Source organism: Carcharodon carcharias, chromosome 7 (assembly GCF_017639515.1).
Source record: "Carcharodon carcharias isolate sCarCar2 chromosome 7, sCarCar2.pri, whole genome shotgun sequence".
Lineage (NCBI taxonomy): Eukaryota > Metazoa > Chordata > Chondrichthyes > Lamniformes > Lamnidae > Carcharodon > Carcharodon carcharias.
In genome coordinates, this window is record NC_054473.1 from 187,429,963 (window position 1) to 187,673,755 (window position 243,793).

The 243,793-nt window shown below is 45.1% G+C and overlaps 3 protein-coding genes across 9 annotated transcripts; all 3 read right to left on the reverse strand.

Annotated features, from left to right (window-relative positions):
* Window positions 1-36,470: 36,470 nt before the first annotated feature.
* uba2 (ubiquitin-like modifier activating enzyme 2) lies at window positions 36,471-85,560 on the reverse strand. Its single transcript, XM_041192528.1, has 17 exons — window positions 85,355-85,560; window positions 79,546-79,629; window positions 76,909-76,979; window positions 75,195-75,259; window positions 72,780-72,880; window positions 71,875-71,996; window positions 69,497-69,564; window positions 66,839-66,960; window positions 62,580-62,679; window positions 58,601-58,764; window positions 54,335-54,428; window positions 45,423-45,535; window positions 43,908-44,063; window positions 42,233-42,329; window positions 41,681-41,786; window positions 41,054-41,190; window positions 36,471-37,706 (listed from the first exon to the last, which is right to left on the reverse strand). Exons 1-17 carry the CDS (start codon window positions 85,490-85,492, stop codon window positions 37,519-37,521), a joined length of 1,926 nt encoding a protein of 641 aa, XP_041048462.1. The 5' UTR covers window positions 85,493-85,560; the 3' UTR covers window positions 36,471-37,518.
* A 3,611-nt stretch (window positions 85,561-89,171) lies between these two features.
* Window positions 89,172-140,879, reverse strand: LOC121280459 (protein SSXT-like). 6 transcript variants are annotated; one of them, XM_041192477.1, is made up of 9 exons: window positions 140,679-140,875; window positions 135,735-135,811; window positions 111,713-111,797; window positions 104,212-104,329; window positions 102,985-103,227; window positions 99,968-100,069; window positions 98,232-98,348; window positions 95,335-95,462; window positions 89,172-90,633 (listed from the first exon to the last, which is right to left on the reverse strand). In XM_041192477.1, exons 1-9 carry the CDS (start codon window positions 140,745-140,747, stop codon window positions 90,607-90,609), a joined length of 966 nt encoding a protein of 321 aa, XP_041048411.1. In that variant the 5' UTR covers window positions 140,748-140,875; the 3' UTR covers window positions 89,172-90,606. The 6 variants fall into 6 exon arrangements, with proteins under 6 accessions (XP_041048411.1, XP_041048410.1, XP_041048413.1 ...); XM_041192476.1 differs by having other exon boundaries at window positions 98,232-98,351; window positions 140,679-140,872; XM_041192479.1 differs by having other exon boundaries at window positions 103,015-103,227; window positions 140,679-140,870.
* Window positions 140,880-147,521: 6,642 nt separating this feature from the next.
* Window positions 147,522-243,390, reverse strand: LOC121279725 (protein LSM14 homolog A-like). 2 transcript variants are annotated; one of them, XM_041190975.1, is made up of 10 exons: window positions 242,927-243,385; window positions 196,459-196,622; window positions 186,238-186,370; window positions 176,911-177,033; window positions 173,646-173,813; window positions 172,599-172,679; window positions 169,768-169,938; window positions 158,914-159,091; window positions 157,696-157,942; window positions 147,522-153,596 (listed from the first exon to the last, which is right to left on the reverse strand). In XM_041190975.1, the coding sequence occupies exons 1-10, from the start codon at window positions 243,045-243,047 to the stop codon at window positions 153,573-153,575; spliced, it is 1,410 nt and encodes a 469-aa protein (XP_041046909.1). In that variant the 5' UTR covers window positions 243,048-243,385; the 3' UTR covers window positions 147,522-153,572. The 2 variants fall into 2 exon arrangements, with proteins under 2 accessions (XP_041046909.1, XP_041046910.1); XM_041190976.1 differs by lacking the exon at window positions 169,768-169,938 and having other exon boundaries at window positions 242,927-243,390.
* Between the last annotated feature and the right edge of the window lie 403 nt (window positions 243,391-243,793).

Sequence of the window (243,793 nt, forward strand, 5' to 3'; positions counted from 1 at the left end):
GGCAATATTTATCCCTCAAACAACTTCACAAAAACAGAGTATCTGGTCATCGCATCGCTGCTTGTGGGAGCTTGCTGTGCACAAAATTGGCTGCTCATTACAACAGTGACAACATTTCAAAAGTACTTCATTGGTTGTAAAGCGCTTTGGAACATGCTGATGTTGTGCAAGATTCCACAGAAATACAAGTCTTCCTTTCTCAAACCTAGTGCACAAAACCACAGTCTACCAGAACATTAGTAAATTTTCAGCTGACTGTCAACGGGGCCCACCTTACTGAAGCAGTTAAACTGTACACAGCAAGATCCCACAATCAGCACAGGATAGTAGAATACTACAGCACAGAAGGAGGATATTTATCTGTTCTAGTGATATGGTTTGAGGAATAAATATTGAAATATTGACCAGGACACCAAGGAGAACTCCCCTGCTCTTCTTCAAAATGGTGACATGGGTTCTCATACATCCATTTGAGAGGGCAGAGGGGGCCTCAGTCTCATATTTCAGCCAAATGACAGCACCTCCGGTAGCGTAGCAATCTCTCAGTACCACAGCGGAATGTCAGCATGGATTATGTGCTCAAATCCTGGAGTGGGACTCGAACCCACAACCTTCTAACTCAAGAGGCAAAAAGTATCGCCCACTGAGCCACTACTAACACACAGAAGAAAGAACGAAGGAATCGGAGCAGGAGAAAGTTATCTGGCCCCTCGAACCTGCTCCACCATTCCATACGATCATGGCTGATCCTCAACTTCAACTTCGCTTTCCCATCGAGGAAATAAATGTTACCATTTATCCTGACTTTACTTTTCATGTTTACAAAAGCAAAATACTGCAGGAGCTGGAAATCTGAATTAAAAAGAGAAAATGCTGGAAATACAGGACAGGCAGCACCTGTGGTGAGACAAACAGAGTTAACATTTCAGGTCAATGATTCTTCCTCAGAACCCTGTTTCTCTCTGACAGATGCTGCCTGACCTGTTGAGTATGTCCAACATTTTCTCTTTTTAGATTTACAGAATATGCGGCGCTTTTGATTTTGACCTGAAAGGTCCTTGTCTTGGAGCAGCCTGGATCTGCTCGGCTCTGGGATCAAACTACGGAGGCAAAAGAGAATTGATTCAGTTCCAATCTCCTATCACCAAACGTCCAACCCTGCAGTGAACCTAACCAACCTTCTCACTCATTGGCCATTCAAATTAACTGCAACTGCAATTGTCACAAATGTAGCTTGTGGGAGTTTGTGGGGAGTATTGCCAATCCTGGGCAACCACAAGAACACAAGAAATAGGAGCAGGAGTAGACCATTCAGCCCATCGAGCCTGCTCCACCATTCAATACCATCATCACTGATCTTGGGCTTCAACACCACTTTCCATTCTCCACATCCTTAATTCCCTGAGAGACCAAAGATCTGTCTATCCCAGCCTTATATATATTCAATAATGGCTTTGTCACAACCCTCTGGGTTAGAGAATTCCAAAGATTCACAACCCTTTAAGTGAAGAAATTTCTCCTCATCTCAGTCCTAAACCACGTCTGCAGTAAGTGTCTGCAGGAACTTCAGCTCAGAGCTGTTGAGTTTGAGTCTGAAGTGCAGACATTGTGGAGCATCAGGGAAGGGAAGAGTTACCTGGACACTTTGATTCAGGAGGCAGTCACATCTCTTAGGTGAGGGAGTGCTACAAGTCTGGTTAGTGGTCAGGGACAGGTAGGAGTGACTGCATAAAAGCAAAATACTGCGGATGCTGGAAATCTGAAACAAAAACAAAAATAGATGGAAAAACTCAGCAGGTCTGACAGCAACTGCGGAGAGGAACACAGTAATTGTAATGTTAGGCAGACAAGGGAACCCCAGGTACATTGCTGCAGGAGTATCGGCCTTTGCCCTTAACCAACAGGTACAAGGTTCTTGCTGCCCTTATGGATGTGGGCAGAGTCTGCAATGTGGACAGCACCATGGCACAGGAAGCCATTCTAGTTGGAGGAGTAAAAAGGAAGGGGAACTTGCAGGTGGTAGTGTTCCCATCTGCCATTGTCCTTCTTGGTGGTGGTGGTGGACAGTAGTGGGAATTCCAAAGGTTGTGTTGACTGCCTAGCACCAGGGTTAACGACAGCTCCTTGTGGCTGGAAATGAAAACCTTGGAGTGGGAGTGGGAGGATCCAGTTGTCGTGGTCCAAGTAGGAAAGAAACAACACCATGGGTAGAACACAGCACAAGGTTGTGCTGAGAGATTTTGAGCACCTTGGGCCCAAATTAATGAATTAATAAAGGTAATAATTTCTGGATTGGTACCTGAACCACATGCAAATTGATTTTTTTTTATTCGTTCACGTGATGTGGGCTTCGCTGGCTGGACCAGCATTTATTGCCCATCCCTAGTTGCCCTTGAGAAGGTGGTGGTGAGCTGCCTTCTTGAACCGCTGCAGTCCATGTGGTGTAGGTACATCTACAGTGCTGTTAGGGAGGGAGTTCCAGGATTTTGACCCAGTGATAGTGAAGGAACGGTGATATATTTCCAAGTCAGGATGGTGAGTGACTTGGAGGGGAACTTCCAGCTGGTGGTGTTCCCATCTGCCATTGTTCTTCTAGGTGGTAGAGGTCACAAGTTTGGAAGGTGCTGTCTAATAAGCCTTGGTGAGTTACTGCAGTGCATCTTGTAGATGGTACACAATGCTGCCACCGTGCGTTGGTGGTGGAGGGAGTGAGTGTTTAAGTTGGTGGATGGGGTGCCAATCAAGTGGGAAATTTATCCTGGATGGTGTCAAGCTTCTTGAGTGTTGTGGGAGCTGCACTCATCCAGACAAGTGGAGAGTATTCCATCACACTCCTGACTTGTGCCTTGTAGATGATGGACAAGCTTTGGGGAGTCATGAGTTGAGTTACTCGCCACAGGATTCCCAGCCTCTGACCTGCTCTTGTAGCCACAGTATTTATATGGCTAGTCCAGTCAGTTTCTGGTTGATGGTAACTGCCAGGATGTTGATAGTGGGGGATTCAGTGATGGTAATGCCATTGAATGTCAAGGGACGATGGTTATACTTCCTCTTGTTGGACATGGTCATTACCTGGCACTTGTGTGGCACAAATGTTACTTGCTGCTTATCAGCCCAAGCCTGGATATTGTCCAGGTCTTGCTGCATTTGGAGATGGACTGCTTCAGTATCTGAGGAGTCACGAATGGTGCTGAACATTGTGCAATCATCAGTGAACATCCCCACTTCTGACCTTATGATGGAAGGAAGGTCATTGATGAAGCAGCTGAAGATGGTTGGGCCGAGGACACTACCCTGAGGAACCCCTGCAGTGATGTCCTGGGTGAGGTGATTGACCTCCAAAATCCACAACCATCATCCTTTGTGTTAGGTATGACTCCAACCAGTACAGAGTTTCCCCCTGATTGACATAGGGTCAAACAGATCGGAGCATTGAATGTGAGGCTCAAAGGATAGTGTGGGAGTCAGGGATTTCGAGTCATGGGTCACTGGCACTGTTTCTGGGGAAAGAGGGAGGTACTTCATTGGGATTTGAACCAGGCTGAGACCAGTGAGTTGGCAACTGGAATAACTTGGGCTGTAGATGGGCCTTTAAACAAAAAAGTGGGGGAGGATTCAAGTGAAATAAATCTAAAGAGTAAAATCAAGATCACAGAGCAGTGTAGTATTTTGGGTAAAGATAAGTAGAGTGTGACAGGAAGGGAAAGAAAGTTTAATGGAAATAGTAAATCAATGAGTAAGGTCAAATCAAGAAAATAAGTAAAAACTTAAAAATCAAGGTGTTTTATCTGAATACAGGAAGCATTCATAACAAGTCAGTCAAATTAATGACACAAATTTGGATAAATAGGTTTGATCAAATAGACATTACAAAGAAATGGCTGTATGGTGACCAATGTTGGAAGCCAAATATTGCAAGGTTTCGAAAGGACAGACAAAATGGAGAAAGAAAAGGGGTAAGGCTGATTATAAAGGATGACAAAAGGACAGTGAGGACATGAGGAAGGATCCTGTCTTGGGAGAGCAGGAAAATCAGTATGGGTGGAGATACAAAATAACAAGGGTCAGCAAACACTGGTGGCTATAGTTTATGGGCCCCTAAGAGTACCTACGCTGTTGGACAGAGTATTAAACAAGAAGTAAGAAGCTTGTAACAGACAACGCAATAATCACAGGAGACTTTAATCTTCATACAGACTGGACAAATCAAATTGGCAAAGCTAGTTAAGACGACAAATTCATAGAATGCATTCAAGACAGTTTCCAAGAACAATTTGTCATGGAACCAAACAGGGAAGAGACTTTTTAAAATCTTGCTTTGTGTAATGAGGGTCAATTAGCAATCTCATAGAAAAGGATTCTTTGGGAAAGAGTGATCATAATGTAATTAAATTTCTAATTGTGTTTGAGAATGATGGACATCAATTCGAAATTAGATTATTTAACGTAAATAAAGCCAGTTAGATTTGATATAAGGGGCAGGTTGGTGAAGGTAGATTGGGAAATTATGACAATAGATTAGCTATGATGAACAATTAAAGAAATGTTTCATAATTCCCAATAATTCTACATTCCATTGACAAATAAAAATTCCAATGGAAAAGAGATCCACCCATGGCTAATGAAAAAGTTTGTGGATGATATTGGATTAAAGTAAAGGCTTTGAATCTTACCAAGAATGATGGTAAGCCTGTGGAATGGGAGAGGTTTAGATATCAACCAACGATGACCAAAAAATTCACCAGATTAATTCTTGGGGTGAGAGGATTATCCTTTGAGAAAAGATTAAGTAGAATAGACTTATACTCTCTGGAGTTCAGAAGAATGAGAGATGATCTTCTTGAAAACTATAAGATTCTGAGAGGGCTTAACAGGGTAAATGTTAAAAGACTGTTTCCCCTGGCTGGCAAGTCTAGAACTAGCAGTTATAGTCTCAGAATAGGGAATGTCCAATTTGGACTGAGATGAGGAGAAATTTTGTCTCTCAGAGGCTAGTGAGTCTTTGGAACTCTCTACCCCAGAGAGGTATGGATGTTCAGCTATTGAGTACATTTAAGACTGAGGTCACTTATTGGTGAATGGTGGGAAACAGTGAGAGCAGAGCAGGGCTCAAAACAGCACGGAGCGAGAGCGAGACTTTGTTTGGTGAGCAGTGGGAGCAGCAAGAGCAGAGTGGGTTATATAAGACCAGTGCCAGTGCTCTGACTGTGGATATCAGAGCCCAAGTTCAGAAAGAAAAATCACGGTGTGACATCATAGGGAAGCATTAGGCGAATGGCTGTTGAGTATTTCCTATTTATCTTATCGAAGCTAGGGAATAAACTGGTGAGTATGATCTTTATTTTTTCAAATTGAGGTTATTTACTACAAGTAAGGTGTATTAAGTATTAGTTGGGTTTATCAGTATTAGCAAGGTTTGTTAATAGTGTTAAGATTTATTAATATAGGTAAAGTTTATTAGCAATAGTAAGGTTTATTAGCAGTAGCAATGTTATTAACTAACACATAGAGGAATGGCAGGATTGCTCCAAACTCTAGACTGCACAATCTATGCTTTATGGGAACTCCAGGACGGTTCCCATGTCTTGGATAGCCATTTGTGCAGGAAGTGTCGTCAGTTACAGCAGCTTGAGCTCCAGGTTTTGGAACTTGAACAGCAACTGGCATCACTGCAGTGCATCTGTGAGGTTTAGAGCTTCATGGATAGCATTTTATAGATGTGGTCACTCCACAGCTTCAGAGTATGCAGGGAGAGAGGAAATGGGTGACCACCAGGCAATTAAGAAGAAACAGGCAGATAGTGCAGGAGTCCCCTAAGTGCATCTTACTCTAATACCAGTGTTTAGTTCTACACTCCTGGGGAGTGCAGCCAGAGCCAACTCCATGGCACCATGGCTCAGCTGTATAGGGGGTACAAGGAACACTGGAAGAGAAATAGTGTAGGTGATTCAATAGGGGAATAGACAGGTGTTTCTGTGGCTGGAGGTGTGAATCTAGGATGGCATGTTGCCCCAACCCCCAACACCCCCAACTGCCAGTGCCAAGATCAAGGATGTCACTGAGCGGCTGCAGCGGAATGCGCTGCCTGGAAGGGTGGTGGAGGCGGGTTGCCTCACATCCTTTAAAAAGTACCTGGATGAGCACTCGGCACGTCATAACATTCAAGGCTATGGGCCACGTGCTGGTAAATGGGATTAGGTAGGTAGGTCAGGTGTTTCTCACGTGTCGGTGCAGACTCGATGGGCTGAAGGGCCTCTTCTGCACTGTGATTCTTATGTTCTTACATTCTCATGGCAACTCACAAACTCAGTGTCGAGTAGTTGTGAGATGGATAGTGGATACTGTGGCTGAGTGGGCAACACTTCTCTTTGAAGCAGAAAGCTGTGGTTTCCTGAGATGTGAGCATGTAATCAATGGAGTGCTGCACTTTCAGAGATTCAGAGATTCTGCCTTTCATTAAACCAAGGTCCTGCTCAGGTCTCATGGCATTATTTTGAAGAAAAGCAGGAGAGTTCCTTCCAAAGTCCAACCTAATATTTAACCTTCAACCAAAATCACAAAAAGCAGATCATTATCTCATTTCTGTTTGTGGGATCTCGCTGTGATTGGCTGTTGCATTTCCTAAATTAGAACAGTGACTTGGTGCTGTTGGGCTGCTTGTCTGACATCCAGTCTTGGATGAACCATAATTTCCTTCAGTTAAAAATGGGAAAGACTGAAATCATTACCACAAGGAATATACTTCCGTCTCCCTCCCCAGTTGCTGTCTCAGGGTGAACCGTTTGCAACCTCAGTACTCTTCAGTCCTGAGCCCATCTTCTGATTCTATATTACCTCCATCACAAAAATGTTCTACTTCCACTTCTACAACTGTGCCCACCCCCAACCTATCTGCTGCTGAACCCCTTATCCAATGTTTTTCTCCCCCCCGGCTCAAATATGCACCTGAGAAGTTACTGGGGAGGGGGTGAAGGGACATTTATAGTAATAATCTGGCTAAGTTTGGATATGTAAGATATTCTTAGTTGTCCTTTTGTATAAATGTTGGGTGAAGATTTTAATTAATCTCAGACAATTTTTTTTTACTTATAAACAGCTTTTGGGTTTGTAATGTAGCTTGAAATAACGAATTCACTTTCAGGATGGTCTAGGGGATGATTTGTCAGCGAATCATTTATAGCTGACTGTGCTGTAAGTACAAGTAGTGTGATCGTATCTGTTGACTCAATTTTGTCGTCACATTTCACAATTTCAAAATTTGTGGTTCATGCGAAAATTGGAAGCGTTGTGATCTGTGAGGAGGATAGTGTAGACTTCGAAAGGACATAGACAGGATGATGGAATGGCCAGGCAGGTGGCGGATGAAGTTCAATGCGGAGAAACATGAAATGATTCAATTTGGCAGGAAGAACATGCAGTGAGAATATAAAGTAAAGGGCACAACTCTAAAGGGATGCAGAGGTGCAGGAGCTGAGGGACCTGGGTGTCTATGTGCATAAGTCATTGAAGGTGGCAGGACAGGTTGAGAGAGCGGTTAATAAAGCTTACGGTATCTTGGGCATAGAGTACAAGAGCATGGAGGCGATGTTGAACTTGTATAAGACACTCGTGTTACAGACCTCAGAAATGGGAAAGCGAAGGTCGGCCCCACAGAGTTGGGAACTACAGTTCCCGATGGGTCTGTGCATGCGCCAGCCCTGGAATGGCTGCACATGTGCAGCTGGTCTGGTTTCCCATCTTCAAGCCAGTAAATGGCCCTGCGCACATGCTCAGTAGCACTTTTTACCTTTTTTTATTTAAAGGGAGCCCTGCACCTGCGCAGAAGAAGAAACTAAAACAAAAGTGAGACAAGGAAAAACAGATCAGAGGACTCAGAAGAAAAACGCCATTACACAGAGAGGTACAGAAGAAGTTGGGCGAGAGTTGGAGCTGCAGAGAGCAGATTTCCCAGAAGAAAAGCTGAAGGTCCCAGAAACGAGGGAGAGGGACAAAAGAAAGTGTCAGGAAGACAGTTAAGTCAAGGAACAAGAGCAGGAATTGGAAACAGGTCCTGTTCAGTGAAGTTTAAGTAAGAAGCAGAGGAAAAGACTCCAAATTAAAGAGAGAAAGCTGAAGGGTGCGGAATTAAGGCAAAGAGGGCTTGCAAGAAGCCAGAAGATCCAGGGAGACAGCCAAAGGTTGGTGACTCCTTTCTACAAGCCTGTGAAGCAGTGGTGTTCTGTTGGTACATCTGAGTCTCTCAGAGAGCCTGTGGAAAGTGAAACTTGAATGCACATGGTGATCCAGGGGAGAGGAACATCAGAAGGAGAGATCAAACCCAGGAGATGGATCCTTGTTGAAGACGTCTGAGAGAAAGTGTCGTTTGGGAGAAGATTCCAAGGCAAATTCTTCAAGAGTGGAGATTTCACACCCTCGTGTGAAAGACAGAGTTTCCGTGATATCGATTGGCTCATGGTGTGATGGGTATCTGGGGGAAGTTGATGAGAGATCCATAGAAATTGCTTTGGCCGCATCTGTCATTTGGTTTCAGAGAGTGGTGCGTCTGACCACAGTTCACCTGTTAGTATGTGGACTGTGTACTTATTGTGAACATTAGAGTATAAGATAGATTTTTGTAACTTGTGTTATGTTTACAAATTTGTGTAAAGGTATAGTTGTGGGTGAAGGAGTAGTGTAATATTGTTCTTTTTTTATTTAATTAATGTTTTATTCTTTTGTTAAAAGTTCATCAGCTGACTCTTGTGAATGTGTTCAGTAACCGCCCTCCACGTTTCTAAACAAAAAACAAAAGTTAGGATTTATGAAGCTAAGTTCCACCCAGGGATTTGACTTGTCCAAGAGTAACATCAGCGGGGATTATAACACTAGTTTGGCCTCAGCTGGAGTATTGCATCTAGTTCTGGGTGTTGTGCCATAGGAAGGATGAGAAGGCATTGGAGAGAGCACAGAAAAGGTTCACAAGAATGGTTCCAGGGATGAGGAAATTATTATGAAATCCAACTCACCTTAAAGTCGGGAGCAGAGCTCGGGAACTCCAAGTCCCGACAGATCTTGGAGTTTCGTTGCAGGTGTGGACCGGGAGCGGGCTACGCGTGTGCAATTCAGCATTTTAAGTGCTTTGGGCTGAGGATGGGCTAAGTGCACCCGCGCAGAAAAGGGAAAATGGCGTGCAAACCCAAGTCATGTGACCAGGAGCAGAGCGCCATTTCAGACAAGAGTCTTAGGCAGGGGACAGGAAGAGGTCCCATAGGGAGAGGAGTGTGTGATGAGGGATTTCTTTAAAAGAATATTTTTGTGAATATGGTGGTATTTTGTGTTAGAATCATATCTCTCAAGACTGAATTTTTCTTTTACAAAGTGGAAGCACATGGCATTATCTGAATATTCGGATGCGAACCTGGAATTTTTTTTTTTAAAAGGCCATAAGTTCATCTTGGAACTGTCAGCAAGCAGGCCCCTTCCAAGAAATCACCCGACCTTTATGACTAAGATCTGGCTGTTTGTTTTGAACAGCAATCACTTTAATTAATGGAGAAAAAAACTGAGAACGCAAAGGTTGATAATTTTCTGGAAATCACATGGGAGAGAGAAAAAATTTTAAGTTGCGAACCTGCTGGTTTTGAAGGCGTCTTGTTGGGGAACAAGCTGAGGAAGGAAGACTACCCTAACTGGCACTATCTCTACGTTGCCTGCGATTGTGTGGGGCTATCAACCTGTAGCCAGAGAACCCTCATCTGACCTTAACCAGTCTGCATTTGAACTAGCAAAGCTGAGACCAGTTGGTGAGAGCTTCCAGACATCCACTGGGGCCAGTGGCCCACCTTCACACGAGGGAACTCCAGGTGGCCAGAGTCAAGACTTTATCCTTTATTTTATAACACCCATCCTCTAAAGCCCATCCCTGTGGAGAGACTTTATCAGTTTGTCCTTGCTTTGTCTGTATGTGTGTCTGTGCACGCACTGCGAAAGTTCTTTAGGAAGAGATAGATAGTTACACTTCCCAATTACAACTGAGTGTCAACCAGTACTTGCAACTTGTTCAAAAAGCCGTTTTGTTTTATAATAAACAATCGTTCTGAGTTTATTAAAAGAGGCCTGGTTGGAGACTCTCTTATTCTGGGCACCAGTAGTAGAAATAGACGATTGGCAACTTTGGTGAGAAAATTAAACTTTTAAATTAATGGTACGTCCTGAGGAGTAGTGGGGCTGGATCATACACGCATTCCTCCCATCCCAGTCCTAACATCTGTAATGAGGGCTGTGTGTATGCGTGTGTATGTGTATGTGTGTGTGTGCATGTGCATGTGTGTGTGTGTGTGTGTGTGTGTGCGTGTGTGTGCGTGTGTGTGTGCATGTGTGTCCACTGAGGGATGTTAATGAGACAGCTTGTCTGTGAGAACTGAGAGATAAAAGGGTAAAGGTGTTGGGTTCATGCGTTTGTAATGAAGGGTTATGGTGAAGTTAGATTTACAAATAAATAGGTTAGATTTAAAATTTGCACTATGAGATAAATGGAGACTTGGTTTTTCAGCTGCTGAATTTTGAAGGGAAGTTTAGAAGTGACAAGGAACTTTTATAACATACAAAGATTTCATAGGTAAACAGGGAAAGGTATATTAAATTTTATTGACCCAAAAGTAGAGGCAACAGGAGAACATAACAGGTTTTTATATTTGGAGAAGTTGAGTTCAAAGAGGTGTTGAGGACAATGGAATTGGAGATGAAAAGGAGAAGATATTTAAGGAAATGTTTAGTTGAGTGGGTGACTGTGTGGGAGAAATATCCTGAGACCAAATCCGTGTGCTGAGGAGGGGCAAAAGATGTGAATTTGAAGTAGCCATCCAGTTTCAAGACAGGAAAGTCTTTGTCTTCAGAAGGCAGTCAATTTCTGAACCTTCCTTTTGGGTTTCCACCTCTGAGTAGAAGTGTTTGAAGAGTCGTGTGGTATAACTTTATTAAAGTGACAATTCTTTGCCTTGGCTATTATTACTGGATTTTTATAGTTAAAATCTATAAGGGAGTTGTTGCCAAGAAGGTCATTTACTTGACTGTTTTGGCCAAGTGGGTTTTCTGGGAGTTTTCTGTTTTAACTATGTAACTTTAATCTCATGTGTTTAAGTTATTTTTAATAAATCTTTTAATGTTTAAAATTCTAAAGGAATTACTGGAGTTCTATGCTTTTAGGATCAGTAGCATTTTCCCCCTTGTTTTCAAAATGCAAAAGAAAGCTTTATGATCAGTAAGACAGGTTTCCCTCTGGGATCTGGCTTGCTCAGCAAAGAACATCAGCTGTGGTTGCAATAAAAGGAAGAACATAGGAACTGGAGCAGGCCATTCAGCCCCTCGAGCTTGCTCTGCCTTTCAATTAGATTATGGCTGATCTTCCTTCTCCAAGCCATTTCCCCACTCAATCCCCATACTCTTTGATAACTTTAATAACCAGAAATTTATCGATCTCTATCTTTTATATACTCAGTGATTGAGCCTCCACAATCTGCTGGGGTAAAGAATTCAAAAGATTCACCACTCTCTGACTCAAGAAATTCCTCCTCATTTCAGTCTTCAATGGCCTGCCTCTTATTCTGAGTCTGTGCCATCGGTTCGAGACCCCAACCCCCCAACCCCAGCCAGTTGAGCCCTTTGGACATCAACACTTCCAATCTCTCCCCATTTAAGAAATACTCTGCTTTTCTGTTTTTCCTACCAAAGTGAATAACTTCACATTTCACATGATAGATGACCTCATTGAAGTGTACAAAATTCTTACAGGGCACAACAGGGTAGATACAGGGGACAGAGTCTCAGAATAAGGGACAGCCCATTTAGGACTGAGATGAGGAGGAATTTCATCACTCAGAGGGTGGTGAATCTTTGGAATTCTCTACCCCAGAGGGCTGTGGAGGTGCAGTCATTGAGTTTGTTTAAAGCAGAGTTCGATAAATTTCTAGCTACCAATGACATCAAGGGGTACAGGGATAATGTGGGAAGTTGGTGTTGAGGTAGAAGATCATCTATAGTCTAGTTAAACAGCCGAGCAGGCTCAAGGGACCAAATAGCCTACTCCTGCTTCTATGTTCCTTTGTTACTAGAAGGAACAATTTGAGGGAAAGTACAAGACACCATAAAGCCCTGCCAGCACTGTGGCACATTGTATTTTCTACAGATTCAGGAATTCTCTCTTTTAAGTAGAAGAGCTGTACATACCTCAACCCTATCAGGAAAGTGGAAGAAGTCAATCAGCAAGAATCCAAGGGTGACTTCAGAAATGAATCCCTGAAACTATCCCAACTGCAATGAAGATCTGGATTGTAACTTCAGCACTGACTTATTGATACTCTTCACAGGGATTGATGGCCCAGGTGTTTTGCAGGAGAACACCCAGGAGGGGGGAGGTCCACTCGCTCACAATGAATACACAGCGAAAAATTTACACCAGAAAAAACACAAGAATGACAGTGATCACTCATCACTCTACTATTGCTTCGAAAGTGGAAGATGAAAATCTGGTAATGGAATACTCTGTCCAAATACCACATTCATCCAACAGTGGTGACCTTCTAGAAAGTACCTATCCATCCACTAAAAGTGGTGGTCAAGGATGCCAGCAGTCAAAGAAGTCAAAAACTAGACATGGAGCCAAGCCACACAATGTTCACCTTTTTACATGGGAAGAAAGTGAACCTATTGAGAAACCAGGTCTGCTGGATTTTGAGGGAAACTGAGGCATTGATCAGGTGGGCTCCTCACAGCTTCCCAAAGAATTACTTGCAGGGCTAGAAGTCCAGGATTGTTTAAGAATGAGAGACATTATTCATTGCTCCAGAAGTGAGGAAGGACAGAAATAAACAAAGGACAGGGGGCAAACTCATGAAGCAAGGTTAGGGAGCATGCAAAACGCAAAGAGTGAAATAAGCATACAAATCAAATAAAGAGAGAGGGAAACATGATTGAGAGAAGTAAAACAGCAAAGAGAGGAAGATATGAATCAAATCCCGATCCAGAAATCGGAACAAGGGAAAGGAGTAATAATCCAGAGAGATAACAATCGACAGAGATCTTATTCAGTACATACTTCAGAAGGTGCTATATGTAGAAACTGAAGGAATCTTATTTCTATTCATCAGTCATACATTGGAAGGACCAGACATTGAGTCAGAAATTAATAAAGAACCAGATACTTCAACTCTCAATGAAAACCACTCAAGTCAACAGAAAGGAGTTCAGGGAGAGAAGACTGATCTTCCAAGTCTGACAGGAGACATTGTGAAGCCTCCTGACAGACTGAATCTGTTGTCAGAATCTTTGATTGGGGGGGGGGGGGGGGGGGGGGGGGGGTGGTGGGTGTGTGTGTGTGTGTGGGAGATGGGGTAGTGTGTAAATATGAATGTAAAAAATATGGATGAAGACTTGGGGAAAGATGGAGTATTAGCGTGTGTAAGGGGTAATGTGTGGGACTGTGTAAATAGCACCTCCCATAATGATAAGGTAAGAGAATACCTGACTAGAAGAGGAGAGGGAGAATGTTCATGGCAGTGTAACACCTAGTCATAGACAGCTGAAACCAGTTGTTGTTTGAACATACCAACATCTCAGTGATCATTCTGAAGCTAGACTAACCAACAGACAACAGAAGGTTGGTGCGGTGGATGTTGTCTATATAGATTTTAAGAAAGTGTTTGACAAGGTACCACATAAATGGCTACAAATAGATATAGAGAGGTTAAGTGACTGGGCAAAAATCTGGCATCTGGAGTATAATGTGGGGAAACGTGAAATTGTCAATTTTTGCAGGTAGAATAAAAGAGAAGCATATTATCTAAATGGTGAGAGATTGCAGAAGTCTGAGGTGCAGAGGGATCTGGGTGTCCTAATGCATGAATCACAAAAGGATAGTATGCAGGTACAGCAAGTAATTAGGAAAGCTAATAGAATGTTATCATTTATTGCGAGGGGAATTGAATACAAAAGTAGGGAGGTTATGCTTCAGTTGTACAGGGCACTAGTGAGACCACATCTGGAGTACAGCGTGCAGAACTGGCCTCCTTATTTAAGGAAGGATGTAAATGCGGTGGAAGCAGTTCAGAGGTTTACCAAACTAATACCTGGAATGGGTGGGTTGTCTTATGAAGAAAGGCTGGACAGACTAGGTGTGTATCTGCTGGTCATTAGTCCATTGCTGTCAACTGGCATCATCTTCACTGTATGCCAGCCCTCCAAGTTTGGTATTATTGGCTAATTTTAAAATTTTGCTCTGTATTCCAAGATCCAAGTCATTTATATATAGCAAAAAAATCAGTGGTCCTAGCACTAACCTTGGTTAGGCCACAACTCGAGTATTTCACCCAGTTCTAGTCACCACGCTTTAGGAAGGATGTGAGGGTCCTTGAGAGGGTGCAGAGGAGATTTACCAGAATGGTTCCAGCAATGAGGGATTTTAACAACAAAGTTAGGCTGCAGAAGCTGGGGTTGTTCTCCTTGGAGCAAAGGAGAGTGAGGGGAGATTTGATGGAGGTGGACAAGATGATGACAGGTTTGGATAAGGTGGACAAAGAAAAGCTTCCCATTGGCTGATGGTGCAAGGACTGAGGGGACACAGATTTAAGGTTCTGGGCAAGAGATGCAGGGGGATGTAAGGAAGAACTTTTTTACACAGCAAATGGTAATGACCTGGAACTCACTGCCCAAGATTGGTGGAAGCGGAGACAATCAATGATTTCAAAAGGAAACTAGATGGGCACTTGAAGGAAATAAATCTGTAGGGCTGTGAGGATAGAGTTGGGGGAGTGGGACTGACTGGATTGCAGGGAGCTGGCATGAACTTGAAGAACTGAAGGATCTCCTTGTGTACCGTAAATGACTCTGACTCCCTATGACTCTATTTCTTACATTCTTATGTTCTTATTAATTTACAGGCCATTTGGCACAACTGCTGTATGTCAGTTTTTATATTCCAGCCAACTTCATCTAACCCCAAGAGCATAACCTCTATTCTTTGCTGTCTCATTTGCTTGTCTGGATTCCCCTTAGATGCATCTGTTTATAACACAGTATATAATTAGAGTGGAGTCAGTCAGATCTGAAGGATCACAAGCCAATTCCTGGTTTGAGATGAATAAGGAGATGTGCTGATGCCTTCGGCCTGAATACCTTGAGCTAGAGAGGAGAAAACATCAGCTAGTATTGCAATCCCTAATTACCACACAGTGGCTCCATAATGAAACAGTTATTGGATGGCTAAAGGACTTGACAAATCACAGAATCAGACAGCACAGAAAGAGGCTTCTCAAGCCTGTGTCAGCTCTTTATAGCTGCAATCCAATTAGTTTCAATCCCCCTGCTCTTTCCTATCAAATCTTATGGCATAAGAGACCATTCAGCCAAATGACCTGTCAATACAACTCATTAAGACTCACCTGTGAAGAGAGGCATCTTGCCCCTGTAGAAAAGTACCTCAGCACAAATTGGCACTGAAAATATTTCCATGTTTAGAATTTCTGGGGAGAGGTTCTAAGATACAATCCTGTCAGGGAGAGAGCTTCAAAGGTATGGATTTTCTGCACTGATAGCTCAGCTACATCTCTCTGGTACAATACAGGATGGACTTTGGCAGTGAGCGTGTCAGCATGATCTAATCCCTGTGGGGTTTTGATCTGTATTGAGCCCAGGGAAAACAGTTGGGTTTCTATGCAACTGACTAGTTTCATTACTACAGTCCAGGACTAAGTTTGATCCAGATGGGTAATGGGTCCCAAGCCAGGCTGGCCGTAAGGTGCTGTGTTTTGGGGGCTCTTGTCCTTCAGACAACAGCTCAGGTGGTTGTGAAAGGTGTAACATCGCTGGGTGGGAGTTTCTCCAACATCGTGGGACAACATTTCTCTTTCAGCCAAAGGCACCAAAAACACACCAACTGATCATGCTTTCCATTTGCTGTTTGTGGGATCTTGCTCTGTGCAAATTGACCACTGTTTTCTTGCCAACACTCACCACACTTCAGAGTTATTCACCATGTGTGAAACATTTCCAGATGCTTTTAAGAGGTGTGATAAGGTGTTATTTAAATACAAGGATCCCTTCCTACAAAATCCTTTCTCCTGGATTATAATCAGACTTTTCCTGATTTTTTTTCCCCCTGTATTGCTCTCTCTCCTTTCCCTATGGATTAGCGTGTTGTGTCTGTAAGGAGTTCACTCTCCCAGTAAATAAAGATATCCTTGCAGCCATCTGAATCTTGTAACTGAAAAGCGTTAATGATCAAACTGATTATGCATTCATCAGGATTTTGTTGCACAGTTACAAATCACAACACTGACCCTGGTCATGGCAAGTTTAATCCTTTGAGTCATTACTCTGTCTCTCAATCCTTTCCCCTGCTCATAGCACTGACTCTGGCAGGAATGGGGTTCTGCAGCTGTCAGGGGATCTCTAGGATCTGACCAGTACATCATCAAGGACCAGCCAACTTCCAATACATGGCCAGAGTCAGGCAACCTCTGTGACTTTGCCCATATGCCAAGTGACCTTCCTGGACATTTTCCAGTGTCAGCTAAGCTCTGGTACTTCACCAAATAATCATCGCCCAACTATGGACCATGATGGTGTCAGGCAGGCTGTTCAACATTAGCCACTCGTCCAGGCTGAACTGTCATCCATGGATTTTCCAGAAGGAGTCACTGCGTGGTGATTTGGGAGTCAATTCCTGGAAAACTGTGCAACAGGAACATGTAAACTGAGCAGACAAAAAGGATGAAGAGGCACCGGAGAAGATACAAATATAGATTTACAAGGATAATACCAGAACTGGGAGGTTATAACTTTCAGGAAAGATTTGACAGTTTGGGTCTCTTTTCTCTCGAAAATAAAAGATTGAGGGGTGACTCGATAGAGGTCTTTAAAATTATAAAGGCATTTGAAAGAGTAGACACAGAGAAGATGTTTCCACTTGTGGTGGGAGGGCAAAAAGAGGGACCATAAGTATAAGATATGGAGTAATAAATCAAATAGCAATTTCAGGAGAAACTTCTTTACCCAGAGACTAGTGAGAATGTGGAACTCTCTACCACAAGGAGTGGCCGAGGTGAATAGTATAGAGATAAAAACAAAAAAACTGCGGATGCTGGAAATCCAAAACAAAAACAGAATTACCTGGAAAAACTCAGCAGGTCTGGCAGCATCGGCGGAGAAGAAAAGAGTTGACGTTTCGAGTCCTCATGACCCTTCGACAGAACTTGCGTTCGAGTCCAAGAAAGAGTTGAAATATAAGCTGGTTTAAGGTGTGTGTGTGGGGAGCGGAGAGATAGAGAGACAAAGAGGTGGAGGGGGGGGGGTGTGGTTGTAGGGACAAACAAGCAGTGATAGAAGCAGATCATCAAAAGACGTCAACGACAATAGTACAATAGAACACATAGGTGTTAAAATTAAAGTTGGTGATATTATCTAAACGAATGTGCTAATTAAGAATGGATGGTAGGGCACTCAAGGTATAGCTCTAGTGGGGTTTTTTTTTTATATAATGGAAATAGGTGGGAAAAGGAAAATCTTTATAATTTATTGGAAAAAAAAAAGGGAAGGGGGAAACAGAAAGGGGGTGGGGATGGGGGAGGGGACTCACGACCTAAAGTTGTTGAATTCAATATTCAGTCCGGAAGGCTGTAAAGTCCCTAGTCGGAAGATGAGGTGTTGTTCCTCCAGTTTGCGTTGGGCTTCACTGGAACAATGCAGCAAGCCAAGGACAGACATGTGGGCAAGAGAGTAGGGTGGAGTGTTGAAATGGCAAGCGACTCAACACTCCACCCTGCTCTCTTGCCCACATGTCTGTCCTTGGCTTGCTGCATTGTTCCAGTGAAGCCCAACGCAAACTGGAGGAACAACACCTCATCTTCCGACTAGGGACTTTACAGCCTTCCGGACTGAATATTGAATTCAACAACTTTAGGTCGTAAGCTCCCTCCCCCATCCCCACCCCCTTTCTGTTTCCCCCTTCCTTTTTTTTTTCCAATAAATTATAAAGATTTTCCTTTTCCCACCTATTTCCATTATATAAAAAAACCCCCACTAGAGCTATACCTTGAGTGCCCTACCATCCATTCTTAATTAGCACATTCGTTTAGATAATAGCACCAACTTTAATTTTAACACCTATGTGTTCTATTGTACTATTGTCGTTGACATCTTTTGATGATCTGCTTCTATCACTGCTTGTTTGTCCCTACAACCACACCCCCCCTCCACTTCTCTCTCTCTCTCTCTCTCCGCCCCCCACACACACACCTTAAACCAGCTTATATTTCAACTCTTTCTTGGACTCGAACGCAAGTTCTGTCGAAGGGTCATGAGGACTCGAAACGTCAACTCTTTTCTTCTCCGCTGATGCCAGAGAGTGGTGAATCTATGGAATTTTTCCAGGTAATTCTGTTTTTGTTGTGAATAGTATAGATACTTTTAAGGGAACACAGGAGGGAGAAAGGAGTAGAAGGATATAATGAAGGGTTAGATAAATAGGGATGTGAGGAGGCTCGTGTGGAGCATAAACACCAGCACAGACCAGTTGGGCTGAATGGTCTGCTTCTGTGCTGTAAATTCTATGTAATTATGAGAATCCACCTGATTTTTTTTTTTATTTATTCACTGGATGTAGTTGGGAAGGCAATGATGGAAGGGATGTTGTTGATGAAGCAGCTGAAGATGGTTGGACCTAGGACACTACCCTGAGGAACTCCTGCAGTGATGTCCTGGAGCTGAGATGACTGACCTCCAACAACCACAACCATCTTCCTTTGTGCTAGATATGACTCCATCCAGCGGAGAGTTTTCCCCCTGATTCTCATTGACTTCAATCTTACCAGGGCTCCTTGATACAATTTGATAGCATTGAACGGTTTGCTCTGTCTGCAGCATTGCTGCTTATACTGTTGAACACGTAGAGTATGTAATTCTGTGTTGAAGATTTGCCAGGTTGGTATCTCATTTTGAAGCATCCCTGGTATTTTCTACCTCAAATAATTGCAAAGTCACAGGTGCTGGACAAAGTAACAAGTGGATGATGTGCCTTGCTGCACAAGATCAACTAGATATTCTGTTTATATCATTAATTAAGAATGAACAATGTATGAATTAGGCAAAAAGGGATTAAGACCATAAGACAATAAGACATAGGAGCAGAAATTAGGCCATTCGGCCCATCGAGTCTGCTCCGCCATTCAATCATGACTGATAAGTTTCTCAACCCCATTCTCCCGCCTTCTCCCCATAACCTTTGATCCCCTTACCAGTCAAGAACCTATCTATCTCGGTCTTAAATACACTCAATGACCTGGCCTCCACAGCCTTCTGTGGCAATGAATTCCATAGATTCACCACTCTCTGGCTAAAGAAGTTTCTCCTCATCTCTGTTCTAAAAGGTCTTCCCTTTACTCTGACGCTGTGCCCTCGGGTCCTAGTCTCTCCTACTAATGGAAACATCTTCCCCACGTCCACTCTATCCAGGCCTTTCAGTATTCTGTAAGTTTCAATCAGATCCCCCCTCATCCTACTAAACTCCATTGAGTATAGACCCAGAGTCCTCAAACATTCCTCTTTTGTTAAGCCTTTCATTCCTGGGATCATTCTCGTATACCTCCTCTGGACTCTCTCCAGGGCCAGCACATCCTTCCTGAGATACGGGGCCCAAAATTGCTCTCAATATTCTAAATGTGGTCTGACCAGAGCTTTATAAAGCCTCAGCAGCACATCCCTGTTTTATATTCTAATCCTCTCGAAAAAAATGCCAACATTGCATTTGCCTTCCTAACTACCGACTCAACCTGCAAGTTAACCTTAAGAGAATCCTGGACTAGGACTCCCAAGTCCCTTTGCACTCCAGATTTCTGAATTCTCTCCCCATTTAGAAAATAGTCTATGCCTCTATTCTTCCTACCAAAGTGCATGACCTCACACTTCCCCAGGTTGTATTCCATCTGCCACTTCTTTGCCCATTTTCCTAACCTGTCCAAATCCTTCTGCAGCCTCCCCACCTCCTCAATACTACCTGTCCCTCCACCTATCTTTGTATCATTTGCAAACTTAGCCAGGATGCCCTCAGTTCCTTCATCTAGATCATTAATGTATAAAATGAAAAGTTGTGGTCCCAACACTGACTCCTGCGGAACTCCACTAGTCACCGGCTGCCAACCTGAGAAGGACCCCCTTATCCCCACTCTCTGCCTCCTGCCATACAGCCAATCTTCTATCCATGCTAGTACCTTGTCTCTAACACCATGGGCTCTTATCTTACTGAGCAGCCTCCTGTGCGGCACCTTGTCAAAGGCCTTCTGGAAGTCCAAGTAGATAATATCCATTGGCTCTCCTTTGTCTAACCTACTCGTTACCCCCTCAAAGAATTCTAACAGATTTGTCAGGCATGACCTCCCCTTGATGAAACCATGCTGACTTTGCCCTATTTTACCATGCACTTCCAAGTATTCTGAAATCTCATCCTGAATAATGGACTCTAAAATCTTATCAACGACTGAGGTCAGGTTAATCGGCCTGTAATTTTCTGTCTTTTGCCTCACTCCCTTCTTAAACAGGGGGGTTACATTAGCGATTTTCCAGTCCTCTGGGATCCTCCCTGACTCCAGTGATTCCTGAAAGATCACCACTAACGCCTCCACTATCTCTTCAGCTATCTCCTTCAGAACTCTGGGATGTAATCCATCTGGTCCAGGTGATTTATCCACCTTCAGACCTTTCAGTTTTCCTAGCACCTTCTCCTTGGTAATGGCCCCCATACTCACCTCTGCCCCCCGACTCTCCTGAACTTTGGGGCTGTCACTCGTGTCTTCCATCGTGAAGACTGATGCAAAGTACCTATTCCGTTCCTCCGCCATTTCTTTGTTCCCCACTGCTACTTCTCCAGCGTCATTTTCCAGCGGCCCAATGTCCACTTTTTCCTCTCTCTTACCCTTTATATAACTAAAAAAACTCTTGCAATCTTCTTTTATATGATGAGGCTAATGGTGTATTTATTCTTTTGATGAGTTGGTTTCTGTGCTGATGTTGTGTAAATGGGATTAGATTGTTTTGTACTGTGAACATTGGGCTGAATTCGGTGTACCCCACCGGAGCGGGAATGATGGGGTGGTGGGGGGGGGGGGGGGGGGGGGGGAGAATTGGGTGGGAGTACCTGCATCATATTCCCAATGTCAGGAAAACTGTCCCGAATTAAGTTGAGTGTGGGAAGGGCCTGATGCAGGAATCCTGCCCAACAGTCATGGGAAGGCAATTAGGTTAATCAATGAGTCACTTAAAGCTAATCATCCCCCAGCCCACCGGAAGTTAAAGGTTGCTCAAGGATTTAATGGGTGTCACATGGTTTTCCTGTATCTCCTGAAGGTTGTCCAGCCTCCAGCATTGATGGGCATAATGTGCTGGATCGAGGGACCTGGCATCAGGGAGGTTGTGGGGGGGCAGGTTTGCTAAGAGCCACTCCTTGCCCTGCCCCCTCTCCCCACTGACCGCACCCTGACCCCTCCCCCTCTCCCCACTGACCGCACCCTGACCCCTCCCCCTCTCCCTACTGACCGCACTCTGACCCCTCCCCCCCACTGACCGCACCCTGCCCCCTCCCCCCACTGACCGCACCCTGACCCCTCCCTCTCTCCCTACTGACCGCACCCTGACCCCTCCCCCTCTCCCTACTGACCACACCCTGCCCCCTCTCCCCACTGACCACACCCACCCCCTCTCCCCACTGACCGCACCCTGACCCCTCTCCCCACTGACCACACCCTGCCCCCTCTCCCCACTGACCACACCCTGCCCCCTCTCCCCACTGACCACACCCACCCCCTCTCCCCACTGACTGCACCCTGACCCCTCCCCCTCTCCCCACTGACCACACTCTGACCCCTCCCCCTCTCCCCACTGACCACACCCACCCCCTCTCCCCACTGACCACACCCTGCCCCCTCTCCCCACTGACCACACCCTGACCCCTCCCCCCACTGACCACACCCTGACCCCTCTCCCCACTGACCACACCCACCCCCTCTCCCCACTGACCGCACCCTGACCCCTCCCCCTCTCCCCACTGACCACACCCTGACCCCTCTCCCCACTGACCACACCCACCCCCTCTCCCCACTGACCACACCCTGACCCCTCCCCCCACTGACCACACCCTGACCCCTCTCCCCACTGACCACACCCACCCCCTCTCCCCACTGACCACACCCTGCCCCCTCTCCCCACTGACCACACCCTGACCCCTCTCCCCACTGACCACACCCACCCCCTCTCCCCACTGACCTCACCCTGCCCCCTCCCCCCCACTGACCTCACCCCACCCCCTCTCCCTACTGACCACACCCTGCCCCCTCCCCCCACTGACCACACACGCCCCCTCTCCCCACTGACCACACCCTGACCCCTCTCCCCACTGACCACACCCTGCCCCCTCTCCCCACTGACCACACCCACCCCCTCTCCCCACTGACCACACCCTGCCCCCTCCCCCCACTGACCCCACCCCCTCTCCCCACTGACCACACCCTGACCCCTCTCCCCACTGACCACACCCTGCCCCCTCCCCCCCACTGACCTCACCCCACCCCCTCTCCCTACTGACCACACCCTGACCCCTCCCCCTCTCCCCACTGACCACACCCTGCCCCCTCTCCCCACTGACCACACCCTGCCCCCTCCCCCCCACTGACCTCACCCCACCCCCTCTCCCTACTGACCACACCCTGACCCCTCCCCCTCCCCCCACTGACCCCACCCCCTCTCCCCACTGACCACACCCTGCCCCCTCTCCACACTGACCACACCCTGCCCCCTCCCCCCCACTGACCTCACCCCACCCCCTCTCCCTACTGACCACACCCTGACCCCTCCCCCTCTCCCCACTGACCGCACCCTGACCCCACCCCCTCCCCCCACTGACCTCACACTGCCCCCTCTCCCCACTGACCACACCCTGACCCCTCTCCCCACTGACCACACCCTGACCCCTCTCCCCACTGACCACACCCACCCCCTCTCCCCACTGACCGCACCCTGACCCCCTCCCCCCACTGACCACACCCTGCCCCCTCTCCCCACTGACCACACCCACCCCCTCTCCCCACTGACCGCACCCTGACCCCCTCCCCCCACTGACCGCACCCTGACCCCTCTCCCCACTGACCTCACCCTGACCCCTCTCCCCACTGACCGCACCCTGACCCCCTCCCCCCACTGACCGCACCCTGCCCCCTCTCCCCACTGACCACACCCTGCCCCCTCCCCCCACTGACCTCACCCTGACCCCTCTCCCCACTGACCACACCCTGCCCCCTCTCCCCACTGACCACACCCTGACCCCTCTCCCCACTGACCACACCCACCCCCTCTCCCCACTGACTGCACCCTGCCCCCTCCCCCCACTGACCTCACCCTGACCCCTCTCCCCACTGACCACACCCTGCCCCCTCTCCCCACTGACCACACCCTGACCCCTCTCCCCACTGACCGCACCCTGACCCCTCCCCCTCTCCCCACTGACCACACCCTGACCCCTCCCCCTCTCCCCACTGACCACACCCTGACCCCTCCCCCTCTCCCCACTGACCGCACCCTGCCCCCTCCCCCTCTCCCCACTGACCTCACCCTGACCCCTCTCCCCACTGACCACACCCTGACCCCACCTCCTCTCCCCACTGACCACACCCTGACCCCTCTCCCCACTGACCGCACCCTGACCCCTCTCCCCACTGACCGCACCCTGACCCCTCTCCCCACTGACCACACCCTGCCCCCTCTCCCCACTGACCGCACCCTGACCCCTCTCCCCACTGACCGCACCCTGCCCCCTCTCCCCACTGACCGCACCCTGACCCCACCTCCTCTCCCCACTGACCTCACCCTGACCCCTCTCCCCACTGACCGCACCCTGACCCCTCTCCCCACTGACCACACCCTGACCCCACCTCCTCTCCCCACTGACCTCACCCTGACCCCTCTCCCCACTGACCGCACCCTGACCCCTCTCCCCACTGACCGCACCCTGACCCCTCTCCCCACTGACCACACCCTGCCCCCTCTCCCCACTGACCACACCCTGACCCCTCTCCCCACTGACCGCACCCTGACCCCTCTCCCCACTGACCACACCCTGCCCCCTCTCACCACTGACCGCACCCTGACCCCTCCCCCTCTCCCCACTGACCACACCCTGCCCCCTCTCCCCACTGACCACACCCTGACCCCTCCCCCTCTCCCTACTGACCGCACCCTGACCCCTCTCCCCACTGACCGCACCCTGACCCCTCCCCCTCTCCCCACTGACCACACCCTGACCCCTCCCCCCCACTGACCACACCCTGACCCCTCCCCCCACTGACCACACCCTGACCCCTCCCCCTCTCCCCACTGACCACACCCTGCCCCCTCCCCCTCTCCCCACTGACCACACCCTGCCCCCCCACTGACCACACCCTGCCCCCTCCCCCCCACTGACCACACCCTGCCCCCTCCCCACACTGACCTCACCCTGACCCCTCTCCCCACTGACCACACCCTGACCCCTCTCCCCACTGACCACACCCTGCCCCCTCTCCCCACTGACCACACCCTGACCCCTCCCCCTCTCCCTACTGACCGCACCCTGACCCCTCTCCCCACTGACCGCACCCTGACCCCTCCCCCTCTCCCCACTGACCACACCCTGCCCCCTCCCTCCACTGACCACACCCTGACCCCTCCCCCCCACTGACCACACCCTGCCCCCTCTCCCCACTAACCACACCCTGACCCCTCCCCCTCCCCCCTACTGACCACACCCTGACCCCTCCCCCTCTCCCCACTGACCGCACCCTGACCCCTCCCCCTCTCCCCACTGACCACACCCTGACCCCTCCCCCTCTCCCCACTGACCACACCCTGCCCCCCCACTGACCACACCCTGACCCCTCCCCCCCACTGACCACACCCTGACCCCTCCCCCCACTGACCACACCCTGACCCCTCCCCCCACTGACCACACCCTGACCCCTCCCCCTCTCCCCACTGACCACACCCTGCCCCCTCCCCCTCTCCCCACTGACCACACCCTGCCCCCCCACTGACCACACCCTGCCCCCTCCCCCCCACTGACCACACCCTGCCCCCTCCCCCCCACTGACCACACCCTGCCACCTCTCCCCACTGACCACACCCACCCCCTCTCCCCACTGACCACACCCACCCCCTCCCCCCACTGACCTCACCCTGACCCCTCTCCCCACTGACCACACCCACCCCCTCTCCCCACTGACCACACCCTGACCCCTCCCCCCACTGACCGCACCCTGACCCCTCCCCCCACTGACCACACCCACCCCCTCCCCCCACTGACCACACCCTGACCCCCTCTCCCCACTGACCACACCCTGCCCCCTCTCCCCACTGACCACACCCTGACCCCTCCCCCCACTGACCGCACCCTGACCCCTCCCCCCACTGACCACACCCACCCCCTCTCCCCACTGACCACACCCTGACCCCTCTCCCCACTGACCACACCCTGACCCCTCTCCCCACTGACCACACCCTGCCCCCTCTCCCCACTGACCACACCCTGCCCCCTCTCCCCACTGACCACACCCTGCCCCCTCTCCCCACTGACCACACCCTGCCCCCTCTCCCCACTGACCACACCCTGCCCCCTCTCCCCACTGACCACACCCTGCCCCCTCCCCCCACTGACCACACCCACCCCCTCCTCCACTGACCTCACCCTGACCCCTCTCCCCACTGACCACACCCTGCCCCCTCCCCCCACTGACCACACACGCCCCCTCCCCCCACTGACCACACCCTGACCCCTCTCCCCACTGACCACACCCACCCCCTCTCCCCACTGACCACACCCTGACCCCTCTCCCCACTGACCACACCCTGCCCCCTCCCCCCCACTGACCACACCCTGCCCCCTCTCCCCACTGACCACACCCTGCCACCTCTCCCCACTGACCACACCCACCCCCTCTCCCCACTGACCACACCCACCCCCTCCCCCACTGACCTCACCCTGACCCCTCTCCCCACTGACCACACCCTGACCCCTCCCCCCACTGACCGCACCCTGACCCCTCCCCCCACTGACCACACCCTGACCCCCTCTCCCCACTGACCACACCCTGACCCCCTCTCCCCACTGACCACACCCTGCCCCCTCTCCCCACTGACCACACCCTGACCCCTCCCCCCACTGACCGCACCCTGACCCCTCCCCCCACTGACCACACCCACCCCCTCTCCCCACTGACCACACCCTGACCCCTCTCCCCACTGACCACACCCTGACCCCTCTCCCCACTGACCACACCCTGCCCCCTCTCCCCACTGACCACACCCTGCCCCCTCTCCCCACTGACCACACCCTGCCCCCTCTCCCCACTGACCACACCCTGCCCCCTCTCCCCACTGACCACACCCTGCCCCCTCTCCCCACTGACCACACCCTGCCCCCTCCCCCCACTGACCACACCCACCCCCTCCCCCACTGACCTCACCCTGACCCCTCTCCCCACTGACCACACCCTGCCCCCTCCCCCCACTGACCACACCCACCCCCTCTCCCCACTGACCACACCCTGACCCCTCTCCCCACTGACCACACCCACCCCCTCCCCCCACTGACCACACACGCCCCCTCCCCCCACTGACCACACCCTGACCCCTCTCCCCACTGACCACACCCTGCCCCCTCTCCCCACTGACCTCACCCTGACCCCTCTCCCCACTGACCACACCCTGCCCCCTCCCTCCACTGACCACACCCTGGCCTCACTCACCTATCTGGTGTCGATCCTGTGGCTGGGCATCACCGGCAGCAGCTCCTGGTGGCACTGCCCTCTGATTGGCCGGCAGCTCTCACGCGCAGGTTTCAATGCTTGGGAGGCCCAGTGCTGACCAGTGAAATGCCTGACAGGCACTTACTCATGCTGGGCCTCCCCTCGATTCTCCAGCCAATGGGTGGAGCTGGGTCACTGGAACAGAATTCATTCTTTTCAAGGTCCATATAATGATGGTTAAGCGAGTATCTAAACCATTCAGATTTTTTTTATTCATAGGATGTTGGCATTGCTGGCTGGACCAGCGTTTATTGCCCATCCCTAATTGCCCTTGTTCAGAGGGCATCTAAGAGCAGTCACATATCGGCCAGGCCAGGTAAAAACAGCAGATTTCCTTCCCTAAAGGACATTGGTGACCCAGATGGGATTTTACACCAATCGACAATGGTTTCATGGTCATTATTAAGAGTTTTAATTCCAGATTCTTACTGAATTCAAATTCCACCATCTACTGTGGCAGGATTTGAACCCAGGGCATTACCCTGGGTCTCTGGAAAACTAGTCCAGTGACAATACCACTACACCATTACCTCTCCAGTTGGGTTAGTCCCAGAGTTACATCGTAACAGGAACAGGAGGAGGCCATTCAGCCCCTCCAGCCTGTTTCACCACTCAGTTAGATCACGGCTGACCTGCATCTTAACTGCATTTAACCGGCTTGGCTCCATGACCTTGTTACCCTCAACTCACCAAAAAGATCTTTCAATCTCAGTTTTGAAGTTTTCAGTTGACCTCCAGCTGCAACAGCTTTCTGGGGGTCAGTTCCAAGTTTCCACTCCCTTTCGTGTGAAGTACTTCCTGACATAACCCTGGCCCTAGCTTTCAGATTATGCCCCCTTGTTCTGAACCAGCCCTAACCAGAGGAAAAAGTTTCTCTTGTCTACTCCAGCCCTTTGGAGATAAAGGCCAACATTCCATTTAAAGAATTGGCCCTTCCTGTGCTTCAATTGGCCTCAGTACCATTAGGTTTGTGAGGTGAAAACACCAACCTCAGTTCCAGCCCCTGAAACCTGTCCTGGGGAACCCCTTTCCCTACAGTCAGCTCTGGGTGATGACAGCATTGGACTCTGCTGTGAAGGCCTCCAAGTCGAATAGCTCATCATTGCATGAATATCAAGAATGACTATTTGGACGTGGTACCTGCGAACAACCAATTCTTGGGCACCCACAACTCAGGAAAGGATCCAATATCTCCAGAAGACAGCAGAAGAAATAGCCAATCAGACCCACTGTCACCGTCCAGTCACTTTACATTAACACAAACTCCAACTGTGAGGGTGAGCCAGGTGTTATCAGGCAGCTAAACGGCAGTTGGAGCAGATCTCCAAAGCCTGAAGATGAATTGAAATGACTTATCCAACAAGGTCCAGCCTGGCCTGAGGTAACATCCCTCAGTGTGATAATCAGGCAGGGAAACATGGTCGCACTGCATCTGGGACAGAGAGTGGCAGCTGCAATATGAATCAGAATAATCATTATGGATCATTATCTGAAAAGGAAAATAGGCAGGGGAATGGCACTAGGTAAATTCCTCCTGTAGAGGGCCAGCATTGACATGACGGGCTGAATGGCCTCCATCTATACTGTAACCTGTCTATGATCCAAAATAATATGAATCATATATTCCACTAGTTGCCCCATTTCTTACATCAACATACTGGGTGAAACTTTCATCTTCAGCTGGAAGTTGTAAAGCTGGTGTAACGGGATTCGCAGCCTGTCATCCACCCTGATCAAGCTCCTTCCGACAGATGACAACAGGAAAGAAATTCAGATGGAATTTATAATAAGCTAGCAGTGTGATTAATGTCAGCTTTACACTTCTGCTGAAATGGACAGTTCTGCTCATTCACGTAGACTGATGTACTAGTTCCTAATAGTTACTGCAGTTAATAGTTAATACCTAACAGTTAATGAAGTGACAATGCAATACCTAAATGGATAACTGTGTTTATTCTTATTCAGCATAAATCAATGGACATCATTCTGTCATTGTACAGGTAGCTGGTCAGGCACATCTGGAATATCGCAGCCAGTTCTGGCTCTCTCTTACAAAGCTGCGTGAAACAAAGTGGGTTTAGAAAAGGTTTCGAGGAGAGAATGATTCCTCGCTTAAAGAACCTCCACTACTCTGACTGGCTTAAATGGCTGGGCCCATTTACCTTACGAGCAACCTGAGTGGGGACTAATAGAGGTCTATAAGGTAATGAGGCTGGGTAACACCCCTATTGATAGGTTATTCCAGTTTAACAGATTGGGGGAAAACCAGTCACATGAGTTTAGGAATAGACTAGCTGTTGGGCTGGTTTCCATTTCCCAGAGAGTGCAGAGAGCCTCTAGTGTGTGCTGTTGGCTGGTGTGTTGAGTTCTCTGTCTTTGAGGGAGAGCTGGACAGATTCCAGACGGGGACAGCGATCCCAGGAAGGTAAGTGTCTTTCTAGATAACACTCGATCCGTGTGATCTCCTGAGGGCTTGGAGAAGAATTTTACCCAGATTCTCCTCCCCTTAACGACCCTGGGTTTTTGCCTTTCCCACAACTCTGTCGTTGGGAGTGGGAAAGGGAATTGTGCAGTGGGTAAGTTGGTTGGGGGAAGGATAGAGTCTATGTAGGATGATTCAGCCATCATGACCTGAAGGACCAGCTTGTCCTTTCTTTACCTGTTATATTTGTTGTAAGTACTCAACATCTCCTTTTCCCTCCAAGGGCATCTAGATGAGCAAACACCACCATCCAGACATCCATTAAGGCCCTGGACCTTACAACCTTGAATGACATGAAACATTAGTTGAAATACACGGTAAAGGGTGTACAGCATTGATTCACTGACTGCCAGGGATTGGAAACTATTGTTATTTAGGTGACACTTGAGATATTGATTAGGTTTCAGCCATGGCTCAGGTCCCACTCCAGCGTATGTAATCCAAACTGACGTTCCCAGTACAGTACAGTACTGAGGGAGTGCTGCACTGTCAGAGGTGCTGTCTACCAGATGAATCAATAAACCTGCCTGCTCTCTCAGCTGGTCATAAAAGATCTCATGGCCACTATCTGAAAGGAGAGCAGGGGAGTTCTCCCCGCTGTCCTGGCCAACATTTATCCCTCAGTCAAAATCACTATTTAGTCATGATCGCATTGCTGTCTGTGGGAGCTTGCTGTGCGAAAGTTCGCTGCTGTGTTTCCTCCATTACACCAGTGACTACACTTCAAAAGCGCTTCATTGGCTGTAGAGCGCTTTGGGACTTCCTGCGGTTGTCAACGGTGCTATTCAAATGCAAGTTCTTTCTTATCATAATGGTGCCATTTCTACTGGAGTAGTGAAGGAGATTTAATCAAAGTTTTTAACATTCTGTTGGGCTGTATCAGGAAGAACCATTTCCTCTGGTGGGGTGGGTTAGGGGAAATATTTTAATTAAAAGTGTTGTTGAAACATGAAATGCTTTGCCACAGGGTGTAGTTGAGGCAGAGATTGGTGCATATTTAACTGGATCAATATTTAAAACGGAGGAAGGTGTGGGGCTATAGAGAAAAGCAGGTCGGTGGGACTAGCTTTGGATTGCTCTTGTATAGATTCTGTACATACACAATGGGCTGAACAGCCTCCTTGCTGTTCCTGGTGCAGGTCTTATGATGAGTGTAGAGAAGCATGGTGGGCTGATAAAGAGCACACAGTCAAATGGATGTGCAGTGTAACACACACCTCTTCTGATTTGTGTCAGGTCATACAACAACAACTTGCTTTCAGGTAGCACCTTTTACTGTAGTAAGACATCCCCAAGATTCTTGTCAGAAGTGATTTATCAGATAAAAAATTAACGCAAAGCCGTGTAAGGAGATATTAGGACAGATGACAAAAGTTCAGTTTTAAGGAGATTCTAAAGGAAAAGAGAGAGAGGCGCAGAGAGATTTAGGGAGGGAATTCCAGAGTTTAGGATCCAAACTGAGGAAGGCACAGCCATCAATGATAGCGTAAAGGAAATCAGGGATGCTCAGGAGGAATGCAGAAATTTCAGAGGGTGGTAGAGCTGGAGGAGGTTCAGAGGGAGGGAGATGTGAGGATATGAAGGGATTTGAACATAAGGGATTTTAAATTTACTGATCCTTCCTCATCAGAAAACGTTATTGTTGAGTAAACTCCCATATTCACACTCAGTGAAGTGGGAATATGCCAAACAATTGTGGGAGCTGCAGTTTCATTGGACAATATATGTAACAAACTATCAAGGATAGAATCAGAAACTCCATGACTGGGGTTAGATCATGGACCTGAGAAACCTTTCATGGCAATGACAGTTGTGTGATATCAAGGACTGGCCACTGGACCGGACAGTGAGACACACACATCAGTATAAGACAGGAGTGAATCATTCCTTTACATATGGTGCATACTATCATGTACAATACCAGAGTGAATCACCAACTGCCTGGTGCTGTATATGTACTGGATGCAATAGTGTAACCCACATAACAAATGACATGGTCTTAGACATGAGCCATTTATCAGCCTGTAAATCGCTGAAAAGAGAGACACGTCACTGAAGCTTTTCAGCTTGCACTCATCAGGACAAACACAGCAATGTCAAATTTCAAGTCCCCTTTCAGTGATTTATCAACTCCTACCCAATGTGTTAACCACAGAGCTAATGCCAAATTTTAACTTTTAAAGGGACTACATAACAATAAACCTGTCATTGAGTAAAGGCATGAATGGAATGTTCACCTATAACATTTACCAACAGGTTTCATTAATTCATCCGCTGTATAATAGATTACCTAATGCTTATTCACTCTTCCACATCCTTTCAACATGGGTTATCCATGGAAAACAGTGGATTAATCCTTCTGCTCAAAGTGGGGGAAACCACAGGACAGGGTCCCTTTAACATCATGGAAAGGAGGGTGACTCTGGACCACTTCCCTCCCATGACCGCTTCCAAGGTCATGACCCTCGCTGGTTAAAGTTTCCTGGCTACTGATTGCTGACCTGAACATCAACCAACAGTTAACCTAAGACAATGAGTGGTGGCTGGCTATTCAACCGTGAGCATCGTAAGTCCTATTAAATCTTCGTCCAGTGCCCACACAAATTCTATTCAGCAAGAGTTGGCATTTCTTCTGTTTTTTTTGCGCTCCTTGCTTTGCCCTAACATTCCAGAGGCACGAAGGCCAACTCTCGGGTCTACAAGCATTATCCACAGATCAGACCCGCTAACTCAGGACACACCAGGATCATGATGCTAGAGGAGATTACAGAGATAGGGATGGGTAAGGCCATGGAGATTTTTGAAAACAAGGATAGAATTTTATAACCAAGATGTTGCTTAACTGGGAGCCAATGTGGGTCAGCGAGAACCGGGGTGATAGAGGAATGGCATGAGGTGTAAGTTAAGACACTGACAACAGAAATTTGGATGACCTCAAGTGTCATGAAAGTGTAATAATTTTCATAATATTATTGTAATTTATTGTAAAGTTAGGTTAATAGTGGGGTTTCGACTAGTTTCTCTTTGTGGTTGTGTGTGGGGGGGTTTAATTGAATTAGAGACAGCTAATACAACATCAAGTTTACTGAGGGCAAAATGTGTGAGACCAGCCAGGCGTGCATTGGAATAGCTGCATCTGGAGGTAACGCAAGGCTTGGCTGAGGGTTAAAGCAGCAGATTAGCTGAGGCAGGGGTGGAGTCGAGTGATATTACAGAGATGGAAATAGGCAGTCTTAGTGATGGTGTGGATATGTGATTGAAAGCTCATCTTAGGGTCAAACATAGCAGCAAGATTCTCAGACTCGAGAGAGGGAGATGGATGGAGTCAGTGGCTAGGGAGCACAGTTTGTGACAGGAACCAAAGACAAGTGGCTTCAGTCTTCCTAATATTTAGTTGGGGGAAGTTGGATATTTGGGTCTAGGGTGCATATGGGGAAATGCAATTACCAAATAGGCCAACAAGGAACAATATCAATCTTACCAGGGCAGTGTAAAGGCCAGCCTCTACTGGACTTGATGCAAAAATATGATTCACAAATAGTATAAACAAAATTATACAAACTTTTAAATGTGAAAAATTTGGCAATAGAGACAATGTATATTTAAAGAATGTCTATAACTCATCAAAGGAAAGTATTTACTTCCTGATTGGTCGATTATCTCTGAGCCATTGTCTCAGCTTGAACCACAGAATGACATCCCGTGTGACCATGACAAAGGTAAACATTCTCGTCTTGTCCTTTTTGACAGTTGACCACACCATCCTCCTCCAACACCTCTCCATTGTCCAGCCAGAAGGGACTGCTCTCACCTGGTTCCATTCTTACCTATCTAATTGTAGCCAGAGTATCACCTGCACTGGTTTATCTTCCCACTCTTACCATTACCTTTGGTGTCCCTCAAGGATCTATACTTGGTCCCTTCCTATTTCTCAGCTACTGCTGCTCCTCATCAGAAAACATTAAGTCAATCTTCACACTTAACAGTGACAAGATCCAGCTCTGCCTCACCACACCTCTCTCCTCACTTTTTAAATGATCAGATTGTTTACCTGACATCATGCACTGGATGAACTGAAATTTCCTTTAATTAAATATTTAGTAGGAAGATTGAAGCCATAGTCTTCTCTCCCCACTCCAACTCTATTCCCTAGTCACCACCTCCATCCTTTTCCCTTGCAACTGTCTGAGGCTGAACCAGACTGTTCGCAACCTTGGTGTCATATTTGATCCCAAGATGAGGTTCCAACCACAGATCAGCACCATCACTAGATCACCTATTTTCACCTCGGTAACATTACTTAACTCCACCCCTGCCTCAACTTATCCACCACTGAAACCCTCATCTATGCCTTTGCTACTTCCAGACTAGACTATTCCAATACATTTCTGGCTGGTATCCCACCTTCTACCCTCTGTAAATTTGGCTGCTGTGTCCTATCTCACACCAAGTCCAACCATACCCGTGCTCATTGACCTACATTATTCCCAAACAATGGCTCAATTTTAAAATTCTCATCCTTGTTTTCAAACCCCTCTCCGGCCTCACCTTTCCGTATGTCTGTAATCTCCTCCAGCCCCACCACCCTCTGAGATAGCTTCATGTCTCCAATTCTGAACATATGAATCAAGAGATGTAGGCCACTGGCCCTGCTCCGCCAATCAATAAGTTCATGGCTGATCTGATTGTAACCTCAACTCCACATTACTGCCCACCCCTAATAACCTTTCACCCCCTTGCTTATCAAGAATCAATCTACCTCTGCCTTAAGTATATTGAAAGACTGTTTCCACTGCGTCTTGAGGAAGAGAATGCCAAAGACTCATGAACCTCTGAAAAAATAAATTCTCACCTGTCTTAAATTGGAGGCCCCCTATTTTTAAACAGTGACCCTGGGTTCTAGATTCTCCCACAAGAGGAAACATCCTTTCCACATCCACCCTGTCAAGACCCATCAGGATCTTATACGTTTCAATCAAGTTTCCTCTTATTCTTCTAAACTCCAGTGGATACAATCCTAATCTGTCCAACCTTTCCTCAGAAGACAACCTGCTCATTCCTTGTATTAGTCTAGTAAACCTTCTCTGATCTGCTTCTAACGCATTTCCATCCTTTCTTAAATAAGGAGACAGTACTCCAGATGTGGTCTCACTAGTGTCCTGTACAGCTGAAGCATAACCTCCCTATTTTTGTAATCAATTCCCCTCATAATAAATGATAACATTCTATTAGCTTCCTAATTACCTGCTGTACCTGCATACTAACCTTCTGTGATTCATGCAGTAGGACATCCCTAATGCCATTGAGAAGATGGAGGTGAGCTGCCTTCTTAAACTAGGACATCCAGATCCCTCTGCACCTCAGAGCTCTGCAATCTCTCACCATTTAGATAAGAAGTTTCTTTTTCATTCTTCCTGCAAAAATGGAGAATTTAAAATGTGCCCACTGAGTTTTGAAATTTTTAATTGAACCCCAGCTATTTTTGGCTAGGGTGGGGGGTGCGGTTTGGGATAGCTGCAGATTTCCACTAGCCGTTGTGAAATAAGTGATTTCTGAGCAGCCTGACTCTAATTTTAACGTTCTGCTTCCTTGTTCTGGACTCGCCCACCAGAGGAAACAATCGGTGAATTCTCATGAGCCTGGTTCAGATGGTCAGTGAATAACTGAATTTTTAAATATTTATTCATGGGATGTGGGCAGTGCAAGGCCAACATTAATTGCCCATCCCTAACTTCCCTCAGAAAGATGATGAGTCACATTCTTGAACTGCTACAAGCTTAGCAGTTTGGTACAACCGAGTGTCTTGCTCAGCCATTTCAGAGGGCCATTAAGTGCCAACCACATTACTGTGGGCGTAGACTGGGTAAGGACAGCAGATTTCCTTCCTTCCCTAAAGAACATTAATGAACCAGATGGGTTTTTATGACAATCCGGTAGTTTTGTGGTCACCATTAATGATACAAGCTTTTTGTTCAAGATTTATTTAATTAACTGAATTCAAATTCTCCAGCTGCTGTGGTGGGATTTGAACTTTTTTTTTGCTTTAATGGGATGCGGGCATCACTGACAAGGTCAGCATTTGTTGCCCATCCCTAACGCCCTTGAGAAGATGGGGGTGAGCTGCCTTCTTAAACATTGCAGTTCACCTTTAAATCAATAGCCCAGGTCTCCAGATTACTAGTGCAGCAACATAACCACTGTACATTGTACTGACGAAGCCCTTAAATAAAATCCAGAGCAATGCTGAGTTAGCTAACCTCACTCAATCCACAACAATTTTTATATTCATTCTCAAGATGCAGGTGTTACTGGCAATGGCTGCCTATTACTAGTTGACCCTTGAGGTAGTGGTTCTGGGCTCTCCTGTAACGCAAGGAGTCCCATCATTTTGACCCAGTGATTATGAGGGAACAGCCAATGAATATCCAGGTTAGGATGATGTTCAACTTAAGAGGGGAAACTTGTAGGGGTGGAATTCCAATGCACCTGCTGCATTTGTGTTTTTGACGGCAGAGGTCACAGGTTTGGGATGTGCAACTGAAGGAGCTGAGGAAGGTTGGTGGAGTGGGTCTGGTAGATTATACACAATGCAGCCACTGAACTTGTTGGTTCTGGATGGAATGAATGTTTAGACTAATGGGGTGAAGTATTCCCAATTTTGACAGCAGAACCACCCAGGATTCCGGCATCCAATTATTTTGCCTGGAATATTAAGTGAAAGGCTAATATGTAAAGATTCATCACTATTCAAAACCAAACTCCTTAGCACAAGTGAAGAATAGTAGGGGTAGTGTCAACTGGAACCTGGGCTAGGGGCTTCAGCTAGCCGTCTACATCCTGTTCACCATCAAGCTGGCAGTATCCATGTGAGCTCAGGATTAGATTGGGCCTGTGAATTTGCCCTGCAAATGGGTTGCAAAAATTCACAAGCAGAGCACCAGTGGAATCCCTCCTCCTGTCAGGCAAGGAGAAGGAAACTCATAACAAAAATCTTTAAAGTTGCTCTCCTTCCAATATTTACACAATAAACATGAGGCTAAATGTGGCAATAGAAACGTAAGCACGATTGTGAATGATTGCTACAGGGATGCTACAGAGTAGTTCCGAAAGGGTCACTTGCTGGCTGAAGACACAAGAACTGTACACAGTGAATGTTTTAATCATGAAAACTGCCATTTGTAACAAAGCTTTTCAGTACATTTTACAGTCGATTCAGATACAAAAAAAACCTACTGACACGGCAATGTCAATTTGCTACAAAAATACTTTTAGCTACACCCTTAGCAATATCTCTCTCTCTCTCTCTCTCAACACTGAACAGGCCGATCGGATCAGTAACCGGTTACAGAACAGCCCAACTGCAAATTACATATTTCTTCTACCCTCCCTAAACTACAGAGCAGATGACTCCTCTTCTGATAATGCTATGTTCCTATGCCACCCTGTCTCCATCCGCTATACAATCTCACTCCCACACTGCCAGGGAATCACGTTCTGGAGGTTGCCTGAAGGACCCGAGCATCGGGGTCCACCCCAGACCTGACCACTGGGGCCATCTCGGGATCTGGACATTTGGGCCGACTCCCAATATGATCATTGGAATCCATGTAAAGTATGAACAAAAAAAAGTTAAGATATCTGCGTTATACAAAAGTCACGTATAAATAACTACAAACTGTAACGAGACACAAGGAAAGGCCCCTGGATCTGATTAAAGAGGCTCTGATATCAGGAAGTACAAATAGGCTTGAGGAAAATGAAGTGTTTACAGCAATTTACAAAACATGTTGCTGTTGTTATACAAAAGAACATTTTTAATACTTCATCAACAGCGAATTCCACAAGTAGCATCAGAGCCAGAGAGGAGGGGGGAAGGGGAAACAACGCTGGAGAACAAAGTTATATTGAACAGCGAGCCAAAAGCTTTGGTTGTCAATTTATATCCAGCAAGGTGGCTGACATTGCTATCCAAACTTGCTAGGATGGTGTGACTCTCAGTGCTCGTGGTGTCTCCCCCAACCTGCCTCTTTTACTTTGATCAGAGTTTAAGGCTGTGACTTGTTGCTGGGTTCTTTGCTGGCATCGTTTCCCCTACCCACCCCATCCCACCCAATCTTAACTGTCTGTCTGACAACACAGAGTGGCGCCAGAACAAAAGAGCAGCCAGAATTTCCAACATGTCACTCAATCCAACGAGATGATATCATCCTCCTCCTCTTCCTGCTCGGTGCAAATCCGCTTAACACTGACACCTTCTGTCTCATCCTCCAGCTTCCTCTTCAGGCTCCGGCTATCCATGTTAGCCTCCACTCCGCTAGATGAGGGCATCTCTTCATCTGAGTCAACGATCAGTACATCGTCCTGCTCGGAGGCTGAAGAACAGGACACAGTTATAAAAGTAGGAGAATGGGGTGCCTTGTACAGGGAGAGTCGTCATAGAACCACAGAAATGATAAGCAAAGGAGGCCATTTCATCCATTGTGCCCATTCTGGCTCTTTGAAAGATCTATTCAATCAGTCCCACTCCCCCTGCTCTTTCTCCATGGTCCTGTAAAGCTCCCCCTTCAAGTATTTATTCAATTGCCTTTAGAAAGTTACTATTGAATCTGCTTCCACCAGCTTTTCACCAGCGCATTCCAGATCACACAAACTGACTGCGTAAGAAAATGTATCTTAAGTCCAAACATCCTAACAGAACAGGGAGGTTTAGCAGAAGCAGGTGCTGGAACCTACTGTCCAGCCTGGAATTATTGTGGACTTTCAAAGCGCAACAGCCCAACATGCCATAGTCATCATGGCATGTAAACAACATGGAGACAAGCTCAACAGTGTACAGCGTCTACAGAGTCCTTAACTTGGGAATTTGGAGAGAGAGAGAGAAATTGGCACAGTTTTGGTTTTTTGCAGGATGGGGAGAGAGAGTGCAAGACAGTAAGAGCTGAGGTTTGGAGGTGTGACTTGGATAAACAGGTAGGCAATTGTTTTGTGAGTTTTACAGTTTTTTCCTTCTAAAATAGAGTAGTTTAAACACTTTTAAAATGATATTAAGTAGGTTAACTCGATAAGCCATAACTACAAATATTGAATGATGTTTCAAAACTTGAAACCCTAATTAGTTAAATAAAATACAATAGAGATGGCAGGGCATGTGATGTGTTGTAGCTATAGCAGGTGGGAGATGGTAGACAGCACTGTGATCCACAGCAACCACACATGCAGTAAAAGCCTGCAGCTCCAGGAACTTGAACTCCACCTCAAATGACTCTGAGTCAAAGCTTTGGACACTGTGATGCATCAGGGAGGGACAAAGTTACCTGGACACTTTGTTCCAGGAGGCAGTCACACTGCTTGGGTTAAGTACTTTGGATTTTCCCCCATGGTCAGGGGCTGGAGGACATGACGAGGGAGGCAGGTTTAGGGATCCAGAAGGTAGCACTGGAGGAACCATAGTCCTTACACCTGTCCAAGTTCGACCTTCTTTCAGCCCATACGGACGAGAGTGGGGACTGCAGGGAGGATGAACAACCTGATCACAGCGCTGTGGTACAGGGGCCATTCAAGTTGGAGTAAAATGGAATAGAGGACAGTCGTAGGGGACAGTATAGTTAGGGAGGGTGGATAGATACAGTTCTCGGCAACCGAGAGCGTGAGTCCCAAAGGCAAGGATCCAGTGGTCCACATGGATACCAACAAGCAAAGCACAGCTAAGGAGGAGGTTCTGCCAAGGGAGTATGAGCAGCTGGGGGCTGAATTAAAAAAGTAGAACCACAAAGGTAATAATGTCTGCATTATTACATGAACCACAAGCAAATTGGTATTGGACAAATAAGATCATTGCGATCAGTGGCCTTCATTGTGAGAGGCCTTGAGTACAGGAGCAGGGATGTCTTGCTGCAGCTGTACAGGGCCTTGGTGAGACCACACCTGGAGTATTGTGTGCAGTTTTGGTCTCCTTACTTAAAGGATATACTTGCCATAGAGGGAGTGCAGAGAAGGTTCACCAGACTGATTCCTAGGATGGCAGGATTGTCAAATGAGGAGAGCAGACTCAATGGGTCAAATAGCTTACTTCTGCTCCTACGTCTTATGGAGAGGTTGGGCCGACTAGGCCTGTATTCATTGAAGAATGAGACGGGATCTCACTGAAACATATAAGATTCCAAAGGGGTTTGACAGGGTAGATGATGAGAGGATGCTTCCCCTCATGGGAGAACCTATAACTAGGGAGCACAGTTTCAGACTAAGGAATCCCCCATGTAAGATAGAGATGAGGAGGAATGATCTATCGGGTTGTTACTGTTTGGAATTCTCTATCCCCAGGCAACAGTGGAGGCTGGGTCGTTGAATATATTCAAGGCTGAGACTGGCAGATATTTCACCTACAAGGGTTATGGGGACAGGCCGGGAAGTGCAGTTGAGGTCACAATTAGATCTTATTGAATGACAGAGCAGGAGTGAGTGGCTGAATGGTGTCTTCTGTTCCTTTTTTTTTATGTTCTTATGCAATTTATGGGAGCTGGTTGCCATATTTCATAGAATCACTGAATGGTTATAGCCAGGAGACCATTCGCACCATCATGTTGCGCTGGGTCTCTGAAGGAACAATTCACCTATGCTACCTTCTCCCTGTAGCCCTGCACATTCTTCCTTTTCAGATAACAAGCCAATTTCCTCCTGAACGCATCGATTGAACCTGCCTCCACCACACTCTCAAGCAATGCATTCCAGATCCTAACCACTCACTGCGTGAAAAAGTTTCTCGTGTCGTCATTGCTTCTTTTGCCAATAATCTTAAATCTGCGCCCTCTGGTCTTGATCCTTCCACCAACAGGAACAGTTTCTCCTTCTGTCCAGACCCCTCATGATTTTGATTACCCACATTTCCCATGTTACAACAGTGACTACACTTCAAACAATTTCACTGGTCATAAAGCACTTTGGGATGCTCTAAATTTGTGAAAAATATGAGTCTTTATTACGCTCTACTGAGATTATGATGACAGCCTGAGTGTCCCAGTGACACGGCACATCCTAATGTAATTAATTAGCAACTGGTCAACATTCAGGCTTGGGCTGAAAAGTGGTAACTTTTGTATGACAGATGTGCCAGGCAATGATAATCTCCGACAAGAGAATCTAACCATCTCCCCATGATATTCAACAGCAATCCCATCGCCGAATCCCCATCAGCATCCTACAATTGATCAGAACTCAAACTAATCAGCTATATAAATACTGTAGCTACAAGAATAGGTCAAAGATTGGGAATTCTGTGGCAAGTAACTCATCTCCTGACTCCCCAGAGCCTGTTGACCATCTACAAGGCACAAGTCAAGAATGTGATAGAATGCTATCCATTTGCCACACACCATTCTGGCTTGGAACTACATCAGCATTCCTTCACTGTCTCTGGATCAAAATCATGGAATTCCCTTCCTAACAGAACCGTGGATGATCTACACCACAGGGACTGCAGCAGTTCAAGGAGGCAGCTCATCACCACTTTCTCAAGGGCAATTCGAGATGGTCAATAAATGCTGGCCCAGCCAGTGACACTCACATTCCAAGAATGAATAGAAAACAAAGCCAATTGCAGGCAACGGGGCCCCATTCATGCCGGTGCAAGAAAAAGACTGGCATTTATATAGCGCCTTTCATTAGCTGATATGGGAAAGGGCTGGGGGGAAATTGGAGGAGGGTAGGCACAGGAAGCCATTACCTTTAGATGTGGACGGTTGTGCTCCATCGTCGCTGCCGTTGGTTATGGCCTTGCCATCTTCCTCACTCGGCTTTTGAGGAGCTTTCTCGGGGGCGTCTCCGACCACCTCAAACTCTATGTCCTTCTCCAGGTCTTCACTGCAATTGAGCATGGCAACACATAAACCACTCAGCGGCCCACAGGATCCATCACAGAGAAATATAAATGCCTGACACTCCACTGCCCCCCTTGTAAACGCACTACCCTGGGTGTAAGTGAGGGATACCCACCTGGAAGGGGCCAAGATCAATGCTTGGTCTGTGCTAAGTCTCTCCATGCCCTAGCCTTGATTGGAAAGGCTGCTGTGCAGACAGTGGAGAGGACAGGCAACAGCTCACGGGTGGCTGCAGTCAAATCTGTCACTCTCAATCTCGGCTCAGCTGAACAAGGTAGCAGAGCACGCCCAGCAGCCATACAACCTTACTCCAGGGAAAGAGCAAATACTTCTGGAGAGGGGAGGGAGTGGGGAAAGCTTGAGGCGAGGCCCCCTGTTACAGCACGAGGGTGATAGAGATCACACACGCTGTAGAGCATCACAACATTTATATCAGCAAAGGCGATGTGACAGGGCAAGGGCTGGTTTCTCACCTGTGCAGGAGGGTTACAGTCAGAGTGTAGTCTTGTAAGAAATCATCGACTTGAAGCCGACTTCCATTGCAGATCCCAAACTCGGACAGGTTCTTGCTGTTGTTTGCTGGGAGAGGCAATAAAAGACAGATTAACACACAACCCCCAGTCCCTGGGCTGCAGATGGGATATCCCACCAACAATCTTCTGATCTCGCACTTGAAGCGCAGCAGCAAACCACCGACCCATCAAGTCACGGGTGGTTCAGTTGGTGGCGCTCTCCATGTGCGTCACGAGGTGATGGGTTGAAGTCCCACTCCAGTGGCCTGAGTACGTGATCCAGGCTCACGCTGCCTGTGCAGTGCCAAGTCAGTGCTGCACTGTTGGGGGACTTTCGGGTGAAAGGTGAATGTAAAGGATCCCAATGCGCTGTTCTGAAGTCTAGGGGTGTTCTCCCCAGTGTTCTGGCTCAGAGGGGTGGGGGGGGAGCAGCTCACTGGGCCTACTCAGCCAGGTACACAAAAAGTTCAGGACGGGGGCTGAAAAATAAAACACAACAAAGTGACTCTGTACCTTCTGTTTCTCCCTCTTCCGAGGAGATTAGGATTGTTCCCTTGCCATCTTCTATCTGCACATCCGGAGCCACCATTCCAAATTTATCCTTCAAAATCTGGAGCAAAAACAGAAGACCGACCCTGAGTGTAGGAATTACCACAGAACTTGCAGCTCTACACCAATTAAGTCAGACAACGTGGATGGATTTGAGCGAGACGAACTAGCACAGAATGAACCAGTTATATGCCAGCAGACAAGGCCATTTCATTCAAAGGAGCAATGACTGTGAGGCTCCCTTTTTAAAATAAGGCCCTCCACAATGGGCTCAGGGACTTCATCCCTAAGGTGAGTGAAGGAGGAGAATGGGAGGAGGCCATTCAGCCCCTTGGGCCAATCCTGTCATTCACTTAAATCAAGGCAGATCTGTATACAACTCAGTCCACCCAGCTACATTCCAGAAATCTTAATATACTTAGTGAGCAAAAATCTATTGATCTAAGATTATTAATTGAGCTAGCATCCACTGAGAGAGAATGTCCCACACTTCTACAACCCTTACTGACTGCCTCTGATTTTACAATTACGTCCCCATGTCCCAGGCACCCCAGCAACTTTCTATCTACTTCTGTTCAAGTACATAAAAGCCTCAGTCAAATCATTCCTTAATTTTCTGTATTCCAGGGAGTAAAACCTAGCTGGCACAACCTCGCCTCATAATCTAACCAGGTGGGAGGGTGAGAAGAGGGGGAAGAGAACACACGGGAAGGGAACACGGAGAGAGGGGGAGGGGGAAGGGAACACGGAGAGAGGGGGTTGGGGGAAGGGAACACAGAGAGAGGGGGTTGGGGGAAGGGAACACAGAGGGAGGGGCAGGGGGAAGGGAACACGGAGGGAGGGGCAGGGGGAAGGGAACACGGAGGGAGGGGCAGGGGGAAGGGAACACGGAGGGAGGGGGAGAGAACACGGGTGGGGGTGGGGTGGGAGGAGGAGAGGGGAGAGAACACGGGTGGGGTGGGGTGGGAGGAGGAGAGGGGAGAGAACACGGGTGGGGTGGGGGGGTGGAGGAGAGGGGAGAGAACACGGGTGGGGTGGGGGGGTGGAGGAGAGGGGAGAGAACACGGGTGGGGTGGGGGGGTGGAGGAGAGGGGAGAGAACACGGGTGGGGTGGGGGGGTGGAGGAGAGGGGAGAGAACACGGGTGGGGTGGGGGGGTGGAGGAGAGGGGAGAGAACACGGGTGGGGTGGGGGGGTGGAGGAGAGGGGAGAGAACACGGGTGGGGTGGGGGGGTGGAGGAGAGGGGAGAGAACACGGGTGGGGTGGGGGGGTGGAGGAGAGGGGAGAGAACACGGGTGGGGTGGGGGGGTGGAGGAGGAGGGGAGAGAACACGGGTGGGGTGGGGGGGTGGAGGAGAGGGGAGAGAACACGGGTGGGGTGGGGGGGTGGAGGAGAGGGGAGAGAACACGGGTGGGGTGGGGGGGGGGGGAGGAGGAGGGGAGAGAACACGGGTCGGTGGGGGGAGAGGAGGGAGGAGAGGGGAGGGGAGAACACAGGAATGGAGTACAACAAGTGGAGTGGGATGGTAATGGTAATGGTGGGTAGAGGGGTGGAAATGTCACAATACTCTGTTTACAAGCTGAATAGGCCATGGGAGTGCTAGGTGTCCTTCGAACTTTAATAAAACATATTGCTTTACCCGGTCCTGCAACACTTGGATGGAGACTTTCTGAGTGTTGAGTTTGACTGTGACTTCAGGCTTGATGGAGCACACATAGCAGCTGGGATTTGGGGGGTCCAGGGTACATGGAACCAACAACTTTTTCCGAGGATTGGGCTGCTTATTCAAAAATATCTAAACACACAAAAAGTCAATGGTTAAAACATGCACATATGGAATGAGCCTTCTTTCTGTATTACACTAAACTGGAAAATTCATAAGCCATTTTCCGCAGATTCAAATTAATTTCTCTGTAAATATTTATTTCCTTGCCCAACATTGCTCAGTGCTACAAGGCTGATGAATCAGGGCTCCCTCCTGCTCTGTGGGGTTCACCTATACACTGATTGATATGATTTCTACAAGGATATTGGAGGAACCCACATTACATAGTATTTACAGCACAGAAACACATCATTCGAATCATTAGGTTCACGTCAGTGTTTACGCTCCACGTAAGTCTCCTCTCACTCAAATTCATTTCATCCCATCAACTCATCCATCTATTCCTTTCTTCCTCATGTGTTTATCTAAATTCTCCTTAAACGCATCTATACTATTCACCTCAACCACTCCCTGTGGCAGCAGCAGTCTTATGACTCTCTGGCTAAAGAATTTCTTACTGGATTTTTTTGCGAATATCTCCCCTTCTCAACCCAGATTTTACTGTAAGGGGACATGGGGCTATCTGATGGGGTTGATGTGCCCCACACCAAAAAGATCGGTGCAATTTGTTCCTGTTTATAACCAACTGCAGTAGAACATCAAGTCATACTACACCTGGTCTCTCAAACACCTCAGAACACTTTACCTACACTTATGAAGAAGTGCAGTAATAATGGCTGACTCTTAACTGTCCTCACTAGGTGCCCAGCAAGACATTCAACTGCATCAAACTCTGCACAACGAGGGGTGGATAATAAATGCTGGCCTTACCAGCAAAAACCATATCCTGGGAATTAATTTTAACAAAGGCTAGCATAGCAACCACAAAAGCCATGAGATTCTACCATGAGGCACATGACTGTTTAACTGTGGTTTGGAAATGTGTGCTGATTGAGGTAGGGAGAACTCTTCAAATAGTGTCATGGCATATTGAAGGCTCTACTGAACTACTAGACAGGTAGCTGGAGGCTTGGTTTAACGTCATCAATGCAATACTCCCTCCGGCACTGCACTGGAGTGCCAATCTAGGTCCTGTAATGGGGCTTGAATCCACAGTCTTCTGATTCAGAAACATTCCCCACCATTGAGCCAATAAATTTAACAGCAGTGGACAGGCTCAAGCAGACAATTGTGAGCAACGTGCTCAGTTGTCTATGTAGCGACATCAGCCTCCCTCGTGTGCCATTTACAAAGGCCATTTACCTCAGGCAGAGGGTAAGGTTCACCATCCTGGGACCCCACATTCACAGGGCACTGCCCTGGCTGACTTAAGCTATTAGGCAGGCTTTCTCCCCCTCCTGCACTTCAGGATTTGTTCCAAAGACTTACTGTCCTGCACTGTTCCAGATTCCCAGACAGAATCTTCAGCCCTTCCAACACAATCAAGCCGGCAATCACTGCGTTTGTGGTGGCAATCGCTGGAATGATGTTTCCTGCCATGGCTGCAGACAAGATATACAAATTAATGGGAATGCTGACTTCAAGCTTGATATACATCCCAACAGCCCTTGAAGACAAAAAGTTCAGTCAATGCATCAATTCAACACACTGGATTGCTTAAAGCTGAGGGTCCCGTTATGCATTGTCTCTCTACACCAAGTGGGGTCCTTTAAGGAACAGTGACTATAACATGATGGAATTCTTCATTAGGATGGAAAGTGAAGCAGTCCAATCTGAAACAAGGCCCCTAAATCTTAACTAAGGAAACTACAAAGGTAGTGAGTTGGCTAAGATAGATTGGGGAACTTCATTAAAAGGCACGACGGTGGATAGGCAATGGCTAATATTTAAGGAACAAATGTATGCATTGCAACAGTTATGCATTCCTTTCTGGCACAAAAACACAACTGGAAAAGCGGCCCAACCATAGCTAACAAAAGAAATTAAGGACACTATTAGATCCAAAGATGAGTCATGTAAAGTTGCTAGAAAAAGTAACAAGCCTGAGGATTGGGAGCAGTTTAGAATTTAGCAAAGGAATACCAAGAGATTGATTAAGAGGGGAAAAATACAGTATGAGAGTAAACTAGCAAGGAACGTAAAAGCGGACTGCAAAAGCTTCTATAAGTACGTAAAAAGGAAAAGATTGGTGAAGACAAATGTAAGTCCCTTACAGTCGGAAATGGAGAATTTATAATAGGGAACAAGGAAATGGCAGAGCAATTAATCAACTACTTTAGTTTTGGCTTCACAGAGGAAGACACAAATAACTTCCCAGAAATACTAGGGACCAAGGGTCTAGTGAGAAGGAGGAATTGAAGGAAATTAGTATTACTAAAACAATAGTACTGAAGAAATTAATGGGACTGAAAGCCAATAAATCCCCAGGGCCCTATCTACATCCCAGGGTGCAAAAGGAGGTGGCCATGTCAATAGTGGATGTGTTGCTTGTCATCTTCGAAAATTCTGTAGATTCTGGAACAGTCCCAGCAGATTGGAGGGTGGCAAATGTAACCCCATTATTTTAAAAAGGAAGGAGGGAGAAAACATTGAATCGCATACTGGTTAGTCTAATAGCAGTGGTAGGGAAAATGCTAGAGTTTATTGTGAAGGATGTGATAACAGGATACTTAGAAAATATCAGAAATTAGATAAGGTTAACATGGATTTATGAAAGGGAAATCATGTTTGACAAACCTACTGGAGTTCTTTGAGGACGTAACCAGCAGAATAAATAAGGGAGAACCAGTGGATGTGGTGTGTTTGGATTTTCAGAAAGCTTGTGATAAAGTTCCACATAAGAGGTTAGTGTGTAAAATGAAAGCACGTGGCCAGTGAGTCTCACGTCAGTGGTAGGGAAACTATTAGAGAAAATTCTGAAGGAGAGAATCTCTCTCCACTTGGAGAGGCAAGGTTTGATCAGGGATAGTCAGCATGGCTTTGTCAGAGGGAGGTCATGCCAAACAAATGTGATTGAATTTTTTGAGGAGGTGACCAGGTGTGTAGATGAGGGTAGTGTAGTTGATGTAGTTTATATGGATTTCAGCAAAGCCTTTGACAAGGTCCCACATGGGAGACTTATAAAGAAGGCAAATGCACATAGGATACAGGGTAATTTGATAAGGTGGATTCAAAATTGGCTTACTTGTAGGAGACAGAGGGTGATGACAGAAGGATGCTTTAGTGACTGGAAGCCAGTGTCCAGTGGCATACCACAGGGATCTGTACTGGGTCCCCTATTATTTGTCATTTATATAAACGACATAGATGACTATGTCGGGGGTAGGATTAGTAAGTTTGCGGATGACACAAAGATTGGTCGGGTGGTTAACAGTGAGGTTGAGTGTCTTGGACTACAGGAAGATATAGACGGGATGGTCAAATGGCCAGATAAGTGGCAGATGGAATTTAACCCTGAGAAGTGTGAGGTGATACACTTTGGAAGGAGTAATTTGACAAGGAAGTATTCAATGAACGGCATGACACTAGGAAGTTCTGAGGAACAAAGGGACCTTGGCGTGTGTGTCCATAGATCTCTGAAGGCGGTGTGGCATGTTAGTGGAAAAGGCATATGGGACACTTGCCTTTGGTGAGGCCATAGCTGGAGTAGTGTGTGCAGTTCTGGTCGCCACATTATAGGAAGGATGTGATTGCACTGGAGAGGGTGCAGAGGAGATTCACCAGGATGTTGCCTGGGATGAAACATTTGAGTTATGGAGAGAGGTTGGATAGACTTGGGTTGTTTTCGTTGGAGCAGAGAAGACTGAGGGGTGACCCTGATCGAGGCGTACAAGATTATGAGGGGCATGGGCAGGGTGGATAGGGAGCAGCTGTTCCCCTTAGTTGAAGGGTCAGTCACAAGGGGGCACAAGTTCAAGGTGTGGGGCAGGAGGTTTAGGGGGGATGTGAGGAAAAGCTTTTTTACCCAGAGGGTGGTGAGGGTCTGGAATGCGCTGCCTGGGAGGGTGGTGGAGGTGGGTTGCCTCACATTCTTTAAAAAGTCCCTGGATGAGCCCTTGGTACGTTATAACATTCAAGGCTATGGGCCAAGTGCTGGTAAATGGGATTAGGTAGGTAGGTCAGGTGTTTCTCACGTGTTGGTGCAGACTCGATGGGCTGAAGGGCCTCTTCTGCACTCAGAGATTCTGTGATTCTATGGGACTGAGGATGATATACTGGCATTGGTTAGCAGACAAGAAACAGAGAGTAGGAATAAACGGGTCTGTTTGGAATGGCAGGCGGTGACCAGTGGGGTGCCACAGGGATCATTGCTTGGGCTTCAGCTATTCACAATATATATCAATGATCTGAATGAGGGAACCAAATGTAATATTTCCCAGTTTGCTGACGACACGAAACTTGTTGGGAATTTGAGCGGTGAGGAGGGTGTTAAGAGACTTCAAAACGATTTAGACAGGTTGAGTGAGTGGGCAAATACATGGCAGATGCAGTGTAACATAGATAAGCGTGAAGTTATCCACCTGGGTAGGAAAGGCAGAGTATTATTTAAATGATAATAGATGGGGAAGTTTTTTTTTATTCATTCATGGGATGTGGGCTTCGCGAGTTGCCCTTGAGAAGATGGCGTTGAGCTGCCTTCTTGAATTGCTGCAGTCCATGTGGTGTAGGTAAACCCACAGTGCTGTTAGGAAGGGAATTCCAGGATTTTGACCCAGTGACAGTAAAGGAAAGGCGATGTATTTCCAAGTGAGTGACTTGGAGGGGAACTTCCAGGTGGTGGTGTTCCCATCAATCTGCTGCCCTTGTCCTTCCAGGTGGTAGTGGTCATGGGTTTGGAAGGTGCTGTCTAAGGAGCCTTGGTGAGTTCCTGCAGTGCATCTTGTAGATGGTACACACACTGCTGCTACTGTGTGTCGGTGATGGAGGGAGTGAATGTTTGTAGATATGGTGCCAATCAAGCAGGTCTGCTTTGTCCTGGATGGTGTCCAGCTTCTTGAATGTTGTGGGAGCTGCACTCATCCAGGCAAGTGGGTAGTATTCCATCACATTCCTGACTTGTGCGTTGTAGATAGTGGACAGGCTTTGGGGAGCCAGGTAAGTTACTCTTCACAGGATTCCTAGCCTCTGATCTGCTCTTGCAGCCACAGTGTTTATATGGCTAGTCCAGTTCAGTTTCTGGTCAATGGTAACCCCCAGGGTGTTGATATTGGGGGATTCAGTGATGGTAATGCCATTGAACATCAAGGGGCAATAGTTGGATTGTCTCTTGTTGGAGATGGTCATTGCCTGACACTTGTGTGGTGCAAACGTTACTCGCTACTTGTCAGCCCAGGCCTGGATATTGTCCAGGTCTTGCTGCATTTGGATGTGGACTGCTTCAGTATCTGGGGAGTTGCGGATGGTGCTGAACATTGTGCAATATCAGCGAATATCCCCACTTCTGACCTTATGGTGGAAGGAAGGTCATTGATGAAGCAGCTGAAGATGGTTGGGCCGAGGACACTACCCTGAGGAACTCCTGCAGTGATGTCCTGTAGCTCAGATGACTGACCCCCAACAACCACAACCATCTTCCTTTGGGCTAGGGTATGACTCCAACCAGCAGATAGTTTCCCCCCACCGATTCCCATTGACTCCAGTTTTGTTAGGGCTCCTTGATGCCACACTTGGTCAAATGCTGCCTTGATGTCAAGAGCAGTCACTCTCACCACACCCCGGAGTTCAGCTCTTTTGTTCATGTTTGAACCAAGGCTGTAATGAGGTCAGGAGCCGAGTGGCCCTGGCAGAACCCAAGCTGGGTGTCAGTGAGCAGATTATTGCTAAGCAAGTGCTGCTTGACAGCACTGGACCCCTTCCATTATTTTACTGATGATGGAGAGTAGACTGATGGGGGGGTAATTGGCCGGGTTGGATTTGTCCTGCTTTTTGTGTACAGGACATATCTGGGCAATTTTCCACATAGCCGGGTAGATGCCACTGTTGTAGCTGTACAACAGCTTGGCTGGGGGCACCACAAGTTCTGGAGCACAAGTCTTCAGTACTATTGCTGGAATATTGTCAGGGCCCATAGCCTTTGCAGCATCCAGTGCCTTCAGCCGTTGGTTGATATCACGTGGAGTGAATCGAATTGGCTGGAGACTGGCATCTGTGATGCTGGGGACTCCGGAGGAGGCCGAGATGGATCATCCACTCGGCACTCCTGGTTGAAGATTGTTGCAAATGCTTCAGCCTTTTCTTTTGCACTGATGTGCTGGGCTCCTCCATCATTGAGGATGGGGATATTTGTGGAGCCTCCTCCTCCAATGAGTTGTTTAATTGACCATCACCATTCACGACTGGATGTGGCAGGACAGATCTGATCCGTTGGTTGTGGGATCGCTTAGCTCTGTCTATCACTTGCTGCTTATGCTGTTTGGCATGCAACACAATGGAGGATATCCTCAAATGTGAAGGTGGGACTTCGTCTCCACAAGGACTGTGCGGTGGTCACTCCTACCGATACTGTCATGGACAGATGCATCTGCTGCAGGCAGGTTGGTGAGGATGTGGTCAAGTGTGTTCTTCCCTCTTGTTGGTTCCCTCACCACCTGCCGCAGACCCAGTGTAGTAGCTATGTCATTTAGGACTCGGCCAGCTCGGTCAGTAGTGGTGCTACTGAGACACTCTTGGTGATGGACATTGAAGTCCCCCACCCAGAGTACATTCTGTGCCCTCGCCACCCTCAGTGCTTCCTCCAAGTGATGTTCAACATGGAGGAGCACTGATTCATCAGCTAAGGGAGAGCAGTATGTGGTAATCAGCAAGAGGTTTCCTTGCCCATGTTTGACTTGATGCCATGAGGCTTCATGGGATCCGGAGTCAATACTGAGGACTACCAGGGCAAATCCCTTCCGACTGTATACCACTGTGTCGCCACCTCTGCTGGGTCCGTCCTGTTGGTGGGACAGGACATACCCAGGGATGGTGATGGTGGAGTCTGGAACATTATCGGTGAGGTATGATTCCACGAGGATGTCTATGTCAGGTTGTTGCTTGACTAGTCTGTGAGACAGCTCTCCCAATTTTGGCACTAGCCCCCAGATGTTAACAAGGAGGACTTTGCAGGGTGGACAGGGCGCGATTGCTGTTATCGTTTCTGGTGTCGATACCAGGTGGTCTGTCCGATTTCATTCCTTGATACTTGATGTACAAAGGGACCTGAGTGTCCTTGTACACCAATCACTAAAGCCAAGCATGCAGGTACAGCAAGCAGTTAAGGCGGCAAATTTATGTTGGCCTTCATTGTGAAAGGACTTGAGTACAGGAGCAAGGATGTCTTACTGCAGCTGTACAGAGCCTTGGTGAGACCACACCTGGAGTAGTGTGTGCAGTTTTTGTCTCCTTAGCTAAGAAAGGATATACTTGCCATGGAGGGTGTGCAGCGAAGGTTCACCGGACTGATTCCTGGGATGGCAGAATTGTAATATGAGGAGAGATTGGGCCAACTATGCCTGTATTTACTGTAGTTTAGAAGAATGAGAGGAGATTTCATTGAAACATATAAAATTCTGACAGGGATGGACAGACTGGATGCAGGGATGATCTTTCCTCTGTCGGGGTGGGTGGGGGGGGGGTGGGGGGGGTGTGTGTGTGTGTGTGTGTGTGTCCAGAACATGAGGTCAAAGTCTCAGGATATGGGGTAGACCATTTAGGACTGAGCTGAGGAGAAACATCTTCACTCAGAGGGTGGTGAACCTGTGGAATTCTCTACCACAGAAGGCTGGGGAAGCCAAGTCATTGAATATATTTAAGAAGAAAATAGATTTCTGGACTCTAAAGGCTTCAAGAGTACGGGGAGAGCGCAGGAGCGTGGGGTTGAGATAGAGGATCAGCCATGATGATGTTGAATGGAGGAGCAGGCTTGAAGGGCCGAACGGCCTACTCCTGCTCCTATTTTCTATGTTTCTTGATCAAAGCTTCCACCAATGCCATGCTGCAGCTGCCAACTGCAATGGGAGCCACAGCAGCCAGTCAGTGGGTCAAAGATTACAAAATCTACCATGATAAGGATAAAAACGCCACTAGTCCGTGTTCCCACACTGCCAACCTCTGGGTAATATTTCAGCGAAGAGTGATTTGCTTATCACACCTAACACTGCCACCTGCTGACACTCAGTGGTATTATGAGGTATTTGTACTTTCTCCCCCTCTTTGTCCCAAACTCTTTCGAGTACAAACCTGTTTCCATCTGTTGTCAGATGAAGTTACGTTGTTTCATAGTTTGCCATTGCGAGATTTGAACTCTTGATCTTGGGGTTACAAGCCCACTACCATAACCACTTGGCTATTTAGGCCAAGCCAATCACTGTTGTAACTCTTTCGAGTAAAAACACGTTTCCATCTGTTCTTATTCAGATGAAATTACATTGTTTCATAATTTGCCATGGTGAGATTTGAACTCTTGATCTTGGGGTTACAAGCCCAGTACCATAACCACTTGTGGCTATCATACCAGAACTCTCTTTGTCCCAAGGTGCACTCCTTGCTGGACCACAACAATTAACCAAGCAGCTATTTTTCATGTGTGAATGCAAGATGACAAAGTTACATTTCTATCGCGAGATCCCAAAATGGTTTACAGTCAATGAAATGCTTTTGAAGCTTGTTCACTGATGGAGGAAGGTGCAACAGACAATATTGGATCACAATAAGCAATGTGATTAAAAACCAATTAATCCGCTTCAGAGGTTGGTCGCAAGATAAATATCGAACAACTGAAGAAGACTTGCTCTCCTTTGAATATGGCCATGGGATATTTTATGTTTGCTGAGGGGGCCACATCCAAAAGACGACACTGCCGGCAGTACAGTTCCTCCGTACTTCACTAAGACAGTCAGCCTGAAGTTTGTGCTGAAGTCTCTGGAGTGAGACTTGAACCTACATCTTCCGATTCAAACAAGCGTTACCCAGTTTGAATGTGACTGAAGCAGTGAGACATGTTTTGAGCATGGCCGAGTCCAAACCTGTCCTCACTCAAAGCCCATTGCCGTGCAGGAGTGACCGAACAGGGAGGAGGGGGAGGCATGACCAACTAACTCAGGCTACTAAACTCTTTCAATTGGGGACTAATTTGCTAGTCCTTCCAATGAGACAGAACAAGCACAACATCATTGTGCTGTAAGATTCCAAGGTCCAATGCTGCTTACTGCTAACTCAGCTGAGCATCAATTAATTGAGCCTGACAAACACTTATCTCGAAACTAACATTATCATTAAAATAGATGAATTGGACATTTGTCATGAATAAAAATAATTCACAGTGTTTGCTTCTAAATCCTGACAACATTTCCAACGTAACTAACTGGCTGTAAAGCACTTTGGGATGTCTGAAGGACATGAAAAGCATGATATAAATGATTTCCAAAGATAGGTCCTTGACCTGAAACGTTAATTCTGCTTCTCTCTCCACAGAGAATGTCAGGCCTGCTGAGTATTTCCAACGTTATCTGTTCTTATTTCAGATTTCCAGCATCCGTGATATTTTGCTTTTGTATTTATATAAACGTGAGTTAATTCTTCAGGACTATCTGCTGGAAGGGCTATCCATATTAACGCCACTTTAATAAAAAAAGTAAAACCCTGTGGATGCTGTAAATCTGAAAGAAAAACAGGAAATGCTGGAAAAACTCAGTAGGTCTGACAGCATCTGTGGAGAGAAACAGTTGACGTTTCGAGTCCATACGACCCTTCTTCAGAAACGCTGGTCTTCTATCCAACTTCATCTGCTCCACTCCCTCCTTAAACAGTATAAATTTCATCACATTTCTACTTCTCTGTAGCTCTGAAGGGTCATACCGACTTGAACGTCAACTCTGTTTCTCTGTCTCCACAGATGCTGTCAGACCTGAGTTTTTCCAGCACTTTCTGTTTTTCCTTCCAATGCCACTTTACTTGCGCTCTACTCGCTCCTTAAATCCCATGCCCCACACAAACTTTCAGGTGGTATGGGAATGGGTAGGGAGCTGCAGAATGACTAAACATGGGTCAGACCCAAATGATTAAAGATTAAAACAAATTTCCCAGTGTCACAGGTGTGATATTGATGCACCCGAGACCACGAAGGTCTGCACTGAATGTGTCGCTCACAGCCAGGGCTCCTATGATGGGATAGCTTGAGAACAGGGTAATAGCTGCAACAATAGACTTCAACAATTCAGCAAGGGACAGAAATGTCAGCCAGGGGTCCTGGTAAGCTGGCCAGCGACTTCTGGAGGTCAAAAGCATATCAGCAATACTGGGTAGGATTCAATGGACCTTGCCTGGGGTATCTCTTCAATAAAACTTAAACATGCAAACCTTACATTTCACATCGAACTTGCTCTTCATGTTCATGCTGAAGATGTGCATCCGCAAGTTGGCAGCTGCTGTCACAAAATTCATGGCAGGGACGTCATCCTGCGAGCACAATCAACAAGGGAAACAAGTTAAATTGCACATCATCTGAAGTAATCTGCACATGCACACGTGAAATAAAACGTACATACAACACCGTCCCTCGTCCATGCCTTCTTTTACCTTTGCACTCCACTATTCCAATGGTCCCCGAGCCGGTCGCACACCTTGCACTATCCATAAACCTGAGCTCATCCAAAACTCTACTGCCCGTATTCTAAATCACACCAAGTCCTGCTCACTCTTCACCCCTGTGCTTGCTGTGGTGGGTAAGGTTTTAGAAGCAATAATCAGGTAAAATTAAATCAACACGCACTTGGAGAGGTTTGAGTTAATTAAGGAGAGCAAGCACGGATTTGTAAAAGGCAGACTGTGCTTGACTAATCTACTTGAACTTTTTGTTGAAGTAACAGTGAAGGATGATGAAAGGAATGCAATGGATATTGTCTATATAAATGAATGCTTTAAGAAAGCATTTAACAAAGTACCACATAACAATCTGTGGCTCATGGAAGTCAGTGTAAACTTAGATTTTTAAAAATTGCTCAAGGTCAGAAAACAGTGAGTTGTGATAATGGCTCTGGATGGTAGAGAGTGGTGTTTCCCAAAGGTCAGTGCTGGGACCACTGGTTTTTTTGATGTGTATTAATGATTTGGATATTGGAATACAGAATAAATTTCAAAAATTTGCCAATGTTAACAAACTTGGAGGAGTGACTAACAGTGAGGGTGATATTAATTGGCTGCAGCAGGACATAGTGAGATGAGAAGAACCAGGGGTAGATGGAATTCAATTCCGAGAAGTGTGAGTTGACGTATTTTGGCAGAAGAGTGAGATAGAAGCAATACAGTCTTAATGCTGCCACAATTCCAAGAGAGTGTAGGGACAGAGGGACCTGGGGGTGCATATCGATCTTTGAAGGTGATGGTATATACTGAGAGAGTGGTTAGCAAAGCATTTGGGATCTTGGGCTTCATCAATAGAGGCATTGAACACAAAAACAGGGAAGTTATGCTGAACCTTTATAAAGCTCTGGTTAGGCCACAACTAGATTATTTCATCCAGTTCTGGTCACCACACTTTAGAAAGGAAGTGAGGGCCCTTGAGAGGGTGCAGAGGAGATTTACCAGAATGGTTCCAAGGATGGGTGGGATTTTAGTTACAAGGTTAGGTTGGAGAAGCTGGGATTATTCTCCTTGGAGCAAAGGGGACTGACAGATTTGATCGAGGTTTACAAGATTATGGCGGACTTAGATAAGGTAGACAAAGGAAAACTGGCCCCAACAGCTTATGATACAAAGACTAGGAGGACACATATTTAAGATTTTGGGCAAGAGATGCAGGGGGATGTGAGGAGGAACTTCTTTTTACGCAGCGAGTGGTAATGACTCACTGCCCACAAGGGAGACAATCACTGATTTCAAAAGGAAGTTGATGGGCACTTGAAGGAAGTGAACTTGCATGGATATGGGGATAGAGCAGGGTTGGGACTGGCTGGATTGCTGTACAGAGAGCCAGCATGGACTTAATGGGCCAATTGGCCTCCTCCTATGCTGTAAATGACTCCATGACGTTTACTCCAAGGCCGGCACTGCCTCATGTATTCAAATCCCTCCATGACCTCATCCCTCCCTATTCCTATAATCTCCTCCAGCTCCACAATCCTCATGTCTCAGCTCCTCCAATTCTGGCCCGAGTATCCCCGAATCTCTCAGCTGAACCACTGGTGGCCATGCCTTCAGCTGCTCAGGCTCTTAGCTTAATAGGTTCAGAAATTCTTCCCCTAAACCTCTGTATCTCTCTCCTCCTCTAAGATGCTCTGTAAAACAAAATTATTTTACTAAGCTCTTGGCTCCCTCTTCTACTAACTGATTATGTACCTTGGTATCAAATTTTGTTTAATTACGCTCCTGAAGTGTCAAGATATTTTTCTAGGTGAAACCTGTTAGGTAAATACAAATTGCTGTCACAGATATTTTAGGGTTCTATCACTCTCAACCATGCAACAGCCTCCCTGGCTCCTGGTTTCTTACTCTTTTGCGAAGCACTTTCTCGGAGCTACCTGCAAATTGCTCTTTCCCCCTCTCAGACACACAGCATCCCTAGATTCTCCATCAACAGCACTGCTTTCAGACCATGAAGACTTTTCAAGTGGTGCACAGCCAGCTCCAATGTAACAATTTGAAAACCTGCAATTTATTCTGCAGCCACGCCAACAGCATCCCCCCCCCACCCCCACCCCCCACCGTGGCCACACCCCCACCCCGCGGTCACATCCCCCCCAGCCCTTGGTCCACTGGAGCAATTCCAAACAGCATGTGCCATATGGTGAGCTCAAAATGCTCCTTAACTTCAGAAAACACTTCAAGCAGGCCTGAGGTGTCTGTGTGCCAATTGGGCAGAGGCAGAGACCAGCAGATACTGACTGTGTCCAGAGTGCGGTAAAAGCTGGGACGGTGAGGTGCAGCTTCAAAGCTTTGATATTTTTCTGCTCCCATCTGCCTGCTGTACAACCCCCTTACCCCAGGCTGGCAACTCTGGTGGAGGTGCAGCTGAGTCAGCGAGTAGGGCGTGGGAAAGGTGGTTGGGAAAAGGGGCTGCTGAGCGAGGGAGTGGGTGAAGGTGTGTTAGAAAGAGGGGCTGGTGTGGGGAGTGGGTTGAAACGGTGTGTGTGTAGTGGGTGGGGTTGGGAACATGTGTGTCTGTGTTTGTGAGAGGGGTGATTAGAATGTGTGTGGGGTAGAGGGGCTTCACTGAGGCTTCTGTCACCAGAGATTATGGAGAGCTTGGTTGAAACCCCTCTGAGCACAAAATAACATTTTCACAAAGTACTTTAAAAAGACAACTTTTCATATTTATAGAATGCAGTTTATGTTGATCTACAACACAGCAAACTTTAATAAACATATACTGAATGTTAATTTGCTGTTTTATTGCTGCTTTGTTTTTGCTGGCATCTGATTTTCAAGTGTTAAAATAGGGTCACATTGGAAAATAATTTCGCAAGTTCTGCCTTACAGCCTCCCCAGTGGTTGTGTTCTTCTCACTCCAGTCCCTTGTGCACCATTACTGGCACAGCCTTCAGCCTCTGTCCTTGGCTCTGCCTCTCACTCCACTGAAGTTCCTCTTAAAATTCACCACCTGGACTGAACTTGCAGTCACCCATCCCAATCATGTCCTTCCTTACTCGGCCTCTGGTTCTTTAGTCTCAGTGGTGAGGCACCTTAGGATTTTTCAGATGTTATATAAGTGTTGGTAGAAAAGAGATACATTTGCATGGTAGCTATGTTATTGGATTAGTAACCCAGTGACCTGGACTAATGACTGAAGTTGTGTCTTCAAAATCGACCATGACAGCCAACTCTCCCTGCAAGTTGCTCGGTGACAAATTGTTGTCCTCCTTTCCTTCAAAAATGATGTTTCTTACAATTCCTGAGGTTGGCATTCTCAACATGGCAGGCTGGGAATGAAGGCCACACTATCGTCCTCACCCCTTCCAGCAGTTTCCAGCCCCACTCTCTGTGGTTGATTCTTAATGATATTCACTCTCGAAGGCAGCCCCACTACCATGACCTAGTGCCACCCACATGCAGGGAATAAATTATAAACAGTGTAATGTGTTGTCAATGAATAAAGCTGCAAAGGACCCCCCCCCCCACAACACCACCACCACCCAACCACCCACCCACCCACCCACCTTCTCAGGGTGGTTTCAAAATACCTCTGAGGGCTTCTGAATGATCAATGACCTGAAGGCACAGGGATCCACAAGGCTGATTGCATTAGCTTATGTACCCCATCCAATTGTACAGCAGCAAGTTCACCAGAGGCATTGTGGGATATTCAAATGCCCCTCAACTTGCATCATAAAGCACCCTTACAGCTAAAGAAAGCTTGTACCCCATGAACAGCAGAGTTCTCCCTGGTGTCCTTGTTAACATTTATCCCTCTATCAACATCACCAAACAGATATTTAGTTATCACATTGCTGCTTGTGTGCGTTTACTGTACACAAATATGCTGCTACATTTCTTGCATTATAACAGTAAATGGTGAAATCAGCATTCTGATTCAATGCTCCTTCTGGTTAATGCCGATTCCTGAATGTAGTTGAAATAATATTGACCTTCTTAAAAATTAAAAAATTAGCAATGCTAGAGGTGCTCAGCCTGACCTTGTCCCAGACCAGCTCTCCTCCATCCCCCTTCTCAGCAAGACGGGATTTGAGGTGATCAACACTTCGTGCAAATAAGTACGCGTAACTCTTCACGTCCAGAACCTGCTGGTCCTTTAGGCCGGTCTGAGAGGTCCCCGTTTGCTGCAGTGACGAACAGGTCTCTAAACAACAAGAACAACACATTCACAATGGCTGCAGGGTAGAGTAAAAGCATTGCCCATTTAGTCTTTAGGTTACAGTGCAGGATAATGGATAAAATTATAGAATAAATAGCTTAATAATACAACACTCAGTAGTAATGTGTAATTTGCAAAGGTATTTGGGATGATGGTGCCAACGTTTGGCTCAGACTAGGCTATTAGGATTCTGCAGGGAAATATTCAGCAGGCAGGTTTCAGGTTTATATGATTTAAGAAGCACCAAAGGATCTGTGTAAGAGTTTGGAGTCAGTACATTGAGGTTTCATCTGTCATCATTCTGTTAAGGTGTGATGCTTCAAACCAGGCAAAGCTGTTACCTTGGCATAAACAAAATCCACATTTCAATGAGAATGGAGGCAATGTGCTATATGAACATACAAATTAGGAGCAGGCGTAGGCCATTCAACCCCATTAGCCCACGCCAGATCAATGGCTGATCTGACTGTGGCCTCAACTCCATCTGCCTATCCCCAATACCCTTTGACTCCCTTGTTAGTCAAGAATCTATCTACCTCTGCCTTAAAAAATATACCTCTACCGCTTTCTGGGGAAGAGAATTCCAGACTCTCAACCCTCAGAAAACAAATTCTCCTCAAGTCTGTCTTAAATGGGAGATGTCTTATTTTTAAACCAAGGCCTCAAGTTCTAGTCTCTCCCACAAGGGGAAACATACTTTCAACCTTGTCAAGTCCCCTCAGAGTCCTTATATGTTTCAATAAGATCACCTCTGATTCTTCTAAACTCCAATGGATACAGGCCCAACCTGTTCAACCTTTCCTCATAAGAAAACCCCTCCATCCCAGGAATCAGTCGACTGAACCTTCTCTGATCTGTTTCTAATACAATGATGTCTTTTCTTAAATAAGGAGACCAAAATTTTACACAATACTCCAGATTTAATCTCACCAATGCCATGTACGTACTTTTATATTCCACTCCCCTTGCAATAAACAACAGTCCATTTGCCTTCCTAACTACTTGCTGCACTTGCATACTAACTTTTTGTGATTCATGCACCAGGACATCCTGATCCCTCTGCACCTCAGAGTTCTTCAATCTCTATTTAAATAATATGCTGCTTTTCTGTTCTTCCTGCCAAAGTAGGCAAATTCACATTTTCCAACATTATACTCCATCTGCCAAATTATCGCCCAATCACTTAACCTAACTATATTCCTTTACAAACTCCTTATCTCCTCTTCACAAGTTACTTTCCTACCTTTGTGCCATACGCACATTTTACAACCATGCATTCAGTCCTGTTGTCCAAGTCATTGATATAGATTGTAAATAGCTGTGGCCCACAGCACTGATCTCTGTGGCATTCTACTCGTTACATCTTGTCAATCGAAAATGACCCATTTATGCCTAATCCTGGTTTCCTGTTAAGCTAATTAATCCTCTATCCATGCTCATATGTTACTCCCTACATCATGAGCTTTTATTTTGTATAGTAATCTTTGGTGTGGCACCTTGTCAAGTTAATTCTGGAACTCTAAGCACAGCACATCTACAGGTTCCCCTCTATCCACGTTGCTTGTTACTCCCTCAAAGAACTCTAATAAATTAGTAAACACGATTTCCCTTTCACAAAACCCCGTTGACACTGCCTGATTGCATTGAGATTTTCTAAATGCCCCACTATAACCTGCTTATAATAAATTCCAGCATTTGCCCCGTGACAGATGTTAAGCTAGCTGCCTGTAGTTTCTTACTTCCTGTCTCCCTCCTTTCTTGAATAGAGAAGTTACAAATACTATTTTCCATTCTGATGTGGCCTTTGCAGAATCTAGGGAATTTTGGAATATTACAACCAATGCATCTATCTCAGTACCCACTTCTTTTAAGACCCTAGGATGAAGTCCATCAGGACCTGCGAACTTGTCAGCTTTTAGTTCTAGTAACTTTCTCAGTGCCCTTTCCCTAGTGATTGGAATCGTTTTAGAGGACACAAAGATCAAATGACTGAGCATTTGACTTGTCCATCTAGGTGTATAAATGGGCTTCCTTTCAGTAATCCTTTGGTATACTACACAAGAACCCATCTGAATTGTCTAATTAGCAGATCCAATGGCTATCCTCCTAGTAAGCACTTTCTATCGATATTAATAAAACCAACAAGTTGATTTTTTCTGTAGCATCTGAAGCTAACCAATTTAGATTCAATTTGGTTGATCTAACCTATCCAATCAACTATTTTTGCAATTGTATACATGTTAATAATGACTGAAACTTTCCAATAAACATTAAACTTTGCCAAATGCCTTTAACCAAGATGTTGAAAAGCATTTAATATTAAAATTAGGATCGTGGGACTTGTTTATTTGTTTTTGCTTTCATGTTCCTCTCCACCTGTTGGATCCGTGACCGCTTGCTGGGGATGTTGAACTCCCACCAGTGCCGCATACAAGTGGCCAATCTTTATGTTGAAACCTAAACAATCAGTATCAATAGACTAACCTGTGTGTGAAAGCTGCTCTCCCATTCTCTGGTCCACAGGCACCAGGGGTTATTTCTAGAACTACAGCTTCTGCCCCAAGATTAGTTATCCCAGCATTTAGGGATAAAACCCAGGACTGCCCAAAATAAACGAGTTGGTCCCACCCAGCCTTTGTCACACGTCTCAATCAAAAACTGATCCCCTTTTAACTTCAGACCATTGTAAGCAGGGATGTGAGAGTTTACCTAATGAGTATCCAAGTCAAACAGGTCAGGTTGTTGATGTTGATTTATTCAGAATAGCAGTAAGTTCACTACAATTTTCCACAGTATTTTAGGATTTGAGAAAGAAGGGGGTTGTTTGGAAACAAGAAGCAGCAATCCCACCCCAGAAACATATCCAATAACAAGCGTTAAGCTAGTGAGAAGTGTAGAGGAAGAGGGGCCTTTACGTGCATATATCCAGATCCCTGAAGGTAGCAGTACAGGCAAATAAGGTGGTTCAGAGGCATATGAGATCCTTTCCTAGGCCTGGAGTTTAGAGCAGGGAGGCTATGCTAGATCTTATAAAACTCTGGTTAGGCCACAGCTAGAGTACTGTGTACAGTTCTTGTCACCGAATTACAGGAAAGATGTGATCACACTAGAGGGGGTAGGGAGATTTATGAGATGGAAAATTTTAGCAATAAAGAGAGATTGGATAGGTTGAGGTTATTTTCTTCGGAATAGAGGAGGCAGAGGGGAGATTTAATTGAGGTGTATAAAATTATGAGGGGCCGAGAAAGCATGCACAGGAAGGTCCCTTTTCCCTTAGCAGACACACCAATAACCAGGATGCATAGATTTAAAGTAACTGGTAGAAGGATCAGAGGGGGAGGTTGAAGAGAAAATTTTTCACTGTGTGGCAGGGATCTGGAACTCAGTGACTGAGAGGGTGTTAGAGGCACAAACCCACATTTCATTTAAAAAATAGTTGGAATGCACCTGAAGTGCCGTAACCTACAGAGCTATGGAACAAGAGCTGGAGGTGGGGTTAGGCAGGATAGCTCTTGTATGGCTAGCAGACACGATAGGCCGAAAGGCCTCTTTCTATGATGTCTCTTTTCTATGTAATCCTGCTCAGTGTACACATGTGTAGAAATCCTCTCAGCTGTACAGTTCCCCATGGTGGATTAGCACTTACTACCAGGCCTTACAAATGAGGGAAAGATATAAAAAGGGCATTTAGCACCCATGGAACCATAATCCAACACAGAGTCAGTGCATTAGAGGTGGGAAGAGGTGACAAGAGGAAAAGCACAATTAAAAGGCAAACCCTGATCCAATAGTGCACTTACCAAATGTTTCAACTTCAGCCCAGTCTAACGGGACTGGTGCTTTCCTTTTGCGCCACAGTTGGTCCATTGTGAGCAAGTACTTTATATCGTCCCTGAAAAGCTAAGAAAACAGGTGTAAAAATCTTACAATTCGAAAATATTATCCGATTGAAGCAACCACTGACGTCAAATTTCCCTTAAACAGTGACATTTCATTTCATTGATGACTTAATGCCAATGTAGTGCTGAAACACACAGACCATAATGGTTTAGCATCAATCCCAGGTCACTTCCGAGTTCACTGACCTCAGCATTTAGCAGCCGTGGGGCACTGCAACTGGTCTCTGTGCCTACTGACTACTCATGTCAGCCGTGGTTCAGTGGGCAGCACACTCACTACATTTGCGTTCAAGTCCCACTCGAGACTTGAGCATATAGTCCGGGCTGGGTAGTCCATGCTGAAGCAGTCCATGTCCAAATGCAGCAAGACCTGGACAACATCCTGGCTTGTGCTGACAAGTGACAAGTAATATGCCACTTGAGAGTAGAATCTAACCACTGCAACGTTGACTTCCAATGGCATCACCATCACTGAATCTCCCACTATCAACATCCTGGGAGTTACCATTGACCAGAAACTGAACTGGATTAGCCATATAAATACTGTGGCTACAAGAGCAAGTCAGAGGCTGGGAATCCTGCGGCGAGTAACTCACCTCCTGACTCCCCAAAGCCTGTCCACCATCTACAAGGCACAAGTCAGGAGTGTGATGGAATATTCCCCACTTGCCTGGATGAGTGCAGCTCCCAAAAGACTCAAGAAGCTTGACACCATCCAGGACAAAGCAGCCCGCTTGATTGGCACCTCTCCACAAACATTCATTCCCTCCACCGGTGATGCACAGTGGCAGCAGTGTGTACATCTACAAGATGGACTGCAGGAACTCACCAAGGCTCCTTAGACAGCACCTTCCAAACCCACCACCACTACCATTGAGAAGGACAAGGGCAGCAGACACATGGGGAACACCAACACCTGGAGGTTCCCTTCCCAGCCACTCACCATCCTGACTTGGAAATATATCACCGTTCCTTCACTTGCTGGGTCAAAATCCTGGAACTCCCTCCCTAACTGCATAGTGGACATACCTACACCACAGGGACTGCAGCGGTTCAAGAAGGCAGCTCACCACCAACTTCTCAAGAGCAATTAGGGATGGGCAACAAATGCTGGCCTAGCCAGCGAGACCCATATCCCATGAATGAATAAAAATAAATGGCCAACACTCCTGGTGTTAGTGCTGACAGAGTGTTGCAATGGCAGAGGTGCGGCCTTTTGAATAAGACATTAAATGGATGCCCTGTTTGCCTTCCCAGGTGAATATGAGTAACACAATGATGTTATTCGAAGATGATCGGGGGAGTTCTCTCCAGTATCACTCAGTATCATATATCACTCAATGAAAACCTAAAACAAGGTTACCTTCTATTTGTGGGACTTTGCTGTGCGCAAATTGGCTGTCGAGTTTCTTACATTACAATAGTGACTGCACATTATGAAGTGCTTTGGGATGTCCTGATGTTGTGAAAAGTGCCGTAGAAATACAAGTCTTTTTCTCTCACATCCGAATGGCTGAGAGAGTCTAGGCAGGCAATTTGACTTTGTGATACCCATAGACATGCAGACATTGGGAGCAGGCTGATTCTTCCATTCCTCATCTCAGGGGTCCTGTGACCTGATCACACAGATCAGCTAACATAGCACAAATCAAGTATTGAATATGTGTCCTGCTGCTCAGTGAGGCTCAGTATAACACAGGTCAATGCATTCACTCACTGATACACAGTGGCAGGATGAAGCAATTACCAACAACCTTTGGCACACAATGAGATTGGGATAACATGGCCACAACAGCTACAGAAATTTCACCAGCAGAAACATGAACATTTGTCACTGTTTAGATTTAACAATCCTGCTTCCCCACAATGGATCTCCCAATCCGTGGAGTGACCCAAAGACTGTCCAGTCATCAAGACCTTGGCCATTTTATTTTTAAAAACATAAAACTAAGCATGCTTGGGAGGGACAGGTGACTTTGGACCTATATTTTCCACATCTTTCCACCACTGGGGGTTTTCCTCACCTCATGTGGGTCTGTTGCAAACAAATTCAGTGGTTCTCAAACATTTTTAGTTGAAGGACTCCTTTTCAAATGAATTAGTAACCATGGAACCACACCACCATCTAAATTATAACACCAGATAATGTTTATAATAATAAAGAGTTGCACAAAGGAAGTGCTTCAATGATGCTTTCAAGAAAACAAGTGTTTGCATCTGTGCTGCTCTCAACACTCCTCCACGAACACTTCAATACTTGTTACATCGGGCAGGGTGATGTAGTGCAGTGGATGTTGTCTACATGGGTTTTAGAAAGGAATTTGACAAGGTTCCAGGTGGCAAGCTGGTCAAATAAGTGAGATCTCATGGGATACAAGGGAAGGTGGTGAGTTGGATCCAAAATTGGCTCAGCGGCAGGAAACAAAGGGTAATGGTCGATGGACGTTTGGTGAATGGAAAGCAGTTTCCAGCTGTGTTCCACAGGGCTCAGTGTTGGGACCCTTTCTTTTGTAGTATATATTAAAGATTTGGACATAAATGTAGAAGGCATGATTGGGAAATTTGCAGGTGAGACAAAAATTGGCCGTGTAGTTGATAGTGAAGAGGATAGCTGTTGTCTCCAGAATGATATCAATGGTTTGATTGTGTGGGTGGAAGAGTGGCAAATAAAATTCAATCCAGAAAAGCGAGAGATAATGCATTTGGGGAGGCCAAACAAAGCAAGGGAACACACAATAATATTGAGAGCGGTTGAGGAAGTGAGAGACCTTGGAGTGCATGTCCACAGGTCCTTGAAGGTGGCGGGAGATGTGGATAAGGTGGGAAAGAAAGCATATGGAATGCTTTCCTTTATTGGATGAGGAAGTGAATACAAAAGCAGGGATGTAATGCTGGAACTGTATAAAACGCTGGTTAGGCCACAGCTGGAACTTTGGGTACGGTTCCGGACACCACATTACAGGAAGGACATAATAGCTCTGGAGACAGTATAGAGGAGATTTACAAGAATGTTGCCAGGGCTTGAAAATTGCAGCTATGAGGAGAGATTGGATAGGCTAGGGCTGTTTTCCTTAGAACAGAGGAGGCTGAGGGGTGACCTAATTGAGGTGCACAAAATTATGAGGGGCCTAGATAGGGTAGACAGGAAAGACTTGTTTCCCCTAGCTGAGGGGTCAATTACCAGGGGGCATAGATTTAAGGTGATTGATAGAAGAATTAGAGGTAACATGAGGAAGATCCTTTTCACCCAGAGGGTAGTGGACATCTGTCACTGCCTAAATTGGTGGTTGAGGCTGAAACACTCAACTCATTTAAAAGGTACCTGGATCCACACCTGAAATGCTGTAACCTGCAAAGCTATGAGTCGGGTGTTGGAAAGTGGGATTAAAATTGAGCGGCTAATTTCTTTTTTTCCTCTTTCTTGGCGAGCGCAGACACGATGGGCTGAATGGCCTCTTTCCGCGCTATAACTTTTCTATGATTCAATGAAGTGGCCAGCCCACTCTTGTTGAACATCTGGTGCCCACAGTCCACTCCTCGCCCCCACTTTCATGTTATCCTGCAGACCCCATGGAAAGTCTCTACAAACCCCCACTGGACTATTGATAGAGATTGATCGCTCTATTATTGTTGTATCATGCAACTACCAGGGTGGTAAAAGGAAAACTAGATGGACCTCAGTCTTTTTCCATCCAGTAAAACCTTATTCTTCTGATAATCATAAATGTACGTGTAGTTACAGACTCGCGGACCAATAGAAACAGTTTCCCCAAATTTACAGAATCAAAGTTCCTTCTCATTCTGAGCACCTCCATCAGACCACTAGCCTCTTGGTCCAGCTGAATCCACATTACATGCTGAACAGAAGAGTGGTACAGGGTGCTGAGCAGGAACGGGGTCTCTGGGGGCTCCAATGAGTAAATTGACTGGACAGTGGTAGGCAAACTTGGCCTTGTAACAGCTAGCAATTCCCACGTTCAGAAAACTGTGTTTGAGGCTATAACGAGTTCTGAGGCACAAAGTCCACTCTCGCAGACTAAAAGGTTACCACTGGCATTCAAACACATTGCATCCTCTACGTCTGCTCCTGACTGTTCACCGGCTAACAATGGGCTGCAAAAGTCTCGCTGCATGTAGGGCTGCAAAAGTATTGCAAATACCTTGTTGAATATTTTAACTGGGTCATACCCAGTGGACCTGGCCCAGTCCTTCGTGGATACACGTTTGATGCCACCGTCTTCATTGGAAGCTCCTGCCCTTGCTGCTGCATCCGATAGCTCCCCTACCAACAAGCAATTTGGAAATACATTTAGACACCATCAGAAATAGGAGTAGACTACACAGCCCCTCAAACCCGTTCCACCATCCTTTTTTTTAATTCATTCATGGGATGCAGATATCACTGGCAAAACCAGCATTTATTGCCCATCCCAACTGTCCTCGACAAAGTGGTAGTTAGCCTCGCGCTTGAATATAACTGAGTGGCTTACTCAGCCGTTTCAGAGGGCAATTATGAGTTGACTACATTGCTGTGCATCTGAGTCAATGTCAAACTGGGCAGATATCCTTCCCTAAAGGGCATCATTGAACCTGGTGGGCTTTTACAACAATTTGGTAGTTTCATGGTTACCAGTGCTAATATTAGCTTTATTTTCCAGATTTACTTTAATTAATGGAATTTAAATGCCCCAGCTGCTGTGGTGGGATTTTAACTTATGTCTCTGGATCACTATGTTACTGTGCCCCTATATAACATCTCCTCCTATAAGCTCATGTCTAAGCTTCTACCCCAGCTCCATTTTCCCACCCTGTCCCTATATCCCTTCATTCCATTCGTCACTAAAAATCTATCGATCTCAGTCTTGAATATATTCCATGTCTAAGTATCCACAACGTCCTGGGTAGAGAGTTCCAAAGATTCAGCACCCTTTGAGTCCCAAGTGGCCGACCCCTTAAAATCCGAGACTTCTGGAATGTAGACTCCCCAGCATCGACCCTATCAAACCATTGATCCGAATTCTACATGATTCAATGAGACACCCCCACTCTAAAATTCAGAGGATACAGGCTCAGTGTAATTAATCTACACAGAAAAACCCCACCCCCAATGCTGACGAATAACAATGCTGCCTCAGGTCCCTAATGCAATACAGACTATCTGCAGCTGGATAGAGAAAGGAATAGTCACTGAATCAAAACAGCACAGAGAAGGCTTTTTGGCCCTCATATCCTATTCAATCTGCTTCCAATGCTCTTTCAGGCAGCGCATTCTAGATCATAACAACTCACTTCTAATAAACCTCCCTTCAACCTTCTCTGCTCTAAGGAGCCAATTCCAGATTCTCCACTCTCCAGTCTATCCACATAACTGAAGTCTTTCATCCCTGCTGCCGTGTTTCTGAATATTAATCTTTTTAACACTTTTTATTTTGGTACCTCTTTGCATAGTAAAACTGTTGGTATAGTTGCATGCGAGGAGGTGCAGTCGACAAGAGATCCAGTATACTACATAAGGCTTTACCATGACAGTTCCTCTGAATTACACATCTCATTCAGACAACAAATAAAAAGGGCAAGGATTAATACCCACACAGAATCATGATGCTCTGGAGTTCACCCAGCAAGTCACACAGATTTACAGATCACAGGTTCCCAACCCTGACTCTGAAGGGTTATTTGATCCCAGTGGTTGAGGTGAAATAATCACATTGAGCATCACTGGATGAGGGATTGAGGGAGGGGTGGAGACTGGGTAGTGGGAAAATCATTCAGGGCTCCAGTCATCAATCTCCATCCGGTGACCCCACTGATAACTGCGCGCATGCACGAGAGAATGTTCATGGCTGCAGGGGTGTGTGAGTGCGCACAGGTGAGGACAGGTTCTGTCTTGGTTGTGATGGATCTGATGGAAGATGGACCAACAAGCTCAGCTCAAACCTGCGTAACAATCACCTGGTCATATACCGGGCACCTGTGGAACAATATATGTGCCTCAACAAGGGAACACTAAAGCAGGACAGTCTGCAGAGTAGAAACCTTCATTTTTGAATAAACAATCCACCAACTGGTCCAATTACAAAAAATAGTAAACTGCAGAAATCTAGCAACAAGTCAACAACTTCAGGAGAGACTGAATTCACAGGAACAAGCCAACTGGTCCATGCTGGTGTTTATACTTTCCCACCCTGCTTCAACTCACTATCGCTATATCCATCTATTTCTCTCTCCCTTATGCATTTCACTTGCTTCTCATTAAAAACATTTATATTAGTCGCCTCAACCACTCCATGTGGTAGCAAGCTCCACATTCTCACCACTCTCTGGGTGAAGTTCTGCCTGAATTGGATTTAATAACTATCATATTTTTATGACTCCTAGTTTTCGACTCCACCACAAATGGAAACATCTTCTCTTGCTCTGCTCCGTTTAGCCACTTTTAAAGACATATATTAGGCCACCCCTCAGCCTTCTCTTTTTAGAGAAAAGAGCCCAGCTTCCTCAGCCTTTCCTGATAGGTGGGAAGGAGAGAAACAAGCAGCTATACATATTACATATAGATATTCTTTTTAAAGTAACTTTGAAAAGGGACAGTGAAGTGGATTTAATTACTTGTGACTGGTGTTGACCAGTTATACCCAGGGGTCAGGTCCCTGCTATAACTATGTTCTGACAAAATGTTTACAACTTTGTAATGAGATCATGGTGCAATTCTACACTCAGTTGAGTGACTTGCTATTGGTCAGGCTAACACCCCTTTGGGCTGGTTTATCGCGGGTCGAATTCCCGGGAACATGCCGGAGGTTCAGTCATGTACTTACAGGCAGCTTCTGGGTCAGCTGTGTCAGGCGATACTTCCTGATCAGCATCCTCCTCTCCAAACAACTGGCTACAGAGAGAACAGAAAACATAAATACTCTGGATGGTTACTGCCCTAACAGATGCATTCTGATAGGCCAATCCTCATCCCTGCTTGTACATAACCCCAAATCATTTCCCATCATCATTACCAAGCAGAACATTTAAAAGCAACTTCAAGACTAGAGAAAAAAAAACAGCAAGGAAATGGGACGAGAGCTTGGTAGGTATGGGGGGGGGAGGTGGAAGAATTAACATAGACACAAATGGGTTTCTTAATGAACCAAATGCACTCAATGAATGAAATCCCATTAGGTCAAGTTCCTTCTTATAGTAAAGGTCAAATGGCTGATTCATCTTTTAAGGCCACACCGAAACGTAATGTGAATATGTTTTTAAAGAAGTATTTGTTCTTGGGATCTGATGCAGCTGGCAAGGCCACATTCATCGCTCAATTCTCATTGCCCTGAGACCATTGAGAGTCAACCATGTTATGTGTGGACTGAAGTCACATGCAGGCCAGTTCAGGTGAGGACCCAGGTTCCCCTTTTTGAAAGACATTAGTGAATTAGTTGGATTTCTACAACAATTCAACAAGCTTCGTTCTCATTTGATCTGGTGCCAGCTCACAAGTTACTGAACTCAATTTCCCAACTTGCCATGAGGAGATTTGAACCCTCAACCTCTGCATTGCTAGTGCAAGGCCATAGTCACTAGGCCACCACATGCAAGGTGTGAATCTGGGTTCAAAGTGCCTCTACCTGCCATGACGCCTCAAATGAAAAAATTCATTACGGCATTGGGAAAATCATAGTGTCATTACAACAACAACAGAAAGCCATTTGCCCCATCGTGCCCACGTAGAGCAATCTAGCAAGTGCCATTTGCCCTCTCTATCCTCACAGCACTGCAGGGGGTCCCATCCACTAATCTTGCTCAAAAGAAGCCCGACATGCACACACATCCACAACCATTTCAACAATTACAGTGCCTTTAAAGTAATGAAATGCCCCAAGACACCTCACGGGGGGATAACAGATTAAAATTTGACACTGAGCCACAAAAGGCGATGAGGGAGATGATTAACAGAGGTCTGAGAGTCTTTGGAGCACTCTTCCCTGGAAAGTGGTGGAGGCAGGATCACTAAATGTTTTTAAGGCAGATTCTTGATTAACAAGGGAACCAAAGGTTATTGGGGGGTAGGCGAAATGGGGAGTTGAGGCTACAATCAGATCAGCCATGATCTTATTGAATGACGGAGCAGGCTCGAGGGGCCGAATGGCCTACTCCTGCTCCTAATTCTTATGGTTATATGCCCGTAGTTTGGTCAAAGACTCAGGTATTAAGGAGCATCATAATGGAGGAAAGAGACATGAAAAAACGGAGCAGTTTAGGGAGGGGATTCCAGAGCTTAGGGTCTTAGCTGCTGAAGGCTTACCCACCAATGGCGGAGCAATTAAAATCAGGTATTTTCAAGGCCAGGGTTAGAGGAGCACAGATATCTTGGAGAGTTGTGGGGCTGGAGGAGACGACAGAGGTAGGGAGGGGGGTGGCCTTGGAGGGATCTGAAAACAAGGATGAGAGTTCTAAAACTGAGGCTTTAGTGGACTGGCAGCCAACGTAGGTCAGCAAGCACAGGGATGAGAAGTGAATGGGATTCTGAGAGAGTAGGGAAGCAGGCTGCAGAGTTTTGGATAATCTCAAATTTATGGAGGGTAGAATGTGGGAAGCCAATCAGGAGTGCGTTACAATAGTCAAGTCTGGAGATAGCAAAGGCATGGATGAGAGATTCAGCAGCGGATGAGCTGAGACAGTAGAGCAGTCAGGCCATGTTACAAAGTGGAAATTGGCATTCTTAGTGATGGTGCAGATATGTGGTCAGAAGCTCACCTTGGGAGTCAAATATGGCACCAAGGTTGCATAGTCTGGTTCAAACTTAACTCAGGGAGTTGAATGGAATCAGCAGCTAACAAACAGAGTTTGGAATGGGGACGGAAAACAATGACTTTGGTCTTCCCAATATTTAATTGGAGGAGTTTCTGCTCATCCAGTAGTGGATGCTGGAAAAGCAGACTAATAATTCAGTGACAGTGGAGGAATCAAGAGCAGTGGAGGTGAGGTAGAGGTAGAGCTGGGTGTTGTCAGTGGAGGTACATTACTTGTTAAGACACGCAAGGTCAGAGACACTTAGGTATGTCATACACAAGCACAGACAGGCACACGCTTCTCTGCAATAAAAACAAAATTCTGAAAATACTCAGGTCAGGCAGCATCTGGAGAGAGGAACTGAGTCAATGTTTTAGGTCAATGGCCTTGTATCAGAACTGCTGCTGCTCCTTACTTGAAGAGGTATTTTGCCCATACGATACAGTGGATTGGCTCTGAAGGAGTGTTTCGGATTGTGCAACCTGGAAATGTTTTCTGTGTTGGTTTAGGCTGACACTCGTAGCATTCCGTTATTCCCTGCAAAAAGACAATTTTACTTTCAGCAACATCAGGACAGGTCCCAGTCTCTCACTGAAACTGCCTCCACTGTGTTACGTGTGAGAAAATCGACATGTGATAACATGAGTCGTGACGGCACTCAAGAAAGGAGGGTTTCTGTGATCCTTAGAGAGGGCAGAATGGGCTATGAGGGTAGTCATGGCTTGACAAGTTTTTCACATTCAAAGAAGCTGTGCTTTTTCAGATGAACACTCAGCAATGAGGTCAATGTAGGGATTTACCGGAGAATAGGCCTTCGAGAATGCCAGCCATACAGTGCCACAGCCATTTTACTACCATCTGCACATTGATCTCAAAGAATAGAATAATTAGGGAACAACAACTGGCCCAGCCTTGGGCAGACAGGAAAGTGGAGCTGAGACCACAACTTATTGAATGGTGGGACAGCCTCCAAGGGCCAAATGGCCTCCTCCTGCTCCTATGTTCCTAGAGTGAGGCTATAAATTACATTCCATGCAGGGTCCCCACACCAATCACTATCCAGCTTGTGTACACGGGTGCAATGTGAAGACAGTACCAAACTCAGCAGTTTCAACCATCACTTTCCAACACTCAGCTGAAGCTTATGAGAATAATATTCACCCAGAGCAGGGCACAGAGGGCAGCTGGTGGCCATGGTACCCGTGCCCATGCAAGAGTCAGCACCTTCAGGACAGGAGTACAGAAAATTGGGAGAGAATGTTGGGGTTGTTTTTAATGAAACCAAAAACCTGTCATTGCAGAATAAATAATATTCAATACCTTTTTGATGACAGTGACTTGACCAAGATATCCTGCAGTCCCACTCTCTATTAGAGGAATGTCAGCAGCTAAACACATTCTATTCACATGGTTACGGGCAGCTGAAGAAATACAATAGATCGAATAGAAGCAACGTTAGGAATCTGTGAACTCGATCGACCATGAAGCAGCAATTGCTGCTCATTCAAGCAACTGGACATGCACGTAACCTAAACAAAACTTACCCTTTCAAAAAGTACCAAGTACATAATTTTTGTAATCTGAGAGCATTCTGCCAGTACAGACTGGGAGAGGTCAACTATCCTGAGTTAAAGGAGGTGGAATGCTGAACTGTTTGACACAAAGTGGTTTTCGCACAGTAGAGGGACAGCTGTGCCATTCTGTGCCAGTGCACACAGCAGGAGGTTATTGTCCATTCTACATTTACACTACAACTTGTTTCTCCCCCTCATTACCTGCTCCTTTAAACGCAATGAGCCTGAGTTTTGAAAATCCTTGCTCTCTGCTGAAATCCAGCTGGTGACCTTGCAGATCAGTCACGTATGGAACTTTTGACACAAGGGAGGAATTGTTACACTGCCCGAAGCATAACAGAGAAGCTGCTGCACTGATCTCACCATTCCCAACACGCCACTTACAACATAACCGTTCTGAATAGCAGCTCGATTCTGGCATTTTCTGATCCCAATGACCACTAACGTTTACTTCTCCGATGGCTCATTGGATAAGGCAGTAACTCACTGAGCCTGGGCGATCTGGAAGGTCCCAAGTTTGATCCAGGTTCCTGCTCAGTTGGCCTCACTCGGGGCCAGCAGCAGGAGTGCCCTCAGCACCTGGATTACGGAGATGGCAAGTAACATTTTCCTTTTTTCACATGGAGGGGTTGCATAAACTTGGCTTGCAACCCTTTGTGCTTAGAATGGAGCAAGGGGTGGGGGAATCTGATCGAGGCATATAAAACATGATAAGGGAAAAATTTGCTATGGGGAAGCACTGTTTACACAGTTGGAGAGTCTAGGTTAGGGGTCATAATCTCAGGATAAGGGGTCGGCATTTTCAGAGTTGTGAATCTTTGGGATTTTCTATCCTGTGGAGTTGTGCATGCTTAGCCATTGAGTATAACCAAGGCTGAGATCGATAGATTTTTCTGCTCTAAGGGAATGAAGGAATACAGGGATCAGACAGGAAAGTGGAGTTGATGTTAAAGGTCAGTCATGAATTCACTGAATGGCAGAGCAGGCTGAAGGGGGCATATGGTTTACTCCTGCTCTTATTTCTTATGTTATGAAAGCGTGTGGCAGTCTTCTTCTTCTTAGGCTGCCCCTCAGGGTTGGGGGTGACTTGCTTCCACGCTAAAAGTGAGTTCTCAGGTGACTGAAGGGTCCAATGGGCAACCTACAGTCTCCTGTCGCTGTTGGCACTTGACTTCAGCCAGCCCCTGGCGCTGAGACTCAAGATGTTCAACTCCTTCCTGGGTGCTTTCCCTCCACTTCGGGCAGTCTTGGGCCAGGGTCTCCTCAGACCTCCTGGGGCTCACTTGCTGCGTCAAAGCTTCAAGTACAGCACTTGTTTCGGGAGATTCGTGTCAGGCATGTGGACGATGTGGCCCGCCCAGCGGAGCTGATTGAGCGTGGTCAATGCTTCAATGCCGGGGATGTTGGCCTGAGTGAGAACACTGACGTTGGTGCGCGTATCCTGCCAACAGATTTGCAGGATCTTGCAGAGGCTGCGCTGGTGGTACTTCTCCAGAGTTTTGAGGTGCCTGCTGTACATAGTCCACATCCCCGAGCCATATGAGGACGGGTATCACTACTGCTTTATAGACCATGAACTTGGTGCCTGGTTTAAGGTCCTGTGGCAGTGGAGCTAATTGGATAGCTCTTTCAAAGAATTGGTAAAGGCACGACGGGTATCTCCTCCTGTGCTGTTTGACTCTATGATTTGATAAAGCAGATACACAGAGAAACAATGGTGGGAGAATCAAAAACAAGGGGGCACAATCTTAAAATTAGAACTGGGCCATTTTATGAGTGACATTCAGAATTATTTTTTCCATAGAGAGGGCAGTGAAAATCTGTGGATCAATAGAAATTCCCATAATTGAAATGAATAATTTTTTTTATTAGATAAGGTTATCAAGGAATACGGATCACAAGTGGGTAAATGGAGCTTGGGTCCGGATTAGTCATGATCTAACTGAACAGTAAGCCAAGCTCTAGGGGCTCTAGGCTCCTCCTGTCACTATGGCGGATATAATGCATTAATAACTTTATCATGTGTGTGGTTAGGTCACAGTTCAGGGAGTAAATATCCGATGCTTCCTGCCATGTGTATCTATTACCCTTGCTTGTGTTTACTAACCATCCATTACTCTTGTTTGAAACCAGCAGAGTCCTAAGCCCCAGAAATCCTTACCCCTGTTATCCAGAGCATTCATCACAAGTGTAAACTGCCTGAAGAATTCCACGTTATAACCCGGGCTGTGGGAAACAAAAGTGAAAGCACTCTTAAACTGGTTACCACAAACAAGACCAAAAAAGAAGTAAGACTACACACTGTTGTCGCAATAGCCCTTTCAAAACATTACATCCTCTTGTAACTCTGCACGATAATTTCCACCCTCTTGGTTGTCATCTCAATAGATCAGCATGTCTAATAGGGAAAATCAGAGGCTGGGAGCTTGGCGAGGAAGAAAAGTAAGGTACTGCCCACAGGTCACATGCATGGCAGGGCATGAGTTTCAGTTACCTCTAGAGGCTCAGTCCCAAACTGGGCAGCGTCTGCAGCAACTGAGCCATCAGGAGGCAACTCATTGGTCAGTTAGACAAGTAACAAAAACTTACCTTGATGCTATAACAGTCAAGAATCGGAAAAAGACATTTGATCCAATAAAGCCGAGACTTATAGGACTAAATCCAGATCTTGGTTCCATAACAGAAGCTTGAGATAAGAACGGATTAACTTGCTTTTACAAAGGTCATGGCCCATTTTTAAATTCATTTCTGCTCTCCTCATTTGAATGAATAAACTCTGGAAGTCTCTTAGACTTTGGTAGCAGATCTGTGGACTGTGTACACTTAGAATTTTTTTTAAGCAAAGGAATTAAAAGATTTTTTTCTGGGTTTGCAGTGTTAATCTGTCTCATTAAATTTTTTATAACTTTTATTCATCGTAAGGATGTGGGCGTTGATGGCAAGGCCAACATTTCCTGCTCATCTCTAGTTATTCCTTAAGAGGGTAAAGGTGGACTAACTTCTTGAACTGCTGCACTCTGTGCAGCCAAGGTGCTCCCACAGTTGGGTCGGGGGTTTCAGGATTTGGAAAAAAAAAACTGTATCAATAAAAGTGGCCACAAAACTTGTCGGATAATTATCAAACTCCCAGCTTGTTCAGCTAGAAGCAATCCTGCCATCGTTGCCTAATTTGAGCCTATATGTTACTCCAGCCCCAACCAATATGGTCACTATAACTGCTCTTTAAAATGACCCCTTGCAAATCAATCATACGTGTCAAAAAATATTTGAATCTACTGAATGAATAGGATTTTTAAAGAAGTGACCGACAATACAAATACCAATGTCCTATGACCAGATGAAGTGGATGTTGAAATCAGCAGGAATAAATGAAAACATTTTGAGATACCCTGAAGGTCATGAAAGGCGCAATTTTTTTCTCTCAGAGGATCACGAGTGTTTGGAACTCTCTTCCTCAAAAGGCAGTGGAGCAGGGTCTTTGAATATTTTTAAGGCCGAGCTAAATAGATTCTTGACGAACAAGGGGGTGAAAGGTTATGGGGGATAGGCAGAAGGTTATAATCAGATCAACCATGATGTTATTGAATGGCGGAGCAGGCTCGAAGGGCTGAGTGGCCTACTCCTGCTCCTAATTCGTATGTTTGTATGGATAAACGTTTGTTCTTTCTTTACCAGAAGCAGTCACTGCCTGGCCAGAAGAGTGACATTGGACTACCATAGCTCGAAGTGTATCCCTGCTCTTCAGATTCACTTAGTCCTCTATTCTTCAGGTAGCATAGAAGCTGTCTGAATCACCACTTTAAAAATAAAGTACATTGCTCTGCAGACACAGTTTCTGTGATCCACAACAAAGGCTAACTAAAGATAAAACGTACTTCATGATGCTGTCGTGATGAGCTGCAATCCTGGCCTCAGGGCAGAACTTTAAGGCACTCTCCTTGGCCACCTGCAAACAAAATGAAACAGAAGGTCTAATAAAATTTAGTCCAAACCCATCCAAGTCAATAACAGATGCTGCATAGAATATACAGCACAGGAACAGGCCAATCGGCCCAACTGGTTTATACGTCATAAGAATCTCCTCCCACTCTATCTACTTCATCTCAGCCTTTCAGCATCTTTCTGTTTCCTTCTCTCTCATGTAATTGTCTAGTTTCCTTTAGAATGCATCAAAGTTGTGTGATTCAACAGCTTCCTGTGCTGGACAGTGTGCCACATTCTTACTACTGAGTAAAGAAACATTCCCTTATTTCTCAATTGGACCTTATTGCAGTTTTGAAGTTTTTCAAATGTGTAAACATTCTCTCCACAGATACCCCATCAACATCATCACAATTTTAAAAAGTCTTAATTTGCTCAATCTTTCCTGATGCTTGTAATCTCTCAGCTCTGATTTCATCCTCATATAATCATAGAATGATGCAGCACAGAAGGAAGCAATTCGGTCTAATGCGCCTGTACCAGTCCTTTGGTGGGGTTATCCAATTACTCCAACTCTCTCCCTATAGCTCAGTAAATGCTCTCCCTCCAAGTATTTATCCAATCCCTCTTTTGAATGTTATCTTTGAATCTGCTTCCACTGCCCTTTCAACCTGTGAATTCCAGACCATAACAGCTCAAACATCTAAAAAATGTTCACTCATTTCACCTCTGGATATCTGACTGATCACTTTAAATCTGTGCCTTCTGGTTACGAAACCTCCTTCTTGTGAAAACTGGTTTCTCCTTACTTATCTATCAAAACCATTCATGATTTTGAACGCTTCTATCAACCTCCTGCTTAGCTTCTCTGCTTTAAAGAGAAACACGACAATGTCTCTAGCCCCTACACACAGTTCCTCAGAGATAAAAACAAAAAAACTGCGGATGCTGGAAATCCAAAACAAAAACAGAATTACCTGGAAAAACTCAGCAGGTCTGGCAGCATCGGCGGAGAAGAAAAGAGTTGACGTTTCGAGACTCAAAACATCAACTCTTTTCTTCTCCGCCGATGCTGCCAGACCTGCTGAGTTTTTCCAGGTAACATAGTTCCTCATCCCTGATACAATTCTAGTAAATCTCCTCTGCACTCTCTCCAAGGCCTTGACATCCTTCTTAAAGTGTGGTGCCCAGAATTAACACAATACTCCAAGCTGAGGCTTAACCAGCGTTTTTCAAACATTTAGCATAACTTACTTTCTTTCCTACTCTGTGCCTTGATTATTAAATCCAAGGATCACATACTCTTTTTAACAACTTCTCACTTGCTCCCGTCACCTTCATGGATTCCTATACTCTGCTTCTGCACCACTTTTAAAATTACACCACGTGGTTTCTCTTGCCTCTCCTCATGCTTTCTACCAAAGTGTATCACTTCACACTTCTCTGTGTTAAGTTTCATCTGCCACATATCTAACCATTTTACCAGTCTATGTCCTTCTGAAGTCTGTTACTGTCCTCCTCACTGTTTACTTTCCGAGTTGCATTTCTTTGCAAACTTTAAATTTATGACCTGTATACTCAAGTCCAGGTCACTAATATATATTACAAAGAGCTGTGGTCCTAATACAGGCCTTGGGGGAACATCACTGCATACTTCCCTTCAATCTAAAAAACAACTGCTCACCACACTCTCTGCTTTCGGTCTCTCGGCCAATTTTGTACCCATGCTGCCAGTCCTTTTAATGCCATGGCCTTTAATTTTGCTAAGTCTATTATGTGGTACCTGTCAAACACCTTTTGAAAATTCATATACACATGAACTGTGCTACTCTCTTCAACCCTCTCTGTTACTTCAAAGAACTCAAGCAAGTTAGTCAAACACAATTTGTCTTTAAGAAATCCCCTCTGGTTGTTTTGTCACTTACTTTAAACCTGTGTCCTTTGGTTAGCCACCTTTCTACCAGTGAAAGAGTTTCTTATTTATCAAAACCATTCATGATTTTGAAGACCTCAACTTAATCTCCCCCTAACCTTCTCTACTCGAAGGAGGACAATTCTAGTTTCTGCAGTCTCTCTGCATAACTGAAGCACCACATCATTGGTACACTAGGAGGGAGAGAGGTCGGAAGCAAAAAAGACAGGTTCTGAAAAGTGTCATTGAATGCAAGATTTTCATTGAATGCAAGATTTTCATCGAATGCAAGATTTTCATCGAATGCAAGATTTTCATTCTTGCTGAAAGATGCTTAAAGAAAAAGACAGAATGAAGAACAACAATTCCAACAGACTGCGTATAATTCTTACAGCCTCTTCAGCCTAATCAACCCGCCCAGGGGAAGCAAATCATTTCAGGGAAAACTGCCTGGAGGAGAAAACAGTAAAAATTTCATCCCAAGGGCGAATCCTTTCCATTTACAGGGTCGCTGCTCAGAAGAAAACCCAGACAGGAAAGGTTCAGCTTTCTAATGTTGATTTTCCTTTTTTTAAAAACTGACAACACAACAAAACTATTAATGCAGAAAAACGTCACAAAATACCTTACAGAAGCAAGAAAAGGTCAAGCCAGTCTCTCGCTGGTACAGGACTCATACCTGAGCTTTTGACTTTCCAACATGCTTCTTCTGAAAGAGGAATTGCCGGTTGAGGTTGCTGACGTCGATAGTATCCAAATCCATCTAGAAACAAGTGAAGGTGGATGTTACAAAATTCAATCCCTTCCAGAGATGGCACAACAGTGAAACAGATCCACAGGGTCGGAATCAGCTCTCAGCATCTTCCCAATCTCAATTCAGGCATTTGTCCACAAGAAGTGAGGGGATGTTGAAAAAGAAGTCTGAAGGGCAGAAGTGCCTGATCTGAAGCAGGAAGCTCTCCTCCAATAAAACCCTGAATCAGGAACGTGTGGGAGAGCTCACAACCAAACAGTGTGCAGCACAGAGAGGACAGGATGATAAACAAGTTAGTAAATCTATTCATCGAAACGTGAGGTTTTATAAACTGAGATCAGAATTCAGAAGCAATGAAGTAAACATTAATCCTGTACAAATCATTGGTTAAGTTACAGTGTATAATCTTTTAATTTAAAGCTGTTTATTCGCTCAAAATTTCAAATCAAGCAATTTAATAAAAGATTTTTTGCAATATCTCAATTCAAATTAACAGATGATTTGAACGAAGCAACTTTGAAGAGCAACATGTAATGCGTCCAGTTTTCAGCATAACATAGAAATGTGACAAAGCCCTGGAGAGGGTGAAGTGATTCATTGTGATGCCACAGATGAGAGGCTGTAAGATTAAGAGGAAACCTGGTAGAGGTGTTAAAAATCAGGTAGGGTTTTGACAAATTTAACTGAGAAAAACTATTTCCACTCATTGGTGAATTAGTAACCAGAGAACAGAAAGGTGTTCATAAAAGAACAAAAAATATTTTTACACAGAGAGTTGATTAAGACGTGGAATTGCCCTACCAGAAACAGTGGACTAGCAAGATCCAAAATAGCTCTCAAAAGGGTAATGGGATAGAAGGCGGGGGTGGGATGAAGGGGAGAAATCAATCTTTCAGAGAGCCAGCGTTGGTTCAATGGTCAAAATAGAATCAACAGGAAAGGTTTTTCATATAGAGCCTCATCATATCATCACTGCCTCAAAATGTTTCACACACAAAAAGAGTGCAATTAGTAAAGTCTATCTGAAGTAACTCCACTATTTGATGCAGCGCTTTTTAATGCTTATTCCAGCTCCTTTTGCTGTTGTTACTGAACATTTCCCTCTATCACCATTCTAAGATCAAATCTTCTAAATTGGTAGTTTGTCAGAATAGAACTAATCTAATCTAATCTAAAGTCACTTTGCACAGCCTGAAGGCAACAGAACTGAAAGTCACTGCAAGCTCATCCAGAGATGCCAGCTGCAGTTCAGTGGGTATCACTCACATCCCCAAGTCAGGTCATTGTTGCTTCAAGACCCATTCCAAAGAGTTGAGCTCAAATCTAGGCTGACGCTCCCAGTGCAGCACTGAGGGAGTGCTGCTCTGTCAGTTACCGGTTTTCAGATGAGACATTAAATGAAGGCCGGCTGGCCTTTCAGCTGGGCAAAAATAAAAGATTCCATAGCACCGTTTCAAATAATAGAAGGGCTCTCCCCTGGTGTCCTGGCCAGTACTTATCCTTCAATCAACATCACAAAAACACATTATCTAGTCATTTATCACATTACTGTTTCTGGCATCTTGCTGTGTTACCCACATTAAACAATGACAATGACTACACCTCAAAGCTACCTCACTGACCATGAAATGATTTAGGACCTCCTGAAAGGTGCGATATAAATGCAATTCTTTCTTTACTGTGCAGGCTTTGCACCAACTGCTTTCAACACAGGCCATGTGAACTGCCACAGCAACAACACATTGTGGACAGTTTTTTTATTCACGTGGGTCAGTCATATTCATGAGACAATGTTCTTGCAGTCTCCTTTTGACTTGTGATACAGGACAGGTCATTACAAAGAGAACAGATGACTGGGATCATTTTACAGAAGGTTTGACTGACTATAATAACGCTAGTTGAGGAATAAATATTTGCCAAAACTTCAAGAGAATTCCTCCAGCTCTTCAAATAGTACCACAGAATTTTTTATGTCTAGCTGAACAGACAGGGAGGGCCTCATTAAAACCCTCCAGTGGGAGTGTTGACAACTCAAACCTTCTCAATGCCCAAATGCTTCAGCCTGAGGTTCAGGGAAAATCCCCAGTGGATGAATGAATGTTCTCTCGATCCAGATGCTGAAGAAATTGCCAGCCTGAGCTCCTGCAAAATCAACCCTCTCCTCCCCATCTGGATATAATCACCACCCCCTTAACCTCAGCCCAGGGGCAGCTCTCCCCACCACCACATCCTAGGGCAGTCCTCACCCTCACTCCATCACTCACAGACTGGGACAGCCATCTCGCCTCACCCACCCACAGCCCAGGAGCTGGACTGCATCCCCTACCCTGACAAACCAGAGGGATGCCCACAGTCCACCCCCCGGCAGCCCACCCCCTCGCCCCCACAGCCCACCCCCCACCCCCTCGCTCCCGCAAACCACCCCCTCGCCCCCACAGCCCACCCTCTGCTCCCGCAAACCACCCCCTCGACCCCACAGCCCACCCCCTCGCCCCGCAACCCACCCCCTCGCCCCGCAAACCACCCCCTCGCCCCCACAGCCCACCCTCTGCTCCCGCAAACCACCCCCTCGACCCCACAGCCCACCCCCTCGCCCTGCAACCCACCCCCTCGCCCCGCACCCCACCCCCTCGCCCCACAACCCACCCGCTCGCCCCACAACCCACCCGCTCGCCCCACAACCCACCCCCTCGCCCCACAACCCACCCCCTCGCCCCGCAGCCCACGCCCACCCCCCATAGACCACCCCCTCGCCCCGCAGCCCACCCCCACCCCCCATAGACCACCCCCTCGCCCCGCAGCCCACCCCCACCCCCCATAGACCACCCCCTCGCCCCGCAACCCACCCCGACCCCCTCGCCCCCACAAACTCGTGTGGAAAGAAGGGTGGTGATGGGGGTGAGGGGGGTGATGGGGTGGGGGTGATGGGGTGAGGGGGGGTGATGGAGGGGGGTGATGGGGTGAGGGGGGGTGATGGAGGGGGGTGATGGAGGGGGGTGATGGAGGGGGGTGATGGGGTGATGGAGGGGGGTGATGGAGGGGGGTGATGGGGTGATGGAGGGGGGTGATGGGGTGATGGAGGGGGGTGATGGAGGGGGGTGATGGGGTGATGGAGGGGGGTGATGGGGGTGAGGGGGTGGGGGTGAGGGGGGGGTGATGGGGGTGATAGAGGGGGGTGATGGAGGGGGGTGATGGAGGGGGGTGATGGAGGGGGGTGATGGGGTGATGGAGGGGGGTGATGGGGGTGATGGAGGGGGGTGATGGGGTGATGGAGGGGGGTGATGGGGGTGATGGAGGGGGGTGATGGGGTGATGGAGGGGGGTGATGGGGGTGAGGGGGGTGATGGAGGGGGGTGATGGGGTGATGGAGGGGGGTGATGGGGGTGATAGAGGGGGGTGATGGAGGGGGGTGATGGGGGTGATGGAGGGGGGTGATGGGGTGATGGAGGGGGGTGATGGGGGTGATAGAGGGGGGTGATGGAGGGGGGTGATGGGGGTGATGGAGGGGGGTGATGGGGTGATGGAGGGGGGTGATGGGGGTGAGGGGGGTGATGGGGGTGATGGAGGGGGGTGATGGGGTGATGGAGGGGGGTGATGGGGTGATGGAGGGGGGTGATGGGGGTGATGGGGTGATGGAGGGGGGTGATGGGGGTGAGGGGGGTGAGGGGGGTGATGGGGGTGAGGGGGTGATGGAGGGGGGTGATGGGGTGATGGAGGGGGGTGATGGGGTGATGGAGGGGGGTGATGGGGTGATGGAGGGGGGTGATGGGGGTGAGGGGGGTGATGGAGGGGGGTGATGGGGTGATGGAGGGGGGTGAGGGGGGTGATGGAGGGGGTGATGGAGGGGGTGATGGGGTGAGGGGGGTGATGGAGGGGGGGTGATGGGGGTGAGGGGGGTGATGGAGGGGGGGTGAGGGGGTGAGGGGGGTGATGGAGGGGGGGTGATGGGGGTGAGGGGGGTGATGGAGGGGGTGATGGAGGGGGGTGATGGGGTGAGGGGGGTGATGGAGGGGGGGGTGATGGGGGTGATGGGGTGATGGAGGGGGGTGAGGGGGGGTGATGGAGGGGGTGAAGGAGGGGGTGATGGGGTGAGGGGGGTGATGGAGGGGGGGTGATGGGGGTGAGGGGGGTGATGGAGGGGGGGTGATGGGGGTGAGGGGGGTGATGGAGGGGGGTGATGGAGGGGGGTGAGGGGGGGTGATGGAGGGGGTGATGGAGGGGGGTGATGGGGTGATGGAGGGGGGTGATGGAGGGGGGTGATGGAGGGGGGTGAGGGGGGGTGATGGAGGGGGTGATGGAGGGGGGTGATGGGGTGATGGAGGGGGGTGAGGGGGGGTGATGGAGGGGGTGATGGAGGGGGGTGATGGAGGGGGGTGATGGAGGGGGGTGATGGAGGGGGGTGAGGGGGGGTGATGGAGGGGGTGATGGAGGGGGGTGATGGGGTGATGGAGGGGGGTGAGGGGGGGTGATGGAGGGGGGTGAGGGGGGGTGATGGAGGGGGTGATGGAGGGGGGTGATGGGGTGATGGAGGGGGGTGAGGGGGGGTGATGGAGGGGGTGATGGAGGGGGGTGAGGGGGGTGATGGAGGGGGTGATGGAGGGGGGTGAGGGGGGGTGATGGAGGGGGGTGAGGGGGGGTGATGGAGGGGGTGATGGAGGGGGGTGATGGGGTGATGGAGGGGGGTGAGGGGGGGTGATGGAGGGGGTGATGGAGGGGGGTGAGGGGGGGTGATGGAGGGGGTGATGGAGGGGGGTGATGGGGGTGAAGGGGTGGGGGTGAGGGTGATAGGGGGGGTGATGGAGGGGGTGATGGAGGGGGGTGAGGGGGGGTGATGGAGGGGGTGATGGAGGGGGGTGAGGGGGGGTGATGGAGGGGGTGATGGAGGGGGGTGAGGGGGGGTGATGGAGGGGGTGATGGAGGGGGGTGAGGGGGGGTGATGGAGGGGGTGATGGAGGGGGGTGATGGGGGTGAAGGGGTGGGGGTGAGGGTGATAGGGGGGGTGATGGAGGGGGTGATGGAGGGGGGTGAGGGGGGGTGATGGAGGGGGTGATGGAGGGGGGTGAGGGGGGGGTGATGGAGGGGGTGATGGAGGGGGGTGAGGGGGGGTGATGGAGGGGGTGATGGAGGGGGGTGAGGGGGGGTGATGGAGGGGGTGATGGAGGGGGGTGATGGGGGTGAAGGGGTGGGGGTGAGGGTGATAGGGGGGGTGATGGAGGGGGTGATGGAGGGGGGTGAGGGGGGGTGATGGAGGGGGTGATGGAGGGGGGTGAGGGGGGGGTGATGGAGGGGGTGATGGAGGGGGGTGAGGGGGGGTGATGGAGGGGGTGATGGAGGGGGGTGAGGGGGGGTGATGGAGGGGGTGATGGAGGGGGGTGATGGGGGTGAAGGGGTGGGGGTGAGGGTGATAGGGGGGGTGAGGGGGGGGTGATGGGGTGGGGGTGAGGGTGATAGGGGGGGTGCCCCCCCTCTCCCTCCACAATCCCGAGGGGGTTGACAACCCCCAATCCCGAGAGAAAGGGGGGGGGGGGGGGCAGATCACCCCCTAACCCCAGAGCCCCCCGGGTTGGGGGGGGGGGGGGGGGCTCCGCCGCTGGGCCCTAAAGTCCGGGTTTACAACACACAGCGATGCCCGGGTCCGAGTTTCTCTCCTCCCGCCAGCTCCCGGGTTCCCGCGCCCGGACCTGGCCTCCCCGCCCCGGCCCGGCCTCCCGCCGCCTCAGGATTTCCATCCTTACCACCTCGATGTCCCTGAAACCGGCCAGCACCAGGTTTTTGAGGAGTTCGCAGCCGATGCCGCCGGCGCCCACCACCAGCAACCGGCACCGGGACAACCGCTCCGACAGAGCGCGGGAGAGCGGGCCGACCAGCGCCATGTTGCTCAGCCAAAGGGCCCAGAGCCGGGCAGCGCTCGCCGAGAAAAGCCGAGGGCTCGACCGCGGCCTCCACAGGCAGCGCCACCCACCGGTACCGGCAACGGGTCCTCCACAGGCAGCGCCACCCACCGGTACCGGCAACGGGTCCTCCACAGGCAGCGCCACCCACCGGTACCGGCAACGGGTCCTCCACAGGCAGCGCCACCCACCGGTACCGGAAACGGGTCCTCCACAGGCAGCGCCACCCACCGGTACCAGTCCCTCCACATGCAGCACCACCCTCAGTCACCGGGTCCTCTACATTGCAGCGCTACCTACTAGCACCAGGTCCTCCATAGGCAGCGCCACCCACCGGTACTGGCACCGGGTCCTCCACAGCCAGCACCACCCACCGGCACCGGCAACTGGGTCCTCCACAGGTAGCGCCACCCACCGGTACCGGCAGCGGGTCCTCCACAGGTAGCGCCACCCACCGGTACCGGCACCGGGCCCTCCACAGGCAGCGCCACCCACCGGTACCGGCACCGGGCCCTCCACAGGCAGCGCCACCCACCGGTACCGGCACTGGGTCCTCCACAGGCAGCGCCACCCACCGGTACCGGCACTGGGTCCTCCACAGGTAGCGCCACCCACCGGTACCGGCAGCGGGTCCTCCACAGGCAGCGCCACCCACTGGTACCGGCACCGGGTCCTCCACAGGTAGCGCCACCCACCGGTACCGGCACCGGGTCCTCCACAGCCAGCACCACCCACCGGTACCGGCACCGGGCCCTCCACAGGTAGCGCCACCCACCGGCACCGGGTCCTCCACAGCCAGCACCACCCACCGGTACCGGCACCGGGCCCTCCACAGGTAGTGCCACCCACCGGTACCGGCACCGGGTCCTCCACAGCCAGCACCACCCACCGGTACCGGGTCCTCCACAGGTAGCGCCACCTACCGGTACCGGCAGCGGGTCCTCCACAGGTAGTGCCACCCACCGGTACCGGCACCGGGTCCTCCACAGCCAGCACCACCCACCGGTACCGGGTCCTCCACAGGTAGTGCCACCCACCGGTACCGGCACCGGGTCCTCCACAGCCAGCACCACCCACCGGTACCGGGTCCTCCACAGGTAGCGCCACCTACCGGTACCGGCAGCGGGTCCTCCACAGGTAGCGCCACCCACCGGTACCGGCAGCGTGTCCTCCACAGGCAGCGCCACCCACCGGTACCGGGTCCTCCACAGGCAGCGCCACCCACCGGTACCGGCAGCGTGTCCTCCACAGGCAGCGCCACCCACCGGTACCGGGTCCTCCACAGGCAGCGCCACCCACCGGTACCGGCAGCGTGTCCTCCACAGGCAGCGCCACCCACCGGTACCGGGTCCTCCACAGGCAGCGCCACCCACCGGTACCGCACTCTCTCCAGCTCCCGCCTGATTTTCTTCCCTAACCACAATAACTGGTAGTCACGTGACTGGCTTTCCATTCCAGTTCTAATTAATTGAGTTAAATGGTGGGATTTGAACCCGTGTCGGCAGAGAGTTGGCCTGGACATTCCCATTACACCATCACCAACTGGGCCACCACATTAACCTCCCCCACCTGGTATCCTGGTCCTGTCACTGGGCTAGTTATCCAGAGACCCAGGGTAATGCTCTGGGTGGGGGGGGGGGGGTGCCCAGGCTCGAATCCCACCCACTATTGGTGACATTTGAATTCAATAAAAATCTGGAATTAACAGTGTGACCAGGATCACAAAAACCATAAAAACCCATCTGGTTCACTAAACCCGCCATCCTTACCTGGTCTGTGACTCCAGACCCGCAGCCATGGGGTTGACTCTGAAATGCCCCCTGAACAAGGTCAACTAGGGATGGGCAATGAATGCTGGCCCAGCCAGTGACGCCCACATCCTATGAACTGAAGATATGGGGAGAGGGGGAGGAAATATCACAACGGAGACCAATTGTGAGCCCAACACAAGTACATTCGGGGGAGGGGGTGGGGGGTGGTCACTACCTATAAACACCCCTCAAGCCTGCTCCGCCATTCAATCTGTTTGTGGCCCCCTCAACACCACAATCCTGCCTATCCCGTTGATTCCCTTGTTAGTCAAGGATCTATCGACCCCTGCCTTTAAAATATGTGGGGAAGAGAATTCCACAGACTCTCGGCCCTCAGAGAAAAAAAATTCTCATCTCCATCTTAAACGGAGGCACCCTATTTTTAAACTGTCCCCCCTAGTTCTGGTCTCTCCCAGAAGCGGTAACACCCTTCCAGCATCCACCCTGTCAAGCCCTCTCAGGACCTTAGATGTTGCAAAAGGATCACCTCTCATTCTTCATCCTATCACTAACGAGCGAACAAGGAGCAAGAAGCCTGGCTGATCATTTCTTGCTTATCCAAGCCAGGGCTGGTGAACTATAACATCCCCATCTCCTGTTCCAGCTGAGAACAGCAAATTCAGTATGTGGACCAGGTGAACCATTCCTGATCAGCAAGGGTCAGTACCATACTAGGTGCTGTGTTGACCTAACAATCATTTGAAGACCCTGTGAGACTGCACTGGGAACTCACTGAATAACCTTTGTGTAACCAAGACCAGAGGCCAGAACAACACGAGCAAAGGGCTTGGGCCTGTGACATAAAGGAAGCTCAGAAGATTTACCAGTAAATGTGTGGCAGTATAGAGTGCCACAAAATCTTTAGGTGTCCTCTTTTAACAGAGAGACAGGGTCTCTGTCACTTTGCACCCTCCATTACCTCATCCAAAACTCTGCTGCTCATATCTTCAGTCCCATTCATCCGTCACCCCGGAAATCACTGACCTACATTGATTCCAAGTCTGGCAACGCCTCAATATTAAGGCCTCGTTGCCTTCAAATTCCTGCATGGTCTGGCCCCTCCCTATCTCTGTAATTTCCTTCAGTCTTACATCACTCTGAGACCTCTGCAATCCTCCAATTCTGGCCTCTTGCATACTCCTGATTTCAATCATTCTACCATTGCCAGCCATGCCTTCAAATGCCTGGGCCCCAGGCTCTGGAATTCCCTCCCTGAACCTCTCTGCCTCTCCATCCTTTTTAAAACGCTCCTTAAAACTGATCCCTTTGACCAAGGTTTTGGGTACCTGTGCTAATATCTCCTTAGATAAAAGCAAAATATGCTTTAGCTCTGAAGAAGTGTCATATGGACTTGAAACGTTAACTCTGTTTCTCTCTTCACAGATGCTGCCAGACCTGGAGTTTTTCCAGCATTTTCTGTTTTTATTTTCAATATCTCCTTACTTGGCTCAATGTCAATTTTTGTCTGGTTATGACCCTTGGGACATTTTATTACATTGAAAGCACCACAAAAATGGTCAAGAATAGTTTCCCCTAGCTGAGGGGTCAATTACCAGGGACATGAGGAAAATCTTTCTCACCCAGAGGGTAGTGGACATCTGTCACTGCCTAAATTGGTGGTTGAGGCTGAAACACTTAACTCATGGAAAAGGTACCTGGATCTGCATCTGAAGTGCTGTAACCTGCAAGGCTATGGATCAGGGGCTGGAAAGTGGGATTAAAATGAGTGGCTGGTTTCTTTTTTCTCTTTTTGGTCAGAGCAGACATGACGGGCTGAAAGGCCTCTTTCTGCCCCATAACCTTTCTATGGTTCGATGGTGGCTGTTGCCAGTAGAATTTTCACACACATCAACATAGAAAACACTTTAATTATCAGAAAGCTGCACAGACAATAAATTGATCACTCTTTTCTGTTCCAAAACATATAAATCCAACTTCCAATCCACCTCCTTCAATGTAATTTTAACCAAATCATGTCATGTTAAAAGCCCCACAAGTACCCAAAACCGGTTTGCAAAGGAAAAGTGTTTCGCTATTAAACTGTTACGTTTACTTTGTTCCATTTGCCCCTCCGTCTTCTCTATCTTTGTCCTTTCTCTCCCTCCCTCTGAGCAGAGGTTGAGGAATGTGGTCATGATGAATGTGGCAGAGCTGTGTCCGGATCAACACAAGTAGTCCAATCACTGCCTTTCCAATCAGAGGGGAACCAAAGAAGCTCAAATGAACTGTAGCTGCTCTGTGTATTATTTACTCATCGCTTGTAGTGCCAAGCATACAGCTGCATTCTCACCTTAAACCAGGCATCTCCCCGGTGTTTACTATTCCAAGGTCCTGGACACCGAGTGGACAGGAGATGGTGTGCTTTGCAGATGTTTGTTAAAAGCTCCGGGCTGACGTTTAGCCTGCCTGGCTCATGAGGCATTCCCTCCAATGCCTCCCCTCCGCACATTTACTTAGGGAGTCTGTTCTCCTTCGCGAGGGAAGATTATGGGGAGATTTGATGGAGGTGTTCAACAATCAGGAGAGATGGGGAATTTTTTTTTTTAAAAACACTGCGAGTTATTGTGATCGAGAATGTGCTGCCTGAAATGCTGGTGGAAGTAGGTTTAATAGTAACTTTTAACAGGGAATAGGATAAATATTTGAGGGGGAAAAATTTGCAGGGCAATGGGGAAAAAGCAGTGGAGTGGGACTAATGGGTTAGAAAGGGCTCCTTCTGTGCTGATTGATTGCTGGTCCTCCAAGGGGCAATGGTGAGATCAGACTTTAGACCTCCAGCTCCCTACAGCATTGCAGTCTCCAAATTCCAGCAACTGAAAGAGCAGTCACTTGGGGCAAGACCAGATTGCTGCTAGTGCCATCAGGGGAGAAGTAAAATCAAATATAAAAGTGGGACTTCCTCAACCTATCCTCAGAGGGAGGGAGAGAAAGGACGAAGAGAGAGAAGAGGGAGGGGCAAATGGAGCAAAGTCCCAGTAAGCGCCAGGACCTTCAGGAGAGAGATGAATAGAGATTTGGGAGCATACAATAAACTCCCCATCAAATACGGGGCAGTATTGGTGCAAATTGGAAGAAAATTAGCATTCATTGTTTGGCCGGGGTTTATTGACCCTTCCTTGTGCTCCAGGTAGAAATATTTTCAAAATTCAGGAAAATAACAACGTAAACTTTGTTTTCAACAATGAGAAACACAATTTAAACTTTCATTATCAGAATACAACAGTGTCCACAGTACGAGGCAGTCCATTGGCAGTTTAAACTTTCACATGATGAGGTCTTGGAGAGTCACTGAAAACCCCCATATTGAGCTCCCTGGAAGAGAAGAGAAGAGAGAGACACTTACATTACACAGTAAATTAAAACACGGAGAGTTTGGGGGTCATGAATAAATACATTGCCGCTACAATTCTTTTCTCATTGGGTAACCATCCTATAGGACCATCTGGTGCCCTCCCCAAATGGCCAATCTTGATGTGCAAGTCTGAACAGTGGGGGTCAATGGGTCATTCAACTATGAGCAGCATCATATCAAGCTCAATCTTCATACACATATCCGTGTGCAGGATTGGACTTTGACTGACCCTATCCCTCCCCTATGGCCCAGGGTTGTTGAGAACACTTGGAGCACTCCATCAACTTCTGGGGACAAGACCATGTAACTTGGCCCAAGCTGGCAATCAAGGTCTTTGTGAGAAATGAAGGGAGTTGGGTCAGCAATGGTGGCCATGTTTCATGGGTGATCCAAGTCAGTCACATCGAGCAGACAACCAACAAGGTGTTAAAAAGGACAACCAGCTTGCTGGTTCAGAGAGCTTCAGAACTCATCACCAGCTTAGCTTCAGAGAGGCATCAAGAGTTATCCACAAGGTGTGGGACTAAAGTAGGCCAGAGCAGGTAGGAGCTGCAGTTTCCTTTCCTTTAAGGACATTGGTGAACCAGGAGGGCTGTTAACAATCCAGCAACTTCCACGCTCATTTTATCTGATGCCATTCTACAAATCACTACAGATGATGAAACAGTACAGATGTGCAGTCCTGACCATGGGAGGTCTGATGTCTTTCCTTTTGGCGAATGGGGAGATGTTTTTGTTTGGGAGGTGCGGTGAACCACTCTCAGAGTTTTGCTGGATAATGACCGTGATTCATTTCGCTGTGGGTGCTGTGTGTTTTCAGCCAGCTGTACCAACCTGGCACCATATTGTGGTGTTTGGCTGAGGTGACCTATGCCAGATGGAGGATCACAAACTGTTTCGCTTAAACGTCGGTTCCTGAAGTGATTTATGGAGACAATGGTGCATCTGAAATCTCTGGGATAGGTACAGTGTGAATCCATCTCCTGGTGCTTTCATCCAAAACCCTACCTGCCAAAATTGCTTTTGAGAGTTATATATCAGCTGCTAAAACCAGAAAAGTGCTGTGAAAGGTTGTTAAGGTCAAAATTTCACTTCTTCTCTGCCCTCAAATCATTCTATGAAGACTCTGCTCATCTTGGTCATGGACAAAATAATGTTTAATGAGTGAATAGTTTTAACTGAACAAGTTTATCGGGTGAGTGTCCAAAGAATTAATTTTTGATCTAGTCAGGGTAATTGGACAGTATTTTTAACCAGTCCACAAGAATCCTGTCCAGATTAAAATACCAAACAAAAATGTGTTTCAGTTCAAACTCTTGCTTCAATCCGCAAGAGCACTGAGGAACAGTTGTTGTGTTTGATTTCTGTTGTCAGCATTTGTACTGAGTGAAGGAACGCATTCTCAATATTTCCTTTTCATGCTTAAGTGCCAATTGTATTTGTAAACTATTTTCAAGATAGTATCAGAAAAGTGTAGTTAAAATATTCTAACGTTAAAAATTGCTAAGTCTTCAGTGGAATATATAATATTGTCTAAATGCTCTTTTTCCTGTTGTCTTATTCTATTTAGATGCTAGCTGCTGCTGTGGTATGATTTTATGGCTCTCAGTAGAGTTCACTTCATTGAAGTGGCTGTTCTTTATGTGAGCTTGCTTACTCACTGTTGGCAAGCTGTTTAAGCATGGAACCCGAGCCAAACACAATTGATCGTCACTGAGCGCACGTTTTTCATGTGGTGATCACTGGCTATCAGGAGGTGCAAAAACCAACTCACCTTTCTCACCTTACTTGCTCAGGGCCAGTTGGGGGAACTGACTTAGCACAGAAGTAGGACTTTATGTCTGTAGCGTTCAATGTTACACAGGATATTGTCATTAATTACTAAGCCATTGAGGGACCTTCATTCTCTAAACTGCTTCTAGGTGCAAATCATGTATTTTCAGATGCATTTTTAAAAAAAAAAAAATTACTTTTGTGTTTGAAATGGGAAGGTTACCCTTTGGAATTTTGTCTAACAAATTTGACTGAATTTTTCAAGGAGGTGACTAGTTGCGTGGATGAGGGTGGTGCATTTGATGTAGTCCACATGGACTTCAGTGAGGCTTTTGACAAGGTCCTGCATGGGAGAATGGTCAAGGTGGTAAGAGCCCATGGGATCCAGAGCAACTTGCTTCCTGCCACTAAGCCAATTTTGTATCCAGAGGGTGATGGTCGAAGGTTGTTTTTGTGATTGGAAGCCTGTGATGAGTGGTGTACCGCAGGGATCGGTGCTGGGACCCTTGCTGTTTGTAGTGTACATTAATGATTTAGACGTGAATATAGGAGGTACGATCAGTAAGTTCACAGATGACATGAAAATTGGTGTCGTAAATACTGAGGAGGAAAGCCTTAGATTACAGGAGGATATATTTATGGGCTGGTAGGATGGGCAGAGCAGTGGTAAATGGAATTTAATCCTGAGAAGTGTGAGGTGATGCATTTTGGGAGGACTAACACGGCATGGGAACGCACAATGAATGGTGGGACCCTCAGAAGTACAGAGGATCAGAGGGACCTTGGTGTACATGTCCATAGATACCTGCTTGGGGCAGCACAGGTAGATAAGGTGGTTAAGGCAGCATATGGGATATTTGCCTTTATTAGCCGAGGCATAGAATATAAGAGCAGGGAGGTTATATTGGAGCTGTATAGAACGTTAGTTAGGCCACAGCTGGAGTACTGTGTGCAGTTCTGGTCACCACACTATATGAAGGATGTGATTGCACTGGAGAGGGTGCAGAGGAGATTCACCAGGATGATGCCTGGGCTGGAGCGTTTCAGCTATGAAGAGAGATTGGATAGGCTGGGGTTGTTTTCCTTAGAGCAGAGAAGGCTGAGGGGGGACCCAATAGAGGTATACAAAATTATGAGGGGCATAGATAGGGTAAATAGGAAGAAACTTTTCCCCTTAGCGGAGGAGTCAATAACCAGGGGGCATAGATTTAAGGTAAGGAGCAGGAGGTTTAGAGGGGATTTGAGGAAAAGCTTTTTCACCCAGAGCGTGGTTGGTATCTGGAACACACTTCCTGAGGGGGTGGTAGAGGCAGGAATCCTCATAACATTTAAGAAGTATTTAGATGAACACTTGAAATGCCATAGCATACAGGGATACGGGCCAAGTACTGGAAAATGGGATTAGAATAGAGAGGTGCTTGATGGCCAACATGGACACGATGAGCCGAAGGTCCTGTTTCTGTGCTGTATAATTCTATTTCACAATGCACTGAAGTGGGATTTGAACTCCTAACCCCTGGATTGCTCATCCAGGACCAGTGCCTTTACACTATCATCCAGAGCTGAGTAAACGTAGGTTAAGAAAGGAAGGTCTGGAGAAGTTGTTTAATAGACAGAGGAAGCATAGCAGAGGGATTTAGAGGCAGTAACAGAAGCTAGGAAGACTTGGGATTTACATAGTGCCTTTCACAACAGGCAAGATTATTAAATAAAATAAATGAGCTGATAATATGTAGAAATACATTGATCTGGAGTTGTTAGGTTAAAACAGACTTCAGAAAGATCTAGGTGTACAGATACATAAATTAAAAAATGGTGACAGGTTAATAAGCTGAAAAGCAAACAAAACACAAATTAATTTCTAGAAGGACTGAATAGAAAAGCAGAGAAATTATGTTAACTGTATAGAACTGTGATTAGATTAAACTTGGGAGGACTGGAACTGGTATAAAAAGGATACAAAGGCACTGGGGAAGGTACAAAAAAGATTTACTAATAATACCGGAATTGAGAGGTTATACCTGTCAGGAAAAATTAAATAGGCTGGCTTTCTTTTATCTAGAAAAGAGAAGGCTGAGGGGTGACCCAAACAGATTACAAAAGGGCTTGATAGGGTAGACATAGAGATGTTTTCACAAGTCAGGAGTGTGATGGAATACTCTCCACTTACCTGGATGAGTGCAGCTCCCACAACACTCAAGAAGCTCAACACCAACCAGGACAAAGCAGTCTGCTTGATTGGCACCCCAACCACAAACATTCACTCCCTCCACCACCAATGCACGGTAGCAGCAGTGTGTACCATCTACAAGATGCACTGCAGGAATTCACCAAGGCTCCTTAGGCAGCGCCTTCCAAACCCACGGCTGCTATCATCTAAAAGGACAAGGGCAGCAGATAGATGGGAACACCACCACCTGGAAGTTTCCCTCCAAAACACTCACCATCCTGACTTGGAAATACATCGTCGTTCCTTCACTGTCGTTGGGTCAAAATCCTGGAATTCCCTCCCTAACAGCACTGTGGGTGTACCTACACCACATGGACTGCAGCGGTTCAAGAAGGCAGCTCACCGCCACCTTCTCAAGGGCAATTAGGGATGGGCAATGAATGCTGGCCTGGCCAGGGACACCCGTATCACATGAATGAATAAAAAAAAAACTTGTGGACGAAATTAGAACTAGGGGCCATACATATTGGATAGACAGTAATTCAAATCTGAGTCAATGCTTGCTAGCAAGCCAATGTACATCAGTGAGTACTGGGTGAAGAAGACTTGGTGAGAGTCACATGTCAAACAGCAGAGTTTAGTTTTGTTGGATACGATCCTTCATTTCTGACTGTGGATAACAGCTTCGTATAAGCTTCAGAATCGCTTCTTGACGTACCTGACCATACTGGAATGCCTGTTGCTGTGCTGGGTTGGGAGCAGGTTGCTGAGGCCGAAAAGCCACATATTGTTGCCCTGGGTCCTGCTGGAAGTTTCTGAACTGTCCTTGAGAATTTTGTGCAGAATCTGCAAAAAAAGAGAGATAATGAAATGACAAAATCACATTGTATTAACCACTGCAGCTAAATGGATCTCCTGCAAGGACAATTGCTTTCTTCCTTTTTCTCCCTAATATTTGCTGGAAAGATTTCTGTGGCCACTAGGCATCCAATGGTATAAAGTCTCAAGTGGTCATAACTCATGATAGTGGATGTTGGCAGGCTATTTGACTGCAGGGTGCATCACAGAATCGGATCTGGTCTACATCTTTCTTCCAAACAACCGCACTTTATGGCTGGAGTCAGCGGATAGCCATCAGAAGCAGGAGTGGCAAGTGTTTCTAATTCTTTATTGAAAGGAAAATAAGGTGACGTGATGTGGACCCCGACACCAGGCTGGAGAGGGCGTGTGTAGGGTGGGGGTGGTGGTGCCTGGTGTTGGGGCTCCACATCACGGCACCTTATTTTCCTTTCAATAAAGAATTAGAAATACTCGCCACTGCTGCTTAGTCTCAAGGCTTACAATAACACAAGAAACCAGAGCAGGAGTAGACCATTCAGCCCTTCGAGTCTGCTCCTCCATACAATACGATCATGGCTGATCTTGGGCTGCTTGTGTTATTCCCTGCTGCGCCTAAAATTCTGGATGTAATTTTACACCGCTTGTTAGCCAATGCAGGAAACTTGCTGCACTTTAGTCTGGGGCCAGACTGATTATAATGTGATGTGTTTTGGAACAGGTATTAAAAGAGTAAGGAGATTGGTAGTAGTGCAGTTACAGGTATACGAACATGGAGCAGGAGTAGGCCACTTGACCCTTCTCCAGCCTGCTCCACCATTCAATAAGATCATGACTGATCTGATGGTAACCTCCGGCCCCCCGATAAACCCTTCACCTGCATATTTATCAAGAATCTATCCACCTCTGCCTTAAAAATATTCAAACACTCTGCTTCCACCACCTTTTCAGGAAGAGAGTTCCAGAGATTCACGACCCTCAGAGAAAAATTTCGCCTCATCTCTGTTTTAAGTGAGCGACCCCTTATTTTTAAACAGTGACCCCTAGTTCTAGATTCTCCCACAAGAGGAAACATCCTCTCCACATTCACCAGGTCAAGATCCTTCAGGATCTTATATGTTTCAATCCAGTCACTTCTTACTCTTCCAGCAGGTACAAGCCCTAGTCTGTCCAACCTCTCCTCATAACCCGCCCATTCCTAGTATTAGTCTAGAAAACCTTCTCTGAACTGCTAACATATTTACATCTTTCTTTAAACAAGGAGACCAGTACTGTACACAGTACTCCACATGTGGTCTCATCAATGTCCTGTACGACTGAAGTATAATCATAACATGTTTCTGTTCGCATTTTCTCCGTCTTCTACATTGGTTATTTGCCTCATGCCCCAACTACACGAGAAATTCTACCCCAAAATAAAACAATAAATGGTACATTCTTCAAAGAATATAACTGGTCCTCAAACAGGAGAGATCTGAAGACAATTCAAGAAGCCAGCAAGAACAACAGGACGATTACACTGATTGATGATAACTATCCCAAGACAGAACGGGATAAGGGTAACGTGTGGGATCAAAGTGCACAATGCTTTTTAAGATGGATTTCAGATTGCTTCCTCGATCATTTTGTTTTGAGTCAGGGAAAGAGAAGAGGTGATTTCATGGAGGTGTTTAAAATTGTGATGGGTTGGATAAAGTAAATAAAGAAAAACTGATTCCAGCGGCTGAAGAGTCAATGGCCAGAGGACACAGATTTAGGGTGATTGGCAAAAGAGCCAGAGGCAATATAAGGAAGAAGTTTTTTTTATGCAAAGAATGGTAAGGATTTGGAGTGCACTGCCTGAGAGTGCGGTACAGGCAGATTCAACAGTAACCTACAAAAGGTAATTGGATAAACGCTTGAAGGAGAAAAAAACTGCCGGGGCATGGGGATAGAGCGGCATGAACTGGGTTAGTCTTTGAAAGAACTGGCAGATGGGAGCAGCCTCCATAATGATTCAAGGAAAGAAGAGTTCCTTGATTTAATTCGGAGAAATTAAGTGGGACAAAAACTGGTGAGAGTTGGAGAATTGGAAAACAAACCACAGGATAATTAAGTTCAATGCAAGAATATAAAAAGATAATGGAGAATCAAAAATAAGGATTGTGGACTGGGACAGCAGCGAGAAGAGATGGGGTCAATGTCAAATTAACAGCAAAAAGGTCAACAGTAAATATATTCTTATAATGCAACGACAGGGTGATTCAAACATTAGAATTCTATAGATAAATAGATTATAATTAAACTGAAAATTAAAAGGAAGGCATTTTATAAAACGAGAGTTAACAATATAACAGATAATGAAGAATATAGGAAGTGCTAGTGGAGGGAGAAATGAGGTTAGAACTGTTAAAAGGGAATGTAACACAATTAGCAGATAATATGAAAGGGCTTTAATAAGCAAATAAAAATTAAAAGAATAGTTAGAAAGGTTATGGCTGAGGGATGCGGTAAAACAATGAGGTTAAAAAGGATTGATTGTACCCAGTTGAATTTTGCTGCTTCATGAACCTTTTCCTGGTCGTTGTACTGTGCAGCTTTGTCAGTATTAAATTCTGTATCTAACCCTGTGCTGTATCTGCCCTGCAGGTGTTTCATGCTTCATCACTTTCTGTCCCTTCAATCACTGTCCCAGGACTGAAAGTAACCTAAATGCTCTATCCAGATGATATACCCTGGACACAGTCTGTACAGTAAGAAACAAAGAGTATTCCTCCAATAGAAACATCTGGAACTCACTGAATTCCTGAGGCGTGCTGGTCAGTGGCTGCTGTGTGGTGTATTGCTGGTAGAAGTTCTGCTGGTGGGAACCAGGGTTCTGCTGGTATTGCCCCTGCTGTGGTCCATACCAGGTACCTGCTACAAGAAAATAAACCCCAAAAGTTTACTGTAACCCACAAATTTAACTCAGTTTAACATGAGGTTTAACTCCCTTGTTCAGTGATTAAGGGTATTGATTCTTGCTGGGGTAGAGGTCAAAGGGTGATGGTCACCCTCCTGACTTCAGCTACTTGATGACTCTGCATATACCGCGTTGTGTTAGATCTGTTACTGGGCTCATAATTCAGAGAACCTGAGTTCAAACCCTGCCAGGGCAGGTAGAGATTTGAATGGAACAGAGCATCTCTAGTGAGAGAGTCTTTCTCTGTGTCCACACCATCACCCCCAGACTACCCTTATAATGTCACCTTGTCCACATCTATATACTGCTCCTTAGTGATGTCATCAGTAGTTATGGGGTCAATTTCTCCAAGTGTGGCAATGACCTCCAGCTCCACCACTTCCCTCGACCTCCCCTGCCATCACACGGACAGAGATCAATTGCCCCCACTGAATCCTGGCAATATGAAGGCCAACAGCACCGTTCTCTCGTCCCCTCCCCCTCATCCTCCAGACCCTCTTCATGAGACAGTGTGGAACCTTGGGGATCCAACAGCACCCTGTATGTCACCAAGACCATCTTGGCAACATGGAACTCCCTTCTCTTACCTTAACCCCATCACTGCCATAACACATCCTTATTCCGTATCTAACGCCGTGCTGTATCTGTCCTGGGAGTGTTTGATGGGGACAGTGTAGAGAGAGCTGTACTCTGTATCTAACCCCGTGCTGTACCTGTCCTGGGAGTGTTTGATGGGGCAGTGTAGAAGGAGCTTTACTCTGTATCTAACCCCATACTGTACCTGTCCTGGGAGTGTTTGATGGGGACAGTGTAGAGGGAGCTTTACTCTGTATCTAACCCCGTGCTGTACCTGTCCTGGGAGTGTTTGATGGGGGCAGTATAGAAGGAGCTTTACTCTGTATCTAACCCCATGCTGTACCTGTCCTGGGAGTGTTTGTTGGGGACAGTGTAGAGGGAGCTTTACTCTGTATCTAACCCCGTGCTGTATCTGTCCTGGGAGTGTATAATATTGACATGGGGTGCCTGAAATGGGAAAGTGTTCTATTCCCTAATACTGATATCCTTCGCTGCAATGAACACAATACAGTCTAACAATTTCATTGTGACTTTGACTGTGTTGCAGCTGTTGACTGGGAAAATCACCTTCTGCTGCAAATATTTATCTGATTTTCCTGTCAAGATATTATATAAATTCAAGGTTTTTTTTAAAAGATGCAGCGATCTCTGCCTCAACCATTCTTTAACGCTAAACATTCCATGCTCTGTGCAAATAAATTTCTCCTAACCTCTCCTCTCTGTTTTTACTTTTAAATTAATGACCCCTCATTACTGACTCCCTAACCAGGGGAAATTGTCTTTCCTCATTTACTCTGTTAAGACCCTTTACAGTTTAAAAAAAATGTGATTAAATCTCCCCTTAACCTTCTCTGCTCCAGTGGAAACATTCCCAACATCTTCAGTTCTCCTACAATCTACAGCTCTTTAAAACCCTAACTTGACATATCTAACTATCTCTCTCCTGAACTATGGTTCTGAGTAATGTTCCTTGGTATGGAAATTCAGTGTCCTTTACCTTCTGTATAAAGCTGTAGGTTCATTCCCTCTGGTGGACCCTGTGTCTGGTTAAACTGGTTGTTGAAAAATTCTCCCTGGGATGCTTGTGGCTGTACAGGAACTGTTTGAAAACAGACAGACACACATCAGTAAAATGCTCATTCCTTATCATCCTGAAAAGTAGAAACAGACCAAAGAGGAGTGTGATCAGGAAGCACTTTTCACACACAGGGTGGTGTAAATCTAGAACTTTCTCCTCCAAAAAGACTGTGGATGTCATGGTCAATGTTTCAAGATACTCGAAAGGCTTTTGTTGGGTAAGGATAGTAAGGTATATGGGTTTGTTGGATGAATAGAGATGCAAATCAGTCTCAACAGGGCTCCTTCTGTTTTTATGTTCTGAGTATTCAATCACACAACTAATAACAATATTTGGTGAGTTGTAGTGCTGTACTGTCCCAAGTTGGATCATTGGCCTGTGATGATCAGCTGTTTTCAGCCAATCTAACAGTCTGGATATCAGGTGAGGGACATCGAAAACTATGTGGAGCTATAGAAACCCATATTCCTGCTCAGTATCCAGTAACTCCTGCCGGGTGGACCCATAAAGACAAGTTACAGTCAGAGTCATACATTACCCCAGTGAGTCTTCAACTGTTGTACCTTCTCTCTGGAGAAGCAGAGACCCGAGAAAGATCTCTAAAATTATGAAGTGGTCTGATGGGTTAAGAAACTGTTTTCACTTGTGGGTGAATCCAGAACAAGGAAGCCACGAAAATCAGAAAATCACTAACAGACCAAAGGTATTAAGGACAAATTTCTTTACACACACACAGAGGTGAGAATGTGGAACTCCTTAGCACTTGGAATGGTTGAAGCAGAGCCAAAGGGTGGCTGGATGTACACATGAAGAAAGGAGCAAAGAGATAGAGGGTCAGGTTGGGGTGAGGCTGATGTGGACTGGACCAATTGAGCTGAATGTGCTCCAGATTCTATGTAATAAGCAGCCAATATTCACTATGAGGCTCACATATTTAAGAGGGGCGCTTTGTAGAATGATATAGCAGAGGTAGGCCTGAGTCTGGTCTTTGACAGTGCTCAGCTGGGGAGGTACTGAGGGTCCTATGAAACTGCAGCACTTTAATAGCGATTTTAATTTATCGTTGACTCTATTTCTGTAATTATCATTTCAAAGGTTCAAATAAGGATAATTATTTCCTTGTTACACATACAGATGCAGTACAATTATGTTACTGCAGATGGTGGAGCTGAGCTGCTTATAGGTCTGCTCAGCACAAACAACAGAAATAAATGTAGCAGAACTGCAAACCTGATCACTTTTTAAAAAAATCCTCTTCTCCACCCCAATTTTTACGGATTTTTAATAAATCAATTCCACACCATGTTCTCCTGGGGGCACTGACTCTCATGGCGGTGCATTCCCCTGGCAATTGGAACCTCCTCACTTTATGCCAAAGATGCAGAAAGACAAAGGGGAGGAAGTGATGCTTAGCTGTACAGAGCCTTGACCCGAGCCCATCTGGAGTAACCTTGGTTATTTCCGAGCACCTCACCTCAGGGAGGAGGTATTAACCTTGGAGGGGGTGCAATGTAGATTCACCAAAATACAATGCTTGGCAGTTAACCGTCAGTCACAATCACTGGTGCATCCCCCATGGCAACGCCTCTACCAATCAGAGTCTACTTGCCAACCAGAGTCTACCTGCTAACTAATCAGAGTCCTCTTGCCAATCAGAGTCCACTTGCCAACCAATCAGCACTCTCTTCACATACAGTATAAATTGTTGTTTTCCCCTTATATTGGTATTCTTGCAAAATGTCCTGATGGGTGCAAGACAAAAAGCTGTAAAGTCTCTTTTTTTAAGCAATACTCAAGTTCTGTACTTACCAAATGACTATTTAAAATACTGACGGTTAAATTATAAGGTCAGGTTGCATAGACTTCTTGTGTTCCCTCGAGTTGGGAGATTGAGGGGTGATATAATTGAGGTGTTTAAAATGTTAAAAGGATTTGATAGGGTAGGTGGAGAAAAATATTTCCTCTGGTGGTCGAATCCAGAACGAGGAGGGAGGATCTTCAAATTCAAGTCAGACTATCCAGGAGTGAAATCAGAAGCACTGTGTCACAAAATCTGGAACTCACTCCCCAAAAAAAGGGTGTAGATGCTTAGGGTTAACTGGAAGAGAGATTTCTGTAAGGTAATGGTATCAAAGGATCTGGACAAAGATGGGCAAATGGAGTCAAACTGTCCCATCCTGGTCAAAAAGGAACTCACTGTCCAAGCTCTCACACAGAATCACAGTGCAGAAGAGGCCCTTCGGCCCATCGAGTCTGCACTGACACGTGAGAAACACTTGACCTTCCTACCTAACCCCATTTACCAGCACTTGGCCCATAGCCTTGAATGTTATGACGGGCCAAGTGCTCATCCAGGTACTTTTTAAGGGATGAAGGAGCAAACGAACAAATGTCGTGAAGCATTTCTGGATTTCCATAGAATTAGAGTTCATTTCAACCATGGTAGTCTGAAAATTTAAACTCCATCTTTTAAATCTGAAAATAAAAATCAGGTCTGGGTACAATTGACCACGAAGCTGTAGGGTTGTCATGAAAACCCAACCAGTTCACTAATGTCCTTTAGGGAAGGAAACCTGCCATCCTTATCACGATGACTCCAGTCCTATACTAAATCTTAACTGGCTCCTGAAGTGGTTGACTCAATTGCATCACCATTCCCTCAAGTGCAATTAAGAAATGGATAACAAATGCCAACTTTGCCAATGACACCCACAGCCTGAGAACAAACATATATATAAAAAAATGATTGCACTTCTGACAAAACTGTAACAGATGTGACAGGGAGGGGATTCCAATGGAAGATCAGATGGTGTGGAACAGTATAGAGAGAGAGAGAGAGAGAGAGAGACAGACAATGGACTGTGTCAGCCAGTGCGTCAGGGGCCGGAGGGAGCATCAGTAAACTGCATTGTGCTGTGACGGGCAGGTTGTTTTACCTGTGGTGCTGGACTCCATCTGTACTGTACCTTGGTTCTGCTGGGTGACAGGCTGCAAGTGAGTCCCCAGGGCCTGCCCCAGATTTACTCCCATCTGCTCCTGGGTTGGCAGGCTCTGTGGGGGAGCCACCGACGGATTGAAATTTCCCATGTTGCCATGGCTACTGATGGGTAGGCCTATTGAGGGGTTTGGTGTAACCAGTTGGCAGTGAGGCTGCCCATGGGGAAATGCTGCTCCGACACCTGTTGTGGGGAGGGAAAGAGAAGTTTATAGAAGACAAACAATAGTGTTTTTCCATCGTGTTGCAATGGCTGCTTTTCGTGGGGCTGGCGATTTCATCAGCCACCGCCTGAACCCACATCTCTCATGAATCCTCAGCACAACAAACCCAAGGATGGAGATTAAAATCATCCATCTACCTTCTGGTTAAAAGGCTACATCGGGGGTGGTATAGAGCTACCTGAATCCTACCACCGCCCTGGAATGAGGGTACTGGGGGGGGGGGAGGGTGGGGGGGGTTAAACCAAAAAGGGAACGTTCTGGAATAAAAAACAAGGAAAGGAGGCAGCCTACCCAGTTACACCGCCCTTAAACCCACTGAGGCAGGCAGCTTGACGTACTTAGTTGCAGTCATGGTGTGATTCTGCTCCTGGATTAGTAATCCAGGGATTACAAATTTAACTTCTAACAATTTTAGAATACGATGGGAAGAAAAATCTGGAAGTGACCATGTAGCTGTTAGATTGTCATAAAAACCCAACTGTTTCACTAATGTATATTTGACAGGCTTGCATTTCTATAGCACCTTTCACAACCTCAGGACATTCCCCAAGTGCTCCACAGCCAACAAAGTGCTCTTGAAATGTAGTCACTGTTGTAATGTAGGAAATGCAGCAGCCGGTTTGGGAAGGAAAGCTGCTCTGCTTCTCCAGTCTGGCCTATATGTGACTCCAGTCCCACATCAACATGGTAACTACCAAAACAAAGCAACTAGCGGATGTGCAATAAATTCAAATTTTGCCAGTGATATCCATATCCCGAGAATGAATAACACAAAACCTGCTAATGCCAGGTACACCCAACAGGGATAGACATGAGCAGTGCAGTACAAGGATTCTTCATCCCGCTACCGCCCAATTCCCAACTCAAATCTATTAACTAAACAGACTGTATTCAAACTCAAATCCCAACAGCTCCATCGGAGATCATAGCCGTTTGCCCCTTACCTGCCATCTGATGAGCGGTCCCTGACCCAGGGGGAGGGGTTCCACTTGCCATGGAGTCTACAGCTCTCCCGACAGGCTCCATCCCCCCTGGCCCCATTGCCATCGGCTGATTGAGTGTCTGAAGGAGAGAAAATAACTTAGATATTAAAAAAACAAAATCAGGGCAGTGACTTCAACCACAGAGTGATCAGTTCCCAGAAAAAGAAATTCTGGAGGTAGACTGTTGTTATGATGATGGACAGCTGATACGTAGAATTAGACGGGTCAAATGGCTTCCCATCCTTGCATTTATCAGTGACCATTGAGTCTAGCTCTCCCCCAGGCTATAGCCCAGTTGGCAAACATGAGCTGACGTAAGGACTTAACAGCAGGGAATAATCAGATGTTTGGCATTGGAAGTTGTGGACACACTTTAGACCCAGCTTAACATGTTTTTTAAAATTGCATTAAAAATAAAATCTCTATTCCAAAGTATCAAGGTTCCACCCAATAACAATTGGTGGTGACTGGGAATTACCAGTTAAGCTTCTGCTGCCATTTTGCCAACTCTCCACTTGATGTCCCTATGATATGTTATGTGGATGGAACCTATCCAGCAGCTGCTGGGAAAATCCCAATAGACCAAACTGTACGACACCCACATCAACATCATCAATATTCAAAAAGAATGAGAATGCTGGAAAGAGACAGGAATATACTCGTCTTTGGAAGGGGGGAACACAGAGTCATGTTTTGTTAGGTGAATGGTGCCACCCAGAACATTAAACCAGCCCCTTTTCTGATGGATGTCCCACAAAAGGAGCTGGAGGAGAATTTTCTTCCTGCAGTGAGGGGGATCTGGAATGTGCTGCTCAAAATGGCAGTAGAAGCAGATTCAATAGCATTTCTCAAAAGGAAAGTGAATAAACACTTGAAAAGAAAAAATATTCAGGCCCACGAGGAAATAACAGGGGAGGAGTGGGAGCAGTCAAATAGCTCTTTCAAAGACTGGGCACAGACATGAGTTCTATGATTCTGTTCCTAACATACTTTTTTAACACTTGTAGTGTCAATGTTCTGCTGTTATGGCACAGCCGTTGCCAAATGCTTAGTTGTTCAAATCCCAGAGGGAAACTTGAGACAACTGCCACAACTATTTTTTCAATTTGTATGTTTCAAGATGCAGGCTTTGGCTTCAGTAGTAATAAGACCATCAAGCCTTAAAGGTCTTTACAAAACTAGAATAAACATTTATTAATAAGGGAAGTGATTTTAAGCACGTATATATGTCTACAAATTACTACTTTAATAACTTCTAAATCCCCTAACTAATCTAATTCCCAGTTACACTTAAGGCACCAGTAAGACAGATTTTAAAAGACCCAGGCAAAGAAACAATCGAATTCAAAGTAAGTTTCCTGAACTTCAGTTCTTTGTAGATAGCACCTTGAGGTGTAGATGCCAAAGGCTTTTCACACTTGTTAGGTCTTAAAATGCCTGCCTTTACACACAGCCTTCTCTCCTTAATACATATTTCCCCTTTGAATGCAAATTCACAGTTTCACAATGTCCTTGGACTTTACCTTCCTAATAATAAATATCTCTCATTGTACCAAGTTTACCAGTAACCTTTGGGAAAAATAAGCACATTGTTTCTTAACTTCCCCTGGCTAGGTGTAATTTTTCACTCCCTCTCTTTGAATTCAAGCTAGTCTAGTTTATTTAAAAATGCAAATGTCCTTTTACACTTCACATTCTAAACTTCCCCCATTTTACCTACATAACATTTCAAACCAAGCTTATCTTCCAATACATCAAAGCCTTCAGATCAACTGTCCTTAATCCAATTAAGTCTCTCCCTCACACACATACATATAGACATAGATACCCCTATTTTACAATAAATTCCAATAACATATCTTCTTGACACTACCAATAGATGCTGCTGGCGAACAACCTCTCTCTCTCTCTCCCTTTGCCTGCAACCCACCCCTAACCACACACAAGAAGCCTCACATACTTTTGCTACTATGTCAGGTTGAACTCAACTGTTTGCAGCATTCAGTAAAACTTAGTTTTACACCTTCAGGCTCATAAAGGCATGGAAATCAGATATAAGCAAATTTCTGGCACATTCCAAATGTGTACTCTGTAAATAAATCAATACCAAGTCCTGACATGCTCCTGATCTGACTCCAGAAAGTGGAGAATGTGGAAAAAGTTTTACAATCAATCCAGAAAGACTGCTTTTCCCACAGTCCATGTATTATCCAACCCTACCACGGACTCTACCCACCCATTATCCTCCTCCCCAGCCTACCTGTAGTACTCTGCATGCCTTTTTAATCTGTTTCCACAGCCCATGTACACTTTAGCTCATCATGGGCTCTGGTGTAATATGGGTTCTTTAAATGTCTCAATGAGATCTTGAGACTTGTACATTTAAACATGGACCCTTTATTGTTAATCTTTAACTATTTACAGATCCCAGGTTACTGTCATGCATGGTGCTGTTCCCTCTACGTAGGCAGGTTCCACAGTGTTCTTTCTACAACGTTCTCCCAGTCTATTACCATGTAACTCTATACATCATACAGTGGGCAGTGCTATTATCTAGTCTCACGTTAACCCGTGCTCTATCAAGCACTTTTACATCACAATGGCATGCAGGCACATACAACATCCCCCTTTCTTCTCCAACATCCCCCTTTCTTCTCTAAAGAAAATTTTCCTGCCTTCCAATGGAGTCTAACTATCTGTAATACAACTGTTACTTGCTATCCCTGCTCCCCCATTCTCAAGTCTCTGATTTTATAAATTCAGGCAGTTTTGAGGCTTGACAGCTCTTCCACATCTCGGTCTGTCACATCTGGAGGGATGGTGGTAGTACTCTGTGTTTCTGGTACTGGGCTATCTCCATTTGATAGGCTTTTTACGCCCCTTTGAGTCGTGCTTCTCTTTATTGACAACTCGTCTGCTTTTTTCGGACACTGGGTTTTCCCATTCCTTCCAAAGGAAATGTGCACTCCAATCATTCCTAGAGTGGAATTTTCTTTTTCTGTGATGTTCACCATGTTCTTGCTGGGTGTATACGTTTCACAAACAGAACCTTCATTTCCACTTGATTCACAATTTCAGCCAAACACTTGTTTGCTGTTTTATTTTCAAATCTTTTTGCAAGTTTATGAATCTTTTCATTCAGCTCAGCTTTATCTTCTTCTCGTGCCCGGTGCTTCAATGTCAGATTTCCACTTTCCGATCTTTGTTCTGTCTTATCTTTCTTTGTCCACGGCATAACTTTGTTCACGTGCTTCATTTTGGTTTCACTGTTGGCCAGGTCCGTCTCTGGTGCAGTTTTAATTTGTTTCAGTCCTGTAACATGGCTTTTCCTTTCAATGCCTCCTCTTTTTCATTCGACTGCTTCTTAGGCTCTTCAGTCTGTTCCTTGTAGCTTTCGGCTTCCTCCTGGAATATTGAACATTGCTGAGTCTGCTCTGCCAACTGGTTTTTCAAGTTTGTTCAGTGATGTTAAATTCATTTTGCTTCTCTTTGTAATTTTCCAGAGGAATAAACTTTGTCCTAAGGAATTCTTATGGCATGTGAAGGTCTGTCAACATGTTTTCTTTGTCGTTGCGAAACTTGCTTGCTTCATCTTCAGCTTTCCTGTAATTCACCATAGTCTCAAGTTTCTTCTGCTGTGTTTCCATTCTGCTGTTTAACTCAGTCTTCAATTTCTTATGTTGCTGAATAGTTACCCATTCCTTTTGCATTTGATCTTGAAGGGCAATCGGCTGTTCTTTCAATTGTTTATTTTCTTGTTGACCTCTAACCAGCTCACTCTAGGCTTCAGTGCATTCTTTCATTGCTACTGACAGTTCCAATGCAGCTTTTTCTGAAGTAATACTCCACATCCTTTTTAGCCCCTCGTGTTTTTCCATGGTTACATATCGATTCTTCAAGGAACTGTTCAGGGTCGCAACCTCTTTGCTTGCCTTTTCTGCCTGCTGTTTTGCCTGGCTGTAAATCTGGTTGAGTTTTCCCCAACTCCTGCTTTGGTTTGCCAGCTGTGGAATTCAGTCATTATTTCCTCCTGATATCTTTGTGTCATCTCTGAAATTTGTTTGTTCAGATCTTCAACAGCTTGGTTCATTGAAGACTTCAGGTTACCACTGTTTTCAAAGGTATATACTCAGTTTGAATCTTGCGCCTCAAATCTTCCAGTTCAGCTCTGATGCAAACATTTTCCTGTAGAAAAACGTCTTTAAATTTTTGCACATTTTGCTTCTTTTGAGATACCTCAGATAGCTTTTCTTCATTCGTAGCCATCTGCTGCTCACTCCACACTGCTATCTGTCTCCTTCTCTCTGGGGTCTTTTCGCTCTCTCTCAGGTCTTTTGTTGCTCTCGGCACTATTTGGGAGTGTGCGAGACTTTCTTCTGGAGTTTGCACCCGCTACAACTTGGGAGTTTAAAATATCTGTCAAAGCCTTTAAATATCTCAACAAATGTTGTCAAGTATTGATATATATGCTGGCTGACTACATCACCAGCAAATGAACCAAAGACGAATAAAAAATGATGAATTTGTATTTCTTCTGATTTCTTGTTTTGGTTCATCTGCAAACTAAAAATCGTCTTCTCCAAGACTCCCACTCTTCGCTCTGCTTTAACCCTTTCTATAGCACAAGTCTGTCTGGCTCTTCTAATTTTCTGTCCATGGCTGGTTTTTCCTTTTGTAGTTACTGCTTTAAATGTCATTACCACTTGAAGAGCTGTCAGTGCAGTAAACATTTTTTTTCTCTTAGGTGTTTCTGCAGCTGTTGGTTTCTCTATCTATGTTTCCCATGCTTGTTCCAATTTTGGCAGACTCCCCAGCAATCATGGGCCTTTTAAGGTAAAAGCATTTCTTTTCTGGGCAGCTTTATTAAAATTCACGAGTGGTTTTTTTTGAACGTTCCACACCGTGGGAGCTTTGGCGAGGCGCATGGTCCGATCGGGTTCTGGTTTTTTTTTAAACTCAAAGCCACAGCACTTTGCTATTAAAATCTGCAGGTCTTTTTTTTTAAACTCTGCAGATTTTGTTTGAAATCTTGACTCTGCCAGCTGACTTTCACAGGTTTTTTTTTAAACCTTTTTTTTTTTACTAGCAGCTCTCTTTCACTGTTCTGTGGATTCTGAGCCCTTGGGATCGCCACCTATTATAAAACGTGAATACAGCTACTTTTTTTTGGAATTTAGCTCACCATCTCGTGCACGAGTCACTCAGGTTCTCATAAAATTCTGTAATGGACTTCCAATCACTCTGGTGGATTCCTCACTTCCGACTCTGTAGTGAAGCTTCTTAAACTTTTTTGTTGAAGTTTTCTTCTTAGGTGCGTTTCTCTCTAGTTCAGCTTCAGTTCCTTTTAGTGTTTCATACCTTGGGATGCTGTCTGGGTTCATGCATTTAGCTGCCACCTTTCATATCACCGTGAATGCCGTGCCAGATTATGGTACTCTCTCTGTTGTGATATCTTGTAAAAGGGATCACTGCTGCCATGTTGTACCAGGCTGATAGCGCTGCTAACCCACTGCTGCCACCATGTTGTAATATGGGTTCTTCAGGTGTCTCAATGATGAGATCTTGAAACATGTATATTTATTGTTATTGTCATACATGGTGCTGTTACCTCCATGCAAGCTGGTTCCACAGTCTTCTCTCTAGACAGTTCTCCTAGTCTAATATCATGTGACTCTATACATCATATAATGGGCAGTGCTATTCTCCAGTCTTATGTTAACACCTTTACAATACAAATGGCATGCAGGCACACACAACATCATACAACATAATCTACTTCATCTTCTACTCCCCTGCTGACTGAGGCAGTCAGTCAGAATGTTGCTTGCAGAATGCAGCATGCCAAGGCTGAATAGTGGAGATCTGAGGATGGGTAAATATTCTCAAGTTTTGCTCAATTACCATTTAGGATTGGGGAGTGTTTAACCACGTGAGTGAGGTAGTGTGTACACAGCTGTTATGACTCAGCAGTTAGTAAAGCTGAGTTAATTAAAAATCCCAGACAGAAAACTTTAAACTATGTCATAACCTATTTTTAAGTGGAATGTTTGAGATGCAGCTCTAAGTTCATGAATCAGACCGTCGATTATCCAGAGGTTTTTATATTAAACTAAATTAAAAACGTTATTAAGTTACAACACATTACACACATACACATGGCTACAAATTGCTACTATCATAACTTTTAACAAATTCCCAGACTAAACTCCATTAAGGCAACAGCAACCCACAGACTTAACCAAACACCAGGCAAAGCATTTTCACTGTACGCATTCAAAATAAGGTTCCTTTCCATTTGGTTTCTTTGCAGACAGTTGTAGGCTTACAGGCTTTAATCTTACATTACCTCTGCTCTACACACACAAAACTGCCCAGATATACCTAGTACATCCCATTGAATGTAAATTCTCATTGTATCACTAGCCTCTTTGAACTCCACCTCTTCTAACAACAAAACCCCTTACATAGTACCAATTTTATTGGTAATGTAAACAATGCTCAGTCTCTGCTGGCTAGGTGCCAGATTTCACTCGCCTTATTGAAGGCTCTATTCAACAAAATACAAATGCACTCTACCTCTCTTACATTTCAAAACTAGTACACAAAGCACTCAGACTAGCTGGCATTAATCCAATCAAGACATACCCATAGACTAAACCTCCACTTTAAAAAAAGTCAATAACATTATATACATTAATAGCTTCGTGTACATGGGCCAGGTCACACTAGTGGAGGCACATGGAGGCTTAGCCAAGTTGCACAGGGAATAACACACAGTCCTAGTCAGATGGCACACAGAACACCATGCAGGCCTAGCGAGGTTGCACATGCATATGGGGGAGGCAGTGGTATTGTCACTAGACTGGTATTCCAGATACCCAGGGTAATGCTCTGGGGATCCGGGTTCGAATCCCACTACAGCAGATGGTGGGATCTGAATTCAATAAAAATCTGGAATTAAAAGTCTGATGAAACCATGAAACCATTGTCGATTGTTGGAAAAACCCATCTCGTTAACTGATGTCCTTTAGGGAAGGAAATCTGCCGTCCCTACCTGCTCTGGCCTACATCTGACTCTAGGCCCACAGCAATGTGGTTGACTCTTAAATGCCCTCTGAACAAGGGCAATTATGGATGGGCAATAAATGCTGGCCTAGCCAGTGATGCCCACATCCCATGAATGAAATTTAAAAAAATTAAAACCCAGGCCTGACCAGATCGCACACGAGATAACATTCAAGCTTGGCCAAATCGCACATGGGATAACTTGCAAGCTTGGCCAAATCGCACATGGGATAACATGCAGGGCTGGCCAGGTCACATAGGGGATAACACGCAGGCTTGGCCAGGTTGCACATGTGGGATAACATCAAAGCCTGAGAAGGGTTGCCTACACACATCTCCCGGGCCAGCAGTATACAGTTCATTTCCCGCGAATACTGAGCTATTCACTGCCACTTACCACAGGTTGGGCACTGGGCACATTCTGGCTGGAGTCTGCTATCGTGGCCAGGTAGATGAGGTTTCTGTGCAGGATCTGCTGATATCTGAGAGATAACCAATGAGAAAAGATTATTGATTTCTCAACCACCATTTTCTCTCCTGAAGACACCAATTCATTCTGGGCAAGAGTTCCATGAGCATTGATAGCCCAATCGTCTATTTCTCACATGTACTTAGCAGGGATGGGGGGGGCATCACTCCTGAGTTATCTCCAATCTGCCCTCACATACCAGCATGGGTTAGAGGTTTCCAGGAATTCAAGATTAATCTCCTGGGCACTGCTGTGAGTAAAATCCCAGGAAATAAATCATCGGGACGTTAAAAAAAAATCATTAATCCAATCTGGAGATGGGGAATAAAATCTGTTTGATTGAAAGTAAAGATCATCCAAAACAGTATCAGTCTGTTCACTTTATAATTGGCCATCAGAAGGAGAGACACCAAGCAGATTGAAAACGAGAAAGCAGGAGCAGACTATACAGCCACCATTCACTACGATCATGGCTCATCGTCTGCCTCAACGCCACCTTCTTGCCTGCTCCTCATATCCCTCGATTCCCTGAGACACCAAAAATCTGTCTATCCCAGCCTTAAACGTATTCAACAATAGAGCATCCACAATTCTCTGGGGTAAGGAATTCCAAAGATTCACAACCCTTTGAGTGAAGAAATTTCTCCTCATCTCAGTCCAAAATGATTAGCCCCTTATCCTGAGTCTGTGCCCCCAGCTTCTAGATTCCCCAGCCCAGGGAAACAATCTCTCAGCATCCAGCCTCTCAAACCCCCTCAGAATCCTATCTGGTTCAATTAGATCACTTCTCATTCTTCTAAACTCCAGAGACAGGTGAAGCAACCCATGGCAGTAGAATAGATCATAGATAAGAATCATAGAATGGTTGCAGCAAAGGAGGCCATTCAGCCCATCATGTCAACACCATCTCTCTGTAAGGACTGCTCAGCTAGTCCCACTCCCCAGTCATTTCCCTGTTGCCATGCAATTTTTTTATCATCAGGTGCTTATCCAATTCCCTTTGGGAAGCGACAATTGAATCTGCCTCCACCACACTCTCAGGCAGTACATTCCAGATCCCACTGCATAAAGCTTTTCCACCTCACCTTAGGTTCTTTTGCCATTTACCTTATATATGTATCTCTGATATCCATTTCTTATATCTGTATCTGTATATATCTGTATCTCTGATTCTCAACCCTTGCACCAAAGAAAAGAGTTTCTCTTTATCTATCCTGTCCAGGCCCCTCACGATTTTGAACACAATCTCCTCTCAACCTTTTCTTTTTTAAGAAGAACAGTCCCAGCTTCTCAATCTATCCACGTAACTGAAGTCCCTCATCCCTAAAACCATTCTCATAAATCTTTCTGCGCCCTCTCTAATGCCTTCACATCTTCCCTAAGGTGCAGTGCCCAGAAATGGAGACGATACTCCAGCTGAAGCCAACCAGTATTTGATAAAGGTTGATCATAACTTCCTTGCTTTTGTATGCTCCATCTCAATTTATCAAGCCCAGGTGCTGCATGCCTTTTTCACCACTTTTTCAAACTGCCCCTGCCACCTTCAACCTTAATTTATACAATTAACTGTTGAAGTGTCTACAGGTGTGGGACAATAATTGGATAATGACTTGTGCACATTTAAGAGAAATATTGACACTGATGGTAGGTTGTAGAGTTTGGAGCTATGCAAACAGTCGTTTGGTAGAACAGAACTTTAGTATTGCTGAAAAAAATTAACTTTTTTTGTTGAAGCTTTTCGTCCTGCACTCATCAGGACAATTCGCAAGAAAATACCAATGTCAGGGGAAACAACATATTTATACTGTAAGAGAAGACAATGCTGATTGGTAGAGGCGTTGCCATAGAGAATGCACCAGTTGATGGTGATTGACAGTTAACTGTCAAGCATTGTTTGAAATTTAAACCAGGCGGCTTGACTCTGATTGATCAAGCCATTGCCTTGAGGAATGAACCAGCGAATGGCTGTTACCTATTTTGTTTAGCTGAAACAGGCGCAATGTGTGTACATATTCTTTCTGTCTGCAAAGAACAGCGCCTTGTGTATTAATATGTAGTTTCCAGGACACAAATGTGCCACATTATGAGCCCGGCTGACAATCTTAAATTGGTCGTCAGCGCAAATCTTAGCACAGTGAAAATTATTTGGCAAATGGTATCCAATCACAGAATCATGTGTAATGTTGGACACTGTGTTTTGAGTTTTACAAGCACGGGCTGGTTGAGTACAGTCTGTACCTTGCCAGTGCGAACAGTGGCTGGGACAAAAATAAAAATACCTGGAAAAACTCAGCAGGTCTGACAGCATCTGCGGAGAGGAACACAGTTAACGTTTTGAATCCGTATGATTCTTCAACAGAACAGTTCTGTTGAACGTGTAAGAATCCCCAATGTGTGCATTGACTAGTGAAGCTAGGCTTGCAGCAGACTGTGACAGAGAAACCCCTGGCAGATTTCTCAACTAGGGCGTCAAGGAAGGAGAGTTAATTTGACTGCTCCATTTCAAAGGTGAATTTGAGCGCAGGATGGAGTCCATTAAGATATGCAAGGAAATTATTACATGCAGCTGTGGATTTAAATATAGCAAACGTATCATCCACATATTGGAAATATATGAGGGGTAGGAGGTTAGGTGTCATTCCATCAAAGACATGTTTCTCATGGAACCTAACAAAGATGTTTGCGAGAAAAGAGCTAGGAGGGGATCCCATGGCAACACCATCTATCTGGGCACACATGGTGTCATTAAAGTTGAACTCTAAGTGAGTTGTTGAATGTGTAAGCTTAATGAGTACGGAGTCATGCAATGGTGGTGGGTCTAGATCGCCATGCAGAGCCGTGCTGCAGTGCAAATATCTATGGCTTCCTTATGTGGAACATTGGTGAATAGGCTAGCAATGTCAAATGAGCACACGGACACAGCATTGCTATCAATATACATGGTCTTCGCAAATGTGAAAGAATCCTTCACTGTGTATCGGGAAAATTTGCTCAAACCTGATTGTAACCAATCGCCCAACCATTTGGCCAATTGATGCTGTGCATACCACTTGTGATGTTTCTGCATAATGGCAGCGTGAGACAGCTAGCTTCACCTGCTGCTCAAATTTTTGAGATAGCTTGCCCCTCCAGGGTAATCTGAGGTAGACTGGACACTTTTCAGGGCCAAAAGTGACAGCCTTAGGCCCGCTTATGGGTTTGTGCAATATACAGCATGAAATGATCCAATCAGGGTAGCCATTATCCTGCATAGATAAGATAGGGCATAAAGGGACGTCACTTTTGTGTCTTGAGCAGCCCATACATAAGTGGACGCAGCGAGCCTCGAAGATGAACCTGGTCATATATATCACGTGGCAGCTCATCTCTCTTACACAAATCCAGCAAGCATTTCTTTAGTTTACGTGTGAGAAAGGTTGTCCCAGTCATACTGAGCGGCAGGTCCAATGAATATGAATTTGGACCCGTCATTAAGAATGGTGTGCATTTTGTTGATATAGTCACACGTGTTAAGAATGACTATTCCCGTCCCTTTGTCAGGTTTACTGCTGATGTGTATGTCTGGGCTGGTGTTAAGGCCTCGCAATGCTGTAAGACATTTGCGTTGCATGTGGAAGTCAGAAGGTCAATTGGAATCGTGCAATACACGTGCTCTGGGTCAGCTCGGCACGCTTTCAAGGATTCAGCGTCTTCAATGGACAGTGGTTTGCGGTAGGATAGTTGGGATAGAGGAGTTTGAACTCAGCAAATACCTCTTCCCATTTGATTTGGGATGAAAGCACACCAAAACTGAAGCCATATGCAAGAACAAAATCCTTGCTTTCCATTCGCTGGTACATTCCCCAGAGCAATGTCTTGACCAGAGTCATGCTGTCTGGTTTAAACGTCAAACAATCTTTTGCAGTTAACTGTCAGTCACCAACTGGTGCATTCTCCATGGCAATGCCTCTACCAGTGTCCACTTACCAACCAATCAGCATGCTCTTGACATGCAGAATAAATTGTCGGTCCCTTAACATTTGGTATTCTTGGGAATTGTCCTGTTGAGTGCCAGCCAAAAAGCTTTGACTAAAAATGATCTTTTTTCAGCATTACTCAATTCTGCACTTCAAACAACTATTGTACCTCTGTCTCAGGTATACAAATAAAGGCCAAATTTGGGATATCATCAACATAGTTCGACTTATAGGTAAGTTAAGAACAGGAAAGCTATTTACTGAATTTCTCCAAGAGTGGATTAAACCCAAGGTTGTACCAGTTTTCATTTCCAAATGTATTGATAATGCTAGAGTGAGTCATCGTCCCAAGATTGAGCAAGCATTTATGTAAAACGAGATTGAACAGACTGATAACAGGATTACTAAGTTACACCATGTCCTACACTGCACTTGGTCTGAGGTAACAAATTTCTTTCATTTTCTGATTTGATCCATTTATGCTGCTATAGAAACAAAGAAACAGAAAATCAGAGCACTTGCTTCAACTGGTGATCGTACCATAAACACTCATTTGAAACACATCCACACCATAGAATCATAGAACACTACAGCACAGAAAACAAGCCTTTCAGCCCTTCTAGTCTGTGCCAAAATATTATTCCGCTAGTCCCATTGACCTGCACCTAGTCCATAACCCTCCAGACCTCTCCCATCCATGTAACTATCTAATTTATTCTTAAAACTTAAGAGTGAGCCCGCATTTACCACGTCAGATGGTAGCTCGTTCCACACTCTCACCACTCTGAGTGAGGAAGTTCCCCCTAATGTTCCCCCTAAACCTTTCCCCTTTCACCCTAAAGCCATGTCCTCTCGTGTTTATTTCTCCTAATCTAAGTGGAAAGAGCCCACTCGCATTTACTCTGTCTATACCCCTCATAATTTTGTAAACTTCTATCATATCTCCCCTCATTCTTCTACGCTCCAAGGAATAAAGTCCTAACCTGTTTAATCTTTCCCTGTAACTCAACTCCTTAAGACCTGGCAACATCCTAGTAAATCTTCTCTGCACGCTTTCAATCTTACTGATATCCTTCCTGTAGTTAGGCGACCAGAACTACACACAATACTCCAAAGTTGGCCTCACCAATGTCTTATACAACCTCACCATAACATCCCAACTCCTATACTCAATACTTTGATTTATGAAGGCCAGTATTCCAAAAGCTTTCTTTACAACCTTGTCTACCTGTGTCGCCACTTTCAGGGAACTATATATCTGAACTCCCAGATCCCTTTGTTCCTCCACACTCCTCAGTCCCCTACCATTTACTGTGTATGTCCTACCTAGGTTTGTCCTTCCAAAATGTAACACCTCACACTTTTCCACATTAAATTCCATCTGCCATTTTCTGGCCCATTTTTCTAGTTGGTCCAGATCTCTCTGCAAGCTTTGAAAGCCTTCCTCGCTGTCCACAATGCCTCCAATCCTGGTGTCATCAGCAAACTTGCTGATCCAATTCACCACATTATCATCCAAATCATTGATAAATAAACTCACTTAAGTGGAAGTGGTTTGGCAATGCAATTAACGATACCACTAAACACATAACAAACCTCTCTGACCATGTACTCTTAGAAAGCAAAGCGTCTGCTCTTGCGCATGGTTTCAACTTTGGTGTGCATCCATCCCAAATCAAGCAGGAAGAGTTCAAACTCGTCTACTCCCAACTATCCCGTCACAAACCAGCATCCACTGAAGATGCTGAGTCCTTGAAAACGTGCCTAGCTGATCTAGCACATGCATATTGTGCAATTCCAAATGACCTGACTTTGACATGCAACACAAATGTCTTACAGCGTTGCAATGAATTAAGACCAACCCAGACATACACATCAGTAAACCTGACAAAGGGATGGGAATAGGTATCCTTAACAAGTGCGACTATATCAACAAAATGCACACCGTTCTTAATGACAGGTCCGAGTTCATACCCATTGGACCTGCTGCTCAACATGACTGGACAGCCTTGCTCAAAAGTAAACCAAAAGGACGTTTGCTAGACTTGTGTAAGAGTGAAGAGCTGTCACATGATATATATGACGGCTCGCTGTGTCTGCGTATGTATAGACTGCCCAAGACACAAAAAAGTGATGTCCCTTTACGCCTTATCGATAGTATCACTGTGTTCATGTGCTCATTCGACATTGCTAGCCTACTCACCAATGTTCCACTTAAAGAAGCCATAGATATTTGTGCTGCAGCTTTATATCATGGTGATCTAGACCTGCCACCGTTGCATGATTGATCTTTTCAACTTGACAACTCATGCAATTGAGTTCAGCTTTAATGGCACCATGTGTGCCCAAATACATGGCGTTCCATGGGATCCCCTCTCGCAAACATCTTTGTTGGGTTCCATGAGAAACGCGTCTTTCATGGAATAACACCCAGCCTCTCAGCCCTCATATATTTCCAATATGTGGATGATATGCTTGTTATATTTAAATCCACAGCTGCAAGTAATAATTTTCTTGCATGTCATAATGGGCCCCATCCTTCACTCAAATTCACCTCTGAAATGGAGCAGTCAAATTAACTCCCTTTTCTTGACATACTAGCTAAGAAACTTGCTGGGAGTCTTCACCGCGGTCTACATCAAGCCTAGCTTCACTGGTCAATACACACTTACAGTTCCACAGGCTATTGGCCTTATCAGCAAACTCGTAAACAGGGCCCCAAGTCATTTGCTCACCATGCAAGCTTGATGCTGAAATAGGGCACATCAAAGGGATCCTGCAGGGTAACAGCTACCCTGATCAGATTGTTTCAAGGTGTACATTGTACAAACTCATGAGCTGGCCCAAAGCCATCATATTCAGCCCTGAAAAGTGTCCAGTCTACCTCAGATTACCCTGGAAGGGCAAGCGATTTCAAAAGTGTGAGCAACAGGTGAAGCTGGCTGTTTCACGATGTCACTATGCAGTAGCAACACAAGTGGTATTCACCACTAACAGGATGCTGCCGTATGCCAAAAAGACATTCTGACTATCGCACAAATGAGTAATGGGGTATATGAATTTCAGTGCCAGTGTGATGCCAGGTATGTAGACCGTACATCTCAAAGACTGGCAGATCATATTAAACAGCATGTCCCAGCCACTGTTTGTAACGGGCAGGGTACAGATTGTACCCAGCCAGCCCATCCTTACAAAACTCAACAGTGTCCAACATTAGATGTAATTCCACGATTGGACATTTGCTAAACAATCCTCGGTGTACTAAGAATTACGCTGACAACCAAATTAAGATTGTCAGTTGGGCTCGCAGTGTGGCGCATTTACATGTATTGGAAGCTACATATATTAATACACGGGGCCCTGTTCTTTGCAGGCAGAAAGAACATGTACACACATTACATCTGTTTCAGCTAAAGAAAATAAGTGACAGCCGTTCGCTGACTCATTCCCCAGGGCAACGTCTTGACCAGAGTCAATCTGTCCATTTTAAATTTCAAACAATGCTTGGCAGTTAACTGTCAGTCACCATCAACTGGTGCATTCTCCATGGCAACGCCTCTACCAATCAGAGTTCACTTTCCAACCAATCAGCACTCTCTTCTCACACAGTATAAATATGTTGTTTCCCCGACATTTGTATTGTCCTGCGAATTGTCCTGACGAGTACATGAGGGAAAGCTTCAACAAAAAGAACTCTTCATTCAGCAACACTTAGCTATACATTTGTAAAGTCTCACGTTGTGAATAAATTTAAAACTGAGTAAAGATTGACTTCTGGCCTTTTCCTTCACCAATCAGCTGTAACAAGTGTAACATGTTTGGATGTTTTAGTGTGCTTACCTTGGAGTCTGGTGAGTAAGGGAGTTTGGTTAAATGGGGAAGGAGGTGTTTCTTTTATTTTTCTACCTTTCCTCAGCCTCCAGTAGCTGGCTCTTACTTTGCTACAAGGGAAAAAGCTGAATGAAAGCCATAGGAGCCAATAAAGTAGTGGAGAGAGAGAGAAAGAGAGAGCTGAGAGTTTACAGGAAAAAAGCTAAAAGTGACATCACAGGAGCCCCGTAAGTTGATTGGTTGGTAAGTATAGGCTTTTCAGGACTTGGCCCAGAGGAGACAATTGGTGATGTGACAGGTGAGTTATTATGTTATACCATGCTGTAGGAAACACTTCATTTGAAATTTAAGGTACATCAGTGCAGTTCAGCCACGTGAAACATCATGCAGGCACAAAGTGCCCTCAATGACATCATCTGCAGGAAGTATCACCTGCTACAGAAACTTGAGCTCCGGGTTTTGGAACACGAGTGGTGGCTGGAGTCACTGTGGCACATCCGCAAGGCTGGGGATTACATGGGTAGCATGTTTGGAAAGGTGGTCACACCGCAGCTAAGAAGTGCATAGGCAGAGAGGGAATGGGTGATGCCAGAGTATCTAAAAGAAACTGGCAGGCAGTGCAGGAATCCTCTGAGGTGCTCTCGCTCTCTAACCACTTTTCCATTTTGCATGCTGGTGGGTGAGATGGTTCCTCAGGGCAAGAGCCAAGTTTGTGGCACCATGGGCGGCTCAGCTGCACAGGAGGGTAGGACAAAAAAGTTGAAGTGCTACAATGGAAGGGGGTTCCATAGTTAGGGGAGCAGACAGGCGTTCCTGTAGCCGTAGATGTGACTCCAGGATGGTGTGTTCCCACCCTGGTGCCAGGGTCAAGGATGTCAGACCTCGGCTGCAGGACATTCTTTTGGGGGAGGGTGAACAGCCAGAGGTCGCGATCCACACTGGGACCAATGACATAGGTAGGAAAAGGGATGAGGTCCTGTAAGCAGATTTTAGGGAGTTAGGAAGGGAATTAAAAAGCAGGACCTCAAGAGCAGTTATTTCAGCATTTATCCCAGTGCCACATGCTGATGAGAAGAAGTACAGAAAGATTGAGCAGTTCAAATAACAAAGAAAAGTACATCACAGGAACAGGCCCTTTGGCCCTCCAAGCCTGCGCCGATCATATTGCCCGTCAAACTAAAACATTTTGCACTTCCGGGGTCTGTATCCCTCTATTCCCATCCTATTCATGTATTTGTCAAGCTGCCTCTTAAACACCACTATCGTACCTGCTTCCACCACCTCCTCTGGCAGTGAATTCCAAACACTCACTACCCTCTGCGTAAAAAACTTGCCCTGCACATCTCCTCTAAAGTTTTCTCCTCTCACCTTAAATCTATGTCCCCTAGTAATTAACTCTTCCACCCTGGGAATAAAGCTTCTGACTATCTCCTCTGTCCATGCCATTCATAATTTTGTAAACTTCTGTCAAGTTCAACACATGACTGGAGAAATGTAGTAGGAGGGAGGGCTTTAGGTATCTGAGACATTGAGACCGGTTCTGGAGCAGGGGGAACCTGTACAAGTTGGATGGGTTACACCTTAACAGGGCTGGGACTAATGTCCTCGTGGGGAGGTTTGCTGGTGCTGTTGGGGAGGGGATCCTGAGGGGAAATTCAGAGTGGAGAGGAGAAAAACTGGCAGTGGGAAGTAGAGGAGTATTAACTGATAAGGAGGATATATCAAAGAGTAGCAACAAGGTAAATAGAATACTTGGAGAGATTGATAGAATTAGAGTAGGCAATAGCAAGTCATGACACAGGGTCAAAAAAAGGGGGAAAGTGAAAAAGCCTAAATCAGCGTTAATGTGCATGTATGTGAACGCATGGATTGTGATTAATAAGATTGGTGAACTATAGGCACAGGTTGACAAGTGGAATAATGATATTATTGCTATAACAGAGACCTGGCTCAAAGAAGGGCAGGACAGGGTGTTAAATATTCATGGGTACAAGGTGTTTAGGAGAGACGGGAAAGGAAGAAAAGGGTGGGAGTGGGTGCCAGTGTTAATTAAAGATGGCATCACAGTACTGGAGAGAGCGGATGTTCCAGATGGGTCAAGGGCGAAATCTCTGGTTAGAGGTAAGGAATGAAAAAGGTGCAATAACATTGGTCAGTATAATATACAGACCACCAGCTAGTGGAGGGGATGCAGAGAAACAAATTTGTAAAGAAATTACAGAGAAGTACAAGAATTATAGAGTAATCATGATGGGGAACTTCAATTATCCAAATATAGACTGGGATAGGAACAATGCAAAGAGACAAGAGGGGCGAGAGTTCCTGGAATGTGTTCAGGGTAATTTTCTGCAGCAGAATGTTTCTGGTCCAACAAGAGGTCAGGCACTGTTGGGCCAGGTTCTGGGGAATGAGTTGACCCAAGTGGATCAAATATCAGTAGGGGGAGCATTTAGGGGACAGTGAACAGTGACCATTGTATCATAAGGTTTAGGTTGGCCATGGAAAAGGACAAGGAACAACCCAGAGCAGGGATAATTAATTGGGGGAAAGCCAACTTCTATGGAATGAGATTTGAGAGAGGTTTTTTTTTAATTAATTCACAGGATGTGGGCTTTGCTGGCTGGGCCAGCATTTATTGCCCATCCCTAGTTGCCCCTTGAGAAGGTGGTGGTGAGCTGCCTTCTGGAACCGCTGCAGTCCCTGTGGTGTAGGTACACCCACAGTGCTGTTAGGGAGGGAGTTCCAGGATTTTGACCCAGTGATAGTGAAGGAACGGCGATATATTTCTAAGTCAGGATGATGAGTGACTCACAGGGGAACTTCCAGGTGGTGGTGTTCCCATGTGTCTGCTGCCCTTGTCCTTCTAGATGGTAGCGGTCATGGGTTTGGAAAGTGTAGGTGTACAGTTGGAATCAATTGTTGTCAGAAAAGACACAGGCTGAACAATGGGCCACCTTCAAAGAAAAAGTATTGCAGGCAATGTCAAGGTATATTCCCTTGAAGGGGAAAGGTAGGACAAATAAAGCCAGAGCACCCTGGATGACAAGAGAAATAGAGATGAAGACGAAAAGGAAGAAGTGCATGTACAACAGATGTCAGATGGAAAATACAATGGAGAATCAGGCTGAATACAGAAGGACTGGGGGTGGGGGGGTGAAAAACCTAAAAGAAAAGCAAGAAGATAGCATGAAAAAAAATTGACAAATAACATAAAACGGAATCCCAAGGTCTTCTATAAACATATCAATAATATAAATGTGGTAAAAAGAAAGAGTAAGGCCGATTAGGGATAAAAAAAAAGGACATGTGGAGGTAGGAGAAATAGCAGAGATATTAAACGAGTACTTTGCATCTGTCTTTACAGAGGAAGAAGATGCTACCCAGGCTGATGCAAGAGAGAAGATAACTGGTACACCAAAAGAATTTACAACTGAGATGGTGGTGGTGTTGGAAAGGCTGTCTTTACTTAAAACGGATAACGTACCAGGACTGGATGAGATGCAGCCAAAGGTGCTGCAGAAAGTGAGTGTGGAAATTAGAGAGGCGCAAGTGATAATCTTTCAGTCTTCCTTAGACACAGGGGAGGTGCAGGAGGACTGGAGAATTGTGAATGTTACACCCTTGTTCAAAAAGGGGTGCAAGGATAAAGCCGGCAACTACAGGCCTGTCAGTTTGACCTCAGTGGTAGGGAAACGTCTGGAAACTATATTTCGGGACAAAATCAATAGTCACTTGGACAAGTGCAAGGTAATTAAGGAAAGCCAACATGGATTCATTAAGGGAAAATTATGTTTAACTAACTTGGAGTTTTTTGAGGAGGTAACAGAGAAGGGCTTTGCTGTTGATGTGTTGTATATGGATTTTCAAAAGGCATTGTGAGCAAAAGGGGAAAGTAGGCACTTGGATAAGCAATTGGCTGAGTGACAGGAAACAGAGTAGTGATAAATGGTTGTTTTTCAGATTGGGAGAAGATTTGTATGGAGTTCCCCGGGGGTCAGTGTTGGGACCCTTGCTCTTCCTGATATATATTAATTATCTATCCTGTGGTGTTCAGGGCATGATTTCAAAATTTGCAAATGATACGAAGATTGGAAACATTGTCAACTGTGATGAGGGTAGTCTTGAACTTCAAAAGGACACAGACATGTTAGTGGATTGAGCACAAGTGGCAGGTGAAGTTCAATGCAGAGAAGCACAAGGTGATTCATTTTGGTAGGAAAAATATGGAGACACATAAAATAAAGGGAGAAACTCTAAAAGAGGTGCAGGATCAGGGGGACGTTGGTGTATATGTATATAAGTCATTGAAGATAACAGGGCATGTTGAGTGGGTGGTTAATAAAGCACATTATTAATATTAATATATAATAATTACATACTAATCTTAGGCTATATTCACAGGAGCATTGAGTACAAGAGTTAGGAGGCCATGTTGAACTTGAATATGACACTAGTCAGGCCTCATCTGGAGCACTGCATCCAGTTCTGGGTGCCATACTTGAGGAAGGATGTGAAGGCATTGGAGAGAGTACAGAGGAGATTCACAAGAATGATTCCCAGGATGAAGAACTGTAGCTATGATGATAACTTGAAGAGGTTAGGTCTCTTTTCCTTGGAGAAAAGAAGGCTGAGAGGAGACTTGATAGAGGTATTCAAGATCCTGGGGAGTGTGGACATGGCAAATAGTGAGAAACTGTTCCCACTCAAGAGAGCATCAAGAGCAAGAGGTTATAGATTCAAAATAATTGTCAAAAGGTGTAAAAGTGAGGTGAGGAAAATTATTTTTCACTCAGAGGTGGTTGGAGTCTGGAACAAACTTGCTACAAGGGTGGTGAAGGCAAGTTCGATCGAAGTATTCAAAAGGGAATTGGTTGCTACCTGAAAAGAAAGAATGTGCAAGGTTACAGGGGTAAGGCAGGGGAGTGGGGCTAGATAGAATGCTCTTTCAGAGAGCCAGTACAAACATGATGGGCCGAATGGTCTCCTTCTGCACTGTAAAGTTTCTCTGTGACAAAAACTCCTTGGGCTCTCTGCTCCTGTACTCCCTTTAGAATTGTAGCCTTTATTTTATGTTATCTTGTGCCGTTATCCATACCAAAATGTATCACTTCACACTGCTCTGGTAGGCAATCAAGCATGTGACGAAACCTCAGGCGAAATCATCCCAGATTTGCACTAAGTGCAGTAGCGGCTGTGTAAATCCACCAGCCGCAATGGCGGATCTTCACTCTGTATCATCCCCTTCCCACCTCATAAATGATGCAGTCACAGGAAACATGCTGTCTCGTTGGTGGGCCGCCTCCATCTTTCTCGCCACGCCATTATCTCGCTGCTTCCTCACTCCAGGCATCATATTTAAACTGCAGCCATGTGCAGTTCTCAATGTTTGCAGCCCAGGACTGCTCCAGTGAAGACATGACCCCAAAAGCCAAAAAGAGTGCATCTCCTCAACTCAGTGACACATTCCCGGGGTGCCTTTTGGATGCCGTGGAAGCCCGCCGATGTCCTCTGGCCACCGGAGGAGGCCCATCAGTCTCACCACTCCGGCTTGGGAGGCAGTGGTCAGTGCCAATGCTGCACACAAAAGGTTGGACACCCAGTGCAGAAAAAAGGTGAATGATCTCATCCGTGTCACCAGGGTAAGGCAACCATCTCATCATTCTCAACTCACATTCACAGGGATCTCAGTCACTGCCAATTCAGGAGGCATCATCACTCGCTCTCTTACACATACACCCACATCTCCACTTGACCTTATCTCCTCTGGAGATCTCCTCTTCATCCTGTCCATGGCTCCACTCAGTACACGCGCATGCCTAGTATCCTTCCCATTTGGCCTGACATGCGCTTTGCTCACACTCTTTCCATCTGTCTTTATGCAGGATAAGATTGCATACAATCAACGTGAGAGGTCTCAGACCGGGGGGGGGGTGGAGTGCCGGACATCAAGGTCCGCACTCTGTTCGAGAGTCACGCATTGCAGCTGGCCGGAGAGGATGTGGGCCAGTCCTGCGACAAAGGTGAGGTCGGCTGCAAGCATCCGCGTGGGATCCTGCACCAGATCATCCCTCTGTCAACACTACTCTGTGTCCACTGTTCTGTGTGTAACGCAGCTGCCAAGCACTTTCTCTCCTAGGCACATCTGCTATGACGCCCTCAGGCAACCTGACCCCAACTCCATTGCCAAAAGCACCTCAGATGAGGACCCTGAAGGCAGAACCATAGGACACTCGTCCCGACACCCACCCACACCCTCCATCAGCACAGCCACACACACCTCGGTGGGAACTAGACGAAGAGCAGTTTCGGAATCTCAATCCGGTGAGAACAGCACACAATCTGCTCCTCAGCAGGTGAAGGCAGGGGCGTCCAAGGCTGCTGGCACTCAGGGACCTGAGGCAAGGAATCTGCTGAGTCTGAATCAGATGATGAGCCTCTGGACTCGGTCTTCAGTCAGTTGTTGGAGCTATAAAGACAAGCACAGGGACATCAGGAAGGGAAGTCTGATGCACTCCTCAGATCGCTAGGGATGATGGAGAAGTCCGTCCGCCTTCGTTCTGAGGTGATAGTCCCGGCATGCCAACGCACCAAGGTCAACACTGGCAGGGTGGCTGCCGCCATGGAGACCTTGGTCCAGGACATTGGTCCTGCACTACTCCGTGTGCTCCTGTGTTACTCCGTGTGCTCCTGTGCTACTCCGTGTGCTGACGCCATAGTTGGCCTCCAACAGGGGTGTGGGGCAGCTCAATCTCACTCCAGCTACCCCTTCTCCTCAAGAAGTCAGCCATGGGCTGTTAGGCACCCACAGGGAGGAGGACTAGCCACCCCAGGGTCATTCACACAGGCGACTCCAGGAATGTCCGGCCAATCTTCATGTGACCCCATCATCTCCAGCTCCACAGGCCAAGGAGGTTGCACTTGGCCCACACCAAGCTACCCAAAGCAGGCCAGGGCCCCCCACAGGACACTCACCAAGGTCATCATAGACAGGGTGTAGCAATCAACAGGCTGTCTCCACCTCCACTGTGGCTATCGGGGGAGCGCCAAGACATAGCGGCAGGGTTAGGAAGATGTAGTTGCACCATGTGGGCACAGGGGTTAGTCACTTATACATAATGTTCACTATTGTAAATAAACTCCCAAGAATGTCTCATTGTCTATGGCTCCTTGTAATGATCAGTGCTCGTGCCATTCAGATGTGAAACCTTGGTTCCTGCACAAGATAAAGGTGTCTCAGTCCAGGGCCTGCCCTGGTGCAGTGTGTAACCTTCAGAGCAAAGTGATGGTCCAGCGTGCACCTTGATGGTGCTGGTCATTGCTGCCAGAATGTCGTAGGCAGGCGTCACAGAGTTCCATCATTCTCTGTGAGCTCTCAGCACCTTTGAGGTGGGGCTGGCCCCCATCTCTTCAGCATCTGTGTCCGGTGACGCTGTGCTCCTGAAGGGTACAGGTGCTGAAGGCTGCCAAAGGATCAAGTGCACTTAAAGTTTCACAGCTCATCTCCATATGACATGACCCTGATCACAGGGCACAAGCAAGCTACCATCAGCCACACAGCCCAGGCGTTCACAGAGGCTACGTGAAGATCTATGGAGTGACCTCACTGCAGGTCATCATCACCCTCCCGGAATCTTGTGACTATTAGGGCCTCCACGACATCTCCATGACATGAGCCTGAGCACTGAGGGTATGTGCACTGCCATCAGCCACACAGTGTCAAATGTTCACAGATGCAAGGTGAGAAAGTCAGGACTGTTCTCACTTGCAGCTATTAGGGCCTCAGGAGCACACCTGCCTCATCTGGCCAGTGCAATGGTCTCATCACTGGCATCTTTGTCTTCGAGGGCCTCATCACTTTCATCCTCTTCAAAGTTCTCCTCATCGGAGGATATGTGCAGCTCTTCCATCTCCTCCTCAGCCAGGTCCTCCCCCCATTGCATGGCCAGGCTGTGGAGCATGCAGCGAGCTACAATGATGCACACCACCCTCTGGGGACCATATTGTAGTGCTCCACCAGACCTGTCAAGGCTCCGGAACCTCAAATGCTTATTGTTTGCTCCACCAAGGTCTGGGTTGAGGCCTGAGCCTTTTTAAACCATCTCTCTGCTACAGTCTCAGACTGCCACACAAGCATCATCAGCCATGTCCTCTGTGGGTAGCCCTTGTCCCCGAGGAGCCAACTTTGCAGCCTCTTTGGGCCCTGGAAAATGTCAGGGATCTGAGACCTGCTGAGGATGTAGGAGTTGTGGACAGTCCCTGGAAATTGTGCACCAACCTGTAGGATGAGTTTGTGGTGGTTGCAGACGGCTGAACATTCAGTGAGTAGAAGCCCTTGCAGTTGACATAGTGGCTTGCTTGTTGCTACAAAGATCTAAGCACCACCTGAGTGTACTCAATGGCACTCTGCAGCTGTGGAAAACCAGAGATCACTGCAAATCCCAGCGCTCTTGCTTCCTGACCTGCCTGATCCCAGTAGAAATGCAAAAAGTTCTGTGCCTTTGCAAAGATGGCACCCAAGACCTCCTGGATGCACTTGTGGATGCAGGCTTGCTAGATCCCACACAGGTCACCTGTGGAGCCCTGGAAGGAGCCAACTGCATAAAAATTGAGCACCAGGGTCACTTTCACGGCCACTGGCAGTGGATGCCCTCCATGTCCTCGTGACACCAAATTATGCAGCAGGTGGCACATGTAACTGACCAGTTCCCTAGATATGCATGGTCTTTGGCAATTCTTGTTCTCAGTCATCTGCAGGAATGACAAGCGCTGTCTTTAGGCCCTGGGTCTAGCAAGATGTTTACAAACAACAGCTCGCTATGGATCTTGAGCTGTGTGTGCAGAAGGCCCTGCTGCACCTTCAGCGAGGCTGGTGCTCCTTGCTTTGCTGAGCCAGGTGCCTCCACCACTCTCTTCTTCTTCTCTGCTTCCTGTCAGCCATGAGGCAGATCGCTGAATCACCAGGATCCATGATCCTGATGCTCTCCTCCTGCAGGATCAAAGAGAGAGACGAAAGCAAAATACTACAGATGCTGGAAATGTGAAATAAAGGGAGAAAATGCTGGAAAAACTCAGGAGGTCTGACAGCATCTGGGGAAAGACAAACAGTTAATGTTTCAAGTCGATATGACTCTTCAGAGCTAAAGAGGAGTAGAAATGTGATGGAATTTATACTGTTTAAGGGGGGTGGAGCAGGTAAAGCAGGATAGGAGGTCAGCAATAGGTGTGGGGGCTATGGGGAGATTGACAAAGATGTCATGGACACAAGACAAAGGGAGTGTTAATGGTAGTGAAGACCAAAGAAGGTACTGATAGTGGCATAAAGAATGTGTTAATAGCAGAACAACATAGAATAAGTAACAGACGGCCCCTTGGGGGGTGGTGGTGGAGACGGAGCGGTGGTTGGGGAAAATGGATAAAAATGAGGAATAAGAAAAGGGATAAAACAATAAATTTTTTAAAAAAATGAAAACAAATAAAAATGAAATTACATTTTTAAAAAGGGGTTATTTTTTAATCCGTTTATTTTTATTTATTTATTTTTATTCATTTATTCTTGTTTCATCCCCTTTTTATCCCAATTCCGATCCTTTTTCCCCCACCATCACCCCCTCCCCCCACCCCACTCCCAAAAGGGCCATCTGTTACTTGTTCATGTTATTCTTTCCAGAGCGCTGACTCTTGTTCTGCTATTATCACGTTCTGCTTTCTTACCTTTGCCACTGTCAGCACCTTTTTTTAGCCCTTCCCACCACCGTTAACACTCCCTTTGTCCTTTTGTTCGTGACATCTTCGTTAACCTCAACTTAACCCCCAGCCATTTCTGGCCTTCTACCCAGGTTCACCTGTTCCACCCCTCTCCCTTAAACAGTATAAATTTCATCACATTTCTACTTCTCTTTAGCTCTGAAGAGTCATACGGACTCAAAATGTCAATTCTGTTTCTCTCTCCACAGATGCTGTCAGACCTGCTGAGTTTTTCCAGTATTTTCTGTTTTTATTTCAAAGAGAGACACTCGTGGGTTAACATATGTCTCCTAGGGACCTCTCCTGGTCAAGTTTCCACCTCCGGCTGCATCTCAAGGCCCCCTTCATGCACGCCGGAGAGTACTGGCCACCACGTGATGGCATCATGGCTGTCCGAAACCCCACCCACCTATGCCCCACTCCACTTGACCAACGGGCGGCAGCTTTGGCCACTGGCCTGCATGCTGTTCTGTCAGCTCAGACACAGGCATTTTCCTAACTCACAGTGCAAGGCTGCAGTGTTAGCTTCAACCATGAGGGACACTGATCCAAAACTGAATAAAGACATTACAAAGGGCTGTGAGGACCTCCAGCAGTGACTGCACCATGGCCCCTTTCACAAGGGGATTCTACAACTTGCCCAGTCGGACAATTGTACTGCAGCCCCTTAAAACACACATTAAATTGCAGCCTGTGCCTGAGGGGTGAAAGGTTCTGGAGCATTTGGTGGAACTATCATGCTTTTGCATTGCTTGAATGGCAGAAATGCTTCAGAGACCCAACTCCAAGTCAGTGTCAATGGAGCTGCTGCTGAACGGTCTCAGCTGTGGAAGAATACCCACTTTAGACAAGCTTTTCCAAGCGCGTGGCCACTTCTCTCTCTCTTTCCCAACCACCCCCCACACGATGTCTTTGCTGCCTTGCCCCAGCACCGCACTGAAAACCAGCTGGGGAAAAAGCAACTCGCCTGTGCCCCCCCGCCGTCAAATGTGCGGAGCCTCTTCCTTAATGTCTGTAGGGCAACCCTCGCGAGTGCTGAGCAAGGTTGTGTACATTCACCTCCGAATTCCCCTCAAAGTTCAGGTCGTCAGGTACATGCCTTTTAAAGACCATAAGACATAGGAGCAGAAATTAGGCTATTCAGCCCATTGAATCTGCTCCGCCATTCAATCACGGCTGATAAGTTTCTCAACCCCATTCTCCTGCCTTCTCCCCGTAACCTTTGATCCCCTTACCAATCAAGAACCTATCTATCTCGGTCTTAAATACACTCAATGACCTGGCCTCCACAGCCTTCTGTGGCAATGAATTCCATAGATTCACCACTCTCTGGCTAAAAAAGTTTCTCCTCATCTCCGTTCTAAAAGGTCTTCCCTTTACTCACAGGCTGTGCCTCAGGCAGTCACGAAGAACACCGTTCTGAAGTCACGCTGACATGGGGGGTGAATTTGACGTGGGTTAGGAGTCTGGCATGCAGACACAATGATGAGATGCAAATACATTAAAATGAAGTTCCCCATGTTGGACGGTGGAAAACACAGCCCACCATTGATGGGCCGAGCGGACGATTGCAAACAGATTTCATGAGGGGGGGGTAAAACTGATTTTTGGCCTTCTCGTCTTATTGTCCGCTCTGGCCGTCAAACGCACCCACAGCCAATGGAAGCAAACAATTCCAGCCCTCCAGGAATATATCCAATCAGAGCTGGCAACCTTTATGGTAGTTGCTGACTGGTAAGCAGGAGCTGGGTTGATATCAGCCCCCCCCACAGACCTCCACCCGCTCTTTCTTCCACCCACCATCACCCTGGCCAAACCCTGGAATACTAATAGAGACCAACTAGCCCAACAGAGACTGGAGCTCAACATGGGAATTCCTCCATAGCTTTGTATTCTCCAGCCCTACAATCCTCCAAGGTTTCTGCGCTCCCCCAATTCTGACATCTCGCGCAACTCTGATTTTAAACACTCCACCAATGGCAGCCATGTCTTCAGTTCCTTAGGCTCTAAGCACTGGAATCCTTTCCAGAAAGCTGTCTGTTTCTCTCTCCTTCTTTAGGGCATTGCTTGAAACTTACCATTTGACCAGCTTGCCTTAATATGGCTAGGTGTAAAATTAGATTTGATATTGTCCTTGTGCAGCACCTTGGGAAGTTTTACCATCTTAAAAGTGCGATGTAAATGCAAGCTGTTGTTGGGCTGCGTCATGTTCTCAGTCAGATGTTAGATTAAGGCCACGTTCTGTTTGTTCAGACAGAAGGTGAAGAATGGCACCCTTGTGGTTCTGGGATTGGATTATGGCCCCAGGGTTTGAATCCCAAATCTGATGCAAATAGCAGTGATCGGGACATGAGACATGGAACCAGGAATGAGGCTGTAAACAGTTGGGGAAAGCATGATGGTTCAAAAAGAATGATATGGTGCACTCTCTCCTGCCCACCTGCACAACCTATACAGGTCAGTCCAAATCTCTCTCTCGCCATCTCTCCCTCTCTTCTCACCTTTTCACAGACACTGACCAGGTGATATTCACCACCAAGTGTTATGCATGGAGCCCTCGTGAGTGGGTGAGGTACAGGAAGGAAATAGGAGGCTGCAGAACCCAGGCACCAGCACCTTGAGCAGGAAGGATATTGGAGGGAAATTGCTTTAATAAAACCTGCCAGACTGGTATGAGGAGTGAATTCATTGTGCAACATCAAACAATGATATCACTCGTGTTCTGGGATCATGTTACAGTTGAGTCCAGACACGTCCAGAACAAAGCTCTTACTGTCAGCATCTGATATTAACCTTACTTGGGAACACTGTGCAAGCTCCCACATTCACCACGTCCCACAATTATTTAATCTGAAAATTCAAACCACTGTTAAATTTTGGTTAGATACAGAGTAAAGCTCCCTCTACACTGTCCCCATCAAACACTCCCAGGACAGGTACAGCATGGGGTTAGATTTAGAGTAAAGCTCCCTCTACACTGTCCCCATCAAACGCTCCTAGGACAAGTACAACAGAGTAAAACTCTCTCGACACTGTGCCCATCAAATTCTCCCAAGGCAAGGGGGCCAATATCCTGGGGGGGTTACCATTGACCAGAAACTGAACTGGACTAGCCATATAGACACTGTGGCTGCAAGAGCAGGTCAGAGGTTAGGAATCCTGCAACGAGCAACTCACCTCCTGAGTGCCCAAAGCCTGTCCACCATCTACAAGGCACAAGTCAGGAGTGTGATGGAATACTCCCCACTTGCCTGGATGAGTGCAGCTCCCACAACACTCGAGAAGCTTGACACCATCCAGGACAAAGCAGCCTGCTTGATTGGCATCACATTCACAAACATTTACTCCTTCCACCACCGACGCACTGTAGCAGCAGTGTTTACTACCTACATGATGCACTGCAGTAACTCACCAAGGCTCCTTAGACAGCACCTTCCAAACCCACGACTACTACCATATAGAAGGACAAGGGCAGCAGATAGATGGGAACACTACCAGCTGCACGTTCCCTTCCAAGTCACCCACCATCCTGACTTGGAAATATATCACCGTTCCTTCACTGTCGCTGGGTCAAAATCTTGGAACTCCCTCCCTAACAGCACTGTGGGGGTACCTACACCACATGGACCGCAGCGGTTCAAGAAGACAGCTCACCATCGCCTTCTCAAAGGAAACTAGGGAGGGCAATAAATGCTGGCCCAGCCAGGGAAGCTAACATCCCGTGAATTAATAAAACAAAAGGTACAACACAAGGTTCGGTACAAAGTAAAGCTTCAGCTGTACCAATGATCGCACTAAGCCAAAACTGCCAATGACATTAGCAAGGAGCAGCATATAGATGTGGACAAGGTGACATTATGTGGGTACCTTTGGAAGTGATAATGCTGGGACAGGGAGAGAAGCTGATGCTAGAGTTACCCTATATCTTCATTCCTATTATCTTAGCACAGTCCGTGTGATACTGGCTCTCCCAGAGAGGAGAGGGTGGCTGCATAGAGGAGAGGTTAAGGATGACACACCAGATTGACAGTGACAGAGGATATCATTCTTGCCTTTAGCCAGGGTGGTCTTCATGAGCAGAAGGAAGGTTAAGAGTTTGAAAGAGGGACATTTGGCTCATGTGGGCATTGACTGGGAAACAGGAACCCAAGGGAGCCTTAGAGAACAAATGAAGGTTAATAAGCAAGGCCATCATTAAACAGGTCAAATGGGCTCAGGAGGAGGGCATACAAGTGATGACAGGGATGGAAATTATCAAGCTGGGAGGAACATTAAAACAGGAAGTGCATCTCATTGAAGTGGTGTGTTCTATCAGAACAGGACAGGAGGAGAAAAATTGTAAAGTGATGGGAGCTCACAGTTAGGGTGAGGTGGGAGATGAGAGACAACAAGGAAGAGGAGATTAGTATCAGAATGGTTCAGTGGGTTGCATTCTCACCTCTGAGGAAGAAGGTTGTAGTTTCAAACCACACTTCACAGGCTTGAGCACATAATCTAGGCTGACATTCCAATACAGCACTGAGGGAATCCAGCACTGTTGGAGGTGCTGTCTTTTAGACTAGATGTTAAACTGAGGCCCAACTGTCCTCTCGGGTGAACATAAAAGGTTCCATGACCACTATTTCAAATAACATCTGTGGGGTTCTCCCTGGTGTCTTGGTCAATCTTATCCCTCAACCAACATTACTAAAACAGATTATCTGGTCATTAATGCATTGCTGTTTGTGGGAGCTTGCTGTGCACAAATTGGTTGCTGTGTTTCCAACATTACAACTACGCTTCAAAAGGGCTTCATTTGCTGTAAAGCTCTTTGAAACATCTTGAGATTGCGCAAGGTGCTATATAAATGCAAGTCTTACTTTCTTTCAGCCTTAAAGCCAATGCTGTTCACATTTGGTGCTGGAGGTATGGGTGGAGAATTGGTATCAATTAGAATTAAGAGGCATTTCTGTTCTGGAACGGTGAGATTTGAGGTAAAATTCCCATCAACCATCCCAGTAACATGCCTCCACCCAACTTTGGAACACCATCCCCAGTTGAGCCACCATTCTGTGGCCTTTCTCAATCTGCCAGTTTAGTAAACCATGGTGGTTTTCTGCTGTTTCAGTCAGGCCACATTAATTTTATGCCAATCCTTAAGCAAAAAAAGACATGAATCCCTTTAGTTTAAAGTGCATTCTTACTCTGGATCCGCGAGGCATAAGAACTGTGATTGTTTGTAGTTTGCTGAATGAATTGTGGATCTGTGACAAAGGCTTGTAAATTATCCAACTTTATCTGCATTTTAAAGATGCTATGATTTGGGTTTGAATTGTCTCATTAAAAAGATCAAACTCTATCCTTTGATCAAATGATATTTCCTTTGATGGCAAGGCCTTGGAGATTTACTAGAATGACACAAGTGATGAGGGACCTGGGCTACAGGGAGAGTTTGGAATAGCTGGATTTGCTCAGAACAGAGGAGGTTAAGCAGAGATTTAATAGAACTGTTCAAAAAGTATGATAGGTTTTGATAGAGTAAATAAGGAGAAGCTATTACCAGTGACAGGAGGGTTGGTAACCAGAGGACACAGAATTAAGATAATTGGCAAAAGAACCAGAGGGAAGATGAGGAGACTTTTTTTAAACACACCAAATTGTGGTGATCTGGATTTCAATACCTGAAAAGGTAGCAGAAGCAGATTTGGTAGTAACTTTCAAAGGGGAATGGGGTAAATACTTTGTAAGGAAAAATGTGCAGGAGGGGGAAAAGAGCAGGGGAGTGGAACTAATTGAAAAGGCTGGCACAGGTACAAGGTGCCAAAGGACACCCTCTTCACTTCTAAACTGTTAGGATTCTAGAAGATCAATGTGTTTCTGTGACTTAATTAACTGCTTGGTTCATTTGATGAATAATAATAAATAGTTCTATTGCTTGAATTGGTCACAGATGCAAATCAAAAATGCACCTAGACACCAATTCATACACACACTTCTTCTGTAATATGTGGGAGGTGTGCATGGAGAACTACTGCTCAAAAGAAATTAGCTGAAGTTGTGAACATTGGAACCTAAAAGGGTAAACACTGGAATTTGAAACAGGCCACAACAAAATCTCCTTCTCACCCCCTGACCAAGGGATGTTGCACAATGAGCCAAAGCCAAGGAGTTAGTGACCAGGGTTTTGTTCAGAGAACCCACTGCAACTTTTATATTCCATCCACAAAAAACTCCTACCCACTTGCATTTTAATATTTGAACATTCAATTTTACCATTTGCGCTTTACATTAATTGCCAATAAATATATCAGACTTAAATTTGGAAATTCCAGTTTAACCCTGCACCCCCCACCTCAGTAAGACACATATATCTCTTCAGTATCCCTACGCAATTTCCTCTGCCTCCATCACTATTAAATCAGAAAATAAATGACACTTACTGAGTGCACTCTGCAGCCTTTCCATTGTTCTGATATTCCACAATGCACTGAATTAACTGGTTGTTTTCATCAAGTAACTGAAATCAGACATTACACTTTTAGTCACAGATTCAGGGTAATCAAATTCTCACATGGCACAGAACCAAGGAGCCACAAGTAGTCCACACAACCCAGTGCTGACGTATAGCTGTACAGCTAGACCAGAAGGTCTCCAGTCTGGATTAGCCACTGTCAGTCACAAATAACAATAAAAATATTATAATTGGTCTCAGTATCCCTGATCTAGTGAATGTGGAAGGGAATAGTAATGCCGCTGGACTTGTCATCCAGAAGCCGAGGCTAATGTTTTGGGGACATGGGCTCAAATACTACCACAGCAGCTGGAGGAGTTTAATAATAATAATTAATAAATCTGGAATATAAAGCTAGTCTCAGTGTTGGTGACCGTAACAACTATCATCAATTGTTGTAAAAACCCATCTAGTACACTAAAGTCCTTTAGGAGAGGAAATCTGCCTTCCTTATCTGGTCCAGCCTCCATGTGATTCCAGACCCACAGTAATATGGTTGACTCTTGACTACCCTCTGAAATGACCTGGCAAGTCACTTAGTTTAAGGGTAATTAGGGATGAGCAACAAATGCTGGACTTTCCAGATGCTCACACTCCATGAAAAAAATGAAAGAGACAAATCAGCCAGGTGTCTCCTTCCGAACTGCTACACAGGAAGCTGAGTTTTAAGATGCTTCATACAGTCAGATCAGCTGATTCTCTGAATCCAGCTCCTTTTCATCATTGTTGTTTTTTTGTATATGAATAATTTACAATGAATTCCTTTGAAATTGTAGCCACTGTTGCTTTGTGTGGAAACGCGACAGCCAATTTGGACACAGCAAGACCCTACAAACAGCAGAGAGATAACTGACCAGTTAATGTGCATTTCGGTGCCAGCTTCAGAAGGATTGTTGATCATGGAATCTTCTACCTCCTTCTGAAGAGCTAAACACCCTTAGTTGGGCTGAAAGGCCTTTTCCCACTGCTGTAGCAGGAACTAGGGATTCAACCTACTCTTCTTCTAAATAGTAGCCATGGGATCTTTTTACATCCACCCAAGAGGGCAGACAAGGCTTTGGTTTCACATCTGATCTGAAAGACAGCACCTCTGACAGTGCATCACCCCCTCAATATTGCAATAGGAGTGTCTGCCTGGATTATGGGCTCAACTTTCATTGTCGCTGCTTCATCAATGACCTTCCCCCCAATCATAAGGTCAGAAGTGGGGATGTTCGCTGATGATTGCACAGTGTTCAGCACCAATCCCAGCTCCTCAGATACTGAAGCAATCCATGTCCAATTGCAGCAAGACCTGGACAATATCCAGGCTTGGGCTGACAAGTGGCAAGTAACATTCATGCCACACAATGCCAGGCAATGACCATCTCCAACAAGAGAGAATCTAACCATCGCCCCTTGACATTCAATGGCATTACCATCACTGAGTCCCCCACTATCAACATCCTGGGGGTTACCATTGACCAGAAACTAAACTGGACTAGCCATATAAATACCTTGGCTGCAAGAGCAGGTCAGAGGCTGGGAATTCTGTGGAGAGTAACTCACCTCCTGACTCCCCAAAGCCTGTCCACCATCTACAAGGCACAAGTCAGGAGTGTGATGGAATACTTCCCACTTGCCTGGATGAGTGCAGCTCCCACAACACTCAAGAAGCTCGAACACCAGGACAAAGCAGCCCACTTGATTGGCACCACATCCACAAACATCCACTCCCTTCACCACCGATGCACAGTAGCAGCAGTGTGTACCATTTACAATATGCGCTGCAGCAACTCACCAAAGGTCCTTCAACAGCAACTTTCAAACCCACGACCACTACCACCTAGAAGGACAAGGGCGGGAGACACATGAGACCACCACCTGCAAGTTCTCTCCAAGCCACTCACCATCCTGACTTTGAAATATATCACCGTTCCTTCACTGTCACTCTGTCACAATCCTGGAACTCCCTTCCTAATAGCACTGCGGGTGTATCTGCACCACATGGACTGTAGCAGTTAAAGGCAGCTCACCAACACTTTCTCAAGTGAATTGGGGATGGGCAACAAATGCTGGCCCAGTCAGTGACACCTACATCCCATGAAAGATAAAAGACATTCTGGAAAAGACAACAGACAGGAGAGTTGGGTCACACAAACACCAAGGGCTGATTGGCCTCTTCTGTGCTGTATAGTTGGGGCGCAATTTAATCAGGCTGCTCACTGTATCCATTCTTAACTTGTCAGATTTCACCCCCTCTTCCCCATTCTGCTCTGACTGTTTTTTCATTCATTCGCAGCATGTTGCTGCCAGTGAGGCTGGTATTTATTGCTCATTCCCTGGTTGCCTCAAGAATCTCACTGGAACACAAAACTCTGAGGAGGTTTGACAGGGCAGATGTTGAAAGGCTGCTTTCCCTGGCTGTCCAGAACTAGGGGCTCACAGTCTCTAGTTAAAGGATTTAAGACTGAAAATGAGAAGAAACTTCTTCACTCAGAGGGTTGTGATTCTTTGGAATCCTCTGAGCCAGAAAATTGTGGATTCTCAGTTAATGAGCATATTCTTGGCTGAGGTGATAGATTTGTGGCTACTAAGGAGGTCATGGGGTATGGGATAGCACGGGAAAGCGGAGTAGATATCAATCAGCCACAAACATATTGAATGACAGAACAGGCTTGAGGGGCCGAATGGCTTTCCCCTGCTCCTAGGCCTTATGAGCAGGTGATGGTGAGCTGCTGTGGGGAGTAGCAGTTTTTATATGGATGAGTGGCTTAAGACAATTTAGAGGACAGGTAAGAATCAACCAGATGTGTGTGTGTGTGTGTGTGATTGGAGCTGATTAATTAAACAGCATTTCCTAGGTGAAGCCTGGTGGAGCAGGTTGGATTTTACACTGCCCCAAGTTTCAATTAACCTGAGAAGCAGCTGGAAATTTTTCATCCAGTTTTCAGTCCCCAGAGGTTTGTAGTTTCCAGTAGAAATCAATAGGCAGCAGCAGAACCCAGACAGCAGAGACAAATAGGTGACTAAAGCGCTTAAACTAAATAAAGCTGCTGAATAGAACTGGTGAGAAAAACTTGTTATACAGCACTCACTTGCATTTGTATTAGCACCTTAGTCACATTCTTGTGTGAATTAAGGTTATTGATTGCACCTGACCCACTCTAAACAATTCTCAACAGCTCATTTTGACATACTATTCAACTACGTGTGGCGTCACAGCCAAGCCAATCTTCTCAGCCAGCCCCATCTTGCAGAGAATGGGGTACAGGAACAGAGCATGAGGAGACCATTCTGCCCCTCTAAGCTGTGCTACCATTCAATTAGATCATGATCCGTACCTTTTTACCCTCTTTGACCAGCTTTTGCTCCATACCCCACCCCTTGTCTGAAAGTCCAGACGTCAAAATTAAGCATTCAGCCCGATGTCTTCCCTGGAGGTTTCCTGCCTTTTAATATTTCAGAAAGCGGGGGGAACTCAGCACTGCCAATGTTTATAAACCTAATGTGGGGGCCTGGGACTGTCCCGTTAAATCCGAGCGGTCGGGCGTTTGAAACGAATAAATCTTCCGTTTCACAGCCGGCGGAGCGGGGCAGAGTGCGTGCGGGCGGGCGGGCGGCGAAGTTTAAATCCGCCGCAAACAAAAATCAAAATATAAAATTAAAATTAGTAATGAAACCGCCGCGGGGCCCAGACTCCGGCCTCCCTCCCTCCCTCCGGCCTCCCTCCCTCCCTCCCTCCCTCCCTCCCTCCCTCCGGCCTCCCTCCCTCCCTCCCTCCGCCCTCCCTCCGGCCTCCCTCCCTCCCTCCCTCGCCTCCCTCCTCCCTCCCTCCCTCCCTCCGGCCTCCCTCCCTCCCTCCCTCCGCCCTCCCTCCCTCCCTCCGGCCTCGCTCCCTCCCTCCCTCCGCCACCCTCCCTCCCTCCCTCCGGCCTCCCTCCCTCCCTCCCTCCCTCCGGCCTCCCTCCCTCCCTCCCTCCGGCCTCCCTCCCTCCCTCCGGCCTCCCTCCCTCCCTCCCTCCGGCCTCCCTCCCTCCCTCCCTCCGGCCTCCCTCCCTCCCTCCCTCCGCCCGCGGCCTCCCTCCCTCCCTCCGGCCTCCCTCCCTCCCTCCGGCCTCCCTCCCTCCCTCCCTCCGGCCTCCCTCCCTCCCTCCCTCCGGCCTCCCTCCCTCCCTCCGCCCGCGGCCTCCCTCCCTCCCTCCGGCCTCCCTCCCTCCCTCCGGCCTCCCTCCCTCCCTCCGGCCTCCCTCCCTCCCTCCCTCCCTCCGGCCTCCCTCCCTCCCTCCCTCCGCCCTCCCTCCGGCCTCCCTCCGCCCGCGGCCTCCCTCCCTCCCTCCCTCCCTCCGCCCGCGGCCTCCCTCCCTCCCTCCGCCCGCGGCCTCCCTCCCTCCCTCCGCCCGCGGCCTCCCTCCCTCCCTCCCTCCCTCCGCCCGCGGCCTCCCTCCCTCCCTCCCTCCCTCCGCCCGCGGCCTCCCTCCCTCCCTCCCTCCCTCCGCCCGCGGCCTCCCTCCCTCCCTCCGCGGGCTCCGGCCTCGGGGCTGATGAAGCGCCGGGAAGCCCGAATCCCCACAGCAACTGGGGCCGAGACCAGGCCCGAGACCCGGGGGCCGGGAGAGAGTGAACGCGGGAGACCCCGCGCCCGGGCCCCGCACCCCCTCCCGGGCCCCCGGAGACCCGCTCCCCCCGCACCCGGACCCGGACCCTCTCTCCCCCCGGGCCCCGCACCCCCTCCCGGGCCCCGCACCCCCTCCCGGGCCCCGCACCCCCTCCCGGGCCCCGGAGACCCGCTCCCCCCGCACCCGGACCCGGACCCTCTTCCCCCCGGGCCCCGCACCCCCTCCCGGGCCCCGCACCCCCTCCCGGGCCCCGGACCCCCTCCCCCCCCCCTCACCTTCTGGATTGTCGCCTGGTTAATTTCGCATTTCCCCCGCAGTCTCTGAGGGACGAAAACCACCGACATCCCGCGGGAGGAGCCGGAGCCGCAGCCGGAGCCGGAGCGGCCGCTCCGAGTGGATCCCGGATCCCGGATCCCTGATCCCTCCCGATCGGGTCTCCCGTCAGCTGCTGCTCCTCCTCCTCCTCCCTCACTCACACTCACTCACCTCCCTCACTCCCTCCCCTCAGCTCCTCCTCACTCACTCACACTCACTCACCTCCCTCACTCCCTCCCCTCAGCTCCTCCTCCTCCTCCCTCACTCACACTCACTCACCTCCCTCACTCCCTCCCCTCAGCTCCTCCTCCTCCTCCCTCACTCACACTCACTCACCTCCCTCACTCCCTCCCCTCAGCTCCTCCTCCTCCTCCCTCACTCACACTCACCTCCCTCACTCCCCTCAGCTCCTCCTCCCTCACTCACACTCACTCACCTCCCTCACTCCCTCCCCTCAGCTCCTCCTCCTCCTCCCTCACTCACACTCACTCACCTCCCTCACTCCCTCCCCTCAGCTCCTCCTCCTCCTCCCTCACTCACACTCACTCACCTCCCTCACTCCCTCCCCTCAGCTCCTCCTCCTCCTCCCTCACTCACACTCACTCACCTCCCTCACTCACTCCCCTCAGTTGCTCCTCCTCACTCACACTCACTCACTCACCTCCCTCACTCCCCTCAGCTGCTCCTCCTCCTCCTCACTCACTCACACTCACTCACCTCCCTCACTCCCTCCCCTCAGCTCCTCCTCCTCCTCCCTCACTCACACTCACTCACCTCCCTCACTCCCTCCCCTCAGCTCCTCCTCCTCCTCCCTCACTCACACTCACTCACCTCCCTCACTCCCTCCCCTCAGCTCCTCCTCCTCCTCCCTCACTCACACTCACTCACCTCCCTCACTCACTCCCCTCAGTTGCTCCTCCTCACTCACACTCACTCACTCACCTCCCTCACTCCCCTCAGCTGCTCCTCCTCCTCCTCACTCACTCACACTCACTCACCTCCCTCACTCCCTCCCCTCAGCTCCTCCTCCTCCTCACTCACACTCACTCCCCTCAGCTGCTGCTCCTCCTCCTCCTCACTCACACTCACTCCCCTCAGCTGCTGCTCCTCCTCCTCCTCACTCACTTCCCTCAGCTGTTCCTCCTCACTCCCTCAGCTCCTCCTCCTCACTCACTCCCCTCAGTTGCTCCTCCTCACTCACACTCACTCACTCACCTCCCTCACTCCCCTCAGCTGCTCCTCCTCCTCCTCACTCACTCACACTCCCTCACTCACTGACACAGCCGCAGCCTCTCCCTCCCCTCTCTGTGTTTGTCTCTGTCTCTGTCTCTCTCACTTCCAGCCGGGCTGCTCTCCAGCGCCTCCCCGAGATCTCGAGCACAAACTGCAGGGGGTGGGGAAACTGTCCGCAGGGGATCGGGGATCCCAATCCCCCAGCACCAAACAGCTGACTGCCCCCACCAAACACTGCGCTCGGGGGCTTCCAGTAATCGCAGTTTGGTTTTTAAGGCATCTAACTCCCTTTAAAAATGAAGTATGAATCTGCTTCAGCGACAGTGCGAGGGGAATGTCACGTTCTAACCACCTACATAAACAAATATCAGGCTTAGGACACAACTACTGTGGGGAAAGGTATAAAAAGAGCGGTGGAATGTACAGCAGCCCGGGGTCACTATCAACCACACAAGGAGGGTGCAGCAAGCTAGGATCACCATGAAGTGGAGTGGGAACAGTGTAAAGCAAGTCAGGTTTCACTGTGAACTGAACAGGGGAGTGTACAGGGAGATCACTGAGAGCCGCAGACCAGGAAGGGCGTGAACCAAGTCGGGAGCAGCACTGGGAAGCAGACTGGGAGGCACACGCAGCAGGTCAGGATCACCCAAGAAACAGGAGCAAGGGGAAACCAAATTGCCCATCAAGCCAACACAGCCATGGTTCATCTTAGGCTTCAACCACATGTTCCCATCCACCCAGTGGCGGGGGGTGGAGGGAGGAGGACCTCCTCGTGAACCTGCTCCTGGGCCTGGCCAAGTTAGCCATCAACAGGTCCAGGCAGCCGGCGATCGAGGGGGTCGTCTGACCCGACTGCCCCACTTCCGCGGCTACGTTCGCGGCCAGGTGTCCCTGGAGAGGGAGCACGCGGTGTCTGCCGGCATTATCAACCCTGTTAATCACATTTTGGTTTGATGTAAATTTCCTTTAAATTTTGTCTTTGGTTTTGCAGTGACCGTAACTTAGGGGCTGCATTTAATTTATCCCTTGTTTTGTTAATTTAGTTTAATTGTTTGACTCCAAAAGAGATATGTGTTCCTATCCACTCCCCATGTCCCTTGATTCCCTGAGACGGCAAAAAAATCTCTCAGCCTTAAATCTATTCAATGATGCCAAAGCATCCAAACCCTCTGGGGTAGAAAATTCCAAAGCTTCACAACTCTTTGAGTGAAGTAATTTCTCCACATCTCAGTCCTAAATGATCGGTCCTTTATCCTGAGACTGTGCCCCCACTGATTCGCTGACCAGTGGAAACAATCTCGCAGCATCTACCCCATCAAGCAAATCAGAAGCTTGTAGGTTTCAATGAGTCTGGAGATTATAGGCTCAAACTACACATCCTCTCATCAAAGGACAATCCCCTCATCCCAGGGACTAATTCACTGAACCTTTGATGGATACCTCCAATGTGTGGAGACCAAAACTGCACACAGTATTCCAGATGTGGTCTCACCAAAACCCTATACAATTGTAGCAAGACTTCTTTAGTCCTGTACTGCAATTCCCTTGCAAAAGGCTAACATGCCATTTCCCTCCCTGACTGTTTGCTTTTCTTACATGCTGGCTTTCTGCATTCCTTGTCTGAGCACACTCAATTCACTCTGAACATCAACATTTACAAGTTTCACACTTTTAAAGAATATTCTGCCTTTTGATTCTTACAATCCCACACAATATTCCATCTGCCATCTTGTTGGCCGCTTATTTAAGCTGGCCATGTCCCTTTGCAACCTCTCTTGTCCTCCGCACAGCTAATCTCTCCACCTAGCTTTGTATCAGCAAATTTAGATAATTACTCAGCCTCTACAATCTATGCTAATGGCTTAGGTGAAAAAAGCTAAGGCCCCAACACCGATCTTTGCTGCACCCAGAGTCACAGCCTAACTTGAAAATGCCCTGTTAACACCCAATCTTTGCCTCTTATCTTTTCATCAATCCTCGATCAATGCAAATATATTACCCCCAGCTCCATGAGCCCTTGTCTTTTGTGTGGCACCATATTCAATGTCTTTTGGAAATAATAAATTTGTCACACAGGAGTTCCCTTTTGTAAAACCGTGCTGATTTGTTCTAATCATACTATACTTTTCTAAGTGCATTGTTAAGAAGTCCTTAAAAATAGATTCCAGCATCTTCCCGCTTGATGTTAAACTAACTATAAAAAGGCATATGAGACATTTGCCTTTATTGGCTGAGGCATAGAATATAAGAGCAGGGAGGTTATGCTGGAACTGTATAAAACGCTGGTTAGGCCACAGCTAGAATACTGTGTGCAGTTCTGGAATTCACATTATAGGAAGGATGTGCTTGCACTAGAGAGAGTGCAGAGGAGATTTACCAGGATGTTGCCTGGGCTGGAGAGTTTTAGTAATGAGGAGAGATTGGATAGACTGTGGATATTTTCCTTGGAGCAGAGGAGATTGAGGAGGGGCATGATTGAGGTGTATAAAAGTAAGAGGGGCATAGATAGGGTAGACAGGAACTTTTCCCCTTGTTGGAGAGATCAATAGATTTGGCATAGATTTAAGGTAAGAGGCAGGAGATTTAGAGGGGACATGAGGAAGAATTTTTTCACCCACAGGGTGGTGGGAATCTGGAACTCACTGCCTGAAAGGGTGGTAGAGGCAGAAACCCTCATAACATTGAAGTATTTGGATGTGCACTTGCAAATGCCATGGGCCTAGTGCTGGAAAATGGAATTAGAATAGTTAGGTACCTGTTTGACCGGTGCAGACTCGATGGGCCGAATGGCCTTTTTCTGTGCTGTAGACCTATATTACTCCCCTGTAGTTCTGTTTTCTTTCTCCCTCCTTTCTTGAAAAGCAGTGTTACGCTTGCCAACTTCCAATCTGATAGGACTATTCCTCATCTAAGGAATTTTGGAAAATCATAGCTAGCACATTCACCAGGTTCAATCAAGTGATGAAAATGAAGAATGTGCAGGGTTATGGGGAGATGGTGGGAGAATGGCACTCAATGAATTACTCATTCGGAAAGCAGGCACAGACACAATGGAAAGAATGACTTCCTTCTGTACTATCAAATTCTGTGATTAAATCTCTCTTGCTATCTTTTTTAGAACCCTAGGGTATAGGCCATCAAGTCCCAGGGATTTTTCTGATTTTAGTCCCTTAGTTTCTCCAATATTTTTTCACTGCTGTCATTAATAATTATAATTATCTTTTTAGCCCCAGGCTTGCCCTTTATTTCTGGTATGCAAGTTGTATTTTCTACTGTGTAGAGACACAAAATATTCCTCAGATAATATCACCACCTTCAACACCGCTTTGTCCTTTTGTCTGTGACACCTTTTGGTTATCTCCACCCATCACTGGTCCTCTATCCAGCTGTACCTGTCCCCCCTCCCCCACTTAAACTAGCTTATATTTCACCTCTTCTATTTTTACTTAGTTCTGCTGAAGAGTCATTCGGACTCCAAATGTTAACTGTGTTCCTCGCCACAGATGCTGCCAGATCTGCTGAGTTTTTCCAGGTATTTTGTTTTTGAGACAAAATATTTGTTCTTGAGACAAAATATTTGTTCAAAATCTCTGCCATTTCCTCATTCCCATGAAAGTTTTTACTGTCTTTGCTTCCAAGGGCCCAACATTTACTTCAGATACTCTTTTCCTTTTTATACACTTATAAAAGCTCTTAAAATCTTTTTGTATTTCTGGCTCATTCATTCTCATTCTATTTTTTCCCCCTTTTTAATCGACTTTATGGTCCTTTGCCTAAGATACTCCCAATCCTCAGACCTGCTACTGTTCTTTGCAACATTATTCACCTTATATAACGTTATTCAATTTAAAATACATTTGTGGGACATGGGTGTCACTGACAAGGTGACATTTATTGTCCATCCATAAGTGCCATGGTGAGCTGTTGCACTCTGTGTAGTGCAGATACACTGTGTTATTAGGGAGGCATTTGCAGGTTTTTGACCCAACAGTGAAGAAATGAAGATATATTTCCAAGGTGTGAGACTTGAAAGGAAACTTGTCATATGCTTGCTGCCCTTATTCTTCTCAGCAGTAGGGTGTGGGTTTAGAATTCACTGTCAGAGACGTCTTGGTGAATTGCAGTGCAGCGCAGCTTGCAGATGATGCACACTGCAGATGCAGTACATCAGCAGTGAGGGAAATGAATGTTTAAGGTGGTGGACGGGATGCCAAACAAGTGTCAGGTTTGAGTGTTGTTGGCGTTGCACACATCCATGAAAACAGGGAGGATTCCATCAAACTTCTGACAGGTCTCTTTAGATGGCAGAAAGGCTTTGAGTCAGGATGTGAGTTATCCACCACAGAATTCCAGCTTCTGAACTGCTCTTGTAGCCACAGTATTTATGTTGCTGGCTTAGTTATGTTTCTAGTCAAATGTAGTAATACTTCCAAGATGTTTCCTCAGGAAAATTATCAATCAAAATTTGACAGACTAAAAGAGCTCAGTCAAATAGGTAGCTTTTAAAGGAAAACCTTAGAGAGATTTAGGGAGACAATTCCAAAGATGAAGACTAAAGCAGCTGAAGGCACACCTACAAATGGTAGGCTGAGGGATATGAAAGATGCATTAGAGGCCATAACTGGAGGCGTGGAGACCTGAAAGTGGTTCCAAAGACAGAGAGGCAATGGAGAACCCCACCATCAGTTTGAGCTCTTAACATTTTTTTCCCTTCAACTGTTTACTCCAAGTCTATACTGACTGCTTACTGAACAATGTGTGACTGCCTGTTCTTACAGCTCAGGGCTTGCTCGGTTCAATTAAATTTTGAGAGATTGTGCAACTCTTCCAAAATTGTTGATGGGGTTTTGTGAATTTTTAAGGTGAGGTGAATGCAGAGTGTCTGGTTACTCCTCTCGTTAGCAGTTTGTGGAATCTTGCTGTGAGCAAAATCGCAGCTGCTGTGTTCACCAACACTCATGGCAGTGAGAGGAGAATGATGAGGGTGGTGCAATCTAAATGCCTGTTATTCTTGGGCTCCGAGTGCCTTTAGAAAATTTTAAATTGGCTTGTACAACAATCCCTTCCATGAAGAAAACTAGCATCAGGTTCAGGTTTGGAGTCTGACATTAGTAGCCGAAGAAATAACAAAATCATTCACTGAGAAAGAACTTGATGACCTAACAATTGGAAAACGCTGTAAATAATTCCCAAAAACTGCTGCAGGAAAAAACAGACTTAGGGTAATTGGGGGAAAAAAAAGGTGGAGATGAGGAGAAATTCTTTGCTGCAAGTTATGATTTGGAATGTACCGCCTGAAAGCTGGGGGATGCAGATTCCATCACTACTTTCAAAAGGGATCTGGGTAAATTACTTGAAAAGGAAATACCTGCAGGGCAGATCGGGAAAGAGCTAATGGGACACAGCTGGCACAGGCACAATGGGTCATAGTTTCCTTTCAGTGCCACATGATTCCTTAAATGAGATCAAGAACATGTTTAAATACAGGAAATGTGATCAGATTAACGTGATCACAATTCACTTTCCAACTGGGCATTCTGGATAAGGAATTCTGCCAGAAAATCCACACATTTTACTTCTTATGCATTTCCTTTTTATTATTAAGATGTTTGAAATACATACATAGACACACAGGTACAATTCATCAAGAAAGCTCATTAGAATGTGTTATGCTTTCAGGTCAAAATCAGTTCATTAATTCCCATTTCTAAAAAAAAATTGAAAAGTCCAAGTGTCTTAATTTATTTCTACCACACCTGGTTATCAGGGGGTAGGGCAGGGCGAATAAGATGGGACATATTTCAAAAGTACACAAGAACCTGCAACCTTGCTACCAAAACACAGCACTGTGACCTCTGCTGTGACAGAACAGTACATGAAGTCTATTATTGCTACTTGATCATGCCTTAGATTTGAACTTGTACATAATTTTTTTTTTAAAAAATTGGTTCGGCACCTTCTCTCTAATCCCTGCCCGAAATTTTCAAACATCTCCAGATGTATCAATATTTCTTCTCTTCCTGCCTCCCAAAAATATTCCAGTATCTAGTTGCCATTTCCCCAATGGCCTCTTCCTCCCAAGGGCCAGTGAAAGCACAGCATTCGATCACACAACGTACGATCACAATGTGGTAGGTCTTGGCATACAAATCCACTACCTGTTCCAGCACAGTTCCAGGTGTAGTGAGAAGCCCCATTTTATGACATGAAATCCACTGGGTTAACAGTTTATAAACTCTCAACTTCAAACATATTTGTCATCTCATTCGGTGGAACTCCCATACCCAACATAAGTACCAGCCATGAAAGAGTGATGGACCAGTAAATGAGAATGTGCTCGTATGTTCTCGTTCCTCACTTGCCTCCCAAAAAACTTATAGGCAAATTATAACAAAAGCAGTCAACAGGAAGGAAGCTTATCGTACTATTATGGAGATATTGTAAAATCCAGACCATTGATATAGTATTCCTTTCCATCAATAGTACTAAAATGCCTCATCATTCAACATTTCAAAACCCCAACAACCTTGAATAGACAATGAAAACAAAGCGCTGGAAAAACTCAGCAGGTCTGGCAGCATCTTTAGACAGAGAAACAGAGTTAATGTTTTGAGTCCAATCTGACTTTTCTTCAGAGCCTTGAATTGAAGCCCTTTTTCAAAAAAAATTAAAGTAGGTCTGTTTTCTAATTTCCACCCAACTCAACTTTCCATGTGAACTTTCTTAGGTTCATTTACTTGATTCTAACTGCAAGTCAACAATTATGAAAAGAGGCCGTTGCATTCGGATTGAGATACCCATTGTGAAAAAGATCAACATGTTTTTCCATCTCAAGAAAAGCAAGGCTTGTGGGGAACCATTCCAGGAAAAAGCACCATAAAAATTAGACAACTAATGGGTGTAACTATCTTCACATTTTCCGTTCATATATTCAATGCTATTTTGTCATTGCTGCAGTGACAGTCACCATGGATACATTTCAAAGCAGGGAATTTTGACACTGATTCAGCACTTCTGCATTTTAACCCATCAACATCAAACATTGGAAAAAGCACACATTTGAGTGGAGGTTCTTCACCTGAATAGTGCTCAATATTTCAATGCAAACTCAATGCTCCCATTTTGTTCAAAGTTAGTGCAATACAACTAGATTTAAATGCAATAAAACCAGATGTAAAAACCTCCATTAAAAAAAGGCAAGCTCAATGACCCTCTCCCTGCATTTTCAAACAGGCCAGGCCTCCCGCGTTCAATCGTGGCCCCACTTTGCATTACAGGCAACTCCCCCTGCCCATTATGCCCCATCTTGACAGGGCTGGAACCATTATATTCCAGGGGACATTTGATGTATCAGCCTATCCCCGCTGAGCAGTCTTAAATCCTGTTAGCAGTGATTATCCAGTTCCCTTTTTAAAAGTTAATTGATTCAGGATTCATACATTTTAACCAAGAGCATGTTGTGTGTGTCTGCCACTCAAGGTGGAGAGAGGGATGGAGGTGAGTGACTTCAAGTTCAGTTTTCCTTGAGCCAAGAGTGTTGCAGCATATGCCATTGGAATCCACTTGTCAATGACAATGAAGTGCAACACTTAACAATAATGACAGGCACTCACCTTTAACGAGATTTGTATTACAAAAGTTTCTTCAAAAAATAATTCGATACTTTTTAACCTAACTTCCAATCCAAACCTAAAAATCTACGTTGCCAATCCTGCAGATTCCAGCCAGTGTATGAATAATTAATATTTCCTGTACTGTAAAAGCCTTTAAGAAGTTATCCTTAAAATTGGATTTGGACATGAGACAAAAATACCTCAAAGTAATTACATCAGAGGAAAAGGAGCAGGGATATTGTACCTCTATAGGATTCCAAACAGCAATTATGTGAATATTAAAATGCTTCTTAGTAGCTCCTAAAAGTCAAGAAATATCCAAAAATTCAGAAATTTTGGTGCCTTCTTGGAATCAATTTCTCAAGCCTATACAGTCTGTCGTAGACAGCACCCAGAGCTGAATAAATTGATCCAATTCGGTGATTTAAAAATCCCTTAAAAAAAGGCAAAAATCTAAATCTTGTTCTCAGGAATGAATCCTCACAAGATCCATACCTTCAAAAGAGTACAGGAATGTGATTGTTCTGTTTTGACATTTGGTTAAAAGCTTCCAGTTTTTAAAACTCAACAAAAAACACAAAATATAATTTTTATGTTAACATGTGTCACAACCTAATTGAAGACATATATAATGCACCACATCCATCCCTGATAATGCCAAGTCTGATCCCAGATTAAGTACGTTGCAAACCTACTTCCTTTTGTTTGCAGCCCAGAAGCTGAACGATAGACAATCACAAAACTAAGGAAATCAAAAGTTAAAATGCTAGGAGCAAAGGGTGTCTCTGCCAAAAATAAAATTCAAAAACATCATAACTACAGGTAGTTCAAGCTTCGGAAACTCAGGGGGAACAGATCGAGTGAAAGAAAATCAGAACCCAAGTTAAAAACTCAATCAAAAATGAATGATTAGGTTACATTACAATTACAGTAAAACCATCAGCTGGAGTTTGTTTTAACCCTGTGAAAATCCAACCTGTTTTTGTACTGAATTTTATATTTCAAGCACTCCTAAAAGTCATGTGTAGCATGGATCCAATGCCAAGCAAATGCTCCCTCTATGTTATCCCAAGTCCTATGTTGGTCACCTGTAAATCAGTGTCCTCTTTATTCATTTTCACACCAGGCATTTCACATGAGATTATTGCTTTAGTGGCAACCTACACTGTGGGAGCATGACCACCAAGAACGAGATCTCCTAAACTCATTTTCATTCACATTATTTCCGAATAGCAGAGACTGTCATCCCATCAGTCTGGGGATCTGATTTTGTATCCAGACATCAGGAGGTGATAAGAACAATGTCGAAACTCACTGGACCACCCAATTCTCCCAAAATGTGTTCACATTGGATTGACACCAGTGTCTCCTAATACATGCCAAATCAGTGAACACTGATTGGCTTGCACTAGGTTGTATGCACTTGCAAAAGTTTGATATACTAGTTCCTCTTTTTTTGCGAACATTCATACAATCAGAAGAGAGTGTTACAATTTGCGGCCAAGTCCTTTTGTCCTCCCACCCCCAGCACCAAAACCAAGTAACCCAACTCCCACCCCGACTTCATGAAAGAAAAAATGTCTCCAAATTGACCATAATATTACTCAACCCATCAGGTGTCCCAGAAGCACTGCAGAAACAATAACAGTTCTCCATGACCGGAACAACCTTCTTCCAGTTGATCAGAAACAGCTCAATGGTCTATTACTCATGTAGATGCTGTGGTGTTTTAAGTTACACCCCTTGCCCAATTGGACAGTAACTGGTGCAATGGGTAATCAATCAGGAGCTTTCCAGTACCTCACCCAGTGGCAATCTTCATGAGTGACTCAAGACAGTGACGATAACTAAACAATTTGACTTTCCTTTCCTTATCCTCAGGGAACTGTTGGTGAACCATGCCCTCTAGCTGCAGAGGAAATTAAGTACCTCAAATATTCCCTCAACCCCACTGAACTGCCCAAGCCTTTGTTTAATGTTGCCTACAAATAAATGGAGTCCTTTGAAATACATCATCAAGCAGCTGAATTTTCTGAACAATGGTTTATTTCTCATTATTGAATAAAAACCTCATGTCGAGTCAGCGAGGGAAACAGAAAATACACTATGCGTAAATCTCTGGGTCAAGTAAACACCAGAATATTAATATGCAAAGCTAAGGGGAGGGAAAAAAATTATACCCTCACAGCACATGTAGCATTTAGAGTAACTGGAGTGCAGCAAGGGACAATTCAAGTAACCACTGTACAAGGTATTGCCACAGCTGCTATACATAATCACCAACCTGCTACCTCTGTCTAGATTTGCATGACATCGTCCCAAGCACTCAGTGGAGTTCACTGGTTGAATAGCTTGCATCAAATTTTAAAATTGTAATTGGGACTCATTTTTTTTTAAAAAAGCTAGTTATAATGGGAAAATGCACTCATTAAAGAGCTGGCACAGAATGCAATTCATTGGGTTTTCTTGTTGCAAGTGTGTGTGTGTGTGTGTGTGTGTGTAAAACTCTGATGAGATGTCGATGACACCTGCTGATCATGGCTGTGTCCCACCATGTGCAAAACGGTTATGGTGCAGTCTTAGGTGGGTTATATTTGGGCCTAATTTTTTTCTGATGGGAGTCAGTGGCCTGTAAAGTGAAAGGGGATTCCTAACCACCTCAGCCTATCAGAAACCACATTCCCTCCTTCCCCACTTCCTGCAAATCACAGCTCCTTCAGACACTATTCCAAAGCATTATCCTTGCCTGAGAGAGAGAGGGTGGTTTCATCACAAGGTAACCCTGGAGCTAATTTTCCTGTGTTTACCTGGGATTCCAAATGGATATCAGTTCATCCCATCCATCCCCCAACCCACCCCCTCAGTCTGTAATTCATTCAAATAAATAGATAACAGATTGGATCTGCAGCAAGTACCAAGAAATGTAATTCAAATCAAGCAGCTTGGGCATCATGAAACACAACAGCAAAGTCCCAAGTGACTGAATTACTTCCTCAAACTCACTGACTGACAGTTAGCTGCTCAATAATATTTAGTGTATAGTTACTTTTATTGTTATTTGATGAGCATAGCAAAGAGCTTGGTGAAAGATGAATAATGACAGTGACAGAGAAAATACATTTCTTGTATCATCAAGCTCAAACTTATGGGTAAGACATTATCAGGGCACTAACTATACACTATATATTACATGTCAATAGTGGAGTTCAAAATTGGTTTCACATGGCTATATAAATTCAAAAATTGTTCCTCTTTGGATCCCTTTTTGCTTTGTATATCTGAGCTAAATTTACCCACAATTTAAAAAAGCTACAAATTTAATATTTTTTGTTCGAAATGAAAAATCTATCAGCTTCATAAAAACAATGAAGAATAGTTGGGAGACACCAGAAAGTTTTGTAACTCAACTCCAACCCAGAAGGGTGGGAGAGGTATCTCTGGGGTCTTAAGTCATGAAAGATGTTCTGATCCCATGTTTCTCTCTTTTAAAAAGATTCCAGCCACGCGTTACATATGTTTTTGTCCTACGCAGATTAAAGCTAAATTTCGTCATTCGGAAAAAATAAATCTTAATAGCTTTCAATGTAGTTTCCTGTAAAGTATCAGAGTCAGACTGCAATCACAGTAGATGGCCAGCTGCATACAGTATTTCTTGCAACTGACAGCATTTTTATCAAACATTTTCAGTAATAAGAAATCACTCTCGTTATCAATGCAAAAATACTGGAAAGCTCCAACATACTAGTCATATCTATACATTTACAAATTTTCCTTCTGCTATTTCAAAGACAAATATTTAATGCTCAACATGGTAAAGACGGACCTTCTGCACAACAAGATATTGCGTGTTCCCCCTTTGACGTCAAGCACGTAAATACCAGTGCTGGTGACAGATGTACAGCAAATTAATTTCTTCACATTTGCTGTTAAAAAATAAGTTTGAAACTAAACAAATTCTCTGGACTGGGTAGATCTAAAGTCCTTTTTCTGCGAAATCCAGCTTGTGTACTATGCAGCAACTTTATTGTCCTTCTGTGAAAAGAAAAATTGCAGCACATTAATAAATGCTGTGTGTCGGGGCTAAAGTCTGTCTTCCCTCTTCACAAATGTTAAGTGACTTCTGTATTTTCAGTGTTATAAGTTTTTAATAATTGACTAAAATGATATGCCATCAAGCAAATTAAAATAACAACAAAGACATTATTTGAAATGACTTATGAAACATTTCTGAAACAATCTAGGATTTCAATAGCATCGTTCATAACTTCAGGATCTCCCAATGAATTACTTCTGAGAAGTAAAAACACAAATTCTGGAAATACTCAGAAGGTCTGGCAGCATCTGTGGAGAGAGAGAAAAACAGAGTTAATGTTTCAGGTTCGTGATCTTTCATCAGACCTGACATGTTAACTATATTTCTCTCTTATAGATGCTGCCAGACCAACTGCGCATTTCCAATTTTTATTTCAGATTTCCAGCATCCACGGTATTTTATTTTTGTACTTCTGAGAAGTAATCAATCACTGTTGCAATGTAGGGTAACATGCCAACCAACTTGTGTAAAGCGAAGACTTACAAACAGAAATTAAATGAACAAATAATCTGTTTTAGCAACGTGAATGAGGGATAAATAAATGGTCAGGACACCACAGAGAACTCGCCTGCTCTTCTACGCATCATGCAACGGGATATTTTGCACCATCCGAGTGTAACGTTTCATTCAAAAGATGATACCTCCGACAGTGCAGCATTCCTTCAGTACTGCACTGGGAGTCAGACTTGATTAAGCGCTCAAGTACCTGGAGTGGGACTTGAACCCTTGATCTGCTGAATCGGACGCGAATGCAATTCACTGGGCCATGGCCAATACACAAAAAAACAAAAGCAAAAGTTTAAAACTAAAATTTAATTGAAAAGAAAAACTGAAATAAGACTTAAGCTATTGGGAAGTAAAATGAAACCAGGGTAAATTTTATGCAAGGACTTAAAAAAAAATGCATCCCTTGATATATACACCTAGACAAGGGTGCACAGGGCACGGTTTCAAAATTTGCATACGAGACAAAACTCGGAAAATTGTGAACTGTGGGGAGGATAGTGATAAACTTCAAGTGGACACAGAGGCTGGGTGAATGGGCAGACAGGTATCAAATTTAAATTTAATGCAGAGATATGTAAAGTGATACATTTGGGTTGCAAGAGCAAGGATAGGCAACATACAATTCTAAAGGGGTTGCAGGAGCAAAAACCTGTGGTACATGTGCACAGAATCACTGAAGGTGCAGGGCTGGCTGAGTAAGTGATTAAAAGTCACATGGGATCCTAGATTTTATGATCTGAGGCATAGAATACAAAAGCAAGGAAGTTCTGATGAACCTTCATAAAATACTGCTTTGTCCTCACTGAAGTATTGTGTCCAATTCCGGGCAACACTCTATAGGAAGGTTTTTTTAAAATTCATTGGCGGGATGTGGACATCACTGGCTAGGCCAGCATTTATTGCCCATCCCTAGTTGCCCTTGAGAAGCTGGTGGTGAGCTGCCTTCTTGAACCGCTGCAGTCCCTGTGGTACACCCACAGTACTGTTAAGGAAGGAGTTCCAGGTTTTTGACCCAGTGACATTGAAGGAACGGCGATATATTTTCAAGTCAGGATGGTGAGTGACTTGGAGGGGAACTTCTAGGTGGTGCTGTTCCCATGTATCTGCTGCCCTTGTCCTTCTAAATGATAGCAGTTGTGTGTTTGGAAGGTGCTGCCTAATGAGCATTGGTGAGTTTCTGCAGTGCATCTTGTAGATGGTACACACTGCTGCTACTGTTCGTTGGTGGTGGAGGGAGTGAATGTTTGTTTGTGGAAGGGGTACCAAGGAAGTGGACTGCTTTGTCCTGGATGGTGTCAAGCTTTCAAGTGTTGTTGGAGCTGCACTCATCCGTGCAAATGGACAGTGTTCTATCACATTCCTGACCTGTGCCTTGTAGATGGTGGATAGGCTTTGGGGAGTCAGGTGGTGAGTTACTCACCACAGGATTCCTAGCCTCTAACCTGCTCTTGTAGTTCGGTATTTATATGGCTAGTCCAGTTCAGTTTCTGGTCAATGGTAACTCCCAGGATGTTGATAGTGGGGGATTCAGTGATGGTAATGCCATTGGACATCAAGGGGCGATGGTTGGATTCTCTCTTGTGTCAGGAAATTACCATCTCCAACTTGTGTGGCACAAATGTTACTTGCCACTTGTCAGCCCAAGCCTGGATAGTGTCCAGATCTTGCTGCATTTGGACATGGACTGCTTCAGTATCTGAGAAGTCGTAAATGGTGCTGAACATTGTGCAATCATCAGTGAACATCCTCACTTCTGTCCTTATGATGGAAGGAAGGTAATTGATGAAGCAGCTGAATATTGTTTGGTCTAGGACACTAAGCTTTAGAGAGGATGCAGAAAATATTTAGGAGAATGGTTCCAGGAATGTTGGACTTCAGTTATGCAGGTAGACTGGAGAAGCTGGGGTCGTTGTTCTTTGATAGTAGTGGGTTTAGAGGAGATTTGATAGAGGTGTTCAAAATCATGAGGGGGTCCAGACAGACTAGTTAGAGAGAAACTGAACCTTAATTTGCTGAGAACAGACACATTTTGTGAAGTTGGGGTTGTTGTCGTGAGAGCAGTGAAGCTGAGAGGACATTTGTTAGAGGTATTTTAAATCATGAAAGGTTTAGATAGAGTCAATAATGAGGAACTATTATTCATGGTTAAAGGGTCAATAGCAAGTGGGCACAGATTTGGGGTAATTAGCAAAAGAACCAGAGGTGACATGAGGATTTTATTTTTTGCAACAAGCTGCTAGGGTGCAGAATTCACTGTCAGATAGACTGGTGCACATAGGTTCAATAGTGGTTTTCAAAAAGAAAGTGGACAAATACTTGAAGGGGAAAACAACTGCAAAGATTTGGGAAAAGAGCAAGGTTGGATACTAATGGAAGGAGCAGACTGGACAGGTCAAGTGGCTTCCTTCTGAAGTATACATTTCTATGCTATGAAATGAAGGGCTTCGTCCCCTTAGAAGCAGCCCACTGGTATCTCTTAAGATTCAATACAGCTCCTTATGGGTAAAAGACCCAGCCAGTGTACCACAAACTCAAGCAGGTCAGAAGCTTCCAGGTAGAAATGTTTCAGGCACTAGAACAGGCCTCCAATTCGACACAAGGAAATGTGGGGCTGCCCTGATGGTTTAGTTGGTCATTATTGAAGCCCTTGTTTTGTGTTTGAGCCATCGAGATCAGGAGGGTTCAAAGTTCAATCCCAGGTCTGTGAAGAATTCAAGGACAGTAGTGGGAACATGACAATTGTCCTTAAAATTCTTGACTTGGGGAAAGGTGGGAATTGGGTGGGGAAATGGAGATGGAAAGAAATAGGTTATCAGGGATTTCAATTACCATCCAGTAATTCCATCTGTAAGTACATCAGGGTTGGGTTTGGCAATATCCCCCTGTTCGAATTGTGCTAACACTCACCACTGAGGCTTAGAATGGAACTGCAGCTTGGGTGAGTTCCTGGTGGATGCCCATCGCTTGTACATGCATATCTTAAGCAAGGAGTCAGTGCCTTCAGGAGAGAAGGAACAAAGGGGAGAACACAGGAAGGGAATAAACCAACAAGTATAGAACCTTGGCTGGACCAGATTCCAAAAATATTAAGTTAAAGAAATGGGTAGTCAGATCTCAATCAAGAGAGAATTTGGATAGTTTGCACAGAACCTTAGCCCCACAGGTCCATGCTACTTACTATGCTCCATAGCAACCTCCTCCCACCTTAATTCATCGCATCCTATCAACATATCCTCCTCCTCCTTTCTCCAGAATATAATGATCTACCTTCCCTTTAAATGAACCAATGCTATTTCCCCTCAACAGTCCTTGTGAAAAGGAATTACTCTGGGTAAAGAAGTTTTCCCGAATTTATTATTTGTGGCCCTAAGAAGAAAAATGGCGGAGTCCAAATCTAAGTATGACACCAAGGGCAAAAATTAGGAGTTCAGCAAAGTGTGTAAGACTTGCACACCTTCTCTCACTTGCACAGTTCAGTTTTCTAAACTTGAGCAATGTTACATGAAAACAAGTTATGAAGGATAGAGTTACCCTGTATTCGAAGTCTGAGAACTCTCTGCCTCCTCCACGGCCTCCTCTGAATCCTCCACGATAACCACCACGGGGAGGCCCATAGTTCCCTCTCGCTCCACGACCCCGCCCGCCCCGATATCCATAACCTCCTCGTCCTCTGTAGCCCCCGCGGCCACGCATTGGACGTAGTGGTATTCCAAACGTTTCTGCATTTATCCGCCTCTCCTCGGCCCAGGTGGGTCTCCGATCCCTAGAAGAGAAGTAGCTGACGAGAGAGTTATACTGCATGGCTCATCAAATGTAAACCAACTGCATAACATTAGTAACAGATGGGAGGCAATACAGCCCCTTGACACTGCTGTACTTTTCAATTAGATCATGTCTGTCCCTCAACTCTATTTACCTGCCTTGGAACCATAACCCCCCCCCCCCCCCGCCCCACCGAGACCCTTCCCTTACCACATTTTCCTTAGTCTTGAAAGCTCCAAATGAGCCCCCGAGGGTCCACAACCCTTCTGCGTGAAAACTGTTCCACAATTTAACATTAAAGCTAGGCTATTTAACAGCGCAGTCACAAGAACCCAAAATATTTGACCCATGTGACACAATGAGGAGGTGGCCAGCATGGGGTGCACATCTCAAGTCAGTGGGACATCAATCCCTATCAGGGCTGGTAAACAGCCAGGACAGACAACAGCATTTTGTCTCCAAAGATAACCATAACTATGTTGCAGTTCAGCAGAAAATGACTGTCTTTGGTTCAAATGCAAATTACATTTTTTTTTTTTTTTTTTAAATCACCCATGATATGGGTGTCAGTGGTAAGGGCCACCCTTATTGCCCATCCCCGGCTGCCCTTGAAAAGTTGGCGCTGAGTCTGCACAAACCAATCCTCCTTTAAAGCCTTCTCGTCTCCAACAAAGACTCACAGCTTGCATTGCAAGTTAATCCAGGGCACCATCTGTACTATTCTGCAGTCCAGCGGATGGATAACGATAGCAGAAGGGCATTATTAACCACACCACTGCGCGCTTTTGGGAGCAGGAGTGAACTGCGGGTCTCCGACAAGTCTGTCCAACAAGCGGCATTGTTCCAAAACGCTCCACACTAACACCTTTCAAACTGCATTTGCAATTTACATTTATGGGACAGAAAATTCCACCTTCCGTTAAAAAGTTATCTAAATGCTGTGCTGATAGTTGTGTAAAGCTACCATTTTTGGCAGATAATAAATACCTGGTTTCATTATCACAGGAAATGTTGTCAAAAAAGGATTTGGTTTTGTCGTAATAACATTTCGGTCCTGAAGTGTCCTCCTCATCTGCGTTTCCTTCACTGTTTTGCGTTTCAATCCCTGAGTCACCTTTATCTTCACCATTTACAGTCTTCTCTGTTTTATCAGGCTGCTTGTCATCTGTCAAGAAACAAAAAGAACACCCAAGGTTTATTGATAAATTAAGAGAATGTAAATCATTAAACTCTATAAAAAATACTTATTTGCAAATCAAGTGATGAATAAGCATTTCTGTAGATCTTTCACAACCTCAGGAATTCCAAGTGCTTTAAAGCCAATGAGGTGCTTTTTCGTGTAGTTATTCCTCCAATGTAGGAAACATGGCAGCCAATTAGCACACAGCAAGCTCCCACAAATGACAATGTGATAACGATCAGATAATCTGTTTTACTGATGTTGGTTGAGAGATAAATATTTGTCAGGGTACTGGGTTTAGCTCCCCTGCTCTTCAAAATAGTTCCATAGGATCTTTTACATCCAGCTGACAGAACAAACAGGACCCAAGTGTAACATTTCAACTGATGAGGTTTCCCAAATGCAATGATCATACTTGTATCTGTGGTATTGTCTCTTGAACGTAGTAATTAAAACACAGAAGGAGACATCACTTGTTGAACCAGGTTTGTTTGACTAAATGCAAGGCTATAGAAAACACATCAACACATCAATGGAGCAAGTGATAGAATTTGGATTTCTCTGACACAAACGACTGTTGAAGCAGAGCCCACAAATGCTTTAAACACAGGAGAGTGCCAGAGGAGGACCCTGGGACAGGCTGTCAGCAGCATCTGGGAGAATGCAAGAGGAGCATCTACCGTCAAGTCTCCACTCAAGTAGGAGTAAGGGTAAACTAACAGCAAGGGTCCATATTCTATTTAGTTAAGATATGTCTGGGGAGCTCAGTCCCATGATTTGCACATCCTGCGCGATGTGGGAAATCCCAGACACTCCTGGCGGTCTGGATGACCCATGTGTGTGCAGGAGGTGCCTCCAACTGGAGCAACTTGAGCTCTGGGTTTTGGAGCTGGAGCGGCAGCTGGGGGCACTACAGTGCATTCATGAGGCTGAGAGGTTCGTGGATGGCACGTTTCAGGATGTGGTCATCCCACAGCTGAACTAAGTGCAAGCAGAGAGGGAATGGGTGACCAGCAGACAGAAGAAGGGGACCAGGCAGGGAGTGAAGGAATCTCCCGAGCGCATCTCGCCCACAAACCGTTTTACAGCCTTGGAAAACGGTGAAAGTGATGGTTCTTCGGTGGTGGCCAACCAGAGCCAAGGCCATGGCACTGTGGGTGGTCCAGCTGCTCAGGACGGGAGGAACAAGTGTGGAAGGGCAATAGTGGTAGGGGATTCATTAGTGACAGGAGTAGACAGGCGCTACTGTGGCTGTACATGTGACTCCAGGATAGTATATTGCCTCCAGGATGCCAGGTTCAAGGATGTTATGGAACAGCTGCAGGACATTCTGAAGGGGGAGGGTGAACAGCCAGAGGTCGTGGTCCATGTTGGGACCAATAACATAGGAAGAAAGAGAAATGAGGTCCTGTAAGCAGACTTTAGGGAGTTAGGTAGGAAATTGAAAAGCAGGATTTCAAAAGGTAGTAATCTCTGGATTACTCCCGGTACCACGCAGTAGTGAGTATAGGAACAGAAGGATAGAGCAGATGAATGCGTGGCTGAAGAAATGGTGCAGGAGGGAGGGCTTTTGATTTCTGGGACATTGAGACAGTTTCTGGCTGAGGTGGGACCTGTACAAGTTGGATGGGTTATATCTGAACAGGAACGGGACCAACATCCTCGCGGGGAAGTTTGTTAATGCTGTTGGGGCAGATTTAAACAAAATTGGCAGGGGGATGAGATCTTGAAAAGTAGTTCAGAGGGGAGAGAAGCTGAGATGGAATTAGAAGTTAAAACACTAGTTCTCTTACTAGCAGAGCAAACATAGGCTAGATAAGAAAGACGTGAGAGTGTAGCAAGGCTACATGGAATACATTTTAATGCAAGGAGACTGAGGAATAAGACAACAAGCTGAGGGCACAGATAGGCACATGGGAGTATGACATCATAGCTTGGACCAAGACTTAGCTAAAAGAGCAGGATTGGCAGCTCAACATGCCTGGTTACAGGATATTCAGATGAGATAGAGAGGGGATAGAAGAGAAGGGGGGTTTGCAATATCAAGAAATCAATTATAGCAGTGAGGAGCGATGATAACTTGGAAGGATTATCAAATGAAGCCATATGGGTAGAAGTAAAGCACACAAGAGGCAAACACACTATTGGGTGTGTACTTTTGGCCCCAAACATTCAGGGAGAGATAGAGGATCAAATATGTAAACAAATTTCAAAGAAGTGTAAGAATAAGAAGGCAGTAATAGTAGGGGATTTTAACTACTCAAATATTAACTGGGATAGCTTTAGTGTGCAAGGTAGAGAGGGAGCAAAGGAGAACTTTTTTTAGCCAGTACATAGAAAGCCCAAGAAGGGAGGGGGCAGTTCTGAACCTAATATTTGGAAATGAGCCCGTGCAGGTGGAAGGCATATCAGTAGGGGAGCATTTGGAGATAGTGACCATAACTCAGATTTAGCATAGTTATGGAAAAAGATAAGGTTGGGCTGGGAATAAAAGTTCTAAACTGGGGAAAGGCTTATTTTACTAAGATGAGATGCAATTTGGCCCAAGTGGACTGGGAGCAACTACTTGCAGATAAAACTGTGTCAGAGCAGTGGGAGGCATTCAAGCAGGAAATAGCAAGAGTACAGGGCAAATATGTTCCCATAAAGACAAAGGGTGGGAGGAGTTGAAACCAAGTCTGGAGAACCCTGGATGTTAAGGGACATGAAGATTAGGATCAAGAAAAAAAAGTTTATGGCAGATACCAAGGTCTCAATATGGCAGAGTCCTTAGAGGAGTATAAAAAGTGCAGAAAGGAAGATAAAAAGGAAATTAGGAAAGCTAAGAGAGTGCATGAGAAAGCATTTGTGGGTAGAATAAAGAGCAAGAGAATAACTAGGGAAAGAGTAGGGCTAATTAGGGATCAGAGAGGTCATCTGTGTGTGGACCCGGAAGATGTGGGTGCAGTCCTCAATGAATACGTTGCGTTGGTCTTCACAATGGAAAAGTATGACGCAGATATAAACATCAGTGTGGAGGACTACGAAATATTAGAGGAAATTAAGAGAGAGAGGAGGTACTAGCAGGTTTAACGGCCTTAAAAGTGGATAAACCCGCAGGCCTGGATGAGATGTACCCCAGGCTGTTAAGAGAAGCAAGGGAAGAGATATCAGGGGCCCTGGCAGTAATTTTCAAATACTCCCTGGCCACAGGTGAGATGCCAGAGGAGTGCTAACGTTGTCCCATTCTTAAAAAAGGGAAGGAATAGGCCAGGAAATTACAGGCCAGTCAGCCTAACCTCGGCAGTGGGAGGTTACTAGAAAAAAGTCTGAGGGACAGAATATATCTGCACTTGGAGAGACTTGGATTAATCAGGGATAGTCAGTATGGGTTTATTAAGGGAAGGTAGTGTTTGACAAATTTGATTGAATTTTTTGAGGAGGTAACCAGGAGTGTTGTTGAGGGTAATGCATTTGATGTGGTCTACATGGACTTTAGCAAAGCTTTTGATAAGGTCCCTCATGGCAGACTGGTCAGGAAAGCAAGAGTCCATGGGATCTAAGGCAGGTGGCAGATTGGATCCAAAACTGTTTGAGAGGCAGGAAGCAGAGGGTGATGGTAGAGAGATGCTTGGGTGACTGGAAGTCATTTTCCAGTGGGGTTTCGCTGGGCTTGATGCTGGGGCCCTTGCTGTTTGTGATGTACATGAATGATTTGGGCTTAAATATAGGGGGTATAATCAATTGCATGGATGACACAAAAATTGGTAGAGTGGTAAATAGTGAGGAGGATAGCTGTAAACTGCAGGAGGATGTCAATGGATTGGTCAGGTGGGCAGAGCAGCAGCAAATGTAATTCAACAAGGAGAAGTGTGATGTAATGAACTTGGGGAGGGCTAACAAGACAAGGGATTACACTATGAGTGGTATGACCCTGGAAAGTACTGAAGATCAGCCGGACATTGATGTGAATATCCACAGATCGCTGAAGGTAGCAGAGCAGGTAGATAAGGTGGTTAAAAAGACATATGGGATACTTGTATTCTATGCCTCAACTAATAAATGCAAAAGCAGGGAGGTTATGGAACTGTATAAAGCGCTGGTTAGGCCACAACTGGAGTACTGCGTGCAGTTCTGGTCACCACATTATAGGAAGGATGTGATTGCACTGGAGAGGGTGCAGGGATTTACCAGGATGCTGCCTGGGCTGGAGGGTCTGAGCTATGAGGAAAGATCAGATAGGCTAGAGTTGTTTTCCTTGGAGCAACAAAGGTTGAGAGGGGACCTGATAGAAGTGTATAAGATTATGAGGGACATAGTTAGGGTGGATAGGAAGGCACTTTTTCCATTAGTTAAGGGGTCAATAACCAGGGGGCATGGATTGAAGGTAAGAGGTAGAAGGCTAAGAGGGGATTTGAGAAATCCTTTCGCCCAGAGGGTGGTGGGAGCCTGGAACTCACTGCCTGAAAGGGTGGTTGAGTCAGAAACTCTCATAACATTTAAGTAGTATTTAGATAGTCACTCGTGTTGCCATAGTCTCCAGGGCTATGGGCTAAGCACTGGAAAGTGGGATTAGTGTAGCAAGATTTTTGCTGACTGGCACAGACGCAATGGGCCGAATGGCCTCCTTCTTTGCTGCAGACATCTGAGTCTAGGACTAACTGCATGTAAAAGAAAAATGTTAAAAAGTATCAGGAGTAAATAGGGGTGGGAGATTAGACTGAGTGCAATGTTAAAGGGACTGGGTGGATCAAAGTGGAATGAACAATGTCGCTGACCTGATGGATCCAATGACTAGTTTGTGTGCTGGAACGCTCCATGATTCCAAGTGGTTTGTTACTGCTTCGGTATCAGGATTTTCACTAGTTCCAGAGGTCATATTCTAAGATTGAGGTCCTCACAGCAAATCACACACTTGGTAAATTTAGAAAATCATGGGATTGTGCACTGCACCAAATTACTCATCACCCCCTATCAATTCCCAAAGGCAACTTGTCCAGTCCTCATCACACAGATGGTTTACACCCAGAATATTCAATGCTACAGGCCACACCTCAGTGGGTAGCAATTCTGCCTCAGAGTCAGGTTATGGGTTCCACTCCAGAGACCTGAGCACAAAATCTAGGCTGAGACACCAGTGCATTTCTGAGGGAGGAGTGCTGCACCGTCAGAGGTGCCATCTTCGAGATGAAACATTAAACGAAGGCCCTGTCTGCCCTTCTGGGCAGGCACTGTTCAGTGAAGAGCAGAGGGGTTCTCCTGGACGGCCTGGTCAATATCTATCCCTCAACAAACATCACAAAAACAGATTATCTGGTCAATTACTAAAGCAGCTTCTATCAAGATCACAAATGACATCCTGTAAGGCTGTGACTTAGGAAACTTTCCCTTTGTGCCTTTCTTGAACTACCTGAAACTTTGACCATACCACCCCTCCTCCAACACCTCCCCACTGTCATCTGGCTGGGTGAGACTACTCTCACCTGGTTCCTTTCTTCTCTATCTAATAGTAGTTAAGAGAATCACCTGCATTGGCTTCTCTTCCTGATCCCACAGTTTTACTTCTGACATCTCCCAAGGATTTCTTCTTAATACCCTATTTCTCGTCTACTTGCTGCCCCTCTGTGACATCATCCGAAAACATGGTCTTAGTTTTCACATGTACACTGGTAACAGCCAGCTCTACCTCACCACCACCTCTCTCCACTCCTCCACTGCTGTTAAATTATCAGACTGCGTATCTGATATCCAGTAACGGGCAAGCAGAAATTCCTCCAATTAAATACTGGGAAGAATAAAGCCATTGTTTTTGATCCCTGCTCCAAACTCCATCCCCTAATCTGCCAACTCTATCCCTCTCCCTGGAAACTGTCTGAGATAAAGCCAGTATGTTTACAACCTTGGTATCACATTTGAAGGCAAGATGAGTTTCAGACCTCATATGCATGCCATCATTTGGACTGTCTATTTCCAACCCCAGGACTTTGCCCCTGTCTCAGCTGAGATCTTCATCCACGCCTTAGTTACTTCTGGACTCGATTATTCCAAAGTACATTTGGCTGGTTTCCCACATTCTACCCACAGTAAACTGGAGATCATCCACAAATCTCCTCGTCTAAACTCACAGCAAGTCACATTCCTCTATCATCCCTGTGCTCCCTGAACTTTATTGGTTCCCAGTCAAGCAACATTTTAATGTCAAAATTCTCATCCTTGTTTACAAATCCCTCCATGGCTCCTCCCCCCCACCCCCAACCCCTCGCCCCTTCCACTACATGTGTAGTCTCCTCCAGCCCCACAACCCTCCAAGATATCTGCGCTCCTCTAATTCTAGCTTCTGGTGCACCCCAATTTTAATTGCTCCACCACTGGTGGCCATGCCTTCAGTTGCCTGGGTCCCAAGCTCTGGAATGCCTCCTGATACCCCTCTGCCATGCTTTCCTTGTTTAAAACACTCCCTAAAACCTCTCTCTTTGACTAAGCTTTTGGTCATCTGAAATAATATCTTATGTTGCTCAGTGTCATAGTCTGTTTTATTGTGCTGCTCTAAAGCACCTTGGGACATTTCTATACGTTAAATGTGTTACATTGGAGTTTGTTGGATCTTGCTGAATACAAATTGGTTGTCACATTTCCTACACTTATTATGCAACAATTACTATGCTTCAACAAGTATTTTATTGGTTGTAAAATGCTTTGGGCTGTCTGCATTCATGGAATGTGTTGTAGAAATGTAAATCCTTTTTTCTCTCCAGATGTTGACTTGTCCTGTGCATTTTCTGTATTTTTATACATTTCAGTGTCCTCTGGCTGGAATTTTTTTGTTTGTTTGTTTTCCAAGTCTCTGTCTTGTTTACATCGCTCCCAACTGTACAAGGGCATTGTCTTCTATTGAATGAACAGGTTTGAACCAGCAAGTGGTGAAAGGGGAGGAATGAGACACTTTTGTACCAGTGCTTTATACCTCAGACATCTTGAAACACTTTATACATGAATTACTATGTTGATTCTTAGTGTGTGCAAAATCTGTTAGTTATACAAAGTTACCACACTACAAAGAGCAGAGACAAACAAGCAGTGAATGTCTTTTACATGGTATGGATTAAGGGAGGAACGTACGAAATAGGAGCAGAAGTAGGCCATGCGGCCCTAGAGGCCTGCTCTGCCATTGAATAAGATCATGGCTGGTCTGTTTGTGGTTCGAGTTCCACATTCCCATCTAGCCCCAATAGCCTTTGATTCCCTTGCCAAACACAAATCTATCTACCTCTGCCTTAAAAATATTCAGTGACCCTACTTCCATCACCTTCTGAGGCGGTGAGTTCCAGAGTCACACAACCCTCAGAAAAAATTTCTCATTATTTCTGTTTTAAGTTAGGGGTCGCCCTTTTAGGACAGTGTCCCCTAGTTCTGGACTCACCCACAAGAGGAAACATACTTTCCACAACCACCTTGTCAAGGCCGTTCAGGATCTTATATACTTCAATCAAGTGACCCCTCACTCTTCTAAATTCAAGCAGAAACAAACCCACCTGTCTAACCTATCCTCATAAGACAACCTGGTCATTCCAGGTATCATTCTAGTATACCTCCTCTGAACCGCTTCTAATGCATTTGCATTCTTGCTTAAGGCAGCCAAACATACAGTATTCAAGATGTGGTCTCACCAATGCCCTGTACAACTGAAGCATAACATCCTTACTTTTACATTTAATTCCTCTCGTAATAAAGGATAGCATTCCATTTGCCTTAATTGCTTGTTGTACCTGCATACTAACTTTTTCTGACTCATGCAATAGAACTCCTAGATCCTTCTGCACCTCAGAATTCTGCAGTCGTTCTCCATTTATGTAATAATCTTTTTCATTCTTCCTGCCAAAGTGAACAAATTCACGTTTTCCCACATTATTTTCCATCTGACAGATTTTTGCCCACTCATTCAACTTATCTATATCTGTCTGCAAACACATTATTGTCCTCTTCACAACATATTTACCTATCTATCTTTGTGTCATCGCCTTTGCTCTCCTCATCTAAATCATTGATATAAATTATAAAAAGTTGGGGCCCCAGTTCAGACACAGGACTCCACATCCTGCCAATCAGACAAAAACTTATGCATGCAGCTCTGAAGAGTCGTACAAACTTGAAATGTTAACTCTGTTTCTCTCTCCACAGATTGTCAGACCGGAGTTTTTCCAGCATTTTCTGTTTTTATTTCAGATTTCCAACACCTGCAATATTTTGCTTTTACCCATTTATGCAAATTGTTTTCTGCCAGCCAGCTAATCCTCCATCTAGGCTAACAAATTACCCTCTCCCTATACCATGAGCTTTTATTTTACCTAATAATCTTTCATGTGGCACCTTATCAAATGCCTTCTGGAAATTAAGTACCATACATCTACAGGCTCCCCTTTATCCACAGCACATTACTCCTTTAAAGAACTCCAATAAATTGGTCAAACATGATTTCCTTTTCACAAACTCTTGCCAATTACCTTGGTTTTTCGAAGTGCCCAGCTATAACATGTTTAATGAACGACTCTAACACTTCCTCATGACAAATGTCAAACTAGCTGGCCTATACTTTCCTGTTTCCTGCCTCCCTCCCCCCTTGAATAGAGGGGTTATAATTGTTACTTTCCAATCTGATGGAACTTTTCCAGAATCTAGCGAATTTGGTAAATTAACACCAATGTACCTACTACCTCATTAGCTACCTCTTTTAAGGCCCTAGGATGAAGTCCATTTGGACTGGAGACTTGTCAGCCCACAGCTCCATCAGTTTGCCAATGATTGTAATTTCACCATGTTCCCCTCTTCCCTCCACCTCCTGACTTACAGCTATTGCTGAAATTTTTTTTTATATTCTCCATATAGTGAAGGCAGATGGCAAAATATTTGTTCATTTCTTCTGCCGTGTCATTATCTACAATTAATACCCCATTCTCACTCTCCAGAGGACCAATCACTTTACTCTTTTCTTTTTAAACACCTGTAAAAACTCTTGCTATTCGCTTTTACATTTCTAGCTAGCTTCCTCTCATAATTTAATTTCTTACTCCTGATTAACCTTTTAGTCACTCGGTTGTTTATATTCTGGCCAATCGTCTGACCTGCTACTCACCTTTACGCAATTATATGCATCTTCCTTAAATTTGATGCTTTGCCTATTTCTTTAGTTAACCATGGAAGGGGGTCCTCCCTTTAGAATTTTTCTCTATAGTAGGAATCTACTTATTCTAAGCATCTTTAATGTTTACCTGAAATACCACAACATGCAGGGGTCAGCTTCATTTTAACATCACATCTGAAGGACTGCAATGGAATTCTCCTTCGGTACTGCTCTCAGTGTTAATGCATGATATATGCTCAGGTCCTGGCATTCGCCTTGAACCAACTGCATTTTGATTCTACATCAGGAATGCTCCTAAGTAAGCCAAGGAAACTCCACTCCCTTACTGCAGTTAGAAGAGTTTTGTCAGCTCTCACACAGCCTCTTATATCAAGGACTTCATTTGTTCTGCTCCATGGGTTAAATTACAGGTTTGTACAGCAAAGGCCCATCATACCTGTATAAAAACAAAAAACTGCGGATGCTGGAAATCCAAAACAAAAACAGAAATACCTGGAAAAACTCAGCAGGTCTGACAGCATCGGCGGAGAAGAACAAAGTTGATGCTTCGAGTCCTCATGACCCTTCAACAGAACTAAGTAAAAATAGGAGAGGGGTGAAATATAAGCTGGTTTAAGATGGAGGGGGGGTGGTTGTAGGGACAAGCAAGCAGTGATCGGAGCAGATAACCAAAAGATGTCACAGACAAAAGAACAAAGAGGTGTTGAAGGTGGTGATATTATCTAAAAGAATGTGCTAATTAAGAATGGATAGCAGGACAGGCAAGGTACGGACAGCTCTAGTGGGGGTGGGGTGAAATAAGACTAAAAGGGCATAAAAGGTATAGATTTAAAAATAATGGAAATAGGTGAGAAAAGAAAAATCTATATAAATTATTGGAAAAAACAAAAGGGAGGGGGAAGAAACAGAAAGGGGGTGGGGATGGAGGAGGGAGTTCAAGATCTAAAGTTATTGAACTCAATATTCAGTCCATCATACCTGTGCCAACTCTTTGAGAGCCATTCAATTAGTTTCATTAACCTGCTCTTTCCCCACAGTTTTGAAAACTTCTCACTTTCAAGTCTATATTGAGTTTCTGATTGAAAATAATTAGTGAATCCATTTCCACCACCCTTTCAAGCAGTGCACTCCAACGTCCTTCCAGGTTGTGCTTTAAACACTCAAAATCAGTTAAGTCGCACAGGACTAATTTGAAGGTTCATCACGATTGCAGTTTTCTAGTCATTGTTTGAGAAGATAAAGAGATCATGAAATTAGGACAGAGTGCAACAAAAGTAATAACAGCAGGTCCAGAAGGAAAAGCACCAGAGTTGCTCCTTCCAAACTACAACATTTGAATGTGTTGTCCACTTGGTCTAGTTTTCCCACCAGCCTGGATGTGGGATCCAGGGCGGTAAGAAGGGGTGACATCATAGGACAATTAATGGCAACAAGTACATGCAGTAAATGCAAGTATCAGGAGATGCTCCCATGCCCTCATCTGTGAACGTTACTGCATGGAAACCGAGGCCTCTAAGAGCAAAAGTCAGGAAAACAATGTTACCTTTCAATTTCAGCTTATTCTGGAACTCTCTATCTATCTCCTCTTTGTTAAACTGTGCATTCGCACTCTCAAAGTCAAAGTCTTTCTCAAATTTCATTGGGCCGTCTCTTCTTACAGCAAATCTTCCCCTTCCTCGGCTCCCACCACGTCCTCGCCTGACAGCCTGGCCCCCTGATAACAAGTAGAGAGAATGTTAGTGCACCAAGAAGCCAATTCAGAACAGGGAACAGCAGCAAGATGATCAGCATTACAATCTGTGGCACCCACAGTTACAGCACTGAAGATTGCAACAAAGGCATGGTCTTCTTTAGGAGATACTTGCAACATCCCACTATCTCAACTATAGGGCATTCCAACTACAGATAAAGCAATAAATAAACCAAAGCCAACATGTACCAGTGGATGGACATGCTAATCAAGAGGAAAACTTTCCTCATTCATTACACCGCCTCACACAACCCCTTCAGGCAGCCTGAAATCAACCGCAGCAGCAAACTGAAACTATTACTAAGATTAAACTGCAACCTTGATTCCCAAGCCAATGTACCAGCATCACATTGTCAAGGTTCAATAACAATCATCTTGTTGACTGGCAATTATATTGTATAGCAATGACATGGTTAAAACAGGTGATGAGTATTGGCTCACCCATAAATGGGTACAGCTGTAACACTCCAGTGGGAAAAGGAACTGGGAGTCTGTCACTCTGTTGAGCTGGCTGAAGAATAAACCTACTTGAGGTGAAAGACCAGCTTCAGACTCATTCTTCCCTTATATGCAATTATGAAGAGGAATTTTTTACTGTACTCAGAAATACATTCTCAGTGTTTAAGCAACATGAATACTACTTTTTACAACTGCAGAGGTGCAACTTTACGTACTTGTACCAAGTGAGATCTGTTATCAGCAAGACAAGAAGACATGAGAAAGATGAGTTTACAGTTTATACAACAAAGGGTTGTGCAATTTTGAGGCAGTGATCTCTCAGTTTCATAAAGGAGCCAAGTTTTATAATGCGATGATGGAACAGCTGCAGGTTTCAAAAGGGACAGGTGAATAGCAGCTGTACAATGTATTCAACCCAAACACAACTAATTAGTTAAATCTTATGTCAAAACATGCAACCACTCAAGGGCACATAAGCTGATGTCTCTGTCACTGACTGGCTAAGGGAAGTTTATGTGGAGGGTGACCACTGGAAGTTAAATTTTAAAATGCCAGACTCCTTATAACTGCACAGTGGCTCCTGCTACAAATATTCACTTGTCAATATGGGATGAGGTCAGAATGGGACTTAGCAGTAAGCCACGACAACACATGACATAAATCATACACCAGCAGCACCTGAATACTCAATTTCCAGGAATAGAAAGGAGATGTTGAAAATAAAGTTGTTTATATTTTGAAAGGTCACAAAAAAATACTTTCAGCAACAACTAAAACAACTAACTTAAATAAGGCCTAAGACAACAAAAATGATTCCAAGGTTTGTAAAATACCTCATCCATGAAGTTAGCATTTAAACTCAGGGCGCAATGGTGAGACTTCCCCACCCCCAAAGTTACTTTTAGGCAGCTTATGAAAATTAAACAGGGAAAACACATCAAGCACCAGTGGTTTTTACTAAAATTAAAACCACTCCTTTCCTGTGCAAGCAACCAAATACTACATTTGGACAACTGATCAAGAGCCATGAGGCCAACAACAGCTATAAACAAACCTGCAGTTCCAAGGTTACTCTAACTGGAAAACTCTTATGCCAGTTTATGAGTAATCTCAATCAGTTGGTATTTTCCCTAACTTCAGTCATTGCTTGCTTTAGCTTTCTGTTCTTGGCACCTCACTTCTTACTTATCCCATCAGCTAGTTCCTCATTCCTAATAATATCTTCTTGAAAAGACCGATTTCCAGTCAACTTTTAAGTGTCAATTACATTTATGCAACAATTTTTTATGCAAAAAACAGTCTTCAAAAAACACATTTAACAAAAACAACATTGTTCTGGGCTCAAAAGTAGATTTTAGAGACAAGTCATTCGTCACTGGAGGTTCTGACTGCGATGGAAGAGAAACAGATCATGGAGACTAAAGGAAAAGTGGAATTCCTTTTGGACACCAACATGTGGGAATGATTGTAACTAGCACAACTCAGAGTAGGATTAATGGCACTAGCTCTTCTGCCAGTCAGTTAGCATCAAAATGCTGATCCCTGTGTAACCACTGACATTTTACCAACATTATTGAGAAATGGTTTCATACCATATATAAAGTGGGCTACTTGTGAAGCTTCCAACTGGAATAGCTGGAGTGAGAATCCTTCAGCTAGAAAACCTCCCAAAAAAACTTCCTCAAAATCCATCTCTTTAGTGAAGGTCATTATTCCTCCTGAACTCTCCTTTCTTGGCTAAGTTTATGTTTCCTGATATCCATACTTGTAATCCCGTATTGCAAAAAAAAAATTAAATTGTATTATTTAAATACAAGCTGACGCTAGATTCAAATCTCAATAGGACACATTAACATTTCATGGGTGACACAGATTCGTAACTGGGCTGGAATGCCAGGATGTACAATGTGCAGTGCAGCACTGATTCAATATCTTAGCTGTTACATTATACTAATATCACCCTCCCCAAACTAAAGGGCAAACCACCTCCCCATGCACCCCCACAACCCTAGGAAGTTGAGCTTGGTACCATTGCTTCTCCATTTACTGCACAGCTCCCCATTGTAGCCAGACTAATCATCACACTTAGATAAATTTTCCCAGCAGTGACTTAGGTGCAACAAACAAAGAAACGGTCACATTTGGATGGTAAGCAAGTCACGTACCCGATGGCCTCCTGTTTGGTTCCCGATTTTCATTCTTAAAGTGATCATTCTCTGGCCGAAGGCCTTTCTGTGATTCAAAAACTAATTAAATAAAAAAAATGCAACAGTAATAATAAACAACAGGCCAGCGTTATTTTTCAAAGTCTTTCTTGGGACCAATATTTCAATACTGAAGCAACTAAGTATTGATATTTCAAAATACAATTCAAGAGGGTTACAGCAATAGAACTGGAGAAAAAAAACTCAAAACTGGTAGAACAGAGAACATTGGAAACAGATTCAGATCGATGTTAATTAGGACCAATCCAATTTATATGGCTTTGGATGCCAGAGATAAATTAACTTGCTGGTTAATTACTAGACAGAAATAATGAGGTCTTTATATTTGCAAGTACTATACTCATCACCAACTGCAAACTTTTATCCTGGGAAGTAAGTATAGAATTAATACGTTCCTAGAAAGCTGAGATACCATGTGATCCTCATGTGTCCTTTGCCATTGTCACTGGAATGTGGAAGCCCTCATTTTCTAATCTATAGAAACCAAGGTAACCTTTCACCAGTTCTAAACATATGTTTCCTCAAGGATCAGTAACTTAGACATGCCATCTCTAAACTGGGTCACAATTTCTCTCATATATCCTTTAATGCTTCTTAAATTGTCTAATCTAAGCTGCATAGAAAAAATTCAAAAGACATTTGCACAAACCCTCCCTAGTCGCTGTTGAAGATCTATCATTGGCCAGAAACAAAAGCACCGGCTTGAAACCTTCGAACAGGCACAGAAACCATTCCATTTGTTAATCGTACACTGCTGATGACCAGTGATTTTGCACTGCTCTGTTAATGGGATGCACCTCACAGCAGTTGAACCCTCACATAACCTGTACTGTAGATGTTGTTGTATTACAGCACTAGGGTACGAGGTTTACACGCATTTCCAAACAGACAAACCACACCAGCATACATTCGAGCACAAGCGAGAATTGGGATAAGCTTGTTTGATTCCAAGTGCAACTCTGAATTGGACACAAACTCGATTCTTACCTTTTCTTGCATCATGAGGATCTGCTGGTTTGTGGTGGTGAACTGATGGCAGAGGTCTGGCTGGGACAGGACTCCTCCTGCCTACAAGGGTCTGAGAAGTATTGGTCTGCACTGCCTGTTCCATTGTCGGACTTTTCCTCATGGAGTCCAGCTTTGGGCTTGATCGGCCTGAAAAAGAATGCACCAACTGCATTCAATTGGTCACTCATACGGGCTGTATATTGCAAACACCTGTAGCTAAAATAGATGTTGGCTAACCAGAGCTTAATATGCAAAGTTTCAGAATAACAATGACTTCCAAAACTATAACACAGTTTCATCCACCTTCATGGCTTCTCCCCTTGCTCACTGACCTGAGATGGGCAGAAAGCTTCTCAAGCTACTGCCAATGTCCCTAACCAGTGAATAGCAAACATATCAATTGTCCAGAACGCATCGTGAAGATTCTCACTCCCTCTCCCCAAGAACCCCTATCCTACCTTTCCCTCTGCTTATATTGTGTCCAACATAAACTACTATTTTTAGCATAGTTAATTGAAGGGAATAGTAAGGGGAAGATCAAGAAAACCTAGAGGAACAATTCAAAGATATTTATCAACTGCAAAGTTATAGTGTCCTCTTGACTCAGTTGTTTGCACTTTTAGAGGTAGATGTGGAATCTGGAGGAGATCTTGGCTGAGAGGTAGGAAGCAGGGGGGTGATGGTAGAGAGATGTTTCTGTGTCTGGAAGTCTGTTTCCAGTGGGGTTCCACAGGGCTCAGTGCTGGGGCCCTTGCTGTTTGTGGTGTACATAAATGATTTGGACTTAAATGTAGGGAGTATGATCAAGAAGTTCGCAGATCACATGAAAACTGGTAGGTTGTAAATAGTGAGAAGGATAGCTGTAAATTGCAAGAGGATGTCAATGAACTGGTCAGGTGGGTAGAGCACTGGCAAATGGAATTCAACCCAGAAAAGTGTGAGGTAATGCACTTGGCGAGGGCTAACAAGGCAAGGGATTACACTATGAATGGTAGGACCCTTGAAAGTACTAAAGATCAGAGGGATCTTTGTATGCATGTCCACAGATCCCTGAAGGTAGCAGGGCAGGTTGATAAGGTGATCATGAAGGCATATGGGATACTTGCCTTTATTAGCCGAGGCATAGAATACAAGAGTAGGAAGGTTATGCTGGAACTGTATAAAACCCAGGTTAGGCTGGATTGCTGTGTGCAGTTCTGATCACCACATTATAGGAAGGATGTGATTGCACTGGAGAGGGTGCAGAGGGGATTTACCCGGATGCTGCCTGGGCTGGAGGGTGTGAGCTATGAGGAAAGATTGGATAGGCTGGGATTGTTTTCCTTGGAGCAGCGAAGGTTGAGAGGGGACCTGATAGAGATGTATAAGATTATGAGGTGCATAAATAGGGTGTATAGAAAGGCACTTTTTCCATTAGTAAAGGGGTCAATAACCAGGGGGCATGGATTTAGGTTGAGAGGTAGAAGGCTAAGAGTGGAGTTGAGGAGAAATTTTTTCACCCAGCGGGTGGTGGGAGTCTGGACCTCACTGCCTGAAATGGTGGTTGAGTCAGAAACTCTTGTAACATTTAAGCAATATTTAATATTCATTTGCATTGCCATAGCCTCCAGGGCTATGGGCAAGCGCTGGAAAATGGGATTAGTGTAGTCCGATCTTTGTTGACTGGCATGCACATGATGGGCCGAATGGCCTCCTCCTGTTCTATAGATGTCTGAGTCTATGAGGAGTGGTGTTGAAGGAAGGTGGTGTGGCCAACCATGTCGAAGGTTGCAGACAGGCAGAGAAGAAGAGGGATTGTTTATTAGAAAGGATATCGTTTGTGGCTTTAATAAGCACTGTTTAAATGCTGTGGCAGGGGCAGAATCCAGAGTGGAGGAGTTCAGACATGAGAGTTGCAGAAAAAATGAGCATGGATCTGGGAGAGCACAACACATTTGAGGACTTGAGAGGAAAGGAAAGTTGGAGATGGGATGCTAAATTGAAAGAACAGATGGGTCAAAGGTAAGTTTCTTTGAAGAATGGGTGAAGGAGGCAGGTTTGAAAGGTGAAGGATGGACATAAGAATAATTTCTCTTAATTCTTTACAAAAGTGTCATCCTAATTAAGGGCTTCTTTAAAGCCAAAGAAAAGAAAATAAAGATAAGGAATGGCATTTTTCACTAGGTGAAAGCCACAGGATAGCAAGTGTGATGCCTGGAGCACTGCATCAATCGAACATCATACACTACTTCCAGGAAGTTGCCATTTTCCTCCCCAGCCAAATATCTTCCTGCCTCCCTTACCTCAGTCCTTAATCCAGTCTCTTCCATGAGATCCATCCCTTGCACCCCTTCAGGGCTGCACTGATGTGAGAGTTACACTCTGCACAGAAGTCCTGTCGTGTATATCTATATTTAGATTTTGGAACATTACAAAAGGCTCAAATTTTGTTTAAATTTCCATTGTCTTCTCAGCTAACTGCCCAAATCGGAAGTTAGTGAAGTGTAACTCTCATCAATAATAAAACAATTACACAGTTAGTTACTGTTACAGAGACTCAGTTTGATTTGGAATCTTAGTCAAGGGACAAGCCATCTTCAACACCTGCAATAAACTAACCTTGCTCTTTACTAAAAGAAGGATACAGATGCTTCCTGGAATGGGTCAGTTGGTTAAGTGCACTGGTTCGAGCATTACTCTGGTTTTACAAACCTAAAAGCTCCCTGGTTTGTTCTTGTGTCTGTACTGAGTTAATTAATTAATTTCAGTTAGACTTTGCAGTTGGCCTTCAGGTTTTGAGGTTAGGTAAGAGTGGAAAACAAGACAAAGCAGGATTCTCATTCCCAATTTAAATCTATCGATCCCAGTAATAAAAGTCAGGACACAGGATGAGGACAAAATTGGGCTCGGCTTCAATGTCCCTCTGGAGTGAAGTGCCTGATGACACTCACTGCTTTGTCACGCACGAGAACAAACAAACAATTGGGTAGAACAGTCAAGAATGCTTAGCCCTTGAAACCCCAGCTAGAAAAAGGCTATGAGTAAGTTGAGTGGTTGAAAGATAGTTCACTTTAGAGTGGCACAGATCTTTAGAGGGCCCTGATGCATTTTCATAATGCTCAATTCAGACACTGCAAGGGAGACTGTACACAACTGAAAATATACAGAAAACTTTCATAAGTGCCCTCTCTCTCAATTCTTAAATGGAAACTTTTAATTGCATAATTTCACATTTTAAATAATTTTAATATGTTAAAGACTTTACCCTGAAAAGCTAACTGCAATTTCAGTGAGCCCATATCGGGTTTGACGGTCGAACCCAGTGAGCTGGTCTGTGTAAGTGATGCGAAGCTGGTTTTGTTGCTGTTGAAAGATGACGAGGGACCTCCTGTCCGTGTTCAGTACCAAAAACGGGAAGAATTCAAAAAAGAAGGATGAAAGGTTACAATTATCTTGCCATCACTGGCACATAAGAATCTATCAATACAGACAGTACAAAGCAAAACACACCCCTTTCCCAAGCTTTCTTGCAAATTACTTGTGAAACTGTAAAAAATCTGTTTGCAAAGGTCACATCCAGATTCAAGGGATATTAACTAACCCTCAACTGTCAGATATGCATCAATAATGTTTGGAATCTTTGAAATATCCCCCACACAATATGCAGGTAGTAGTCAGGTTACTTTGGGGAGAATCACAACCATGACCTGATTATGAGATTTGGAGATTGTCGCGTTATCACTGACCAAATTCTACTCCTCCCTCAACATCATAAAACCAAACAAAAATTCTTCAAACAATCTGTTGCACTCTTCGACATCAAATTTACATGTAACAGTCTTCTCCAAAAAGGCCAGAGGTCAGCTGGGCCAAATGTGTGGCATGCTGAGGCTGCTTAAATTGTAAAAGATGATGCTCTAAGTCGGATGTCCCGGTTTCTTCGATAACAAGTCCCCGGATAATACGGAAATTCAGAAGGAACAGTTGAATTCAGAAGAGGTGCATCAAAAAATAGAAAGCAAAATACTTTGGATGCTGGAAATCAAATAAGAACAGAAAATGCTGGAAAAGTCAGCAGTCTGGCAGCATCAGGGCTCTGAAGAAGAGTGATACAGAACATCTCTGATGCTACCAGACCTGTTTTTTTTTAAACACCAAAAAGTAAATCCTGTTTACCGTAAGATTTACTTAAGAGGCTTTGCAGATCACCCTTCTTGACAGATGGCCTTGGAGAAAGCTGCTGAATCTAAAACACATCCAAATCATTTTGTCCCTGCTCAGCAAAGAATCCATTCCACTGGTCATTTCCAAAGAGAAAATGCCAACTACTGTGGAGTTAATTTTCAAACATAGCCCGGTAGGAACTGGAGGTCAAAGATAGCTCCATCCGTGCGCAACGAAGGTATGAAGGCATGTCAAATAGCCTTGTTCATAAAGAAATCACTGCTCAAAGAGGGGAGTGCGAGAAGAGGATCCTGGGACAGGCAGTCAGCAGAACCTAGAGGAGAGTGTGAGAGGAGGACCTGTTTCTACCCATCACAGCCAAAGTGTGATGTTAAAGGAAAAAAGGTAGGTGATTGGTGGATATCTCTTCATGTCTCTTTTGATTGGCCAAGTGGTTTAAATCAGGAGACTTTGTTACAGCTGAAGATTAGAATTAAGAAATTCACTTTAAAAATAGTTAACATCAAAATTAATTAAATAGAAAAGAGATGGCGGGGCAGGCGAGGGGTTGCAGCTGTAGTATGTGGGGGATGGTGGACACAGGTGCGATCCACGGTGACCGCATCTGCAGCAAGTGTTTGCTGTTCGAGGAACCTTGGCTCAGAGTTGATGAGCTGGAGTCCGAGCTACAGGTACTGCGACACATCAGGGAGGGGAAAAAAGAGTTGCCTGGACACTTTCAGGAGACAGTCCCACCCCTGAGATTAATTATTTCAAATTTGGACTGCGGTCAGGGACAGGAGGGTGTGACTGTGAGTGAGGCAGGTATGGGGATCCAAATCTGGAGGAGCCTCAGCCAGTGCCCTTGTCCAACAGGTACAAGGTTCTTGCTCCCAGTGTGGACAAGGGCACAGATTGCAGGGAGGATGAGAGATCTGACCCCAGCACCATGGTACAGAGCACCATTCAAGTCAGGAGACAAAAGAGAAATGTAGTAGTAATAGGGGATAGCAGAGTTAGGGGGAATAGATACTGTTCTCTGCAGCAAAGGCAGAGAATCCTGAAGGCTGTGTTGCCTATCTGGTGCCAAGGTTAAAGACATCTCTTGTGGATTGGAGAGGAACTTGCAGCGGGAGGGGAAGGATCTAGTCGTGGTCCACGTAGGTATCAACAACATAGTGAGGACTAGGGAAGAAGTTCTGCTGAGGGACAACGAGCAGCTCGGGGCTAAATTAAGCAGAGCCACAAAGGTAATAATCTCCGATTACTGCCTGAGCCACATGCAAATTGCCGTAGAGTAAATAAGAATAGAGGGGTAAATGCACGGCTCAAAGATTGGTGTGGGAGAAACAGGTTCTGATTCATGGGGCACTGACACCAGTACTTTGGAAGAAGAGAGCTGTTCCGTTGGGACAGACTTCATTTGAACCATGCTGGGACCAGTGTCCTGGCAAATTGTATAACTTGGGTTGTAGGTAGGATTTTTTGGGGGGGGGGGAGTTCAATTAAAAGAAAGTTTAAAAAAATCAAAAAGAAACAAGAGAGCAGAGGTACAGGGTAATGAAGAGGCGACCGATGATCAAAGTGTGACAGGAAGGGGCAGAAAATATAAGATGAGTAGGGCAGAAATCAGAACCAGAATGAGTAATAATGGTAAAAAGTCAAAGCTTAAGGCTCTTTGTCTGAATGCACGCAGTATTTGTAACAAGGTAGATGAGTTGACCACACAAATCGAAATAAATGAATATGACTTGATAGCTATTACAGAGACCTGGTTGCAGGGTGACCAAGACTGGGAACTCAATATTTAAGGGTATTCGACGTTCCGGAAAAATAGGCAAAAAGGAAAAGGAGGTGGGGTAGCTTTGTTAATAAAGGTATCAGTGCAGTGGTGAGTAGTGATATAGGTGCGATAGATCGTGATGTGGAATCGGTTTGGTTGGAAATAAGGAATAGCAAGGGGAAATCGTCACAGGTGGAAGTTGTCTATAGGCCCCCAAAGAGCTGCCTCACTGTAGGACAAAGTATAAATCGGGAAATAATGGAGGCATGCAAGAAGGATGCTACAATTGTCATGGGTGATTTTAATCTGCATATTGACTGGACAAAGCAGATTGGCAGGGGTAACATGGAAAACAAATCTGTAGACTGCATCAGGGATTGTATCTTGGGGCAATACATTATAGAACTTAAAATATTTTAAATCCAGTAATGTGTAATGAGGTGGGGTTAATAAGAGATATCGTAGTTAAGGATCCTCTAGGGGGTAGCGATCACAACATGGTAGAATTTCAATTTCAGTTTTGAGGGTGAGCAATTTGGGTCTCAAACCAGTGTCCTCAATTTAACTAAGGGCAATTACAGGGGTATGAAGAAAGAGCTGTCTAAAGCGGGCTGGGAAAATTGACCAAGGGGAGGTCAATGGTTGAGCAGTGGCAGACATTTAAACAGATATGTCATAGCACTCAACAAAAATTTATCCCAGTCAAAAAAGACTCGATGAGAAAGATGAACTACCCGTGGTTAACAAAGATAGTCAAGGAGAGCATCCAATCAAAAACGAAGGCATACAAAGCAATGAAAACTAGTGGTAGGCCAGAGGATTGGAAATTTTTTTTAGGAACCAGCATTGGATGACTAAAAAGCTGATGAAGAGGGAGAAAATTGATTACTAAATTAAATTGGCAAGAAATATAAAAACAAACAGGAAGAGCTTCTATTGGTACATGAAAAGAGGGGGGCTAAAATGAGCATGGAACCTTTGGAGGATGTGACTGGAGAATTGATAACGGGGAACAGGAAAATGGCAGATTATTTAAACTAATATTTTGCACTGGTCTTCAGGGTGGAGGACACTATAAACATCCCAAAGATATCAGATAAGCAAGGAGTTACTGGAAGGAAAGATCTTGTAACAGTCTCTATCATAAGGGACAAAGTATTTGACAAACTCATAGGACTAAAGGCAGACAAGTTGCCAGGATCTGATGGCCTGCATCCAAGGGTTTTCAACAAAGTGGCTGCAGAGATAGGGAGGCATTGTTCGAAATATCCCAGAACTCACTGGATTCCAGGAGGGTCCCAGCAGATTGGAAAACCGCTAATGTGACACCCCTGTTCAAGATGGGAGGGAGACAAAAAGCAGGAAACTATAGGCCAGTCAGCCTGACATCTGTCATTGGGAAAATGCTAGATCCATCATTAAGGAAGCAGCAGCAGGACATTTAGAAAAGGTTAACTAAATCAAACAGGGTCAACACTGTTTTGAGAAAGGGAGATCATGTTTGACAAACTTCAAGTTATGTCCAGCTCTTTGAGGATATAACAAGTAGAGTTGATAAAGAGGAACCAGTAAATGTAGTCTATTTGGATTTCCAGAAGGCATTTGATAAGATGCCACATAAAAGGCTATTGCACAAGATAGGAGCTCAAGGTAATGTATTAGTATGGATTGAAGATTGGTTAACACACAGAAGACAGTCGGGATTAATGGGTCTTTTTCAGGTTAGAAAGACGTAACTAGTGGAGTGCCACAAGGATCAGTCCTGGGGCCTCAATTATTTACTATCTATATTAATGACTTGGAGGAGGGGGCAGAGTGTAATGTATCTAATTTGGTAACGATACAAATATAGGTGGGAAAGCATGTTGTGATGAGGACATAAGGAATCTGCAAGGAGATACAGACAGGTTGAGTGAGTGGACAAAAAATTGGCAAATGGAGTTTAATGTAGGAAAGTGAGAGGTCATGCACTTTGGTAGGAAGAATCAAAAGGCAGACTATTATTTAAATAGAGAGAGACTCCAAAAAAGTGCAGCACAGAGGGATCTGGGTGTTCTTGTGCAAGGAACACAAAAAGTTAGCACGCAGGTGCAGCAAGTAATTAAGGTGACAAATGGAATTTTGGCCTATATTGCTAGGGGGTTGGAGTTTAAAAATAGGGAAGTCTTGACACAACTGTACAGGGTGTTGGTGAGGCCGCACCTGGGGTACAGTTTTGGTCCCCGTATTTAAGAAAGGAAATACTAGCATTGGAGGCAGTTCAAAAGAAATTCACTAGGCTGATTCCTAGGATGAAGGGGTTGACTTATCAAGAACAGTTAAACAGATCGGGCCTTTATTTATTAGAGTTTAGAAGAATGAGGGGTGATCTTATTGAAACATACAAGATTCTGAAGGGGGCTTGACAGGATGTTGAGAAGATGTTTCCACTGGTGGGGGAATCTCAAACTAGAGATGTAGTTTCAGAAAAAGGGGGCACTCATTTAAAACTGAGATGTGAAGGAATTTCTTCTCTTAGAGGGCAGTGAATGTCTGAAAATTCTCTGCCCCATAAGAGTTTTGGAGGCTGGATCACAAAGTATTTAAAGAGCAGGTAAATAGATTTTAGAAATTTCAGGGAGTTGAGAGCTATGAGCAGCTGGGACAAAAGAAGAGTTAAGGCCTGGGACAGATCAGCCATGATCTTATTGAATGGTGGGGGCAGGCTTGAGGGGCAGAATGGCCTACTCCTGTTCCTATTTCTTATTATGTTTAAGAGATGGTGGACGATTGCTATGGTTGATATCTGTGGATTAGCTCAAACCTACAATTCTGATAGCCTCATTAATCTGCACAAGTGAGGCAACAAGTCACACAGACCATAGAATCACAGTTTCTATTCCAAAGTTAGTCAGTTTCATCCAGAGCAGCAATATGTGTCTGGTAGCTTCCAGAAGGAGAGGAAGAAATAGCTCAACCAGGTGATTCTAGAATGCCCATAATATAGATTGAAACCTCTAACTGGAATGGGTTTGGCTGTGATATCCTGAAAGATCAAGTAACCTGACAACATTCACTACCCTGGTTTCAATACAAACAATGACCAGGTGGGTGAGCTTCTCAGGGGGTAGGGAAGGAGGAGAGTGTTCAACTTTAGGTCATTCTTCCTTCCCCAATCCCTTTCCAATCCCCCTTTTCCCAATAATTTATATATATTTTTCTTTTCCCATATATTTCCATTATTTTTAAATGTACTTCCATCCATTGTTTTATCTCTACCTTTTAGCCTATTTCGATCCCTTCCCCCCACCCAACCCCCACTAGGGCTATCTGTTCCTTGCTTGTCCTGCTTTCTACCCTTAATTAGCACATTCCTTTAGATAATATCACCACCTTCAACACCTCTTTGTCCTTTTGTCTGTGACATCTTTTGGCAATCTCCACTATCACTAGCCCTCTATCCAACTCTACCTGTCCCACCTCCCCTTAAACCAGCTTATATTTCACCTCTTTTCTATTTTTCCTTAGTTCTGATGAAGAGTCATTCAGACTCGAAACGTTAACGGTGTTCCTCTCCGCAGATGCTGTCAGATCTGCTGAATTTTTCCAGCTATTTTTGTTTTTGTTCTAGATTTCCAGCATCCACAGTATTTTGCTTTTATCTTAATAAAATAGCATCCTGGTATCAATTAGATAGGTAGGGTCTATACATTAAAGGATTCAAAGTTTAACCATCATTAGAGTTTCTCTCCACAGGTGTTGCTATGATCTGCTGAGGATTTCCAGCATTTTTTGTTTTCCTTTTAGATTTCCAGCATGTGCAGCATTCTGCTTTTCAATTAGAGTTTATTGATTGTGTGGATGAGATACGGTATTGGATTATTAAATCTTGTTGTTTTATATCTTAATTCATTTCGGTGTTCTGAGTTTTGTAGCTGATAGCTGCTTTGGATCTATCTCGAAGCATGGGGTTCGGCAGCAATCTTGCAAAAGAATGGCAGAGTTGATTGTGTCTGTTCTTGAGTAACTCCAGGCAGCAACTGTATAAAGCATGAGTAACTTGCACTGTCTTTGTAAGATTCCACCAACTCCTAAATCTAGGCTTTAAACCAAGCTCAGTTTATATTGACCTTGCTTCAATTCCAGTCTGTTCATTTTATTGATATATAAACATATATCAAATATATATCTCATATGGATATTTGAACAGAGTAAAATTTTAAAATTTGCCAATGATACCAAACCTGGAGGTGTAGCAAACAGTGAGGATGATATCAATAGACTACAATAGAAAACAAACAGGCTAGCAGAACGGCAAACAAGTGGCAGATGGAATTTCCTGGGGGGGAAGTGAGAGGTGGTACATTTTGGCAGTAGGGACAGGTAAAGGCAATGCACACCTAATGTCACAATTCCAAGAGTGTGCAGGGACCGAGGGACCTGGGGGTTCATATGCATCGACCTTTGAAGGTGACGGTATATATTGAGAGTGGTTAGCAAAGCATTTGGGATCTTGGGCTTCAGCAATAGAGGTATTGAGCACAAAAACAGGGAAGTTATGCTGAACATTTAGAAAGCTCCAGTTAGGCCACAACTCGAGTATTTCATCCAGTTCTAGTCATCACACTTTAGGAAGGATGTGAGGGTCCTTGAGAGGGGGCAGAGGAGATTTACCAGAATGTTCCAGGGATGAGGGATTTTAGCTACAAGGTTAAGTCGGAGAAACTGGGGTTGTTCTCCTTGGAGCAAAGGAGATTGAGGGGAGATTTGATGGAGATGTATAAGATTATGACAGTTTTGGATATGGCAGACAAGACAGGCAAAGAAAAACTGTTCCCGTTAGCTGATGATACAAGCGCTAAGGGACACAGATAAAAGGTCTTGAGCGAGAGATGCAGGGGAATATAAGGAAGAACTTTTTTCTTTTTATACAGCAAGTGGTAATAGTCTGGGTGGAAACAGAGACAATGAATAATTCCAAAAGGAAACTAGATAGGCACTTGAAGTGCTACGAGAATAGAGCCGGGGAATGGGACTGACTGGAGTTTTCTATAAAGGGAGTATAAAGGGACCCAATGGCATGGACTCAATGGGCTGAATGGCCTCTTTCTGTGCCATAATGACACTACAGCTGTGACATAGCATGGTTCTTGCATTTCAAAGGTGAGTATCATTGGAGAGCTGCCACCAAGGTGAGAGATGGCTGCAGCACAAGAGAATACTTTGCTCTTTGTTTCAATACTTGAATACTTAACTTTAAATGTTTATATGCAAGCTGGAATGGTGAAAGCAAGCAGGCTATTCAAGTCGAGGCATCAATCACAGTCAAACTCCACTGAGTTTTCACCTGACATCCATTTACTTAATCTCAAATCCTACTCAAGGCTCAAGATTATTTGCATATTTTCATATTACAACTATTGCAACAACAACCAATATAGTGCCAGATGAACAAGAACAATATCTCTGTCAACACTACTTCAGCAAACTCGGAGCATTCTTCTAACAAAGTCTTCAACAGAGTCAAAGGGCTGAAGTGGCCTGAATGGTACCAATAACAAGGGACAGTGAGGCTATTCTCACAGTACTTCAAAAATGGAGCACCCATAAACATTGAAGCCTGGTGCTCCTCTCTTGATATCCTGAAGGTAATAAGCACATATTGGATGGGCCTATTTCGTATGCATTACAGAAGTGGCACTATGATGTAAAAATACATTTAATTCTTCCACTTAGATACCTGATCTTAAATCAAATTGCTTTGTTTAGGTTGCAAATGAATTTAGAGGGAGACGGTGGTGTAGTGGTTTAGTAATCCAGAGGCCAAATCTAATGCGCTGGGGACAATGCACTTGACTCTTAATTGCCCTCTGAAATGGCCGAGTAAGCCACTCAATTCAATGGCAATTAGGGATGTGCAACAAATGCTGGCCTTAGCCACATCACATGAAACAATAATAAAGAACGAATGAATACATAGTCTGCGTATTAATCTAGTCTTCTGAAACAAAAGGTTTGCTTTCCAACCCAAACGGAACACAACAAATTTTCAAAGACTGACACAGAAACCAATCGATCTCACTCTACCAAACCCCACCCTCAACAACTCCCAATATATCCCATCTCAACTTGCTCCACAATTTAAATAGAACATTCCTTCAACGTAGTGAGATAAGCAAAACCAAAGCAAAATTTCACCAGATATAATCTGGGATCTGTTCATTTGCAGTCACAATGCTTTCTGCAAAAAAAAAAAACATTGAGCTGGCATTTATAAAGCAGCTTTCATATGCTGGGGTGTATTCAAATGTTCCACAGCCAATTAATTATTTGTCCAAGTGTGTTCATGCCTATTTCAGTGGGATCGTGTGTGCAGATTGTCTAACAACAATGAAATACGTGATTAGTAAATCCATTTTTGGTGGTGCTGACCAAGGTATAACATCAGAACAACACTTCAGCTCTTCCTGTCCTGCCATGGGATCCTGCAGATCCACCTGAGCAGACATACCGCTCAGGTTTAATAATGTAATGAAGAACGATGGCTTTGACAGTGCAGCATTTCCTTTGTGCCACACTGAAGCAGCAGCAGTGGGCAGAATCACTTCTAATTTGGATGATTTTTCCTTTTTACTAACTTGATACAAAAAATAATCAAAAACTCACCGACACCCACGGCATTGTACTGTTGTGTCACGAGCGGGCTTGGCCCAAACTGGCTGTATGCTGGCATTCTGCTGAATGGTGGATAGGAACCCACCGATTGGAAAGAAGAGCTCGAGGACGAGCCAAGTGAAGACTGTGGAGGGAAAGAAGAAAAAAAATATTGATGATCCAGCCATAGAGTGCCAAAGAATCAATCTGCAGCCTGCAAGCTCCACTCTCCTCTTCCTTGACATTCAATAATTTCAGCCAAGTAGTTACCTTGGTGGGAAAATTATTGGATAAAATTCTGAAGAACAGCACCAACTGTCATTTAAAAAAGGCACTGATTAATCAAGGACAGTTGGCATCAAGTTGTTAGGGAGCAGTTGTGTCTGAATAACTGAATCTTTGGAGGCGATAACAAAGAGGCTTGATGAGGATACTGCATTTAATGTAGTCTACATGGATTTTAGCAAGGTTTTTGACAAGGCCTCACATGGCAAACTGATCAGAAAAGCTCATGGAAGGCAAAGTGGATCCAAACTAGTTCAGTGGTAGGAAGCAAAGGGTAATGGACAAAGGGTGTTTATGTAACTGCAAGGTTGTTTCTAGTGGGGCTCCCCAAAATTCAATACTAGGCCCTATGCTGCTTGTGGCATATTTCAATGATTTAGACAGAGATAGGGGATATGATCAAGAAGTTTGTAAACAATATAAAAATTGGTATGTGATTGATAGTGAGAAAGAAAACTATAGATTGCAGGAAGATAATTAAAGAACTGATCAGGTGGGCAGAAAAGAAGCAAACATAATTCAATCTGAATTCAATTGGGAAGGCAAACAAGGCAAGGGAATACATAATAAATGGTATGAATCTGAGCAGTGCAGAGGAACAGAGTAGCCTTGAATTGCCTGTTCACAATCCCTGAAATTAGCGTAAGTAGACAAGCTAGCGAGGGTGACATACGGGATTCCCTCCTTTATTAGCTGAGGCCTAGAGTATAGGAAAAAGGAGGTTATGCTAGAACTATAAAAAAAAAACACAAGTCACACCTCAGCTACAGTACTGTGTGCAGTTCTGGTCATCACATTACAGGAAGGAAAGTGTCCGGAGGAGACTTAACCAAAATATCCATCCCTGGAAATATGTCATGAGGAAAGACTGTATAGGCTTGGATTGCTTTCTCTAGAACAGGGGAAACTGAGGGGAGATTTAATTGAGGTGTATAAAATTGAGACACCTAGATAAAGCAGATAGGATGGACCTATTTCACTTAGCAAAAGGGTCAATGTTAATTGTATAAATTCATGTTAAATTTATACAAGTTGGGCACTCATTGGATAATAATATGTAACCAACTCATGGCCACAATGTTGAGATACTGGTTGGTCAATTTGATCCCTCCCAAGGAGTTTGTCATAAAGATGCAGAAGAAGTTGTTCATCCACTTCTTCTGGGACAAAAGTTTGCACTGGGTTGCTGCTGAGGGGCTGAGTCTCCTGGTTCAGGAGGGCAGTCAGGCATGGGAGTGCCTTTGCATGCAGGTGGTGTTTTTGTGCCTTCAGATCCTGCAGTGATACCTTTACATCAAGCCCACTCCCAGATGGTGTGCGCTGGCAACGTATTTCCCCTGCCAGGTAACAGCCTCAATTATGACCTGTAACTCCTATTTATAGACCTGGGAGATCTTCGTGCCTCCTTGCAGGAGTTTCCTGTCTTTTAACAGGAGCTGAACAAAGTCTGGAATATGGGTGCCTGCCAGGAGACTCTCTCCTGTCAGGAGTAGCGGCTTTTGGCAGAGAGATGCTGCTCAGGAATCCACACCTCCACCAGTACAGGTTCACGTGGCTGATGAAAGAGGGGGATCAGGCTGCTGGGGTGATCAGAGTCAGGGATGAGCTGGGTGCTGCCACAAGGATACCCATAAGTACTGGTAGTACCTGTGGAGAGAGAAACAGAGTTAATGTTTAAAGTCCAATGTGACTATTTCCGAAGTGGAGAGCCGTAGACACGTGATGGTTTTTTGCTGGACCTGGACAGTGAGGAAGGGGAGGTATTATATCTCCTGCGATTGTAACGGAAGGTTCCATAGGAAGGGAATGAGGTATGGGGGGGCGGTGATAGAGGAGTGGACCAAGCGTCATGGAGGGAACGGTCCCTTCAGGATGCTGAAAGGGGAGAGGAGGGGGAAGATGTGCAAGGTGGTGTCATCATGCTGGAGCTGGCAGTTATAGCGAAGGATGATCCTTTGAAAACGGAGTCTGGTGGGGTGCAAAGTGAGGATAAGGAGAACCCTATTATGGTTCGGGGAGGGGGGGGCGGAAAAGAAGTGAAGGCAACAGCGCAGGAAATGAGTCAGGCACAGTTGAGGAGTCTGTGAACCATAATGGGGTTGGGGGAGTGGAGGAAGGGATCCTCAGTTAAGGAAAAGGAAGACATACAGAAGCGCTTTTGTAGAAAGTGGCTTCATTAGAACAGATGAGACCGAGAAACTGGGAGAATGGAAATGGAGCCCTTACAGGAAGCAGGGAATCGTCAAGATAGCTGTGGGAGTCAGTAGGCTTGTAACAAATCTTAGCGGACAGTCTATCCCCAGAAATGGAGTCAAGGAAGAGAAGGGTTGGAGCTGGACCACGAGATTGAGAGGGAATGGTAGAGATTGGAAGCAAAATTAATGCTTTTTTCCAGTTCTGTACAAGAGCAGAAAGCGGCACCGATTAAGTCATCAATGTACTGGAAGATCTGTGAGTGAGGCCCCCATAGGAAGAAATAAATTCAGTGGGGCTGGAACAGGCTGTCCTGTTAGTGGATTTTGGGAAGGAGGTAGAAGCAGGCTGTGCAGCGTTTGGGGGACTATTGCTTGGAGGCTGAGGATGGAAGATCTCCAGAAGGGGATGAGGTCAGTGACAATCCTGGAAGCAACAGCTTGATGCTCAGTGGTGGGGTCATGGAAAGACAAGTAGTAGTTTCTGAGAGTTGGCACTCAGTCGCTGCAAGGTAGAGGTTGATGTGGCAACAACAGCACCATCCTTGTCAGCAGATTTGATAAAGTCAGGGTTGGACCAGAGAGAATGGAGTGCAGCAAGTTTAGAGGGAGGCGGGTTAGAATGGACGAGGGGAGCAGAGAAATTCAGACAGCCAATGTAATCTTGACAGTTCTCATTTTTATTTCAGATCTCCAGTATTTGCAGTATTTGGCTTTTATTATGTGGTTGACAGGGGCCTCAACCGTGTCCAACCCATTTCCCGTGCTTATGCCCACACCCCTTCCCCCAACTCCCAGAACCACAACAGGATTCCTCATCCTCACTTTCCACCCCAACAACCTCCATATTCAAAGGATCATCCTCTGCCTTTTCCACCACCAACTGCATGGCACCACCACCAAACACAAACTCCCACCTCTCGCCATTCAGCATTTCGAAGGACCCGTTCCCTCTCTGACACTAGGTCCACTCCTCCATCACGTCCAATGCCTCATCCCTCTACCATCTCTCTCCTCACTGTCTCGGTCTCGATACACTGCTGCCAGGTGAAGCACCAATTTACTTCTACTTCTTTCAATTTGGTCCACTGTGTTCACTCATCACAACACAGTCTTCTCTATACTGCGGAGACCAAACGCAGACTGGGTGACTGCCTCACGGAACACCTCCAATCAGTCTAAGAGCATGACCCTGACCTTCCAGTTGCTTGTCATTTCAATTCACCATCTTGCTCTCACGTTCACCTTTCTGTCCTTGGCCTGCTGCAATATTCCAGTGAAGCCCAATGCAAGCTGGAGGAACAGCACCTCATCTACCAATTAGGTACCTGACAGCCTTCTGGACTCAACATTGAGTTCAACAAATTCAGACCAGGAATTCTGTCCTCCATTTTGATTTTTTTATTGCCATGTGCTGGTCCGTATCTCGTTTTTGCTTTCTGACTAAACTGCCCTTTATTCTGCAAAAACACCTTTGGACATTGAAATATTAACTCTGTTTTGCTCTCCACGAATGCTGTCAAAATTGAGAATATGCAGCAGTTTCTGTTTTTTATTTTAGTGCTACCACAAGAACTTATGTCATGTATCAATAAAACAGCCAGTTCACAGTCAAAGCCATCCACAATCTTAAAAACGTGGTACTCTGCTCCAACTGCACTTGTGTCGTCAAAACGGGAATTTCACATTGGCCCCAGGTCCCGAAACGTCACTTGGGAACCCCAGCCTGACAATTTGAGCCATCTCACGGAAATTCCCTGTGTACCATTCCACTCTGCCCAGTGCAGCTTCCTGTATAGGCTGCTGCTGTACACCCTCCACTTCCTTGCCTTCGTCAATTGCCTGAACACACCGTGGCAATCTTGCCATCAGAGTTGGCTAGGAACCCCAGTGGGAAGATCTCTACATGGAAGTCCTCTGGGGATTTGGCATGGAGGGCATTGCATGCAGCAGTCCCGTGCAACACGAGGTTAGGATGGTTTATGGACTCCCAGGTCACCTGTAATTTCTGCAGCCTGGAGGAGTCAGTGTTCCATATTTTCAAAAGATATGCAAGGTTGCAGCCCCCATTTCATTATCTAAGGGGGCTGCTCCTCAAGTTTTGTTTGCACTTCAGCCCTTATCTTGGTCACTTGGTGCAGAGGGTGAGCAGATCAGAAGACCTCCTAGCTAGCCTGCTCCTGTGCCTGGCCTTGGTGGCCATTAATAAGTCCAGGCAGCAGGCAGTTGAAAAGGTCATTTGGGCCTCTTTCGTGGCTACCTCTGTGCTTGGGTGTCCTTGGAGAGGGAACCTGCAGTGTCCACTGGAATGCTTGAGGCCTTCCACAACCCTGGGGTGCTGCAGGGGCTGGGGTGCTGCAGGGGCTGGGATACATTGCTTATGCCCCAAAAATGTTACTCTAATTTTTAAGTTGTCAAGTTTCCTTAAAAGGTTCTGTATTTTTATTTGTGTCCCTTTAAGGAGGTGGTTCATTAGCTTAACTGTTGTACTCAAAAAAGAGTAAGTACAGGTGGTGGGCTGGAGAGTTAGGAGCTATACATTTGTTATGTTTCACTTTGCAAATAAACCTAAAATTGAGTATAAATTGACTTTTGGTCGTCTCCTTCACCAACCAGCTGTCAGAAGTTTAACAGTCAATAATCAGGAGGCATAGTTTTTAAGTAATTTTGAGAAGGATTAAAGGTGAGCTCAGGGGAAACTTTTACACCCATAAGGGGGGGGCCTGGAGCTCACCACCTGAAAAGGATGGTAGAGGCCAAAACCCTCATTGCATTTAAAATAAGAGAAGTGGGCATGCAGTGGGGCATATACTTCTGTCATGCTGTGTTAACTCAACATTACTACAATTATGTAGCTCTTCCTTGAGACTTTACCCTGCCTGATTGGTACTGTTACCTACAAATCTGAAAAAAGAAATCTTTCCATTAAGAGCCTCCATCTCATGCAGGCGGCTTCAAGCCGATCCATGTCCAGCAACCTGCTCCGAAAACCCTGCTCACATTTTGACAGCTGTGAAAAATTCCACCACAGTAGCCAAGACAATCCATAATTCAAAATCAAGCAACCGGGAACATTTTTTTTTTAAAAAAGGCAATTCACCCTAAAACCAATGTTAACAGATCCTTCAAAAAAGTTACTGGATCCAAAAACTAAATCAGTTTTTCCTTGGGTTATACTCTGAGCACCAAGTTTAATTGAAACCCGGCAGGTTGGGGTGGGGCTTCCCAAAGCCGGAGATGGGTCCGGGGTCGGTGATGGGGAGGGGGGACTCCCATGGGTGTGTGGGAGTCCCATGTGGTCAGCCTGGGCCTTTACAATAGTTACCCAGTTGTTAGAAGAGGTTTTAATTCTTCTAACTTTTTCTGGGTAACTATTGGTATAACCCCATCGGAACCATCCGAAGTTTGTGATTTAAATTGCATTTTTGGATGGTTCCCAGAGCAACTGTCCAGAGGAAGTTTGCACTTCGGGGCTAGTGCTGTGCAAGCCCTTATCTGGGAACTTGCTAAAGGGATTGCATCATTGGGATACCCCCCAAATCCGATACTAGGGAACCCAGAAGTTACAGGCTGCTGCTTACAGACAAACAAACAGTCTAACAGGAGCAAAAACATCATCCCTACACACCTTCATTTATAGAAGTAAAAAATACTTGGGTATACAATAACCCACAGAGCCATGGAGCAGGACTCGAAAGTGGGATTGGGCTGGATAGTTCTTTATCAGCCATGCGTAGGATTACATAGGATATACGGCACAGAGACAGCTTAACCAATTTGTGCTGGTTGTTTATGCTATAGTCAAGCTTCCTCCCAATCATTTCTCATCTAAATCTACCTTTGTAGCCATTTATTCCCTTCTCCCTCATAAGCTTGTCTCATTTCCCCTTAAATATACCTATACTATTCTAAAGAAAAGGATGTAATAGCAGAGCATTTAGATATACATAATATAATCAAGCAGAGTCAACATGGCTTCATGAAGGGGAATTTATGCCGAACAAATTTATTAGAATTCTTTGAGGAGATAATGAGTAGGATAGATAAAGGGGAACCAGTAGAAGTAATGTATTTGGATTTCCAAAAAGCATTCAATAAGGTACTACACAATAGGCTACTTAATAAGACAAGAGCCCATGGTGTTGGGGGTTGTATATTAACATGGATACAGGATTGGCTAACTAATAGAAGATAGAGTTGGGATAAGGGGGGCATTTTCAGGATGGCAACCTGTAAGTAGTGAGTGCCACAGGGATCAGTGCTGGGCCACAAATATTTACAATATATATTAATGAATTGGATGAGGGAAATGAATGTACTATCGCCAAGTTTACACATGACACAAAAATAGGTGGAAAGGCAAGTGGTGAGGATGACACAAAGAGTCTACAGAGGGATATAGACAGGTTAAGTGAGTGGGCAAAAGCTTGGCAGATGGAATATAATGTGGGAATAAGTGAAGTTAAGCACTTTGGCAGGAAGAATAGAGGAGCTGAATATTATTTACATGGAGAAAGACTGCAGAAGGCTACAGAGGGATTTAGGAGTCCTCATGCATGAATCCCAAAAATCTAGCATACAAGTTCAGCAGGTAATAGGGAAGGCAAGTGGAATGTTGGCCTTTATTTCAAAGGGAATGGAGTATAAAAATAGGGAAGTCTTGCTAAAGCTATATAAGGCACTAGTTAGATCACACCTAGAATACTGTGAACAGTTTTGGTCCCCTATCTAGGAAAGATATACCAGAATTGGGGGCAATCCAGACAAGGTTCACTAGGTTGATCCCGGGTATGGAGGAATTTCCTTATGAGGAGAGGTCGAGTAGGTTGGGCCTGCACTCACTGGAGTTTAGAAGAATGAGAGGCGACCTTATTGAAACATATAAGATTCTTAGGGGGCTTGACAGGGTAGATGCTGAGAGGTTGTTTCCCCTTTTGGGAGAGTCTAGGACCAAAGGGCATAATCTCAGAGTAAGGGATTGCCCATTTAAAACAGAGATGAGGAGGAATTTCTTCTCAGGTGATAGTGAATCTGTGGAATCCTTTACCACAGAGGGCTGTAGAGGCTGGGTCATTAAGTGTATTCAAGACTGAGATAGACAGGTTTTTAATTAGTAAGGGAATCAAGGGCTATGGGGAAAAAAGGCAGGGAAGTCAGTTTGAGGGTTATCAGATCAGCCACGATCTCATCGAATGACAGAGCAGATCAATGGGCCAAATGGCCTACTTCTGCTCCAATGTATTATGGTCTTCAAAACACTCCCTATTTAATGAGCTCCACATTCTTACCACTCTGGTTGAAGAAGTTTCTTCTGAATTTACTGTTAGATTTTTTGGTTACTACATTGATGATGGGCCAATTGGCCTTCTTCTGTGCCACAAATTTTCTGTTTCTATGTTAGTATACTTGCCACAACCCTAGCTGAGGTCAGTCAGCACACAAATCTTAACTAAAATTGCTGAACACCCAGGAGATACAGCAAAGAAATCTGAAGCACAATGCTTGTCTAGGAAAAAAGACTGAGGAGTGAAATAACAGATATTTAAGATTATGATGTGATTTGATACATCTACCCTGTGGGAGAGTCCAAAACTAGGGATCATTAATATAAGTCACTAATAAATCAGTTAAGGAACTCAAGATAAAATTTCTTAATCCAGAAAGTGAAACTTGTGTGTTGCCATTTGGCATGGTTGAGGCAAAGAAGTGTTTAAGGGGAAGCTAAGTAAATGCACGAGGGAGAATGGAATAGGTTAAGTTGATGGGTTGAGATGAGGGGGCAGGGTGGGATGGGAGGATACTTGTGTGGATAATGGACCTGCCGGGCTGAGCGACCTGTTGCTGCATATTCTACATAATTCTATGAATGGCTACTTTGAAGAGCTACTGGATGCTGACTGATGTCCATCAATCTATATTGCAGAGAAATCGCTCTGTTCTGTTAGAGTGAGAGGGCAAAAGAGAATGAATGGGAGCTGAGGAGGAAAGAAAGCCACGTTTTAACCCAAATCTCCCGTTTTCACAAACTCTGAACAGGACCACTGTGCTAATGTAAGTGAATATATCAAAAACTCTCATGTGTTCCGATGAGATTCTAGGACTTTTCTAACCAGTTTTTTTTAGAAATCGTTGTCTAGAATTGGAACCTTTTTTCCATGCAAATATTAAATCAGTGACCCTCCGAGAAACCACCAGTCATCCCTTTAGTCTGGACCAGTTCTAACTTCAGGCTGAGAACCCTTAAAGCAATCATGACCCAACATGAAGGTGAGATTCAACAGAGTTATTTAACTTATAATGAAGGTACAGCACCCCTCCAACCCCATATCAGTCTCAAATGAAACAGAAAACTCACCACTTAAAAATTCACAGATGAGCTAAGTTAGAGGGGGACAAATCTATAAAAGCACTCTGCTGTAATAACTTGAGATCTAGTGTGTTTCCACATTTTGTTTCTTCCACTGCATTCAACATCAATTAAGGAATAAATATGAAGGGCACAAATTTAATGTTTTTCCATTAGATATACCAAATTCACTAAATTTAAAGCAACAAAAACAAAGATATTTGTCCCTGAATTTGGCTCCTGCATTGATGCTGCATCCAATGATGCCTCAAGATGGCACTGATGCAGTTGCTGATCTGTATAACCAACATTTCACTGAGATGTGGAAGTTAAAAATCAGAGTAATAAAATCCCAACTGTGAAATTGAGCTACAGAGGTGAGGAAGGACCAAAATTCAATGTCAAACCCATTACTACTTTTGCTGACTCGAGCCAGGGTGGTACGGTAGATGGTATATCTGGCCTCAAGTATGCCAGGCCAGTTTGTGATGGCTTTTGCCATATGTATTTTTACTGCCTCCACTCATGGATTACCATACACTTTTTAAAAAACTTATGCATCCCACAAACTAAACTACCATTACCCCAAATATAACGAGTACTGACCTCATATACTTGTGGGCTCGTATGGGAATGCAGTATTTTAAGTGGTGGATCTCAATCTACATTTGGTCCTTGCGCCAGAAGAGTTTCTTCAGATTACTAAATGGCATATAGCTGTCATCATGGACACAGTCCTACACCAGCTGACCGACAGCCTGAAATATCTCAACAAGGCTTTCCTAACATTTTAAAGTGAACTCTGATGAATAGCCTCAGTTGGCTGAGAGAAGTGGGATGGAGGGGGAAGGAGTAGACGAGAACAGAGTAAGCTACTTCTCACTGTTCAGTGACATCTACCAGAAGCACACAAGTGCAGTTTCCACATTGCCTAAAAAAATGCTCCAGACTTCACTTGGATTCCAATCCGAAGCATGGCGTAGGAATTGGTGAAAGTTGGTTGTTTGCTCTATGTGATGGGGCAAGTTAACACTCCTGCAGTGACTGTAAAGCGGTAAAGGGATGGACTTGCCTATAATGCACCATCTGATGAAAGAGCCTGCCATCACTCACTGCACAGACTTGCCTCAAGAACAAAGAGGACTGGTACTGCCTACTAATGCTAAAGCCACCGACTCCTTGCTGGGGTAGACCGTGAGAATTTCTCTCCCAACATGACCATTTTCATGTGTGTGTTAGTGGGTTTATTTGCCCAATTTAGTCCTCAGCTGATGGCTCTCATGTTTTAGTGGGAGCAAGTACACAGCCAGTGGGAACAGGAACCCAAGAAAACAGTAACCACCCACCAGAAGTCATTGATCTCAAATGGAATACAGCAGCTGCATCGCCCCAACAAGTCACTTCACTCACCTGAACAATAGCAGGATCCTGGGGTAGAGAACACTGAGGCTTTGGCGGCTCACACACTGTGAGGTCTTTGATATCACTGCCCCGGAATATGATGTACTCAAACACTTCATCTCGCGGTGGTATTGGTCTATCTGTAGGCCTATCCTCAGTCCCAAAAGAACGAACTGCAAGACAAGACAATGGCACCTCCATTACAGCAAAGCTACTCGCACCATTTACAGTGCACAAAACAAATTAACTCTTGAATAAATCTGCTTAGTTTCCTGATAACAGAAAAGCATAAGTGTTGAGACTGGAAATCTAAAATAAAAACAGAAAATCGTGGAAATACACAGCATGTGTATTTGAGCTCTGAGAACTCAATTCTGATGAAAGGTTATCCACCTGAAATGTTAACTGTTTCTCATCCACACATTATGCTTTGTTCCTAGTGTTCAGACAAATTTTGTCAAAATTATGTTGCAACGACACTCAAGGCTGTGCATGTGATCTTCGGTGTACCTAGTGGTTCAAGAGAGCGTGCGCTCACTTTTAATTTTATCATTGCTGGAAAGGCATACTTGGACCCCAGGAAGAGGATAGTGTGCTATCAGCACGACTGTGATGCCTCAAAGTTAAACACTCTGTCAAGAGGCTCTTGCATGACCAATAGCTACTTGAACAGAGTTCATGAAATGTGCCCCAGTACTTGCAGGAGAGGAAGGGAACCTAAAATCTCCAATTTCAAAAGGTGCTTTGATGTCAGGGTTACATCATGTGTTAGTTAAGCTATTAAACCAATAACACAGAGCACGAGGTTTGAAAAATCTGGAAATAAATTTGTACTGGTGTCAGTAAAAGTGACCACTGTTAAAATCCCAGGCCAGGCACTCAAATCTTGATATGATCCTGAACAAGACTCCCAAATTTCATTACAATCCGATTAGGGACTTGTAAATTTTTCTTTGTTGAAGTGGTCAAGATTTGATATCCCAGTTACTAAGAGAATAAAGCCACAAGATTCCAAGAGAATTTTTTCCATTCGAGTCAACAAAGCAAACAGTCCATTCTATTTTATAGTCTAGCATACAGATTGAACATGAAGTAAACTTGAATTGACAGACAAACTGTGGTCAAACACCTCACAAACTGCATACAAAATGACAGACCCCATGAATTTTCTCAGCTACCCACCTAGAAGTCAGTCATTACTGTGTCACACAAAAATGTTTTAAAACTTGGGCTTCCTCATGAGGGAATACAACTCCTATATTTCAAGGATCTAGCCTCTGATTTCCTCCAACTCGGACTGCCCCAACGACTGCTCATCTCCCAGTTGCTCAATCTCTTCTCCAGAGACTGTGTCCCATTGGATTTGTAAGGCTGCACTCTAGCATCTAATCACCAGCACGATGCTAACTCTCTGGCAGACGTCACTGCTTACAGATAAAAGCAAATTACAGGCTCTTCTATGCCCCAACAGCCAACTTCACAGGACTATCAAACGAATCACCAACACGGTCCCAGCACTTCAGCCTCCCTGAGCCCAATTCTCAGCAGCATCAAGCCACCAACGCCTCCCAGGCTTCTCTAAGCCCCAGCCCTCCTCAGGAGCACAGAGCTAACAGCAGCACTTGAGCTGCGCAGAGCCGACCATCCTTTTCGCCCGATCTCGACTAACTGACCCTTGAACTGATTGAGATATATTAATATCTCTCAATAGGGTTTCCCCCTGTTGCTATCAGAATTTGATATATCCAGGCTGGGTATGTTCTGTGCCTTAAACATTACAATCTCCAGTCAACCAGAGGTCCCCCCAATAGGTGCGAAATTACCGTGGCTCCACACATAACACACACTGACAAAAAAATATAGATTTCACCAAACAATGAAGCTGTAGATTGGTCTAAAATCAAGCTGCTTCTCTAATTTCCTTTAGAGGAGGATAGCTGCTGCTTTTACTCAGTGTGGGTTGATTATGTGACTTCAGCAAACCACTCGGTTTCGAGAGAATTAATCTTGCATTCAATCCATGTTAAAAATCAGCAAAAGACTTCATTTGCAAGTGATCCCAATGGAGTTGCTAAGTTTTACCCAGCATCTGGTGAAATGTCTGTCTGGGTGGAGGGTGCAAGTGTGAGATACAAAAATCTATTAAAAATGAGATGACAAAACATGGAAGCATTGTGAACTGAGGATAGTGACAGACTTCAAGGGGAACACAGACAGGACAGTGGAATGGGTAGGCCAGGTGCACAAGAAGAAACTTTTAATGCAGCAAACTGTGAAGTGATACATTTTGGTAGGAAGAATAAATAATGGCAATTCAAAATAAAATAAAGGGTTGAGGACTTAATTTATATGGCTAGATTGGAGAAGTTGGGGTTGTATTCCTTGGAAAAGAATGAGGGGAGTAAAGAGAGGAAATATTTAACAGGTTTTGCAGCATTTGTGGGAGAGGGAAACAGAGTTAGCGTTTCAAGTTTATGACTTTTCGTTATAATGAACTCGTTCTCTTGTATCAAGGTCAAGACGAGATTTCATCGTGATGTTCAAATTCATGAGGGGTCTGGACAGAGAAAACGCTCCTGGTAGAAGGTTCGAGAACCAGAGCACACCGTTTAAGGTGATCGGCAAAACAACCAACAAGAACATGAGGGAAATTCTTCTTTTCAAGTGGGTGGTTAGGATCTGGAATGCTCTGTTTGAGAGGCTGGTGGAGACAGATTCATTCATGGCTTTCAAAAGGGAATTGGATAAACATCTGACAAACTAAAATTGCAGGGCTAGAGGGCCTTGGATTGGGACAGGTCAAATGGCTTTTTCTGACTCAATGGGCTGAATGGCCACCTTCTGTGCTGTAACCATTCTATGATTCTATAAGGGAACAGTGTTGTTGTGGTAATGTCCCTCGACATTAATCTGGTAATCCAGGCCCAGGTGAAAGGCCTGGGCACAAGTTCAAACCTCACTATGGCAGCCGACAGAATTTAAACTCAACTAATAAATTTGGAATTAAAAGGCAAGTTTTAAAACAAAATTAATTCATGTGAAGTGGGCATTGCTGGCTAGGCCAGCATTTATTGCCCATCCTTAATTACCCCCGAGAAGGTGGTGGTGAGCTGCCTTCTTGAACCGCTGCAGTTCATGTGGTGTACGTACACCCACAGTGCTGTTTGGAAGAGAATCCCAGGATTTTGACACAGCGACACTGAATGATGGCGATACAGTTTAAAGTCAGGATGGTGAGTGGCTTGGAGGGGAACTTCCATGTGGTGGTGTTCCCATGAGACTGCTTCCCTTGTCCTTCTAGTTGGTAGTTGTCATGGGTTTGGAATGTGCTATCTGAGGAGTCTTGATAGCACATCTTGTAGATAGTACACACTGCTGCCATTGTGCATCGATGGTGGAGGGACTGAATGTTTGTGGAAGGGGTGCCAATCAAGTGGGCTGCTTTGTCCTGGATGGTGTCAAGCTTTGAGTGTTGTTGGAGCTGCACTCGCCCAGTCAAGTGGAGAGTATTGCATCACATTCCTAATTTGTGCCTTGTAGATGGTGGACAAGCTTTGGAGAGTCAAGAGCGGAGTTACTCACTGCAGGATTTCTAGCCTCAGCTGCTCTTGTTGCCACATTCTTTATATGGCTAGCCATGCTAACCCCCAACATATTGATAGTGGAGGGTTCAGGAGGAAAGGTCATGGATGAAGCAGCTGAAGATGGCTGGGCCGAGGAACTGCTGCAGTGACGTCTTGGATCTGAGATGACTGACCTCCAACATCCACAACCATCTCCCTAAGTATGACTCCAATCAGCAGTGAGTTTTCCCCCCTTGATTCTCATTGACTCCAGTTTTAATTGATGTCACACTTGGGCTGCCTTGATATCAAGGCAGTCACAATCAACTCACCCCATTAGCAAGGTGACCATGAAATTACCCATTTGTCATAAAAATCCATGTGGTTCACTAACGTCCTTTAGAAAAAGAAATCTGCTGTCCTTACACAATCTGGCTTACATGTGACAGCAACATAATTGACTCTTAAATGGCAAGCCACTGAGTTGTACCAAACCATGGCTGAAAAGTTGAAAAAGAATAAAACCTGACAAACTATTTGACATCTACCCAGACACCAGAAACGACAATGCATACCTTTCCAGGTCGACCCTGTAAAGTATTCCTTACGAACATCTGCACACAAATTGGGAGAGCCTTCCCAAAGACTATTAAAGCAATAGCCTGACATACTAATACTCCCAGAATCATACCATACAGTCAAAGTCCTAGGCAGCTTCCTTGGACATGTCCTGTTCAACCAGCAGGACAGACACACCCAGATGTGACAACAGAGGGGGATACAGTCAGAAGGGAATTGCCATTGGAGTCCTCAACATGGACTATGGATCCCAACACTTACTCAGCAATAACCTGCTCACTAATGGTCAGTTTGGGTTCTGCCAATGTCATATGCCTCCTGAATTCATTACAGCCTTGGTCCAGGGCAGAAGAGTTGAACTCCAAAGGTGAGGCAAGTGTGACTGCCCTTGACATTAATGAGCCCGAGCAAAACTGGGGTCAATGGGATTCAGGGGAGAATGCTCCACTGGTGGGAGTCATACCTAGCACAAAGGAAGATGGTTGTGGTTGTTGGCGGTCAATCGTCTCAGTTCCAGGACATCACTGCAGGGTTCCTCAGAGTAGTGTCCTCGGCCCAACCACCTTCGGCTGCTTCATCAATGACCTTCCTTCCATCATAAGGTCAGAAGTGGGGATGTTCACTGATGATTACGCAATGTTAAGTTCTATTCACAAGTCCTCAGATAGTGAAACAGCCTGTGTCCATACGCGGCAAGACCTAACAATATATCGGCTTGAGCTACAAGTGGCAAGTAACATTTGCGCCACACGTGACAGGCAATGACCATCTCCATCAAGAGAGAATCCAACCATCTCCCCACGACGGTCAATGGCATTACCATCACTGAGTCCCCCACTAATAACATCCTGGGCATTACCATTGACCAGAAGCTGAACTGGACCAGCCAAATAAATACTGTGGCTACAAGAGCAGGTCATAGGCTAGGAATCCTGCAGCAAGTAACTTATCTCCTGACTCCCCAAAGCCTGTCCACAATCTACAAAGCACGAGTCAGGAGTGTGATGGAATACTCTCCACTTGCCTGGGTGAGTACAGCTCCCACAACACTCAAGAAGCTTGACACCATCCAGGGCAAAGCAGCACGGTTGATTGGCACCCCATCCACAAACATTCACTCCCTCCACCATTGACGCACAATGACAGTTGTGTGTACCATCTACAAGATGCACTGCAATAGCTCACTAAGACTAATTCAACAGCATTTCTCAATTTTTTTTTAAAATGCATTCACGGGATGTAGGTGTCATCGTCCATCCTCAATTGCCCTTGAGAAGGTGGTGGTGAGCTGACTTCTTGAAACACTGCAGTCCATGTGGCGCAGGTACATCTCAGTGCTACGAGGAAGGGAGTTCCAGGATTTTGGCCAAGCAACGGTGAAGGAACCTGCCACCTCTATCACTTAGGACAAAGACAGTAGATGAATGGGGTAATCATCACCACTGCAAGCTCCTCTCCAAGTCACACACCATTCTGATTTAGAAATAGATCATAGTTCCTCTCATGTCACTGAGTCAAAATCCTGAAACTCCCTTCGAAATAGCACTACAGATGTACACAAGAAGGTGGCTCACCACAACCTTCTACGCTGGCCTTGTCAGCAATGCTAACATTCCATGAAACGTAAAAAAATCCAGAAGTACCTTTATGCGAGATCTCTGATTAAACCATTTCCTGTTTAAAAGGCAGGCAGCAGGTGGCGCTGTTTATAAATTAAACAAAGATTTACACTTATTTACTTTGTGCCTGGTTCTCATTCTCATTAACTTCAACTCTTTGAATAATATGTTGCCAAAGTTGCTGTGTTGCCAAAGATACATCAGAACGGAAGTATGGATCTAAATGTTGATCTTCCTCAGATCAGCAACACGTTGAAGAAGGTCATAGTTCAGAACTACTCCAAACGAATGTCAATTATAAAGAAAAATTGCATTTATATTGTGCTTTTCACAACCTCAAGATACCCCAAAGCATTACATAGCCAGTTAATAATTTGTAGACATTTGTAATATAGAATAAAAGTAAAAAGAGGTACTTAATTTGTGCACAGCAAGGTTCCAAACAACAATGAAACAAATAATCAATTGAACTGTTGTAATTGGTTGGGGGCTGAATCCAAAGGCCAGTGGGAAGTCCCCTCCTCTTCTTAGAATAGTGTCATGAAACATTCTACATCCATCGCGGGAGGGGGGGGAGAAAACAGACATTGCCTCAGTTCCGAAAACGCCACATTCCCTCAGTACCGCACTCCAGTGTCAGTCAGCCAAGGTTGCTGCTTGGAACCATGTTGTCAGCAAATTGGCTGGCGAGTTTTTCCTAAATAACAGCCTAGGTTTTGCACTCAAGTCTGTGGAGCAGGACTTTATTATTCAACGAGCCATAACTGAAACCTTAAGAGACACTTATATAGTGGTCCACAGTGCACCTAAGGATGGGAATCAACATTTAGTCACTTGGAACTAGGCCCCGTACAGGATATAAGTTGAACCAAAATGACCCATGGCCCAAGCCATTTTTGCAGTAGCCGTTACAATATTCCACGGCTGCTAAGCAGTGGAAGGTTAATATAATTTGACTCATTGTTGATTCTGAGTAACAGATACATTCATGACGATTTTTCCATTCTTCAACAGGACGTGGGCCTCGCTGGCTGGGTCAGCACTTAATGCACATCCCTAATTGCCCTTGAGAAGGTGGTGGTGAGCTGCCTTCTTGAGCCGCTGCAGTCCATGTGGTGTAGGTACACCCACAGTGCTGTTAGGAAGGGAGTTCCAGGACTTTGACCCAGCTACAGTGAAGGAACAGTGATAGAGTTCCAAGTCAGAATAGTATGGCTTAGATGGCAACTTCAAGGTGGTAGTGCCGCCCTTGTCCTTCTAGGTGGTAGGGGGTCACAGGTTTAGAAGGTGCTGCCGAAGGAGCCTTGGTGAGTTGCTGCAGTGCATCTTGTAGATGGTACACACTGCTGCTACTGTGCATCAGTTTTGGAGGGAGTGAATGTTGAAGGTAGTGGATGTGGTGCCAATCAAGCAGGCTGCTTTGTCCTGGACGGTGTCAAGTTTCTTGAGTGCTGTTGGAGCTGCACTCATCCAGACAAGCAGACAGTATTCCATCACACTCCTGACTTGTGCCTTGTAGATGGTGAACAGGCTTTGAGGAGCCAAGTGGTAAGTTACTCACCACAGAATTCCCAGCTTCTGGTTTGCTCTTGCAGCCAGTGTTTATCTGGCCTGGCCAGTTCTGTTTCTGGCCAATGGTACCTCCCAGGATGTTGACTGTGATGGTAATGCCATTAAATGTCATGGGGAGTTGGTTAGATTCACTTTTCTTGGAGATGGTAATTGCCTGGCACTTAACTGGCAAGTAACATTTGTGTCACACATCAGCCCAAGTCTGAAAGCACTGTCCAACCACAGAATCAGCTGTTTGCAACAGGCAAACTACTAACCACACTCAAACAGCCTGTGCTTGCAAAACACAGAAGAGTGTCCAATGTTGGATGCGATACCACAAATGGATGACGCCAACTGAATAATCCCGAATGTGCTAAGAATTCCACTAACAACAAATTTAAGGTTGTCAGGATCACAATGTGGCTCACGTACGCTTTCTAGGAGCTGCATATATTCATACGCAGGGCCCTATCCTCTGCAAACAAAAAGAACATGTCCAGGGATTGCACCTTTTTCAATTAAACAAAAGCTTGGGGGGACAACTGTTCCCTGGTGCATTCCCCATGGCAACCAACCAACAACCCTTTTCTCATGCAGTATAAATTGTTGTTCCCTTTGAGATTTGGCATTCTTGTGTCTCTCCTGAGTTCAAGACAAAAGGTTTCGACTGCATTACACTTTTTTTCAAGCAATACTCAAGTTCTGTACTATCAAGCAACAATTTGAGAACCAGCATTGCTGTCAAGTTATGTCATTGAACATCAAGGGGACTATTATATGGCTGGGCATGGAAGTGCCTGTTTAACCTTCACCAGGTTTATTCAACGTCCTACTTCTTGTTCACCCAAGCCTTCAAATCAATGCTGGATTTCCAGCACTTCAATTTCTTAATTTGACAAATGTACCATTGAAAGCTGCCCAACTTTGAGCACTCTCTCAAATTGCATTGACAGATTCAAGTGAACAGATAACCACAATCTTGGTTGCAAGCCACAGCAGAAATGATGCTAGGTAGATATTTGCTGAAGTCATTTTTATTTGGCAAGAAAATATGCAATTATAGGGGCCAAAAGGCCAGTTCAGTCAATGTGCATCGGAGCCTCAAAGGAGGAGGATTTCAGATTCGATTCCCAGTACGTGAAGAGCTGGTTGCTAGTTGGCTACCTCTAGACTTGATTATTCCAAAATTTTCCTTCTAGTTCCCACATTCTACCCTCTGCAAGCTTGAAGTCATCCAAAACTCTGATACCCGTGTCCTAACTTGCAGTAAGTCCCATTCATCCCATTACTCCAATGTTTGTTGACCTACTTAGGATCCTAGTCTAGCAACACATCATTTTAAATTTCTCAATTAAAACTTGGGGGTCTATGTCCACAAATCGTTGAAGGTGAGAACAGAACAGGCTGAGAAGGTGGTTAAAAAATTAGACAGGATTCTGGATTTTATAATTAGAGGTATGGTGTACAAAACTAAGTTAGGATGAACCTTTATAAAATACTGGTTCAGCCTCAACTGGAGTAGGTGTTTCCAATTCTGGGCACCACACTTTAGGAATGAGGTGAAGGCTTTAGAGAGGGTGCAGAAAAGTTTTACAAGAATGAAATTCCTCAGCACTGGAACCATTTAATTGGACAGACTGGAAGAGCTGGGGTTCTTTTCCTGGGAAAAGACAGAGATTTGATAGAAGTGTTCAAAATCATGAGGGGTAAATCTTTATTGCATCTTCGAGTGCCTCTATATCCTTCTTATAAAGGCAACCAGAACTCTAAATTGTACTCCCAGTGCAGTCTACAAAAGGGGTCAGCAACTGGCTGCGTCGGAGCCACATAGGCTTCTTGACGCCTCACTTACAACTATAACCTTCATCACTAAGATAAAAGCAAAAAACTGCAGATGCTGGAAATCCAAAACAAAAATAAAAATACCTGGAAAAACTCAGCAGGTCTGGCAGCATCTGCAGAGAGGAACACAGTTAACGTTTCGAGTCCATATGACTCTTCAACTGAACTAAGTAAAATTAGAAAAGAGGTGAAATATAAGCTGGTTTAAGGGGGGGTGGGACAGGTAGAGCTGGATATAGGGCCAGTGATAGGTGGAGACAACCAAAAGATATCACAGACAAAAGGACAAAGAGGTGTTGAAGGTGGTGATATTGTCTAAGGAATGTGCTAATTAAGGGTAGAAAGCAGGACAAGCAAGGTACAGATAGCCCTAGTGGGGGTGGGGTGAAGGGAAGGGATCGAAATAGGCTAAAAGGTAGAGATAAAACAATGGATGGAAATACATTTAAATGGAAAAAGGTGGGAAAAGAAAAATCTATATAAATTATTGGAAAAAAAAGCGGGGGGGAATCGGAAAGGAGCGGGGATGGAGGAGAGAGTCATGATCTAAAATTGTTGAACTCAATATTCAGTCCGGAAGGATGTAAAGTGCCTAGGCGGAAGATGAGGTGCGGTTACTCCAGTTTGCATTGGGCTTCACTGGAACAATGCAGCAGGCCAAGGACAGACATGTGGGCAAGAGAGCAGGGTGGAGTGTTGAAATGGCAAGCGACAGGGAGGTCTGGGTCATGCTTGCAGACAGACTGAAGATGTTCTGCAAAGCGGTCACCCAGTCTGCATTTGGTCTCTCCAATGTAAAGGAAACCGCATTGGGAGCAACGAATGCAGTAGACTAAATTGAGGGAAGTGCAACTGAAATGCTGCTTCACTTGAAAGGAGTATTTGGGCCCTTGGACGGTGAGGAGAGGGGAAGTAAAGGGGCAGGTGCTGCACTTTCTGCGGTTGCATGGGTAGGTGGGTTGAGGAGTAGGGGTTGATGAAAGAGTGGACCAGGGTGTCCCAAAAGGAACGATCCCTGTGGAATGCCGCAGTGGTGGTGGTGGTGGTGGGGTGTGTGTGAAGGGAAGACGTGTTTGGTGATGGAATCATGCTGACAAGGGTGGTGCTGTTGTTGTCTGGCGCACTGACCTCTACCTCACAGAGGCTGAGCGTCAACTCGTAGACACTTCCTCCTACCTCCCCCCTGGACCATGACCCCACCACTGAACATCAAGCCATTGTTTCCAGGACAGTTATTGATCTCATCTCCTCTGGAGATCTTCCTTCCACAGCTTCCAACCTGATAGTCTCCCAACCTCGGACGGCCCGCTTCTACCTCCTACCCAAAATCCACAAACAGGACTGTCCCGGTAGACCGATCGTGTCAGCCTGTTCCTGCCCCACGGAACTCATTTCTTGCTATCTTGACTCCCTTCTCTCCCCCCTTGTCCAGTCCCTTCCCACCTACATCCCCCCCCTTTAAACCATCTTATATATCACCTCTTTTCTAATTTTATTTAGTTCTGTTGAAGAGTCATACGGACTCGAAACCTTAACTGTGTTCCTCTCTGCAGATGCTGCCAGACCTGCTGAGTTTTTCCAGGTATTTTTATTTTATGACCTTTAGCAGCCTGTCCTCAGTTTCATGAAAAAACACAAATATTGAGAGACCGTCAATTCAAAGAACAAAAAGCTAACACAATCTTTGATTTTCACATGAAAATTAATAAAGACACATTTCATGGTTTCAAATTATCTCTTCACAGAAAACTGGATCACATTTGAACCTGTTTGGGCTATGTGTCTACCCACTGGTTATAAACTCATCCTTGGATTCAAGGATCAGGGTGTATGATTTTGATATTAATGTCTCCATTATAGCTAAAAACAATAAATTCTTCTGAATGCTATTATAAGCAATATTGGTATCATTAGAATCTACGGGCTGGAAAATTGTCCTTGATCTGAATATTTTGAGCAATAATCCTGTTAAGGTGACTTCACTAATAAATTTTAAAAGAATAGAATTGATCACAATATAAAGCATTGTTATTGATGTTTTATTCCAAGTAGAAAAAGTGATGCTTTGCTAAGTTATTAAAAAAGACTCTACAGGTTAAAAAATTGCCAACCCAGGTCCAATGTTCCCTGTAAATCTGCATTGGCGCGCATGGCCAGTTTATTCATTGCACGGTACCCTTCAATATTGTTCATGGCACGCCCAGGTGTTTAACACTGAACAGGGTTTGCATGATACTTTCCAGGCAGCTGCAAGGCTGCACATGCACACAGCTTAGCTGAAATACTGATGGCTTAACCAAGATTCATTGTTTAGCATAACTTGTTACTTTTCAAATCTATCCCTCTAGAAATAAACCTAGGTGCTCGGTTTGTGTGTTACGGCCTTATTGACCTGTGTTGCAAATCAGTGAATTGCATAGCAGCATTTGTACTTCCAGATTCCTTTGCTCCTTTAACCCATTTAGATAATTTTCCAAGTAATACTTGACTGAAGTGTCACCTTTCACTGCTCTGCTCTTCCTTTATTGCCCTCAATTCAAGTATCTCTGACACAAGCTAGTGATTTCGTGACTTCACCATTTCCCAGGTTCTCAGACACTGCCACTGTCATATGGCCAACAGTCCAACATCCATCTGTACCCTTCTCTCGTTCCAGCGATGTTTAATTCAGACTATGTCATTTTTCTTCCCAAGCTCATCTTCTATTGCACAAAATGACTCCGACACTCAAGGAAATAGGAAATTGTTGCAATAGTATAATGCAAAAAGACGTTGCATTTATATATTAAAACTGATCACATAAAATGAATTACAAGTACATTGGCATATCTGAGCCATTGTACACAGCAAGGTTCAGCAAACTGCAATGAGGTAATTAACCAGCTACTGTTTTTTGTAGTTTTGGTTAAGGGAGGAATGTTGGACTGAACACAAGTGAAAATTTTCACACAGAATCACAGGATCTCATGTCAAACTATCTCATTTGTCTGGGAGCATTGGCGGAGAAGAAAAGAGTTGACGTTTCGAGTCCTGTTGGAGGGTCATGAGGACTTGAAACGTCAACTCAGTTCTGTTGGAGGGTCATGAGGACTTGAAACGTCAACTCTTTTCTTCTCCGCCGATGCTGTCAGACCTGAGTTTTTCCAGGTAATTCTGTTTTTGTTTTGGATTTCCAGCATCCGCAGTTTTTTGTTTTTATATCTCATCTGTCTTTTCAGTTTTAACAGTTGATTTGAAGGACAATATGTCCAACAATACAGCAGCCCCTCAGTACTGCAATGGAGTATCTGCCAAGGTTACACATTTAAAGTCCTGGAATGAGGCTTAAATCCACACTCAGACCGAGCCAGGCTGACTACTGGGTTGACTAGTACCCGACACATACTGTACCTTACCTGGGTCTGCTTCTTGAAGGTTACTAGTTAAAAAGATACTATATAAGTGCATGTAGTTGTTGGTCGATGGAGCTTTACTTTCCATCTAGCCCTCTCTGTACTCGTCTTATGCTCCTCCCAAAAGTCTCAGTTTTAAATGTTACAAGAAACATGAAACAAATCTGACACACAGAGACACCCTTTTAAACCAGTGAAGTGAAAATGCTGGCAGGACTTAATTTACACTTCAGCACTGACAAACCAAGTTAAATAGTTACAGGTGCAGGACTTGATGGAGCCAGATAACTTTCATTTCCAAGTTAACGTTCAACAGCTGTCTCTGATAATAAACAAGCGGCTGAGGAAAGCTCCTGTGGCCTTGATCACAAGTGCCACAAATCACACCTGCCATTCAAGACATGTCAAAAAGTGCAAAAACTTTAAGCCTGAACTTGCACTCCTCAAATTTAAGCCTGATACAACAAAAGGAGTCAGACCACCTCAACAACCTCCATTAGCCCAAGATGACCGATTATTTTCCTTCCTCCACATTCCTCCAGCACAGAAAAAAAGTCACAAAGTGTTTTAAAACTGCTCCCATGGTGCCATTTATCCAAATGCAAATACACAACTAGACTATTTTATGATCTTAAGGATTTAAAAAACCTCTGGGTCACAAGCTTTGCAAACTTAAGGTGACACTAACATTTCAGAAAAATGAATTGCAAGGCCTCATCTCCCATTGGCTCAGGCTGATATTCAAAATGCCGTGGCGCAGCCCCTGCAATAGGCAGTTCCACCCTCCACAAACACAACAAAAGCAAACAGATGAACTCTTTATTCATCTCCACACAGATTTTGCCGTATACAAAGTATTGGACTTTGAAGTAATGCATAATTTGTGCAACACTGAAGAAATCTGACAGATTGATAAATACTACTATAATGTTCTTTACGAAATCTAACTTTCAAAGCCCATTTAGTTGGTAACATTTTGATGCCAGCTTGCAATTTGAATAGCAGTTTCACTTATTCACAACTTGTCCAGGAATGGCTGAAAAATTCCTCGAAGATAATAAACTGAACCACACCTTCATTAGCCCATTGTGAAATCAGCAATGTTGGTTACAAATTCGACTTAAAAGCCAAGCAAATATTTTCAAGATTCTGAATAGTTGAACAATAGGACAACAGGAACTAGATGCTTCCTCTTCCACACACTGTCAACCATTGGACTGAGGTTCCACAATTTCCCGTAAAATGCTTATACAGTAGGATAATTTCCAAGTAATTGCCCAATCTTCAAAGGACAAAAATCTGAAGCTGATTTGAAAATGTTGGATTTAGCTTCAAACAGAAATGCATCTAAAAGCTTCATAGATACCAAATCCTTTAAACTCACATCCAAGATATCACCTGCTACCAATAACTGCATCCAGAAGATCCTCAACAGTCCAACTTCTGTTCGCAATTGTAGCATTTTATCTTAACACATGGCACCACATCAAGGTTTGTCTCTTGGCATAATTGCGAACTGAAGCTCTTCAACTAGGAACTTGCTAAAACATCGAGACTGGACCCTAGACATTCATCTCTGGTACGTGGACTCAAGTTCAACCCAGAAATTCGACTGCTCCTCCGCTGACTGAAAGAGTTGTAAAAATCCTGGAACGCCCCACACCCTCAAAAGCACTGTGGATGTACATAAAGCAGTTCAAAATGGCAGCTCACCATCCCATTCTCCTCAAAGGTGATTAGGAACAGGCTTCCCAGCAACATCCACATCATATGAATGAATTAAAAGAATTTGAGCTGTTTTAAATCTAGTTTGTCCTAGTCAGAGATCGACTGCTGGTGTTGAGGATACAGAAAGTGCATTCTTCTGTGGTTGGGACAGAAGCAGAGTTACAATAGAATACAGGGAACCAATTTAATCCATGAGGGAAGATCAGAAGATTTTTTTTTAAATGCACACTTGACTTGTGATCTGGAATGCACTGTCTGAAAGTTGTGGTGGCAGACTCAACAGTAACTTTTGAAAGGGAATGGAATAATTATTTGAAAAATATCATATACAGGACTATGGGGAAAGAGCAGAGGGATTGGGACTAATTGTATGGCACTTTCCAAGGGTGAAATGGGCCAAACAGATGCAGCCTCTTTCTGTGCTGCATAATTCTATGAGTGATTGATGCCAACACCAGATACCCAAAATAAAAAGCATTCCGTTCTCCAGCAGTTAAATCATAAGACAATGAGAACACGTACTCGCTCTATTATTGTATGGTGCAAGCTGCAGATACTCTGCATGCAATGAACCTTTCTGCGCATTTGACAAGATTGTCAGCAAGTGACTGCATTTACTACTCTACCTAACCACTTCTTCCAGGACAGAGACCCTTCACTAATGTAAAACAAAAACAAAAATACCTGGAAAAACTCAGCAGGTCTGGCAGCATCTGTGGAGAGGGACACAGTTTACATTGAGTCCAAATGACCCTTCAACAGGTCATTTGGACTCGATACGTAAACTGTCCCTCTCCGCAGACGCTGCCAGACCTGCTGAGTTTTTCCAGGTATTTATGTTTTTGTTTTGGATTTCCAGCATCTGCAGTTCTTTGCTTTTACCCTTCACTAATGTACTGGCTTCACTCCAGTGCAAGTGTTTCAAGCGCTTTTATAAATTGGGGACACTGGAAATGCAAAAAATATCTCGCAAGGAAGACAGCAAACTGCTTTTCACAAGCTAAATGATGGCCAACTTGAGCGGTGCATCACAAGCAGATGTCACCCCTTAGGCCACAGCCCGAACAAGGCACTCCCAACATATTCTGAAGAAGGATCATATAGATTCGAAATGTTAACTTTGTTTTTTTTGGTCTCTCCACAGATGCTGTCAGGCCTGAAATTTTCCAGCATTTTCTGTTTTTGTCTCAGATTTCCAGCATCTGGAGTATTTTGCTTTTACCCCAACAGACTATACCGCCCATACCAAACTAATTGAAAATAAGACTATTTTTAGGTCAATAGAAAGTTGGTTCCTATTTTGGTGAGCAGGGTTTACAGGTGCTGTGAAATGGCTGCCTTTCTTTAAAATAATTTTAACCATCTTAAGCTTGATGCCCTGCCACTAAACTCTCAATAAATAACGCAAGAGTCATCTTCAGACAATTTCTTTAAAAATTAAAGATGGGTTTTGGAAATAAATGACAGCCCAAAAGGAAAGCTGACAGAACAGACCCAATTTCTTCTTTTCAGATCATTTATGGCTCTTCCCATGCTTCCCCACTGATCATGGAGGGAATTTTAATGAAAGCTGCCTGGCAGGAAACAGCTAGGATTGGATCAGCCACCTGCTTTTGCCCGACCTGACTTCACCCAGTGGGCCAAGTGTTAAACGGGCGTTGGATCAGATGCAGTCAGATTCCTACTCGGCAAGTTAGATTAAAATGACTTCCCATGACTTTTGCTGGGTTTGAACTTCCAAGTGACCATTCTTCACATATGGGGCAGGACAGGAGCACATAATATCAAGTGTACAGCACAGGAACAGGAGTGGCAAAAATTGCAGAAAAATTAGGCTAAACATATATGAAGACCTGCTGTTAAATAATAATTCCCCAAGATGATGTTCCAGTTTATCTTTAAAGGGATCTCTTGTATACTGTGTGCCTAATAGCTTCCGAGTTCCACATTTAAAACCTTTGGCCCAAATGGTCAGTATGGGCTATTATGCTACAAACAAGCTATTCAAACTCTTGCAAGCCTGATGCCGTCCTCACTGGAAATCCACACACTGCCTTCATTTATTATTAAGCTAATATCTTCACCTATGGTTACTGGATGTACAGAATTATATTTCAAAGTTTGCTAGTGATTCCAAACTTGGAGGTGTGACAGATGGTAAGAATGATGACAATCAACTGCAAAGGGATGTAGATAGTTAGCAAAATGGACAGACAAGTGGCAAATGGAATATACAAAAGAGAAGTTTGAGGTGATCATTTTGGCAGAAGGAATAGGAAGAGACAATATAAACTAAAGAGTTGTAAAGAATGTGGAAGGACAGAGGGACATGGGGGATCCTGTGCAAGATGTTTGAAGGTGGCAGGTCATACTGATAAGAGTGCAAAGCATACGGAATCTTGGGATTCATAGAGGCATTGAGTACCAAAGTAGGGAAGTTATGTTGACCCTTTATAAAGTTCTTGTTAGGCCACAGCTGCATGTAGTTCTGGTTACCACATTTTAGGAAAGATGTGAGGATCGTTGAGAAAGTGCAGGGGAGGGTTATCAGAATGGTTCTAGGCATGAGGGATTTTACCGTCTTATTTAAGATAAGGTCAGAAAACCTGCACTGTTCTCTTTGAAGCAAGGGAAGTGAACAGGATATCTGATCGAGGGGTACAAGATTCTGACTGGTTTGGATAAGGTAAGCAAGGCAGACAAAGAAAAGTTGTTTGCAAAAGCCAATGGTACAAGGACTAGGGGAGTCTGGGTGGGGGACTTCAAATGTACATCACCAAAAATGGCTCAGTTGCACCACTACTGACTGAGCTGACCCAGTCCAAAAAGGACATCGCTGCTAGATTGGGTCCACGCAGGTGGAGGGGAAACCAACAACAGGGAAAAATGTACTTCACCTCACCCTCACCAACCTGCCTGCTGCAGACGTATCTGTCCATGATGGTATTGGTCAGCATTATGACCCCAGCTGATGTTACGACTGGGCAAGCCTGACCCCAGGGTGAAACCCGGCTTGATAGGTCCTAACTTTTATTTTTTGTTTAGGTATGTAGAGAGTAGCTACTGGACAGCGTCACAGGAGTCAGCTGATGAACTTTTAACAAAAGAATAAAACATTTATTGAACAAAGATGAACTGTATTACAATACTCCTTCACCCACAACTTTACCTCTCAGATATATTCAGATTCAGAAGGATAACACAAGTTACAAAAGCTATCTTAGACTCACGTGTTCACAGTCCACGTAAACCAATAGGTGACCTGTGGTCAGCCACACCACACTCTGAAACCAAGTGACAAATGCTACCCCAGACAGATACTATGGATCTCTCCTTTACTCCCCCCAGACACTCATCATACTGTGAGCCAACCGGGCTCACTGAAGTCTGTCTTTCATATGAGGGTTCCCAATCTTCAAGCTCAAAAAATTCGCTTTGGAATCTTCTCCCAAATCAATGCTTTCTCTCAGATGCCTTCCACAAGCGTCCACCTCCAGGGTTTTGAACTCACCTTCCGATGTTCCTCTCCCCTGGATCACCACGTGCATTCAAACTTCCTTCCACACACACACTCTCAATGACTAAGGCATGTCAACAGGACACAACTGCTTCATATGTCCATAGTAAAGAGTTACAAGCCATTAGCTGACTCCTTGGACCTTACGTTCTGTTCCTCACTTTCACAGAACAGGACCTTTATCAGATTCCTGTCTTTGTCCTTTGACTCGACTATCTTCTTTAGACCTTTCCTGTTCCACTCCACTGTATTTGGGGATTTTCTTCTTTAGGTTATGCAGCCTGCTTCTGCAGTTTCCTCTCATGTCCAGCCTCTCTTTGCAGCTGGCTTCAACTTTAGTTTGGGACTTACTATCTGTCCGTCTGTTGTCCAGTCTCTCTGGAATCCTGGCTTCAGCTGAGCTTTGGTTTGGGACTTGCTATCTATCCCTCCTGTAATGCAACTGCCTCCAATTGAACTCAATGCTTATCTTTAGTTTCCTCTGTGTGCATGTGGGTGGGGCCTCCCTCTCTGGATCCCTGTTGCTAGGCAACAGGACAATTTTTTTCACCACTCTGTTGGCTTTAACTCTCCAACAGTTGTAAAAAATCTCATTAAACGCAAGTGTACAAACAGAGCTTTAAACCTGTTGTCTCAACTCAAAAATGATCCCAGGTTTCACCTTTTAAGCCACAAATACAAAAAAAAATAAATTGAACTTAAAGATGTACCTTATTCTTAACACACCCAAATACACATACAACTTACTTAAACTCTCTTTATTCCCTAACATCAAGAGTGACCACTGCACAGTGCTTGTGGAGAGGAAATCCCATCTTCACACTGAAGATACCCACCGTCATGTTATGTGGCACTACCACCGTGCTAAGTGGGATAGATTTCAAACAGACCTCGCAGCAAGACTGGACAATCATGAGGTGCTGTGGGCCATCAGTAGCAGCAGAACTGTGCTCAACCACAACTTCTGATTTCATGGCAAGGTTGTTATGGAAAAGGACAAGGATGGGCCAGAAATCAGAGTTCTAAATTGGGGGGGGAAGGCTGATTTTAATAAGATCAGATATGATTTGGCCAGAATGGACTGGGAGCAGCTACTTTTAGTTAAATCTGCATCAGAGCAGTGGGACTCACTCAAGGAAGAAATAAGAAGAGTACAGGGCCAACATATTCCAGTAAAGATAAAGGGTGGGACCAACAAATCCAGGGAACCCTTGATGTTGAGGGGTATACAGCATTGGATAAAGAGAAAAAGGAAGGCTCATGGCAAATGCCAAGGGCTCAAAACAGCAGAAGCCAACTAGAGAAAGAGTAGGGTTCATTAAGGACCATAGTGGTAATTTGTGTGTGTGGAGCTGAAAGACGTAGGTAGGGTTCTAATGAATACTTTGTGTCGGTGTTCACAAGTGAGAGGGATGACGTGGATATAGAAATCAGGCAGAAGAACTGTGATATAATTAATGAAATTAGCATAGAAAGGGAGGAGGTTCTAAGTGGTCTGGTAGGCTTAAAAGTAGATAAACCTCCAGGCCTGGATGAAATGTATCCCAGGCTGTTGAGTTAGTCAAGGGAGGAGATAGCAGGGGCGCTGGCAATAATTTTCAATACCTCTCTGGCCACAGGAGAGGTGCCACAGGAGTGGAGGACAGCCAATGTGGTACTATTATTCAAGAAGGGAGAAGGGGATAAACCAGGGAACTACAGGCCAGTCAGTCTAACCTTGGTGCTGGGGAAACTATTGGAAACAATTCTGAAAGACAGAATTAATCTACACAGGAAGGGCAGGGATTAATTAAGAGCAGTCAGCATGGTTTTGTTTGATTGACCAATTTGATTGAATTTTTCAAAGGTGACCAGGGGTGTAGATGAGGGCAATGCATTTGACATAGTCTACTTGGACTTCAGCAAGGCTTTTGATAAGGTCCAGCATGGGAGACTGATAACAAAGGTAAGAGCCCATGGGATCCAAGGCAATTTGGCAAATTGGATCCAGAATTGGTTGAGTGGCAGGAAGCAGAGGGTGATGGCCATGGGTTGTTTTTGTGACTGGATGCCTGTGTCCAGTGGAGTTCCACAGGGATCGGTGTTGAGTCCCTTGCAAAAATTGGTGGGGTGGTAAATAGTGAGGAGGATAGCCTTAGATTACAGGAGAATATAGACGGACTGGTCAGATGGGCTGATTAATGGGGTGAGGTGATGCACTTGGGTAGGACAAACAAGGCATGGGAATACACAATGAATGGTAGGACCCTGGGAAGTAACGAGGATCAGAGGAGGCCTTGGTGGGTACGTCCACCGGTCCCTTAAGATAGCGGGACAGGTAGATAAGGTGGTTGAGAAGGCATGTGGGATACTCGCCTTTATTAGCCAAAGCACCAAATAGAGCAGGGAGGTTATGCTGGAACTGAATACAACGCTGGTTAGGCCACAGCTAGAATATTGCATGCAGTTCTGGAATCTGCTTTAAAGGAAGGATGCGATTGCACTAGAGAGAGTGCAGAGGAGATTTACCAGAATGTTGCCTGGGCTGGAGAGTTTTAATTATGAGGAGAGGTTGGATAGACTGGGGATATTTTCATTGGAGCAGAGGAGATTGATGGGGGACTTGACTGAGGCGTATAAAATTATGAGGGGCGTAGATAGGGTAGACAGGAAGGAACTTTTCCCCTTAGTGGAGGGATCAATAACCAGGGGGCAGAGTTTTAAAGGTAAGGGGCAGGAGTTTAGAGGGGAGGTGAGGAAGAATGCTTTCACCCAGAGGGTGGTGGGAATCTGGAACTCATTGCCAGGGTGGTAGAGACAGAAACCTTCATAACATTTCAGAAATATTTGGATGTGCACTTGCGATGCCATGGACCCAGTGCTGGAAAACAGGATTTGAATAGTTAGGTACTTGTTTGGCTGGCGCAGACTCAATGGGCCGAAGGGCCTTTTTCTGTACTGTCGACCTCTATGACTCTATAACACCCACCATCAAGCCAGGGGATCAACTCTGCTTCAATGAAGATTGCAAGACGGCATGCCAGGGGTTGCACCAGGCATAGCTAAAAATTAGGTGTCAACCTGGTGATGCTGCAACTAAGGACTACGTGCGTGCCAAGCATCATAAGCAGCTTGTGACAGACAGAGCTAAGAAATTTCACAACCAACAGATCAGATCTAAGCTCTGTCGTCCTGCCACATCCAGCTGTGAATGGTGGTGGACAATTAAACAACTCACTGGAGGCGGCGGCTCCACAAATATTCCCATCCTCAATGATGGAGGAGCCCAGCACATCAATGCAAAACATTAGGCTGAAACACTGGCAACAATCTTCAGCCAGAAGTACCGAGTGTATGGTCTGTCTCGGCCTCCTCTGGAGATGCCCAGCATCACAGATGCCAGTCTTCAGCCAATTCAATTCACTCAACGCAATAAGAAGAAATGGCTGAAGGCATCGGATACGGCAATGGCCATGGGCCCTGACAATATTCCGGCAATAGCACTGAAGACTTGTGCTCCAGAACTTGCCACGCCCTTAGCCAAGCTGTTCCAGTACAGCTACAACACTGGCAGCTACCTGGAAATGTGGAAAATTGCCCAGGTATGTCCTGCACACAAAAAGCAGGACAAATCCAACCCAGCCAATTACTGCCCCATCAGTCTATCCTTGATCATCAGTAAAGTGATGGAAGTGGTCATCAACAGTGCTATCAAGCAGCACTTGCTTAACAATAACCTGCTCACTGACACCCAGTTTGGGTGCCACCAGGGCCACTCAGCTCCTGACATCAGCACAGCCTTGGTTCAAACACAGACACAAGAGCTGAACTCCTGAGGTGAGGTGAGTGTAACTGCCCTGGACATCAAGGCAGCATTTTACAAAGTGTGGCATCAAGGAGCCCTCGCAAAACTGGAGTCAACGGGAATCAGGGGGAAGTCTCTCCGCTGTTTGGAGTCATACCTAGCACAAAGGAAGATGGTTGTGGTTGTTGGAGGTCAATCACCTCAGTTCCAGGGCATCACTGCAGGAGTTCCTCAGGGTAGTGTCCTAAGCCCAACCATCTTCAGCTGTTTCATCAATGACCTTCCCTCCGTCATAAGGTCAGAAGTGGGGACGTTTGCTAATGGTTGCGCTATGTTCAGTACCATTCGCAACTCCTCAGATACTGAGGCAGTCTATGTCCAAATGCAGCAAGACCTGGACAGCAGCCAGGTTTGGGCTGACAAGTGGCAATTAACATTCACACCACACATGTGCCAGGCAACTCCAACAAGAGAGAATCTAACTATCATCCCTTGACATTCAATGGCATTACTATCACCGAATCCCCCACTATCAACGTCCTGGGGGTTACCATTGACCAGAAACTGAACTGGACCAGCCATATAAATACTGTGGTTACAAAAGCAGGTCAGAGGCTAGGAATCTTAGGGCGACTACCCAAAGCCTGTCCACCATCTACAAGGTACAAGTCAGGAGCGTGATGAATGCTCTCCATTTGCCTAGATGAATTCAGCTCCAACAACATTCAAGGAGCTTGACATCATCCAAGGCAAAGCAGCCTGCTTGATTGGCATCCTATCCCCAAATATTCACTCCCTCCACCACTGATGCACAGTGGCAGCAGTGTGTATCACCTATAAGATGCACTGCAGGAACTTGCCAATGCTCCTGAGACAGCACCTCCCAAACCTACGACTGCTACCATCCAGAAGGACAAGGGCAGCAGACACATGGGAACACCACCACCTGGAAGTTTCCCTGCAAGTCATTCACCATGCTGACTTGAAAATATATCGCCATTCCTTCATTGTCCCTGGGTCAAAAGCCTGGAACTCCCTTCCTAACAGCACTGTGGGTGACCCTACACCATAGGGACTGCTCAAGGACAATTAGGGATAGGCAATAAATGCTGGCCCAGTCAGCAATGCCAACATCCCATGAATGGAGCAAGAAAAAAAGGACACAGATTTAAGATTTTATACGCAGCAAATGATATTGACCTGGGACTCACTGCCCACAAGGATGGTGGAGGCAGAGATGGGTCAATGATTTTGAAAAGGAAATTAGTTGGGCACGAGGTAAATGAACTTGCAGGGCTACGAGGATAGAGCAGGAAATAAAAAACTGACTGGATTGCTCTACGGTGAGTCAGCACGGATTTAATGGGCCAAATGGCCTGCTTCTGTGCTGTTATGACTATGATGCAAATGGCAAGAACTAAATCTGATCTCTCTTGAAAGAGGCAAAGTCCAGAAAAACTTGTTTTGTTTCCAAGTACTTCCTCATCTCTTAATATATGCCTCAATAAAAATTTGAGGCATTTTTTTAAAAAAACCCACTATTTTATGCCTCTGCTGACATGAATAATCATCATGCAGCTCCAATACATCCAATACATACTTTATACCAGCCAGTCCACTCGAAGAGTAGGCAACACTGACACTAAGCATAGGGTGGATGAAGTGTGTGAAGTGAGTGAGGCAGCTCACATATCTGCAGTGTGACACGCACTATACAGGATATTGAATGCAACCCAGAACATCATTATATAAAATGAGAAAGAGTCAAAATAAATCGATAAATTAAAAGCTTTACTTCCAATATGTAGAAAACTGAGCAATATCTCAACGTATTTCACAAATGGAAACAATGAGTTGCAGGGTTTTATTTCTGAAAACCTAGCAACTCTGCACAGTAAAATATCAACAGAACTAAAATGGTTGAACAGTTTGCTCCAGCTGAAACATGGTAACTGACAGGATTTGCTATTTGCCTTAGGACAAGAACTCTGACAATGCAGCATTCTCTACAGACAGGATGGATTCTACCCAAACCTCCCACCCCACCGGCTCCTTTGTACCAGACTGGATTTCACCATTGTTCCAGTGAAGCCCAACGCAAACTGGAGGAACAACACCTCATCTTCCGACTAGGGACTTTACAGCCTTCCGGACTGAATATTGAATTCAACAACTTTAGGTCGTGAGCTCCCTCCCCCATCCCCACCCCCTTCCTGTTTCCCCCTTCCTTTTTTTCCAATAAATTATAAAGATTTTCCTTTTCCCACCTATTTCCATTATATATAAAAAAAAATAAAAAACCCTACTAGAGCTATAACTTGAGTGCCCTACCATCCATTCTTAATTAGCACATTCGTTTAGATAATATCACCAACTTTAACACCTATGTGTTCTATTGTACTATTGTCGTTGACATCTTTTGATGATCTGCTTCTATCACTGCTTGTTTGTCCCTACAACCACACCCCCACCTCTCTGTCTCTCTATCTCTCTGCCCCCCACACACACACCTTAAACCAGCTTATATTTCAACTCTTTCTTGGACTCGAACTCAAGTTCTGTCAAAGGGTCATGAGGACTTGAAACGTCAACTCTTTTCTTCTCCACCGATGCTGCCAGACCTGCTGAGTTTTTCCAGGTAATTCTGTTTTTGTTTTGGATTTCACCCCTCCGGTTCACCACCTATCAGTGCACTGCCAATCTTGAAGCAAGATTGGAACACACGAAAAGGAATAGACCATTCAGCCTCTTGAGCATGCTCCACATTCAATTAGATCATGGCTGATCATCTACCTCAACACCACTTTCCCCCACTATCGCCATATCCCTTGATGTCATTAGGATCCAAAAAATCTATCACACTCTGTCTTGAACGTGGTCAATGATGGAGTTTCCACAGCCCTCTAGGATAGAGAATTCCAAAGATTCACCACCTTTTGAGTGAAGAAATTCATTCTCATCTCAATCTTAAATGGCCTAAGCCTTATCCTGAGACTGTGTCCCCTGGTTTTAGACTCATCAGCCAAGGGAAACCTCTTATCCACATCCACCCTGTCACACCCTGTAAGAATTTTGTAAGTTTCAATGAGATCACCGCTCATTCTTCAAAACTCTAGGGCATACAGGCGCAGTCTCCTCAATCTTTCCTCATAAGACAATCTCACCGCCCCAGGGATTAGTCTGGTGAACCTCTGTTGCACTCCCTCTATGGCAAATAATCCTTCCTTGGATCAGGGGACCAAAACTGTACACATTATTCAAGGTGCGGTCTCACCAAGGCTCGATACAAGTACATAAAGACATCTTTATTCCTGTACTCAAATTCCCTTGCGATGAAGGCCAACAAATCATTTGCCTTTGTAATTGCTCGCTACACCTGCATGTTAACTTTCAGTGACTCATGAACAAGGATACCCAGGACCCTATGGACATGAACACTTCCTAACTTTCACCATTTAAGAAATACTCTGCTTTTCTGCACTATTTCTGCCAAAGTGGATAACTTCACACTTCTTCAAATAAGATTCCATCTGCCATGCACTGGCCCATTCACATGGCCTGTCCAAGTCCCCTTAAAACCTCCTTGCATCCTCCTCAGCTTACAAAACTAGGTGGGAATGTATCAGAACAAACATCTATGGTTGCCTCTGATGGTGGAAGTACATTGGTAGCCATGCTGTACAGAAAACTTCTAGTTAATTGAGGGGGGTGGGGAATGGGATAACCTCACCCTACAACTGAAAGGTCATAGTTTAGTTTGAAGAAGGGGAGTAAAAATAAGAGAAAAGCTGCTTGTAAACACATTTACCAGTGACTGGATTGCTCTACTACTGCTACTACTACTACAAGTTATGCAAGCACAAGGAGAACATTATGAAAACAAGAGGCAACAAATTTTGTTCGAAGAACAAGTACAACGTGCTGAAGCACCAGCACGTGGCGAGGAGCATAACATAGTGTTCACCCACTTCACAGGTGCAGCTGCAACACCCCTCTGAGAGAGACACTGCTGAGCATCCATTGTCCCAGCAAAAAGCAGTACTGGCTGAAGCCCAAAAGCAAGTTTACAACAAAAACAAATCTGGACAATGACAGTGGGTAAAATCCACAGGGACCTCATTTTACAGTTATACTGAACAGTCAAGATTATGGAACTTGCAATTTGTGCACACACATTTAAGCAGAAGGCTGCATTAGTATTTGGACACTCAAAATTTGTAATTACACAGGATGTTTATAAACCTCAATGTTTAAAATCAACAAACATTTATTGAAGGGCAAGACAGTGGACAAACATTTCATTCCTCACCCAAACAAGAATGAATCCTATTACTTGAATTTGTTTCTCCATTCCAGTTAAGTATTCCCAACTTAATGGACGAGGGCCTGGAGCAAGCAGTGAGGGACAATACACACATGGGAAATCATCAATTGAAGAAAACAAACTGTCCCTTTCAAGAGCATATAGAGCAGACAGATAGGAATTGCTGCATGGTGATGGTGACATCTTCCAACAGCAAGGAGTCATCAATAAACTGATTAAATAAGTTAGATGAAGAAATCAACCACCTGTACCTGGCTATGGTCAGACTACACCTCAAGTACACAACTATGACTACAAGTCATGCGGCCACAAAGAGAACATTCAGGTGTTGGAAACAGTGCAGGAGAGCCTAGAGGCTGATCCCGAGTAGAAACGTCTTCAATTGTGAGCAAAGACTGGATAAAAATTTTGGGTTTTCTGCTTGGCCAGGAGGCACTTGAGGGGTGATGGTTCAACCTGAAATATTGCTTCCAGTTAAACTTGAGTACAAGGGAATTCTTTGCACATTATGTGGAATGCATCTTGAGAAAGATCATTTAAGAGGAGAAAACCCTGATATCTCACATTTAACAAGCAATTAGATTCAGCAATTGGGGTGGGGTAGAAAATAGTAATGTTGCTTGGATAAATGAAGATGGGCTAAATGCCCTTCCTCATCCTTCAGTATTTTGTGACCTGCCACAAAGCACAAGTTGAATCACAGTCACCCTAGAAACCCTTCACTGTGTGTTTGGTGAACTAAACCCACTTATTTTTACTTAAAATACAAATGCAGAGTCTTGTCACCAAAGAATCTTCAAAATATAATGCCTAACACATAAAAGCCAATACATATTCCTCAGCTAACCAAGAAACAGCTCATGCTGTTTGCAGATCTTGCTGGGCACAAAGTGACTACCATGTTTCCCTAAATTACATCAGTGGCTCCAGTTCAAAACTACTTAATTGGCTGTAAAATACTTTGAGAACCCAAGACCATGAAAGATACTATATACAGCCAATGGTGAAAGACCTGTTAAAGTCACTGTTAATGGAACAGGGCACCATGACCGATGCAAACAACTTAAGGTGACTGCCCACCCAGTTCTTCCTCCTTCCAGCAGATGAGAACAACAGAGTTCAGATAATCTCAGCATCAAGACGAACTCGTGCAAACTCTATGGGCTCAACCTCTTACTGTATAGTGGCAGCTGACAGGGAACCATTTTGCAGGTTAAGCACTTAAAAGCTGCAAATTGCAGCTATAGCCACTTTGTGATTTAATTTTCTTTCAAGCCCCCTCAGCATAAAACACTGACTACCATCGCAGAAGTTCTTTGAATTGCTCCACTTCTATAGATGGGCAGAACCAATCTGTCGACTGGTGGATCTGAAGACAAAGCTAACGCTGATGACATGCCGAGTTTTTTTTAAACAATTCATTCAAAGGGTGTAGGCATTGCTATCACAGCCAGTATTTAATGTCCATCCCTAAATGCTCGAGAAGGTGGTGGTGAGCTGTCATGTTCAACCAATGCCATCCATGTGGTTTAGGTACACCCACAGTGCTGTTAGTGAGTTCCAGGATTTTGACCCAGTGACAGGGAAGAAACAGCGATGCAGTTTCCAGGCAAGATGGTGAATGGCTTGGAAGGGGACCTGCAGGTCGCAGTGTTCCCATGTGTCTGGTGTCCCTGTTCTAAGCAGTAGAGGCTGCAGGTTTGGAAGGTGTATCTTGACAAGCAACTGCAATGCATCTTGTAGACTGCTGCCGCTCTGTGTCAGTGGTGGAGGGAATTAATTTTAATGGTGGTGGACAGGTTACCAGTCAAGCGGGCTACTTCGTCCTGGACGGCGTGAAGCCTTGAATGGTATTGGAGCTGCACTCATCCATGCGAGTGGAGAGTATTCCATCACACTCTTGACTTGTGAGCAGGCTTTGGGAGTCAAGAAGTGGATCACTCACCGCAGAACCCCAAAGCTCTGACCCGCTCTTGTAGCCACAATATCCACATGGCTGATCCAGTTCAGTTCCTGGTCAGGATGCAGATGGTGAGAAAATCAGCGACAGCAATGCCACTGGATGGAGATGTCATTACCTGGCACAATTGTTACATGCCACTTATCAGCCAAGCCTGAATGTTGACTAAGTTTTGTTGTCTGCAGGCACAGACGGCCTGGAATAGCCCCTTAAAAATAACAGCACTCTCATTAAAGAAAAGGAACAATTATAGAATAATCAAACTAAACTGTACCATCTGTTGACAATATTCTTGTAATCATAAATTCTTAATAAATTACCTAACAGTTGACTTGTCCACCTGGGCTCCTCTTTCAAACCTCAGAGTTCCACACTATAATAACTAACTATTTCACTTAACAGGAATTTATCCAGCTCTTTTCAAAAAGACATACTTAAAAGCCAAAGGATAAACACTCACAACATGTCTTCCTTCAATGAGCAAAAGTAATTTCTTTGCAAGCTACTTTTACTTTTAGCTCCGTTATATCCTCAGTCCAACCATGTTTAGTTGCTTCACCAATTCGCTGATGATTACAGAGTGTTCAGCACCATTCACGACTCCTCAGATACTGAAGCAGTCCATGTCCAAATGCAGCTGACAACTGGCAAGTAACATTCATGCCACACAAGTGCCAGGCAATGACCATCTCCAACAAGAGAGGTTCTAACCATTGCACCTTGACATTCAATGGCATTACCATCACTGAATCCCCCACCATCAACATCCTGGGGCTTACCATTGACCAGAAACTGAACTGGACCAGCCATACAAACACTGTGGCCACAAGAGCAGGCCAGAGGCCAGGAATCCCGCAACGAGTAACCCACCTCCTGACTCCTCAAAGCCTGTCCAACATGTACAAGGCAAAAGTCAGGAGTGTGATGGAATGGATGAGTGTCGCTCCCACAACACTCAAGAAGCTTGACACCATCCAGGACAAAACAGCCCGCCCAACTGGCAACACATCCACAAACATTCACTCCCTCCAGCACCAAAGCACAGGAGCAGCAGTGTATATCATCTACAAGATGCACTGCAGGAATTCACCTAGGCTCCTGAGACGGCATCTTCCAAACCCACGACCACCACCATCTACAAGGACAACAGACAGATGGGAACACCACCAGCTGGAAATTTCCCTCCAAGCCACTCACCATCTTGACCTGAAAATATATCACTGTTCTTTCACTGTCAAAATCATGGAACTACCTTCCTAACAGCACTGTGGGTGCATCTGCACCACATGGACTGCAGCAATCCAAGAAGGCGGCTCACCACCACCCTCTCAAGGACAACCAGGGATGCGCAATAAATGCTGGCCCAGCCAGCGAAGCCCACATCCCGTGAATGAATTTTAAAAACCCATTATGTTGCCTCAATACACATACCTGGGTCAGAAGACAGTGGGCTACAAATATCAGCCTATAATCTAGACTGAACTTTGGAAATTTTTGAGCTGAAGCTCCAAAGAACTATTTCCAGGTATTTGTATTTTTTTTAAACAAAGCACTAAAGTTCATACCAAGAAAGCACAAGAGCGAGAGATTGCTGACATTTACAGAAGTTTAAGTCTGACAGAAGATGATTAAAGCACATTTGCCTGATTTTGATAATCCAAAAATTTTACATTGAGGTTTTTTTTTCACCATAACTCAATATAAATCATCGCAAGTGTTTCCTCCTCGGGCTGTATTAGTATTTTAGTCAATTTACAGCATCATGCAGAAGGCTGCGAACTCAAGCACCACTGCCAATTTGAACACAATCCAAGCTAACATTTCACTGCTATGATCCCAGCTGATGTTAATACTATAGCTGGGTCAAAATCCTGGAATTCCCTCCCGAACCACACTGTGGGTGTACCTACAACACAGGGACTAGAGCAGCTGACCACCACCTTCTCAGAAGCAATTAGGGGTGGGCAATAAATGCTGGCATAGCCAGCGATGCCCATGTCCCATAAATTAATTTTTAAAAAGTCAGATCCCAAAGAGTAACCTGGCTTGGTAGATCCTAGCTGTTTTTAAGAAACCATAGTGGTCAGTTACTGAACACATTCACAAGAATCTGCCAGTATAGTGCTAAAACAAGGAATAAAATGCTAATTAAAACAAGGAAAAATGAACTACATTAAACAAGGAAAAATGAACTATATTACACAGTCAAAAAGGATGGAAAGATTTCAATTCAGATACTAGAAAATGATTCAAGCTCACACTCTTCCTTTTATCCCACCAACCCTTACAGACACAAAACCCCAGTGAAGGTTTACCACTGTCTCAACTCCAAGGTTTCTTGCTTGGGTTAGCTTAGTTTCAAATAGTTTTCTCCCAGCAGACTGCTGAGCATTCATCAGATGCTTTTCTTCAGCTGGTATCCCTCCCTGAGACACCGAAAAACCACAAACGAAACTCGCGGATTACTTGAACTTCAGAGCTAACATGAGCTCCCCAAATTCAGCTTCCCAGCAAGCTTTCAGGACTTCTTATTGGACAAGATTAGACCTTCTGCCTGCACTCTGGTATACACACACTAACCTATCCCTTGGCAGCTCATTTCTTCATTTCAAGAGAGTCGTAAAACCTCATAGAAATGCATGTACACAAACAGGGCCCTAGGCCTCCAGGCACCCAGCTCACAGAAACCTATACTAAAACCAGGTTTCACCTTTCTTAACACCCGAATATAAAATAAAAATTAAGCTCAAAGCTATATATGGTTCCTACAGATGAGATGCTAAACCACGGTTGGTTTCATCTGCTCAGGTAAAATCCAATGGTACTAACTCAGATGACTCTGCTCTGAGATTTCACCCACTACCCCCATCATGCAACACAATCAAAAAGAACTGCAATAAATTTCCTGAGAGACTTCGCTGTGTAAAACTTACCCATCACACTGGATTATATTACACAGGCCACACAGATCAGAAGTAATCTATTGATTGTGAAGCACTTGGGGTGTACAACAGACATTTTATCAATCCAAGTTTTGCCTTTCTTGCATTTTGCACCATAAGCCTACACTGGAAGAGGGACATTCCAAATGCAGTCTCAAATTCATATCCGTTTTCTTGCCACCACTACTAGTAATAGACTAATCAACAAAAAAGTAATACTAAAGCCAATAAATTTCAAGTTTGTGTGACATGCTTAATTTATCAGTGGCACACTTGTAACAACCAGGTTTTACCCTTATGTCACAGAGTCCAAAAAATGACTCTTGATGCAACCAGGGTCTACAGGAAATACTAGAAGAGCAAAAGATTGGGGCAGGATAGGGAACCTGCTTCTCCTGCAAGCAAGTGTGCTACTGCTCTAAGTACCCCTCTACAATACTGAAAGTTACCAGAAAGAGATAACTTGTTCAAAAATAAAAACTGAAGGCAGATCCCAAATTAGATTCTGATCTTGTCCTTTTTGTCTCCTAATCTCACCATTGGTCACCCCCGGTCTTGATACTATTACCACAGCTTTCTGGCAAAAAGTGCAGTTATCAAGATCACCAAAGGCATACAGGATTTAATAAGTTTAAGAGCTCTTGTATTTTTACTTTAATTGTCCAAATGCCACAGGTTAGATAACGATAAGGTGGTCATGTTCTGGGGTGACCCTGTGGGCAAAAGCACTAACTGACTTAATACTAAATGATCAAGGTCTAAACTTCGACTCCCACATAAAGCAAAGTGGGTGTGACAGTAGAGGTGCAGTAACTGATCTCTCTCTCTACATCCAAGGGTTGCAGTGTTGCAGCTCTGTTTCTTGACTAATAATCTAGACACTGCAAGTTCAATTCCCACCAGGCGAGGCTGAAAATTTGAATTTACTTTTAAAACAAATTGGAAATAAAAATCTGGAATCAATGTAGCTGGCAGATTCTCTCAAAAGCCTAACTGGTTCATTTATGTACTTGAGGGAAGGAAACCAGCTATTTCTACCCAGTCCAGTCCAATCATGACTCGTCAACGTTCCTGTAAAGGGCCTAGTTATATCAAAACCAATAAAATGAATAAAATGTCACTGTAGTTTTTCAAAAAGGCAGCCCACCAACCCTTCTCAGGGAAACTAAAGATGGGCAATAAATGCTAGCCTACCCATAATACCCACACCCAAGACTGAATGAACAAAAAAAGGTAACAATTACAATTCTGACCTTGGTGTGCTCGTGTCCACTTAGGGCTGATGTCAGTTGGTAACGAGGGCATACCAGCTACAATGGCCAACTATCATGCCAACCCTCATTGTCTGGGCTTCAAAATTTCCACCAACCACTTATGCCACATGTTGCCACTGCTAATTGAACTAGTGCCCAGAACATCCGCTGCCCTGGGCAGAAGAAAGAGGTGGACCAGAAAGAGTCAAGTTGGGAGTTGACTGCAAGCTTCCAATTTGTAAATGGTGCCACTTGGATGGGAAATATATTGAGGTGAGGTTGACTAGTGCCTCACGCATAAGGCTATGTTGACAAAGTTGAAGAACAGGAGTACCAAGGCATGGGACCAAGTTATGATTTAGCCCTCAAGATCAAGGAATGACATTGTGCACTTGAAGCCTGTTCAGGGCTGGGAGAAGGTGGCAGGGCAGTTATGTAAAAAAAAAGAAGTTATGGAACAATTGAAAGCAAATGAAATTTTGTGTCGTCGATGACAGTTAAAATTTTAAGATCCCTCCCCAGGACTTACTTATTCAGGGGCAAACCAGGTGCATTGGAAGGTACCGACTCAAAAATCCCAAGTGCCATCATGATCAGATATAATGGCCCAGGTCATCACTGACTTTACCTAATAGAACTGCAACTAAAAGAGATTCAGAGAACTCAATATGCAGACAGCAAGCCAAAACAAATTGATAATTATACCATCTGAGAAGACATAGACTAAAGTAGGTAATTGATACGCAACTTGTCGCAGCCAAAGCTTTCGATTGTCAGTAGGTTGAGCACTCGAGGCACTCTACAGTGAAACCACTGACAGATTTTCCTCAGCCCATGAAAGATACCAGTATAACATTGTCACTGGTTGTAATTTGAACATTAACTTGACTCAACTGATAGCATACTAATTGGCCTAGCATCTAAAAATGGTGCACATCATGTGGTTGCCATGATTTGCAATTCTGGAATAGTGCTCAACTGTTCAAGGCATTATCCTTCAGGAGGAAATGTTAAGCCTGCTTTAAGGAATGTTAAAGATTCCATGGTAGTCTTCGCAAGGAGGTGCTCCTCCAGTGTCGAGATTAACATTTCCCTCTCAACCAACACCACTGAAGAACAAGTGCATCTCATTTGTGGGACCTTTATGTTCAGAGGACACCTGTGTTACTGTATGATATGCATAATAAGAACCAGGTAACTAAATATATGTGAAGCATTGTTTAGTTGAAGAAATACAGCAATAGAAATGCAAAATTTTCACCTCCACAAGAATTATCAGGAGAGGACAAGGAATGGGGGGGAAAAGAAGTTTCAATTCTGCAGCCATCCCTCAAAATTGATTAACCAGAATTCATGACTCTTTTTCTCTCACCAACTTCTCCTCTCCATCAAATCACCTAACAATCAAACCCAGTACAGGGCTCCTGGATGTGTCATGGTCCACCAACTGCAGCTGTGAGGCAACAGGGGGATCAGAGGCCCCTCAGCTCCAAAAACAGGAAACAAATTTAGCAAGTGATTTAAAAAAAAAAAATACCCAGCTTCTAACAGACATACAACACACAGGGCAAGGTGCAAGAACACAGGAAATAAGAGGAGGAAGTTCCCTCTGAGCCAGGAGCTCCTGGTCCTAGTCCAGGACTTGATGGCCACAGGTGTTCATAACATGGCCAAACAGGTTGATTACCAACCTGCAAACCCTGCAGGTAGTAAGAGCAGGAGAATCTCCTGGTCAGCTAGAACCTGCAGAAGACAATGTCAAACCACTGAAGTACCTTGCCAAGCATAACCATGGAACTCCATGGTTGCCAATGTCTCTTAGGTCTTGCTATCTGAAGAGAGAGAAAGGCAATAAGGTCACACAAGCCTGCTCTGCCATTCAATAAGATCATGGCTTTCCTGCTCGATCCCCATATCCCCCAATTCCCTTTGTACCAAAAACACATCAGTCTGTCTTGAACATTTTAAACAATGAAGCATCCAAAACCTCTGGGGGGAGAATGCCCCTTGACATTCAATGGCATTACCACCACTGAATCCCCCACTAACAACATCCTGGGGGTTACCATTGACCAGAAACTGAACTGGACTAGCCATATAAATACTGTGGCTACAAAAGTAGGTCAGAGGCTAGGAACCTTGTGGCGAGTAACTCACCTCCTGATTTCCCAAAGCCTGTCCACCATCCACAAGGCACATGTGAGGAGTGTGATGGAATATTCCCCACTTGGCTGGTTGAGTGCAGCTCCCACAACACTCAAGAAGCCTGACACCATCCAGGACAAAGCGGCCCACTTGACAGGCATCCCATCAAGCACCTCAAACGTTCACTCCCTCCATCACCGCACACAGCAGCAGTGTACCATCGACAAGATGCACTGCAGCAACTCACCCAAGCTCCTTCGACAATACCTTCCAAACCCATGACTGCTACCATCTAGAAGGACAAGGGCAGCAGATGGATGGGAACACCACCACCTGCAAGTTCCACTCCAAGCCACTCATCACCCCGACTTGGAAATATATCACCGTTCCTTCACTGTCGCTGGGTCAAAATCCTGGAACCCACTCCCAAACAGCACTGTGGGTGTACCTACACCACATGGACTGCAGCGGTTCAAGAAGGCAGCTCACCACCGCCTTCTCAAGGGCAATTAGGAATGGACAATAAATGCTGGCCTGGCCAGTGATGCCCACATCCCATGAAGGAATGAAAAACATTCCAAAAGGTTCACAACCCTTTGAGTGAAGAAATTTCTCCTCGTATCAGCTCTAAATGACAGTCCCTTTATTGAGACTGTGACCCCTAGTTCTAAACAATCTTCAACATTTACCTTTTCAAGTTCCCGAAGAAATTTACATTTCAAGGAGATCACTACTCATTCTCTCAGGTTTACAAGAACATAGGCCCATTTTACTCCTCACCTTACACACCATGTCCCAGACACTGCCATCCGCTCCCACCAGCAGGACAGACCCAGCAGAGGTGGCGGCACGGTGGTGTACAGTTGGGAGGGAGTTGCCCTGGGAGTCCTCAACATCAACTCCAGACCCCATGAAGCCTCATGGCAACAGTTCAAACATGGGCAAGGAAACCTCTTGCTTGTTACCAATCAGTGCTCCTCCATGTTGAACACCACTTGGAAGGAAACACTGAAGGTGGTAAGGGCACAGAATGTACTCTGGGTGGGGGACTTCAATGTCCATCACCAAGAGTGGCTCAGTAGCACCACTACTGGCCGAGTTGGCTGAACCCCAAAGGACACAGTTGCTAGACTGGGTCTGCAGCATGTGGTGAGGGAATAAGAGAGAAAAACATACCTGACCTCGTTCTCACCAATCTACCTGTCACAGATGCAGCTGTCCATGACAGTATCAGTAGGAGTGACCCCCGCAGAGTCATTGTGGAGATGAAATCTCATCTTCACATTGTGGCTACCATTCATAATGTTGTCTGGTACAACCACCGTGCTAAATGGAATAGATTTCGACCAGATCTAGCAACTCAGAACCAGGCATCCATGAGGCATTGTGCGCCATCAACAACAGAATTGTATACAACCACAACGTCTAACCTCATGGCCCAACATATCTCCCACTCAACCATTACCATCAAGCCAGGGATCGACCACGGTTCAACGAAGAGTTCAGGAGGGCATACCAGGAGCAGCACCAAGCATACCTAAAAATGAGAAGTCAACCTGGTGAAGCTACAACACAGGACTACTTGCATGCCAAACAGTATAACCAGCATGCGATGGATGGAGCTAAGCAATCCCACAACCAACAGGTCAGACCTAAGCTGTACAGTCTTGCCACATCCAGTCATGAATGGTGGTGAACAATTAAACAACTGGACGAGGAAGCTCCAAAAATATCCCCATTCAGTAATAGTTGGCAATTTCAAGTACCCTAATATCAATTGGGATACAGTGTGAAGGGCAAAAAATTCTTGAACTGCATTCAAGAGAACTTGTTGAGTCAGCACATGACAAGTTCAACGAGAGGGGGCGCAATTCTAGATTTGGTCTTTGAAAATGAAGCGTGGCAAGTGGATGAAGTAGCTGTGGGGTACCATTTTGGAGATAGTGAGATTTAGCATCATTATGGAAAAGGACAAAGATAGAATACAAGTAAAAGTTCTTAATTAGGGGAAGACAAATTTTACAAAGCTGAGAGGTGTACTGGCAAAAGTGGACTGGATACAGATCATAGAAGGAAAGCAATGTCAAATCAGTGGGAGGCATTCAAAACTAAGATTCTACAGGCACAGTGTAGACACGTCCCCATAAAGAAAAAGGGTGGTACTGTCAAATCTAGAGCCCCCTGGTTTTCCAGAAGCAGACAGACCAAGATAAAGCAGAAAAATAAAGCTTAGGACAGTCACAAAAAGTTTAATACTGTAGAAAGCCAAGGGGTGAAGTAAAATTGGAAATTAGGAAAGCAAAGAGAGGGTAGGTAAAGTCAAGAAAACACAAAGATGTTTTGCCAGTACATTAAGAGCAAGAAAATAACCAAGAAAAGGGTTGGGCCCATCAGGGATATACGTGGTAACTTATACATTGATGTTGAGGATGTGGGCAGGGCTCTCATTGAGTACATTGTCTCAGTCTTCACTAAGGACAGAGATGATGCAGACATTCTAGTTAAAGAGTGTGAAATATTAGATACATTAAACATAGTAAGAGTATAAGCACTTGAGGGACTAACATCCTTGAAGGTGGATAAGTCACCAGGGCCAGAAGGATTGTATCCCAGGCTGTTGAAGGAAGCCGAGGAGGAAATAGCAGATGCTCCAAGGATCATTTTCCAATCCTGACTAGATACAGGCGAGTTGCCAGAGGATTAGAAGTCTAAAGAGGGTGCAGGAGATAGGTCAGAAAATTTTGGCTGGTCAGTCTGACTTAGTCGGTGGGCATATTGGAGTCAATTCTGAGACACAGGATAAATTGCCACTGAGAAAGGCACAGGTTAATGAGAGATAGCAGCATGGTTTTGTTAGGGGAAGATCGTGTCTTAATAACTTGATAGAATTTTTTGAGGAAGTAACAAGGAGGATTGATGGAGGTAGTTCAGTGGATGTTGTCTACGTGGATTTCAGTAAGACATTTGACAAGGTCCCACACGGCAGACTGGTCAGAAAAGGTGAGATCCTGGGGGAAAGTCATGAGTTGGATCCAAAATTGGCTCAGCAACAGGAAACAAAGGGTAATTGTCGATGGATATTTTTGTGAATGGAACGTGCTTTCCAGTGGCGTTCCACATGGCTGAATGTTTGGGCCCTTGCTGCTGTTATGCATGATGATCTGGAGTTAAACGTGGGAGCTATGATCAGGAACTTTGCAGATGACACAAAAATTGGCCATGCAATTGATAGTGAAGAGCATAGCTGTTGGTTCCAGAATTGTACTAATGGTTTGGTGGAATGGGCAGAAAAGTAGCAAATAGAATTCAATGTGGAAGAGTGCGAAGTAATGCTTTCCTTCATTGGACAAGGTATAGAATACAAAAGAAGGGATGTAATAATGGAACTGTATAAAACACTGGTTAGGCCACAGCTGGAATTTAGTGTACAGTTCTGGTCACCACATTACAGGAAGAACATAATTGTTTTGGAGAGCACACAGAGAAGATTTACAAGAATGTTGCCAGGGCTTGAAAATTGCAGTTATGAGGAAAGTTTGGATAGGCTAGGGTTGTTTTCTTTATAAAAGAGGAGGCTGAGGGGTGACTGAATTGAGGTGTACAAAATTATGAGGGGCCTAGATAGGGTAGACAGGAAAGACCTAGTTTAGAGGTTAATTACTAAGGGGCATAGGTTTGATGTGATTGGTAGAAGGATTAGAGGGGACATGATGAGAAACTTTTTCACCCAAAGGGTGGTGGGTATCTGGAATTCACTGCCTAAATTGGTGGCTGAGGCTGAAATGCTCAACTCATTTAAAAAGGTACCTAGATCTGCACCTGAAGTGCTGTAACCTGCAAGACTACGGGACCAGGTGATGGAAAGTGGGATTAAATTGAATAGCTAGTTTCTTTTTTATTCTTTTTTTGACCAGCACGAACATGAAGGGCTGAATGACCTCTTTAGGCACTGTAACTTTTTTGTGGATCTATGATGGGCAAGCCCAGCACATCAGTGCAAAAGACCAGGCTGAAGCATTTGCAGCCAGCTTCAGCTGGAACGTTAAGAGGTGAATTGATTGAAACATAAGATCCTGAGGGGATTTTTAAGGCAAAGGTAGATAGATTCTTGATAAGCAATGGGTTGATAGGTTATCGGGGCAGGCAGGAATGTGAAGTTGAGATTACAATCAGATCAGCCATTCTGGAGGGGCCAAGTGGCCTACTCCTGCTCCTGATTCATATGCAAGTGCCGAGTGACTGAGCCATTTTGGCATCCGCTGGAGGATCCCAGCATCACAGATGCCAATCTTCAGCCAATTCAATTAATTTCCTGTGATGTCAATGCATACTGCAAAGGCTATGGTCCTGACAATGTTCTGGCAATAGTACTGAAAACTTGGGCTCCAGAACTAGCCATGCCTCCTAGCCAAGATATCCAAGGACAGTAACAACACTGGCATCTACCCAGCTATGTGGAAAATTGCCCAGGTACGTCCTGTACACAAAAAGCAGGATAAATCCAACCCGGCCAATTACTGCCCCATCAGTCTACTCTCCATCATCACTAAAGTGATGGAAGGGATCATCCACAGTGCTATCAAGGGACACTTGCTTAGGAATAACCTACTAACTGGCGCCCAGTTTGGGTTCTGCCAGGGTCACGCAGCTCCTGACCTCATTACAGCCTTGGTTCAAACATGGACAAAAAAGCAGAACTCCCGAGGTGAGGTGAGAATGACGCCCTTGACATCAAGGCAGCATTTGACCGAGTGTGGCATCAAGGAGCCTTAGAAAAACTGGAGTCAATGGGAATCGGGGAAAACTCTCCGCTGGTTGGGTTCATACCCAGCACAACAGAAGTCAGGTGTGGCTGTTGGGAGTTTAATCATCTCGGTTCCAGAACATCACTGCAGAATTTCCTCAGGGTAGTGTCCTAGGCCCAACCATCTCGAGCTGCTTCATCAATGACCTTCCTTCCATCATAAGATCAGAAGTGGGGATGTTCACTGATGATTGCACAATGTTCAGCATCATTCGTGACTCCTCAGATACAGAAGTAGTCAGTGCCCTTTAACAGCAAGAGCTGGACAATATTCAGACTTGGGCTGATAAGTGGCAAGTAACAGTCATGCCACACAAGTGTGAGGCAATGACCACCTCCAACAAGTCAGAAACTAACTAACTATCTCCCTTTAACATTCAAATGCATTACCATCACTGAAATACCCAACTATCAACATTCTGGGGGTTACCATTGACCAGAAACTGAACTGGACTAGCCATGTCAATACTGTGACTGCAAGAGCAAGTCAGAGGCTGGGAATTCTGCAGATAGTAACTCACGTCCAGACTCCCCAAAACCTGTCCACCTCTACAAAGCAGGAGTGTGACAGAATACTCTCCACCCGCTTGGATGAATCTAGCTCCAACAACATTCAAGAAGCTCAACACCAACCAGGTCAGAGCAGCCTGCTTGATTGGCACCCCATGCACCACAATAAACATTCACTTCCTCCACTACCAACTCACAGCAGCAGCAGTGTGTCCCAGCTACAAGATGTACTGCAGCAACTCACCAAGGTTACTTAGATAACACCTTCCAAACCCACATCCTCTACCACCTGGAAGAACAATGGCAGCCAATGCATGGGACCCCCAACACCAGGAAATTCCCCTCCAAATCACACAGCATCCTGATTTGGAACTATAATTGCCATACCTTGACTATCATTGAATCAAAATCCTGAAACTCCCTCCCTTACAGCACAGTGGGTGTTCCTACAGCACATGGACTACAGCAGTTCAAGGTAGCAGCTCACCACTTCCTTCTCAAGGGCAATTAGGGATGGGCAATAAATGCTGTCCTAGCCAGCAATGCCCATATCCCATGAACAATAAGAAAATAAAAAACAGACATTGTAAGAAGAAATAAGAAGCTAAAATAAATGTTGAACGTTTTGAGGATGAGACTGAGGAATTTAATAACGGGACACAAGGAAATGGCAGAGACTTGAGATCAATATTCTGTATCTGCCTTCACATTAGAAAACACAAAAAGCATCCCAAGAATAGCAGAAAATCAGAGGGCAAAAGGGAGGGAACAAATTAAAACAATTATGATGACGAGAGAAAACGTACTTCGTAACTTATGGGTCTCAGCACTGACAAGTCCCTTAGACCAGACCACCTGCAGCCTAGGGCGTTTTCTTCACTCAGAGGGTGGTGAATATTTGGAATTCTCTACCGTCGAGTGCTGTGGAAGTTCAATCATTGAGCATGTTCATGGCAGAAATCGATAAATTTCTGGATGCTAATGACCTCAGGGGATATGGGAATAGCTTGGGAAAGTGGCATCGAGGTCGATGATCAGCCATGATCAAATTAAATCGTTCATCGGGCCAAATGGCCAGCTCCTGCTCCTCTGTTCCTAAAAAAGTGTATGCAGAGATAGTAGACGTATTGGTCGCAATCTTCCAAAATTCCATTGACTCTGGAAAGGTCTGGCAGATCGGAAAACGACAAATATCACACTTCTATTCAAGAAAGGAAGGAAATAGAAAGCAGAAAACTATAGGAATGTTGGCCTAATATCTGTTACTGGGAAAATACAAATCACCCAGGACGAGGCTGTCTTGTGGTATGTTAGCATCTAATAGGTTTTGTTTAATCAATGTTAAATACCCTGTGTTTGAAGGTAATAAGCAGAACAGGTGCTGGGTGTTGTTTTGTTAATTATATTTAATTGTCTATAAGGAAGAGACAGTCAGCACTGGTTTGATATGTTTCCTTTAATATTTGACTTTTTGTTTGCAGTGTCCCTTTAAGGGGCTGCATCTTGTTTTTCCTAATTTAGTTTAATTAGTTTATCAAATGAGAGCACTGGCTCTCTGGTGTGTGACGTGGGGAGAAGTTAGCCCTGTACTGGGCAATAAACATTCTCTATCTAAACATTTGAGTTTCTTGTATCCTTCACATCCAGGCTTGGGAGTTAGCCAACATGGCCCAGTGGGTCACATCCCTGACCCTGAGCCAGGAGCTCTGGGTTCAAGTCCCACTCCTGGACTTGATGGCCAAGGAAGGAGCGTTCATAATGCAACCACACAAGTTGAGTACCAACTTATCAATCCTTCCAATATATGCCAATGGTGGGTGATAAGAGGGGGACCAGATTCCTGGTCAGCCATGTGATGACAAGAACGTTGGAGCCTCCACCATCACTATCCATAACTCCAGGCTGCAACATGAATGTACAAGTACATGTTGCACAGTAACTTGGAAGTCTTGGGTGGGGGTGGGGCAGTTGGCTGGATGGCCAGTATGGATTCAGGATCTGCCCCTTTGCCCTACCCGTGGTGGAGGTCATGGCACTAGGGGTCTGACCTGCTCTCAGGCAGAGAATCCAAGAAGCTGGACATTTAGAATATGATAAAACCATGTTGACTTTGCTCGACTGTATGAAAAGGGAAATCATGTTTGACAAATTTATTGGAGTTCTTTGGGGATGTAACAAGTATAGTGGATAAAGGGGAGCCAGTAGATGCAGTATATTTGGATTTCCAAAAGACATTTGATAAACTGTCAAAAAGATTACTAAAGGGGAATTGGATAAATATTTTAAGGAGAAGAAACTGCAGGGATATAGAGAAAGAGCCAAGGAGTGGAACAAACTGGGTTGTTCTTCAAAACAGCAGGTGCAGACTCAATTGCTGATTCGGCATTTTTATTCTATGAATTGCACAAGAGCTCATGGTGTTGGGGGTGATATGCTATCATGGATAGAAGATTGGCGGTCGGTCGGTGAGTGAGTGAGAGAGACACACAGACCGACAGGAGGGACAAAAAAGATGCAGGTTAGCTGTGCACGTGCACACATTTGTATTGTGATGTTTTTCTAAGTGAGAGGTTAGACAGTGTATGTTGGTCCTAGTTGTTAGAGTCCATCTCTTTGGCTGCTCTTGGCTCATGCTCAGGCCTGGCAACCAATGAGGGTCCCTGTTGCAGTGGCAGCTTCTCGCACTCGTCCAAACATGACAGAGAGGGAGTACAACAGCAGGAGCTTCTCCTTCAATCCTCCTGATTGTCACGTGCACAACAATCAGCAACAGAACAACAAGCAGCGACATTTTAAACATACAACTTCTCTCACCCTGGCTCAATGTGATGTTAACAAAGCACCCAATGGGGGAGCAAGTGAGAGCGCATCTTTAAAAGGATCGCTGGACGGACAGGAGCCCAGCACTTGGTCATGGTTAAATATTGGTGAGATGAGCAGTAAGGGGCTTACATGCCGGGATTACAGGCGGTGAGCTGTCTCCAGACTGGACAATAATGTGATGTTGTCAATAACTTGGTGGAGTGAAAGGAATCGGCTCAGACCATGCTTTTTGCTTTCGGCTTTCTGCCATGAAAAAACAAACAAGAAAATAAATAAGAAGGGAGGGGAGTGGAGAACTGGATCAGACCGTGAACAACTTATAACGGCAAAAGGATCACTGGTGCCTTCCGTACAGAAAAATCTCAGAAAAAACCTGATTAACATTCATATTTTGGGATGGCTGGAACTCCGATTACAAAATATGCTAGCTGTTCGCAATTTTGCCCTTTGCGAGAATTTGTGGGAATGTAACCCTGTGAATGACGGGACTTTACTGTATTTAAATGGAGAGACTGCAGAATGCAGTAGTACAAAGGGATCTGGGTAACTTTGTACATGAAAACATGCAAATACAGCTAGTTAGGAAGTCACATGGAACATTGGACTTCATTGCAAGGGAGATGGAGTATACAAGTAGGGAAGTCTTGTTACAGCCAAACAGGGCATTGCTGAGACCAAACCTTAAGAGTACAGTGAACAGTTTTGGTCACCTAACTTAAGGAGGGATAGACTTGCATTGGAAGCAGCTCAGAGAAGGTTCAGTATGTTGATTTCTGGGATGACGGGGTTGTCTTATGAGGAAACATTGAAGAGGATGGACCCAGACTCATTGGGGTTTAGAATAATGAGAGGCGATCTTATTGAAACATATCAGATCCTGAGAGGACTTGACAGGATTGATGCTGAGAGGATGTTTCCCTTCATGGCAGAATCTTGATTAGAGGGCACAGTTTAAAAACTAGGGGTCTCCCATTTAAGACAAAGTTAAGGAGAAATTTCTTTTCAAAGGGCCATTAATCAAGAGAGCATTGGAGGCTGGGTCATTGAATATATTCAAGGCTGAGTTAGACATTTCTAATCAACAAGGAAGTCAAAGGTTATTGGAGGTAAACAGGAAAGTGCAATTAAAGCCACAATCAGATCAACCATTATCTTACTGAATGGCAGAGCAGGCTCAAGGGACCAAATGGCCTCTTCCTGCCTCTATTTCTTATAATATGTCCCCATGGTGACCTGGGCTGCAGCTCCCTGAAGCCAAGTATATCCTTTCTTAAGCAAGGAGACCAAAACTATACACAAAAAAAATCAGGTGTATTCTCAAAGCTCTTCATGTGTAACTCATTAGTGGGAATTATTTTGTAATACACCACAAATACCAGAAAGACTAGTACTTACCCCAAATCAGAAATTCAGCCCACACACCGAGCATTTGCTGCTGACTGGCTGCTCAATAGTCAAAAGGCAGACAGAGGAAATGCAGCTTCCTGATCTCAGCCAAGGCTATCTGAGTAAAATCATCAGGTGGGAAGTTTCCCTTTGCCTTCCCAGCATCAAAAACAAGAGTAGGTCAAAAACTAATCATACCAACACTCCAAGTCCAGGGGCTTAACATATTGTAAAGATTTATGAACTACAAAAATCAACAGAAAGTTGTCAGACAAGCTATTTTAAGTAAATCACTAAGGTAGTTTTCATCCGACAATTATGGGCAAGTTTTCAAAACTGAGTTTACCAGGGGCCTTCACAAGTGGGCTGCAAGTTCAGACCTCTGTCTATTTACATCTGCTCACACTGCACGCAGATGGTCAGGATGTGTTTGATAGCCAACAAACATATTATTTCTCTCATATGGTTTATTTAATAAAAACTTTCTGGTGACAACAGCACTGTTTGCTGCTGGGGTAGCCAACACTGTCTTTCAGGTTTTGGGACAAGGTGCACCTCAAGAGTGTCAATCTTAGCAAGTCTAGATTTTAAAAAAGTGTCCATGGGGTGACTTGATTTAACATTACGATGAGGTTTGACAAGTTAAAACATGAGATGTTCTCACCTTTTGGAGAGTCCAAAACTAGGGGGCCATAAATATAAGATTATCACTAATAAATCCAGTAGTGAATACAGGAGAAACTTCTTTACCCAGAGTGGTGAGAATTTGGAACTCAATACCACAAAGGTGTAGATGTGGTGAATAAGAACACAAGAAATAGCAGTAGTGTAGACGCGGTGGTCCCTCGAGCCTGTTCCATAAATTAGAAAAGATCATGGCTGATCTTCTGCCTTAACTCCACCTTCTCGTCTGCTCCCATATCCGTTCATTCCTTGAGGGATTAAAAATCTATCGATCTCAGTCTTAAATATATTCAGTGATGATGCATCCACAAACCTCTGGTCAGACAAGTCCAAAGGTTCACATCCCTTTGAGTAATTAAATTACTCCTCATCTCAGTCCTAAATGTTTGAACCTCGCATCCTGAGGCAATTCCCTCATGTTCTCGGTTCCACAGAGTGGGGAAACAACCTCTAAGTGTCTGCTCTTTGAAGCCCCTGCTCAATCTTCTCCGTTTAAATGAAAACACCTTTCATTCTTCTAAACACGAGAATATAGGTCTAATTTACTCATCAAAGGACTACCACTTCATCCCAAGAACCAATCTAGTGAACCTTTGCTGTACCACCTTCGAGGCAATATATCTTTCCTCAAAATGTATTTAAGGGGAAGCTAGATAAGTACACGAGGGAGAGAGGAATAATAGAAGGATATGTTGATAGGGCAAGATGAAGTAGAATGGGAGGAGATTGTTGTGGGATTTCAATTCTGGCCAACATGAGACTTGTTGGGACAAATGGTCTAATTCTGCATTGTCAATTTTATGCAATTTGGTTGAGAAAGCAGTTAAAATGACACCATTTTAGGGGTCCCAGTGTTATATTTGTTCAAGGGAGGTGGGCATCACTGGCTAGGCCAACATTTATTGCCCATCCTAAACATATTATTGCTTCCCTAGTTAGTATACTGGAAGCTTGTCAATATTGGACTAAATCCTCAACATAAAAACAGATGGCTATTTAACCCTAGAAAGCAAATAGTGCACTCTAATTGCATCAATCCATTATCATAGTTGAAGCTATTTTTTTTTCCAAACTAAAACACTGCTCAAGAAACTGCCTTCACAATTTAACATAGGCACATATTAAGTTCAAGTGTCATTGTTTTAGGTATTATTCTTTATGTGAAAACGGGGGGGGAAGCGGAGAAAGAGAGACTTGCCAATACCGAGACAGAAATAACTTGAAACATAAAAATCCTTCTGCATGTACATTACAACTTCAAAGTAATCCAGAGACAACCAACTCTGAAACAGTCCCTGGGACGTAGCTGCATTGCCACTGGATAAAACAAAAGTTACTGTAAATTAGCACTTCAGAACTTTACGCACAGAAATCCCCGCATACAATTTGGTTTTGAAGGGAAGTCTGCAATGTTTATATGGATAAATAAATAAATAACGGATGAAAACATCAAAGTAGAGAGACAAACCCCCCCTGGGACAACGAACTGCAGAGAGTAACGGTGCATTTGATTTTTACGGGCAAAACGGGCTGGTTCAGAAACCGAAACTTAAAAACTGATAGTTATATGAAGAAAGAGTAAAACGAAACCAATTGTTTTATTATTTGTGACGATGTGGATAGCAGGTTGTCTCTCAAAGCCACCCCCCCCCCCCACCCCCCAACTTCTTGACATATCCAAATCAGAACATCCACTTTCTCTTCATTCGGGGCAAATTTCACATTCGTTTCAAATTTATTTATTTATTTTTTTTTTAAAAAAAAAAAAAGTGAGAAAACGATCAAATTGAAAAAATAAAAATCAGCCCGAAATTGGATTAAATCCACCCGAGAGAGCAGCAGAAGCTCTTGTTGACAAACCCCGCCATTTTAACTCGGTTTTAAATGGGGGGGGGGGGAGGGGGGGTAAAAGCACCCGCGGTTGAAATAACAGAGCGAAGCCTTCCCGCGGCAAAGGGGGACCGAAAGGCCGAGGATGGTTTTCAAGTGAGATTATTTGTATCCCGGGAAGACGCAAGGGGTCCGCGGCGCCCAGGCCCGGCGCCTCCTGCCGCTCTGCGCCGTTTACCTTTGGCTAAAGCGACGGTGGAGTTCTCGGTGTCGATGGTGTACAAAATCCCCTCGTACCGGATCTCCGCCTTGGAAATAAGGCTGATTTTACTGCCGATGTAAGGAGTACCCCCGCTCATGATGCCAGCCGGACGGTGCCCAGCGCTCTGCGAGCCCACGGAGGCGGCGGATGGACGCGGATTGAGTCGGCGCCTCTGCCCGTCCCGCTTGCGGCCTTTCCCTCGCTCGCTCCCTATCCCGTGACGTTGGCTCAGGCAGCAGTTAACATGGCGGCCTTCATATTCCAGTGAGCAGGCCCTTCCCCCACTCACCCATTCCCCACGACAGGCAGCAAGCAGCACACTGTAGACAATAAAATAAACACACAACCAGCTTTTTGGGAAATGAAAACAAAAATAAAAGCAAAAAAACTGCGGATGCTGGAAATCCAAAACAAAAACACAAACAGAAACAGAAACACCCGGGGAAAAACTCAGCAGGTCTTTCCAAGCTTTTTTTGGGAAAGTCCTACCACTTGACTCTCCAACTCAAAAAACATGACTCAAGAACCTTGAATCAAAAAAAAAAATAAATCTGATGTTCGCGTGCCTGAGGAAAGACCGGATAAAAGTGGGTGCAAAAAGTTATTTTACAATTTATTTTGGAGAATTGTCCTTTTATCTGCACATTTTATTTTAAAGTTTTTTTTCCCCCAGAGCAACTTGAGAAACCTTGTTTTTTTTTCGAATTAAAACAATCATTTATTGCTAACAATTTGAAAATTTTCATTAGGGTCTAATCAACAATAATTGAATTTTTGCACAACCAGAAGTTGGATTTTGGGGTGTTGGTTGGCTGCATGGCTGGTTTGTGATGTAGCAATACC

What these genes read in the sequence shown, in the direction of transcription:
- uba2 (XM_041192528.1), bottom strand. Translation starts at nt 85,492, where the DNA reads ATGGCGCTGGTCGGCCCGCTCTCCCGCGCTCTGTCGGAGCGGTTGTCC. An exon ending in GTTTCAGGGACATCGAGGTG is followed by an intron (nt 79,630 to 85,354) that starts GTAAGGATGGAA and finishes ACTTGTTTCTAG; the next exon opens with ATGGATTTGGATACTATCGA. An exon ending in TGGGCAAAATACCTCTTCAA is followed by an intron (nt 69,565 to 71,874) that starts GTAAGGAGCAGC and finishes TTCTCTCTGTAG; the next exon opens with CCAGTTGTTTGGAGAGGAGG.
- LOC121280459 (XM_041192476.1), bottom strand. Translation starts at nt 140,747, where the DNA reads ATGTCGGTGGTTTTCGTCCCTCAGAGACTGCGGGGGAAATGCGAAATT. An exon ending in TGCCCAGTGCCCAACCTGTG is followed by an intron (nt 104,330 to 111,712) that starts GTAAGTGGCAGT and finishes TCTCTCCTTCAG; the next exon opens with ACACTCAATCAGCCGATGGC. An exon ending in CCTACAGCTTTATACAGAAG is followed by an intron (nt 98,352 to 99,967) that starts GTAAAGGACACT and finishes ATTTTCTTGTAG; the next exon opens with CAGGTACCTGGTATGGACCA.
- LOC121279725 (XM_041190975.1), bottom strand. Translation starts at nt 243,047, where the DNA reads ATGAGCGGGGGTACTCCTTACATCGGCAGTAAAATCAGCCTTATTTCC. An exon ending in TCCTCATGATGCAAGAAAAG is followed by an intron (nt 172,680 to 173,645) that starts GTAAGAATCGAG and finishes TTATTTAATTAG; the next exon opens with TTTTTGAATCACAGAAAGGC. An exon ending in TCCTGTGATAATGAAACCAG is followed by an intron (nt 157,943 to 158,913) that starts GTATTTATTATC and finishes CTCTCTCGTCAG; the next exon opens with CTACTTCTCTTCTAGGGATC.